This window comes from Ambystoma mexicanum, chromosome 12, assembly GCF_040938575.1.
Source record: "Ambystoma mexicanum isolate Mex_15411 chromosome 12, UKY_AmexF1_1, whole genome shotgun sequence".
Classification (NCBI taxonomy): Eukaryota; Metazoa; Chordata; class Amphibia; order Caudata; family Ambystomatidae; genus Ambystoma; species Ambystoma mexicanum.
Window position 1 is genome coordinate 591,768,588 of NC_090936.1, and position 288,358 is coordinate 592,056,945.

At 45.7% G+C, this 288,358-nt stretch overlaps 1 protein-coding gene across 1 annotated transcript; it reads left to right on the plus strand.

Moving 5' to 3' along the window:
• The first annotated feature begins 14,440 nt into the window (after positions 1 to 14,440).
• TBC1D10C (TBC1 domain family member 10C) lies at positions 14,441 to 225,696 on the plus strand. The gene is made up of 10 exons (XM_069628960.1): positions 14,441 to 14,565; positions 59,371 to 59,593; positions 120,886 to 120,985; positions 143,774 to 143,881; positions 166,414 to 166,520; positions 174,583 to 174,697; positions 175,665 to 175,730; positions 182,201 to 182,390; positions 197,224 to 197,378; positions 223,574 to 225,696. Exons 2-10 carry the CDS (start codon positions 59,382 to 59,384, stop codon positions 224,033 to 224,035), a joined length of 1,515 nt encoding a protein of 504 aa, XP_069485061.1. The 5' UTR covers positions 14,441 to 14,565; positions 59,371 to 59,381; the 3' UTR covers positions 224,036 to 225,696.
• Positions 225,697 to 288,358: the final 62,662 nt, after the last annotated feature.

The window sequence follows — 288,358 nt, forward strand, 5'->3', positions numbered from 1 at the left end:
TATACAGACAGTGTCATCTGCATATATTATAACAATTGCCATTGTCTACAACCCAATTTAGGGGGATTTTTCATAGCCTTATATAAATAAGAAGGCATATCAGCAATATACATCAGAAAAGGCATAGGAGCTAAAATGCAGCCTTGCTTGAGGCTGTTTTATGTTGGTATCATAGGTGTTGTATGACCCAATCCATTCAATTATAGCTGTGCCCAAATATCAGTGTGTAGTTGAAAAATCTCTGTATATAAAACACTTAGGTATGTTTCCGTGCTCAGCTGATGCAATTTATCAGTGTTAGGTTGCTGTCTGCTGTCCAAATGTCAAAGTGCACCCACTTCAACAACAGCTATCATTTCAACATGCAGATGCAATTTATCAATGTTAGATTGCCCTCTGCTGTCCAAATGCCAAAGTGCACAACAACAGCTACTGTTTCAACAAAGAGAATGACCATGGTTCTACATGGTCACCTTCACCTTCCACTTTCGCAAACATTCGGAAGTTATTTCTTTCCACCTCCACTTCTCTTCACATAGGGCACAACGGTTCCAGTGTAAATGAACAGTTAATTACTGGGTCAACGTTTCAGTCTCTAAAGAGCGAAACGCTGAGTTTAAGATTACAGCTCAACCTTTAGAATTCATTTTAAGAATGTAGTTTGGCATACCATCCACTCCCTGTGCTCTAGATTTGGACAGTGCCAAGAGTTTCTGTTCCAGGGAAGCAATTCCCAGTGATTGAATTTCTGAGGAAGATAGCAAACTCGTGTCCTCCCTGAAGGCACGTGCTTTCTTTTGAAAACAGGCTTACTCAGACTAAGGCAGCGCAGCCCAAGAGCAAAACAAAAGAGGTGTTGGCTGGAAGCTTTAGAATTAATCGTGACCTCTGGCATCACTCTGGACAACCCTCCAGACCATCGTTCTTCACCTGCCAAGTCATTACAGAAAGGGGAAAGACCATATGCAAATCAGGCTTGGTTCCACCCCAAAGGGACCAGCACCAGTAGAAAGAAAGGCCTGGGGAGAGCACCAACAGGTCACCAACTGGGCACTACTAGGACACTAGTAGAGCAACAGAAAGGTACCAGCAAAACACCAACAGGACCCCAGCCAAGCAGAGCAGCAGCAGAACAGATCACAAGCCAAGAGACAGCAGCTACTGAAACAACAGGAACCAAGAAAGACCCAGAGCACCTGCCTGCAATTATGCTGTGCTAAGCAGGTAAAACCCATGCCCCAACTGCTAGCTAATGAGGGACCCACCACTGCAGGCTAAAGCGCCAATCCCCTTGCGTGCAACGTCCCAATAATACCAAGCACCTAACAATGATAACAGCACCCAGACCTTGTCAGGTCGGACATATGCACCATTACATTCCATCCTTTCATTGAACATTTTGTCATATTTTATTTATTTTAACATTGCAACCAATGTAGAGAGCCCCTGACTGAGCACAATGCCGGCTGAATTGAGGAAGACAAGGCAAAGCCAGCCTTGCGGCTCTTCCCTGCTTCCTCATACTTACTTCAGAATCTTCTTAGCTCCAGCCACACCCTGTGAGACCCAAAGCCCTCATCCCCGTGACACCAGGTATTGTAGATCCGGAGCTGGCTGTGGGGGCGGGTGCTGCACTGCACTGTAAATACAGTGCCAGAGGCCGTAGACACCTGATGTCTCCCGGGACAGAAATTGCCTGCCCACACCAGAACCTATAGTGAGGCGCAGCCATGGCAGGTCCGCACCGTCATGCAGCGGTCATGCACCCAGGGCTCTGGCATCCAAAAGCATCCTAACGGGAGCTGCAGGTCCATCCTCTGCCACGTCACACCCCACACCAATGCCCAGGCGTGGAGCGACTTTCCATCCTGGGTTGCAGCAGGGACAAGACATCCCAGCAGGGACTGCCACACCAGGCGGCCGACAAACAGGACACCCTAAACTGGGTTCCAGGAAGCAGTCACCCCATTCCCATGCATCTATAGCCTAGCCAGGAGTGCACGGAGAAGAGCCAAATGAAGTGCCCCTCTAAGCTCAGCGGGGAGAGGGTAGGTGGAGCATCAGGTAGCTCAGCCACCCACACAGGCTCCAGTCAGGATAATTCAAACTTATACATTGTGGTGGCTGGGAGAGTTATGTTCTCAGTAGAGCAGTTATCTTCAAACCTTTTTGGCCTGGTCCCCCCTGAGCAAAATGTGGGCAGGCCGGGCCCTGCCAAAAATGCCAAATGGACAGTAAGTCCAAATGGCTATGAACTATCACACGCCGTCACCACACCCTAGTCACAGTATAGTCCCTGGACTTCCCCACCAGCTCCCATCACAGTCTCTGGGATCCCTCATCCCACTCCTAGCCCAGTCCATGGGCTCTCCCCACCCCAGCCCACCACAGACTCTGGTATCTCCCCACCCTGCTCTCACCCAAGTCCCTGGGCTCTCCCCACATTGCTCCCACCACTATCCTATGGTTCCCCCCATAATTAAATTATAATCATAATAATTCCTGCTCCCACCACAGTCTCTGGGCTCCCCACACACCACACCAGTGGTGGCTGGTGAAGTTCTTAAGTGGAGCATAAATATTTCCCCCAGATATGCCATAGCGACCGAGCGTTGTGAGGGAGCCCAAACCAATCAGGGCTTTTGGGGTTAGGGGAGGTGTTAAAATGTTTAATTTTAGAGCATACTTTAAAAAAGATTTGCGTAAAAAGCCAAACAGTTTGCAATTGATGCTGGGGGCCCCAGAGGGCAGGCATGGCATTTTTTACTGGACATCTATGATAGATGTCTGGTAAAAAGATGTCATCCCTGTCCCCTGGGCCCCACAGCGCCTAACACTCGCACACAATCAATGTGATCATGTAAGGCGATGTCCAGTATACAAATACCATCCCTTTCCCCTGGGCTCCACAGCACCTAAGAAGGAGAGCAGATTTTGGTAGTTGGGTAAGGGGATTGGGCAACAAGGGCATTTTTAAAATGCCTTTGCTGTACAACCCCCAACTCTACTCACCAAAATCAGCTCCACAGACCAACACTAACACAAACACACACACACACACACTTACACACACACTCACACAGCATTCACATAGCAAGCACTCTATCATTCACACGAGCACCCATCATCATACACTCACTCATAACACAAGCATACATGCACCCATGCACATATTTAAATAAAAAATAAATGAACATAAATGTTTCTTCTGACCCAGTGCTGATGTTCCCTCCCCAGCGCTTCAGCTCCGGTATCATGAACAGGAATCGGGAAGCAAGAACGTGGGTGTTGAAATGCCACGCTCCAGCCTGCTCTCTCTGTATGTGCGAGGAGGCGCAGGAGTTCCCCCTCTCACATGCAGACATGCTGTTCCCCAGCCAGCATTTCCAATGAGCTATGCAAGGCTGGCAAAGCAAAACGCCCCCAGCTTTGCAGGGATGTCATTTCACCAAAATGCTAGGGGTAGCGGAAGTGACATCACATGACCCTTGACCTCTGATGACATCACAGGAAATGATGTCATCTGACCCCACCCAAAGTGACATTATGGGAAGTGATGGAACACAACCTTTCACCCCTTGACAAAACAGGAAGTGGCATCACATAGCATTGTTTCTAAGTACACTACGAGAAATATGGTTGCAATATCACTTTAAAGTGATATACATTGCATACAAGAACGGATTGCCATATGTATTGTTAATATCAGTGCGTATATGCTCATATTACCAAATTACTGTGAATGCAAACAGATGTCCAAGTCCAAACGATAATGTTGTGTTATTATATAGCACTTACGCTTAACCGCTTCGTATATTTTATTTATTTATCTAATTGTTCATTTATAACGTGCTTAATACCAGCGTTGTGGTTTCTAAGCGTGGGATCGGGATTCAAACCTGTGTGGCAATGCGTTGTCTTGCTTCCAAGACAAACGTGTTGCCGCTGGGCTATCCTTCCTCACCCATATATAGAAGAAATATACATACAATATCGCTCAACCTGTGTTGGTACCTATTTATCAACCTTAGCAGGATGAAAGGTTGAGTTTACCTTGTCGGGGAGTCAAACCTGCAACCTTCAGATCACACCCACACACACACATTGCAGCAGTGAGTGCTCAACCAGAAAACCAGTCACTCCAGAAACAAAGAGCCACATGCTGCTGGCCACAGCCCAAGAGCCACAATTAAAAAAAAAATTAAAAGATTTTTATTTTTTATTTTTTTTAGGGGTAGCAAGGGAGACCACAGTGGCAGCCAGGAAGACTTTAGGGGTCACAATTGCAACCCCTGGCCAGGGACGTCATTTGGGGGTCGCCAGAGGTCGCAAGAGCGACTGCTGGCGATTGGCCAGCGACCCCTGTCAATCTCTTGGCTGTTGACCAATCAGAGGAGGAGGGGGCGTGGCCACAGCGTGCTCCGACGCTTGTGTTGCCAACTTGTCCTCCATTCTGCACGTGCGGAAGCGGAACGCATGCTTCGGACTGCTGCTGAGCTGCTCCTGTGCTCCAGACCAGTTTGTGTGTCCAGGGCAGCCTGGCATCCACGATCCACCACCGAGGCACCGACCGCACTGGAGAAAAAGGCCACTAGGCCAGGTCAGTGACTTCGAGGAGTACTCGAGGTGAGTGAGTGACCCGTGAGGCTCGAGCCGGCCTGTGACGAGTTGGACCGGGGGTCGCCGCGCGGCCGACGCGACGGCCGCACTGCGCAGCATCAAATTAATTTTACTAACGTTGTGTGCCGGCGGCCGCGGCGGCTTGCAATGTTGTTAAGCCTGCCACCGGCAGCCGGCACATAATTTAGTAAAACGAATTCGGTGAAAGCAAGCCGCCGCCGGCGCCGACGGCAGCACCATTCATTTTACTAACATTGCAATTTATGTGCGGCCGGCGGCTTGCAATGTTAAGCTGCTGCCGGCACATAAATTGCAATGTTAGTAAAATGAATTTGGTGCCGCCGTGCCGGCGGCGGGTTTGGAAAGCAAAGCAAGCCGCCGCCGACGGCAGCACCATTCATTTTACTAACTTTGTAATTTATGTGCCGGCGGCGGCTTGCAATGTTAAGCTGCCGCCGGCACATACAAATATCCTGCCTGCCTCTTCTTCCTTTTCCAGTGTGGGCCCTCATAGCTGGCTAGCCTGACCGGCATTCCCCCGGGGAATTGAGGGGTGTGAGGCTCACTGACTCGCTTCTAGCTGAGGGGGGAGGGGTCTCACTGACTCGGTGAGGGGTGTGAGGCTCACTGACTCGCCTCTAGGTGACAATGGGGGGTCGGGTTGAGAGGCTTGTGGCCTCTGGCTGGCCTTCTGAGCTCCCCATGTCCAGGCTTCTTGGGTTCGGGGCGTCGGGCTGCTCTTCTAGGGCAATGGCCTGGCTTCTGTGGGCTGGCTGTGCTTCTTGGTGCTGGCTTGGGTTATTCAGCTCTCTCCGCCTTGGAAAGCGCGGGCATCTAGCTTGCCCGCAAATGAAGTTACTGTCATTAATTTCAAAATTCCCATTATTCAAGTAAGAAGTAAGTCTTACATTGAAGTAAGTGTTCGGGCACTGTTAGCACTACCAATTGTTGCAATTATTGAACTGGAACATAATGGGACTCATTTGGTGCAACTATTATCTCACACTTTTGTTAAGCGGGGAAGCCGGGATTAACCCGTAGGCCTCATGGTTCGAAATTTGAAACCAAACACAGGTGCGAACGCCAAGCACAGCGGACGGCGTAGGTGGGTGCACCACTTCAGGGCAGCCTGGGGCTGCAGCAGCTTCTCCCCACATCATTTGAGCCCCAAGAAGCAAAGGCATAGGTTTCTGGAATAAGTGCGTCACAACTTCTGAGCAGCAGGTTATGTCTTTCTTGAGGTCAGCCGCGAATCTCTTCTACCCGGATTCATGAATGTTTGAGGACGGTGGCCTAGGCGGTTTGGAGGGTGGCACAAAGAATTTGCGAGTGTAACGTGGGTGAGAGGCTTTCAGAGGATAATAAGGCGAAACGCTCACCACCTCACCCCTATCTCATATAGTTGAACTGTCTCTTTTTGTCCATGTAACGACGGAGGAATTGAGTAAATGAAAGTCAAAAATGGCGGCCATGGAGAAACGCAATTTGTTTTTAAAAAAAAGCCCTGTTGATTTATATGCTGCAACAAGGGACAGATGACTTCGTTAATACAAGGCTGAAACTGGGGGGGTGTGGGGACAAAGTTGACTTTGCTCTATTTTTGTGGTCTATGTAATAACGGAGCAAACCAGTTACACTACATATTTTAAATTTGGACGGTGCGATTCCTCGATTTTGCACCTAGTGCAAACTTTTTCAAATGCAACCTTTGAAGTCCAATTTCACATCAGCTCCTCTACAAACCACTGGATAAGATACAGAGTGTGCTCGCCCCCTGTCTTCATCCTGTTGTGTTCACCCAAGCAAAGTCTGCGCGTGTACTGGGTGCGTAAAACTATCCTGTACTAACTACTCTGTGCTGCGTAGAGGAAACTAGAGAGCCCTGCTGGGAATTCCATTTCTGGGCCTTCCTACCTCATTGAGGGGGTCATGTCAGCACACATTGCTTTACATAGCTCTCTCCCTCAGAAACTCTTGTCCAGTCACATTCTCCCCAGGCATTGGGCTGAGCACCGTAGTAGAGTAGAGGATTCACACCACCCGCAGGTGCTCGCCATGCTGTGTTTTTAGTTCCCAACGGCAGCGTTGCCACTTGCAGGGTGCCAAAAACTCTGGCAGATGGAATGGATGGCACCGTTATGACAGGGCGAGAGCGTATCCCTTTTTGTCCCGCCTTAGGAGGCATGCAGCTGACTAATGCCCGCTCTGCCTGACGCAAAAAGTTCCCCTTTTCAATGACCTACTTCTGGGCGGCATGTGGCAGAAATCTGTACATTCACGGCATTGGTTAAAGTAAGAGCTCGACCTCACCGGAAAGCACCTCCAGACTGCCCCAACAGGTAGCAGATGATTTCTGTGTGTGTGTGTCCCTTTTATTGCCTAGGGGAGGGGTTTGGCTTCTGTGGAAAACTACCCACTGGTCTGTACTGCAGGGCAGCGAATAATACAGTGATTGTCACTGAATAATACACGTCCCGATATTTGCCTCTTTCCCCCTCTACTGTCTCCGTGGAATCACCACACTGCACCATTACAGCATCCATTTTGTCCCCGCTTCACCAGACAAATCTGGGACCGGACCTGTGTGTGTTGTCAGGATAGATAAAATGTGAACCCGGCTTTGTGGGACGAAGGGAGTGTTTTATAATCAACTATTTTATTACATTTTGTCTTTTATAGATCATGTGGGGGAGGGATTGAAGGCATTTTTACTTCCTGCTGTAAGATAAATAAGATATGTAATCGCCGGTTCCATGTGCCCCGACCCCAGCCAGCGTGTCCATGTTCCCCTCGTCACTGTGCCCCTTGCCCCTCGCCACTGTGTTCATGTTCCCTCCTGAGCCCAGTTTACATTAACAGCTTATGCAAATTAAACTGCTTAAATTAACCACAGGCAGATGAAATCCAAGTCATTTGTGGCCTGCAGCCTATACATTTTGCAATGCATTTAACTAGGATTTTACATTGTGACACAACATTATGTAAACTGCTCCTTGCCCGAGCCACACACTCAGCCTGGGCCTGCTGCGGCCTACAGAGCTAGTTCCTAGAGATCCTAGGGCAATGGCGCATAACATAACAACAGTCACAGAAGGTTAATGATGAATCGTTGCCGGGCCTGAAGTCAGTCTCTAGGTCTGTCATGTGCAAAGCCTCTGTGGTCCAGTTTGTCTTTGCATAATGCGTGCACCCCAGAACCCTAAAACTCTATTAAAAATTAATATGGTCTGGTGTTGCACAAATGAATCTTTCTGATATTTTGTTCTTATTTTCAGACCTGCATCTTCGTGTGGGAGTTCCTTCCTTTCTGTGTTCTCAACGCCAGCAAACAGTACCACCATTGAGCAGCTGACATCCAGCCTTATCTGTGACCGCTGTGAGAGGTAAATGAACGTGAAGCAACATATTGAAAATGTACAACATATGTTAATGATCTGATCTGTTAGTCCTTATCTATTTATGCATTGCAGCCTTGTCCTAGTTGTCCTAGTTGTTTCAACACTAAAGATGGCTGTTTCTCTTCCATTTAAACAGAGAATACCACAAAATTAACTTCAAACTGTATGACACTGAACGCATGCTTCACTTCAGTTTTTTTGGGACCCGCAGGTTTCCTTTTTTCTTAGGGGCAGAGTTTGAACAGGTTGCAACTGTTAATCTCTCAAATGTAAAGTATTACCCTGACAGATACATACTTGAAATTACTGCTTAGGTAGGTACTCAGTGCTCCAGATAAGATTTTGAAGTGGGACTATTGTATTCCCTATTTTGTAAACTTGGAAGTAAAATGATTTTTATGGAGTAAAAATGTAAATCTAGTTCCCCACGGCAGTATTTTGTAAGCAAGTAAAACTGCTTTAACTGAAAAACAGAAAGGTTTTTTCTAATTATTGTTGCACCTAGTTACTCATACACATTAAAAGATCATGTGCATGTCTACCGATCGAGCAGTAATAATAGTACTTTCTTCCTTTGGAACTACGTGTGCTACCTCTCCAAACATCCATGGAGCTGTGTGCGTGAAAGCAGGGGCTCAGGGTCCACAGTGTTTGTTTCCTATTTTTTGTTGGGAGTATTTGTAATCTGTTTTTCTTTTTGGGGAGTACTCGCTTATTTTCAGGGAGTACACTGATAAACTTGTAAGCCAAAGCAATACATTTCAGATTTGTCTCCTCTTTGGTATTCAGCGGAAGCGGTCCTCCAAAGAAGAGTGAAGCACAAAAGAAGTCGTGAGGACACTGAGGAATCCATCATTTGCTTGAATAATAGCTTCTTATTTAGCAGTACTAAAAGAACGAACATGTCTACACCTACAGGAAAACCCAAGGATCCAAAACAGAGGTCAATCGTTGATATGTTTTCTCCAAAAGCAAGAGGAGCTGGCCCTACTCCAGGCTCTGATTCAAGCAAGCGCAAGAGGTCTGATGATACCTCAAGTGGCAGTTCAAACACAGCTGCACATGTTGTCCAACCATCGGCCAGCACATCAACTCTTGCTGGCAGCAAAGCTGCTTCTTCAGATGAAGACAGTGCATCTACATGTGCTGACATTGGTTCACTATCTCCACATGCTGACTCTTTGTCTACAGCTCCACCTTCCTTGGCTGACATAGCATCTCCTTCATTTGTAGTGGTCACTGATGGCTCTTGTTCACGTGCAGACATTGCTGTGACGGTTTCACGTGATGCTGATGACCTAATCAACACTTCAACATTCCTGGATAGCGCAGAGTGCTCTTTCAACCCTGATGTTGAGGATTGTTCTTCCCGTATTGGCATGTTTGATGATCCTCCTACTGGTGCTTGCTCTCCCGACATTTCACTCCTCGGGGAGAGCACAAGCAGCTCTTGGTTGCAGAGCGATAACAGTATGCAGATGTGTCTAGCTGGGCAGGGCATTCCAAGAAGATCTCCAGCTCCCAATTTAGATGACAGTGTGGTGACTGATCTGTCCCCAAATCCATGCAGTGACCCTGTACAGCCAAAACTTCCTACATACCCTGTAACTGGTTCCCGTAAGTTTAACGGAGACTACAAAACATATCCTTGGGTGGAATATTCCGTTCTGAAAGATAAAGTATACTGCTTTGCATGCAGACATTTTGGTTCTAATTCTGGAGGAGGGGGGCGTGCACGTGGCAATGTTCCATTTGTTGATATTGGCTTCGCGAAATGGGACAAGACACGTCGTTCTTTAAAGATGCACTCAGATTCTGATAAGCATAAGTCTTCGGTTGTAGCTTGGGCAGACTTTAAGCGTGTACAACAGACTACAGGCCCTCACCACTCAATTGTTTCAATGCTAGAAAAGGTTGGGGACCAAGAGATTGAAGAGAATCGTCAACATGTGCTGCAGTTACTAAAGGTTGTATGTGTTTTGGGTCGTCAAGGACTTGCTTTCCGAGCCAGAGATGAATTTCAAGACTCCCACAATAAGGGAAACTTCATAGCAATATTGCATTTGCTGTCTGATAATAATGAACTTCTTAAAGTAAAAATGGCTAGACGATATGGGCACTACACATCTCCAGAGTATCAAAATGACATGATCTCAGTTGTGGCAAATCTTATACGTCAGAATATCGTTAGGAAAGTGACAAAGCACTTTGCAGTGTTGGTTGATGAAACCAAAGACATTTCGCATAAAGAACAGATGAGCTTTGTGAGCCGGTTTGTAGATCAAGATGGGAACATTCAGGAAAAAGCCATGGGATGTTACCACATGGAGAAGTTGGATGCCTCCAGTTTAGCTGCAGCCATTGACAAATCTGTACGCAATGCTGACCTTGACTGGAAGAACTGTGTGGCACAATGCTATGATGGGGCATCAGTTATGAGTGGCTGTTTCAATGGAGTGCAAGCGAAAATAAAAGAAATTGCTCCACAGGCAGTTTACATTCACTGTCATGCACATCGTCTAAACCTTGCGTTAGTGCAAACTATCACTAACATACAAACAGTGAAGGATTTTTTCTCAACTTTGCAGGCTGTGTATGTGTTCCTTTCACAAAGTTCTCCTCGGCACAAACTCTTTGTAAAAGCTCAAACAGAAAGCGGTCTGGAAGTACAAGAATTAGAAAGACTTTGTGGCACTAGATGGTTTTATTGGTACGCGTGTGTTAAAAAAATACAGGCTCGATTTGAAACCATTATAGTTGTTCTCAGTGTAATAGAATCATCGCAACAATGTGACAAGAAGGCTTGTTCAGATGCCAGAGGACCTCTCCGAAATATGCAGTGCTTTGAGTTTTTGCTAACTTTGTTAAGTATGGAAGCAATTCTGAAAAAGATTTGTGTGTTATCTGATGAACTTCAGAGAAAGCATCTTGATTTGCCAGATGCGAGTCACCTAATTCAAGTGACAAGAACTGCCCTCGTCAACCTTAGACAAGAATGCCATTGGGTGAAAATCGTCAATGACGCAATGGAATTGGCAGAAAAATGTGGTATTGAAACAGTTGAAGACCACGACCGCAGAGCTTTACCAGTAAGGCAGCACCAACTGAGCAGCAAACTCAAAGAATACCTTGTTGGTACTACTGTAGGGAAGAGGCCTGGACATTATGAGCACTCTGAGGATCGAATGCCACAGACTGAACGGGTAAAGCAAGAGGTGTTTTTCTGCACCTTGGATAGGTTTGTAAGAGAGTTGGATGCTCGTTTTATAGATAACATAGGGCTTATCAAGGCTGCCGGCATGTTCAATCCAAGGGCTAAAAATTTCTTGGAGGACTCATCTGCAGATCTTCTTGCTCGGCACTACCTAGGGCCCCAAGTAGATTATGCTGCATTGCATTCAGGCCATGACACTGCAAGGAGCTATTTATCTGGCAAGACTTTAGCAGGTATTCACTCTGTCAGGTACTATCTCAATGAATCTCCAAGAGGCTTTTCTGATGTCCTAAATCTGTTGGATCTGGTTCTTGCATTGCTGATTACAACTGCAACAAATGAGAGGTTCTTCTCCTGTTTGAAAAGAGTTAACAACTATTTGCGAAATAGATGTGGAGACAACAGACTTAGTGATTTGTTGGTAATGGCATGTGAACCTATGGAGGTTGACGAGGTAAATTTGAGAGATGCCATTGACCGATTTGCTGACATGCGACACAGGAGGTATCCTCTGAAAAGATGAACCATTATATTCTTTGACACTGTTAGATTATAGCTCAATTTTCCAGTTAGGTCTTTCTTTTCAAGTCACGCAGACCTAATCAGCACCAACACCATCTGCTACTCTCCTACATTACCAGCCTCTTCTCCTCATGAAGTCAGCCATGATACATCGCTCATGCACTACAACCAGTTTGTCTCATCTTCAAAACACTGCATGGTATGCTGTTGAGTTTAGTCAACATCCTATTTTTTACCAGTGAGCTAAGCAACAATGGACCATTACGTCAGAAACATCATGTGTGTCTTTAAAATGGCATCATCTGCCACACCGCCGGCATTCTACAGATTTTTAGTCTAAGCAACAGCAAGACATTCAATTAGCCTTTTCCTGTGAAGCCGGACAGGCACTACTAGTAGCACAGCCACAAGCATCTGTCAACCGCCAGTCTCTTAGAATCTGAGTAGCCTCCATCAGCATCTTCTTGACAGGTCAGCCAGAAGCTGCAGCACAGCTGGAGTCTTGTGTTATGAAAACATTTGCTATCCGATTCCCGCCTGGCTCTTCTTCATTTCCAGTCAAGGAAGCAATGATGAGCCATCTAAGCAGCAACTTCCATTAAGCCAGTCACCAGCTGCCCCACAGCTACAGTTCTGTCTTCACAATGCCAGCATTGTATCCTTGATTTGTAGTCAACCAAGCAATGATGAGACACACCCAGTCAGTGCCCTCTGTTAAAACCAGCCCGGCACCATCGGCATCACAGCCAGTATTCTGTGACCTCAAAACAGCACCTGCCATACTTGCAGCCTCTTCCCTGCCAAACACCTGCAGCTCCACTACCAGAGTTCTGTGACCTCAAAACAGCACCTGCCATACTTGCAGCCTCTTCCCTGCCAAACACCTGCAGCTCCACTACTGGAGTTCTGTCTTCTTGATCTGTTGCCATTGAACACTCACAGACCTCTCCTCTGGTTTCCAGTCACCTAAGCAACAACCTGCCTTCGAGTCAGAATCTTCACCTCACATGCCATTGAAACAGCAGCACCGGCACGTCTGTCAAGCCACTGTTCTGCTCAATCTGGTAAGAAACTACATTTTAAGTCTTATGATCAGAGTGAAGGAAGAGCAACTGTTGGGCATTATCCAAAAATCTATATAATAGTACTAATTGTTGGAATGTGTACCATTGTGGTGCGGGTTGTGGAAGACAATGAACATGTAGGAACAGAAACCTAGGCATATAAAGAGTGTTGGTGAGTGTGGGAGTAATGCAAAATGCAGCCAGGATTTTTTCCCCCATAAAATCTGGGCACTGGACTGATGAGGCTTTTGGTACTGAAGTTTGTATCACTCAGTAATGCACTGTATGCCTTGAACACATTTTGAACTAATATTTTGGCAGCCAAAATAACACAAGCAGAAGAGTCATTAAAAACTGAGGATGCCATACATGTTTTCTGCTGAAATATTCTCCAATCTCCCCTTTTATCCTGGCTTTCCCCTATCCCCGTGCCCGCCTATCCATCCCTGTCCCCCCAGAATGTGATTTCGCACTGTAGTCATGTTGAAATAACAGGGCAGATCCACATAAAGAGGGGATTGGGGTTCATACACTTCACGTGGCAACATGGACCTTGACACTGATACATATGATGATCCATTCTTGTATGAAATGTCACAATACACTGATATCGTAACCATTTTTTTCTTAATGCACTGAGCGATAATGCTTTATTAGGCCACTTCCTGTGATGTCATGGCGGGGGCGTGGTCTAATGACATCACTTCCTGTGGGGTGTGGTCAAATGACATCACTTCCTGTGGGGTGTGTGTGGTCAAATGACATCACTTCCTGTGATGTCACTATTGGGGGTGTGGCACTGTGATGTCACTTCCACTACCCCTGGCATTTTGGTGAAATGACGTCCCTGCCCCTGGCGACCCCTAAATGACGTCCCTGCAGATTTGCATGGCTCATTGAGCATGTGTGGCTGGGGAAATGAACTGTCCAAGGGAAACACAGCTCAGCCAGCCCAGGAGCGCTCCTACAGCTGGAAAAAGCAGTGTTTTACTGGGATGGCCCCTCCGCTCCTCCATAATGGTTGAGGGGGCCGCTCAGTCAACGACCCCTCATTATGGATAAGCCTCCCCTGCCCTGGGCTATCCCTGCCCTGCTCCTCCCTACTTTACTCCCTAGACAATCCCTGGCTCCCCCTAACTCACACCCTGCATATTCCCCCACCCTCTCCAAAAACAAACCCAGCGCTCCCCCACCCGCTCCAAAAACAATCCCAGAGCCCCCACTGATTCCACAAACCACCCCAGGCCCCCCTCCTTACCTCGTATAATCCCGGTCCTGTTTCGTTCCTGCGACTGAGTTCAAACACCCTGGAAAGGGATAGAGAGCGCGCTTTCAGGGTTTCGATTTCCTGGGGGACCAACTCCCACTGACCCTAAACCTGGCCCCGTCACAATGAGCATGTGTGGCGGGGCCATGTGCTAGGATGGGATATGCTCAAACGTGCATGTCCCATCCCACGACGGCTTTTTCTTTCCTCTCCTTTTAAATTTTAGGATGGCCTTTGTGTATTGCTCTCTCTGATAATACCCCATCCTCCCCTCTTCCCCCCACGTGGGTCACCTCAGCTCTCACATCTTGTTCTCGGAGAGGAGAGGAAGTGGCTGTGGTTTGAAGGCAGAGCACAAACGTTGTGAAGTTCACTCTTTTCTTCATACCTAGAGGCGGAAGAGGCTTGAAGGGAGAGGAGCCGCCCTGCGCCATGAAGGCGAGGGCCCCTGCAGTGAAGTGAGGAGGCCCTGATCGAGAGGTGAGAGTCAGGAGGGGAGATGGGAACATGTCAATGAAGGTGGGGGGAGAACGGACAAGTGGCTAGAGGGAACAAAGAGGAGAACGGGGAGGAAAGGTAATGAACAGGAGAGTGGATTTCAGTAATCAGAGACAGCGTTGACCACCTGAAAGGCCATATGTTTTGGTGACCTGCGTCGACCACAGGGTGTGACCTTTCTCTGCAAAGGGGCCGGCTCTTTGACAGCGTGTGACATTTTTCATTACATGTTTGAAAATGAAAGTTAAACAAGTACAAGTTCGACAATTAAGCGAGGAAAATAAAGTTTTGACTGTTACACCCACAACCCCCCAGTAAAATGGTAGAAACAAGTATATAGAGGCGGGCACGTTGCTTCATGGACAGTAGAAATGACGGTCGAGTGAAAAGGTTGCCGACAAAAAAGTTGTCATTATAAAATTCATGGTGAAAATACATCTGCAGTGAAACAGTCGCCAAGCAAAAAAGTAGTCAACAAAATGCAGCTGAAAAGTGGCCAAAAATGTAATGCGGCAAGGGTTTAGTGGGCTTGCGACTGCCTGGCTCTTGATTTGGATAGGGGTTTGGGTTAGAGTAACGATTTAGATTAAAATTCGGGTAAGGGTTAGGATAAGTGTAGTTGTGGGAGGGCCGGTGATAATGGGGTTTGGTTAGCTGTTAGGGGGGATCAAGTTTCATCGTCCGTGTTAGGGGTAATGGTAAGATTAGGGCTAAAAGGGTAATGGTTTTGAGTGAGTGTTAAAGAAAGAGACAGGCAGGTTGGGGAGGTCTGCTGATGTTAGCGTGGGATAGGGGCTAGGATAGAGTAAGCGTTAAGGATTGTGATACCTTGTCATTATAAAGCGCTTTTATCCAAAGCGTTTTACATGCACATTTTTATTTGGAATGATTATCACCCAATTGAAACTTGTACTCAATGGTATTGACCTTGGAAGGATGAAAGACTGAGTTGACCTTGCTGGTGTCCTATAGATTACACACAGATTGCAGCAGGGAGGGCTAAACCCACTGAGCTATTATACTGGCTAAGGGCAAGTGTTGGAGGGAAAGGCGCTGCCATTTCTGGTGAGCTGGAGATGGGGTTGGAGTTAAGTTCACTTTAATTTTATATTTTGTTGTTGTTTTGTATTGAGTGACATGCAAATAAAATGCTTTTGCGCGCTGAAAGGTTCAGGGTAAAATAAAAGTTGTAATTTGAGTTAGGGAAAGGTTTGGGAATGTAGCAGCTAGGGTGGTTGTGGAAATGTGATTAGGGGTTTGGGTCCTTGTTAGGGTTAGAGCCTTGTGCTTTTCTGTAATAAAAAATAGCCTTTTAGGTGACCTTATTACTGGCAACATTTTCACACTTTGCGTTGCTTGTAGTCAATGACTCCATTTTTTTAAAGGACTTTTGGTGGCTCATTTTTAACATGACTACATTTTCCTGAGGACATTTTCACCTAGAACCAAAATGAAGGTTCAGTGTGAGTGGTCAGAAGGCGGTTTTCCGTTGGGGTGTTCACCTGTTAAAATCCAACGAAAAAAGAAAGTGAGGGGGTGGAGAGCGTATACAAGAGAATAGGGGGGCAGGAGACAACGGTGACAAGTGGGCTGCAGAACGAAAAGCAACTTAAAGGAAGATTACTCAAGACGTTCTGGTAAAACATTAATTTACAGTGACACTTCCATCAATAGTAATGCACATTACAGGGTAAGCTGCCATTTTATAGTTTAGGATTCGAATATATGTTTAAACGTTGGCGGGTTCAACAACATTCAATGGCCTCACTAAAGAAATATTGACGAAGCGTCGGCTTATGCAGCGAGCCCTAATTTATCCCGAGCCCTGAGGGAGGATGAGCGGCCCAGAGGCAGCTGACAGAGGATGGGGTGAGGTGGGAGCTGACAACGCAGGACCGGAAGTACAGGGTAAAAACTTAGGGGCTTGCCTGTCACCTGCCTGCAGCCCATCACCGGTTCCTGACCCGCCTGTTTGTGCATGGGGACCACGTGCCGTGGATACCTGACAGAGCCTTGGGGTCAAGGTGTGCCGCCTGACCAGCCTGCAAACAGTACCACCACGTGCACGGGGGTCGACTTTTGACGTTCCCTGCGGGGGTCGATTTTATTTAATTTTGCACTTACTGAATTCTCACCAATAATGTGGTAAAAGAATTACGATTTGCGACAAAAGAGTTGTAAACACATTAAAGTAGTTAATCAAATCATGTTATTCGTTTTTAAGGTGTCTAAAGGAGCACGCGGGTGTACTGTTTTTGGAGCACAAGTGCTGCTGTCACAAAAGCGCAGAGACAGACCTGAATTATAACATAGACATACAGGACACACAGGTTCCCCTGAGATCTATATATATGTGTACCAGCCCCCCTGGAATGAACCTGTTTGGCTAGGAGAGGTCAATGTATTCACTTCAGCCGCACAACAGTAATGTTACAGGCTATGGAGGCTGGTGAATTTTTTTAATTGGAGAGGTGTATATATTTCCCATGAAAAAGTATGAGCGACCAAGCACAGCAAGGTGGCCCAACTAATCAAGAGAGGTTTGGTGGGGTTCTTCCACAGAGAAAGACATTAAAATGATGGGCTCAAATAGTCCATTTTATAGCACGCAAGTCGCCAACATTGCACAAGAGCATTTTCCAATTTTTTCATATTTGCCACCAATACATCCCAGTATAAAAATATTGTTTAATACTGGCTCCACCCATACATGTCCATGCTGGATGCACTAATAGATGCCAGTATCCCCTCATAAGAACATTCTGCTCTTAAATTTATCAGTAAAAAATGCCATGCCACGAAACGAAAACATGCCCAGACTGGCTGCAGCAATGCATGTCATTATGGTTAACTAAGAACACTTATCATGTTGACGTTACCTTAATGCCAGTAAAAAATGCTGCTGCATCAATATAGGCCGTCCCCCAATCAGGGACCTGCTCCCTCCGAGCACACATGCAAGCACACACATACATACAGCACATACTCACGTTCATTCCCATGCACACCAATACAGCATACACTCTCTCATTCACATGCACACCCAAAAAACATACTCTATTTTATGCACATGTGCACTTTCACAAACCTGCAAAGGCACACATGAACACATAAAGACATACATACTTATGGGCTTTTTTCTTACCTGCAGCCACAGTCTGGACTCCAGACACCTTAGCATCACACCACCTCTCACGATGGCACTCTGGCTCCCTTGCAGCACACAGATAGGAACCCTGAGGCAGTGAGAGCTTCCTGACTGCTGTACATACATGGTGGAACCAGAACACCACCATCTTGCGGGCCCATGCCCTCCAAATGTGCGGGGAGGTGCAGGAGCGCGCCCTCGCGCATGTGGCCCTGCAGTACACCAGCCAGGAACCCCACTGGGCCATGCAAGCCTGCGGAAGAAAAATGCCCTGACCTTTCATGTCCCATTGGGCATCCGCACCGGGGTATTGCATTGTCAAAGGGAAACCACGTTTCCACCAAGGAGCGCACTCTCAGCTTCCTGCTGCAGCTGAAGGAGCGTTTAGGGTGTTCAATGGACTGGCTTGGCCCTTTAATAATGGGTAATGGTTTGGAGCCCCATCACCCATTATGGACGAGCCCCCCCATCTACATGTCTACATGAAAAGTATCTGTTCAATATGAGAATTGCAAAATCCACCAAAGCTAATAATACAGGCAAGCCACTGCCAGCATTCCTCACCTGAACACTCTACTACATTAGCACTCTTGTTTATTAACGATTTGCAGAAAAATAGCTCTAAAGCCATTTTCTGTAAATCCCGGCAGTTTTAGCGCACAACATTTTGCATTCCTGTGCACATTATAAATGCCCACCCACAAGCCCCAGAATACAAAATCGGGGCCTAAAAGCCAGGAAGTTTGATAATTTCATGCCTGATATTGGACAACTTGAGATCTCCATAAACTGTCATATAGGTCTAACTGAGTTCAAGAAAAAAGTCCTTGCACGTCTTTAACAGGGCCTGTTTCTCTTCAGTGTGGAGCCTCTGCGGAATGTCTTGTCCATACCCTCAGGATCTCCATGAGTGAAAAGTCACATTCTTGCCCCTCCTGCTCAAGAACAACTCTCGGACTTCTGATATACAGTTTGTGTAACTTGGGGCACAACTCGGCCTGTCTAATCTCTAAATGTGTATGGTCTGTGTGATCTGGGGGGTCACACAAGCAACATACCTGTTCCATTGAACACCAGCCCTGGCATGTTGAGCAACAATAGCCTCTTGCACTCTGAGCCCCACTCAAAGCATGATGAACACTATAAGCTCCTGGTACAATGGCCACCTTCTTCAGGCAGGTTCATTAGCACCATGCACTGGCATATTTCATAGCAACCTGTAGGGAAAATCGATGGGACGGAATGCTATCTGCAAGGTGTAAAAGCCTTCTCTTTTTTTATTAATAAAATGATGCAAGTTATTCTGTTTCTGAAAGGGGGGATTGCTAATCAGACCCCCCTTTCATAATGCCCCAGGCCAAAAACATAGTACACTCAAGTACTTTTGCTGTGAGAGTCTCCTGACATCGCCAGCATCTGTCCTGCTGTGGAAGCAGGTCAGGTTCAAAGGTCACTTGCGCATTCCTGACAGCTGCTTGAACGCAAAGTACCAGCAGGCAGAAGTGGCCTTTTAATGATCTGAACCTCTGCTAAAAAAACATAACAAGTGTGTGTAACCTAGACAACTTGGTGGTATGTTAAACTGAAAATGTAAGCCTCACATGATTATTGTATGGTGTCTACTGGAGTCACACAATTATACAGCCACAACATTTGGATGTTATATTGCTGTCAGCTTTGTGAGCAGTGCTCCAATCGGGCCTGGGTGTGTCCACAACAACCATGTGGGAGCCTGCCCCTGATAGCTGCTCCTTCTATTCCTCTGAGGAAGGTGACACCTTCCTTCAGGGCAAAGGAACTCTTCCTGGGAGTCCCCCTGGGAAAGAATACTTCAAAGACAGCCATGACATAACAAAGCCACTCTCACACCAGGGTGATGCTCACAGGAGTTCTTTTGAAGTAGGCATACATGGCAAGAAGGGTGGATTTTGAGTAGCCATAGGAGAGGTTTAGCCAAAGAGAGGGGTTCCACAATTTTAGATTCTATTAGGGCTCCCAAAACTACATGCCTCCTCCAACTTCCTTCAGATAAAGCTCTCTGGGTATGATATCAGAAGGCAAAGGCTACTTGTTACCACAGCCATGATTGGACCCCAGATAACAGGCTTGCTTTAGTACAAACCTCTGTACCCATTTGCCTTTTTAAGGGAGAAGACTCTGCCATTAGCTGATTCATCTTTGGACTTCAAGACAAGAAGGATTCACTTGGAACTCTGTTCAGGGTAGAGTCTATTCCAAAGTCCTCTGCCATGGAGGTGATGAAAGAAGCTACAAAGGAAGAGGAAAACTCTTCTCCTGACCCATCTCAATATCACATTTGGGGTGACACTGCTGTGGATCAAGGCCTCTGTGTTGCCTGTGTACTGGAACCAGGATCCTGCTCACTAGAGGTGATGGATCTCTTGCAGGTGCTATACAATCTTTCTGGAGTAGAAGGGTGCCACAAATGACTCCCCTTGTTCCTGGAGACCCTGTATTGGATCTTCAGGTAACTCAGCTGAGAACCCCTGTTTCCCACCTAGAGACATTGTTGAGCCGGCTCAACCACTCTCAAATTACGTTGAGCCACTACAGGACCTGCGGTGCTGCTTTTGCCACTCTGTGGACTTCAAACTGCTTACCTGCTCTTAGAGCGGTCCAGGCGCCGACTTGACCTATTGTAGGGGACCTTCTCGATTCGACCACTGTCCCTACTCTGAAGAAGCAACAGACTTGAATGCTGATTCGACCTGCTAGAAGCCATCGAATTGCCATCCCAAACGATGACTCAGCCCAGCAAAAGAATCGCCTCACTGCTGACTCAAACGAAGACTTGATCCTCTGGAAGACATTGGGCCTCATTACGGGTCTGCCGGTAACCCTGCCAGTGCTACCAGCAGGTTGCCGCTGGACTCGTAATAATTTACCAGAGCCTGACTTCCCGGTGCTACCGGGCTATTAAAAGTCTGGCGGCCGGGAAGTCAGGCGCCGGTACATTTGTTAATCCCCATTCCCATAGTGTCATATGGGACTCTATGGGAGTGGGGACATGGGCGCACCGGCACCATTAACAAAGGTGCTGGTGCTCCCGTGACAAGTCTGCCTACCGTGGCCGCTGCACCCGGCAGGGTCAGACCTGACGGCACAGCGGCTCCGGCAGGCAGACTTGTAGTTTGCCGGTTTGGAAACAGGGGTGCCGGTGAGCTTACCGTCAGCCTTGTTACGGACAGGCAAACATGTAATAAGGCCCATTGACTCGACCCATCCTGCATTCCAACTTGATCCACCAGGAACCTGTGCTTTGGACATTCTTGACACTGACTCATCATTTGGACACCGGCTCGACTCCAGTAAAGCATCTATAGCCCGACTTCGACACTGTTGAGCCCCAAAGACAAGAAAACAAAGGTATTTGAAGAGGCCCTGTCCACCTGGTCTGCCTTAAAGAACAATAGTGACAATTAAGCTCCCTTTTGTTGACTTTGAAAGACATATTTTCAACATTGACATTGCTGTGGAAATCCTTTGCCTGAGCACCCCTGCCTACCACGCCAGAGTGCCATGTAATCACAAAGTCTGTATTCTCTGTATTTCCCTTAAAGATGGGGGTCTTCAGTGGTTTTACTACTTGTGTGCATTGTTACTGTTTATTAAAGTTTCTCTTTTTATAGAACCTTGGTTGGACATTCTTTTATATGGATTCCACTGGGCTGTTGTAGTTTGTGTTGCAGCTTTATCAGCTCCCACCGCTGCTGAAAAGTATAGCCTGCCCTCGGGACACATTACCAAAGGTGTCAAAGGAGGTGTACCTGTCGGCCCTTGCCTGTTTCAACTTTATGATTGGGATCACTGCTGGGATAGTAGTGATGTGGGACTGAGTAGACAGTTTTGTTCAACCATTACTTATACCTTTGCTCCTGTAGAGCAGCCATCATTTCATCAAACTGGACAGCTGCTCCTCCCACTGCGGGCAGCAGACCTTGGTGCACCGAGTCAGCCTGCCATATTTGAGCAGCACAAAGGCCACACTGAGTGCTCACGAGACATTCGAGGGCGGGCACTGGCATGTTACGCAGCCCTGGCTTATCTAAGCACACTATGAAGCAGAGGCGTTGCTAGGGGCGGCTGAGGGTGCTATAGCCCCTGGTCTTTTGGATGTATCACAAGATAGAAGCTCGTGAGCTACAACCAAAAGGCTAGCTAGCCCCAGTTCCCGTCAATCCCGACATTAGCCTAGCCCCGGATCTTTTCCAGACCTAGCACCACCCCTGCACTGAAGGCTGACACATTGAGCATACCTCCACATATTTGAGCATCACTCTGTTCTGTGTAAGAACACTTATATCAGCAGAGCCCAATCATGTGCATTTTGAACACTTGCATAACATGCAGTAAGTTTGAGGGTGTTGAATTTTTTGTCAGAGTACATTTGATCTGAGTTAACAGGCTCAGGGACACTGGATAGCCATTTTGTTTCTGGCAGGGTGTTCTTCAAAGTTGGTGTTATTTCTCCTGCCGGGTTCATTGTGGGCATTTTTGTGCTATTGTAAAATGTATCAGATAGGCACTATTTCTTTAGTAATACATTTTTCTCTTGTGCCCCAAGTGCACTTTTTCCATGCAGATCTGCTGCCGTCTAGGGCATACCCGCTCTGCATCTGTCCTCCAAACCCATACTCTGTGGAAACAGCACAACCTCCCTTAGCAGGGATGGTATCCAGTATGCCCAACAGGGCCCGATGTGACTCTGGCTCCACCTATCTCACACAAAGCAAGGAAACAGCCCCAGGCACACAGTTCAGCCCAACAAACTTGGAATGGACCATCCCGCAATGCTTCAGCTCACAGGGCAGTCGACCTGCAACATGGGTGAGCAAGCAGTCCCAACAACAAAAGAAGAGACAAGGGGGATTTTAACGACAAAAGGGTTTGACCCCAGAGAACTACTGTGGACACTCAATGACTACGTAAACCCTCTTGTCTCTCTGTTTTCTCCTCCTAGCGTGGACGCAACACAAACAGTTAATCAAACAAATAAAGAACTGTAAAACATTACTATATCCTCAATGCAATACATTAAATTTTATTGAACACAATATACACAATGGGATAAAAACACATAAAAATTCATCGCAAATATTCAAATCACAATTACAATATAAAATACAATACAAAATATCACAAACTACATTAAAACACATTTGTGCAAACAGAGCTAATACCTAAAGGTTGACTACAACCAATAAAGTTAAAAACTCATAAGCTGTGTTGGATAGCGGATAAAGTACAGTTATCAATGAACGTGTCTTTACTCTCTCATGTGTAGAGACAAGTGGGTGAATCCTTTTATGAAAAATTCTTTGTCAACTAAATATCCTATTACACACACTGTTGATCAATACAGTGTAACCTTAGCCCAACATGTTTCATTCTGCATTTAATTACACATACTCCACCAGAACTTCTTCAGGGGACCAACGACTACAGATTGTAATGCACACAATCTTGAGGTAGCAGAAGTCAACACCTTTAATACAGCATATACATCCAAATGCGAAATGATTTAACTTTGTTTTCATTCATCGGTAGGGTGTGGATGTCTACTGAATAGACTACAATCTTTTGTTCTTGACTCGTCAGCATCTACAACTGCAGGACTGTAGCCCTCAACGAATATGGGCGGGTCTTCTGTTACGTATTTGGAAATAATGTGAACCTTAAGTATTTCCCTCTGCCAAATTGAAACTGCGGGCAATCAGTCTCGCGTCGTAACTGGCTCACGTATTCGTCTCTGTCCGTCACGTTATGCGGCAACTATCACCTGACATCTGCTACCTGCACAGCTGTGTCCCAGTTCAACAGTACTGCCACCACACCAGCGGCACTCACAGCTACAAGATGGATGACGAGCAAGCAGCTCAAGGTCTCACACACGTCAAACCAGCATCCAGAGCTTAATTCCTCAAAAGACCACTACATTCCAGCTGCAACCCCAAAAAGACAGAGGCCTGAGGAGGGAAGAATAGCTAGAAGACTTCTCAGACTTTATCAAAGCCATAGGGGATGACAAGTCACTAGCTTTACTAGACATTTTCACCAATTTGGTGGGAAAAGAGGTCAAGACAATCGTCAAAACAATTCCTACACAGGAAACAACATCATACGACATGGCTGTTGCTGTCCTCAACAAGAAACCGATAGTTCAACCAAACCATGACTACAAAAGGTACTCCTTCAACCAGTGTCATTAACTACCCCATCAGACGTTGATGAATTTATTAGACTCCCCAAAAAATAACATACTGTCAATTGACACATTTTTCATCTAAGGACGTTTGTGGATAACCGAAGGATGCACATCATCAGCATTTTGCAAACACCTATTAAAGAAACCACTGCGTCTAGAAGAAACTATTGACCTAGTATGCATCCATGAAAGGGTGGATGTCCAAGCATCCGCTATCGAAGCACCCAGGAAAGGTGAAACAGTTGGAGCCGTACACATGGAACAGCCTCCAATACATCCTCAATCCAGTGCCGGACCACAACCATACCCACCAGTTACTCACAGGAATCAGGCACCAGGACTATGCTACAGGTGTGGACTCATATTCCCACACATAGGGCTGTGTCCAGCCATTGGGCAACATTGTTCCAATGGTGGGAGGGATAACCACTTCAGATCAGTGTGCAGAGAAGGTGTACCATTCCCACAAGGACAGCACAGGAGCCGCTCCACCAGTCCCACAAGGCCCATATCCACTTTCATCACTCCCACAAGGTCTGACACCACTGACATGGATGAACCAGCCCATACGGTTAGGAGCAGCTCCTCCTCCCCAACAACTGCAACAACTGCAATGTCCCACCCATGTTGGGTGATAAGGGCTCTAGAAGATGTCCACATCTGTGAAGACAATATCCAAGAAGCCCTGGATTAACCCAACTTTGTGGGGTACGTATTCCTCATAAGTGAAGAACTACAACATGACTCAGCGCCAAGAGTAATGTTGCAGTTAGGAGGCCGAAATCACTGATTTATTGTCAACATAGGAGCAACAGTCAATATTATGAATGAGAGTGACAATGCACCCATCTGAGAAGCATATCCTCTCACAAAGTCCATGGCAAGGATTTACCAGTGCGGTTCAAGCCACCCACTACCCTCCATGGGACAGTTCACATGCCAACTCCCCCACTAAGAAACAGTGATGACTGCAACAATACATGTTCTCAGGAGCCCACATGCTGGATGCTGTTTTTTTAACACAAAAAGGCTAGAGCCCTGGAACTCATCGACATACACTATGGCAGCTCCAAAATAGTACAGTGCCACCCGATGACTATGCGACAATACGCACCATAAGTGATGGCCCTAAATCGAAGCCTCAGTTGCATGCCATGTTTCCAAAACTATTCTGTGGGCCAAGAAAAATAAAAGACATGATGATCAAACTACACATCGACAACTCAATTAGACCAGTGCCGTAACACCCCAGGCGTGTAGGATTCCATCTTCAAAGGGAAGATTTGGGAGAATTTCATCTCCTTCTCCAAGATGACCTCATTGAAAGAGGGGAGGGCCCAACCCCATGGGTATCGGGGTATCACTATTAGTGCTAGTACCTAAGGAAATGGTGAATCTGCCTATGCATTGACATGTGGATTGCCATAGTGGCCATCCAACGGTAAAGACACCTGAGCCCACACATTGAGGACATGATTATCAGACTTAATAAGGCAGTAAGGTTCACAAAGCTTGATCTGAATCAAGGATACCATCAGCTGGGTCTCCAACCCTCCTCAAGATCCATCACCACATTATCCACCCATGACACTTGATTCCGATACAAGCGGCTCAACTTCGGAATTTCATCTGCTGTGGAAATCTTCCAAGAAACATTCAGACCCCTCCTCCTGCTGATCGCCTCCACATTTAACTACAGTGACGATATTCTCGTGTTCACCACATCTCAAAAGGAACATGACCAAACACTACTAGAAGTTTGCAAAACACTACAAGTGGCTGGCCTGACCTTGAATGAAATGAAGTGCAACATAAACAGGACACAACTTAAATTTAATGTACACATTTTCTCCAACCAAGGAATGGTTGCCAATCCTAAAAAGGTCCTCGCCATCATCTCACTGTCCGAGCAGACACAAGTGGCCGAAGATGGATCCTTTTAGGCATGGTGGGTTACTGTGCATTTTACCTACCAAACTTTGCTATCCTGACAGATCCGATCCATCAGCTACTTAGGAAAGAAATCACTTTCCAGTGAAATGAACAATGTCAAGAAGCATTTGAGTATATACAATCTGCTCTAGCAGCAGCGCACTGTTTGTCATATTTCCACCCAGCTTGGCATACAGAGATCACAGTGGATGGGTGACCTTAATGCGGCCGACAACATATCAAGACACCCAAGGCAAGTACGAACACAACCTGGAAAGTGAATCAGAAAACTACATGTGATATATTTCCGAGAATGCTCTTTACATATAACCTAATATGAAAACACTCACAGAAGAGTCAAAGGCAGACCCAGTGATCAGCCTAGCAACATACCTGACGAAAGGGAATAAATGGAAGAACTACAGGGATATACAACAACAATACAGACAGGCTGACATAAAGGATCTAGAAAAAATGGTAAAGATAAACACAGAACTAGCGGTTACAGAATGGGACATTCTACACAAAAGATGCATGTTAGTGATCCCAAAGGCACTGAGGAAAACTGTGGTAAGAATAGCACATGAAGGCCATAGAGGCATTGTGAACACTAAGAAGTTTTTCCGCATCCAGGTGTGGTTCCCGTGCATGGACGACATAGTGGACAATGTTATACACACTGCATAGCCTACCAATGCACCTCTGCAATTGAGGAAGGAGGTCATCTGCTGGTGGCTTTGGACAAATACTCACAATTCCCAAGAGTAAAGGCCACACAGCCAACAGCCGTCTCCCATGTCGCATGGATACAGTATGAAATATTTAGCGAATGGGCTATCCCAAATGTCATAAAAACAGAAAATGGACCACCATTCAATGTACACTATTTCACAAGATTTGCGGCCCACATGGGATTCAAACATCAGAAGATCACCCCACTGTCGTTGTAAGCAAACGTGATGGCAGAGAAATTCATGGCCTCCATCAAGAGGACATGACAAAGAACAATTATTAAGAACATGCCAATGCAGCAAGTGTGCCAAATGCTGCCACTATCGGAATACACTGCATGAGGTTACAAGAAAGATACCAATAGAGCTAATGGTTAAATATAAGCCGAGGACACGTTTTATGCAACTAGAGAGCTACATGAGCAACAATGATGAAGAGATACAGAAGAAAGACATGGAGAAGAAACGCCAGAAGAAAGAACAAACAGATGCAAAGAGGAATGCAGGGCAGAGAGCTAACTATCAGAGAAAAAATGATAGTACAGCAAAAACAACCATCAAGATATGCAATGGAACCGCTCATAAGAACCACCATGAAAGGACCCATGGTCACAGCGCAAGCTGAAGGAGGAGAAATCACCAGGAATGCAGGAAGATTAAACAGACCGGCCGAAGAAGACACTTACCTAGAAGAAAGAGGACCAGTCACGAGCCAGGACCAGGAGAGAACAAGCGAGGCAGGTGCAGAACGGGTGCGGAGGGCAGATCCAGATGAAATAGGAATCTCCCAAAGAGACGAGAGACCACTCAGAACGATCAAGAAACCATAGAGATGGTAGATGAAATATAAAGAAACAACAAGATAAGTGGAGCAAAGGTGTTGTTTAGTGGAAAGAAGGCAGTACGATTTTAAGGGGGACGGATGGGAAACTCCCGGACGAAAAAGGAGGAAGGGGAGGAGTAAAGGGAAGGCATAAAGGGTATGAAGACATAAAGAGAAGGTTGCTGTTCACTGCAGATCAGTGCATTCTTTGGGGATCCAACTCTAAGTCCAACCCCATAACATACACGGTTACAAGTAGCAAAATAACAGGCTGTAACTTCAGCAGCTTTCCAAGTACTGACCAGCAGGAGTCACCGAAAGAGCAGTACTTGTCTCTACCTTCATCAACAGTTGCGTATCTCCAGCAGTAATCCAAACACCGCTCATCAGGTCTCCCTTAGAGAAATAATGTGCCCATGGCTCTGCATGTGCTTTGGTATTCTAGCAGCATTTCTATATGTGGCCAGCAGGTGTTGCTGTAAGAGCGGTACTTGGTCCTTCCTCAAAATGGGATTCTGTAAAGGTGGAACAGACGGACGTAATTGGGGGGTCACCAGGGGTCGCAGCTGCAACCCCTAGTGACTCCTCTGTGACTCCTGATAATGCTTCTGCGACCTCTGCTGGAGGAGTGCAGAGGCAGGGCTTCTGCATACAAGCGCAGAAACCAGGAAGCGCTCTATGCTTCCTGATTTGTGTTCTTGTGCATGGGAGCTGAGACGACCTCAGAAGCAGCATCCGGACCAGCGCAGACTCAGAGGTAAGTGAAAGGAAAATGTAATTTTGTATGTCTATGTTGTATGTATCTTTGTATGTATGCATGTGTGAATGAGTATGTGCTGTGTAAATGTGGTTTGAATGCGTGAATGTGTGCTTGAATTAGCAAGTAAATGCTGTGGTTATGCTTTTTGAGATTAATACTGTTTGACTGCTGCATCAATGTGTGTTTGAATGAGTGAATGAACGTGGGTGAGCTTGTGTTGGGTTTGTGCCAGCCTGGTAGGCTGATGTGGGCAGGGTGAAAGGAGGGCTGGAGGAAGGGAAAGGAGGAGAGATTTTTGGCTGGCTATCTATGATACTGTATCATAGAGACCCAGGAAAAGTGTCATGCCACAGTACGGAATGGCTAGACTGATCGCATGAAAATGTATTTGAGCCAAGTAATAACACTTATCATGCTTGCTTTAAAAGCATGATAAAGCAAGCATGATGAGTGTTATTACGTGGCTAGACTCGTATTTTGATGCAACCCCTCAAGCCATTTCTTACTGGTGCCTGATGTTTTTTACTGGCCATCTATGATAGAGTATCATAGATGTGCAATAGAAAATGTCATGGCACAGTAAAAAATTACTAGACTTACTACATCAAAATGCCAGTGTAGGCACATAATGACACTAAGCATGCTTGCTTAAAAAGCATGATAAAGCAAGCATGAGTGTTATTACATGGCTACACTGGAATTTTGATGAAATCCGTCTAGCCATTTCTTTCTGGTGGAATGACATTTTTACTGGGCGTAGATGGACAGTTACAAATGTCATGTAAGAAATGGCTAGACTTACTACAGCAAAACGTCAGCTTAGACTCATAATAACACTTATCATGCTTGCTTTAAAAGCACGATAAAGCATGCATGATAAGTGTTACTGGTATTTTGATGCAATCTGTCTAGCCATTTCTTACTTTGGAATGACATTTTTTACTTGCCATCTATCATATATGATCAGTGATAAATGTCATGCCACAGTAAGAAATGGCTAGACTTAGTGCACCAAAATGCCAGTCTAGCCAGGTAATAACACTTATCATGCTTGTTTTAAAAAAGGGGCTAGACTGGTATTTTGATGCAATCAGTCCTCCCATTTCTTATTGTGGCATGACATTTTCTCCTGGGCATCTATGACAAAGCACACATGATAAGGATTATTATATGACTAGACTGGCATTTCGGTGCAGACTAGCTATACTATCTTACCAATGTCACAGCATTCTTTACTGATCTTCTATGATGAAGCAAACATGATAAGTGTTATTATGGGTCTGTACTGGCCTGCATTCTAGCAGCCAGTTAAAACATATTTTCTTATTGTAGCATGGCATTTTTAATGGCAAAACAGACAGGAATATGTTCTTATATGCAGGTGCTAGCAGTCTACACATGCTTTCTTATGGTATGATTACTGGCATTATGAGCAACATGAGTATGTTCTTATATGCAAACACTGTTATATATAGGTGCAGTCAGCATGGAAATGTATGGACACAGGAAGTGTGAAAACATTTTTTATACTGGCATATATTGTGGTGAAAGGCATCATAAAAATGCATTGGGGAAATGTTACTGTGCACTATTGGTGATTTGCATCAATTGGATTTTTTCATGTATTACCCTACAACACTGATTGGCAGCCGTTTGGCATCTTAAACAATGAATACACCATTTTAACCTATTATTAAAACATTTTCTTAAGGGGAAAGCCACCCCCCCCACTCCCTTATCATCCTTGGTTGGTTGATGCTCCCTCGCTACACTCGGTCGTTCTTGCAAATTTGTGGCAAATATTTACACCCCACCAATTAAAAATTCACCATCCACCACTGGCAGTGTGAAAACAAGCATGAAGTTGGTTCTTAGAACCCACTTTATTTTTGGAAATCACGCTGTGAAGTTTAGCTTTCTCTAATATGCCATGTTCGCAAAGGCAAGAAAGAAAAGTAGTAGTTGTCTGTATAAGCCAGACAGAGTGGATGCTCCAGATGAAGAGCTACTTACTTATAGTCAACTTGTTTGTTTTATTTTTCTGAGGCCTATCATTCTGTGTAAAAATACTCCATGTTTTAAAGTTACTGTGGCCTAGATTTTCCCGAATCCAAGTAAAATAGTATTATGTCCTATTTTTATGTATAGCACTTCATGTCTGACTCCTCTCACCTCCTGCTTTTAAGCGCTGTAAAAATAGGTGTTATTAGTACAAAATGTAATGGTACTTAGTGTATCAACCTGTGAAGGATAAAGGACTGATTCAGCCCAGCTGAAATATGAAAAACAGGCTGGCACTTGTCAGAGATGAGCTTTTAACTCGCTGAGCTATCCAATTGCGACACATAGTGCTGTGTAATCAGTTGTGCAGTTAAAAACATTTATCAGAATATCTACCCATCACCGTCTCCTGTCCCCTTCAGAACTTTTTAAATGAAAATATAGCACTACTATAATCAGGTTTACTAGTGTGCTATGACATCATTACAGTACTTAGAAGCAGTAGGAATATAAGTGTTATACTAACAAGACACGTAACCACCAGAGCTGCATTACCAAATTATGTGGTATTCACATTTAAGAAGACATAGCTGGTAAGATAGTTCAGCGGGTTAGTGCTCACTGCTGGTATTCATGCGTGTACTGTAGGTCACAAGTGTGAATCGTAGCAATGTGTACTCAACCGTATATGCCACTCACCATACCGTTCAGTTATGTATGGTCAACAGCATTTATGGTCAGCACCGTGTAAGAGTACAACCTTGTGGGTTGAGCCTATTGGTCCTCCTTATAATGAACCATGTACATATCGAAACATGTTGAGGTGTCATGGGTTCCCTTTCAGTTTGTTTGTTCTGAACGTTTGAATAACATTTTGATTAATCGATATTGCCTCTACAAACTGGACATTATTATGAAAGTCTTTCGGTGGTAAAAAGAAGAAATAAAGGATTATTTGTTACTTATTACAGTGTTTGGGGGTTTGTGTCATTTGGCTATTCCTCTGACTTTATCCCATACCAGGTACGGGGCATTAACGTACGTTGGGTGGCATTACTAGGCATTTGAGGATTCTCTTGCCATATGAAAGAAGCAACTGGATATGCAAAGCTGTAACTTGCATATTTTGACCATACCTAGGGTATAAGTCTATAACAGACATGAGATGGCTGTATCCTCAAAAGACATTAGCTACACTGTTTTATGGCAGCACCTGCGAATGTCGGGCTTTACTTGGCATATGATTACTAGACCTGACATGTGCAGCAATAATTGGCATACGTTGTCAGTAAATGATCATATGAGGCTATAGTGGCATATGCATGGCAGTGCTCCTGGCCTGTGTTGGTTCCACTTGGCCAACCTCTGTCATAACATGACCCCCTCAATGGCATGTCAAGGCAGCACCGTAGTGAAAATGTGCTTTGTATCTAAAATGTTTTATATCTGCTTTAGTGTCGGTTTGGTAGTTTATAAAATGTCATCTTTCATATGTTTTTACTCCCGTCAGTCACTTCAGGTGATGACATCAAGGTCAAATGTCATTTCATGGGATGTCACCGCTGGTCAAAGGTCATACGACATCACTCCCTGTGATGTCATAGGGTGTGTGATGTCACTTCTGCTACCCCAGGCATTTTGGTGAATTGACATCCCTGGTGGCATATGACTGTACCCCACCATCTGATTGTGTTAGTTTAGTAACAATCACAGCCCTAACCACAAGCTGTCATTGTAAGAGGGGTACTTGGTTCTTTAGTCCCTTGGGGTGTGCTACTTTAAAAGTACTCCCAGTGCATTAAGTGGGATAAGATATTCAGCCTGGTGGGGGGTCTCTAAAATGTCCCAAAACAATATTTTGGGGCATGGCTTAAGAGTGTGGCGTAGCCGAAGAACTGCAAGTACTGCAACTAAAGAACGTTTAAAAGATGCATGGCCTACTTTATGCAACTAAAGGAATGGCCTACCAGACAAGGTTGAGTTTTCACACCTGGCATGAAAGGGAGTAAAATCTACTTGAAAAGTTGTGTTAAGTGTAATTTGCAGTGAAAAGATGGACTAAAGTAAAAATATTCAAATTTAAAACTGAAATCCACCCCTCAGTTCTTTTGAAGGAAATTCATGGTTCTTATGCATGCCAAGACTTCTGTGTTACTGCTCACCCGGGTTAGCCTCCCCTTTTCATGATCTTTTACAAAGAATAATCTGTTTCGTTAGATCTCTGTTAGATCAGTTTGATCAACCATTTTTGACGTTAGATCTGCTATGGAACAGCAGTTATAAGCAATTCTTTATAGTGGAGAGGGCTAACCTGTAGCTAGCCCCCCTCAATCAGAAAATTGACCAAAATGTATGCCCTTGGTTAGATAGTTGTTAGATCGGGGAGAATCAACCATTTTCAACGTTAGATCTGCTATAGAACATGAGTTATGGCAATTATCTAGAGGGGGGATAACCCCCTAGTATCTAATCAACCACCCTCAATCAAAAATAGTACAAAACGTATACCATTTGTTAGATATTCGTAAGATCAACTTTTTAAAATGTTTGATCTGCCCCAGAACAGGATTTATAAGAAGTTATTTAATGAGGGGGCTGACCCATAGGCAGCCCCCTTCAATCAAAAAATTGACCAAAATGTATGTCAGTTGTTAGATATTCGTTATAGCTGGTATCATCAACCATTTTCAATGTTAGATCTGCTACAAAACAGGAATTATAAGCAATTATTTAGAAAGGGTGGGCTAACCCGTAGTAAGCTAGTCACCCCCTCTCAATGAAAAATATGGAATGCATTGCACTACCAAACGGCTGGCCTCCAGCAGAAAGCAGAAATCCAGATCACTGTCATTTCAAAAATGTAATTTCTAGTTGGTTCTATAAGGAAGCTCGATGCTTCTGGCCAGAACCCTCCGTCGCCCAGGGTATACAGAATACAAGACAGCTCAGTCACCCTCCTCTGGATTACTTTAGACAGGGTGTATGGGTCTTGTCTGTTCCCCACTTGGTTCTCACTGCCCCACCTGGGCTTTGTGGTGAAACCACTGTGCTGGTGGGCTTTGTGTTGAAACCACTGCATCCCCTCTAAGCCGGCCAAGGGTTGCACCCCATGCAATGTCCCATCAGAGCATGGCCTGCTGGAGGTGTCCTGGCACCTCACGGTGGGGTGTGGGGGAAACAAGCCTATGGTGCTTTTCTAAGAGGCCAACTTTGTTCCAGCCGGCAGGGTGCCTGACCGACAAAAGAACTTCAGACGACTTGCACATGGATGTCAGGCTGGCCTACCTGTGTGCCTCCCTGCACTCCATGGAACTGATTTGGCACACTTTGTTCATCTAGTGTTGGACTGCTTGGCTATCCTCAAATGTTGTTCCCATCAATGACCTTCCACCTGCCTTGGGACTGTGTCAATGGCATGCCCCCTCTGGGAGAGCCTCTCAATGCAGATAGCTCTACTCTGCAAGCACAATGACTGGCTGAGTAGCCTCCGGGAAACAAAAGTCTTTGGGTACCAACAGGGTAGTTTGGGTGCAAAGCTGAAACCAAAAGAAATAGACGAAAGGGCACCACCTGGAGTGGAGCCTACCGCTCAATTTGACAATACATGGGAAATCCCACCCAGCCCATAAAGAGGAAGGGTTGTCAGATTTATAGCTATTTCTTGATTGTGTAGGTGGTGGTGCATGTCTGTTCTAAGTTGGTGGAGCCATTTGGCTTGGTAATTCCGATAATGAACGAGACTCCTCCATAGTAATTACTTGCATGAACCCCAGTGGTTGGCGTTCAACTTCTTAGAGGGACAAGTGGTATTGAACAATAACACGTCTGTGATGCTGTCAGATGTCCAGAGCTGCATATGCACCACACTGAATGGATCAGCGCTTGTCTATCCTTTGCCGGCAGATGCGGGGAACCCGCTGAACCATGTTCATGAAATGGATTGGGGATTGAAATTATATCACATGCACTAGGAATTCCCAGTAAGTGCAGGTCATACGTTAGTGTTGATTAAGTCCATGCCCTTTGTACACACCACCCATCACTATATCTTATTGTATGTTTGAGTGAGGTCCCAGGATTGGTCCTGCTGGGGTTGGTGACGGCCCTGGTGGAGTGCTGAGAAGATGATCAAACTTGATTATCCAGAGGAAGCAAAAGTTACAACAATGTTTCTGTAGCTGAACCTGCGGAAGGATCATCAATGGTGGAGCAGCTGTTGCATCCCAGAGAGCCACACCCACAGCCCAGGGTGCCTCTCATGCCATGGTTGGCCAGTGGAGTGGTCTGCAGCTGGGGCATGTGGGGGACCAGGCGCCAGCAAGTGGGATGCCTTCCACCGGAGTGGTCCACGACCCAGCAGATGGACGGGGACATCTGGCAGGGTTGGGTTAACCTGCTGGCTGAACCCCAACCACGCACCAGCAAGGGTGCGCTGAGGTGGACCCCCCTCTCCGAGCTGGCACAGGAACTGCCATGCTGGCTGGGTGCACTCTGCTCTCTGACCTGCTGGTCTGATGGGCGGGTGTTGGTGAAGGCACCACAGTAAGAACTGAGTCCTGAGTAGGTGCATCAGGGAGCAAAGGGAGAGCTGGCTGTTCTCAAAGGATACCTCCCCAGGTGGATGGGGGCCTGCCACGCTGGCTTGGCTCAGAGCCATGGTGCAGCAGGCCTATTCCATGGGTGGGTGTTGAGTTTCTGGCTGCCCACAGCCCTGGGTGAGAAATGGCCATACTCGCTGGTGCAGCAGGAGACATGCCACTGTGACAGGGTACCTGAAGCTTGGCCCCATGCAGTTGGGCTGGGGATTGAAGACCCTAGTGATCCCACCCGACCCCCACCTTGCCTGGCTCTCGCCCTACTCTCCTTCTCCCCAAAAGGGGAGCAGGAGGACATGGCCATGAAAGGATGAGTGGTGGGCCAGCAGTGGAGCTGGCTGCCCCTGTCACCATGGGAAGCCCATGTTGCGCTGCTACAGAAGATGGTGGGTGGGCTTCCCGGGCTGAGCATCTGGAACCTGTTTCTTTGAAAACTGCAACGGTCTTGGCTGAGTCTCAAGTGGGGAAGCCAGATGGGGTCCCTGGCTCTCTCGCTCCGTGGGTGGATGGGACAGGCGGCGCTATCTCCCCCCAGCCTTCTTGCACATGCAGGTTTGGGCCGATGTCTGGACAAAAAGGTTGCCTGTGACTCCTGGTGGTGGATCACTCGGTTCGCATGTCGATGAAGAACGGAACTAGCTGCGAGCAATCAGTGTGAATTGCAGGACACACTGATCAACAATTCAAGCACACCTTGTGGCCCTGGATTCTTCCTGAGGCTCTACCTGTCTGAGGGTCGCTTGAATGCCAAAGTCCCAGGGACACTCCACGGGTGCTTGGCTGGGTTCCATGTAATAATGTCGCCACAAAAATCTCGCCATGCAAAAATATCACTGAAAAATGGCCGTTTTTTGTGGCAACATTATTGCATGGAACATGCGGGGGACACCCCCGCAACCCCCAATTTTTTTTTATTTATTTCTTTTTATTTTTTGCCCCTGTCCCCATATATATGGTCACCCATATAATATCGCCACAACCTTTTCCCGGCGATATTATTTACGGCGACCATATATATGGGGATAATATTACCTAATACCTGGGGCTGTTGCAGGGATCCTGTTCCATTCATCTCCCTAAGGCCAGACCAGATCAGCACCATTGCATGATCCTTAGACCCGGCGTGGAGGCTTGTTGCTGGAGCATCCTGGCCTCCCTGACCGCACCTTGTGGGGTTGGGTGGGCGAGGCGCCCATTGTGCCATGGTGGTGGTGGTGATGGCGGCGGCCTAAAGACCTGATGCACCATCCCCTACCCCGGGGCAGCTGGCCATGCCACGTGTTGTCATCTGTGGTGCCCCACATCTGCCTGCGTGGGTCAGCCCTGGAGTTCAGGCCTTGCTGCTGCATCCGATGGCCAACTCCTCCCAGGAATTCTTTGGTGCAGTTCGGAAACGTACACACATGGCTGTGCCAGAGGCTCGGGCTGGGGCAGACCCCTTCAAACAGCCCCGGCCCTGAAGCCGGCTGCCTGAGCTTTGGCCCCGACCATAACCTCAGATCAGACATAACGACCCACTGAATTGAAACATGGTACTAAGCGGAGTAAAAGAGACTAACCAGGATTCCCTCACAAATGGCAAGTGAAGAGGGAAGAACCCAGTGCAGAATCCACATCCGATCGGGTCATCTTGGAGTTTGGTTTCTTGGGAATGCAAGCCAAAGTGGGTGGTAAATTCCATGCAAGGCCAGATATGGACATGAGACCGATAGACAATAAGTACCATAAGGGGAAGTTGAAAAGAAACTGTCGAGAGGTAAATGGGTGGGGTTTGTGCAGTCCGCTCGGAGGATTCAATTTAACGGGCAGGTTGGTCTCCCAGAATGGCAAATCCCCTTGTGGGACTGCAACCCGGGCCCACACAACCCTTGCAGGTTGCGTTTCCTCCATGGTGGTGCACTGTGACAGGTTCTGGGTCAGCTGGGTCAGCTAGGAAGGCACCCAGGGGTTGGCTCTATGATCTGTTGGAGAGGGGCAGCAGTCTCTCCATCATCCGTGGGGATGAGGGAGATTTGACGGCTGCCATACCCTCCACCAACCATCCCGGACCTTCTTGGGGGGTCACTGGGTCAGTGATGGGGGATGGGGCCCCCTGATCCAAGTGTGACTGTCATCTGGGGTGGCCTGTCCTCAGTGTGCCACAACCATGTTGTGCTGCTGGGCAGGGAGGGCCATGAAGTGCGGTGATATCGGTTACCCACCTAACTCATCTACAAACACAGACCAAGGAGTCAAACAGAGGCCAGTATCAAACCCTTGGTGCAATGAAGGTGAGGGCTGGCGCACACTGGCTGAGGTGGGACTCCATTGTGGCGGGTGCACCACCGGCCCCCCTACCCCGCTCTGCCGGAAGTGGATCGTGAGCATGTGTGATAGGACCCGAAAGATGGTGAACAATGTCTGGGCAGGGCAAAGCTAGAGGAAACACTAGTGGAGGTTGGCAGTGTTCCTGACGTGCAAATCGGTCATCTGACCTGGATGTAGTGAAAAAGACTAATCCAACTATATCAAGAAAATTGTGAGATCACAAGGAACATAGGTATAATGCGCTGAACTGGCCCGATTAGTGATGATACGTTGAGCTGCTAGTTGTAAGATTCCCATGGAACAGTGCTCATGTGCCCCAAGTAAGGTGAGCAAGAACAAAGTTGGGGACATCTTGTGAGATGGGTGCGGCGTATCAGGTTTATGAGTAATCTTAGTTGAGAATGCTGTATCAGAGTAAATAAAGAGCACTCTTGCTCTGAGTTTTTATCATTGGGTCTTTATTGTTGCTCGAGGTGCTGACACGTGTTTTGACCCCACAAGCGTCTTAATCAAGGCAAGGTTCTGTTTCTTAGCGGCCTAATAGGTAAGGACTGGCACCTGTAAACGCTTCATATATGGTAAACTGAATAATTATCTGGGGTGGCATGTAGCCTCTGTGGTCTGCGTCTGCCGTATTCAGTGATTGATCATCACAGATAACTATTGCCTTGATAAAGGCCCTTGTGGGGTCGAAACACATGTCGGCATCTCGAGCAACAATAAAGACCCAATGATAAAAACTCAGAGCAAGAGTGATCTTTATTTACTGTGATACAGCATTCTCAACTATCTAAGATTACTCATACACCTGATACGCAGCGCCGATCTCACGAGATTCCCACAACTTTTTTCTTAATCCATATATAGAGCATCTAGTTACCTCTGAAGTTACCCTCAGGAGAGCTGGTGCTCGTAAACCTCACTTTCAACTGGTAAAGCAAATTATCAGAGGTCTTTGAGACAATAGTATCTCAACCTATTCTCTAACTTAAAAAGGGCAAGAAGCCTGGCTCACTGGTGTGGAGCCAGGCATCGAATACGAATACTAAGACTATACCGATTGCTCCACCGCTTCTTACTCGGAATAAGCGGAACATCACAGCCGATAAGCTTCTGCCTCTCCTACTTCCTACATTGAACTTGGCACCGGAATCCTTAGACCCTGCAGCACTAGTAGAGCTATATAACTCCTTTATTACACAAGCACTAGACATCATTGCTCCCCTAAAAATGTGAAAAGGCAAACCCAGAGCCCACCTTAACTCATGGTTCACCCCGCAGTTAAAAGCTCTTCGAGCAGGGAAAAGAAAATGAGAAGTCTTGTGGAAAAATATGCCCTCTAAAGAAAATAAACATAACCTGAATGAAATGTCTACCAAGTATAAAGCGGAAATATTACTAGCCAAACGTGAAACTTATAATGAAAGGATAAACAAAGCTAGCTCCAGCACTAAGGAACTTTTTGTGATCCTGAGGGAAAATGAATCACCCATTCCCACAGAGGACTCATGCATAAAGGATAAAGTATGGTGCACCAACATTCAAAATGCTTTATCCAACAAAATTGCCACCATCCAGAATAAAATTTAAGCCAAGAGACGTACCCTAACTAAACTAGACAATCATGACAACCCCCAGAAATACGTTCTCAAACCTGTAAAAGAATTCTAATTCTCTGAAGTCACTACCTTAGAGGTGGCAAAGATAATTGCCTCTCTTAAACCTTGGAGATGCCAGGGAGATACCTGCCCAGCACAAATTATCAAAGAGGCTGCCAGAGACATCGTGCCATTTATCACCAAATTAATAAACTCCTCATTCCGTGCCTCTAATGTCCCTAGTAATCTCAAGGATGCTTGGGTACTACCACTGCTAAAGAAATCTTCACTGGACCCAACCATCCCAACCAACTACAGGCCAATTACTACTGTCCCGTTTTTACTCAAACTAATAGATAAAGCTGCATAGCTCCAGATCCAGCGGTATCTAGAGTCCAATAACCTTCTAGGACTAAGACAATCGGGTTTCAAACCCCTCCATGGCACAGAAACTGCCTTGAGTGACTTGAAAATGCAAATAGACCAACTTAAAGACAACAGACAATGCGCCTTATTACTCCTTCTGGACCTATCGGCCGCGTTCGATCTGGTAGACCATAAAGTACTCTGCAAACACTTATCCACGGCAGCCAACTTCTCCCAAGAAGCCACTGACTGGATTCAATCATTTCTCAACAATAGGTCAATGAGAGTTTTCTCTCCCTCAGCTGCTGCTGACCCCTCGTGTGTCTCACCGACCATGCATAATATATTTACAAAGCCATTGTTCGACGATCTGGATCATCTGGGTGTCACCTACACTAATTATGCAGATGACACCCAGATACTTCTACCCCTTTCGGGTGACTATGACACAGATTTGGCGTTGGTCAATAAAATATACCTCATAATTCAGGCATGGATGGCAGACCACGGCCTATGCTTGAATGATGACAGGACTGAGATCTTGATCCTAGGAGCCTCTGCCAACCTCACCAAACTGGGAAGCCAATACACTTCATTTAACATCGACGGCATCGATATCAAAGTCGTTAAGGAGACTAAAACTTTAGTATTCTACCTGGACTCAAGCCTGAACTTGGGTAAACAAGTCAACGCCAGAGCCTCTGCTACGGCGTACGCGTGCAAGCTGATACGGGCGTGCAAACCATTCTTATCTACTAATAGCTGCATCACATTAGCGAGAGCCCCAATCTTGTCCAAACTTGATTATTGTAATGCCCTTTATGCAGGAGCCAACAAACAGATTCTGAACAAACTACACATTTTACAAAATAATGCTTTAAGAACAGCTTTAAGCATCCCAAAGAGAGTGTGAGAGAGAGCGGGAAAGAAAGTAGCAAAAAGAGAGCGCAAGATAAGTAAGAGAGAGATACATATCTTTTATGGATGTGTGGATCGGCCATATTGCACTTGGTCTTCTTCTGGTGGGGCTTCCACACCACCCCTCATTTTGACCCACCATCTCTCTCTTCCAGATGACAGCGAGGCAGAACAAAGTAAAAAGTTAGTGTTCTGGTGTGTGTGTGCGTGTGCGGAACAGAGAAATTGATTGATGACTTCTTCACTGATGATGAGCTCAATCATCTGCACTGGTCAGACTGCTCCTGCCCCAGGCCATCTTCTCCACTGCTGCCCTTTCAAGTTGCTCCCCTTTCCTCTGGGTCATGTTGCTGATGGTCCTATCATATTGCCTGGTGACCTGTTACTTTTCTGGGTGTTGCTTCCTACTGTGCTCTCAGCAAACAGCCATCAAACTTTGAAAGACCATCGTACCCAAACAAGAACACACAGAACCAGCATGATGTCACAAGGTCGCCAAAGAACGACTTTAGCGCTGTGTGCTCCTACGTGGATCCCAAACCACAGTAGAGAGAGAGACTCCAGGGACATGATAATCAGGTTTCACCAGAATGCTGGTCGTCATCACTCTAGGTAGTTGCAGGATGTTGGGTAAGGCACTTTGAGACTGCTGTTGTCAGTCGCTGCTGTGCCAGTGGCCATCTGGAACGCAGTGCTTGTGGCTTTATCTATGAATGTGGTTGCTGTTGCTGCTGGCACATATTTGGTGATGTGGTGGTGCTGAAAGTGGATGAATATGGTCGATGTAGGAACTGAACATGTCACAGTGAGCACTTCCTAGCTGCAATTATTATTATTATTATTATTATTATTATCATTATTATTATTATTATTATTATTATTGTTATTATTATTATTATTATTGTTATTATTATTATTATTACTAGGGTATTTATTGAACTTGGACCTGGCTTCGGGAAGCAACAGAGCGCTTTACAATCATAGGGGGAAGAACATAGTGAGGGAAGCAGAGAAAAAAGGAATGTGGATCTAACATGGGAGGGTGGGCAATTGGCAGCATGGGGGAAAGACAGTGGGGAGCAGATCGCAGAGTCTCAGGTAAGGTGGGGAGTGCAGGGTGTGTGCTCCTGGGTGTTAAGGAGGAGTCATTCCTTGAAGACAAAGGTCTTCAGCTCATTCCTAAACTGTAGAAGTGATGGGGCAAGACTGATGCTGAGGTTGAGGAGGTTCCAGAGTCTTGGCATGTAGACAGAGAAGGCCTGTATTTTGGTTCTTTTCTTCCTGCACTGTAGTAATTCTAGTCTGCACATTTCCCTACTTCTGGTGGATCACAGGCCTATGGAGAAGCTGAGTTTCTCAGAAAGGTAGCTTTGGGACTTCAGCATAACAGGCTTGTAGCTAATGCAACATGATTTGAAGATAATAGGGGCTTGCAGCGGGGGCCAGTGCAGTTCGATGAGGGTTGGGGTGATGTGGTTGAATTGGCCGAGTCCTTTAATGAGTCTTGCTGTTGCATGCAGGACACATTTCAGGGGTGCCAGGGTAGTCGCCAAAAGGCCTTCCAAAAGGGCATTGCCACCATCCAGGGGGGAGAGGACCAAGGCTTGGACCGTGGATCTGAATTTGTTTTCTAGGATGAAGGGCTAGATTTTCTGCAGGAAAGAAAGTTTGTACCAGGATGCGTGTGTCTTCCTTGCTATGTGCTGTTTGAACGTGAGGTGTCTGTCGATGTTGCAGGGGTCCGGCTGGTGTGTGATTCCCTCAAGGTTCATAACAGATAGCCAGGTGTGGATGTCAGGGTATTTGGTGTTGTTGGTCAGCAGTAGGAATTCAGTCTTGGAGGGGTTGAGCTTCAGGTAAGCATTGGACATCCAGGACTAGATCAGGATCAATGTGAGGCAGGCCTTGAGCCTGCAGAGGTAGTCAATGAAGGATATCTTGAGGTAGATCTACCTGTCATCTGCATACTGGTGAATGTGGATGTTATGTGGAGAGAGGAGGGTTCCGAGCAGTTCCACATAAAGATTGAAGATAACGGGGGACAGAATGGATCCAAGCGGGACGCCACAGGTGATGAGTAAAGAATCAATTTGTATGAACTGTTGGTGGTTCCAAAGGTAGGATTTGAACCAGCTGAGGACGATCTTGCTGATCCCCATGCAGTGATGTAGATTGTCAGTGAGTGTCTGGTGGTCTACTGTGTCAAACGCTGATGAGAGGTCAAGGAGAACTGGGAGTCAAGGATGGTGTAAGGAACACATGGTGGCAACAGTAAAGACAGACACAAGTGATCACAGTTCAAGGGTGTTTATTAAACTGTATAAGTAGGTTGAAAAACGCCTTATCTAAACCTAAATCTAAGATGGGTGCAAGCTATGACCATCAAGTAATACGGCAGTTCTAGCGGCATCTTGTCAAATAAAAGCCTATTGCCAATCCTTAAAACTAAATACAAAACAAGTGTGGGATAGGGTTCACAAGAAAGAAAGAAGTGTTCACAAATTATATGTCAGGATGTGATAGCCGGGGGTCTCCCTTCCTCACGTTTTGAGCACTGGACAAGGCGGGGCTCCTGAGCACAGCACATGCTCGAGCTTTCCCAGCATGAGTTCCCAGTTTCCCAGTTCTGCTCTCAGGTATCAGGACCTTCGGTGGTTAAGTCTCTTTTTTACAAAAAGTCTCTTGTCTCCGAGGACCTGATGTGTTCCAAAGTAACAAACAAAAAGTTCCTTTCTGTAGGTACGTTGGTTGATGTCTTTTCACCTCTGGATACCCCTCTTCCGGGCTCAGATCTACAAAAGTTCCTAGCGATATCAGGAACTTTGGTGATTATCTCTCTTGCTTCCGATGGCCTGATATGTTAAAATAAAATCTAACAAAAGTTCCTTTCTAATTGCAGTTTAGGATGATGATTCTTCACCCCTGGGTCCCCCACTTCCGGGCTCAGACGCCTCTGGAATATCAGCCTCCCTCCGTCGGGTTCACTATGGCTTGTGGTCACAATGTTACATCTGTTACATTCATGTGTCGTTGGGTGATGGTTTCTCACCCCAATATCTCCCTCTTTCGATGTTTGGCTTCACTCTGTCGGGTTCACTATAGCCTTTTCTTGTACAATCTTGCCTGTTGCAATCTGTCTTTTTAAACACTCCACTGTGGACATCCCTCTGTCGGGTTCACTCTTTGTTAACACAACGTTTGTTGGGGCATCATGCTTTGCCCCGTTCGGCAGGCATCCCTCCGTCGGGTTCACATTTGCCACCCCACAGTTTCTTCTACTTCGTTCTGCTTTCTCACTATGCAGGATATGCTTCCCTTAGTCTTCCAATGGTTGGCCTGTCAAAGACTTTCAGCTGTACAGGGGATTTTGCTAGACACCTGTATGACCACTTTGACCATTTCCTGCTGAAAAGGGGAATAAACCAGAGTCTCTCGAGTAAGCACCCACGTGATGCCGGAGTCCTCTGCAGCTGGTCGTCCCATAAAACATTAACAGTTCTTTGAACATTCCTTATTTTATCATTTGCCACTTTCGTTCAACACAGTTCAGTTTCTTATCTGTTTCTCCACTCGACTCACTGGCTGTGATGAACCGCTTGGCTTTTCTTGCTTCTGGAGTCAAGGACCGTACTAGGGTAGCAAGCATCCCTCACTGTCCTGCTTATCAGTGTAGGAGGGCTTTGTGTGCCATGGACATCTGCTGGAATGCACGCTGGCTATTGTTCGTGGTCTTAGGTTTCCTGCCACAAAGGCTTGGCAGGTCTGGGTCAGACAGGGCAATGCCGCTTCTCTCCTTGTCGCCCCTTTGATCCGCACCGCCTTTCTCCTCCTCTTGAACTGCCGTGCTTGGTTAGCTCTCTCGTCGTGCGGTCTGCCTTGCTCGTATTGTGCTCCCGTGCTCCACTTTTTATCCCTGTGGGGAAGGGAAAGGGCCGTCAGGTGTGTGTGTGATTCTGGTCAATTGCCTGACTTTGCCTCACCAGTGTGTTGGGACATGTCAGGTAAAAAACGGCTCTTGTGTTAGTCCGTTGTCTTTCGTAGTGTGCGAAAGTGTTCGTGTTAGAAAGGGGTGGGGGGTTAGAGTTTTTGAGTATCCTACGTGGTAGGATGGGGAGCAGGTTTTATAAGAAGGGTGGTACCGCGCCTCACCCGTCAGTGTCCCACTTCCCCTCCCTGAGGACCCCCACCCAGGTGATCCTCCCACACTCGTTCACCCCCAGAAACTGGATCTAATAGCGTGTCCTGGCAACCTGGATGACAGATACCCGGGGACTAGCAAGTAAGACACCTTCAGGTTTCTCACAATGGCCATCATCAAGGATTTTAAAGGTATCGTCGATCACCTTGATGGCAGCCATTTCTGTGCTGCATCTGGGTCTGAAGCCACATTGGTAGGACTGAAGGAGGCTATTGACTTCGATATGTTGGAGGAGTTGTGTGGCTACTGCTTTCTCAAGGACGTTACCTAGAAAAGGAAGATGGGTAATGGGGCGGTAGTTGCTGAGATCGACTGAGTCCAGTGTTGCTTTCTTAAGAAGAGTGAGGATTTGTCCTGTCTTGAGGGTTGAGGGGAAGGTGCCTTTAGTTAGGGAGCTGTTGATGATTGTCAGGTAAGGGAGCAGTTGCTTCAAATGGGTCTTGAGTAAGGAGGCAGGGAGGATGTCATCAGCATACAATGTGGCCTTGAGGGATTCTAAGGTGGCAGTGAGGTCTTCCACAGTTAGTGTCTTGAAAGTTGTTCAGGTAGTTGTGGTTTTGCGAGATGGGATGTCTGGTGTGCTGTCAGTTGTGGAATTGGTGTCTATGTGTTGGCGAATCATGTTGATCTTGTTGATGAAGAAAGAGCTAATGGCGGTGGAGTTTTAGTGGAGTGTGCTACGGATGGTTAAGGCAGAGGATTGATGCGGTGCTTGTTGGATTTGAAGAGGGCGCTGCTTTCATTGTTGGCCTTGGCTATGGTGTTTTGATAGTAGTTGGCCTTGTAAGTGTGGATCAGTCGCCTGCGTGTAGCAGAAAGTTCCTTGAGCAGGGCGAGGTCGGAAGCGCTCCAGGCTTTTCGCCAATTCCTTTCTTGTTTTCTGATGATTCATTTGTTGAGGTCGAGTTCTTGAGTGTACCAGGGTGCTGAATGCTTAGGCTTGAAGGTGCGCCATTTCACTGGGGCTTAGTGGTTGATGTTGTTTGTGAGGGTGGTATTGAGATCTTGGAGAAGAGAGTTGTAGGCCTGGTTCATCAGAGGTACATCAGCCCATGTCAGGTGGAGTTTGGTGAGGTCTTCCGCAAGAGCCTCCACTAGGAAGTTCTTGAAGGATCTGAAGGCTTGGTTGCTTGGTTTCCAATGGGTTTGCTTGAGAGGTGTGGTATGACTAATCACAAAGGGGATTGCCAGATGGTCCAACCAGTCGAGCGGAATAGGAGAGCTATCATGAAGGCTGGGCAGTTTGGTGATGATGAGGTTGAGGACATTACCTTTCCTGTGAGTTGGTTCTTTCATGTGCTGTATGAGATTCAATGTGTTGTGTAGACAGCATAGATCTTTCTTCATTAATTTGATTCCTGGGTTTCCAAGAATGTTGAAGTCGCTGAGGAAGATGCTGTCGGCATGTGTGAGAGACATAGGGTCTGATCACGAGATGATCACCGCTCAACTTTATTAGCGTTAGTGCCCACCCGTCCGGTGGTATTACCGCTGGATCACGGGTTGGGCGCTAAATATTAGTCTCCATTGGGCCCATTGGACCCAATGGGGAATTTTCGATTAAATTACCATGCAGTAATACTGCCGGAAGTAATTGCGTCAAAACTGGGAATTTGTCCTGCATGTTTACCCTCAGCTATGTGTTGGGCGTTAACATAACAGACTCGAGATTAAATGTGGCAGTAACGCCATTACCACCTCATTTAAGGGCTACTGCCCAACTCGTGATGAGGCCCATAGTGGTGACCAAGTCCGTGAAGCCTTCAATGAAGGAAGTGCTAGGCTTGGGAGGTTTGTAGATGAGATGGAAAATGACTGTGTCCGCTGGGGAGAACGGGAGGTGGCAGGATAGGGTTTCGAATGAGCCAATGGTGGCGATGTCCAGTTGAGTCAATGGCCATGATTCCTTGTGAATGATGGCGAGACCTCCGCCGATCTTGTTTCGTTGATCTTGTTGTAGAATGCTGCAGCCGTTGGGGGTGAGGAAATCTAGGATGTGGGTGGAGGTGGATGTCATCCAGGTCTCAGTAATGAAGATGGCATCCAAGTCATTTGTGGCGATGAGGTTGGCGATGTCAGCAGTATGGTTGATTGTGGAGAGAACATTGGCGAGCATCAATTTTTGTGTAAGGGTGGATGATGGAGTGGTGATGGGGTGCATGGGGACATGGGTGAAGTTGCTGTGATGCAGTGTCCATGATGTTGATGGTGAGCGGCGTGGTCGTCGATGAGTGGTAATGGTAGGAATGGGCATTTGGGAGAGAGTAATGAAACATATAGATTTTAAATACGGTACCAGCAAACTTAATCTAGGAAATTCAAGCATGAAGGTTAAAGGGCCTTCATGCAATTACTTGCCACCGGTAGTGGTGGTAACTGCTGGTCCGGTGGCAACAGCTGATCTGGTGGTCATGGTGGAGGACATATGTGTCAAGATGTTCTCATGCATGGCTCTCTCGGACTTCTTTTTTATTTTGTTTTATTGTTATACTGTTTTAAAAAACCTTCAACAAATACAATCACTTTTACTGTTAAAATACAAGTAACATTTCCATATTCATAACATTTCTAAGAAAAATACATTATTTCAATCATCATTATTAAGACAGTTAGAACAAAACCGAAACATGAGCAATTCATTCCAGTTGCAAAGATTTAAAAAAAACCTGCGAGTGCCATAACCATTGCTGTGGTGCGACCTGCTGAACAAAATTGCATGAAGGAGTCACATGATATCATGGCTATCATTGGTAAAAGTCGCCTACAATGTGCTTTTCGGAGTCTCCTAAATTTAGAATATGATGTTATTAAGTGTTCCAGAGATTCCACACAATTGCCGGATCCACAAAACCTGCATGAACTCTGGTCAACCGACATCATATTAAAATGGATCAATATCTCCTGGGTGAGTACTTGATTCTAACGGAACCTAATAAACAATCATCTCACTGATCTTTGAGGGCAGATGGCTAGATAAGGGGCAACAACTCAGACTAAGAGTCTGATCTCAAGTCTTTTAATGATCCATAAGAATAAAATAAATCAGTCATGCCAGCCCAGTCTTGCCTATATAGTCTTCTTTTAACCCTCAGTGGGTTGGCTATAAAGTCTTCCGGCAAAAGACCCAAGTCAACAAGTAATCGATTGCAAAAATCTGCGATTTCACATACAAAAACATCCTTTCTTCCAATTAGCACCATATTGAGTTGCGTATATAATGAAGGTGAGCTAGTTGGGCATAATAACTTGTAATAAAATAATAAGTGCTTCCGGAAAGCCCTAGTTTTAAGTAATAAAAGACCTAGTTCATTGCGCATAGCATGGAGAGGGGTACCAATGCGAAATTTGGAGCACACCCCTCCACAACCTACCCTCAATGATGGGAAGCAAGTCCAAGGCCAATAGAGGCAAAAGCTCAATACCATATAATATTTTTGGGATAATTTTACCTTCATAAAATTTCAGACAGGGAAGAATGGAATACTTGCCGTACCTGGAATCCACCCGTACCAATTGATTGCTTAGTGCCGATCCACTTGAAGACAGCCATTCTCTTTTTCTGTGTGTAAATCTCTTTATTACATTGTTGACATGAAGTAAACAAGAACAATATAAATCTGAACAAATAAGTACATAATATAGACAACAAAACATCAATATTTTTGCACAATTTTCTACAAATGGAACAATATGTGAAAAAAGAAAAGATAGAATCAGAAAAGGAATGAGATAAATTAGAAAAAAGGCAATTCTTCACATATACAAATAATTAAAAACATTCCATATGGCTGAGTATTTATCAGCTTTTTTAACCTTTGATAAGAGACTTTGGGACACATTCCAAGTGTGGCGGTCAGGAACAAGGGTGCTGGTAAGCTTACCAGCACCCTTGTTTCCGGACTGCCACACTACGAGTCTGCCTGCAGGGGCCATTTCGCCTGGCAGGGTCAGGCCTGCTGGGCGCAACGCTCACTGCAGGCAGACTTTTCACAGAAGCACCTGCACCATTAGCATCAGTGCTGGTGCTTCTGTCTCCCCACTTCCATGGAGCCATATGTCCTAAGTGGGTGTTTCTTGATTTTCCTTATTGTGCTAATGCTTCTTAGTTTTCCTTATTTGTACTTCTGTGATCAATCACCTTATAAATCTGTCTTGGAGGGGAATATATGACTGTCTTCTTCACAACACCCGATTAAGAAACACCCCCTTCTTTCGGAACTCTACAGAAACCTAAATAGGGGACTCTCTCCTGATGAACCATGGGAATACCTGTGGGGAACCACGTGTTGAGAGATGCACATTTAAGTTCTGACCAATGAAGAGAGATGTATATCTAAGTTTGGACCTATGAAGTTTTGTCTAACAAGGGTGTAACAAAGACTGTACAACAAAAATACCAAAGGAAAAATTGTAGGACAAAATAATACATTTCGGGTAATAAGAATTACCAATTATAAGATGAAACAATACAATATGGTATAAGAAAAGAACAGGTAAAACACAGAATAAACCAGAGCTGAATCAAATTTAAGCTAGTGTGTTAGTGATCATTTGAGGTTAACGAATAGTAACAGTTAGCACACTGTCTAAATGCACAACTCATAAACAAAAACATCTAAACCAATTGAACATGCATTAAATAATAAGGAGCAATGCTGCTGGACGAAAATGGCATAGAAATATTATTTTCTTTTTTTACTGGCATGCTGTTTATCCTGTTGGGCACTCCTACACCAAAATGTCACATGTTCCTCCTATATTTACAACAATGGAAGCTTAATTCTGCATTATTGAAATGTCTCAAATTACGAGGTGAGTGGAAATACATATGCTTTTCTGCCAAGCCCGTTCAGCGTAACAGGTTTTTAGTTATTTCCCCCTTTCTCTAATACATATAATTTAGGGCCCGGAGTCAACTAGTCAATTCTGCTCCACACTTGGGCATAAACCGCATAAAACAATTGCTTCACTGAATATTTTCACTTGGAGCGTCATGCAGGAGAAGAACACAACACATTATATCCAAAATAAAAAGGTAATAGTGCCTTTAGAACCTTGTAGAATTAAAACTAGTCACCTGCACACATAAGCAAGCAGAGGATAAATTGTAAATGCATGTCCGACATAATGGCTGAATAAAATCTACAGTTAAACCTTAACATGAAAATGGAGACTTAGCATACTTTCCTGCTAAAATAAAGATAGTCTATAATGCACATTAACATGAGAAGGCACATCACAAACCGAAACATTCCCGTTACAATATACCATTAAAGTCCCGTGAGCCTTCATCCCTCAGTGCTCGCAACGCGCAGCATCAGTACAGTATACATCACACTTAAAATGGAAACAAAGCAGGAAGCCGTTCGTGCTCTGTATTGCCAGTATCTCTAATCCAATATGCTTCACGTTTTGGTCGTCACGGAAAAGTCTTTGGCGAGGTAATGGCGGACAAGTTGCCAGCCGCAGAGAATACATCCAGGCATATTACGTTGAAACCAGGCATCAGAGGAAAGGACCCAGAGGTTTTTTACAAGAGAATGCCACACGTGCTGCAGAGTTTTAAATTCATTGGCCCTCATTACAACCCCAGCGCTAAACCATGGCGCTATTAGCACCATGGTTGGTGCCGGTGTTGTAACGAGTCCGCCATGGTGGAATGGGGAAATACCGCACCATTCCAAGGTTGGCGGGGCAGTATTTCCCCATTTCACCATGGCCCTTCCCCATTTCCATTTTTGCCCCATAGGGCTCAGTGGGACTGGGGAAGGCGCTAAGTACGGTACCGCAAATTGCGGTACCGTAATTAGCACCAAGGTCCCTTTGCGGCACCCTACTTTAATGGCTGGTACAACCAACCGTTAAGGTTGGGTCCCGCAAAGGGACCTCGTAATCAGGCGTTAAGGGTTTAACGGCGCCGACACCTTTTACGGCGCTGTTATACCCTTAACGCCAGGGTCGTAATGACCTCCATTGACGTTATTTAACAGCAACAAAAGATTAAATAATATGCATACTATTGGAAAAATATAGTCAAAACATGTAAATAAGCACACAACAAATAAAAATGAAACTCAGGCTATTAAAAAACCGTTGCGTTTTAACAACATTACTACAGCCATTCTGTTACGAGAGATTTATTATGTTTAGCAAAAATGGGAAATCACAAATATATAAAACACTGGGCCTCATTCCGAGTTTGGAGGTAACCATGCCGCTATTCGCGGCATGGCTTCCTCCAAACTCGTTCTGATTCCACCCTGGTGAATGGAGCAATTACCGGTCCATTCCAAGGTTGGCGGGACCGGTAATTCCCCATTCACCAGGGCCCTTCCCCATTCGCATTTGAGACCCGATAGGGCTCAATGGGAATGGGGAAGGCGCTAATAACGGTACCGTAAATTATGGTACCATTATTAGCTCTAAAGTCCCTTTGCGGGTCCCGTTCTTAACGCCTGCTAAGGAAGGACCCGCAAAGGGAACTCGTAGTAGGGCGGTAAGGGTTTAACGGCACCGGTCTCGTTACCGGTGACCGTTAACGCTTACTGCCCTACTTGTATTGAGACCCACTGTATTTTTTCCATGGGTGCTTGATCAATATTCCAAGTAAATGATTTAACAATTTGTTTGCTAGTGCATTGCATTTTTTTTTTAATTAATTTTTAGTTTATGGAGCTCGGCAAATCTGGAAAAAGCAGACAAAAGATGTTGTAAGCCGATCGGGGTTAAATCAAAAATGTAAAAGTCATCGACATATGCATGCCAGATTGGTTTTATTTGTTGAATCCTTAGGGTGGTGAGGGCTGCAGGATTTAGGTGCTCACCAATGTCATTCAATTAAAGATTAAATAGACAAGGCGCAAGTACGCAGCCCTGCCTAACCCCTTTAGAAGTAGGAATACAACGTGACAGTGAACCATTGTGGTCTAGTAAAACATGTATGTTTGAATTAGAATGAAGGCCAACGATGAGCCTTAAAAGGCCCTGCGGGATTCTTCATTTCTGTAACTTGGTTCACAAGAGACCTCGATCGACTGCATCAGAAGCAGCTGAGAAGTCAATTGTGATCATATAAACTGATTCATATTTAGGCTGCTGCACTTGACTAATAATAGCTTTTAATAAAAACCTATTCAATGTGGTGCCATGGTGTTTCCCGAAACCAGTCTGCCATTGGGGAATTCTATTAATTGACTTTTGTCAAGATTAAAGATGTTGAAGAAGCAAAGCAGCAAAGATCTTACTATCCCCGTCCATGATTGCTATTGGATGGAAATGTAATGGATCGACGTGTAGACCCCTTTTAAAGATTAGAAAAATGCATGCTTTAGACCAGGATTCAGGCAAAGTGCAGGTGGTGACAATGTTGTTAAAGAGAACATGCAATTTGGTTTATCAAGTGTCAGGATCTCCCTTGAATAGTACATTAGAGAGGTTATTAGGGCCAGAGGCCCGCAAGGGGCTCAGTTTATGTATACATTAAAAAATGTGATCCTTATCGATAACCATTGACCAATCACATAATGAACTTGTGGTCGGGGAGGCATATTTATGACTATTGCTGCCTGAGTACTGAATGCTTGACCAAATGAGTAACCCATTGAGTTGAAATGGAAGAGACTCTATGCTCGGGCTGAGAACAAGCAAGGTCATTCATCATGTACTAAAATGATCTCACATCCTTATTCCTCAACACCAATAGCATTTTCTCGGCATCACGCTGGCAACTTAATACACGGTTATTTTTAACCCAGTTTTTGTACGATTGTTTTACTTTTTTAACCTGCAAGAGCTTAGAATGTGGACCAAGAGACACATCTGATCTTAAAACATTAGGCTGAAGGCGCATAACCTTTTTCTGATTAGCCACATTTGGAACAAAGGCATGAAGGTGCTTCCTGGAAGGACCCACACTCCTACGAAACATACATAGACTACATGAAAGGAGGTCCTCCAGAAAGTCACCGTAGTTTTCCACTATAAATATGGAATACTGCCAATCCAATGAAGTGGCAATCAGCCAGGCTCAGGCAGTCTCATTTACCTTACATATAGAGATCCTATTCCAGTGTACTCAGTGGCCCGCTGAGTTCACTCTTGAGTTAATAGAAGTGGCCAGCGACTGCTCTCGCATCAACTGACTGAAGTGCAAAACCGTGGTATCTATGGTCACTGTAGACATTTGGGACAATCTCCCAGGTTTCACGTTTCCACCATCTTCCCAGGGCAGGTCTTCGTACGTGGTTCCAGCAGCATCTCTTGCGCTCTTTTAGGTCATTACTGTACTTGAAGCATTCCAATATCATACATCTGGAACAAGGGCTCCTGGGGCAACAACAGAAGTCATTCCACTGATTTCTATAGTGGCAGAGTTGGGCACATCACTCCGGTTGCAAGCACCTACAATTCTATACCATGCTTGTGCAAGGATAGATATATTACACCCACGTCACTAGAAAGATAATGGTAAGGTTAACCAATGTCTATGGCTTCTGTTTTGTCCTGTTCTGTTGCGGATCTAACATTGAACATGGTTGATCATACCGGATCTAATGACTATCTAATAAATTACATATGTATTTGTCCTATGTTTGATTCAGGGGTGAATAGCTTACTACAGGTTAGTCCCCTACTCTAAATAATTGCCTATAACTCCAGTTCTGTAGCGGATCTAACATGGAAAATGGTTGATCCTACTGGATCTAATGAATATCTGACAACTGACGTACACTTTGGTCCATTTTATGATTGAGGGGGGCTAGCTATCGGTTAGCCCCCCACTAAAGAATTGTTTATAACTCCTGTTCTGTAGCAGATCTAATGTCAAAAATAATTGATCAAACCAGATCTAACAGAGATCTAACGAAACAGATCATTTTCTGCCAAAGATCATGAAAAGTGGGGGATAACCTGGGTGAGATCAGTGTAACTAGCTGTACTTGTCATAGTATACATGACTTTGGTGGGAAGAAGGGAGGTTTTGGGGGGAGGGGCTTTATCTGTCCAGAGAGCCACTATGTGTTTTAAGAAACGTTTGTATTCTGGAATGGGAGATAAGGAGCCTCAATGACTTTTGAAATACAGGCCCTGAAAGGGGGAGCAGCGCTGCCAGAGAAAAAAACACAGTTCTCTTATGGGAGGTGGGGCGGGGAGCAGGGTGCTGGATCTTCTATATTTAAATGTAGAATGAGAGCAGGAGAGACATAATCAGTGATTACTTCCTCTATACATTGTTCCATGATAAGAATGTGACATTTGTTTTACTGAGCAAAGCACATTATCAAAATGTAGGAGAACTATACACATTATTTCCGGATGTTCCCTTTTGAAATAGCTCTATGAGCAATGGGAAGAGGACAGATAGCACCAGAGGTGTTTCCTGGGGGGGAGAGGGTTGAGGGGGCTATAGCCCCGGGTCTTTTGGGTGTAGCCACTGATAGAAGCTCAGGGGCTACAACCAAAAGGCCATAGCTAGCCCTGTGTCCCACCAGTCCCGACATTAGCTTAGCCCCTGATCTTTTCCAGACCTATCAACACCCCTGGATAGCACCAATGAGGGTTCTGGGCTGCTCTGCATAAAATCAAACACCATTTTGGTAACATAAGAGTGAACAAAGATCTTTAGATTTGACAGATATGTCTGTAATTAATGTGTTGCGTGCTTGGATCACAAATAATGTAATCCATACTGGGCTTGGTGCTCATTTCATTTTTCATAGCACTCCCCTTAGTATTAAAGAGTTTGTAATCATGAGTCCTATATGTTCTTTCGGACATCCTCCTAGCTTAGACGTAAATTGCTGCCACATCTGGCACTCCATTGGAGTCTGAGGCTGATAGTTTCTAGACGTGTACATTCTCAGTTCCCACCTACAGACATGCTTAGAAAATTATTGATATATCTGGAGGGTAATATTTTGCAGAAATCAAACTATGATATGATATGGCATTTAAAACGCGCTTGTACACAAGTGTTTATAGGCATGACAAGACAAGGATGGGGCAACAGAGGGAGGACAAAACAACGATCTTACTAGGCCTTGTGTCAGTCAGATCGTGCAAGTGCAGGGAAGTAAAAGGTGAGAAGTGCCGAGAGGGTGTGGGGGGATCAGGTAGAAGTGCATGTAAATCAAAATTGCATCCAGCAGTTGGCTCAGTGCAGGTAACTGCACTCATGGATCTTCCTAGATTCCCACCAAGATTCTCCAAGAATTCCTCTAAAGGAACAAATTAAGATCACCATTGTTCCTACTGAAAAATCAGGAAATGTGAAGTCATGTAGTGACGATGGAGATGATCATAAGAAGGAACAAGAGTGTTGGAATTGGCTAGCTGGATCTCTAAACCGCTGTTCAAAAAGCTAATGTCAAAATGACTTGCCAGAGGAAGCCCTAAAAATGAGCTTGTGGAACACACGTGGCTTTATACATCTTTACAATACATATCCAAAAGAACTTGAAAACTGGATTTAATTTGCCTACAAGAGACATGGTAGGCAACTTCACCTTGCGCATCTAATTACGAAGTTACTTTTAATCCAGCAATGAAACAATCCAAAGGTAGACCTAAGGCCGGTTTGCTAAAGTTAGTAGAAACAGGTAAAAACATCCATCTGATCTCTTCGACAAACACTTCACCTTATATATGTCTCCTTAGTAGAAATTAGAGATGCCCATGGACAAACGTTGAGTAGGCCTCACATAATCAACGTTTACTGGTAGCATAAAGCCATGGATGAATCAAAGTGATCATAATCTAGTCACAACAACGATGAAAATTCCTCACTGGGAGACAATAGATGCTTGGGAAACCCCAATAACTCTCATGCTGGGAAGGCACAGAATACGATTAGACGACAGAAAAATTAACAACATGACAAAACTCCCTGTAGCGGCAAGAAAATGTGCACTTATGGAGCGAGTTGATTATACGTCTTTTTTTGAACCAATACACTGAACATCAGAGTGAAAACAAAAATCCTGTATTTAAGCACCGGCATGAATATGATCATGAAATTGTATTAAAGAAACTTGGATTACGAAAAATGATAAGAACCATCAAGAAAACTGGAAAAATTGACTCCTGGACAGAAATCAAGAGATGCAAAGCGCGCTACACTGCTTGGCTGGCCTCACACAAACATAACATGTTGCAACAGGGCGCAGAGGCAATGCTTAGAATCATGACAAACAGAGATCTTAGTAGATTCTGGGCAGTGATAAATAACGTGGATGCCCCACAAAGAGCACTCCTTTCGAGCTTGGTAACTGAAAGCAAGTGGATCAAACATTAAACCAAACTATTCACGAAACATAATCAAATAATAAATGTGCAACCGGAAGATACGGAAGTGTGGGCCCTTGAAATCAATGAAGAGGACATTCTGTTAAACATCAAAAGGCTAAGTTCCTCTAGAGCCCCCGGTTTTGATGGTTTAACAAACATGCTACTTAAACAACATCCTGAAGCTTGGGTCGAGCTTTGTTACAATCTCTTCCTGAACATCCAAAATGAAAAGAGAGTCCCAAATTCTTCGAAGACGGCTGTGATAGTGCCAGTGTTTAAAAAAGGAGACAGATCAGCGCCAAAAATGTTTATACCTATAGCTCTGCTCGACCTAATCTTTGCTACACAGCTGCTAAAACAGTTGGGGAGTTGGATTAAAGAAGCTGGTGTATATGATATTCAGCAAACCAGCTTTGTTCAGGGAATAGGGTGCTCATTAAATCTATTGATGATCAACTTACTAAAGATGGAAGCCATAAGGAAGAAAATAAAAATAAATGTGGCATTTGTAGATTTGGCATATGCCTTTGATAGTGTGGATCGCCAATTACTTTGGAACAAGATGACGTCAAACCACTGCCCAAAGCCCCTGATGATGGCTATTCAAGAATTATATTCAGAAACGACCATCAAAGTTAGGTTGAACCAAGCTGGCTCACTCTCAGCACCATTAAAAACGGCAAGGGGGGTGAAGCAGAGATGTCCACTGGGCACTACCCTATTCAACCTGTTAATTGGCAATGTGGAATTCAACTTAAATGAAGCACAATCCTTTTCCCCAAAGATCAACGGAAATGAGCTAGGGCACATGGTATATGCCAACAACATTGTTCTACTAGATCTAACTCTAATTGGCCTACAAAGGAAACTGGCTGCCTTGAAATGCTATACCGACAGAAATAGCCTAGTGATCAATGCCAGTAAAACCGAGATCTTGGTACTCCAAAACCTTAGGGGTTCCAAAAAAAATGTCTCGGCCAAATTCACGTGGTCAATTGGAGGTGAACCAATATCATGTGTAAAGCAAGTACAATACCTGGGTGTAACAATAAATTCCAATCAAACGGATGACCCATGGTACAGAGAATAAAGAGGAAGTGCAGAATGCTGGCTGCCCAAGCGACTGTCATAAACCGGAAAAATGGAAAATGTAGCTTAAAGCCAGTTATGGAATTCTACAGAGCTAAAGCAATTCCGTCTTTGATTTTTGGAGCGGAAACAATTCTAGGTTGTGCATACAAAATCTGATCCTGGTGTGAAAATATCTTCTGGTCTAAAATCAAACCGATCAGGGTTAAATCAAAAATGTAAAAGTCATCGACATATGCATGCCAGATTGGTTTTATTTGTTGAGTACTCAGGGTGGCGAGGGCTGCACGATTTAGGTACTCGCCGATATCATTCAACTAAAGATTAAATAGACAAGGTGCAAGTACGCAGTCCTGCCTAACCCCTCTAGAAGTAGGAATACAACATGAAAGTGAACCATTGTGGTCTAACAAAACCTGTATGTATCTGACTTTTGTGTCAGTCAGATCGCGCAAGTGCAGGGAAGTAGAAGGTGAGAAGTGCTGAGAGAGGGTTCGAGGGGGTAGAAGTGCAGGTAAATCATAATTGCAGCCAGCAGTTGGCTCAGTGCAGGTACCTGCACTCATGGATCTTCCTAGATTCCCACAAGACTGCTTTATTTGGTAAAACATAACTAGATTTCTTCTTTTGTTGTTTAGAGATCTCATATATCACTTATCAAGTGCATATGGCTATTTTTTAGATGTCACACCACTTAAGAAATATAGAAAACATTTCATCTAAAAAACAAATATTCTGCTTCAGCATCTAAAACAGATTTGTTTTTAAAGATCACCTATAAGGTCAGCATCTGTTTCTTTTATTAGACTTATCTGAGTTTCATACAAGCCCATTACAGTGAACTATTTCATCACAGATCTAATTTGGAAGTTTAATGACTCTGAATGCAATAAACAAGTCTAATTCTATCTTTAGGGGATCTCTGACTATTGGAGTTCAATGTTATAATATGACAAACACCAACTGCATAGTTCCTTCCACAATGGCGATATTGGTATTAGACAATCATGTAAATTGGTCCATAGGAGCAAGAGGTCACCATGTGATTACTATATAGTGAGATTACTACACTTCAAGTTCTTGTACCCAAATAATGGGCTGAAATGAGTAGGTTGTCACCATGTATTAGCTGCATAGAGAGATTCCCACACGCCATGTTCATGTACCCTGAATGTGAATGACATATTTCTTTGTTATTTGAGACTTGGAACTCTGAGTGTAATGATTATAATTTCTGGTCAAACGTGTTAAAATTCACTCTTAATGTATTGAATTTTGAAAAATACATGAGTCCTATTAAGTTCATTTCTCTAAAGTTTTTTGTAGAATTTATTGAAAAAAATGTCTTGCCCCTGATGAAGAGTCACACTCGAAACACGTTGGGCCACTCGTACAATAAATACTTTGAATATGTGAAACATGGAATGGTCATCTGAATTATTAATGTTAAAATTCTTTCTTTGTTAAAGACATTTAAGAGTCTGAATTTGTATTTGAATTAATTACAGGATTGTTACCCTATTCTTAGGATAGCTCACTTGGGCATTGTATGTTTAAAAGAATTTAGCTGGTACTTTCAGACCATAGACAGTGTGCAGGGGACAGGAGTTTCCTATCAGGGGACTCTTTTTTTTGTTCGAACTCAAAAAGTGCAGCCAGCAGGTGGCTCATAAGTGCATAGAGAAGAGACTGTAGTCTTGGAGATACAGACCACAAGTGGTGGGGGAGTCAGGAGGCAGTACAAAGTGCAACTCGACAAGAAGAAGACTGGGGTCAAGTTCAAAGGGCAGCCAGGTGACCAGTACATGGAGCAGTTGGGACATCAGCAGGGGAGAAGAAGAGAGAAAGCAGAAGTGACGAGGAAGGTCTTGAGTTGCTTCCGGGAACCAGAGGTGGTTCTGCTCAAGTTTGCGAGAGGCAGGGAGGCTATTCCAGAGGGAGGCCCCAGCCGAAGATAAGAGATCTGCCCCAACTCTCTGCTTGGAAAAGCGACTGACTCTCAGAGAGTTGGAGGTAGATGAGCGGAGAGCTCGAGAAAGGAAATGTTTAGGAAGAGAGAGTTGGAAGTAGTGCATTCCCAGGCCCCAGAAAGCCCTATGGATGATGCAGAGGGTCTTAAACTTGATCCTTACCGCCACTGGGAGCCAATATAGAGATTTCAGATCTGGAGAGATACAATCTCTGGGCTTGAGGCCGAGGACAAGTCTCGCAATCTTGTTCTGGATAAGTTGTAGAGGTCAGACAGTAGAGGCAGGAATATTTAGAAAGAGGCTGCTGCAGTAGTCCAGCCTAGAGAGGACCAGAGCTCTGGAGACAGTGAGCTTCTGGGGAAAGTGAGGAAAGGAACAATACCTCTGAGGAGGAGCAGATGATAGTTTGACTTCTTAGAGATGTCAGAGATGTGAGGAGAGAAGGAGAGGGTGGAGTCGAGGTTTTCATTTTCTTGTCCAAGTATTACGAAACAAATATTTTCTGTCCAAATTCCAAAACTCTGGAACTGATGATGCAAATCGAAACATGGGGCAAGGCGACCTCTAATGCGAAAGTCCAGTATTGTCAGGTTTTCAATCAAATTTAGCACAGGGAAATCAGGTCAGATGCACCTGCAGAACCACTGTATAGATAGGGGGATAATGGGCCATGTTTGGACCTTACCAGACCTGAGCCCTGATTAGTTCTGGCCCACTTGACGCCCTGACTTCTCTCCTTTTTTATCATAAAGCTGTCCCCGCAAGAGCAGTTTTTGGTGCTTCCACTTCAGTCAGCCTACACAAGATCCACTTCTGACACTCCATTGTTGTTGTTTCAGGTAGGGCATTTATGCTGATCTCAGACCCCCTCACCATGGCTGCAATGGCGGATGCTGTGAGCCTGACCAGCACGGTGGATGGGATGTCAGACACCTTCGGCTCCTCCATGGACCTTCGGGACGACATCAGCTCTGTGGGCTCCGACTCTGAGTATGATGGTGCTGCTCCATACAGGCGGACGGACCGGTATGGTTTCATCGGTCGAGGAAACGCTGATGGCAGGTGAGCAATGCTCAGGACCACAATGCCTCTGTCCCAGAGACACCCCTTGATTTGTATTCAAGGCCATCACTGCAGAACATATGATATAAGATCAGGCCAACCCCAAGGGCACGTGTCAGGTTATTTTGGGAAAGTGCTGTGCTTGATGTGTAAATGTTTGGGGTATGGGGAGATCTGATTGTGTAAGTCAGGGAATGAAATTTAGTTTTCTTAGGGTAGAAATTCCTGCAGGAAAAGTCAATTATTTACCTACAGAAGTTCCACTAGGAAAATAACATCCTGCATTTTCTCGTATTTAGCCAACACAAGATTTGTACTTATAATGTAGAACAATCTCTTTCCTCAAAGAATGAAATTCGTTATTTTTAAGATATTCTAGTTTTTACATCACTAGGCTGTGATCACGTCCGCCCACAACATTTCTCCTTTATCATAAACATTAACAAAACGTGCAGTATCAGACAATAGCATATATCCTTTTTCTTTGTATTTGTTGATGCCTGACCTATCACCATGTGTTGTGTCACTCAGTTCCATTAACCATACACTTCAGAGTCCACCAGCTTCTTGGGTAGGTTCCTGGTCAATCTTTTGGGATATCTGGATAGACGTTCTGCCCTAGACGTCTCTTGACAGATCTCACTGCCCACTTCACTAGCCTGATTCAGCACCAGCATTTGCGGAGGACTTACCCATGCCTCTTTGCTGTGATTTGTTAGCAAAATATGCGTTGTGTGGGCATTCCCTCTGCAGGGGTGTTGCTAAGTCTGGAAAAGATCAAGGGCTACACTAATGTCGGGACTGTTAGGACTCGGGCTAGCTAGCCTTTTGGTTGTAGCCCCTGGCATTCTATCCGGGGTTACAACCAAAAGGCCCGTGGCTATAGCCCCCCCAGATGCCCTCCTAGCAACACCTCTCCCTCTCTGTTACTGTCTAGCACTAGATAAGAGTGCTGATCAGCCCCGATTCCTGCTTAAGAGTCCTCCTGGGAGATTCATAGAATGGCTGGCTGTCAATATGGATCCCACAATTCAGTGACCTGCCAAGCTGGGGTTAAAATGGGAGACCTTCTATTCTTGAACAGTTTGCTGTCCCCTGTGTTTAACCCGTTGGGCACCATGTACCTGATAATGTTTCCCTTTTTTTGCTTGCCTCTAATTTTCTCACACCCGCTTATTTTCTATGGTTGGCATTCTCCGGTCGGATGGGCCGGTGGCATTCCTTTGATGCGTCGCCCCATGAGGGGTGGTGCAATATTTTAGAAGAAAGTGATATGGGGCATGGTGCACGCAGGCGCCCTGTTCCTTTGCAATCCAGAAGACTTTATTCTGGTTACACATGAAATGGTAAGCATCCCCGTTGGCCCTAGGGCACAATGGGGTTATGAGTCGGTGACTAATGTCCAGAGATGGTAAATATTCTTTGCATTTTTTCCCTTGGAACGGGGGCCCATGTTCTGGTTTGATTCCTGCCGAGAGGTCAAGTGTCGCATTGATCCTCTAAAGGAATAATGTCCTTGACCGGCAGGGATATCATGAACACTGGTCAATAACCACCGGAACGGTAGGTCAGTTTTAAAAATTCCAACTTTTGTGCTCCGTTGGGCCCACATGCTTTCACTTCTATCTTGCGACTGTACAAGTGATGGTTGTGCTTTGGGGTCGACACTTGTCACCCAGTGGAGTAACTTTGCTGAAAATGTTGGGGGGGACATGACATCTGAAGAAAAGGTGCCCCAGCCAAGGGAGACAAAATGGTGTGCCATGAAAGTTGGGTGGGACAGACACCCCTGTCCCCCTCTAAAATTACGCCCATGTTGTCACCTTATGCACGTCTTTATGATGTCCTCAACTCGAGATTCTGGTTCGGGGGGCCACATTTTTTCTCGTAATCCTGACTTGGTCTTTGTGGTCCCCTGATGAACCTTGTGGGTCAGCTCTAGTACCCTAGAAACTAGGGATGAGGGAACAATGATGCACAATAGATCCATTAGTGATATGAAGAGTTCATGCCGAATGTTCCGTATGCTCTGTAGAATTGTTCTGGTGCTTGTTGTGCAGGCTCAAGCGCTCCCTTATGGAGCCAATACCCCCAAGACACCGACCTTCAGTATTACTGAGTGTGTGAGCTCCACAGCATGTGGAGGGACCCTCAGTGGAGTGTGATGCATCAGAGGAGTCACTGATGCCTGTGCAGAATGCACTCAGAGCTGAGCAGGGTGTTGGGAGAACGCGCAGGTGCCATCTAGTATCGGCAGATAGAGTGTGTGCCCCAATTAGAGGTACATGAGGTATGGAGAGGCAGATGAAACACCTGATGGCCCTCCCAACCCTGACCCCAGGAAAGGTAAAGAGCCCGTTCACATCTGACGGGAGACCATCTGGGATGATCCATGACTCAGGCCCAAATAACTAATACATTTTACTGGCCCAGAATACATGCAGATATTAAAAACCTTATTCAGGCTTGTGAAACCTGCCAGAAGACTAACACTCATATACCAGATCAATTGCCGTAAATCCATTAACAGTCATTGAAATTCCATTCTCAAGGATTGGTATGGACATTGTGGGATCCCTAGAGACTTGCACACTGAGAAATAAATACATTCTGGTAATTGTGGACAACATGATACCCAGAGGCCTTTTCCCTGAGAACACCACACAAAACATTTTGAAGCTTCTGCTCCCTTTCTTTACCCGAGTGGTGTTTCCATAGGAAATATTAACCGACCAGGGCTCTACTTTCATGAGCAAACGCATGGGGAAGTTAAACAACTGTTACATAACACCACACTACAAACATCAGTGTATCGTTCCCAGAAAGATTTAATAAAACCCTAAAGACCATACTACTGAAGTTGGTGGAACAGGATGGTAGAAACTGGGATCAAATAATTCCATCGGCCTTGTTTGCAGTTAGAAAGACCCCTCAGGCTTCTACAGGATTTTTACTGGGGCAGGTTACGTGTGTGTGAATCACAGCACTTAAACAGAAGACTGGTGTTCCTGCCAAGTTGGAGACAGCGCCGCACTCGGATGCCAGACGGGAGGATCACTATCACGTCCCGCTGGCCTTTGGACTTCTGATCTAATACTCCAGTCCATGGTCAGATTTCGACCATCAACATGTACCCGCTGTCTCCAAATTGGCAGGAACGCTGGTCTTCTGTTTAAGTGCTGCAATTCACAGGCACGTAACCTGCCCCAGTACCTACCGGCATTATAACCGTGCTCCCCATTACGATCACATAGGATTTTCCCTCACACCATCTTTTACGTCCCGATGAAGGCCGATCAAGTCACATCCACACAAGAACAGCTTTGAGGCCGAAACATATTTGTGTAGACCTTTCTCGGTGTCACACTGTTGTCACTTAGTAACAGTCCAATTAACTGGCTTGTACCTAATGTACCGCATTGCATTATCTTCCTCATGGCATCCCCCACAAAGCATCATAGAGATCGCTATTGCTGCTAAAATTGTTCAAAAAAAGAAGTCATTTTTGCACATGTATTTGTTTATTGTTTTATGTGCGTTATATATAATTTTATCGAATGTCCTATGCTTCTTTCACATGTATATGCAACATATGCTCTGATGCATTAGATTTCAATCTCATGTAGTAGTCATTTGCACTATTTGTTAGTTTTTTGACTGTCAGTAACAGTGTTTTTTGCTTTGTGTGGGTTCCTATGACCTTGCTCAATTGTACTATTTAAATGGTATTTTTTACTGGACATCAACTTGATACTTAGTAAAAAATTCTGTGGCACAACAGGAGCTGCCATCGACCCCCTAGCCCCTTCTGCTTCCACTCTCCGCAAATAGAGGCACACACACACGTCAGCAATCACACAGCATCATTCATTCTTCGTTCACTCTTGCATGATTCACTCACACATGCATTAATGTTCATACAGTATTCATTATTCATTCACTCAGTCTCTCACGTTCACAAAAACACTAAAGGATTCATACAACATTCATTCTTCATTCACTCTCATATTCACAAACACGCATCAACATTCATACAGCATTCATCATTCACTCTCCCATTCACCTGAGCTGCGTACCCATGCATCATTCATACGCTCACTCATTCACACATACACCCAAACAAAGTACAACTTCTCATTCACGCATCCACTTGCAAACACAAACACTTGCAAACATGCATACACAAATATATTTATTTTATTTGCTTACCTGTAGCCCATGCTTCCTGGCTCCTGCATGTGCGCGGTGGAGCTGGAGTGTCTCCATCTCACTGCCCCTCGGCCTTTGTATGTGTATGGAGGCACATAAGTGCCCCCTCGGACATTGAGGCCTGCAGTGCCCCAGCCTGCATCCCCAAACGGCCATGCCAGGTTGGGGAAGCAAAACGCCCCAGCCTTGCATGGCTCATTGGGAATGGGCACAGGGATACTACTGAACTGTCAAAGGGAAACATGTTTACCTTTAACAGTTTAAGCCAGCCCAAGAGTGCTCCCTCTGCTGCCGAAAGCAACAGAGGGAGTGCTCAGTGTTTATGCTGGACTGGCTTGGGATCCTCCATAATGGGCAAGGGTACTGGTGGGTCGGTGCCCCCTCGTCCATTATGGATGAGCCACAACTGGTGCCAAGACTTGATCCATTAGCTATTGAAACACAGCAGTGATTCCATGCAAGTTGCATTAAAACATGATACAAGCTTTGTGGTGTGAAATAGGTTGTTTTCTGTTCTTAGGTTGTATGTAATAAAACTTGCAAAAGCCCTTAGCCAGATGTAGCATGCAGATGACTTTAGATTGTCCTAATTGTTCAATTATCTTGTCCATTCGCTGCATGTGATGGTCGTTGAAATATGAGACGCTGTTAACTTTCTGGAAGTCTGTGCAAAAGCTTCGAGTGTGATCTGGCTCAGGCATTAGGACAAATGGAGATGCCTACTCATTATGCCGTTGATCATCTGTCTAAAACAAAATCAGCAAGCATTTAGGGTTTCCATTATACCCCTGCACCTTGGGGGGTATTACTGAAATAGCACACATTGTAACCCTACTTTAGGCCTTAGGACCTCAGGAACCATCATAGCTCTTCTTGCTGTTGCCCTTATCGTTGTGGATCCCAGCTGTCTTCCTGTGAGGTCTCATGGCACATGTTGGAAAGAGCAGGTTGTGCATGGACTCTTTCGCTCAATTCTTTTAACCAATTCATATGGTTGATCTGGCTGTCTCTTTGGCGGTCAGTTTAGCTAACTCTAAAATGTAGAACTTCCAACTCTTTAGTAATAGTACATTTTAGGAACAATTTATTCACACTGGTGGAAAGTAGTATTAGTACATATCACCTCATATTAAAGGCCGGAGACAAGTTGTTTTATCATACCATCTCCTTTGCTTGGCGTGGGTTTTTAGAAGATTCTCTTGTTCAATGGTTCACAACAGTCTCATTCGTTCTTGGATCTTCAGTTTTTGGATAAATGTCTCTTTTTCTTCCCAGCCTTCCTTGGGGATATCAAGGTCCTTGCATAGTTTTCTGTGATATACCAGTTCAAACTGGGTTAATCCTTAAGAGAGGGTCCCCGGAATGCCCCTATTGACCCCCATAATCATGATAGCCCAAAGAGTCAAAGATGCAAGGAGCCAGTCCCTCTTTGGACAGCCCCCAGGGGGGCCAGTGACAAAACATATGCAAACAGATATTCTCTCAGACAACCATTCAAACCCTATCCTGCTAAAGTCATCATGGATACAGGTGCCCCAGCACTGAACGTTGATCCAACTGCCCCGATGGACATGATTGACTAAATGACAAATATCCTGAGGTGCTGACATCATTAGAGACACCACCACATAGTAACATTAGCCATGAAGCACACTTGCATCCACACACAAAGTTACATGAACACACACGTGCATACACGGAGAAAATGCTTACACAGTTCTGCAGATAGAGGACAGATACATATACATACTGTCGAAAACTTTTATTATTTTCCTCATTAGCCGAATGCAAAAACGCAGACCGCAAAGCAAGGAAGAGATGCAGAGCAAGCTTGAAGCAGCTTATTGCAACTAACCATATGGAATCACAGGATCGTATAAGGAACCTGGAAGGACCAAAATACCACTAACCTATAAGAAGAATAGCACAGTATAGACATATAGCAATTATAGCATAATCATAGTTGAGTTACATGAAGCCACAGGCCTCAAAACGAAAAGCAATACAAAGCAAAATCGGGCTGTCTGAAGCACCAAGCATTGGCTCACAGCCAAGGTCAGAGGTGAGCAGCACATTCCTAAGCTCAGACACAAGGAGCCATCTGCAGAAAAACTGAATAAATCCTCACAAATTGCAGACCAGAGAGCTTGATATTGCGCTCCTCGACCATGTGGTTCGGCCGAACCAGACAATGGTCATTCACCCATGGTGGGAAGATGAGCAGTTCCCAGCGACACAGACATGAAGTGAAACATGGATTTTTTAACAACGTTGCAACCCTGAAGGCACTCTCAAAGGACATGTGGTAATACGAATGGCTACACTGGGACAACAGTCTTTCTCATCACCTTGAGAAGGTACACTGAGCGCAGAGAACAGAGCTGGGTCCCAGGCCTGGGAAGATCAGCTCCAGCCCATAAGGAAACACAAATACAGGGGTGGGTGGCAGAGGTCAAGGGCCAATGGAAATCGTGCAACAATGTAATAGATTGTTTTTGGGAAGGGTCAGACAAGCCACCTGACATGCAAGGGCCAATAGAATAACACCTATAGGTGCTGTGTATAGGCACTACCACCTCAACTATTCAATCATGTGTCCTCATAGGTTTTTGGGGAAGAGCCTCATATTGTGATGCAGTAACTGAACACAATTGCTCGGCACAAGCTCAGGAGCTGTGATTTCAGGAGATTCTCAATATCCTGTAATATCCATGTCTGTTTGTGTAATAAATTACAGTTCTAACTTGCCCTTGGTTAAGTCCTCCGTTTGTATGCTGGGGGAGGGTTTGTTGGGCTCTGGGTGCCTTGATCGGTGAGCTTGTAGTGTGAACCTCGGTCCTCTCTGGCATACCTATACAATCCTCTAGAGGTAGTGGCATTCTTTGAACGGCAAATAGAATCCATGGCAGCAGAGTGCCCCAATTATGATCATCCTTACTTATTCGTTTTCTCAATAAGCACTTATTGAATTAAGTTTGGTCAAATCTCTCGCCAAGCTATCTGGTTGAGGGTTGAATATGGAAGTGCAGAGAGTTTTGATTTTTAACAAGGTTTTAAACTCTTATGTGGTGTTTGCCATCAAGTTGCTTCCTTGTGCAGCCAGCAACCTACTTTGGTGAAGTATAGAAAAAACACCTTTACTTATGACTTGAGTGATGTTAGAATGGAATGGAGGGGAAATGGCCTGAGATATCTGGTAGCATAATCAAGGAAGACTAATATGTATCAGCTTTCGGATGATTCTGGCAGACCCACAATGTTTATAGAGATTTGCTTTGTATGGCGCATCGATGATAGGGAGTGGTTTGAGTAGTGTTCAGTGAATGTCCTCGGCATTGGGCAGGTTGTACAAAATCGCTTGATGGAAATGCATATCCCTATTTCGTAAAAGTTTCTTAAGACATGATTTAGGACCTTTGATAAATGCAGATGGACAGCCATCAAATGGGCATGTATCATGTCTATCACTGTTTTTTAAATAAATGTCTTAAGAACTAACAACTGGAATCGTGGTTATCATCTCCTTTTGAGTTCTTTTCTACTCGATATAGCAACATTTGTTTTCTTCAAAAGATGATAGTGTCCTCAGCAGTGGTTACTTGATCAAAGGCATCTTTAGACGAGGATCATTCCAATGGGGCTTGGCAAAGTCTGGTGACAGTAGGGGTTCTTTTACCTCTTCCTCTTGGGTCATGCATTTGCATTGTAAGGACCAGGATTTTCAAAGCGCAACTTCTGCTTCTGATATGGTGGAACAGAATCATCTTGGACCATGGTTGATATCATGCAGACTTATTTATACTTGTATTTTAGGAAAGAAGGTCTTTGACTTTGGACATGTCAATAACCTCACGGAACTCTGTATTTCTCCTTCGTACGATTGGAAAGAATAACACCAATGTTCCCCATATAATTTATATCTATGAATACAGCTCCCACGCCAGTGTAGTTTTCAAGAACCAAACCACACCTAGGACATATCCACCAATATCAGCCTTGTTGAAGTGCCAAAGATACATCTTTCTTTATGATCAGTCATTATAATAATTTTCTGTAATGATATACAGTGTTATACCAACAGTGCCCTCTATGACCAGTGGTTACTTTATCTGGAGTATGCCTCAAGCACCCACAAGCCGACCGATGGACTCATTGGTCATCAGATGGCCATCCCCAATGGCTACTTTAACCAGGGCAAGTTCTTTGGTGCTGCCCCATGCTCCCAAATGACCAGATGTCACTGGGCATGGACTGTGGGCATGCTCAGCTGACACTTTACTGGCCTTGCCCGGGAAACACTGAGCCACGTGATGCATCCAATGGGCATAGTTTGCAGCCATGCCGAGTAGCTAATTTGATCAGAAAAATGCCTTTGACCCTACCCTTGGAACCCCACAATCATCCAATGTGGCTATCGGCCTCTTAGGGTAGCCTCAGCCTCTGGATTCAGGGTAGGTGAAAAAACAGACTTCAGCCATCTTAGTGGTTTCTTCAGCCCTCTTTGGATGCAGGGAAGATGTCAACTCATTGACAGCTTTTTGTTTTACCGGAGTGAGCCCCAGCAGTCTCCAGAGGGCTTTCCTGCCTCTTCACAAACTCTTTTGTTCATCTGACTCAGTGGCCCTCTGCTGCTTCTCTCCAGCCTCTTAGGAACGTTTGGCGGCTGCAGCGTCCTCTTAAATTGATTCCCAACCTCGAACTGCTTTACTGACACTCAGCCTGGCTCTGTATAACCGAAGAATTCTGCTCCCCCTTTTTGTCATTTTCCTTTGTTAGGAGGTTCCTGGCCTATTTAATTTCATGGTTTCCATAGGCTACTGGGAGATTGTTTCACAGTAGAGATCCATCAGCATGCAGAATACAACAGGAAGCATGTGAGCAACATCGTTACTGACTTGCAATTCTCAAAATCTACCTTGGAAACACAACCCAATTGTCACAAAACTGTGGGACATATCCACCCACTCACCTTTGAAGAACTATTGTCCAATTAACTGTACTGGTTATCCTACCTTTGCACATTTTCTTTCCTCTAGCAGAGTAGGGTCTGGCACAGTAACCCATTCCACAGATAGGCGTAGGTGCTCTGAAACTACTATGGTGGTAATTTGGTGCAGTATAATAGCATTTAACATAACATCAACAAGGATATCAGCTTCGTTACTTTTAGTGCCTGGGTAAAATGTGGGCGGACGGTCAGTGTGTCTGAACAGTGAGGTCAACAGAACTAGGGACCCTTTTGCTCCAAATTGGTTCATAAAGAGAATGTTCAGTCTCTCCAAAGTTCCTGACTCCAAATAATCCAAACCAGAGGACGGGTGGTGCAAACTGAAGTGTCCAAAGTATCTCCAAAGGGAGAATGGATCCTAAGTATGAAAGCCTTGGAAGTGGCTTGTTAGGCCGATATGCCTTCTAGGCAAGATTTTTGCAGTGTTCCGCGTGACATTGGCCGCGGAAATCTTGCCTAGAAGGCTTATGGGCCTAACAAGCCGCATATAGTAGACTTTCTTGAGTTGGGATTGAATTGTGAAAAGAATACTGCAAGGAGGTTCTTTGAGAGCACAATTTAGGAACGAGTGAAGTTGTTCACATATTAAAATAGGGAGCGAGTGAGCCTTGGACCAGAAATCAGAGGATGGTGTGCTTTTTGATGACAAATAGATTTATGGAATAAGTGAATTGGGTCCCTGAAGATGGTCTGAAGACCGAAATGCATTGTTGGACAAACCACCAACTGCTTGTGTTTTTGAAAATAAAACAACTTCTTTTGAATTTTACAATTGATGTCAAGAGAAATTCATATAAGAAAAGACTATAAATTATCACTATGAACCTGTGTATGATATTTGTATAATTACAAGCAACGTAATGTGTTAAATTACACAGAGGGGTCCTTCCAACTGCCTAGGCTTTCGTACCCAGGATCCATTTTCCCACTAGTGTCCCATAACTCATAGTGCATGTGAGGTATGTTGGCTACATAACCACATACTTTAAATAAAATGTATTCAACAAATTCTTATCTTTAATCAACAAACGGTGCCCACTCACCCATTTTCTTACTTACAAAGTATCTCCAAAAACACAAAGGTTCCAAAGCAAAGTCTTTCCATTTCAAGCAGGGTTTTGTTGCCCTTTGCGCAACATTAATGTGAATGGGATCATCTCGGCCCTTGACATCTAATCAAGCCACAGGATTTTCCCAGCTGCGGCCCTCGCTATCCAGGGTTCAAGTCCTAAAAATGAAAGCGGGGGAACTCATCAACAAACGCAATGGGAGGTCAGGTCGCCAGAAATTGCCTTATCAAGGTGAAATATGCATATTTCATTAAATTGACTTTGCCTAACCACCCAAATTGAACAGGACGAATGGCATTTGCCTTTCATAAAACCAACACACACACAAAACTAAGAGAGGATATTTTCTTGTAATAGTGTTTTTGAAAACTTGAAAAGGTGTGCATGTTTTAAACTCCAAAAACCAATACAAATGTTTTCCCTGGGACTTGCAGTATCGAAATGGAATCTTTCACCTGTAGTTGTTTGTTATTTTCCATCAGGTTGTATAGTGCAGTGGTGAAGTGTCCGGCCTGCAAACCTGACGACTGCGGTTTGATCCCCAAGGTTGGCCCCCCAAGGTTGGCTTTAATTCATGAATTGAAAGAGGACATTCAATGTTTCTCATTTTAGCGACTGCGGTTTGATCCCCAAGGTTGGCTTTAATTCATGAATTGAAAGAGGACATTCAATGTTTCTCATTTTAGCTGGGGGGACTGAATAAAGTGGGTGTACTCAGTCCCACCACGTGTAACCTCGACTTGAGCCCTGCCTTGCTACCTAGGTGGCTGGTGTCACCTCCTCTCTCCTGTCTAGAATGATTTGGCTCTATCTCAATCTCTTCTTCCACCCCCTTCTACTCTTAATTGTCTTTCCTAGGCTGTCCTACATGTTCTCCAGCATAATGGTACCATCTTATTCCCCCACCTGCCTCTACCCCTCTTCCCTGGACGCATATGGGGTTCCTGGACCTCACTAACTTGGTGACTGGTCTCTCTCTCCTGCCCAGGAAGGTGTGGCTCTATCATACTCTCTTGTGCCTCAGTCTCTTACGCTCTCTTCTGGTGGTATCCCATCTATTCTTCCTGCCAACATCATTCTCTCTGCCAATGGCATTTCCCCTTGTTAGTACAATCTTCTTCTATGTCTCCTCCTCTCTCCTCTTTACCATAGTGCCCTCCACCTTTCCTCTGACTCCCCTTCTTCTCCTCAAAACAAAACTCCAGCTGAGTATCTCTCTCCTTCTTTCTCAAAAAGATATCTCTTCCTGTCATCTCCAAATCCATATCTCCCAAGTTCTTCAAGATGGTGTCTCCCTGTTTTCTTTCCCTACTAAGACCTAACAGTGAAATCTCTTCCTCCAGCAGTAACGCTCTCTTGACTCTCTGATATGCTATTTCACTCTTAACCAACCATTCCCTTCACCCTCCTGGCAATGTAATATTTCAAATTAGATAGTTTTCTTTCCCCACAAGAATCTCCACCTCCGCCAACTCAGAAAAATCATGCTGCTCACTACTAGAACCTCCTCATGCTTTTCTCACTTCACCACACACCAGAATCTTCTTACAAGTCTCCACCTTCAGCTTCTCCACAATCCAGGTCTTCATAAGCGGGGTCTCTCAAGGTCTGCTGCTCTTCTCTAGCCATCCCTACCAGGGTGTAACACTGACTGGCTGGGCTTGCTGGCTTTTAAAGCTTAGACTTCCTTCCGCTATGGTGGTGCCTAGAGACATGACATGGGGTGACCTGGACTGGGTTGCTCTCTGAATGGGCCAGGTGCTTGGGGTCATGTGGCTTGCACGTTTGCTGGACAGAGGTCATATCAAGGCCAGCTAGCATTTTGTTTTTTTCAACTGGCCCTGGACCTGTGGTGCCTCCCCTCTTTCCCATTGGAAACTCTGCCAGTGTGAATTGCTCTAAATAGTGTGTTTTTATTTCCCCGGAGTCTAATTCTGAAGTCGGGAATATTTTTAGTGAGGAGGAACTAATCATTAATACACAACCTTCATTGTAGAGAAATGGTAATGTTGTATTCCCTGTGACACTAGTAGGATCTGTGGAGTGTTGCTTGTCTGTTTGATACCACGTGTGGGGCTCGTGTGTACATTCCTTATCATTTGTCTCATTTTCCAAGTTGAACTTTGTATCCATGGTGTTTTTGCAGTACGCATTGGTCTGAATCTTTCATTATTCTGCTTCCCTCGGCAACTGTGTTGAAGTTTACAATGAATGTCTACGCCATCTTGGAATTGTGTTTCCTTCACAGATAAAGCTTTCCCTTCTATGCTGTGCATTTGGGTCTGGCTGGAGGGAGCTTCAGTCTCCCACCATGCTAATAAGGTTTCTTGGATGGTTTTTCCCTGGCCTTGTGGTTCTTGGGGACCTTCAAAGGGCCCATGACGAGCCTTGGAAATCATCCTGAGACTGTCCCTTGCCCAAGTACATGGGACTTCATCACATCTGGAAAGTAAGATGTGCATCAATAGGTGTCAACTTTGCCCTCCAATTAAAGTTAATCCAACCTTCAGATGATTGTGGTCATGTGTCGAAACCTCACAGCCATTATAACAGCTGCGGCATGAGGAACTGCTTTCAGGGGATCAGGATGGTTGTATAGGTCTGCATACATAGTATAACAGGAATCAATCCAATTGAGATAACACCATGGCTTGAACCACAACTCTATGTCACTGAAACAAGATGGCAGCCTCTCTCATTTAAAAACAAAATGTCATGAAGCCAAAACATTACAAGGTTGGTGGCAACGGTCAAACCGGTGTTATCTAGCAATGCCACCAGTCAATACCATCCACCTGATTACAGGTCTGATACATCCATAAGAAATTTGACAGTGCAGTGTTGGTATCCGGGGAGTATGACCAGAGGTAAATAACACCATATTACAAGTTTAAAACACCTAGAAGCCAGCCAGATGTCCTCAGAAAGTAATTCCAACAAAAAGGAGGGGGTAATGACAGGCATGGCATAGCACAAGTACAATTCTGGCTGCAGATGATCAGCAGAGCCTCCTGCAACATGTATTCCATATGAAACAAATTACATAGCCGCATAATACTTGTGGTGGGCCCACCCATTCTTCCCCAAATCAGACCTCACACGAAAAGCATCGCTCACAATGTATTGCATGCCAAATATCTGTCTGTTGGTTAAGTAGACACATCAGGGCATCGGGAGTAAACTTAAAAACCTAAGCAACATACAGCCTCAAGTGCAGCCCATCCCCTGCACATGAGAACAAAAGACCCAGATGATGATGAAGCAAACAACAGATCACCATGTGCAGATACATACAGCTGAACCACAATGTGGAGGAGCTCAAAATGCAGGTAACAGGAGATGAAGAGCAGTTACGACAGAATGAGAGGATGCGCGCCCCACCCAGAAGACCACCACGACTGGAATACTGGAATACCGGTTTACTTTCAAATACAAGTTACTCTCAACTCTATTTGTGAAACATTTCAGAAATGCTTTATTTGATACTGACCAAATACAGACATACATTTTACAAGGAGAACACATCCTTATAAAATCCCCATTATTAAATCAAGTTCAAAAACTCATCCATATCTATTTGGAATTATACACATTTATTTTTTAACCAAAAGAAAAGAAGATTGGTCCCAAACATATATCTCACCATTTGTATCTCATTCATGCTCTCATACATTACAATTGATTCTAACCAAATAATACAAGTTTACTTAAACAATTCAAACCACTTTCAAAACAGCTTATGCATGTTTCCAACATAGGAGAACATTGCTTCCTATATCAATTCTGTTATATAATCCAATATAGCCACTATTATATATCAAGAAACCTACGTGTGTCTACTTGTTTGTTGCACACATACCTTTAATTTGCAACAAGGCTTCTCCAGGATCAACTAATGTTTTTTTAAGCCAATGTAATGTGTGTATAAGCGATTAAGGGTTTGTTAATGGCTCTTTTCATAAATGTTCCTATCTTCAATTTAAACGTTTCATATCTTCAATCAAATGCTTCCTGGAGTCCTTTAAACATTAAAACATTTTCTTCTCTCCTCTTATTGTGAATAGGAAATACCCCGAAGTCAAGTTTCAATTAATTCCTCCATGTTCATTTTTTATTGGTCTCAGGAGGATAGCTCAGGGGCAACGCGCTCGTCTTGGAAGCAATACGACGCTTAGCAACACAGGTTAGATCCGGGCCCGCGCTTAAACCTCTGGGTATTAAGGGCATTATAAAATACCAATTATAATTATAACTTCTTTCTCATCATCTGTTAACAACCACCACCACCTCTTAAGCTCCTCCGTTGCCTGACCATGTAAGAAGGGTAGTCTGATGTCCTTGCTGGGTACAGCTCACATGTAATCACTGTATAGACTAGTAGATAAATACATGTCTTTTCTCCTTGTGAGCAGATATTTCCCATATCCCCCAGAGATGAATAATCACTGCTGCCATGGACAATAACCACAACCAGGGACCCCCTAGAGGCAAAAGGAACTTCAGCACAGTGAGGCGTACATTAGGGCACGCGGAACGGATCTATACGATTACTGAGGCCACCATCACTGAGACCCTGAAAATGTCGACTTTGTTTTGTATTTTGACCCTCTTTACACCACATATATATGCGATCCCCTGCAGCCCCCACTACTTGCATTATATACAATTACCCCCCCCCACATATATATGTGGTGTAAAGGGGGTCGAAATACAAAAATAAAGTCGACATTTTCCGAAGTCGCAGTGATGGGGGCGCAGTAATTGTGTAATTCCCCCACAAGGAGTCCTTGAAAGTATTCTTCTCGGGTCAACTAAACACATAGCTCATGGCATTCTGCCTAACTCAACCCCACATGTTGCACTTCCATGTAAATTCTAAACACAGGAATGAACAAAGAACATAAGGAAGGTGTGTAAAACCAACATATAACCGAATTTACAAACTGCCATCCTCAGTGGCCTTCCCTAGCACAACTCCCACTACCACACAGCCATATATTGTCCTGTTGTTCCCCACTGTGTAGCCCAATTCCTAACACTCCATCCCCTGCCCTATTAGCTCACCCTACCCCTCTCTAGCCCCCCACTAGCGCAACCCATCTCCTGCCCTATTGGCTCATTCTAACCCCTCCTCCCCCACTCCTCTGTCCCAGTTGCCACACATTCCATGCCATGTAGTTTTGGCACATCACATCCCCTCCATAGCTCAGCACCCACTATCACACTCCATTTCCTGCAGCATGGGCTCATCCTATGCCCCAAAGCACTTCATCCCAGCCATACTGGCTCATGGTGAAGCCCCTTCCACCCAGCCTCACTTACTATGTCCCCTCTTGCCCTGACCCTTGGGAGGTTATGGGGGACATCTGACAGCCCTAGACAACCTACATCGTGGCCCCAATTTGATATAAAGCACTGGGGTGGTGTTTGATGTTGGTGCTGGGGAATCTTCCAACGCCTGCATCTGGGCCAATGCCCACACTGTCTCCATCCCCAGGAGGATACCAGACAGCGTTGCAAAGACTTGGGCTATGGACTCTGTGACCTACTATGTTTGCTGGCCAATCACCATCCGGTGGGCCACTGCAGAATTGCAATCTCTGTTCAAGCCCCCTGGCTTGGGCCCTTTTGAAGGTGTGGTTTTCCATGAGTAGCAGGGGTGGCACCTGCAACAGCGGTGGCAGCTGCACAAGAGGTGGCAGGTGCAGCAGTGACTTAGCAGTATGGGCTGGACTGAGCCTTTTGGGGTGGGACCAAGCCTGATTTGCAGATAGTCTATCCCCTTGAGTAATGTCACAGCATTCTTATATCTCGTGCAGTATGCCTTCTCTCTATCGGTGCCTGCCCATTGTGAGTGATGCCATGTAGAATGTGACATGGCTGAGAGCATGAGTTTTCTTTGTTAGCGTGTTATGCTTGTCAATAAGACCCTACCCTGGTGTGCAGTGGACGTTCCAGTGGCTTATACCATTGAAATGACCTCAAATGCTCTTACTGGAATTTTGGACTACAAGCAGCTCACCTGCATCCACTCCTCAGGCTCCTGCCCGCCCTCACCCCTTCTCTTCTCACATTAGCTTCCACATAACAGGAAGGTTGAAAAATAATGATGTGGGGGCATTGCCCAGAACAATTGCCAGTAGTTAAGATTCATTCATAGCCAACAGCCATCACCCTTCAGTTGTGCATTTGTCACCCCTAATGGGAGTGGTTCACCCGGACATGGGTCTCGTGCCTTTTGTGACCAGAGAGTCAACCTACACTTCACTGATGATCCACAGTAATGAAGGAAAAAGGCCTGTGGTTGCTTGTGGTCTTGTGCAGTAGGGATGCAACCTAGCAGTTCGGGCTGAACGTCCTTTTTGGGTTGACACTGAGCCTGATTTACCTATTGTCTTTCCCCTTCTGTAATGCCATGGCACTGAAAGAAATGGTCTGAACAGTTGCCCATTGCAATTGCAAGTGGTTTAGAGTCATTCAGAACCTTCCAGCCATGAACCTAAGTTTTGCATTCGTCAAACCCCAGGTGTGACCGAACAGTTTGAGCTTGACTCCTCCTTTTTGGGTGGGGCCAAACATGATTTGCACATGGCCGTTCCCCTTTTGTAATGCCATGGCAGTCTGAAGAACGAGTGTCTGCAATGTTGCTCAGAGCAGTTGCCAGTGCTTAAGATTCATTTATAACCTTCCAGCCATCAACCTTTAGTTTTGATTGGTGTACATGACACCTGGTAGACACATTCAACTAACTGTCTTTGACAAGCTTTGCTTAATCTGAGCTCTTTCATCAATCTTTTCCTGAAGGACAAGGATGCAATACCAACTATAATGTGCAAGCGCATGGCCTCATCATTGTTCAATTTTTGTTGTAAAATTACAATATGTCACCAATTTCTGCAAACAAGTGTCAAATGTGTCCATCGGTTTTCCGGGAAGCTGACATGCAATATTGAATGTGTACCATTCATGAAAGATGTTCCACTGAGGGACACAAGATTCTCCTAGGCATTCTTTCAAACCTTTGTAAGTGTCTGTTTCGTTTTGTGGAAGAGTAGGCTTTAGGTCCTCTACTTTGTCTCCCACTTGATTCAATAAGTGACATTGGGCCTCATTACAGGTGTGGTTGTTCGGAAACAAGGATGCCGGTAAGCTTACCGGCACTATTTCCATACCGCCACACTACGAGTCTGCCTGCCGGAGCTGCTGCGCCCGGCAGGTCTTACCCTGCCAGGTGCAGCGACCCCGGCAGGCAGTTACCATGCAAATACTGGCACCATCAGCGACAAGACTTGTCATGTCCCGGTGGCACCGGGAACCAGGCGGCGGATACCATGTTATGGGGTCGGCGGCAACCCGCCTGTTGCACTGGCAGGTTACCGACAACCTCGCAATGAGAGCCATTGACATATTTATCATTGTAGTGCCCCCGTTGTGACAAATCCTTTGGTCCGTTTGGAACACAGTGCCTGTGACCTACACATGTCAGAAGGTAGGGGATATCGGAATTCAGAGACCACTCCACTTTGCTCCCATTGTCAGACATGATGGTTGCCCATCCGGTGTGTGTTGAAGGAAGGACTGGATAATCAAAGTAGTTATACATGCCACAGGCTTGTTCTTCATTCATTGATATTGAGAAAGGCACATAATGGCGGGTATGGATCAGGTGTTTATCAAAATTATTTCCATATAGTTGATACATTCATTATTGTAGGGATGAAAAGAACTAATGCCACCACCTCAACACTTGCGTGAATATGAGCACTCAAAGCAGAATAGACTAGTTGGGTGGTGTTTATTGTAAAGGTGTTATGGCTGAATATATTGAGGTACAAATGTCCAATGCACTCACATCAAGTTGGGTACCAGATTGATAGGAATCTGGCCTCCACACTCAACGGCAAGGGAAGTTCAGATAATAAAAACATGAGGGCATTAATTACTCTGACCCACTGTCTCAAAGAAACTGACAAGGCCTTTCTTCTGCACATGGCTGACATCCCAAGAATAACAAACAAACTGTTTGACTTTTGGAGCAAACCTATTCACATATATGGCAACTGTCATTTTAATACAAAAGCAGCACCAATGTTCCTCTTTCTCAGAGGAAGGGCACAAAGAAACACTGGCAATACAATCCATCAGGAACAGTGAAAATCTGGTAGCACTTTAGGTCTAAAGTCTGGGTCACAATGCAGCACCAAAAGCTCCAAACAAATAGTCCGAAAAGCGTTCTAATACATCAAGACACATGTCTTTCCTATAATCTTAGCTGTTGTCAATGTTTCAATAAAAGCAGCCCCATGGTCAAAAATGTCATACCAATTTTGTAAATAAGCTTGACTGTGTGCCTGCAGAACATATAGGAATAGAGGTGAATTCCAAGATGGAACCACCATTTGACAGTGGTCAGAAAAAAGGAAAAGCCTTGTGACGCCTATTACCCAATAAACGGCAAACTAAAATACTCACTTAAGGTTTTCAAAATGCCCTAACAGCTACCATTTGGTACCTAAATGGTGAAGCAGCAGGGCCTAGGACAAACCCATCCTGTAGGAGCTGAAGAATGGAAGGTATTCCATAAGGCACAGATCTGCAACCTTTGTCTCTACAGATGTTTTGGACTGCAGTTCCCACCATGCCCAACCCGCACAGCCAATAGCGAGAGTTCATGGGATTCATAGTCCAAACCATCTGGAGAGCTGCTGGTTGTGGACCCCTGCTAAGGGAGAACGTTTTTGTCACTATATCATGGTCCAGGGGAACACTAATGGCTAACATTGTTCTTTAAAGTGGATTGTCTCCTAGATTGCTGAACTGCTGAGGCAATCTCTCTAGACAGACACCATCGAGACCTCCACGTTCAACTTCCAGAATGATCAATTCCATTTGGATGTCTGATGGATCAACTGGAGAGCTTGAATTGGTGAAGCAGTTAACTGAAGCTTTGCCCAGTAACACAGTCCAGATTCCTTAAGGCCAAAATGGTACTGTAGAGGAGGACCCAAGTACGGCCTGTACTCCAACCGTCCATTTTGAAGTACCAGAAATGTTCACGGCGAAGTATGTGACATACGAGGAGCAAATAAATCAGCAGAGAGCCGCAGTGGGGCTCTGTCCAGTACGTATCAGAAGAACCGCACCCATTGAGGTACCGACACCTAAGAAAACCTGGACAGTAAAGTATCCATTGAGAAAACCATATCAACAAATGAAACGGAATGAAGATTGTCAGAGTACAGTCCTTGAAGAAGCCAAAAAGGTCTTAAAGGAAGACGAATGTTGATGTCACAAAAACCCGGAATGACTCACGTATAGAAGGTATGACGACCTGCGAATGACAAAAGGAGACGAAACGCCATGACATTGTGAACCTAAAGTGAAAGGACGATTTCAAATGTAAGAAGCTTATGCCATGAGCACGGCGAAGATATTCAGTTAGTTGGAACCGCAAGAAAGCTAAGAAAATAGTGTGGCTTACTATGCTTAGTAGTAAGATAGATTGCGGCAAGCGCCACCTATACATACCTACCTCAATAGAAGCATGTTATATAAGTATACTTCCACTATGCACAAGGGCAGAATCAACCAAAGGTTACTGGAGGTCGCATGAGGAGAGTTTCATAGTTAACAAATCAAGAATAAAAGACAGAAGCAAAACTCAGACAGAGACAAATCGTGCCAAAAGGCCAAGGTCGTATCAGCTAAAATAGGCCAGCAGTAGCTACAATTAATGAAGCAAGGAACAGAATATCCTGCTCAGAAAGGTCAAGATAAGAAGCAGAAGGCAGGTGGTGGACAAAACGAATATCAAATACACAAATTACTTGGAGAATGAGGCAATTATGTACGGTGTCTGAATCATGTGACCAGCCGAGCGAGAAGAAGGGGGACTTTCACACCTACGTATGGTGGTGTGCCATGCAAAGATATCAGAACTTTTCCAGACAGAGATGCAGTCTCAAGGCCAACCACAATGAAATAATTGACACATGACCACTGAAGTGATGATTGATTGTAGCAATAATTGGAGAAAGACTGGAGGAGCTGACGAGCACCCTGCACCTGGCCGACCATTCGGCATGCTACTAGGCAAAGTGGAAAGGTATGAGTGGGGTTGGTAGCAACCCAATCATAGTGGACCAAGTAATCTAGGGTCCTATATTTAGTAGAACCAATGGGGCGTTGCACTTTTAATGACGTCTACAGTAGCCATTTTTAAGGTAGGGTTTAGATTCCCCACCTGACAGTGTTTACCCAATCCCCTCACTCCGTTACCATATACAGATATAGTACCTATAATAAAGTTACCTTCCTAGAACCAATAGAATTGCATGCAACATTTTAAGCGTTACGCGTCATTGATGACAATTTTTTAGTATAATTGTTGTGTTTTTATGAAGTTCGTTGGAGTTGTGAAGCGAGAAGGAAGATCAAGCAACCGCTGATATTCATGAAACTCCCCGTTTTTTGTAATTGTCATTAAACGGACTCTCTTTGCCTGACCATTGAGTTGTCCTTATTGATTTGATGCTAGAGTACTAATCTGCATCCCCATCCATCTCACGGGTGCTGCTACTTCATCTTAAAGTACTATTGGGCAACCCCCAGCTTTATGGGCCGGTTGGGGTCCTAGTGCACACTACCACTAGAATCACTTCCAATCTCCCTTTCCTGATCGTGATTAGGACTTGGCAAATGGGTGAAAGGTAGGAAAATCCAGCCAGAAGAGTTTTCAGCCAGCACAGAGATAGGTCATTTAACCCCTAGGCTTTGTGAAAAACATATACTGACAGGAGTTTTCCAGAGAAGCAAACACCACCTAAGAATAAAATACAAATCATGTGATGTGCCCTTGAAAAATCTGCTGGCAGAATGAGAGATCCTGAGATGACAGGAATATTCCGCTCAGTTTGTCTGCCTGGATATTGTACACCATGGGGCATGAACCGCAGATAGAAACATCCGATGTTTTTCTGGCCAAAAGCCCATGTTCTATATTACCTCTGGCAATTGCTCTAACTTAGTGCTGTTCTATTTTTTTTTTAGCAAGGCCATGGCTGTTTTGGCAGTTTACATTTTTATGTTTTCCCTGAATGGAGAGTAGGAAACACTCTGCTAATTCCTTCTAATTCGATGACCATTCCTGCTTGTCCCTGAACAATCTGCCCCGCATATAGCTGACCCCCAATGTTCCTCCTCTGCCCATGCCATTGATATCCATCATGATAAGAAGGGTAGAGCGATTAACTCAAGAAAGAAATATGTGGCGATTGCCAGAATCCAGCCACCAATGAAGCTTTGGTTTGTCCAAGCCTGATCTTGGAGCCAGTTTGTAAAATTCCTAGGGTTAGGGGGACTGCAACTTGTGGAGATGAAATGTTGCCCTAATATACTGTAGATATTGAGATGGCACTAGACAGGACTTCTTCAACTTGATAAGAAAGCAGAGTTTTTGAATAATCATACCTACCCGCCAAGACTGGAGATGTGTAGTTGCCCATTGAGTTGCCTGCGTGAGACAATCGTCTAGGTACAGGAAAATGAAAATCCCTTCCTGATTTAGCTGGGTCACCAGCGGAGCCAGGAACTTTGTAAAAATGATGGTTGATGCCTTGAGTCCAAAGGGAAGGACAATGAATTGCAAAGCAGAGGAAATTATTTCAAGACTTCTGAATTGGAATATATGCTTAAGCGCCCATCAAGTCAACTTATTCCAGGAAATCTCCTCTTGAAGTACACAAGATAATCCTTTGCCACATCCCCATCTTGAAATGGAGTATTACAATTCTGCATCCTCTATTCAGTTCATGACTAAATTAAGCCCTCCTAAAACCTTTTAAAACTTCAGAGATGATTAAGTAATTTCCTTGGCCTTGTTTTGCCGAGGAAACCTAGGATGATGACCCTTGTGGTAAGTCAGAAGTAGGAGGCAGACCAATTTTTGTCATTTTACACTTCTTTATTTAAATAACAAGAAAACATGCCTCATCATGCCTAACCTGTTCCCTATCTAACCAAACTAACTAAGGTGCTTGTCGTCTTTAGTCAAGTCCAAATATAAATTGTCTGTCCTCCGTCCAACACTAAGCTATTCTGTCCCTACCACTATGCAAAAACAACAAAAATGCCAGGAGAATCACTCCCTTCTCCTAGAAAGGCTTCGTCAGCTTCTGAACAACACAAACCTAGGCGAATGACTCCCTTCTCCTAGATGTTCTTCCTTTGTTTTAATATGCAATCCTCTGATGTTATTGAGCATTATCTTTAAGTAAATGATGTAATTCCTGTGCAGGGTTTTTCCCAGTCTCTCCCCTGCTTGCTTTCACATTAGGCCTTTCCTCTTTAGCCTTGTGTATTCTAGGAATGCTGGGCATACATCTCTCCCCAGTGTCTCTGAAATTCCTTCTTTTCCTAGTTCCAACACTGGGAACATGAATTCCTCTTTTTATTCTCCTTCCTTTTAATGTTACTCTGTTTCTTCAACTCTTTGTGTATCAGATAATGAGTATCATATACCTCTTCTTCACAATCACTGTCTTTTGTTTGGCCTTTCTTATTCTCAAGCCACTCATTGGGATGAGTAGACTGAATCCCAGAGTATTTGTTACTCTTCTTAACTTCGTTCTGACTACTGGGATGAGTAGGCTGAGTAACAGAGTATCTGATACCCTTCTTAACTTCTTTCGGAATAGTGGGATGAGTAGGCTGAGTACCAGAGTATTTGTTACTCTTCTTCACTTCTTCCTGAACACTGGGACGAGTAGGCTGAGTCCCAGAGTATTAGTTACTCTTCTTGACTTTGTGCCGAGTACTGTGATAAGTATGATGCAGTACTACCGCTTCCTGTGATCCCTCCTGGGTCTCCCACCGTCCCTCTTACCTTGTTTCACAGGGGTTGGTTTTGCCTGGCCTGTTTACAGGTGCGTTACTTTGCACAATGTCCAGATGACTTGCTTCCTCATTCTGTAAGCATTCTGCTTCTTTCTGCGGTTTCCACAGTCTATGCACAGTTGTCAGACCCACTAGTCCACCCCTCCATGGTCACACCACCGCTCTTGCCTGCTTCTTCCTTCCTGGGGTTTCCTTTCTCTCTGCTTGTCAGCCTCAGTCTTCTTTGAGGTCTCTGGCCAGCAGCACCTTCTTCCTTCCTCCTGATGGAAGCCTGAGCAGCCTCGCAGGCCAGTCATGACTCGACTGCTTTGAAGCTCCCAGGCTTCTTTCTTGTCTGATGCTAAGAGGAGTCCTTCCACAGTTTTTATTACAGGTTGCTGGATCCTCCCCAGTGGAGAGTCGTAGTCCCCCCTCTCTGTCTGATGAATGTTCTGCATCACATGCAAACAGAGTGGCCACAACTTGAGACACTTTTGTACCATGCACACTGATACAGCTAGAAAACCAGCCAACCTTTCTGAGAAGGCAAATTCAACTTTTTAATCAAATATTCGAATCATAAAACATATCACAGATAAACTATATCCAAAATGTCACGTTTATATATACTCACTAAAATAATTTAACAAAACAGTTTTTTTTCACATTCCCCCCAATACTAGTGGAGAAAACAGGAAAATGTTCGGACAAACAAACGTATTATTAGCTCAACGTGTTTCGGGGCGTAGTCCCCCTTCTTCAGGAGCAGATAGCTGTAAAATGACAAATAAATAGACTCGATAAGACGTATTTCTCGTAGCTGTCTCTACATACACCATTTCTTAACTTGTGCCATGTAGCGTCCAAACCCGGTTTAGTAGGCTTTCAAAATATAAGTAGGCGATTCATGGTTAGCCAAGACCGTGAAACCCATGCAAAGCATGCTAGAAATTGGGGATACCAAGAGGGATTATATGGTCTAATTTACCAAGGTCAGCGTAGCGTTATTACCAACATTTCATACAGTGTGTGTAAGCAAGGCATGTGTTTGGTGTGCATTAAAGAACACCCAAACCCCTTTTCCGTGTTAAATCCCATACAGTTTCCTTCAGGAAGACATGTGTCTGGTGATCCCAAGATTGTTTTACGTTTTAAGCACCTGGGTCGGTGCCTTACCTCAAAAATGTGGTAATACTGTGAAAACTCCTACAGATAAACACATAAACACATACAATTTCTATATTAGCATCCACGTGATAATGTAAGATGCATTCAAGTCTTCGTAAAAGTCGGAACCATACCTGTTTGACACTGTACTTCAATACTTCAAAGGTTAAAGTGCAGAAACTTGTACTAATGCAGTAGGTCATCTGGTATTATATTCCTTTCTCACAAATGCGTCACAGCAACTGGGTACACTCTATAGGAGCCTGTCGGAAAAAGACGACATGGCTTAACCCTTGCGGTATGAAATAGCATACATTTTAACTCTTTTTAAGTCTGTCAAGGTGGGTATCATACTGCTGTACCGTATACCTCGGTATCGGTGCGTACCTCAAACAGAGATGTAATGGACCCAATAAATAAACCAGAAATCTGGGAGTCAATTAACTAAAAGAACATTTCAATGAATCAATGGAGACACTTATGCCTCATTGCGGCTTTGGCGGTAGCCATGCCGCTATTGGCGGCATGGCTGCCTCCAAAACTGGGTCCGGGTCCAGGTTCCCTGAATGGGGAATTACCGGGCCATTCTGAGTTTGGAGGGCCCGGTAATTCCTCCCTCAGGGAACCCGGGCCCGACTTTCCCCATTCCCATTTGAGCCCCCACAGGGCTCAATGGGAATGGGTGCAGGGAGCTAACAACGGGCCGAACACGACCGGCCGTTGTTAGCTCCCTGGACCCTCGCGGGACCCGGTAACGACGCCTGGTTTTACCTCGTAATCTTGCGTAATGGGTTTAATGGGAACGCCTCCATTAGCCCTTTAACCCATTCCGCAAAGGTTATGATGAGGCCCATAAACTTGATCTGACAACATTTTTAAAGTGATTACCTATCGGTTTGTACAAGTGTCTTTTCCTACAGATTAACAGGATTAAAATGTTCTTTTAGTTAATTGACTCCCAGATTTCTGGTTTATTTATTGGGTCCATTATATCTCTGTTTGAGGTACGCACCGATACCGAGGTATACGGTATAGCAGTATGATACCCGCCTTGAGAGACTTCTCTTCAGGGTTTAGGGCATATGAGGAATCATACTTTCTAAATGGAATTTAAATCCCACATGAATTTCTTTATATATATCCATTCATGGGGATTTCACACCTGTACATCTACTTGTTTTTCGAGATCGTGGCATGTAGAGAAAGATATATGCCACGTTTAGTATTTCAGAGATAGGCTTCTAATACTTATAATACGGTAAAGTAGCTTGTGATTCGAGTACGTAGACATGACGACGGCAGGCAGGTCAGAACATCTATATATGTTGCACAAGGGTACTTCCACGTGATCGGTCAGCTGATCACTGGAGTTTCGGGTACAGAAAGGTAGTCGCCAGAAGGGCGAGGCAGGTCGAAGGTCTTGTAATCGAGGTAATGACATGAGATTACTTAACTCTGTATACATGGAGTGAGAGCGGTTATCCCGTGAAATTGCAATGCAACTAACCGCACATTAACTGGTTTGCGGGCTTTGAAGATGCACTAGAAGAGTACCCGATGGCTGGTCCGCACCGGGACCCTCAGGTAGGGATACGTTATGTACACGACTTTGAGTTTAAATTTATGCTATTTCATACCGCAAGGGTTAAGCTATGTCGTTTTTTTTGGACAGGCTTCTATAGCATGTACCAAGTTGCCGTGAAGCATTTGTGGAAGTGAATATAATACCACATGACCTATTGCAATAGTTCAAGTTTCTGCACTTTAATCTTTGAAGTATTGAAGCTGTATCGGTGTGCAGGGGACAGGAGTGTCTCAAGTTGTAGACACTCTGTTTGCATGTATTGTTGTGGGACCCCGTGACAGGGTCCATCCTCCTCCCCTGCACCCTAAATCAATAGAATTCTAAGTTGATAATTGGTTACCTTTATCTACACACAGGTGTGCACCTATACTCCACTAGAATGTTCTGCATCCTCAGTTCACTCTTCTTCATCACAGTATTGGGAGTAATCATTATTATTCTTCCACCACTCCTATTCATCATAGTACTTGTGATCGGTTGTTTTTCAAGCGGAAACTTGAATTCTTCATGACAGTAGCACACAGTGGTCTGACTTGGTGATCTTGTCTTGATATTAGAGAAAGGGGCTTTAAGGAGTTCCTCTATTGAACGGTAGTCCCTGTCCCTCAGGCGGGAGCCTCTCCCTGTCAGGTCTCTCTTACCACCACCCCTACCGGGATTATTGCGTAGCAGTCTCACCTCCATAGCCTCACAAAGAAAGGCTCCCCTCTGAGGACAAGTGACCGAAGTGATCGAATCCTGTGAGTCATCACTCCCTCTCTACCATTTGCTTCCAACTACGAACAAGGTTGCTCTCCTTGATGGATCGTTAGGGCAGCAGGGGGTAAATAAGGTTATGGTGCTCATGAGAAGGGTGGAGAGCTCTATTCCATCCATTGGTCAGACGTAGATTGCTACCATACAACTGAAAAATATCTCAGTGGACCCATGACCAAACAATCACATCACCCTCTGGCATAGTCGGGTTTGTTGAGTCATTTACAGAAGTGGAAGTAGGACCTCAACTGTAGCCTCACATGGAGACTAAAATGAGGAAATCTTTTCACTGGACCTGACATTGCCCTTCACAATGGGATAATGTCCTTTTTGCAAATGACTGAAGGAAGACTTAACGGGCATACTAAAAGATGTATTCCTCTTCCGGAAGGCCCCATTCTATTTTTACTCCTTAAACACCTACGCAACCTTTCCTCCAGTTGGTTTACCAAATGTTTATTTAATACCTTGAAACAAGAACTTGAGAGCTGTGTCCTTCTCTATGGTCTCAGTATTCCAGTTCCTAGTGTGGATGTTCCACCTTGCTGAAACTGAGACGCCTATAGCCAGGTCAGAGAAGGGAACCCTATCAAAGATGAGGTTTGTCATTGGTTCCACCTATAACTAGGTATATTATACATGAAAGTATAACACTCGGCACCCTTGTCAATGGCCCCTTAGGGAGCCATAAATCCAATCTTCAGAAAAGTTAGGAGAATTCTGCCTTGGTTTGGAGCGCATTACGGTTTAACAAGAGTAGATTTTAAACAGGATGAGGAGTGTGAGGACTCCTGCAGAGTCATCACAAAATCCCAGCTAAAGTTCCTCCCATGTGGCCAGGGAAAGGCAGCTGCTATCTGATCCTAACCCCCGGGGTGGTACTAGGAGGGAGGATTACATCGGAGGAGATGGCTGTCAGGGAAAAGTGGTGAGTCTGTTAGGAGAGACGCTGTATTCGTCCTCTTCTGAGCATGAGATTTCCCTAATGCCTAAATATTTAATGGCATGTTGTCACCATAGGGCTCCCTCTCCCAGAATTACCCGAAGTGCCAAGTATGAGGACCCTTTTAACATGCATGAAAATGGTACACAAAGGGATCAGGAAGTTAATATTACCACTTCCAGTAGTTATGATTCTACTTTATGTTTAGATCTCAGATCCAAGGGAAAACCATCACCTCCTTTAAAACCCTCCCTTATGTGTAAACCCTATAAACCATCCAAACAGATTGGATTAATTGATATGATAGGTTATTTATAACGCGCTTAATATCCAGAGGTTTCTAAGCGTGGACCCGGGGATCGAACCTGTGTTGCTCTGTGTCGTCTTGCTTCCAAGGCGAGCACGTTTCCCCTGAGCTATCCTCCTGATACTTTCTGAGAGAATTATGAGAGAACAAACAAGAACATTATGGACTTTAAGTCCCATAACGCTCTTAGTACTGAGACAAGGAAGATGGACCCAGAGTTACTAAACTGTGGTGAGCGGTATAGTTGGTGTAATAACTAAAACCTGAACAGGACCTTTAAACATTTAAAGGCCTTTCATGTACAGGCGAAGAAGAAGCAGCAGGGTGAAGCAGAAGCTGGAGTTGCCACAGCGGGAAGCGGTATTGAAGCCAACCACCCCGTGAGAGAGAGAAGCTCTCTACACCCCGTGAACTACTCCAGTATTGGGTTTTCAGCAGAGAGTGCACAGAGCTCCATTGAAGGTCAGATGCAAAAGAGGTCCCAAAGAGCGAATCAGCAATACTGGCAAGTCAGAAGGAGATGTCAGGGCATAGCAGTGAGTTGGCTTGAAGCAGATGATCCCGGGGCACTCTGAAGGAGACCGCTAGGTAATAATGATTATTTTTAATACCAAACAATTTCATTAAGGCAATCTGGGCGCAACTCTCCTACTGAGGGATTTGGAATAGGGGAATATTGTAACCCACATTTCCAAAGCCAAAGAGAAGTGATAAAAAGGCAAACTGGGCGCAACTCTCCCACTAAGGTATTCCGAATAGGAGAATATTGTAACTTGTATTGCCAAAGTCAAAGAAAAGCGATAGTAAAGCAAATTGGACACAACTCTCCTAAGGAGCGATTTCCAATAAGGGGACATAGTAACCTGCTTTGCCAAGGCCAGATAAGGCTTAGAGTAATACCAAGGCAATTTGAATATAGAACGAGATATCCAGAGAAAGTGGTAGACCACATTGCTAGCAGCCAAAAGGTTGTGCAGATAGAAATCAAAGACAGCAGTAGCCAAGCCCTTCTTGTAAAAGGGATCGAGTGGGAGAAAGGTGTAACCTGCATTGCCAAAGGCAAACAGACCAACAAGAGAATCATTATCCTGTTATGAAATATCCTTGCGGAAGAAGATGTAAGCCAATTGTGTTAGAAGTCAAAAGACTAACCCGAGAAGCAGTTGTTGGTTCAAATCTCCCCACTGATAATTTGAGTATGGAGAGTTTGGAACAAGCCTTACCACAGAGTACAAGTTGCAGTCGTAGGAGTTTTATCTTGGCAGGCGAGTAAACCAGGAAGGAACAAATTGTAGTTAGTCCTGGAAGGCGAGTGTACCAGGAAGAAGAAGGTCATTTGAAGTACTGTGATTGTGGTAAAAGGTTGTGGTGGAAAAGAAGTGTCAAATCCACCCCCTTGTTTTGATGAACTGTTGCATAACCGAAAGTGTTTCTTTTGAATGAACCATTCGGACTAAAGTGTTTCTTTTGCATGAACCATCCTGACTAAAGTGTTACTTATAAAGAAAAAGTATGTTGTGCTAACAACTGATTGGTCTTCGGCGAAAAGAAAACTTTCATTTGATTTCTGAAATGATGTTTGAAGAAAAGAACTTTTTGGTTTGCCAAACACAATGTTGTGGAAACATTAACAATTGTTTTCAAGTGTAAAATTGTGTATCCTACATTGAGTGGAACTTTGCTATTGAGCAGAACTTTCTTGAAACTGAACTTTGTTCTAGAAAATCATGAATTGGTCCAGGGGAAGGGAATCTAACCCTGGTCACAAGGATTCCTGTTTATAGTTTATAGCTTTTGTGTTTGAATGTATATGCTCTTTTGTGTAGTTTAACACAGCTTTAAGAATGCCTGTATAATTGTGTTGTGTATATTTGTATGAGGGACAGATAATTTATGGACATTAGGTCATTTCTCTTTTGCTTTAGTTTGTTAGGTAGGAATATCTTTGTTACACTAGGCAATGATAGGCATTTGTCTCACCCCTTTTTATTTAATACAATGGCAACTTGTGTGAAAACTATACCTTTTTGTCCGTCTTGCATTTCTGACCCCTCACATGAGGTAGAGGATATTTGTATGGTATATTCCTTTTGTGCATTTCCTCTTCATTGTTAGTGGTCTCCTTGTCCTGCACTGGTCCACAAGGTACACCCGGAGGGAAAAGGTGATGCAATGTAAATCAATAAACACTACACACAACTAGCAAGCAAATCTCCTATAAGCTTTGAAAAGCATGACTATGAATGTTAAGTGCAAGCGCTGACAGTGCTGCGCTCTTTGCTTGTGCATGCTCTGTACCCAACACATTTTAGGGATGTGCAGGATGTGTTCCATGATATGTTGGCTCACTCCTATCATCCAACCTGACACTCCACACCCTGTGCCCAGTATATTCTGCAGCCACCGCTTTCAGCTTTCAAATGAGAGATTCTGACTGGGTCACCAATCTTACCGACTTCTGCCAGAATCATCATTCCATCTCAACCCATCTACGTCACTCAGACGAGCACCAGTTGAATGATTACATTAGCATTGCTTAACTACCACAATTTTTTCCTTGCCCAAGCGGGATAGAGTCTCTAAAGGACCATCAAAGACGGAAACCTGCCTGCTGGTTTTCCATCTCCACAACACCCGAGGTAGTCCAAGATGTCGAGTGCAATAAACTGGAGGAGAACTGGAAATTGTAGTGCGGCAACCTACTGCCTGGGCTTCCACTTCTTGGATGAAACAAGGTGGAGTTGGAAGGATGCGCAGCAGAGCAAATGTGTACGAAATAGTGGCACGCACACAAGCTGACTGATTAGACACAGAGGGCAGCGAGATTGGACATCTAGTTCAACTCTGCTCCACCAGGGCTTCACGCTCGTTCTTGTTATATTTTCTTGTTATATTTGATGCTCAGTTTGCTCTTCTTCATTGCTTCAATAAATCTACATTTTATGTTCAACTATTACCCAAAGAATGCAAGCCACTAACAGCCGTTTTCACCCCATTTGGAGTAAACAATGTGAAGCAGTCTCTTTCCTTTGCTGGAGTGTAGTGCATGGACACAGGGGCCAGTTGCCAGAGCCTACCGTGTGATGCTGAGCCTGGAGGACGTACATGGAGGAGTCCTGGAGGTACAAGTCACTGACCTCATTCATATAGATCCTCTGCCCTTTCTGGGGCAGTCCCAGTGTAGGGAGAAACAAAAGACATAGAAAAGCCTCCTTTGATTGTCCCCTTTGCAGGTGGCCTGGGAAAAGGAATTTTAGAAAGAGACTTCCTTCATGTGTCAGTAGCGATTCTGGCTCTTCTGCAGACATGCATAGTGAGCAGGAGCTCTCTCGGTGTGGAGGGAGGAATGTGAGGGTGGTCTACCTCACATGTACAGGCTATGTGATTGCCTTCCAAGATGGTGGCCAAATTTAAAATAGGCTTGGACCACGCCACTGTGTTCCGTGGTTGGACATTAGGATGCACTGTTGAACACAGTGCACCAAGACAACCACTCCAATTCTCTTGTGAGAATAATAATTGCACATACATGCTCCCACTGTGCTCAATGGAGGGGCTGGGTCATTATAAGAGGAGTGTGTGGCATCAGAGGTGGTCATTTCGCCCAACAAGGTAGGCAGGCGTCCTGACGGCGGTTGCCTTGTATGTGATGCAGATGATTGTGAAGAGAATCCTGGCAGGATAGATAACCACTATGGGTCACGCAAAATGGTGGGATTTGGTCTGTTTTCTTGGATCCTGTTATGAGGGTTGGTCTTAAAGCACCAACACCTTCTCTGTAGATAGAAAAATTGTAACCCCCAGTCCTGGGTGTCAACCAGACTGTGATCTGTGGGGGGAGCAAACGTGTAATACTGTGCAATAACAAGGATTGTTTGGAAGTGATGTGCGTTCCTATCTGTCATGGAATAGCTGGAGCCACATTGAAGTGTTTGATGTTCCTGTATACCACATAATAGTATGGATCGTGCAGAGGAGATAAGTGTTCTTGTCTGCCATTGTATAATGTAGACAGCTAATAAGGAGTAAGTGCTCCGGTCCCCTTTGGGACAAATGTCCCTGCTGAGCTATGTTATGTCATCATGTTTTATACTATACTATGCTGCCATTGGCATGGTCTCTTACTGCTCTGGCACATCTGGAAGAGATGTGGGATGGTTAAGGTAGTGGGGAGGGCATAAAAATGCAAAATAGCTTTGCTTTTTTTGCATTGATCCATGCAGTTCTGAAGTAAACGTGGCAACCTGCTCCATGTGGTTACTCTCAACTCTCGCTCTGCTGTCAAACACTCCCCTGACATCTGCCACCTCCATGAACTTTTGGACCTGGATGTTCTCGCTCTTACCAACATGGTTCAAGGCCAGCTCTGTCACACGTTTTGACACACTCCTCCCTGAGGGCTACACGACCCTCTTCGAGCTCAGGCCCAATAAGCCTGGAGGCGGAGTGGCCCTGATATTTCCTGAGTGGATCCCCGCTTCCATCATCCCCATTCAGAGCTACTCCTCCTTTGAATGCCTGGTTTTCAGGCTCTCTATCTCTCCTGGCCTCTCTCTGACCTTGGCCATCATCTACAGGCCACCTCGCCAGGTCACTCCCTTCCTCTCTGAATGGACTGATCTCTCCTCCTCTCTCCTATCTTCCTTCTCCCAGATTCTCCTTGGGGATCTCAACATCCACCTGGACTCCCCCGACTCCTCTGGGCTCTTTCGCAGCTTATGCAACTCTCTTTACCTTTCCATTCTACCATCTGGTCTGACACACTCTGCCGGCCACACCTTGGTTGCTCTCATCTCTTCAGGCATCCCCCTCACTAATCCTCTAACTACTCCTCTCTCCTGGACTGAGCACTTTCTTCTCTCTACTCACTTGAAACTTCCTGTCCCTTTTGCAAAGACCCTTCCAGCACTGCCACCTTCCTTCGCGGTCATCCGACCTAAGAAGCAAGTGTCAGCGGCCGCCTTTGCCTCCACCTTCTCCATTCCACCTACTCCTGTGGCTGACTTCCATCCTGACACAGCCCTTTCCAATCTTCACCTCTCCATCTCTAACACTCTGGATATCCTTGCCCCTGTTATGAGGATCCTCCTGAAGCCTGCCACAAAGTGCAACTCTTGGTACGACTCTGATTTGGCTGCTCTGAAATGCAAGTGGAGAGTATCTGAGCAGAAGTGAGGAGCTTCCGGTGCACCTTCTGACAAATTGTGCTGTTGCCTGCTCCAAAGGCAATATAGAATCTCCATTTTCCCTAAAAAGAGGAACCACCTTCAAGCCTGCATCTCTGTGGCCACTAACAACACAGCTGAACTTTTCAAAATGTACAAGGAGCTGGCCAATCCCACTGCTGTAACCTCTTCCTCTACACCCAGCCAGGCCCCCTGCATGGCTCTGGCTTCTCATTTCACCACTAAAACCCAGGACACCCTGTCCTCACTCTCCACCACTTCTCCTCTCTGCCCTCACCCACCCCTCAGGCCTGCCTTGGCTGCCCCCCGCTCTCCTTCTCTCCTGTAATACCTGAAGATGTTTCAGACAAGTCTGGTTGATGAAAGTGGCCAGGTGACCCCCTGCTCCTCCAGAACCCTCAGGAACAACATTGGTTCTCTCGCTCCAGCCTTGGCCGATTTCTGTAATCACTCCTTCGCCACTGGCACTTTCCCCTCTCTTCTCAAGCACTCCCTTGTCCACGCCCCTACTAAAAAAGGCTTCTGACAACCCCTCAATTCTGGCAAACTATTGCTCAAACTCTATCACTCCTTGCCTGGGCAGACTCCTGGAGAAGTTGGCTGTCCCCCAGCTAACCCTCCACACTGAATCTGTTGGTTGTCTCCATGACCATCAGTCTGGCTTCAAAGCAGCCACAGGCATGGAAACTGCACTCCTGAGCACCCGTGAAGATCTGCTCTCAAATCTCGACTCTAGCTCTCTCTCTGTCCACATTTTCCTTGACCTTTCCTCTGCTTTTGACACGGTCAACCACAAAATCCTGATTATTTGTCTCTGTGAGACCCTTGGCATCACAGATCAGGCTCTGGCTTGGCTGACCTCCTTCCTCCTGGACTGACTGTCCCAGGTGCAGCTTGGTTCCTATCTCTCCACCACCTCTCTCTCTACATGTGGTGTTCCCCAGGGCTCTATCCTCTCTCCCTGGCTCTTCAACGTCTATCTGGCCCCTCTGACCCTCCTAATCTTTACCTTCACCTCTAACTTTCATTGTTATGCGGATGACACACTGCTCTCTTTCAGGCTACCCTCGGCCTCCTCCTCGGTCATCCCTGACTGTCAATCTGCTATTCAGTCATGGTGTGCCTCTCTGGCAGTAAGACTGAGATCCTTCTCATTGGGACCCCATCTCCCACTTTCCCTCTCTCACTCTTGCCGCCCTCCTTGGTTCCTCTGCCCTCACCCTCTGGTGAGGCAAAAAACCTTGGAGTGATCTTCGACTCCACACTGTCCTTCTCTCCACACATCACACACCTTTCCAAGAACTGCCAGCTTCCTTCGCTCTCATCTGTCTGATGAAGCGGGTGTCAGCTGCTGCGTTTGCCTCTACCTTCATCCCCCCTCTTCCTCCCCTATTGACTCTCCTACTGACTCTGTCCTGGACAACCTCCATCTTGCTATCACTAACACTCTTGACATCCTTGTCCATGCCATGAGGATCTGTCTGAAACCCGCCTCTAAGTGTAACTGTTGATACGACTCCGAGCTAGGCGCTCTGAAATGCAAGTGCAGAGCTGCTGAACGGAAGTGGCAGACCTCGGGTTCATCCTCTGACAAACTGGCCTGTCGCCTGCTCCAAAGGCAATACCGTCTCTCTATCTGCTACAAGAAGCAGATCCACATCCATGCACACATCTCTGGCACCTCTAACATCTCAGCTGAACTCTTCAAAATCTGCAAGGAACTAGCCAATCCATCTGCAGTCTCTACCTCTCCTCTCCCTTCTCAGGCCCTCTGTTCTGCACTGGCCACCCTCTTCTCCTCTAAAACTCAGGACATCCTGTCCTCCTTCTCTTCCACTTCCCCCCACTTTCCCTGTCTTCCAGCCTCCCTTGGCCTCCCCTCTACACCCACCCACTCTCTCCTCCTCCTCTCCTATCACTATTGATGAGGTCTCTAGAGTAGTCCGCTCTATGAAGGTCTCATCCAAACAGGTATCTCCCTGTTCTTCCTGCACCATCAATGACAATATCTCCTCCCTTGCTCTGGCTCTTGTTGACTTTTGCAATCGCCCTATAGCCACTGGCTCTTTCCCTTCCTCCCTGAAGCACACCCTTGTGGGCCCCCTTCTCAAAAATCCCTCTGCCGACCCCTTGTATCAGGCTAACTACCGTCCTATCTCTATCACCCCCTTCCTTGGGAAACTTCTGGAGAAGTTGGTCTTCCCCCAACTAACAGAACACACTGAGCCCACTGGTTGCCTACATGGATATCAATCTTGATTCCATGCATCCAGAGGCACGTAAGATGCTCTCCTGAACACCCATGAAGAATTGCTCGCATCTCTTGATTCAAACTCCCCTGCTGTTCTCATGCTCCTTGACCTCTCTTCTGCCTTTGATACAGTCAACCGCTCAATCCTCATAAAGAGACTCAAAGATACCCTTTGTATCTCTGACCAGGCACTGGATTTGTTGACCTCCTTCCTCACTGACCGCCTCTCCCGGGTGGTCCTGGGCCCCTTCTCCTCTCACACCACTATCTCAATGTGTGGTGTTCCCCAGTGCTCTATACTCTCGCCTTGGCTCTTCAACATCTACATTGCCCTTCTTGCTCACCGGATCTCTGCTTTCTCTCATCACTTCCAGTGTTACGCTGATGCCACTCAACTCTTCTTCAAGCTCCCTTATCCCCTCCTCCTCTGCCTCCTTTTTCATCCCTGGCTGCCTGTCGGCTAGCCAGTCATGGTGCACCTCCAATGATCTTCGTCTTAATGCCAGTAAGATTGAGATTCGGAATGCCTGTTCCATGTTCCCTCCCCTCACTCTGGCCACCCTCTATGGGCTCTCCTCCTTCTCCCTCAACTGAAGTCAGAAACCTCAGGGTCATCTTTGACTTTTCTCTCTCTTTCACTCCTCACATCCTGGACTTTGCCAAGAAGGCCCGCTTGCAGCTTCACCTCCTGAGAGGCATTCTCCCTCTCCTCACCTTCCACCAGAAGCTCAATGTCTCAAGAGCTCTGGTCCTCTCAAGGCTGGACTACTGCAACAGTCTCTTTCTTAACCTGCCATTCTCTTCCCTCTGCCCTCTTCAGCTAATCCAGAATAGGGCTGAGAGACTTATCCTTGGCCTAAAGCCCAGGGACTGCATCTCTCCAGCCCTAAAATCTCTCCACTGGCTCCCGGTTGCTGCAAGGATCAAATGTAAGACCCTCTGCATCATCCACAAGGCTGTCTGGGGCCTGGGACCGTGCTTCCCTCTTCCCTGAGTTGTCACCGCCCTTGCACTTACCTGCTGTCTCTGCAACGGGTTCATGGCACTTTTCACCTCCTCTGGGGGGACCCCTGGCACTTACCCCCTTCCCTCTGCACTTGCACTTTCCAAATGTTGCAAGGCCTAGTAGGACCATTTTTGTTGCTGTTCTTTTTTATTACTATCTAATGCATTGATTGTTTGATCCCCTTGCTCCCTTCCCTTTTGCCCTGTGGCACCTTGATACACTGTTTTGATCTATAAACGTCTATTGAATGCCCAATAAATAACGAAGGTCCACTTCCAGCTGTACCTCCTCAAAGGAATTCTCCCTTTTCTCATCTTCTCACAGAAGCTCGCTGTCTCCAGAGCTCTGGTTCTCTCTAGGCTGGACTACTGCAACAGCCTCTTTGTCAATTTTCCTACCTCTACTCTTCGCCCTCTTCAACTCATCCATAATAGGACCGCGAGACTTATCCTTGGCCTCAAGCCCAGGGACTGCATCTCTCAGGCCCTGAAATCCCTCCACTGACTCCCGGTGGCTGAAAGGATCAAGTTTAAGACCCTCTGCATCATCTACAAGGCTTTTTGGGACAGTGGCCCTTACTACCTTACTACCTTCAACTCTCTCTTCCTACGTACCTCTCTCCTAGAGCCCTTCGCTCGTCTACTTCTAACTCTCTGCGGGTGAGTTGCTTCTCCAAGCAGAGATTGGGGGGTAGACCACTCTCCTCTGCAGGGGCCTCCCTATGGAATGGCCTGCCTGCCTCTCTCTGCCTTGAGCCGGACCTCCTTAAGTTCCGGAAACACCTCAAGACCTACGTTTCCTCCTCTTCTTTTTCTTTCCCTCTACCCTGCTAACCTTCCCTTGCTCCTGCTCTGACTGCTGACTGTCTGCATGGTTGTCCTCTGAGTCTTACAGGGCACCAGGCCTCCCCTGACCAGCCCCACTGCACTTGCTGCCTGGGCTTACTTGCATAACCTTGCACTTCTGGGCTGGGATTGGCACTTGATGTCCCAGCCTCCCAGCACTTAACTCAGGGCTCTGCTGCTCTGTGTGCACTTCTCCCTGCACCCTCTGCCCTGCACTTCTTGTTTGCGCACTTGCACAATCTCAATGACACAGGGCCTAGTAAGATTGTTGTCTTGTCCTCCCTCTGTTGCCCCTCTCTTGCCGTGTTGCAATCAATCAATCAATGGGTAGCTTTTCTGGCTGTTTTGTGTCAAGAACATTGAGGGATTCATACCCAGAGGGGAGCCTCTAGTGCCTGTTGTGCTTGGATGTATTTGGTGGGACTATGATCATTAAGTTGATTGGAGAGCTGTAGCACTCTGGTGTTTGATGTCTTTTGGGAGGGGCTTTCAATTGCTCTGTTTGGGTGACTTAGTTGGTATGCGTATTGTGTGTTTGATCGTAGAAGTTGAGATGGTTAAGTGAAAAGAATTCTTGAGCACACCACCCTCAGTCTACAAAAGTAATGTCTGTTGGGACGAGATGGCTTTACTGTATACAATATAACAACCAGAGCTTTGGTAAAGGGCCTGGGGGGTTCTTGTCACATGTTTGCTATGGAGTAGCAGCAGCGACTGTGGAGAAGGAATTTACATGTTCTTTTGCGTACCATGGAAAAGCAGGTTGAGCTGAACACTGTTTGTTCATGCATGCTAGCTCAGAACCCACAGCTCAGTGCCTACAGGGAAAGGGTGGGCATCTGTGTTAGATGTTTGCCGGCTTAGTACTCTGAGCTCAGCGTATGTAGGGAAAGGATGCATACCACTGTAATATGTGTGTAAATTAAGGACCCAGAGCTCAGTGTTTTGGTGCTTCTGTGAGACGTGTGCAGGCTCAGATCTCTGGGCCCAGTTTCGTCTCAGGTCCAGACACAGGTTGTGAAAGCGGTTGGTGACTGCAGAGTTCTTGTTCTGTGAGTTTTTGCAAAGTCGATTGACTTCCTGTTTTGGAAGGTGAAAAGGCTCACCACATCCTGACTATCGTCTCCATGGCAACCCTTGTTCCTTGCGTGCTAGTCTGCTAAAGCGGGCTTTGTGGCAGGTGTCTGTCTGAACCACCTCTTCCGAGCCGATAGTAATGGTCTTCTAGTCCTGCAAAGGGGATTTATTTATTTATTTATTTATTACATTTATATAGCGCACAGGCAGCCCAGGGGCATTGTGGTGCTGTTACTTGTAGGGGAATTTAGTTACAGGTACAGGTACAGGTTGTGCCATGGGTTACAGTAAGGCAAGATCCTGTGTTAAGCGATAAGGAGTATCATACACCATAATACATCATACACCATAGTACATCATACATGTTAGTCATGAAGGTTTAAACATGTGGGGTTGGTTAGGTGAACAAGGTAGTTTTCATGGCTTTGCGGAAGGCAATTAATGAGGGTTCAGCGTAGATGTAGATTTCATATTCTTCCACAAAGAACCAAAGGGTTAGGGAAGGACCAACACATTCTTCCTTGTTAAATACTGGTTATAACACTGGATCCTCTTACTCATACAACCAAATAGAACTGGTGCAAGAAAGGGACAAGGAGGATCTCCCAGGCCTCCCACAGGGTGACCACAGAAATCTAGTCTTCCTAGAACCTAAATATCAGGCAAAGTATGTCAAGATCTCTCCAGTCCAAAATCAGTCAAAATACTTGATACCCTTAATCATAGAACCAGGCGACTGGAGGGCAAGTACCATGAGGACCTCACCATCCCCAACAGTTAGAACGTTGTACTCAGAAGACTAGTGGGAAGGGAGCACGAAGGTATCCTAGTTCCTCCACTAGTAAGAACACAGAACCAATGGTTACTCGTAGAACCTCAAGACTGGTATCAGCAGTCTTGAGGTTCTTGTGGTAATCTACTACTCCCAAATTCTAAGACAAATTGATTCTGTTACCCATAAAGCCTCAAGCTCAAGAAAGGTTGCAAGGGACCATGAACACTTTGTATGCACAACTTGGGATATTCCCCCATTGCTAACAAGCTAGGTCCTTCCTTGATATTTCCGAAAAGGTTTGCACTACAGGCTTCTCATCGAAGCCTGAAGATTGTGCAAAGTTTTGGAAAATATTTTACCGCCCAGCCAGACTGGTTGAAGGCCAAGATATAACATGCATTTAGTCACTTAAAATGTTATAATTCGTGATTATGGCATGAATTCTACAGAGCCCTGTATAATTGAAACACATCCCACAAAGAAACTAAATGAACTCATGACCTGAGAAATAGCAGATCGTGTTCATAACTGGACGATGGCAAAGGCATGTCATAGTTTGTATCAAACTGCCTGCGCCCAGAGTCATATTTTCAATTTCCTCCTCAAGGTGACAAGAATTCAAATCTGGTGGAGAGCAATAGGATGTGTGTTCCAAGGGGAGACTGCACCACCTACAAAACAATCCTTTGAGAGTAGATTAATCTTGAAATCTGGGGATACAGTTTTAGTCACAGCTTCTAAAATCTCACAGAACCAGAGAAAAAGAGTTTAGTGATATGTTTGATCACGCTTATGTAGAATCTAATTCTGGTCTCAAACAGAAGCCAGGGTATCTGCACAAGAACATGTGTAGCAGTTCCAAATATTCTGGCTTTAGTGGCACGCCTGTCTGTAGCATGCAGACCAGGCTTCAGAGGAGCAAGGGTGGCCTGGGCTGAATGATAAAGGAACAAACGGCCCGCATTAAAGCTTGTAACGAATAGAGCTTCCAAAAAAAAGGACAACATCCCTGGGCAGGATTATACGATATTATAGATTAGTGTACTACAGATGAACACTTGCCGATTTCACCTAAGCCTTAATCTGTCAAATAAATCAAAGAACAAGAATGAACATGAAACACAAACATTGAAGAGAAGAAGGAAGTGGAGAAAATCCCACCCCGGCCGGAGAACTCATTGGATGAGTAAATCCCAGAGAGATAGGATTTTGGAGGGGCTTGGTTTTAGATGTATTTCGTTTCACACAATAGGCGTCCATCCATGACTCGATTGCCTGAAGGCCATCTTTGAGGAGATAGGTGTGATTTTGCAAAGACACATGCAGGCACACCTGGCTCTTATTGGATAGACTACTGTCCTGAGTTCAGTACTTAATATGTGTATAGAAAATATACTGGATTGGGTCATGCGTCGGAGTTAAGTGTATCCGAAAAGGACACCAGGATTCATTTTCAGAAGGGATCTTTCAGAGCGAAGCAGTAGCTCCAGCCTTGCTAGACAAGTTTAATGCCTTCTGTTTTCCGGTTCTGGGATGAGGGCTCCATACTTTAAGAATGTTGCGGCTAGACCAGGGCAATCAGCCTAAACAATTCTTTTTTTAAAAAGTGGATATTGGAGAATTACCTCCAAATGCTTAGTGCAATGGATTTCCCAAGGAATATTATTTTGGTGAAAATAAAAGTGAGGTTTGGACCCTTGGTAGAACAAATGCACAATAGGTTTCTTCTGGCCATCTTAGGTTTGGTCAGTGGAATCCCTGCTTCTGTCCTGAGAGTTGAGTGTGGTATGGTACCCATCTTAAGGGATCTATCCCAAAATAAGCAAGAACCATACCCAAACAGTAATGCACATGGCCAACAAATTAAATGGAACTCAATCTGGGGAAAGCTTACATGAGAATCCGAAATAATCAGGAAATATTGTATATTTATTGGGAGGAGGGAAGGGACATGTGATATGCAAAGACTGAGAAGATGTGGTAACTGAAGCATCCCTCGGTCAGTAAATACACATTACGGGTTTCTTGGACAAGCATGGGGACTTTTTTCTAACATATCCGGGACATGTTTTACTGATGTCAAGATATCATTAAATACCTTTCAACCCAGAAAAGAGTTGATGGTAGTGAATGTTCTCCCCTGTCCATGTGACCGTGGGGTACCCAGAAACCAACCACATTTTCTACTGTCTTGCCTTATCACCAGTAACTTTATGACCAAATGGTTGAGACCGATCCCGGCCAGGCGCATGAGAACGGAGAATAACGCCTTTAAAAGGCCACTGCAGCCGTAGGATCAGGAATCCTGCTTTATGGACATTGGGAGAAGAGAGCATGATGGCCACATTTGAGATCTCATTATTGGTTTGTCTGTAACATGAAAAGCAGGTGTGCGTGATTTTTACCACCTGCAATCCCAGTCTGCCTGATACTGGGCCTCATCACACGGATGGCGGTAAGGATTTACTGGTACCGGTAAAATACTGGTACCGGTAAATCCTTACTGCCTTACTACGAGGTCCCTTTGCGGGTTGGGGGATTTAATGCCTGCTTTTTGCAGGCGTTAAAAACCAACCCGCAAAGGGACCCAGGGAGCTAATTATGGCACCGCAATTTGCGGTACCGTAATTAGCGCCTTCCCCTTTCCCATTGAGCCCTATGGGGCAAAAATGGGAATGGGGAAGGGCAATGGTGGAAGGGGGAATTACCACCCCGCCAACCTTGGAATGGGGCGGTAATTCCCCTTTCCACCAAGGCGGTGCCGGTATTTTACCGGCATGAACCATGGCGCTAATAGCAATAACAATGTGTTTGTTGCTATGTAGACGTCTCTTTGTAACCTGAAGTTGACTGGATCAAAATGCAGTATGACAGCTCAGCTGGTTAATGTGCCTACTGCAGAGATATGTGTGTGAGCTGTAAGGCCACAGATTCCACCAATACAGCTATGGTCCTCATAATGGTAAAGACCAGAACTCCACCCAACTGTGCACCAGGGCCCCTCGCTGGATGTTCCTGTTGATCTGCCTGGAGAGCTCTCAGGCAAGGTATCGGAGTGAACCCATGGTGCCATGCCTGTTACCACTCCAAGCAAGGAATCCATAGGGATCAAAAAGCAGTTGCAAAAAAGCAGACACAATCCGCCAGAATCCTGCATCTCCATGGTCATCAGAATGCGAATCCCATGGCGAGAGACTGTGAGATTTCCTGCACGGAGCGGAAAACCCACCAGAGAAACTCATTGTCAGAGTTTCCTCTTGTAGTTCCAGTGCCTTGCAGTAAAATTAGTGGACCTCCTTGACCACTTAAATTACGCAGAGGGGATCTCTTAAAATTATTACACTTTTGCATGAGCTGGTGCCCTGTGTGTAATTTTCCTTTTTCGTATGACAGAGTGCAAAAGTGGAGTGCACAAAGGTTGCGTACACGCTTGAATGCGCCGTGCAAAATGAAAATGCTGGTAGGCAGCGTTTACAATTAGGCAATATGACCCGAGCGGCAGGGGCATTACCAACTCAGGTAATGCCCCGGGGCCCATAGTTATAGGCCTGAGTGGGCTTTAATGAGTTTGGATTTTTGAATTCGAATATTGTTAATGAAATGATGATGATATTGCAAACTCGGCGTAATCTGTGCTGCTGGAGCAGGGAGTGCTGATGCTAAGGGAGGGAATTCCATTGAGGAGAGGGCTTTGGAGGGGGCACACGCAGTTCCATTTTCACCACAGACATTCTTTGCTTCCGTTCTGCTCGGTGCCATCACGCACTTGGCAAATGAAGCCATGTATTGCTCCCAAGTCGGAATTACTCTCTCATTATACACAGAGCATGTTTGCTGTATCACACTGTTACACTTCCTGTCACCCAGCAACGTCGCTAGGAGGTCTGGGGGATGGGGTGCAGGGGCGGGGAGCTATATCCTTGGGTCTTTTGGTTGTAGCGCCGGATTGAAGCTCAATTTAGCTAGCCCCGAGTCCTGACAGTCGCGACATTGGCGTAGTCCCGTATCTTTTTTTTATTTTATTTTATTTTAGCATCAATTAGTTTTCAAGAAAACTTTAAATGCCTATGGTGTAATTAATATTAAAAAAAAAAACGAAGAACCAAACTGAAAGTTACACAACTATATAGGGAGGAAAATTTGAAAACAAGAAAGACTATGGGCCTCATTACGAGGTATGCCGGTAGCCATGCTGCTATTGGCGGCATGGCTGCCGGCAAAACCGCATCCGTGTCCGTGTCCTCGGAATGAGGACTTACCGGACCATTCCGAGTTCGGATGGCCCGGTAATTCCTCACTCGAGGACACGGACACGGTTCATCCCCATTCCCATTTCAGCCCCCATAGGGCTGAATGGGAGAGGGAGTAAACAACGGGCCATTACGAGATGGCCCGTTGTTTGCTCCCTCTTCCCCTCGCGGGACCCGCTATGCACGCCTGGGTTTCCCAGGCATGCTTAACGTGTCCCGCGAGGGGACCTCGTAATGTGGCGGAACGGGATGAACGGCGCCGCAGCCTTTTACGGCACCGTTTAACCCGTTCTGCCAGGGTCGTAATGAGGCCCTATATATCTAAATTTAGGAAAATGTCTCTCACAAAATTCAACAATGCCAAAGTCAAGGATACTTTTCCTCCCCATCTTAAAATGGACCACCTCTCGTGCGGAAGTTTGGACTCAAAGTTCTCAAAATGTTTTCCCAACCATTTTTCTCTGGAGGCCGAGAGTGGAGCACAACTCGTTACCAAATGCTGTAGAGTTTCTACCTCCAAGCCACAGCATCGACACATCGTTGTCCCATCTTCCCTTTTTTTGGACCTTCTCCCCAGCACCTCCCTTGTAGGCAATAGGTTCAAACGAAATCTCAAAAAGAGCTGCCTTTCTGAGTAGAACAGAAATTTGTCGAGAAAAGGGAGCACTGTGCCTCTGCTGTAGTATTCGTCACGTCCCAAGGTTATGGATGGGAATAAACTGAGCCTTTCCTGGGTGACGAGCCAGTCCCAATCCAACAGTTTGTTCTTTACCCTGGACGGATTTTCCAGTAGCTTGTCTACATTTTGGGCAATGACATCCAAGATGCCTTTACATGTGTTCTGCCATGTATTGAGAGCTGGTGTCTGGCTACCTAACAGTGCTTCTTTTATAGCCAAAAACCCACTTCTTTCCGGAGGAACCATGCATTTGCTGTAGAGGGTTAGTGATTTCCAAACCATAGCGATGTAGAGTGAAGTAAGCCCCAGTTCTTTCCTCACGCATTCTATTGGAAGAGATGAGGGTAATCTCAATACCCTTTTCCAAAACTGACTTTCAAGCACACGCCAGACCTCTGGTGCAAGAAAGAAGTTGGCCTCAGCAGCATAGGTCAGAACTGGAGAAACTTTAAGTTTGTAAAAGTCAATGAGGGGACGAAGTGAGAAGGAACAGTAGCGTGACTTGATTAGAAGCGCTTGTGATGCAAATTTTTTACTTTACTTCTTAACCTAAGAACACCCGGACCATCTTGGATACTGTCGTTTAGTGTAATGCCAAGGTAAACCATTGACAAAACCACTGGAACGACTTCCCCCGTTAGGTACCACCTGAAGGTCTTAGTGGAGTTCATTGTTCCTAACCCCATGATTTTCGATTTTTTTGGGTTGATTCTCAGTCCGTTTTGTAGTTTTTACCCCTGACCATACATTTTAGTGTGTTGATAATTAGTATGTTCAGGGATGTACCAATACCTTTGCGGAACCCCGACTGCCAGGGATCATATTTTCCCCAGACTGCCAGGGATCATATTTTCCCCACAACGTCCAATAGGGCGATCGGTCTATAGTTCCCAGGAACAGACCTATCACCCTTCTTGAAGATCGGTACGATTATAGACCTGGTCCAGGAGTCAGGGATCCTTTTGAGTCTCATTATGTTTTTAAACAGGATTTCCATGAATTCAGCCCATTTCTCCGGATCTCTCTTAAGGATGTCATTTGTAAGACCATCCGGCCCAGCAGCACGGGATGAGTTTGAGTTGTTGATAAGAGCCACAGTGTCTTGTTTGTCAAAACAGAGATCCCATGGTTCATCCGATGGTAAATATTTGTGGGGTCCTCTGGTGTTTACTGCAGAGTAGAGATTCTGGTAGTGCTCCTCCCAGGCCTTTGGTGGAATCGGTTGACAGTTTTTGAGTCGACAGGAGTACATATATCAGTGATTAGTTTCCAGATACCAGAGATGTTTTTACCGGTGACTAGATTTAACATCTTCTCGCTGTCTTTTTGCAGTATGAGGTATTTGTGTTGAGTGAGCCAATTTCTGTAGCTGTTCTTGGTTTCTTTGTACAGAACTAGGTCACCATGCGTGTTGGATTTTTTGAATTGCCTCCTGGCCCTCTGAACTGCCTTTTTTTTGGCTGTGATTTGATGGTCATAGGCGTGCCTATAGGTCGAGGGGCCACTCCTGTCCACAACCTTTTTGTGGAAGACCTTTAATACCTCAGTGTATTCAATGAGGTTAGCACTTTGGTCGTGCTCGACAGGTTTTAACCTCAGTAGGTTGTCCAGTATTGCACCCATATCTTTTTTCTGAATTCTAATTCGGTTTCCACCCGGAGTCAGATTGAGTTGATATTCCGGTAGGTGTTGGTCCGTTTGGGAATGGTCTATGTTCCATTCCTCAGTTACAAGTTCCAGGATGTTGTGATCGCTCAGGGCCGTTTGAATCACTCTCAGCGATTTTAATTTCCCCATCAGTGACTCGGTTACAAACATATAATCCAGTGTACTGCCTTGATTTGCCCGTTTCCAGGTAGTAGCGGCTGGTAGGTCACCCAACAGGCTTCCGTTAACCATTGAGATGTTTCTACTTGCTAGTTCTTTGTCACGGTCGACTACTCTTGACATGTTGTTTGTGGAGTGCAAAGACAGAAACTCGATTTTACTCCACTTTTTGTCGAAGCATTCCATATTGAAGTCACCACTGAGGAGGACCTCCAAGTTGGGACGCGAGATCCTAGCATCATCAATCGCTTTAAGCAGTACTTCCTTGAAGTTGTCCTCTTGCCTTTCAGTGGGTCTCCAATAGATGTTACATACGAGCAGGTTCCATTCCAGTGCGACAGACCCAACCTTGGTGTTTAATTGAACTGTAGTTAGTTGTATCCAAGGATTTTGATTTTTGGACAAGATCACCCCTAGGCCAGATGTACGTTTTATGCCCAGCAGGAGGCCCGAACTTAGTCTACCCTTAAGGCCCTTTATGGCCGGGTTTGGGAACATTTCGTATCCGTCCAAGGGGGGTAGGTCGCACAGCCACGTTTCTTGTAAGCAAACGCGATTGTATTTTGTTAGATCCCAAGCTTGCTTTCCTAGCAAGTGGAAGAACCCCTTTGTGTTCCAACTCATAATTGTTTTGCCTTTAGCCAAGGGGGTTCGTGGGGCACAAGAGGGATCCGGCTGGCATTATGATTTTGCTGCTAGGAACCCCGCCAACCACCTCCAATCGTCTGAGCTGCTTACAGAGTTCTCCTCCGGTGTGTTCGGGGAGCTGCATGTTGAGACTCCTCGGACATCGGCCTGTAAGACATTCCGGGCCCTTTTCACCGACTGCGGTAGACGACCCTGCTCAGCGACCGATTTGTACTTGTGAGATCCTCCTTCGACGGGGTCGCTGTCCTTGGTACCTTCAGAACGGGTACTCTTATCCTCCTCCAACTCCTAAATCAAGAACCCACAAAGATTGAGTTTAGGGCCAAGTTTGAGGAGTGCAGATCTTGTGTTCCATTTCCCCATGTGAAGGACCACACTGTCCTGACGCTGCTCGTTGTGGAATTTGATCAAATCGATGTCCTTTGATTTCAGATTATCAGGTGAATCAATTGAATGTACTAGTCTCATTATGTTGGTCCGGTTCATAGTGAGGTTGTCTTCGTAGCCAAGGGTTCTCTCCAAGAGGAGTCTAAAGGGGCCCTTGCCACCCTTGGCCTCCGATCCTTTGTCTACGTTATTGTTATTGTGCCCCGATCTTGAGCCCATGTCTGTGTTTTCTCCCCAAGACACTGTTCTTCGTGTGCCATGTACATGCTCGTTTTGGGGTTTATAGTTTGTTTCTTTTTGCGCGTTCTTCGTTTCCAGTGAGATCCTCTTGCTCTCAATGGTCTTGAGGGCCCTAGCTCCAGTAGTGTCCTTGGTTTCCCTCTCCTGCACTGGGGCGCGAGCCTGGTTGACCCTCGGAGTGTGGACACTGGATTTCCACATAAATTTCCTAGTTGAGTCGGCTCCCTGTACATTCAGTTTTATCGCCGGAAGGATGGAATGTACGGCTGGAAAATCTCCACCCTCTTCGGACCTTTTGTTGACCCCTTCCACCTTTTGGGCTGCGTCTTTAAGTTCTGATATTTCCATCGCATCCTCTTTCTCTGGACAACATTCAGATGCCGGAGAAGCTGAGCCCATTTCTTCAACCCAGGAGTCGTTCGAGTCTGAATAGACTGATAGATCCATGAGAGAGTTGTTTGCGCTATCATTCTGCCTCTCATTGTCTGAGAGATAATCAATCTCTTCTGTTGGAACCTTTGATGGTTTTGTGGAGGCCCCTGCGGGTTTCCTCTCACTTCTCTCGTAGATTAAAGGTTGGTCAGGTAAGACCAGATTTCTGGGTAGGGTTCGCCTAGTTGTGGCTTTGGTCCGAGCAGGTGCTTTTCGTGGAATGGAGGGCACTGAGCCTGTCTCTTTTGTCGGCACAGAGATCGGTTTTCCATAATTTCTGTCACCTTTTTTGTTAAGTTCTAGTTTTTCACTGGCCAACGAATGTACTCCTCTGTTTGGTTTTGTAAACAGATCATACAGTTTGACTTTGTCATTGGGTAGGGGCTGTCCGGGTAGTTCGATTGTTGCCGGAGGCAAGGGACCCACCACCCTGGGGGTAGTTGAACTTACATTTTTTTGGGTAGTGCCACCCATCGTCTGTGTAGTGGGTTCGGTGCCAGTGGATTTGTCCTGATGTTTTGGCAGGTTAAGAGCGTCCTCTGATTCCTTCCCAGATAATGATGTAGTCTGGTTTGAAATCTCAGCGGGACTCACCATACCCGCCTGAGCACCACCAACTCCTTCTGGAAGTAAACTCAGCCTCTCTGATCTCCTGGTTTCTCTGTCCTTAATTATTGGCTCAATGATACTCTTTAGGATTTCAGCAGTCTGGTCAGCACTTTTGTCCAGATTTGACTGGATCGCGGTAACAAATCCTTCTACGAAGATCATTTTAGAGTATAGCATGGCGATGGTAGTCGTGTGATCCCGTAGCTGCTCGTTTTGTGACTCTATTAGTTTCATATATGGAGCCATTACAAGCGCAAATGCTGTGATCATTTCAGTGTCTATCTTGGGATCGTTTTTGGCAGGTTCTTCCGCCTGAGTGGTAGCCAAGATAGTCAGGAGATATTCATCCGTCGGTGAGGGTTGTCTTCTGAATCGTTTACTAGGAAACGGTGCCTGCTGCGGAAGGACTCCTTTGTGAGGCCTCGAGGGGTAGCCTCTAGGTCGATTATTGTCTGGGTGTGTGGTGGCGACCCCATTTGAGGGCATGGAGGGCATGAAGTCCCCATTTGGGCCCTGAGCTAGGGACACGTGCCACCGATGATCCATGGGTCGTGGGGTAGACCGCCCCAAGATGCAGTCCGGATCATCGAACTGGTAAGTACTTTGTTTCGACTGTTGCTCCTTGTGGGTATCTAAAGTAGTTGGATCGGTTTGGAGTGAAATACCAAAGGGTTTCCAGCCTTGATTTGGCCTTTGATTATGGTACTGGAAGTTCTTTGTCCTATTATCGGATCCAAAGACAAAGGGATCGACGTCGTGGCAGTTGCTGGACTTTGTTGAAACATTAGAATTGTCGTTCGCCACAGTTTGCTCCTCTTCAGGTAGGGCGCTAGAGAGGCTCTGTAGGGGAGTTTTTTGAAGCACCTGGCCAGATACTTCAAGTAATGGCTGCTTTATCGTTATTTCCATGCCGGGACCCATAGTCTCGCCACCCACCACTCCGGAGGGAGATTTGGTGGATTCAGAGGGTGGCTTAAGTTCAAGGTGGTGAGTGTCCGCCCGTTTTACCAGGCTAGTCTCTTCTACCCCCGCCTCAGTTGTTTCAACTTCAGATTGTAGGATATTAACATGCAACGTAGTTGTACTGGTAATTGCCACTTCGGGATAAAGTTCACGGACAAACCTGTCCGTTTTTTCCTGTAAGACAGAACTATCTTCCATGTTAAGTGTTAAACGGTCCTTTGGCTGGTGATTGGGGGGTGGAGTGCCTAGAGGAGTATTTAGCTCCCCAACTAGATCTTTTTTAGCCAGAGTCCTGGTGGATAATGAACAGTCTGAAAAACCACCCCCAAGAGGTAACCCACCACAGAGTTAATAGATTTAGTAAAGACCGTAGACAGTGTGATTTGGTGGTGAGGTTTACCTTCCGGCTTTCGTGCCTCGATGCCGTAGATTGCCTGAGACTGCACTCTGCGTCGCTTCTCGAGGGGTGCCGGGTTTTGTGCAGTAGGGTCTTGATGGGGAAGCCGAGCGCCCGCTCAATGCTCAACGCTGACTCCCTTAAAGCCACAGCGTGCTTTTGCTGGTGTTTTCAAATTCCACATGACGCTGTACACTTTCGAAGCTCGGTCCCCAGGACAAGGTTCCAAGTTCAGTTCGAGGCTGTGCTCATGCCTGTTCGCCTTCAGCTTCCTGGTACGTCCTGTTCCTAATTCCACTGCACTGCACTGGACCCGGCTGCACTCAGATTGATTGTTGATCCTAGACCGGAGTACTGCACTATGACAGTCCTCAACTGTGCAGTTCCCGTCTCCTAAGTCACATTCAGGGAGGCGTTGAGTTAGACTTCAAAGTTTTTCCCGAAGTGTTATTCAAAACAATGTTTTAACACACAAGAACACTTATTGGGGTCCACCTTTTCAGTGTGGAGGCTGATCCTTATTTTGGTACCATTTAATGGGTGACCTCAGAGGATAGGTTTCACAGAAGATTCCTCATAATATATGGGGGCTCCTGTCCTTAGGCATGAGGTGCATGGGGCTGTTGCCCATTTCAGAGACAATTGTGTTGTTTCATAAGAACTTGGGGCCACATTTCAGTGAGGAACTATTTTTTCTTTTTATTCGACCTTCATAAGAAGTGTGTGGTCCCCGAATTATAAATCACTCGGTGAGTCTTCAAGAGTGAGGTTTTCGTAGAAATTTTTTTTTTTTTAAAAAGCAATGAACTTCGTCCATAGAGTAAAGTTATATGGTGTTGTTCACAGGGTATCCCGGGTTGGTTTTTGGGATATCCTTAGTTAAAAAATGGTCGACCGGTTTCGATGAATTTAATTGATCATCTTCTTCAGGACCTTGATTTTGGCTTGTCTCTATGAGATCAGGGGTATGGGAGGGGCATAGACACCATCATCCCTTTTACCTAAGAGAAATCAAACCAAAATGGGTTTTAGATCTTGGGGTCACAGTGATTGTTGAAGTTTTATTCTATAGTACTTTCTATTGATTTTATACAATTAAATTGATATGCTAAAATTTTGTCAGTCATTGGCTATTTGGGCTAAAGTTGACATAAAAGGCAGCTGGTGATTACCTTATATATATAGACGCTGACAGCCGGGTCTTTTTTGTATCATGCGTGTCTCCAGTCCTGCAAGACATTAACAAGGTGTATTTTAGAAGACAAAAAAGCCTGCATGAGACCTCGTAGTGCTGTATCATAAGCGAATCGTAATACGATTATAGGGATGCCTGGTACCGTCTGTTTTGGGTTTGACAGACGGAGCGCTGGTGTGCGCTCATATCTCTATGTTTGCTTCCATTCTTATGAAACAACACAATTGTCTCTGAAATGGGCAACAGCCCCATGCACCTCATGCCTAAGGACAGGAGCCCCCATATATTATGAGGAATCTTCTGTGAAACCTATCCTCTGAGGTCACCCATTAAATGGTACCAAAATAAGGATCAGCCTCCACGCAGTTCCCGTCTCCGCCAGCACGGCCAGCACAAACAGCGAAAAACAGCGTTAGCAGACCTCTGCCCTTTTCTCCACTTCGGGCTTCTCGGATCTTTTCCAGACCTAGCAACACCAGTGTCATCCTAGTTTGTTATCTATTTGCAGAGATTTCATATTGTGAGAGTACTTGCTTATACACAATGGGGGACAACAGATCCTATGCTATCGCAACTTCAAAACATCTTCTAGCAAACTATTCTCGTCTACTTGGAATGCAAATGTACCTGACTGGTGGCTGTGAGTATTCATGCCCCACTGGCTGCTACAGGACGTTGCTTGTGAAATTGCCTTTTGTGCGGGGAAGGAGACAGACCAGCAATAGCTAGCCGCAAGGCAGGCGGCGAAAGGGTTTGGGAGGAATAGGCAACCCTTTAACTTGTATTATAGAGTATGATGGTCTCCAGTATCTATAGAAAGGACAAAGCTTGCTCACGGAACATTGTTAGCAAGAACATGGTTTCAGATGTGTGAGCCATAAAATAAGGTCACCTCCACAGTAACAATACCACCTTAAAATTGGGATTCATGGAGCAGGAGCAGAAAGGAGCTTCTGGGTATCGAGGGGATTTTCTTCTGACCATGAGTTACTCGCATCCCTAAAAGCTATGAATCAAAGGGCCTAATTCACAGAAGCATTTTATAATGTCAAAACCCCATTGGAAAACGCTCTGTGAATAATGGCCAAAGTCTCATGAATGTGCTATTGTGTACATTCAACGTAAGAGGTTAAACATTTCCTCAGCCAAAAACAACTGAATGTGTGGAGCGATATATAACACAGGAGTGCCTGAAAAATGCTGGACCTTTCTTTCATTTCCATACTTTGGCACATACCAATACATGCATACAATACTCCCCCCCCACTTTTGGTTGCTATTTTGCTTTGGGCTCTACTCTATTTCTGACAATATCTGTTGGTTCCTCTCTGTCTCTTGCTCTGCTGCTACAATTCTTTCCCTTTCACTTACTCTGCCTTGGGCTAATCTCTCTCTCTCTCTCTCTCTCTCTCTCTCTCTCTCTCTCTCCCTATCTATCTCTCTTTGTATCTCCCTCTTTAACATTCTCCCTCTTTCCATCTCGCTCCCTCTCGCTTCCTCTTCTCTGTTTCTTTGTGATTAACTGCCATCTTGTAGGGGTGTATAAGCTAATTAAGAAAATTATGCAAATGAACAAATTGGTAAGTGAGAGGTCCCCAGATATACACCCATCACTCTGGCTGAGCCAGGCTCAGTCAGCCAATCACACAGAATGACATTCATGCAGGTAGACAGCCAATAAGGCTCACAGGCATTCAGGCCATTCACTCCACCCAGACACCCATAACAAAGAATGTGGATTGGGGTAAGCATCCAGCCTGTCAGCACACTACACTGTATTCACTTCAGTTTCAGTCACGGCTCCCTCATTCATTGTGTCACACACACAGAAATCCGACACCCACAACACAGAATGTGAGTTCACTTCAGACTCCATTCAACAGGTCCCACCCCTAGGGTGTACCCACAACACACAGCTCCTGGGAAGGCTCCAGTCAGTCTGACAGGAGGTAGCCCCAGAGCCAAATATGGTATTTCCACCCAACAGCCAGTCTGGAGGAATGAACAGAGTCAGGCCTTCCCAGGACTTTGGGAAACAAGGTAAAAGGCAATAGAAACCAAGAGGCCACAGGGGTCATCTTGCCTTCTATCAGGAATCCATTGCTTCCTGTGGCAGGGCCTGGGTGTCCCAACAATGGAGGACACTCAGAGCCACTGCCAAGTCAGCATATAGCTCTCACCAGTCTATACACTGCTCTGTGGGCAACACACAAGAGCCCAAAAACACACATAAGGGGAAGAAGGGTGTACCCCCACCCATGGGTGCCATAAGGGTATCAAATGGGTGTTGTTCACCAAAAGGAAACCATGAAGAGCTCCAGGCTGGACCTCAATTGCAGAAAACATAGAGAAAGCACACACAGAGAGGTGGTAGGACAAGGACAAGGAGGCATTGTCAAACCATAAGGCACTTCCTGCATCACAGACACCAAGGGAAGAACGGAATGGTTGGAGAGAGAAAAGCGAAGTGGGGTGGCTGCTGGGAAGGAGAAGAGAGGGAGAGAGAGAGATTGGAGAGAGAAGAGAAAGAAGACAGAATGGGCAGCTGGGGAGTGATGAGAGAGAGAGACTGGAGAGCGAGGAGAACAATTGCCGGTGGGGAGTTAATAGGAGAGGGGGGAGAAGGGGCTGCTAGAGAGGGTGAGGGCTGACAGAAGGGGGAAAGAAAGAACGAAAGAAAGTGACAGAGAGAAAAGAAAGGGAGAGAAAGAAAGAGAGAGAAAGTGAAAGAGAAGCAGAGAGAGAGAATGAAAAAGAAAGGGAGAGAGGGGAGGAGAGGAAAGAGAGAAAGAGAAATAGAGAGAGAGAAAGAGCCAGAAAAGAAAGGGAATGAGAGAAAAATAAAGAAGGAGAGAAGGAGGGGGAAAGGGGAGAAAAAGAGAGAGAGAGAGAGAGAGAGAGGAAGGGGGAAAGAGAGAAAGGAAGACAAAGAGAGAGAGATAGAGAGAGGAGCAGGGGTGAAAGATAGAAAGAGAAAGGGAGAGAGAGAGACAGAGGAAGAGGGAGAAAGAGAGAGAGAAAGAGAGTGAGCGAAAGAGAGAGAAATAAAGGGAAAGAGAGGGAGAAAGAGAGAGAGGAAGGGAGAAAAGAAAGAGAGTGAGAGAGAGAGAGACAGACAGACAGACAGAAAGAGAAAGAGAGAGAAAGAAGAGCAGGGGCAGAGACGGCTGGGACCGGCTGATCAGTGGAAAATTGTGCAGGTTGGGGGAGAAAGAGGAACAAGCGGAGGGAATGGGGGAGAGGCTGAAGGGCAGACAGGGAAAAGGGTACCTGCTAAAGGGCCTCTTCAGCTTCTCTGCCCCCACCCACGCATTCAGTACACCACTGCAGGCAACCCAGAAAGAACCCTTGCTCCGCTCACCACACGCTTATAAGGCTGTTGTCCCCCCCACACTGCTCCAGAGCTCACCCACACCCACCCCCATGATGAATACAACAGGTGGAACTGGATTCTGCGGGTCCCAGGGCTCAAGAAGGCTTGGTGACAGGAAGGGGGAGGGAAATGACAGGGAGTAGGACAAGTGGGCAAACACAGCCCACCCCTGCCCCCATGATGGATACAACAGGTGGAAGTGGTTTCTGGCTGTTCCCAGGGCTTAAGGAGGCTTGGTGACAGGAAGGAAGAGGTAAATCACAGGGTATGAGACAAGTGGGCAAACAAAGGCTGGGACAACAGATGCTGTTAAAGGGGAAGGAAGGAAGTTATGAAAGGGCCAGCCCCATGCTGCAGATTGCATTGGCTGTTAAAGCTGGCAGCTGATGCCTGGGCAAGGAACAGGTTTAGTTTTCAGTAGGGTTGGCCAGGCTAGGCAGGGAATGGAGTCCCTTTTTGTGGGCATGAGCATGGCTGAAGTCCACAGGCCCCACAATATTCAGTCACATACAGTTCAGTCATATACAGTGCAAGATGAGAAATACATTTGGGGAAATTAAAAGTCGTGCTACATTGGGAAAATGAGAAATACAGAAAGCGCACAGTAAACAAGTGACATATATGTGAAACACTAGCAAAGGCTGTCGGGGGTCCATATACAGAGATTGCCATTTCCACACATTATTAGCCCCACACTGGAAGGGATCCTTTTAGTTACTGTTAAAATCAACACTGTAATAAAGGTAAAAGGTAAAAGAAATACATTCTTTGTTGCTTGCCACTCACTGAGGTAAAACTGCAGCTCCAAAGAATGAAATACCACCTGGTAATAGCTAGTGCACTATTAGTGTTTCTGTGCCTAATGCATTTTGAAAACTATGGTTTAGGTTTCTGGGACTGAATTGTTGAACTAAAAAAAGGGAATCACCTGTAAAGGTTGGTTCAAACTTTCAATTGAGGTAATGTCATCACCTCTTCAGAGGTGAGAAGATGGACATGGTGGAAGATGAGGCAGGGAGGAAACTGCATTTCATCATGGAACATGGTTTTCTGACCAAACTATATTTTATGTTCCATCCCATCTTCAGCCAAGTATGTGGTGGGACAGGTTCTGGACTGGATCATCCACAGGGATACGTGGCAGATAGAGACTGTCATAGAGACAATCAGGTTTTTGCACAGCACCCCAGAGATAATGCTGGATGTCTGGTTAGGACTTGGAACTGATTGGCAGCTCTGGCCCCTGGAACCTCCCCATTTGCAAAGAGTCAGTAAAATAAAACCATGTGCGAGAGTAGTAGAAGGTGATAGGGAATGCTGGAAGGGTTTAGTTCATGGATTTACTTTGGATGGGACATAGGTACTAAGTGCCAATGACAGCTGCATCTGGGCAAGTGGTATACCTTCTTGGGACATTCACTTTAAACTGCAAACACTTACTAGATATCTACCTGACAGTCAAAGGGCAAACCTGAGCAAAGTTAGGGGTTTTGTGCAGAAACTGCCTCATTACACACTTGGCAGTATCCTCAGTCAGAAAACACGCAAAAAAACAACAATTGCTGTTCAAGTAACAGAAACACAGAGGCAGGACGTTTGCAACCAAAGCTCTAGAATTACAAAAATCGGAGCCGTATAACTGGCACAAAAAGCCTAATTTTCAGAAAGCTACTGAACTCTTGAAACTCGCCTCCACCTGAGAAATACAAGTTCTGGTCAGCAGAGGAAGAACGCGAGCTTGAGGTACCCACCTGACACCCACCCAGACTCTAACTGCCTGTATACAGAATTAAAATGTCTACTCCCTCTGCACCCTCAAACCCCTCTTTTCTTCAACCCTCTAGTGTGCAGGAATTCTTCCCTCATACCTCATCACTTGTGTCAGCCGAATCACAGAAGAGCACTGATGTTCCGCCTGGGGGCTCATATGTCATTGGACGATTTTCTCTTTATGGTCATGATCCCTCTCCCCACCAACCCATCATCCTCACACGACTCTGTGACTCTTCCGTCCTATATATTTTACTTTCTGTACATCTTATAATTTGTTTTTAATAGCACTTCTGCATTCTTTTGCCATTTTGATCACTGTAAATAACAGTTTTTTGGGTTCATTTAAGGATGTTTTAATATATTTATTGGACATTTGTAAGGTGCCTATACACAAGTATTTTCAGGCACCACAAGACAAAATGGGGGGGGGGGGCAGAAGAGAAACAACAACTATAAATGGTCCTACTAGGCCTTGTGACATTCGGATCATGCAAGTGCAGTGAGCAATAAGTGCAGGGGGGGGCAGGACAGGGTGGAAGGGCTGGTATGAGGGAAGGGGCAGGGGGAGGTGCAGGAAGGCTAGCGCCCCAGGGGCTGGGCAAGTGGGAGTCAAGGGGAGTCAAGGGCAAGGGTCAGCCAGTGAGAGGACGTGGGTGGACCAGATTCAGGCTAGTCGGGGAAGGGTGCCCGAGGGCAAGTGCTGGTAAAGGGGTGCTGGAGAAGATTGGGCAAGGAGGGCCTGGCCCTCTGAGACGCATAAGGGACCATGTGCTAGTCCCAGCGGTCCAAGGACATTAGCAGGGTAGGAGGAGTGAGAAGGAGGAGGAGAAAAGGAAAGTCTTGAGAAGTTTCCGGAACTTAAGGAGATCCATCTCAATTCTGAGAGGGGCAGGATGGCTGTTCCAGAGGGAGGCTCCTGCGGAAGAAAGGGATCCACCCCCACTCTCTGCTGGGAGAAACGCCTGATCTGGAGAGAGTTGGAGATAGAGGATCGAAGGGCCCTGGCAGGGACGTATTTAGGGCGAGAAAGGTGGATATAGTGGGGTCCCAGGTCCCAGAATGCATTGTGGAGGATGCAGAGGGTCTTGCATTTGATCCTTGCAGTCACCAGGATCCAGTGGAGAGAATCTAGGGCTGGAAGGATGTGGTCCATGGCCTTGACGCCAAAGAAAAGTCTCACAGCGCTATACTGGATTAATTGAAGAGGGTGAATGGAGGAAAGAGGCAGATTGAGGAAGCGGCTGTTGCAGTAGTCCAGCCTAGAGAGAACCAGGGTTCTGCAGACAATGAGCTTCTGTGGAAAGGTGAGGAATGGGAGAATGCCTCTTATTAGGTGGAGCTGAAAGTTGGATTTCTTGGCAAGGTCCATGATGTGAGGGGAGAAGGAGAGAGAGGAGTTGAAGATGACCCCACAGTTTTTGCCTCAGAAGAGGGTAAGGGGAGGGGCCCAAGAAGGGTGGCCAGAGAGTAGGAGGGAAGCAGGGAGCAGGCATCCCAATGAGAAGGATTTCAGTCTTACTGGCATTTAGGCAGAGATAATGAGCAGAACACCATGCCTGAATAGCAGTCAGGCAGTCAGGTATGAGAGAGGAAGAAGAGGAGGTCGAGGAGGGAAGCTTAAAGGAGAGTTGTCTGTCATCAGCATAACACTGGAAGTGAGGAGAGAAGGTGGAGATCAAGCAGGCCAGAGGGGCAAGGTAGGTATTGAAAAGCCACAGCGATAGGATAGAGCCCTAAGGGACGCCGCAGGTTGAGAGTGAGGTGGCGGAGACGAAAGGGCCCAGTTGCACTTGGGAAAGCCGGCTGGAAAGGAAGTCCAGTTCAGTGACTTGCACCCTGTATTACAAATACACTTCTGTTGCTCATGTTTGTCCTGAGTAAGGGACCATAGAGAATGTATTTGTTGTGAATTGTGATCCAAAGAATGTGTTTTGAATGAACGCTTTTTGTACCATGTCGTGTACGTTATATTTAAATTGTTCGAATGTCCTATAATTCTTCATGTATTAACGACATATGCTTCTTAAGTATTACATCTTGCAAAAAGTAGCAGTGATTGTCACCATTTGATTTTTGACAGTCAGGAGCTAGTGTATTATGGGTTCCATAACCTTGCTCAATTGGGTATAGGATAGAGACCATATGGGGAGTCCATAGGTCAGGAGAAGGGACAGTGAAGAGGATGTCAGTGATAGTCTGTCTGGAGGAAGCATTGAAGTAGGTATCGGCAATGGGGAGGCCTGGGCTGGAGGCCAGCAGTGTTTTCTTAAACCTTTTCCTTCTAGACTTAGAGAGAGGTAGGATAGGTATAGAGTAAGAGATAGAGTAAATAGGGGACTCATCGAGCACCATGAGTAAAGGGGAGGTGGGTGGGTCAGGAAGAGGTACTGCACTGTGCAGAGGAATTTACCATCCAATACAGGGGAGATGAAAGAGAAGTACAGTAAGTCAGGAGAAAGGGCTTAAATTACAGCAAGTAGTATCACAACAAGAATGAAAAATGGGCAAATCAGGTGAACGCCTAACTTATACCAATGTCACAAGAAATTACAAAATGCCCAAATTCGGGATTTTAAGAAATGCAGTTGAGGGGCAAGGTTGGAAATAGTCACAGGTATCAAAAAATGTCCAACCAATATGTAAAATGCAGCAATTATAGGTAATGCAAGAGAGAGTACAGCCGCTAGATTCGAATTTCCAACACATATGGAAAATTGAGCAATTTTAGGTAATGCAACAGAGAACACACTAGCTAGATTCGATTAATGCACATTTGGGAAAAAGGCAAGGTGTAGATTTACTGTGGTATATACAGAAATGGAGAAACAGATATACAAATAGTCAATAGGCAGCCTAGGAAGGGTGCGCAGTTTCATTAAAAAGCATCCCCAAAGTTCAGAGATAGCAGGACACCTTGGGACGGCATTCAAGGAGGTCAAAGGCTGAAATGGAGTCACGGTACAGGATCCCAGAGGAAGAGAATTGAGTGGGAAGAGAGACGGCGTTGCATGTGGGAGCGGCATACAAGTTCAGGGGAGTGTTTATGTGATGAAGGACACACAGCAAGAGGTAGAGTCAGAAGAACACCGGGATACACCACACAGCCAGAAGGAATGGAAGATCCCAGCCATGGAGGCCCAGGCGGGAACAGGGCGGCAATACGAAGTGGGTAAGACAACTAATGTAGTGTGTGCCAGCAGGGGGAAGAGGGATTGGAGACTGTGGGCCAGCGCTGCTGCAGAAAGCAAGGAACAGTGCAGGTAGACCATCCTGTACCTGGGGGTGAGCCTGTACAGCCCATCAGGATGTCTGCAGAGGGGGTGGCATTTACCGGGCTATCCAGCAGCCAGGTCACAATAGGATGGTCATCGACAAAGGCGAGGGTCTCGCTTCAGCTCCGGACAGGGCCAGACAGGGGTAGTCAAGACCCTTTTAGGTGGCTCTTTGAGGAGGCTGGCATTCGCCTGCCAACTCCCGGGTCCTCAGCCGAAATGAAGAAAGGATACAGTCACATAGGGCTATCTGGGAAGGAGGCCAAGAGCAATGCTGTAGTTGTACCACATTTCACAGGAGGTTACTTCACCTCCGCATCTCTGGTGTTGCAAGTTTATGGGTGACCTGAACACTTTTCACCCTAAGTTAGCTATCGGCTTAATGGGGTCCTGTATGCCATGACTGGATCTAGTCCACAGAATTATTCAAGGCAAGGAGTCAATGGTCTTGGCCAGCAGGTAAGCTAGTGAGGGGGTCCTTGGGTATGCAAAGCATAACCTTTATTTTTGTTCTTTAACCCGGAACTGTCAAAGCATAACCTTGAGTCATCTCTCCTCCCCTCTTTGATCTATCCATAACCCCACTGCCCTCATCTCAACAAAAAGCTCACTGGAGTTATCCTGCCCTTGCTATCTATGTATTGCTCTTCCTCACCACCTTGAACTTGTGATACTTCCACCTTCCATGTAGTCTCTTCCCCTGATGTTACATCTTCAGTGTCACTCTCGGGCTCTGATATTTGCACCTATTCTTGTCCCCTACAGTGGAACACCTCCTGCATGCTGTTTCCTGATATCTCCTCTTCCCACCCGGTGCACAATGTTATCCCCTCTTCCACCTGGACCTTTTCCTTTTTGATGTTACTACCTCAGTCCACCCATAACCCTTGCCACATCCTCCTGTCTCCTCAGCTTCTCAGCTATTACCACCTCCTTCTCCAATGTGTTCCCTTTTGCCACATCCATCCGACCACTCTTGCCTCTGAATGACACCACCTTCCCCTTCACCTTCTTAACTCCCACCACCTCCTTCTGTCCACTCTCACCTCCTAAACTTACCACCTCCTCCTTTTTAACTCCCACCATTTCCTTCTGGCAAATCCCACTCCCTGACATTACTGCCTCTTCCTTGACCTTTTTAACTCCAACCCCCTCCTTCTTAACTCTCACCATATACTTCTGACAATTCTCACTCCGTGATCGTACTGTCTCTTCCTTGATCCTCTTAACTCCCACCACCTATGTATGCCAACTCTCAATCCCTAATCTAACCCCTCCTCCTTGACCCTCTTAACTCTCACCACCACCTGATCTCCACTGCTGCCACCTAAGCAATTTCTTAAGCCCTCCCGCCCCTCCAGCCTCTCTTCCTTCCACCACTCTCCATCCTTCTCCAAACATGAGCTTCCTTATCCTGCAACCCACACTGTCAGACTGGACTGCCTGGCTTATATAGGGACATTTCCCGAACCCCTGGGTGCGCCTCTAGGGTAAGGTCTGCACCTGTGATTCTCAACTGTTGGCAAGGTTGGGATTGACTGGTGTTCGCAGCCTCACCTGATTCCAGGAGGAGCCAAGGAGGTCTGCCTGAACCTATATCAAACCTAGTGATGTTGGATTTCACATGTGTGTATGTGTGTGTGTGTATATGGAGGGGCTAGGAGAGCTTCCCGTGGAAGGAACATACCTTCTTGCCGCTGATGTTCCGGTAAGTACACTGGAGGGGTCTAACTATGTGACTGACCCTGTGTACATTTTCCCCAGAGTGTTCACCATTATTTGGAGAGTTTGCAGGTTGGAGGACTCTTTAGTCTTGCAGACCCTGACAGATCCTCAGGCCCTGCAGACAGCCCTGTAGTCCCAGAGAGGTTCCTGAACCTCCTGGAGTATGTGAAAAGTGGGCTTGTGGTTTCACAGTCCATGCTGGCCCTGCTAGTCACCGCCTCAGAGGTTTAAGAGCCTGGGAGAGGATCTTAGGGTCCTTGGCTGTGGAAGGGTGTGTGGTGGTTTTAGGATGACTGGATCCTCCCAAGTCAACCAGACCAAGGAGTAATAACACAGTAATCCTCCACATTCCATCCCAGGCCCATCAGCCACTGGCTTAGGGCACCACCATGTCCTGGAGTTCACACAAATGCTATCACTTCTAACCAAAGATGAATTGCCTCTTTTCTCTTTTCTCTTCCAAGCTCAGGACAGCTGTCTCTTGAGTTGCTCCGTCGACGAGAGATGAAGTGGCTTGATATGACCATGCACTGGGAGAAGACCATGTCTAGGAGATACAAGAAGGTGAGTGTGGGAGACTCCATGACTCTGCTTTCCCCCAGCATCTCCCCTGAATTGGGAGAAGATCATCCCAAGGAAATACAGGAAGGTGAGTATGGGAGACAATGTGTCTCTGCATTCCGCCACTCCCTCCCGTGCACTGGGTGAGAGCATGTCTAGGAGACACAAGAAGATGACTACGGGAGACTGTATCCCTGTCATCTTTCCACTCTCCTCTATAACCATGGGAATAGGGAAAAATGGGTTTGTCTGTCATTCCCCGACTTCTCCTTTTCAATGGGAGAAGACCATGAGCCCTCATTACAACACCGGCGCTAAAGCATGGCGCTATTAGCACCATGGTTGCTGCCGGTATTGTAACGAGTCCGCCATGGTGAAGTACCACCCCATTCCAAGGTTGGCGGGGCGGTACTTCCCCATTTCACCATGGCCCTTCCCCATTCCTATTTTTGCCCCATAGGGCATAATGGGAATGGGGAAGGCAGCAATTACGGTACCGCAATTAGCACCAAGGTCCCTTTGCGGGTCCATTCCTTAACGGCTGGTAAAACCAGCCGTTAAGGTGGGAACCCGCAAAGGGACCTCGTAATCAGGCGCTAAGGGATTACCGGTGCCGGTACCCTTACCGGTACCGGTAATCCCTTAGCGCCAGGGTTGTAATGAGGCCATGTCTAGAAGATGCAATAAGGAGAATTCAGAAGACTCTGCATCTCTGCCATATCCCACCTCTCCAAGGCAGTTGGGGAAGACCATGGGCCTCATTACGACCCTGGCGCTAAGGGGTTAACGGCGCCATAAAAGGCTGCGGCGCCGTTAACCCCTTAGCGCCTGATTACGAGGTCCCTTTGCGGCTCCCGACCTTAACGGCTGGTCTGGACCAGCCGTTAAAGTAGGGACCCGCAAAGGGACCTTGAAGGTATTTACGGGACCGCAATTTGCGGTACCGTAATTACCACCTTCCCCATTACCATTGAGCCCTATGGGGCAAAAATGGGAATGGAGAAGGGCCAATGGTGCATGGGGAATTACTGTATAGCCAACCTTGGAATGGGGTGGTAATTCCCCATTGCACCATGGCGGACTCGTTACAATACCGGCACCACCCATGGTGCTAATAGCGCCATGGTTTAGTGCCAGTATCGTAATGAGGGCCAGTGAGTATGGGATTGTGTATCTGGTTAACACTTTGGAAAATTTCTCCTCCAACTCCAACCCCCGTCAACACTACACCTCCCCCAGGCACTCGGAGAAGACTATTCTTCAAATGCAAGTGAAACTGTACACTTGACCAAACTTCCAGGCCCTCATTACGACCCTGGCGGGGAACCATGGTGCAATTTGCACCATGGTCCATGGCGCTAAGCTGCCAACTCCACCATGGTGGTTGGCAGACTTACCGCCCCATTCCGACCTTGGCGGGGCGGTAAGTCCCCAATCCCCATTTACCCTTCCCCATTCCCATTTTTGCCCCATAGGGTATAATGGGAGTGGGGAAGGCGTTAATTACGCCACCGTAAATTACGGTGGCGTAATTAACAACAAGTCCCGTAGCGCCATGGATTTTTCCGCCTGCAAAAAGCAGGCGTAAAAATCACCATGGCGCTACGGGAACTCGTAGTCAGGCGGAAAGGTACGCCATGCTTTACGCCGGCGTAAAGCCCTTTCCGCCAGGGTCGTAATGAGGGCCCCAGTCATTTATGGTGATTTCACAAAGTATGAAAGGGAAACAGTACAAGCAATATTTGACAATGAGTAGTGAAGTGTGAAGGCTGCAATCAAGGCACTCAACAAATAATTGTAATGTTATGGTTAGTAACAAAATGGGAAAACGCCGATTTAAACACCACATGATCCATGAGTAGAAGCTGCTTTAAGAAACAGGCTTCAATCAAATACGCCCGCCCCTAACTCAAACAGTTAACAAAAACAAACGTTTTGGGAGTTTGGCTCGTAGGTGGATTGTTATTGCATATAGTGTGCCCCAATAACTAACTCAAGTACGGAAGGGAGGGGAAGATGGCATTGGCGGATGGATATACAAGCACCAGTGTATCTATTTTGACAAGGGACCTACTGAAGAAATGGAGCGGAGACCCCCATTATCCAATGGTATGGAGAGTAAGTGGGTTATTCATAATACATTCTGAAGAACCCTTATGTTTTCACTATGCATTTACATTATGTCACAATGGCTCAAAGAATACTCCAACACCCAGAGTGACTTCATAGGGTCTTTATTTCAATTTTAGGCTGCTCTCTGTCTCTCTTTGTCTGTCTCTGTCCCCGCACTCCCTCTCTCTCTCCCTCTCTCTCTTTCTCTCTCCCCCTCCCTCCGCCCTAACTCAGGTGGCCCTATGCCCCAGGTTAGAATATACTGAATGTTTCTCCCTGCTATCTAGATTCTGTCTTATTCTGGAGGGGAAGCACCTAAAGGCCAGTGCCTTATCTATCCTCCCTCCAGGATTTCCTAACTGTTCCTACACTATCCGGTGGATAGTGATGTTAAAGGGGTAGGAATTTGTGCCGTTGAGACACTCTGCCCAATTTGTTCTGCTCCCTGTCTTGCCTGCATGATACTCTCCCTTCTGCTTTCTCTTCTGTTTGTGCACCACTCTCTGCTCCCAACTCCACCCACCTTTACGTCTCCTACTCCCTGAGGCTTCCTCCTCTGTTACTCCAGTGTCTCTAGGTCCTCCTCCGCCTCTGACCTCACCTGAACAACCCACACCTTCCTGCTGTCCTTTTTATGCCCCCTTCCTTCTACTATTGGGCCACTTGTCCTGGCCAATCTGGCTCTGTCTTCTTTACCGGGGAGGTGTTGCAAAGGGTACTGATGTTAAATAGTGGGCTAAGCTCTGTCCATTTTTCCCAGACAGATCCACCACATTCTGCCAATGACAGCCCGGTCTCCACAATATCCCAGTTCCTGCTCCAGACTCTGTGGATGGCTTTCCTCCATTTAAGTCCAGCCCCATTTGGGTTTTGAGTGCTTGGTCTTTGTCCCTGGTAGTCTCTGGGTTTGGGTGCACTCAGGCTGTAGAGTGCACTGGTGCTGGGGAGCCATGCGTACGCTCTGTGGCTCGCTCTGCTCCCTCCCTCTCAGGGGCTGCGTCGGGAAGTCTGCTGCTCCCGTGACGTCCATGTGGAGCGCTGTTGGGCTGTTTCTTTGCTGATTCTTCTTTCTTCATTAGTGGTTCATGCCGGGTCTGGAAAAGAGAGAAAAAGCCTTGCGCACATTCTGTTTTGGAGGCATGGGGTGATGCAATTCGGTACTGCATAGAAACAGACTGGCACGTTGGCTGGAATTGGAGCCCTCTCAGCTGTCACCGTCCACCCCTAGGGTAAGATTGGTTCTGGATGTCCATCTGGCCGGCCGCCCACTCCAGGCTGACATGGCCCCCCTCGCTCCCCTTTAGACAAGGCCAGGGTACTAGCCTTGTCACAGTTAGCAATAATACATTCCAACTTAACCTATATATTGGCGTATACTGATGAAAGCATCACATTTCCTTTGCTTACAGTCTATTCTTTATTCTTTTGGTACCAATCTTTTTTCTTTTCCTCTTTCTGTGTTAGGTCTTGGGTTTCAACGTGGCTGCTTGCCTGGCTATGGTGGTGGATTTTGAGTAGAGTAGCTACTATGATTTGTGAACCTTTGTTTTGAAGTAGCGTGTGGTGTTTGTTGGTGTATTGAATGACCAATGCAGTGTCTTCTCCGACTGCATCCTTCATCGGGGTTGCGAACTCCATGACAGCGAGTGCTCAGCTGCTTCACGCGCCAGAGTGACCAAGCACAGTCACTCCTGTTTTAGATTTGGAGTGGAGTACAGTGTGACAGGATGCCAACGTCTGCTCCGATCCTCCCCACTGGGCCACCTGGCCTTTTACACTTTGATCCCTAATGTTCTTTGCACCTAATAATTAAACAACGCTCAAACTCACCACTGCTTCAATTTTTCATGTCCGCGTACAACTCCACTGCAGTGGCCACAAGCAAATGGATCCAGCCCATCCTCCCACATCACCAAGTGGCAAAAGTACACGACACAAGAAAGTGAACTACATAGCGAGATGACATGTAGGGGGCCACACTACCGCCAACATTCTTGGCTAGCCCAGGTATGGCTCCCATTCCTGGAACCACGGCAGAGTATGCCCCAGTTAGGATGGGTGCAATGGTGCTGAATCTCTAAGGGCTGGATAGCAATTCTGCTGGACTCAAAGAGGTGCCTCTACCTAACTGTGATCAAATAGCATAGCATATGCATAGCAAATAGCATGGTCTATGCATAGCAAATAGCATAGCATATGCATAGCAAATAACATGGTCTATGAAGAAGCAGGGAGGGGGAGGAGGAGGAGCAAACACAATATGAAAGTCGTATTGCACTAGATAATGTGCTAATCGAGGGTCCAGGAACTACACACAATGGCAGACAAGCACACAGTGAACCTTCAGGACTTGGCTGTGGCAAAGATGAAACAGATACTGTCATCTGTGACAGGCTTGCTGTGCACAAAAAGGAAGCCGAATCCAAGACAAATTCACACAAGCTAGACACCTATCCTTAGAGGGCGCACTAAGCATTTGCTGTGCAAGTGAAGCCACATCTGCATAGAAGAAGGGATGGACGGCCAGACACCAGGCTGATCAAAGTGATGCAGCATACCAGAGAGCGGAGGCTGAAGACAGAAAGAAGAGAGGAATGATGAACGGGACAGAAGGACAAGGGGAGAGAAAGCCGGCCATTTTTCAGCGATATTTTTGCATGGCGAGATTTTTGTGGCGACATTATTACATGGAACCCACTTTGTTAGCCAACTCCACCTGCGTGATGATTACAATCGTCCAGCAAGAAACAGATAGTGTGGAAAAAGTGTCCAGGTAGGCCCCTTTACCAATGTTTGCCAGCAGAAGCAGCATTGCAGTGCGGCGGCACTGGGAGAGAATTGAGGCAGGAGTCCAGAAAGAAGAAGCCTAAACCACAGTGAGGGCAACTGCTGGTGGGATAACTCAAGAGTCAAAACTGCATTGCGTGCTAAGAGCCGACAGGAACCAGGCTCTGCTACTGGCAGACTCCTGCAAGGACCTCACTGTCATTCTGATGGAAATGTGCAAGAAATGTTGCGCTGGGACAACGATTGAGTTGAATCTTTTAACCGCAAGCCAGGAGTGTCAGGTGGTATCTGCTCTGATCTCATAAGAGAATACAGAAAGGGGGCCAGGAGGGGGCCTGCGGGTGGGGGGGGGGGCAGGGCAGCTTAGTGGAAACCTATTATGGGGGGAATGGTACTAAAAACATGTCCTGTACCACTTGCTGAATGAGCAGCTCAAGAGCCAGCTACTATGCAAACTGCCCAGACTTTAGGACCCTGCACCCAGTAAAAGGCTGCGGCGCCATTAAACACTTAGCGCCTTACTACGAGGTCCCTTTGCGGGACCCGACCTGAACGGCTGGTCTAGACCAGCCGTTAAAGAAGGGACCCGCAAAGGGACCTTGGTGCTAAGTACGGTACCGTACCTAGCGCCTTCCCCATTCCAATAGAGCCCTATGGGGCGAAAATGGGAATGGGGAAGGGCCATGGTTCAATGGGGAATTACTGCCCCGCCAACCTTGGAATGGGGTGGTAATTCCCCATTGAACCATGGCGGACCCGTTGCAACACCGGCACCAACCATGGTGCTAATAGCGCCATTTTTTAGTGCCGGTGTTGTAATGAGGGCCTATATGTGCAAACATATTCAATTATCATTTATTTTAAAAATTGTAATCACGATGTAAAATTCAAAACAGTGCTAATACCAGAGGTAAAACATAAACTCCATATCAGACACAAATCTAAACATGAATAGGTCACGTGTCATTGCTTTGAATCCTACTACAGACCTAGCATCACATCTAACACGACACACACCACGACATACTCAGTGTTGCCAACATGTGTCTTAACTAAACACCGTTTCTCCATGACTTCATCAGTGCATCATATAGTCTGCCAATGCACCAGGAATGTGGCAACCCTGTATAGGGGACATAAAAACAAACAACGTACTTCCTAAATGCTGCGACACCAGGTCTAGCGTGCATGTTGGTCAAACACTAACTATGACTGCTGGCAAGGTCTACGAGGCTACAGCCGTTGCACCAAAGAGTCCAAGAGACTTAGGGCCTCATTACACGGATGGCGGTAAGGGTTTACCAGTACCGGTATTTTACCGGTACCGGTAAAACCTTACCGCCTTACTACGAGGTCCCTTTGCGGGTTGGAGAATTTAACGCCTGCTTTTTGCAGGCGTTAAAAACCAACCCGCAAAGGGACCAGGGAGCTAATTACGATACCGCAATTTGCTGTGCCTTAATTAGCACCTTCCCCATTCCCATTATGCCCTATGGGGCAAAAATTGGAATGGGGAAGGGCAATGGGGGAAGGGGGAATTACCGCCCCACCAACCTTGGAATAGGGCGGTATTTCCCCTTTCCATCAAGGCGGTGCCGGTATTTTACCGGCATTGACCAAGGTGCTAAAAGCACCTTGGTCCACCGCCGTCCGTGTAATGAGGCCCTTAGTGCTTCTGGGAAAATGTACTTCACAAAACACAGCCCTGCTATTCTCGGATGACACAAAAAGAAGTCTATAAAGTTAGACACCTGCATCAGAGAACAAGTGATGGGCCGCCTGGAGATGGAAACACTCGAGGAGATTGTGGAACAACACAAAGAGGTGTTCTCCAAAGGAGTAGGACGAGTGAATAAGAAAGTTGTTCACAAAAGTCAACTTCTTAAAAGAGACTTATCTATCGCAAATAGGGTTAGACCTGTGCCTCCAACTGCCAGGCAATCCCTCAAAGACCAGAACCATGATCTGTGGACAGAAGGGACAACAGAACAAGTCGCAGCCACAAAATGGCTGAGCCACATGGTTCTTGTACAGAAAGACAGTTCCATCAAACCGTGCTTATGTGAAGGTCTCAGCAGAGAAATGATCATAGACAGCAATCCGCTGCCTACTATCTCAGAGCTGGTGCTCATGTTGAACATTGCCATTGCCATCACCAAGCTTGACAGGCACAATGCATAGCAGATGAAGCCATGTGAATAACCCAAAATGCACTTAGCTTTCATTGAGGCCTATGGCGCATTATAAGAAATAAAATAAATATATAAAATACTTCACACCGCCTGGAACAAAGCGGTACACCCTCATGCCGTTTGGTCTTTCCTCAGCAGCATCAGTGTCTCAGAAGACAGTGATATGATATATGATAGGTTATTTATAACGCACTTAATACCCAGAGGTTTCTAAGCACGGACCCGGGAGCGAACCTCTGGTGCTCCATGTGGTCTTGCTTCCAAGGCGAGCACGTTGCCCCTGAGCTATCCTCCCGAGGCAGCGGACATGTTCATATCAGAAATGCGTCCTACTTACAGGAAGATTTACAGTGAGGACGAGCACAGGCATTCAGGGGCTTTGAGGGCATAATGGCACAAGGTTCAAGGGGCTGGCGTACGCCTCAGAAATGATAAGTGCATAGTCATCTCGGACACTGTAGAATTCCTGCGCTGAGCCTTCTTTGTGGAAGGAATCTCGGCCAAACCAGACCTCCTCGGGCCAAACACTGATGCCACTGCACCAAAGAAGAGCACAGACCCTGAGTACTACAAAGAAGAGTACAGACCCTGAGTACTACAAAGAAGAGTACAGGCCCTGAGTACTACAAAGAAGAGTGCAGACTCTGAGTACTGCAAAGAAGAGCACAGACCCTGAGTACTGCAAAGAAGAGCACAGACCCTGAGTACTACAAAGAAGAGTGCAGACTCTGAGTACTGCAAAGAAGAGCACAGACCCTGAGTACTACAAAGAAGAGTACAGACCCTGAGTACTACAAAGAAGAGTACAGGCCCTGAGTACTAAAAAAGAGAGTACAGGCCCTGAGTACTGCAAAGAAGAGCACAGACCCTGAGTACTACAAAGAAGAGTACAGGCCCTGAGTACTACAAAGAAGAGTGCAGACTTTGAGTACTACAAAGAAGAGTGCAGACTTTGAGTACTACAAAGAAGAGTGCAGACTCTGAGTACTACAAAGAAGAGTGCAGACTCTGAGTACTACAAAGAAGAGCGCAGACTCTGAGTAGTGCAAAGAAGAGCACAGACCCTGAGTACTACAAAGAAGAGCGCAGACTCTGAGTAGTGCAAAGAAGAGCACAGACCCTGAGTACTACAAAGAAGAGCACAGGCCCTGAGTATTACAAAGGAGAGCGCAGACTCTGAGTACTGCAAAGAAGAGCACAGACCCTGAGTACTACAAAGAAGAGCACAGGCCCTGAGTACTACAAAGAAGAGCACAGGCCCTGAGTACTACAAAGAAGAGCACCGGCCCTGAGTACTACAAAGAAGAGCGCAGACTCTGAGTAGTGCAAAGAAGAGCACAGACCCTGAGTACTACAAAGAAGAGCACAGGCCCTGAGTACTACAAAGAAGAGCACAGGCCCTGAGTACTACAAAGAAGAGCACAGGCCCTGAGTACTACATAACGCTTGTTCTGAGCTTCTCTGATAAGCTTGAATTCTTACCTCTATTGTTAAACAAAGCAGCTGCGTTCAAGTGGGAGCGGCAACAGGAAGCAGCATTTGCAAACGTGAAATCTTACCTGGTGAACACATTGAATCTTGAGCCATTTGTTCTCAGGCTGAAGAAGTCCATCATGCTCAATGCCACTGAAAACATGGTGGCATTTGCACCCAACACCCTGACAGGCCTGGGAAGGAACCATTCGGTGATAGGAAGGAAGAGGCTGGGCTATGCATGGGCAGTCGCCGACTTCAGAACATAGGAGAGGGCCGCAAGTTCTGCTGCCTCACTCACCACAAACCCTTAGTGCAAATGCTCCTCCCAGGTGGTACTAAGTATCCCATCTACCCGCTCTATGACAGGAATTCCTGTTCACAGCTGAACATGTCCCTGCATAGAAAAGCAATCAAGGTCACTGCATTCATCACCTGCCCCCAAGGAACCTGCACACAGTGCATTCTTAAGAGGTGAATGTGCAGCTGGTGAAGAAACTGACAACCTCAGTGAGACCGAGTGGATGGATGTGGTGGCAATAGATGACGCAATCCGGAGATTTCCATTGACAATTGGCCAGTTCAAAGTTGCCTGCTACAAACTCAACAGCCATTGAGACACATTGCTTCTGACCTCTCTTTCAGAGAGCAGGTGGTATTTTGAGGCAATGGCGAAATCCCACCTTTCATAATGAGATCTGTTCATTGCAAAGGCATCTGGAGGGTATCCAGGTCCAATGCTCACTAGGTGCAGAGTGAGAGAGTCTCGGGTGGATGGCAATGTGGAAAGAGTGTTTGGTCATTGCAACGAGTGCCACACAAGAGCAACACGCGACTGAGCACCAAGCAGGTGCCCCCTCAGAATGTTGAAGATCCAGAGGCGCCCTGGGACTAGACTTCATTGCATCTTTGGATCAGATGGAGCCTAACAGCCAATATAGCACAGGTGAGGTGGATGGCCTCTCCAAATGGATTCCGCCAGACTTTGTTCGTGGCCTGAACAGTGATTGGTGTGCTGAGCGACTTCTTAACGAGAGAAGTATTTCCCAAAGAATTGGTAACCAACCACAGAGCACAATCAGTGTCCATTGAGATGGTGGTCTTGATATTGATATGATATGGCATTCATAACGCGCCTATACACAAGTGTTTCAAGGCGTGAAGAGGCAAGGGGGGGGACAGAGGGAAGACAGAGACAGCGATCTTACTAGGCCAGGTGACATTGAGATCGTGCAAGGGAAGGTTGAAGGGGAAAAGTGCGGGAGTTAGGGGGAGGGGGCAGTGCAGTACATGGGATCGACAGTAAACAATAAATAGAATAAATAAATGCAATAAGTAAAAGTGCAGCCAGCTGGTGGCAAGTGCAATGGTAAGTGCAGACATCAGGTGTCAAGTGCTTTTAGGGGGCTGTAGGCCTACAGAAAACAGTCCCCAAGTGCACCGGATGCCATAGAGGCAGTGCAGGTGTGCAACTGCCAAGGGAGGGGATCTGGGTCAGAGATCAGAGGGAATGCTATACACTGCAACTCCAGTAAGCTATTTATCACTACAAGCTATGTAACAAGTGGTAAGGGCAGTTAGATTTTTTAAAGGAAACCTCTATTTGGCAGCAGTGCCTCACATGTACTTTACATATCACAGCCCTTTTAAGTGCTGGTAGCTGACAGATTGACATGCAACACTGTCCCATTATTGGCATTGTTGCAATTGATGAGAGGACTAAAGGCCCACTCCACTTGATTCCCTGTTAGTTACTAGACATCAGAGAGGAGACAAGCATGTCAACATAGGACATAGGTCCTCATTCCCACCATGCCGGTATCCTGGCAGTAAACCCCCCAGGATGCCGGCAAAGGCTGTTACCGTTTCTGGCACTCTGTCCGGCGGCATTGCTGCTGGATTACGAGTGCCGGAGGGACGGAGTTAATCTTCACTCATGGATTTGCCATCATTACCGGCACCGGTAATGAGGTCTTTTTTTGCAGGTAGGGCACCTGCCTTACCTTCCAGCTAGAGGTAACCCAGGCACCCCCCCGGTAAACCCCTAGTTGGTTAGTCCGGTAAAGTGCCGGCATCCATGAATACCAGAATTTTTTACTGGACCGGCTGACTCGGATAGTGGCTCATAATCTGGTGTGCTAAGAAAAAGCAAACCAAGCCAAACAACTAGTATAACTAAAAGCAAGCAGTAAAAGGTCCTGGCATACATCCTGGTGAATGAGCCGGAGTAAGTTTGAGCCATAAGAACAAATTGTCCCTTTCCAAGTATAGCCGGCTAATGCAAGTGCTAAGAGTGGGAAGCAGCAGTGCCCTCACAGAGGACAGCAGGGGTTGGAAGCAGTGGTGTGTCCAGGGAGCGGCCTGGGGTGGCACGTGATACCCTGGAATCTGATTGGCCGCCTCATCATCCCAAACTGTGATCATTATGTGTGTGTGCGCTCGTACTTCACGCCACCCCTGCAAATCAGTGCCCAACTTGGGCCACTCCAGTCAAAAGAGTCTGGACAAGCCACTGTTTGGAAGATGAAAGGAGTAATCCTGTGCAGAAGAATAGCTAGAGAAAAGACTGGTCTAAGCCAATGAGTTGACATTGACTGTTCCCAGATTCATCCCGATGAGGCAGAAAGACCCAGCACAACTGGACACTGAACACATGACAAGTGCCAATTCCCTGAAGATGCAAGAGATATTAATCCAGCAGGTCCACTGCAGAGAGGCATCTCAGATCCTTGGCCTCCAGAGCCCCGAGGGAGGAACTCCCCTTGTGGCTAGTATGAGAAATGAGAGTAACCATGAGGTGCAGAAACACAGACCCTGATTCATGGAATTATTTGCATGTAAAACGGGGTTTTGCGGGCAGAATGGCATGCAAATCCCCGTTTTACATGCAAATAATTCCATGAATCATGCCTATAGCCCCGCTGTTTGGGGAGGGTGGACAGAGGTCTTCAATTAATTTTAGAACTCTAATTTAACATTTATTTAAATTTTCGGTATTTGCATAGAAATAGTATGTTTTATTTTTTAGGGCACAACGAACAGTTCCAATACATGTTAATCCTTACGTCTGACTTTATTATGAAGCTCTTGCAGCGGAGGGAAGTCCTTCCGGGTCATATGTACTTGTTTGAGTTGCCTTGCTTCCTGTGCAGAAATTGGGAACTTGCAGCTGCACTTGGCATATGATGCCAGCACCCACACAAGGCTGGTGACTGTACTAGGCATTACTTTTCATATTGTGGCAATCGAATCTGTAAGCTTTTCCAATGCTCATTTTGGAAGCAATCGTTGGCATATGTTGGGTGACCTCTAGGGTGAGATCAAGGGGGAAATAAAATCTGCACCCTTAATAATGCCCCCCTCCAGAGAGCAGCTGGAAGCATGATTTCCAATTATGCACAAGCCAAAAAGTATATATATTTTAACAAATCACACCATCTGCAATAATAATGTTAAGGGATATTTGTACCGCACACTATCACCACCGGAGTGGTCCCCTGGCCCTCCGACGACGGATCTGAAAAAGGAAAGGGGGTGGGGGTGAGTTAGTGGGACCGAACGTGAAAGGTGCAAGAGAGCAGTGATGTGCTGTTGGCAACTTCAGTTCGGTTAGCACCGTTTGCTGCGCTTAGGTGTGCTTTTCGGTCGGTAGCCGTCGTGTGCTGATGTGCGAAGCTATGTGTGATTTTTTTGTTGTTGTTGCAGTGTAGTGAAGATTGCGCGGTTTGCTGTGCTTTAGGGTCGTGGTTGTGTTTGGTTAGAGTTTGAGAGGTGTATGCAGCGGGATGAGATTGTTCGCGGGTTGATTATTGCCCTTGCTATCTAGATCTGATATGTGCTCATTTCCAAGTTCTTTCTAGATGTGGTGCGTGAATATCTCTGCATTTCTATCTAGGTCCGGCACTGGCTAACATTCACAATCCTGTCTATATGTGACGCAAGCCAATATTCACAATTATATCCAAATGTGACACTGGCCCTCATTCACAATCCTTTCTAGATTCGATGCAAGCTAGCATTCACAGTTCTATCTAAATGTGGCACTGGCAATGTTTACAATCCAGTCTAGATGCGGCAATGGCTAATGCTCACAATTCCATCCAAATGTGGCACTTGTTAACACTCACAGTCCTATCTGGAATCGATGCAAGGCAACATATACAATCCTGTCTAGATGCTATGGGAGCCAACAATCACAATTCTATCCAAACGCGGCAGTGGCCAACATTCACAATTCTGTCCAAATGTGGCAATGGTTAACATTCACAATCCTATATAGAGATGACACAAGCCAAACATGTACAATCCTCTCTGGATGTGACGCGATCTAATAATCACAATTCCATCCAAATGTGGCAATGGCTAACATTCATAGTCCTGCCTAGATGTGACATGGCTAATATTCACAATTCTATCTAATGTGGCACTTGCTAACATTCACAATCCTGTCTAGTTGTGACGCAGGCCAATATTCACAATTCTATCTAAATGTGGCAGTTGCTAACATTCACAATCCTGTCTAGATGTGACTCCGGCTAATTTTCACAGTTTAATCTAAATGTGGCACTTGCTAACATCCACAGTTCCATCTAGAAGCGACGCAAGCCAACATTTACAATCCTGTCTAGATGTCACACGGACAATATTCACAATTCTATCCAAATGTGGCAGTGGCCAACACTCACAATTCTATCCAAATGTGGCACCTGCCAACACTGACAATCCTGTCTAGACGCGATGCTGGCCAATATTCACAATTACATCTAAATGTGGCACTTGCTAACATTCACAATCCTGTGTAGATGTGACGCAGGCTAACATTCACAGTCCTATCTAAAAGCGACACATGCCAACATTTACAATCCTGTCTAGATGCGACGCAAGCTGATAATCACAATTCCATCCAAATGTGGCACTGGCCAACACCCACAATCCAGTCCAGATGTGACGCAGGCCAATATCCACAATTTTGTCCAAATGGGGCAATGGCCAACATTCACAATCCTATCTAGAGGCGAGGCAAGCCAACATTTACAATCCTGTCTGGATGTGATGCGAGCCAATAATCACAATTCTATCTGGATGTGGCAATGGCCAATATTTACAATTCTATCTAAATGTGGCACTGCTAACATTCACAATCCTGTCTAAATGTGACGCGACCTAATATACACAATTCTATCCAGTTGCTAAACTGGCCAGTACTAATATCCTGGTCTGCCATGGTCTGAGGGTAGGCTGAGTGTCAGGGCTTCCGGTGTAGAGTGATTGCTCTACTCCCCACCCAGGCCACACCAACCTTGATGGTTGCTGCCGGTTGATGGCTGGCTGCTGGCCTCCCCTGCTGACACCTGCAGAAACCGTTTGGAGCCTCCAATGTAGGAGCCGTCCCCTTTGCCTTGGGGCCCTTAGCCGCAGGGGCTGCTGGGCAGGGGGCTGCCCAGGTAGCGTTCAGGATAAGGAGAGGAGCACCAATCAGGTCCTGGGGAGGGCTAGGGAGGTGGGACTGGGGGTGGGGAAGCAGAAGAGGGTGCCGGGGATGCCGCGTGTGGTGCTGGGCAGGCAAGGAGCTTTTAGAGGCTAAGAGCAGCATAAAAAAAAAAAAACGCTTACCATTGGCCTGGTGGAAGAGTGATGCAGGAAGTGTTAGTGCCAAGGGTTAGGCTCTTACAATGCACACCGCAATTCAGCCAATCAGGGCCTGGTGGAGGGCAAGGGAGGCAGGACTGGGGGTGGAGAAGCAGAAGAGGGTGCCAGGGTTGCTGCGTGTTGCGCTGGGCAGGCAAGGAGCTTTTGGAGGCTTAGAGCAGCAAAAAAACAAGTCGCGTATTATTTAGTTACTAACTAAATAGAAAACACTATACAAAACCCACCCCTGTGGAAAGAACACAGAGTATGCAAAGATAGAAAGATGCAACACTCTGGGTAATAAAATAGAGGTGAAAGGCCCTTTAACAACCACAATATTAAAAAAAATGATATGCCTTTGATAAAAAAGGTGCATATGTGACATAAGCACCCTCTTGGGTCCCTAAAAAGACCAGGTGGAAGCTATGGTTCAATATTACCTTATGCAGATCTTTGGTGGTTCGATAGTGTTGAACTGCGCTGAGAGCTGTCCTGCGAGCAGGCCGAACTCAGCTCAGGGTATGGTGAATCGTTTTGGCCCAAGCAGCAAGCTGTCAAGTCGGTTTGAATGCGGTAGCTCAGGGCGGTTCGAGGGTGGTGTTCACTGATTCTGGTCAGAGTGCTCACCATAATCTGTACAGATTCCAGCCATTTTCAGATGTGTGGCATCTGCTGGGTGGGTCAGGGAAAGGTTCAGTCCTTATGCCTGGCCACCACTCTGTTGGTGATAGTGCGCGGTACACATGTCCTTTAACATAACATTCCCGTCTTCCAAGGAAGGGAGGCTGGTCTAAATTCAGGAGCCGTTCATCATGATGAGGTACTGTGCAGCAATGTGGCTCACAGATATAGAGGTCTTGTTCCAGCAGCAGGTCCCGCCTAATGTGCCCTGGGGATGGGTAGGAAACAGAGCTCACCTCTGCCTTGGACACTCAGTCTTCACCTTACTGGTGGCAGACCTCTGAAAGTCAACTCTCCCAACAGAGGTCCAATTAATTCTTTCTCAGGTGTTTGTTGAAAAGTGAATACAAGAGGGAGTGGTAGACCATTTCTTTTAAAGGCAAATGCCCACAGGTGATTGGACTAAAGTAAGCCAGCTTTAAGGGTTTCAATCCCTGTGCTTGACACACGTGGTCCTTGCCTTCTGACATCCCACCCGAAGTGCTTTGTGCTAATGGAAGTCGATTGGACAGGAAGGAAGGATTGGATGGAATGAAACAAGATGGTGGAATTTTCCTCCCACTGGATTGAGCTCCCTCTATCTACACTTACCAACCCCTTTCCCTTGTAAATAGCATCAAAGGCCCTCTTGGTATGCAACACCCTGGTGTGAGGGTAGTTCTTTTGGGATGGCGGTGCCCTGTGATTCCTGGTCCCAGTCCAGATACTGTTAGGAGGCTGGCCCACTGGAGAGCATGTAACAGTGGAGGAAGTCTGTGCACTGATGAAGACTCTGAAGCCAACTAATGATTGCCTATTTCCCCTGCCAGCGATAGCAGCCAAGTGTATGGCAGTGGAAATTGCGTCTTTTGTTACATTATCTATTAACAAATCATTGGATCAAGCATCAGTACCATCAATGCTCAAATACACTACACTAACACCTCTTCTGAAAAAATCGAATTTGGATCCTCTAGTCCTTGAAAACTACCGTCCCATTGCAGGTATCCCCTGGCCAGGGAAAATACTGGAAAAGGTGGTGACTTCCCAACTTTAGGCATTTGTTGAAGAGGAATCACCCCTTGATCCCCTGCAGTCAGGGTTCCGTCCTAAATTCAGTACGGAGACAGCATTGCTGTTAGTTTATGATGAGTTGCGGAGGGTAGCTGACCAGGGCAAGCTTTCACTTTTAGTGATGCTTGATCTGTCAGCTGCCTTCGACACGGTCAATCATGAGATCCTCCTGGAGCGACTGAGGACGATTCGAAAACTTTCAGAACAAGCCATCCAATGGTTCAGGTCTTTCTTGTAGGGACGTCAACAATGTGTTAAACTCGGTACCTTCACCTCGGCTCCTAGTAGTGTTGACTGTGGGGTCCCACAGGGCTCCTCACTGTTGCCTCTCTTGTTTAACCTATACCTTCGACTAGTCATGGAAATCTTGAGACGCCATGGAGTCAGTTTCCAGTCCTACACTGATGACACTCAGATTTTCATCACAATCGATAAGGTTAAAGAAACTATTATCAAAATTGGAGAATGCCTTCAGGAAATCAGTGAGTGGATGGCCTCTAATCAACTGCAACTGAATGCTTCCAAGACAGAATTCATTATGTTTGGTCCGGAACACCTCATGACCGCAATAAAAACTCAACCTCTCCCTAAGCTATTAGGAGTGGAACTTACATTCTCCACAAAGGTGAAAATCTCGGCTGTATTTGGCAAGACAATCTGGGTAGCGAAAGCCAGGTTGGAGCCAAAGTAAAAGCAATCTTTTATTCCCTGCGGCTCCTACGACAAACACTTCCCTACATTCCACAGGAAGACTATCCTCAAGTAGTGGGGGCACTTACGAATGCTCACCTGGACTACTGTAATAGTTAACTGGTGGGCATTCCGAAAAAACAGATTAACAGACTGCAAAGAGCGCAGAATGCTGCGGTCAGGCTGATCTATGGGCTCAAAAAAACAGCCCATGTCTAATTTTTCCGTCATCAACTCCATTGGCTATTTTTTTTTTATTATTATTACTTGTATTTTAATTGTATTTCAATTTTTACAAGATCTTTTCCTTCACTCTGTTTTGGGGTGCTTTCTAAGATCGTTATTTATTCTGTTTGTTCTTTATGATATTCTTTAGGGTACTGTTTCTTCTAGGTTAGGAGAAACTGTTTCCCCTTTTGATCTCAAGTGTCATTTTCTTCTAATTTCAAACTGTCCAGAAATTTTGCAGTCGCTATAGTCAGGGAAATTGAATCCCCGCTCATAAGCTTGTTCCACCAATCCTCTTCCCTTATGGTCTGGAGCTTTGATCCGTGTGGATGAAGATAGGTTTGTCTGGGGTTGCTCGTACCAGGACAGAGAAGGAGTAGATGTCTAAGAGTTTCGGTGTCCCCACTTGCACAGAAACGGCACTTGTTGGTCATTGATTGTTTCCTGGTGTAAAGGATCTCATTTGTCTTCAGGATGTTTAAGCGTGCTCTCAGAAAGATTGTACGCAGTCTTTTGTCTGGGAACTTTTTTAAGTAGTTTCTTACATCGTCCACCTTTTGTGTATTGGTTGTGTGATGGGCCGAAGTTGTATGTTCATCAGCTATTTCAAGTGTTTCGATCCAATCTTGTAACTTTAGGTTTTTCTTTATTTTTCCAGGAATGCGTTCGATTTCCCATTCAGAACAACCAATTTTTGCAGCTTGATCTAAAAGGTTTTTGTACCATGTTGTTAGCATTGGGTTTTGGCCGCTCTTCATTTCTTCAAAAATGATTCTCCATTGGCTATCAGTTGAAGACCGTATAAAATTTAAAATAGCCTGTCTGATCTTCAAATGTCTGAATAATATGGCACCAGACTATCTTAAGGAAATACTTAGATATTATCAACCATCAAGACCCCTTCGCTCAAGTGACCAAGCACTATTAATCATCCCCCCCATCTACATTTGTTTCTAGAGGGGACAGAAGATTCTCGGTGTATGGTCCCAGACTTTAGAACAGTCTACCCAGGGAAATACGGAATTCAGACACCCTGCTTAATTTCCGGAAAGGCCTTAAAGACCTTCCTGTTCAAATCGAATGTGCCCACTGGATAATAATTAGATCTTTTCTTGCTCTCAAATATACTTAAGAATATACTTTGTCCTAGCCTTCCTGAGTTATTAATACGATCTGCGCCATTATACGGTTAGATCCGTTTAGAGCACGTTACAAATCCCTCAAATCAAATCAAATCAAATCAAAGAGAGTTGTTACACTACATCACAATGGATCAATGAAATGGCAACCCCCAGGTCTACAGTCTTGCAAGGTGCAGCAGAAACTGCCTGGTGGGGGGATACACATAACTCTTCCACTGCTGAGCTTAGCTCAATGGGCTGACACATGCATAATATCAATTTGATGTGGCATGGATTATGAGAGATACTAGCAACCATACCTTAAATTTGGGAATGGCGTATATTTAAAGTTTACAACTGTCACCAGGATAGCAACTGTCATAGTTACATGGTTTTTGCAATTGTGTGCAAGCCATACATGTAGCCTCTGCATTGCTATGATCTGACTGAGTGGCAAACCAGAAGAAGGACTTCGGTTACGATGGGTCATGGTAGAGATTGGTGTATTTAAAATAAAAGCAAAATGCCAAACTGGTCCTATTGCTATGAGGGTTATTCCCTGCCTTCTAAAACAAAAACTAAAGGTGCTTGTCGTAGTCCAAAATAAAGAGTACAGAGTCCAAATTCCCACTCACTAACTGGCCCTACCACTTTAGAAAACCTAACAAAAAAGGAGGCTTGTACAGCAGCCTCGGAATGGGCTTCTGCCTGGCCCGGGTTCTTAGAAGACTTAGGGCCTCATTAGGAATTGGCTGGTGTAGTGTTAAAATGCCAGTAATTCCGTTTACTGGCATGTTACCACACTGGCCAACTCTGAGTTTGCCAGTAAGGGGCCTGATTTACCTCGCAGCCGGAGGAAAGTCGGGCCCGTTACCGGCAAATACTGCTGGTATTACCGGCACCCCGGCTCCAAATTGCTCTGCCCCTGCCAGATGTGTCTACAGAGGCTTGCTTCTGTGTATAGGGGATTCTCACCCCTCCATAGGAATCACACACAATGACTTCCTCTCCCAAGGTCCCTCCTAATTCACAGTTATTTGGTGTACGTACGTCATCACCGCCAAAAAAGGAGTGCCCCTCTTCCTTTACCAAGGCCTTCATATGATAGTCAACTTTACCTTAAGCCAACACAGTGGAAGGATGATTCCTGGTCTTTGTAGTTGAAATTTGAGAACAAACAGTTCTTTCAAGTCCCATGTAAACGGACACAGCAGTCCTTTCCGGGCGGTCCTCATTGTACTGGAGTCCTTGATCCCAAGAGGGGAGGAACTCCCAGTGAGGTCCCACTTGCTGAGACCGCTAAGGAGGGTCTTGCAGAGCAGGTTCACCTCCATAGCTTCACAGGGGGTGGCTCCCCTCTGGGGAGAAGGGATGAATTGTCCACATTCCTCACAGCTGTCACAGCAGCTGTCAAATGGGCATCTTTGACCCCTGAACCTGCAACGGTGCCAGTGGAGCGCAGGCTCTGCAGATCAGGATACTGATCCAACAGGGTACATGTGTTCTCTGTGCTTTTGGTATGGAGCTTATGAAAGGAAGATCTGAGTACCAGATTAACCTTTTTGAGATGGAATTACAAGAATCAGTTTATTAATTTAATAAAAACCACAAAAGTCAGGGCTCCTACACACTCGCCAGATGGCAATCCATCACACTAGGAGCATCTGGTTGTTTGTGTACATCAATCATTAATTGGTAAGTATCATATTAGGCAAGCTGCAATAATGCCCCAGGCAATAGGCAGAATTTGTATTTTGACCAAATAATTTCATGCCCAACCTGTAGATTTGATGCTTAAATTGTATCTAACTAAACTGAGAGCCATTGCAAAATATGGTGTGGCTGGTTGGGAATGAGAAAAGATCAGTCACTACCGTTAGTAGAGAATACGCTTTGTAAGCAACTGTTGGGTCGCTCAAATTCAGCTACATCGTACTCTGTACATACTGAGGTAGGTTGATCATATCTCGATTGTGACTTGAAAGTAGAGCCTACAAAATTGCTTTTACATGTTTACGGCAAGTCTTCTGCGATTGTATCAAGAACATTGTTAATGTAAATCATGGCCTCAGAAAGCTGGTATCTGATCCCATGGATCCAATGTACGAGGACATGTCTGAGGGATGTGAATTCATTAATCATAGTACACACTTACAGGATCAACATTGATAACAAACGAAACAACTTCTGAAATATTGAAAACTTTGAAAATGTTGTTTAGGCAAAATAGACACAATATGAAGATTGTGAAATCTAACAATGCCCCTATATCGAAATAAATATCATTTGCTGATTGTCTACAATAATTTGTTACCTGGTGACAAGGTTATAGTTCAAACATTTCGACATCAGAACGGTGTAAGGACTTTTCAGTTGATATACATTTTTCTTTAAAAATCCTGGAGCTGGCTTTCATTGTGATATTTTTCTATCCCAAAATATGACAAAAATAGGAAATCTACTTTACTTACAATCTGGAAAGCGAACAACATTAGTCAATGCTTTCTGGCGTTTTTGTATATGTTGTGCGCCGTGTCTGTGAAGGACACACGGGTATTGAACAACGTTTTGTCAAACGATTTATATTTAAGAAAGAGATCTTCGAAGCTGATCTAATGTTGGATTGATGTTGACCAAACATGAATTGATGCTCTGCATTTATGTCATTGATGTCTTGGATATGATCCCTGGTACCGTCTTTGTCTCCCAATGCCTTCCAATATAGTTTCTGGCCACGGTTATTTCTTCTCTATTCCAAGACATCTCACACAATATACTTGGGAGTAGCCAAGAAAACCTGGGCCGAAACCAAACAAACAGAAAATCCAAACTACAGCAATTGAGACAGACGGTGAACCGACACCACAACCTAACAGTGATCAGAGCCTCTGAAAAGCACAGTACTCGCCCCAACAGCAGACAAACAGACATCTAGACCCAGAGCTCAACATAGAAACATCAGGGAAACCACCATAGACTGTTGCTGAAATTGTGCTGGAAATGGGGAGGGGGTTTGAGGTTTTCTTTAAGCCTCTCACCTGGGTCCTGGGGAAAGACAGACACTGATTGATATGTCAGGTGAGCATTGTAGCCAATGGAGGAGGAACACCCATGACCACCAGCTCCACAAAATAAAAGGAGATAAAAGGAGAGGCTGGTGTGGGTTATTTGGGTGAGGTCATAGAAGGAAAGGAAGGTGGACCGAGAGAGACCAGGTGGCGGTCGGACAGATGAGCAGAGTGTTGGAGAGTTGGGGGCAGAGCTTAGTACATGTGATGACTTTATGAGAAAGAAGTACCAGTTGTGTGTAGGGAAGTGCAGTGTAGGAAAAGGGAGAAGGGTATACAGAAGGTGGAAGAGAGAAAGAATGCTGGTTAAAGTGTGGGACATAGGTGTAGGGGATTGAGGGCAATAGTCTGAAAGGGAGTGAGTTTTAGGATAGATTGAGACTTGTCGAGAGGGTTTCAGAGTAGGGTGTGAGAGGAAGGGTGTATGAGAGACGTGGGGAGTGTGTGGCAATCATGAGAGTGGGTGTAGTCGAAATGTGAGCAAGGCATCATATCCCTGAGCTTGAGGAAGTAAAGGGCTGTAGTGCAGAGAAACAGAGATTAGTATTAGTGTGTAGTGAGAGTGTAGCAGTAGTGAGGACAAGGGAGAGTAGTAGTGCAGAGAGTGTAGTAGTGCCAATGTAGGAGTAGTATGGTGAAGGAGGGATTAGTAGTGCAGAGGAGGGGATTAGTAGCAGGAGGAGGGAGCAGGAGGGAGTAGTATGATCGGAGAGAAGATACTGATATCAGGGGTTGGAGGGAGGTGGCAGAGAGAAAGACATCGGAGAGACGTAAGCGAGAGGCAGGAGGAGAGAAAGGTGGGTGGAGTTACATGGAGGAGTGTAGGGAGAGCAGGAGAGTAGGAAGGAGAAGAGTGGGGTCTAAGGTTAATGGCATACCCATACACCACTCTTTAGAACTAAGCACCGGTAGTGTAGGACTAGCTAGGAAATCTTTGAGGGAGATCAGACAGCCTGCTTTCAGGGAGGCATCTTTGGCCGAAGGCATCACTCAGACAGAAGAGGTTCCCATTTGGTAGTTCTAACCAGGGGTATGGACGTCTGGGTTAGGGAGGGAGGTCTCACGGAAGACGAGAGCCACAGAGGGGGGCAGCAATAGCACCAGTTCTAAAACTCGTTTTGCAGCCTGGTGCTCTCTATCAAACCATCTATGTCTTTTTCATGCTGAATAATGTACCCACTATGAAAAAGAACCTTTTCTGTGATCCTTAAGAAAACCATGAACATTCATAGCGACTTTTTAAGTTATTAAGGCCATCTTTGACATTATGCTTTTATGGATTGTGTATGACATTCCGAAATAAACCCTCTTGGATTGAATTGAGATTCATCCTGTCCCGTATCGTAATTATAAATAGCATGGACGAGAGTCCCTTACAAAAATCAAATCTCCATCAGACTGTCCAGGTACATTCTGTCTATGCCAAACTGTCCAATGTTAGGGAAACTTTTTTGTTTGCTTTTTTTGTGAAACTCGATGCAAGGCTTTATGCATGGCAAGTCATCTAGCACTCTGCTGGGAGGCTCCCAAGGCCATCAGTGCGTTTTCAAACGCTACAATAGTGTGGCTGCATACTGTGTCTGCCATGTGAGACACTCCAATGGATGATGTTTAATTCCTTCTACCATCTCATCCCTTTAATTCATAATTTCTTCCCCATTATGACAATGTTTCTGTCAAAACTAGATGGAGATTGAGGATTTCTCGCTTGAACTAACAACTTTGACCTATTTAAAGTGCCTTTTCCTCTCCATCTAGGTGAAGCTTTTATGCCGGAAAGGAATTCCATCCTCCCTGAGAGCTCGCTGTTGGCCGATGCTGTGTGGGGGCCAGGCACACATGGACAGACACCCCCAAATATATCAGGTAGGGTCCTTACGCCTTCTAAATTCATGTGGTCCCTGCTTTTCCCCCAGAAAAAGACTATACAGTCATATCGTATCTCCTTCTATAAATCAAATGTGGACATACAACAAGGATTTCCACTGGAACTACTCCCAAAAGGAATTTGTTTGATAATTATTTGGTTGTGCATCATTGTTACAGTTCCCTTAAAGCATTCCAGTACAACCCGTTAATTAACACAACAAAACATTTTCAATACCACCTAATTTACGATAATGAAGGAAAACATAAACCAGTGTAAGACAGTATACCAGGTTACCTGCCTCCTTTTCTTTCCTCCAGCAGACTAAGATTCAGGCACCCCCAAAGGGGAACAGAACACCCCTCCACAGACAAACCTAGGCACTAAAAAACTACCATGGTGGTGGTTTAGCACAGTATGAAACCGTATTAACATAAGATAAAATATCATACACAACACATAATGGCTAACACTACATATTATACATGATAATACATGATACATCGCTTTGTGTTATCGCGCCTAGAAACACTTGTGTACAGGTGCGTTATAAATGATTTATCATATCATATCATATCATGTAAGCGCATCATAAATGCCATTACACCAAAGTGCATAGAGAGTATCTTATACAAAACCTGGCACTTCATATAACACACCAACTGCAACATTATATATAAACTCTGGATCCCCTGAAGGCTGTAAGTGCTTTCGCTGAGTGCCTTCCATGTTGATCGTATGACTCCCATGCATATCATAAACAAATGGCCTGCCATTTGTACGAAAAGCTCTTAAACATTTCCCTGAAAATTGGCAGGAATAAGCATCTATTTCTCTGTTAACTTGATGCAGGGTTTTCCTCAACTTCAGGGAGTGGGAGGTTTCTACATGCATATGGTCATGCAGGTATCAGGCAATATTATCTCCACCAAAAATGTCGCCGTATATATGGTCGTCGGGAACGGCCATAGGCGATATTTTTAGTGGGGATTATATTTGGGGTTATTGGGAGCGTGGGTGTCCTCCGTTCCCTTTAAAATAATATGGGGGTTGTGGGGGTGTCCCCCGCAGGCTCCATGCCTTAATATCGCCGCAAAAATATGGCAATATTTTTGTATGGCGATATTTTTGCGGGGATATTAACACATGGAACCGTCATGCATCCCTACAGCGTAGTTTGTCCTTTGCACATTCCTAAATGTGCCTTACAAGCAAGATGCAACTCAAAATGAGTGACCCTCTTTTTGCCAAAAATAAGATACAGAGCCCCTCTTTTGACATACCATGTTTTCCCTGTCATCTTGTGGATTTGAACACCTCCATTACCCCCACGTCTCTCACCCTCTTCCCAGTCCTTTACTTATGGGGTGAAACCCGCCTTGTTTGACAGGAGTTTCCCTTTTGGCTTGCTCAAACAGAAAGAAACTCGAAGGTCTACCTTGGCTCCTGTGGAGAGAAGGCACCTCCCTTTCCTCTTCTTACCGGAAATAATAGGCTCTAGCCTACTGCTGCTCCTGTTAATTTCCTTTACTGTGTCGGGCCTGGGTTTCAGTGGCGTGTCCAGGGCGAGGCTGGGGTGGCACATGCTACCCTTGGAATCTGACTGGCCACCCCATTATCCTAAACTATGATCATTATGTGTGTGTGCGCTCGCACCTCACGCCACCCCTGCATAAGTCAGTGCCCCACTTGAGCCGCCACACTAAAAAGAGTCTGGACACGCCACTGCTGGGTCTGCGGTGTTTTGCTCCCTCCTTTCGTTCATTCTCCCTGCCACTCTTGGATGGTTAGTGGGGAGCTGAGTCAGGTTCCCCTGGATCCCTGGCAGCCTTGGGTCCCTGTTGAGGTAGTAATAGGGGCAGGTCTGTGCTGGGCTGGATTTGCATGCCCCAGTTTGGAAGTTCTTCAATGGAAGTGAAGGCAGATGGCTGGATTCTGCGTCAGGGATGTCACACAACACTTTACTTGAGGTTTAGAGGAGCATGCATGCATGAGGGCTCTTCTGACACACTTCCCAGGTAAGCATTTAGGTGCCCGGAAAGATCAGGCATGGTTGTATATTGGTGTTGCTCAGTACATCACAAGTAAACCTATTACATTTCACAGACGCAGGGAAGCATGCTACCAAGACAAAGCAATGCTGCAGAGGGAGGCGCGCCTTGTTGTCTTCCTCCTCTTCCTCTCAGTTGCCCTCATACCATAGGTCTAGAAGAAGCTGCTGCCCAAGATGCCTTTCTAAGGAGTCTGCAGTCTGAGTACAGTATCTCTTCCATTGTGAAAGAGACTATAAGTAAATGGGTGCCTGCACGCAACAAGGACACTTGAATTCATTAACGTACAGCACAGGATTTTGAGGTGGAGTCTCACCAGTAATAGCTGGATAAAGATGATCTGCCCAGTTTGTTTTTCCGCATCAAGATACATCTGGGCCTTTATTAACCCTGGGATTCCTGAGTGCCGTTCCGTGTCTCGCCTTTGGCAATACAGACATGTTGCCAAAGCTGGGTTGCTGATACAGCTGGATAATGAGGATGCAGTTACCAGGGACAAGAAGGAACCAGTCAGGGGTTCTTTCCCCAGAACCCTGCCCAGGTTATATCCCTTGATCTGGGCTTAAGAAGGTTTTTCTGACTCAATACAAATGAATTCCTTGGTCTATGGCTTTATGGGGAGGCCTTCCATCGTGGAAGAAGTGGGCCAATCAGGAACGTGGTGGATACAAAGGTAGACCACATGATCCAGAGATCCCTTGGAGGAATCATCTTTCTCTTAGAGCTGATGCCTACGTGGTGGTTGGTTCTTAGAGACACCCGTTTTTCAGGCTCTTTACCAAGTCATTGAGGAGGGTCCTGGTTGTACGTCTATCATGGAAGCCATGCAGACAGTGGCCGTGTTTCTTTCTGGTTTCGTGCTTGATGGGTTGAGAGCTTCAGCTCTGGCAGCGGGAGACACCATTTTTGATAGTAGACATCTTTATATTAAGGACTGGCACATTGATGCTGCAGGGAAGTCTGCAGCCCTTCATTTATTCTTTCTTGGTTATTCTTACTCATTGGAGAACTGTTGGAGAACAGGATTCTTCATATATTCGAAGTACAGAAGCACACTCAGTCTATCAGATTCATACCTAATTTACTTCATGTTTCAGTCAGGAGTAAGATCAAGTTTTGCCCTTTCTATCAGAAGACACAGGACAGGCCTTGGTGCAAGCCCAGAGGCGTTTCCGGCCCTTGCTAAAGCCCTTTCGCAAGCCAGTGGATCCCAATTGTAAGTCCTGGCTGTGTAAGGTTTGGCAAGAATAGGGCACTGGGAACTCGTCTTTTAGAATGTCTGGGAAAATCTCATACTCCTGGGACAGAAGAATCATCAAGGATGGACATCTTTGGGAGTTCTCCTCTCTTCCTACTCCTTGACCTCCTTTAGTGGCACCGTGAACGCCTGTCTGTTGAAGAGCAGGTTTTGCTGGAAAATATTTTATTTCTACTAGAGAAGCTTTTCTTCCCCCCTGTTCTGTTTTCTTGCAGGGGTCTGGGACATACTCATCAATTGGTCTGGTCCAAAAGGTATCAGTGGTTTGTCGATTGGGTCTAAACCTCAAAGCTCTGAATCACTTAATTCTCAAGAAAACCTCAGAATGGAAACATTGAAAATGATTACTCCCGTCATCTCCAGGGTAGACACACTAGCATCATTATGTATGTCAGATGTGAGCCTGCATCTCCCGATCGACCAAAGCATTCTTTCAGGTCTGCAGTGTGGAACATGCACTACCAGTACACAGTCTTGCATTTTTTATTTTGTTTTGAAGTCAGCTCCTAGAGTTGTGGAAAAAGTACTGGATCACCTAGTGGCTCATCTTGGCGACAAGAGACTATTGCTTTTTTTCCCATTGTTTCAGAGGTACAGATTCCTTATCAATTGGGAGAAGTCGCATCTGTCTCTGAGTCAGGACAAGACCTTCATAGGAAACCACTTCAGGGCAGACCATTGCCAGGTCTTTATTCTGGATGAAAGAGCTGCATTTCTCAGGTCAGTATTTAATGCTCTGTCATATCTACCGAGCTCCTTGGTGTGATCTTGGCTCAGAATTCAGGGCCTAATGGCAGTATCAGTCTTTGTTATCTCATGAGCAAGACTTCATCTGTGACTTCTATAAATTCCCCTTCCACGCTCTATAGCAGGTATTTATGGATCTAGGACCAGTGACTGAGGATCTGCCCCAATTGCTGCCTGTATCCTTTCAAGCTACACAGGGGATTCATTTTTTGCCCCTCCTCCAAGGGTTCTCACCACTGATGACAGTCCCTGCAATTTGGGGCAACCCTAGATTTGAAAGCGTCTCAGAGGGCATGGCCTGGGAAGGAGAGAACGCAGTCTTCCAACTGGAAGTTACTCATGGTGATACCTAAGGCATATCCTAAAGCAAGCATTTCTAGTCTGAACAGACAACCTGGAAGGCCTATCTTGGATCATCTATGAGAAAGGCTTGCATCCCAAATCCTGGCCTATTCATGTTTGGCATCTGGGGTGCTGGGCAAAGAGGTTTGCTCTCTCTATATTAGCACTGAATGCAAGGGTCTTACTGCCCGGACATTAAACGAGGGAAATAATAAATTGGAGCAAAACTCCCTTTTTAGCAAAAAATAATAAAATTATAATATTCACAAAATCTCAAATAGTGGCCGAAAACCCTGTAGGTGTCCTTCGGGAGAGGGCTAAAGGGTGGCAAAGAGGCACGGTTATGTATGGGGCCCTCACCGTTAGGGTAAGGAGAGGGATACAGAGGGGCAAATAAAAACAAGCCACGTTCATAAAAAAGACTCAGCAAAAGGGAGGGTTGCCATAGTCCCATAAAACTGAACCAGCAAAGCGGGGGTGTTTCTGCCCTCTAAGACTATTTCCCTGTTCCCAAAGTTTTTTCAGGAGTATTTGCCTGAGGTTTGTTTCTGAGGACAGTTTGGTACATGTCAAGTGAGAATGCTCTTCCAAAGCTCTCTGTCCCCAGGATCAGGACCCAGTGACTCAGAGCTTAGATGCCTCTCAGTCCCCAGGGCCAAGGTCCTGTTTAATGCTTTCCCTCTCTTTCTTTTGATTCTGAGGATTCTGAAAGAGGTCTGGGAGGAGAGCCACAGGCTGATTAACGGGATTCCCTTTATGTCCAGAAAGTGGTGCCTTCTGCTCCTCCAAAAGGTCTCAGTAGTCCCCCACCAAGATCTTTCCACTTCTGATTTTTTCAGACCCTCAATTGAGGGAGGATGGTGTCTTCTATCTCCATCCCTCGGTTAGCTGTTGGCAGTTAAGTGGGAGGGTTTGCAGCTCTCCAGCATCTGGGGCTCTCCCAAAGTGTTGCTATTTCCATTCAACTGTCTCACAGACCTTGTACTATGCCCGCTTATGCTAAACACTGGAAGGCTGTTGAGGAGTTTAACTTAAGTGTTCCTTTCCTATTTACAATTCCTCCGGGGTGGGTTTGATTTGAGGCTGGTGGTTGCCACCCTATGAATAAGTGGACAGTGATCAGGTCCTTTAGGGATTCTTGGGGTTTCTTGGTGGAGGACTCCTCCCCTGGTAGTGTTCCTATAATTAGTCTGCCCTTAGACCGCTGATCCTCTTCTGGTACCTTCCTCCAGTTTTGAACAGACTTCTTCATATCTCTTTTGAGCCTTTAGCTTTAACCGACATTACGTTTATTCATTTTAAGGCTTTGTTTATTTTGCAGTCATTTACTCAACCTGGAGAATGGGAGAGTTGAGAGCTTTTTAAGTGGGGATCATTTCTAGATAGTCAAGCCAGAAACCCTTAGTATTTACACTGCAGTGGATTTTCAGCCTAAAGTTTTCACTTCATTTCATAGGTCTGAGGAGATTAATAGTTCACCTCCTTCCTCGGCTCCTTCCTTGGATGAGGATGTATTTGCATCCTTCGTATGTCCATAAGACCCCCTTTTCTTCTTTAGACAGGGAATCTCCCTCATCATCTGTGACTGGTATGTTGCTGTCTGATTTATTTCCACACTAAGGACATGAGAGAGTGTTTAGTACCCTAACAAACTGTCACTGTGACAAAATGCAGAGAACATGCTGTCTTCTTTATTATGCTGTGCATATGTGATGAGGTTCCCATGTGAATGTAGAGATGGATGCAGACTTGCAGCGCACTAAGCAGGACTGTATAACGTTCTTCCAATTTCCATCCGCTTGTCGCCATTATTGTTTAATGTCTACTCTAGACCACTAGGTGATCTCTTGGATGGTCTGGGGGTACACATTTCAAACTATGCGGGTGACACAAAGATCCAGATCATCCTGGAGTTATTAAAGATCTGGCAAGAGTAAATTAGGTTTTTGGTGCCATTAAGATATGAATGGCTAAGAACTCACTCGCTCTAAATGATTAAAAAACAAGATCCCGATTCTCTGTACTGGTGACAAATTGAAACAATTGGATCCCCAATATAGTGCCTTCATGATTGAAGGCAATATGATCTTAGTCTCAGAATATGTAAAAACACTTGGGATTTGTTGATCCCCAACTAACCTTTAAGAAACAGGTCTCTTACCTAAGTTCCTTCTGTGCTTACATGACACATATGCTCTGGTAGATTCACCCCTATCTTTCTGAATTAAATAGAGCCTTGAGCGCAGGAGAAACGATAAACACAAAGTTAGACTACTGTAAAAGCCTGTTGGTCGAGAGCACTCAGACAAACATTAAAAGGCTCCAAGTTATTCAGAATGAGGTGGTCCGTGCTGTTTGTGGTATGGACCGAACGGCTCATATCTGTCAGGCCTGTCGAAAACTGCACTAGGGTTTGTGAGAAACCTGAAGTGTCTCTCCCGCTAGTCCCCGGGGATCTGTCCTCCAGGTGGCCAGGACATGGCCATCGCTTTTGTATCCAGTTCCTGGGGGTGGACCAGTGCGGGAGAATCACCTGGATGAGGGGTCTTCGGGGAGTGGAAGTGCGACCCTGGATGGCGAGACGTGGTATCCCCTTCCCTGTAATACCTTTTCCCCATAGGATACTTAGGAACTCGACCCCCTATACCCCCCCCAACACAAACACTTTTTCATGGGCAGATCACTGTGAAAGAAAACGGACTAACACCGGAGCCGTACACCTAACATGTCCCAATACAATGGTCAGGCCGGGTCAGGCAATTACTGATCATTGCACACACCTGACTTCCATCATACCTCCACACATGGATAAAAGGTGATGCACGAAATCACACTCTGAGCAAGGCAAAGCACATGAGAAGGCAGCAGTTCCAAGATGGTAGTTTAACAAAAGGAGAATGACGGCAAGACCGAAGAGGGTTGCAAAGAGGGAAGTGCCCTTGACCTTTTCCGAGAAAGACTATGACTTTCACGAGCCTTTGAGAATAAGAAACATAATCAAAGTTGAAGAAATGTGCATTGTGTGTCAGAGGTACCCGAGGATCTCCCGCAACGATAGCCAATGAGGGGAGGATTGAGGATTGTTTGCCACCGTGGTACTGTCCTTGGCTTCTCCAACAAAGCAGCACCAGTAAAGTCAGCACAGCCGGTGAGTTGGGGAGACTGATACCAGACTGGTTAAAGCCAAGGTTGCAAGCGGCAACATTGTATAGAGAAAACTAAAGAGAACAGTGTGTGAAGCATATAAGACAAGAGACGCGAATATAATTAAACAGCAGATGAGTGACTGAACCTTTGAAGCCAAGACAGATACCGTAAACAGAGCGGTCTGGCAGCATGGGGGTGCTCATTCGAAGGTCTCTGTTAGGTATCTGACTGAAAGGTTGAAACTGTAAAAAGGAATTGTGAAATCGAAGTGGTCCTGCAATGGGTCAAGCCAAATCCTGTGCAAATTCGAAAGTCTTAGATAGTTGATGCTAACTGAAATTGGTCTGAACCCGGCTGAGGGAGACTAATTGTATTAAGAAGGGGATGTGAGCCCAGCTCAGGGGGATCCGGGGTGAACCGTGATTCACCCGAGAAAGAATATACTATAAACATTGTGAAAGAGGATCTGAGCCCGTAGAGGGGGATCCAAAGTGACAATTGTTGTATGAAAGGGATCTGAGCCCGGCTGAGGGGTATCGGGGTGAATAGTGAATCACCTGAATTGAGTACTTGTAAGAGGAAAATGACTTATTGTTTGTTTTGTCATATCCGGCCCTCTGCATGAAGAGACTTTGATAGGCAAAGAGAATTGGGCACAGAAGGCCCAGATGCTAATGATTGAAATGTATCCTCATGCTGAAGAAGCCAGAGATTGTGCTACGCTCGAGTGAAACGCCTTGTCCCGTGCTGAAAACATGGGCAAGGGAGGCCAACGGCCTGAACATCCTAACGAATCATTTCTGTGAACACTTCTTGTTTTTTCATAAACCCCCACACAATTTGTATTTAGAGGTAAGGTGAGGTATGCCAGTCCACACGAGTTAAAATAAACAAGGATGTTTATTTATCTATTACAGCCGGCGCCCTGCATGCCGCTCACAGTCTTCTCTCTCTGTCTCAAGCCTCGTTCCGTTTCTCCTCCTTCGAACATAAACATTCCCTAGCCTAACCTCGCGGCATGCAGGGCGTCATCAAAGAATACAGGGAATACTACACCACCTCCCCCTTTCTAGAGAACAACACATTTTTAGGAATATGCTGTGACAATCCATAAACATTACACTTTAAATAGTGTGAATGAAACCTAAAAAACTTGGGAACCATTGTGGCTGTAGATGGTGGTAAAAACTACCACAACAACACCTATCCTTTCCCCCTTACATTATTTTATTTTATTTATTTTTTTTTTTTTTATGTAACCAAAAATGTGAAAGGAAACAAAGCAAAAAACAAAAAAAAACAAATGTTAACAATGTAGGTTAACCCAAATGCTATGTATAAAACAAAATTGGTAGTGTGCAATATAACTAATTATTTTCCCATGACATAATCTTTTGTCCAGAATGGCAATTTTCTATCTCTGTGGTTGTACATACTCCCACTAGCCACACATCCTTCTTGAATTCCATCCATGCTTCTATCATCATCAGTAGCAGTGCCATTACTTTCTTGGACAGATTCAAACTCTAAAGGAGTATCTTCTTGACCATTACCTCTCAATGTTTGACTATCCGCTCTGGCAACTTGATCCTCTCTTACATGTATGCGTCCCTCCCCAACTTGAGGTCTGACGTTAGTATCTGAATTCAAATTGTCTCTTATGTTATATTGAAAACCTATATCATTTCTCAACCAATTACTTCGATCCTGCCTGTGATTCTGCCTAGGATAAAATCTTCTATTATCCTTAAAATCCCAATTCCATTTGCTTACTCTATTCATATTCCATACTGACCCACCCATTACTCTTATGGCTTTGCCTAGGACTTGTAAAACTTTAACTGGTCTGCTGTATTTGGATTCACCCTTTCTAACAGCACGCCCTAGTTTTATCCTTACCATGTCTCCTGGTACAATTTCGACCTTGCATTTGTGACTCATATTCCAATTATTCTTGCTTTCTGAGTATTTACAATACTTTCCTTTATCTCTATGCTCTGATGTCCTTTTGTAATTCACCCACTCTGGAATAAGTAAGGTGTTGGGGGCTCTGCCTCTCATCAATTCAAACAGAGATACCCCTAGATCTCTTTTGACTGACATTCTTGTACTCCATAACCTATCTTTAAGTGCCTCTTCCACAGGCATGTTATTTCTCAATGCCAACTCTACCGTCTCTACAACCATTCTGTTACATCTCTCAACTAGACCATTTGTTTGGGGATGATACAAAGCAGAATATTTCCATAAAATCCCAGATGTGACGGCAAACTCTCTTATTTCTTTGCTTTTGAATTGAACACCATTATCACTGATAATGGATTTGGGAAAACCCTCTCTCCCGAAGATTTCACTAAGGAATTTAATAATTTCTCTTGAATCAATATTGTTGACAGCTTTCAATTCTACCCAACTTGAATAGTAATCAATCAATACAATTAAAAACCTTTTATCCCCAATTAGTCTCTGATATGGTCCGACAATATCAATTCCAAGTTTCATCCAGGGAGCTTCTCCTTTATCTATAACAAGCGGCTCTGACTTAAAACTTTTACAACTTTTATCGCTGTTTTGACAAGGCCAGCAGTTTCTAACAAATCTTTCAATCAAAATATCCATTCCTGGCCACCAATATACAGATCGCACATTGCATTTGGTACCAGTAATTCCCGGATGGCCTTGATGCACTTTTTCTATGAGCTCATTATATAATGCTTTGGGAGGTATCAGTTTATTCCCCCTCATCAAAAATCCTTCTTCTATGGACAATTCATCTTTCACTTCCCAAAACTTCATGCATTCTCCATCAATTGATCTCTTATCAGACCAACCTAACATTGTGAAATTTGCAATTCTATTTAGCGTCTCATCTTTAGATATCTCATCTAACCATTTTTCCTTCGAGGTTACTTCAAGAATGACTGCCACCATCTCCTCATTACTTTCAGATTCTACACTCACACTCTTTAATGGCAGCCGTGACAAGTAATCTGCAACAACATTCCTCTTACCTGGAACATACTTTGTCACAAAATGATAATCTTGTAATTTAATGCTTAATCTGGCTAACCTAGGTGATGCCCTACACATGCCTTTAACTGTCAAGACTTCTACAAGTGGTTTATGATCTGTTTGTATAACAAACTTGCAACCCCACAAATACTTTCTAAAATAGTTTACTGCCCATGAGCATGCCAAAAGTTCTTTTTCAATTACAGAATACCTGCTTTCTGTATCTGAGATTGCCCTGGAGGCGTAACATATTGTCTTTTCCTTACCACCTTCTTCAATCTGAGAAAGTACCGCTCCCAAACCATTTCCACTCGCATCCACTGTAACCTTGGTTGACCTCCCAAATACATAACCACCCAATTCCGTGGAGTCACATATTTCTCTCTTTATGCAATTCACTGCTTCATCACACTCGCCATTCCATTCAAATTTGGCATCTTTCTTTAACAATTTCCTTAAAGGTTCTGTTATGTTAGCAAACTTCTTGACAAATTTGTTATAGTATTCACACAGGCCCAAAAACGACCTAAGTTCATCCTTATTAGAGGGATTAGGCGATTCTCTGATTGCTTTCATTGCATCACTTTTAGGTTTGTATCCATTGCCATTTACCGTGTGTCCCAAATAATCAACTTCATTCATGCCAAATTTACATTTACTCTTTTCAATTTCCAAACCAACACTCTCCAACTTTAGTAAAACATCTTTCAATCTCATGTCATGTTCATCTCGACCTTTACCAAATACTATAATGTCATCTTGATACACAAAAATCCCCTTCAACCCTTTCAACACGTGTTCCATGACCCTCTGAAAAACTGCCGCAGCAGATGCCAGCCAAATGGCATGCGTTTGTACCTATATAGACCATGTGGAGTTATAAATGCAGTGATGTCTCTGCAGTCTTCCGTTAAAGCTATCTGATGATATGCACTGGATAAATCTAAAGTTGAAAATACATTTGCATCACCTATGCGATTCAGCATTTCTGATATGACTGGAAGTGGAAAGATGTCAACAATAATGTTTTTGTTAACATCTCTAAGATCTACGCAAATCCTGACTTTCCCACATTTTTTCATTACAACTACAATGGGGCTTGTCCACTCCGAGGATTCAATCTTTTCGATTACTCCTTCAGTCTCCAATTTAGTTAATTCTTGTTCCACTTTGTCTGCTATGGCGAAAGGTATAGGTCTTGACTTGACATGTCTGACAGGTATTGCTCCATCTTTCAATCGAATTCTGTGTGAAAACTCTTTCAACAGTCCTAATTTCCTGTTTCCTTTATCTTCTAGGGTTTTTGATTCTCCCTTCTGTTTATGACTGGAGTTTACTATCAAAACCTGTTCTGATTCACAAGGATCTAATCTGATTCGTAGACCAGCTTGATCTCTCCAACCAATGACGTTAACTCCTTTTTCTGCAACATATATCTTCACTTCCGCTCGTCTGTCCTTGAATTCTATGATGCTTGAAAACCAACCAATCATCTTAATTGTCGAGCCTTCAAATCCACCCGGGTTTTTAATATCAGGTTCAAATAATTTACTTTTTAGACCACATGCCAATAAGTTCTTCCATGTTTTCTTCGTTATGATCGTCCATGGTGAACAGCTGTCTACTTTTACTTTGAGTTTCCAGTTGTCAATTATTATGACACAACTTGGGCATTTGAAATCTCCCTCAGGTGGTTCACGAATGGCAAAAACCCTGTCTTCGTCCGAATCTTCCTCTTCCTCTTGTATGGCTGAGATTCTCTTTTTTCGTCTACACACGACAGCAAAATGTCCCTTGCCTCCACAATTGCCACATTTTTGTCCAATTGCAGGACAATGCTTGGCATAAGCAAAATGTCCTAATCTTCCACAGTTGAAGCATCTGTCACCTTCTGTAGATTGTGCTGGAGCTGATCTGTTTTCGGGTCTCACCCATCCTCTTCCTCTCATTGACTGTCCTCTATTATCAAATCCTCTTGGCCTATAGGTCTTGACCAGGTGATTTTCCGTACGTTCTTTTGTTCTTATTGCATTGACTATATTTTGATCTCCAGATTCCAATGAGAATTTATCATTCTGTAATTGCATGTTTACGACAGCTTCTTGTTTCATATTTACTATCTCTTTAGAGCACAAATGACTGTGTTCTATTCGCTTGGCAATGGCCATTGTTTCTGGCAGAGATGGGTTTCCTACCATCCAAAGTCTGTCTTGGAGCAAACTATCTTTGGCATGTATGATAATTTGATCTCGTATGAGTTCATCTAGTGTGATCCCAATGCCAAATCTGCATGTGCGTGATAGTACCCTTAGAGCTGATACGTAGTCTTCAATAGATTCATGTTCTTTTTGAGTTCTGGTATAGAAATTATACCTGTTTATGGCTACGTTGGTCTCAGGGGTATAATATTTGTCTAGTTGCCTTATGGCCTTTTCGTGTTCATCAATATCTCCAGCTTCATCCACTGGCAAATCCGGTAACTCCCTGTATTTTCTCTGTCCTTCTAGGCCCAAAGCATGAAGTAGTAGCGATTTCTTTTTATGAGCAGATAGGCCTTCTTGATCAATGGTCTGAACATAGTTTAGCCAAAACTCTTTCCATTCTAGCCAGTTTACAACAGGCTGTCCAGGTGTTGGAAGAAAACATGCCGGGGGTTGTATGCTAATTCCTTGCATGCTTCTTCTGTGTTATGTCAGTATGAGAGGAAACCAGAATACTATTTATCCTAATTTGCGTTTTATTCTGCTTCTTAAACTTCCTTTTTTTTTTTTAATCTCCAGGGATGAATTCCATGTACTGTGAAGAGGATGAGGGGTCTATTCTTTACTCCTCATCCTGCCTAAGGCCAAAGGGTGAGTCATGTGATCTCCGTGCAATCGGCGGTCCTTTACTCTGAAAGTGGAAGTGGTGTGGCCAATGGGAGCGTGTCTAACAAACTCGAGTTAGACAGACAAGAAAAAAAAAAAAATCATCACAGTGATGAAATGTCAGCACAAACCAACGTTTGATTGACGTCAGTTCGGAGCATCTGCTCTTCCTCCCTCTTTCTAATTGTGCAGCACAAGCCAGGCGCAGCATTGCACAGCGGCTCGGAGCTCCGCTCTGGATTAATCCTTCCTGGCTTCTGTGGGTTCTGGGACGCCGGCCATCCTCGTCGCCAAAATGAGGTATGCCAGTCCACACGAGTTAAAATAAACAAGGATGTTTATTTATCTATTACAGCCGGCGCCCTGCATGCCGCTCACAGTCTTCTCTCTCTGTCTCAAGCCTCGTTCCGTTTCTCCTCCTTCGAACATAAACATTCCCTAGCCTAACCTCGCGGCATGCAGGGCGTCATCAAAGAATACAGGGAATACTACATAAGGATTGGCAATCGTTTTTTTTTTTAGTATCGGCCCTTTTATTTTGACAAGACACCACTTGGACTGCGTTATTATTATTTGATGATCGTAGCTTGCTCCCATCTGTAGATTTAGGATTAGATAGGCATTTATCATACCTTTGTTGAAGTTCAATAAGCACCCTTGAACTGTGGTCACTTGTGTCTGTCTTACAAAAGATACCATGCCTTCCTTGCAGGATGCTTCCACATACCTTTATTCATGAATGAAGAAAGTGCCCTTTAGGCGCACGTTGCGTTCAAACAAGGATAACCTTCTTGCCCAACCACGTTTTTCATTGAAAAGGATCAAGCTTCAATTCATGGGCCTGTATAACATGGAACACGTTGCCGCGTTCATTCAACTCGTTCCATCAATTGCACAATTTAAAAAGAGCTTGAAAACATTCTTTTTTGACAAAGGAGCTAAGAACTTTGAGATGTAACGGATCCTTCCTTCCTCCCTGATTTTTGTTGTATGCGTCTGTGAGCACTCTGAGGCCTTTGGCATTTTGGCGCAATATAAACATTCAATAGAATAGAATAGGACTCCAGCCACGTGGTCTTGTGAAAGAGCATTTAGAAATTCCTCTTCAAAATCTGGCCTCCGCGAATCCACATTATTTTAGTCTGTTCGTAAAGGCAATCAAGTTTCCAATGTTGCGCGTCATACGAATGCATAATATGTTTCACTAAAACCAAAGGCAGAGAAGAAGTTGATGTGACTTCCATGAAACCACCAGTCATTTCCCATTCATGGCAAGCAACGAAATCAGCCAAGCAAAAACGAGTTTTGTTTATTAAGCATCGCAAGAGTGCCCTACAGAAAACCCCTGCAGCTCTGTTCCCCTGCAGTTTAGTTCAGCACTAAATGCATGTTTTTGTAATTGTGTCATAAAAGTGCCTCCATGGCGCTAAACCATGCTGCGAGGGAAGGGCTGTGTATGTAGTCCAAAAACGATATTGTAAGGCCCACACACTCCTATAGTTCTCTATAGACGCTGACGTACATCATTAAATATAATGTATCAATGATTTCAACTTGCAGGACTTTTGCAAATAGAAACTATTGTATGATGATTAAAATGCAATGATGTAAATGGCGGACAATGGTATTCCAGTGATAAAATCACTTGTTACATATACATCGTATTAGCACATGCAGCGGGTGGGCCTCTGCGCTTTCTTAAACAAGCCATGATTCTTATTTAAGACTTAGTTTGCATGGTCAGAGTTGGGGTCAGAATTGTGGCTAACATAGTGACTTTCATATTGAAAAACCAGGTAAAATTTGGGTTCAGTTCCTGCTTTCATTGAGTTCGACTATGCATGTTGAAAAATGTGAAATTCAAGATAAACACACAAATACGAACTTACTTTTGGTCGAAGAAGGCAGCTCCCCTAAATGTGAACTTTGAGAAATGCTAAATGCCCCATTCAGGGTAGCAGGAGGTTTGCTGGGTTCCTATTTCCCCCTGACACAACAGAAGATCCCTTATGCAGCCTCTTGCAAATTCAAGTAAAAGCTCTTTGGGGAAACAACCCCAATACATAAGGATTGAACTGAACCCCTCAGAGACTGCCTCTCACCTTTTCTGTAATCTTGTTTATGCACTCTGAGCTACATAAATCATACAACCATGATAACAACGCATTAATAATTAATATTACCAATACAATACCTTCATGATTAGTCTTTTATAATACCCTTTAATACCGGAGACCAGTCTCTAAGCATGCCTGCGTTGTTTTGCTTCCAAGACAAACACGTTGCCCCTGAGCTATCCTTCCAGCTATATTTTTAAAACGTCTAAAAACTATCCCGAACCTTCTTCAGCTTTTGATCCTCACACCAGTCACAAGCGTTGCTAAAAAATTGCAAAGTGGCATATACCTCTAACTGGATAGAACCGAAAAGCAAAGATTTCTGGGCCTGCGCCATTTCAAAACTCAAGAAAATGCTTTGAAACCTCAGTGAAACCTCAATGTAACCTCTGGGAGCTTGACACAAATCTGCTGCAGACAAAGCGACTGCTGTTATAAACTTGATGGTCGTGCAGAGTATAAATACCTCCGTCCCCAAGTACCACACAGACAACACCAGAAATACTGCCTGTGCGGTCTTTGAGGCCACAGGTGGTAGTCCGTCGAGCCGATTCGGGAACAGCCGGAAGAACCCCTTGAACGCTGTAAGGCAAAGGATTAGGCAGTTATGCACAAAACAGGCAGGATAACAGAAGAACACAGGCAACTCAGCTCTGCTTACCTATGTGTACAAAGGTGGCCCAGAGATGTGGGGAAGGACTGGACCCCGGGGCAGGAACTGGATAGGTAAACACCTAGCGTGGGGGCCAGAGGCCGGGTTATCAAACAGACAGACGTGATCCGTAGGGTATCCAGGGACGATGCCGTAGTAAGGTAAATAAGAGGACCAAAGTTAGAACAGTAGGATGAGGCAAAAACAGTCCGTGGAGCAAATCGTGGTTCGGCAACTGGAGAATCAAAGTTCGGTTAGTAGAAGGGTAAGGCGAAGCAATCCGTGTAACAAAACGTGGTCGAGAAAAAACAATCCGTAAGTCCAAACGTAGAATTCAGCGTCACGTGATCCAGGAGGGAAACAGCTGTGAAGCAACGCTCCTTGTTTCCGGAAGATATTTATACCTTGTCAGGGGTCACGTGATACGTGACACTGGAGCGTTGCTGTGCATAGGACAATCGCGTGATCCGTGACGCGCGGGTCTCCGTGGGCAACGCTTTGCGTTGTAGCGAGATGTCAACCTCCAGTTCAGCTGCCAAGAACGGGAGGGGCGATAAACGCTGGGTCTGCTTTGCTGCGATCCAACGGGATGGGCGAAAGGCACTGGGTTACGTGAGCCAAGGTGAGTATGTGGTGTAGTGGGAGAGACAGTGTTCGAGGGCGGAGAAAGAGCACCTGTACAAGCTGCACTCGGTGCGGGAGACGTAACAGAGTCCCCCCTCAAAGGCCCACGACCCTGTGGGCAGGCAGGGCAGTCCCTATGAAAACGGGCAACAAGAAGCGGGGCATGGACATCGTGGGAGGGAACCCAAGAGCGGTCCTCAGGACCGTAACCCACCCAGTCAACAAGATACTGCAGGCGACCCCTGTGAAAGCGGGAACCCAGGATAGCACTAACCTCGAAGACATCCGGAGAGGACACCGAGACAGGGGTCGGGGGAGCAGTGACCCGGGTAGGAGCAAGGCAAGGCTTGAGAAGGGAGGTATGGAATACCGGGTGAATCCGCCAAGTAAGGGGAACAGCAAGGTGGAAGGCCACGGGGTTCAAGACCTTAGTGATTTTGTAGGGACCCACGAAACGGGGCAACAGCTTGCGGCACCCAGGGATACGTAAGTGCCGGGTTGACAACCACACTTGGTCCCCCACGCGATAAGCAGGGGCCACTGACCGCCTCCGGTCAGCCTTTGACTTCATCAACGTTTGGGCCTCATGGAGGTGGACAAGGGTCCGAGAATGGACGTCCGCCAGGTCACAAACACAGGCGTTGGCAGCAGGGGTGGCAGAGGAGAAATCCGGGAGCGGGAAGGTGCGCGGATGTTGACCATACATGGAATAGAAAGGAGAGAAACCAGTAGCTGAGTGACGCGAGTTGTTATATGCAAATTCAGCGAGGTGGAGCAGATTGAACCAGGAGTCTTGGTATTGAAGGGTCAAGCACCGCAAGTATTGTTCCATGACTTGATTCACCCTCTCAGTCTGCCCATCGCTTTCTGGGTGATAGGCAGAGGAGAAACGAGCATCAATACCCAGGAGTCTGGTAAGGGCACGCCAGAAACAGGAAGTAAACTGCGACCCGCGATCCGATATGATGACCTGTGGGAGACCAAAGAGACAAAAGACCGTCCTGAAGATCAGGCGGGCTAACGTTGGGGCCGAGGGTATGCCGGTACAGGGAATGAAGCGTGCCATCTTAGTGTAGGAGTCCACGATAACCCAGATGGTATCATAGCCTTGTCTGCGTGGCAGATCCGTGACAAGATCCATGGAGATAGTGTGCCATGGTCGGGGGGGAATGGGCAGTGGATGGAGTAGGCCCAGGGGGCGTCCTCTACGTGACTTGCATTGGGCGCATATCGAACAGGTGTTCACGTAGTTCTCTATGTCCCTTCTCATGGATGGCCACCAGCACCACCGGTGTAGCAGATCCAGGGTGCGTTGCTGCCCTGGGTGACCGTTTATGGCAGCATCATGAGACCAGGCAAGCGCTTGGTTGCGCACATCGCATGTGGGAAGGAACAACTTGCCCTGAACAAACGGCAACCCCTCCCGTAGTACAATATCCCATTCCGTGAGTGCATGCGGGCGTCGGGAAACCCATTGTCTAATGGCGGTAAGCAATGGCTGGGATGGTGTACACAAACAAACAACATGACCCCTCCCCAACAAAGTGTCTGGAAACGAAGACAGAGGTTCCCCCCCAGGTGAACGAGACAGAGCATCTGCCTTACCATGAACAAGACCCGGCCTGTGCTTAACGACAAAATCAAAGGCAGCGAAGAACAGATGCCAACGCACTTGTCTGCTGTTTACGCATTTAAGAGAGGCCAAATCCTGTAGATTCTTGTGGTCCGTGTATACTACTGTCTGGTGTTTTGCTCCCATGAGGTGGTGTCGCCATGATTGGAGGGCGTCCTTGATGGCCAACAGCTCTTTCTCGGTCACTGTATAGTGTGACTCGGCTACAGTGAACTTCCGCGAGTGATAAGCCACCGGATGCAAACTACCCGTGGCTGGACATGGTTGTGACAGTATGGCACCCAGAGCGAACGAGGAAGCGTCAGCCTCTATTACAAACGGGAGGTCCGGGTCTGGGTGCTGCAGCACGGGGGCAGAAACAAACCTGGATTTAAGTGCTTCGAAAGCCTCCTGGTGTACAAAGGACAAGACGAAAGGGACAAGAGGACTGGTCAGCGCAGTCAGGGGGGATACAATGGAAGAAAACCCGGCAATGAAACGCCGGTAAAAATTAGCAAACCCTAGAAAAGACTGGAGTTGTTTGAGGTTGACAGGGACTGGCCATTCCGTGACAGCACAGACTTTTGACTCATTCATGGACAACCCTCCGGGAGTGATGTGAAAACCCAGGAATTCCACCTCTCTCGTATGAAACAAACATTTCTCGGGCTTGGCGAACAGGGCGTTCTTTTTGAGATGGGAGAGTACCTCTCTAACATGAGTAATATGTTCTTTCAAGGTGGACGAATAGATCAATATGTCGTCCAGATAAACCACCACGTACGTATCAAGGATGTCAGAGAATACGTCGTTAATGAAATGCTGGAACGTTGCAGGTGCGTTACAGAGCCCGAAAGGCATCACTGTGTATTCGAATAATCCCTGTCTAGAGCAAAAGGCCGTTTTCCATTCGTCTCCACGCCTCATGCGGATTAAGTTGTATGCCCCTCTCAGATCCAATTTGGTAAACAGGGACGCCTTTGTCAACCTGTCCAGTAGCGTGGAGATGAGCGGAATGGGATACCTGTTCTTTACGGTGATAGCATTTAACCGTCTATAGTCTACACACGGGCGCAGATCACCTTCCTTTTTTGGGACGAAAAAGATAGGACTGGCAGCTGGAGAACAGGAAGGACGAATATGACCCAAACGCAAGGCTTGCTGGATGTATTCTTTCAGAGCCCGTTCTTCAGACTGTGATAACGAGTAGATCCTGCCTCTTGGTATGGGAGCATCCGGGAGAAGGTCAATAGGACAGTCGTAGGGTCTGTGTGGAGGTAGACCTTCCGCTGTGTTTTTGTCAAAAACCATATGATAGTCATGGTAGTCCACGGGAATGCCTGCCATAACAGCCCCCACGGTGTGTGGTGACGTGGTGTCAGGGGCTATGTCCCTGATACTGGAGGAAGCCAGAGCACCGAGAATACTGGCGGGAGAGGAGAGTGATACTGGTTCTGTTAGACAAAAGTGCTGGCATTCTTCTGATTCGAACGTTACTTGTCCCGTTCCCCAATTAATCAAAGGGTTGTGGTGCCGTAACCAGGGGATACCCAAAATAACCCCGAACTGTGGCGTGGTTAATGAGGTCAAATGATAGGCTCTCCTTATGAGTGCTCTGTATCACCACCTCCAGAGGTGCAGTTTGATGTTTGATCGGACCAGAGGCTAAGGACGTGCCATCGACAGCTTGCACTGGTTCGGGTGTTCCTTTTTGATCAAAGGCAGATTGAGACGATGGGCTAATGTGATGTCTATAAAACAACCCGTGGCCCCGGAGTCGATCACGATCTGAACAGCATGGACGATCTCCTGGGTGGGTTTCAACAGGGCATTAACCACAACCGGTCTGATAGGACCGAAGGCGGGTTCAGTGGGGGTCGCGGATAGGCTCGCCGGCGCCCCCTGTATCATGGGCGAGCCTTCTGAAAACCCGACGCCTTGTTCTTTGGTCGTCGGGGGCACTCCCTTACGTAGTGTCCGTTTAGCCCGCAGTAAAAACAGGCGTTGTCGGTTCTCCGACGGTCCCGTTCAGACTGTGTTATCGGGCTTCGGATCCCGCCTATTTGCATGGGTTCGGAACTGGCAGGGGAAGGAACCGGGGTTGACTGGCTGGCAAACGTGGTTTATGCCTTCCGTTCGGACCTGCGGGCGTCCACCTGTAGTGCAAGGTCTACCAGATCCGAAAAAACAGAGGGAAGGGCAGGAACCACTGATAGGGCGTCCTTCAAGGTGTTGCATAAACCACGATAGAACACGATCGCCTTTTTTTCCTCTGGCCAGGAAGTTTCAGCGGCGAGCTGATTATAACGGGTGATATACTCAATAAGTGTTTGCTTTCCCTGTGAGAGGTCTAGTAGTTCCAGGTCCCTTGACTGGGCTTTGTAGCGGGTGTCAAACACTTTAGCCATTTTTGTTATGAGAAGCTCAAAGTCATACAAGGCAGGATGGTCATTTTCTAACAATGGGTTTGCCCAGGTAGCTGCTACACCAGAAAGATGAGACAAAAGAAATGCGGCCTTTGTGACAGAATCGGGGAAGGCTAGGGGTCTGCACAAGAAGTGTAGTTTGCATTGGTTTATGAAGGTGCGGTATTTCCGTGGGTCACCCTGATAGCGTTCTGGGGCGGCAAGAGGGAAAGAGGTTGGAAGCAAAACAGGAGTGGGTGCGGGGGCCGGGGCCGGGACAGACTGGACTGGAGGGGCAGGGTCCCCGAACTCGGTGTCTGCAGGTAGAGGATAACGTGCGCTTTGCAAGGCGTCTAGTCGATGGTGAATGGCTGTCGTAGCTGCCGCCATGTCGGTCCTAAGGGCCGCTACGGCCTGCATTAGAGCGGTCACTGGGTCCCCGGCAGAGGGATTCATACTCTGAACGGCCAAAGGCTTCACAGTCTGTTATAAACTTGATGGTCGTGCAGAGTATAAATACCTCCGTCCCCAAGTACCACACAGACAACACCAGAAATACTGCCTGTGCGGTCTTTGAGGCCACAGGTGGTAGTCCGTCGAGCCGATTCGGGAACAGCCGGAAGAACCCCTTGAACTCTGTAAGGCAAAGGATTAGGCAGTTATGCACAAAACAGGCAGGATAACAGAAGAACACAGGCAACTCAGCTCTGCTTACCTATGTGTACAAAGGTGGCCCAGAGATGTGGGGAAGGACTGGACCCCGGGGCAGGAACTGGATAGGTAAACACCTAGCATGGGGGCCAGAGGCCGGGTTATCAAACAGACAGACGTGATCCGTAGGGTATCCAGGGACGATGCCGTAGTCAGGTAAACAAGAGGACCAAAGTTAGAACAGTAGGATGAGGCAAAAACAGTCCGTGGAGCAAATCGTGGTTCGGCAACTGGAGAATCAAAGTTCGGTTAGTAGAAGGGTAAGGCGAAGCAATCCGTGTAACAAAACGTGGTCGAGAAAAAACAATCCGTAAATCCAAACGTAGAATTCAGCGTCACGTGATCCAGGAGGGAAACAGCTGTGAAGCAACGCTCCTTGTTTCCGGAAGATATTTATACCTTGTCAGGGGTCACGTGATACGTGACACTGGAGCGTTGCTGTGCATAGGACAATCGCGTGATCCGTGACGCGCGGGTCTCCGTGGGCAACGCTTTGCGTTGTAGCGAGATGTCAACCTCCAGTTCAGCTGCCAAGAACGGGAGGGGCGATAAACGCCGGGTCTGCTTTGCTGCGATCCAACAGGATGAGCGAAGGGCACTGGGTTACGTGAGCCAAGGTGAGTATGTGGTGTAGTGGGAGAGACAGTGTTCGAGGGCGGAGAAAGAGCACCTGTACAAGCTGCACTCGGTGCGGGAGACGTAACAACTGCCTAGAGTGTAGCATGTCAACACTTTATCCTTGGTAAGCAGGGCTGACCTCAAACACTTGCAAACCTAACTTTTTTGAGAATACAACCAAACTATGCCAAATGACAACCAGAACATTTGGAGAAGGCATATGGCATTTGGAAAGTCAATAGATCACACACAACTCCACTGGAGATGAACGTTCATCTTTGGAAGCAATGAGGGGAACCCCAGCCAAATGCAGTGTATCTTAGATTGACGTCCATCTACCTGTCTTGCTTTATCTCTTTTCAATGCAGGATCTTGACCGGGCGCCGGGGGAAAGGCAGTGGATTGAAACCATCGAGAAGGATATCCATCGGCAGTTCCCGTTCCATGAAATGTTCTTGTCACCAGAGGGCCACGGGTAAGGGCCGGGGGCACCGAGCTCAGATTGTGTGGTTTTTGCTATTTATGACAACATTTAAGCTTCTTGGTATGCTCTTTGCTGGTGTTTTCTTCTTTGGCTTTGTGTTTTTTGAGAGGGATCTTGGACACATTAAAAAGAAACGGCTTTTGGAGGGATTATTTGATTTCTGAGTGGTGAAAGCGTACATTCCAAACTTGATGTTCTGCGCCAGAGGTAGGCTAGGCTGCCTTATAACAAGCAGGGTCTCTGGATGTATGCGATTCTGCTGCATTATTGCCACATAACCATGGAGTTATAATATTGCAACATTATGGGGCTGATTCATGGAATTTGTGCGCCGAAAAACGGGGATTTGTGCGCCATTCTGCCCAAAAATCACTGTTTAACAAGTGGGAATTTACCAGCAGAATGGCGCACAAATCCCCGTTTTTCGGCGCACAAATTCCATGAATCAGCCCCATAATATATGTCCTCTTTTTTGTCCTCTTTTTGTTGACTTTCACACAAAATATAGATGCTAGCTCAAATGTATGCATAGTTGCAAACAACACGAATAGGAAATGCATGTGAGGTTTCTGAAACTGTTTGCCATCTTCACCCAGTGATTGCTGTTTATTGGCGTTACAGGGGTGAGCATCTCTGCCCGCTCACCCATGCCACAGATGTGCCAGGGTTTCTGCTTGACCTTCAAACAGCTCTGGTTAGCTACGGGTGCATGTGTATTTCATTTTCAGTAAAACATTCCCAGGAGCACCACCCACTGAAACACATGACTGAAGAAATATTCTTTATTCAGAAATGTACACAATCTCCATAAGAGAGTATACCGCAAAATAGACAAAGCATGTATCCATGTTTAAAACAGGTCGATCAATATGACAAACTAAAAAATATAAAAACATTAAAAAACGTTTGTCCATGTTAGACAAGTTACAACCTGGGATAAGATGCCAGTCAAACCATAAAGGCACGCATAATGTCTGCTCATTGATGGCAAAGATTTTTGTCTTGTAGTAAGAGCCTTAACTAAATAAAATGCACGTACAATAGTCAAAAGTGCACTTGTTGCGAATATGAGGTGACATATCCCAGCCAACAACTCCCAATACTTATATTTCGTAAGGAGAGGAGTAAATAAGTTACTCTAGGTGGACCATAAGGTGGCCCAAAAGTAAAAAATGTAAGATAGTGTCAGCGGAACAATTTTCATAGGAGAAACACATGTCCAAAATGTTACGATTTTCGCCATTTTGATGTATTGATTGCTTAAAGCAAAAGGTTCATCCGAAGGCCCACAATAAAGGGTCTTGTCTGTGCTGATCCTATCAAGTTCAGGTCGTCTTCCATTTTTTGAAGGTTGTTCAGTGGGGGTACAAATTGAATGACAGCTTGAATCTAACTCCTCTCTTGCTAAGCCATCACTGACACAGGTTACATTTTATATGGTCATTTTGGCTGACCCAGGAGGCTTACCCTAACTTAATTAACTCTTGTTTTAATAAAAGTAAGCCAAGGAGAACAATGAGAATTATCGCCATTCTTAAAATTGTCGATAATCTCCCAGTGAAAAGACAATGGTGAGTTTTTCAACATCCTTAATCAGAGTAGTAATGGGGTCTGTCATGGGTCAGATGAAGGATGCGGACACTTGGAGGACATTTCCCCCACATCTTTACTAAAGAATAAGAATAAGGCCTATCTTTCCCTATCGCTATTGGGTGTTCCCTACCTACTTTACTAAGGTTCTTTTCAGTCGTCTCTGAATGTCCAAAATAAATAGGTCCACTGTCCAAAATTAATCCCAACTGACCCTACCACTAGTTTAATCAACTAAGGGCAGGAAAATGACTCCCTTCTCCTGATGGTTGTGCTTCTGCACTTGTCTTCCCTTCTTTTATAATTCTTGTTAATATGCCATTTGTTTAAAATAGTCTCTCGTTATCCTCTGTATCACCTGCTGTAACTCCCTTATGGGACTAGTAGTATATCTCTTCTCTTTAGTATGGGTTTTCCTTGCCCTTGTCTGAATCATTTGCTCTGTTTGTAGAGAGTTGTGAATATTCTTGTCTAATGCTTTCTTCTCTGGGGCTTTGACCTTCCAAATAATTATAGTTCACCTTTTCCTGGTATGGCATTTCTAGTACAATGTTTATCCTAGGAACCTTTCTGGTCTTTAGTTCACAGGTATCTCTCTCCATTAGGTTCCTCTCTTTCTTTCTTGGATAATGGGTTATTCTCCGCTCTTCCCAAGGTAGTGATACTCTAATTCTATTTCTCTCACTCTTTGAGGTTTCTGTGTTTCTCTTTATCACATTCATACAGTTCATGTTCATCAACTTGGTTTTCACGCTTTTGTCTTTTCTCTCTTTTATGTTCCATTCTTTGTTTTGTGAATAATGGGTTATTTTACCCTCTTCTCAAGGTAGTGAAACCCCAATTCTATTGCTCTCACTATTGGGGTTTCTATGCTTCTCTTTGTCACGTTAAGACAGTTCAAGTTCATTAACTTGGTTTTCACACTTTTATCATTTGTACTGGGACAAGTTTCTCTGATTCTATAACAAGTCCCTTTTGGCTTCCCAGTAATCCCATTCTCTCTGTTATCTTCAGTACTGCAAGGGAACCTTTCATCTGCCCGTGGATACTGGGGATCTCTTCCTTACTTCCTTGTGCTTCTTGGTTCACTTTCCGCACCATCCATTTCTTGTGAGTTTCTTTTGTCTTCTCGATACCACTATGGGTAACCAATCCGTTTGTTGCTTCCTCCGTGAGGCGGTGTCGGGGTTGTTGAATGGGCAGTCTGTCCACCATGATTGCTTCGTGGTCTTCGTGCCACTCAGCTTTCTGCTACAGCCATCTCAGCTTCTGGCTTCTCATACACACTGGGATTCCAGCACTTAGTTATGCTCGCAGCGGTTCTAAACTTTCCAGATCTTGCGGTCTGATTCAGCTCTGCCATTGTATGCACAGGGGAACTCCCCTGTCGGCGTCTGCCTTTCTCTCTCTCTCTCTCTCTCTCTCTCTCTCTCTCTCTCATTCTCTCTCCTCTTCCTTTGTTGGGTCTTCCCTCTTCAACACACTCGTCTCATTTAATTGGTGATTTTGATTTAAATGGCCAAATTAGTTTTCTCTCTGGTAGCGGCATAAGTTCACTTTCTCTTCCTCCTAATCTTGGAACTTATAATTATTCTGCGTTTTAGATAGTCCCAAATATGCCATTGTGTGAAGGGCATAAGGGAGTTCCTCGCGGCAACAGGAGTCTGTGTCCCCAAAGCAGGAGTCTCTCCCGGTGAGGTCCCACTTGCCTCAACCCCTAGGGATTGTGTCGCAGAGCTGGCTCACCACCCTAGCCTCACAGGGGGTTCAATTTGTCACAGCTCACTTTAACTTCGTCTTCTAAAAAGTCCTTGCCCAGTTCTAAAATGAGGGGGTGTATCGGGGCAGCCCAAGGCAAAAATGAAATGTTTCTCATAAAGTAAATTTCCTTTTGTTTGAAGGAGAGAAGCCGAGTGAAAGCCCCAAAAACACCCCCAAATACTTTAAAGTGCACTGCAGTTTATTCCTGTTTACCTGGTCAAAAGCTGTACTTCGGTACATAAAACCAAAGTAAAGGACATTCCCTCTCACATTTACATAGTCAGTGATGATCAGTTCCCAACTTAAAATCTAGTTCTCACATGCCATGCTATGCCTGAAACTATATTGTGTTTCTGGTATGATATTGTTTTCGGAAACTCACTCGTCATCTCTGTTGTACATGATTTTCCTAAATAATCGCATCAACGTCTTACAAAAGAACTATTTGTGATTAACATTAGGTGCATTGGAGATTCACTTTTTTAAAGATTGGAATTAGTGTAGCCAATTTTGAATCCGAGGGAGTCTTTTCAGTTTCATCAATGGTTGTAAAGAGGGAATACATTACAGGGGCTCGAATGGGGATGCTGTGGCTTTAAATCTAATGCAAAGAAGGCCGGGGGCCAGGGGCTTTTCCAGCAGCAAAACCCAAAATGGCTTCTGTAATCTCTTCAACACTTGAGGTTATTTCATTCTAATCTCCTATTGTGACATAGAGCTTTTCTATATCACCACCAATGTAGTCAGGTTAGGTGGTATGCATAGATTTGTAATAACAGAGCCATGTAGATGGCGCAATGTTGCTAGTCATGCCTGTTTGAAGTTCTTTAGAATGTTGACCAATATAGGCTAACACCAGAAATTGAGCCCAGTCTTTTACCACAGCTGCCTGGAATATTACACTTGCTGTTTCATTTTAAATTGTCTTTATTTCTATGAGTGAACGCACATTTGGACTGGCTAGTGGTATTTCTGGGCTTTTACAGAATTGTTTTAAGCTTAGATATGAGGACTTGGTGAAGATTGTATTGAGCTAGTGGTTATGGAGCACCTGCTACACTCCATTGTTAGAAGTATGGACAGGAAGGTCTTTTTTTCTAACAAAGTTAATAAAAGTCACACATCTACGTTAGGGTAGACTTCATTAGGCTAAAAGGCCTTCCGTTTCTTTTATGGTGTGAGATAATATTTTAGCTTGCGTTTTCTCTTGCCGTACTGCTGAGCATCTACCACCTCTTCTTATGACTGAAATGCTAATAATTGCAGGAGCCGTATTGTCAGTTTCAAGGTGTTCCACTCTCATGACGTTTCCAGAACCCACGTAGTCATCATGATGTTAATCCACCATAGCTAGATTTCTACTGGGATAAATCCATAATCAAGCATACTGGGAGACCAAGAATCCTCAAAAGTTATTCTAGCAGGAGATTCAGAGACAGCACAGCCATAATTTATATTTTTTAAAAGGCTATAATTGCTTAAACATAGTAAAACCTTTTCCCCTATAATTTACAATCGAGAAACCTTAAAAACCTTGATTGTGGGATACTATAAATGCCACCCTCTCCACACTCCATGCTTACATAGTTTTGTGTCACAAATACTCATGTAGACTCGCCTTTATAAATGTCGAAACACGTGTCATCACTATGGGCACTTTGTGATGTTATTTGCAATTAAATATTGATATTTAAATTCATCTGGCGCAAGTCTCCATGAGTATTTGTGATACTTTCAGTTTGTTGTGCGGTTCTTTGGCTTTACGCTGCACCAATCTCGGAGACGTGATGGCAAAAGAAATACTCTTTTAATAGAAATCCACTATAAGCTTACAAAGGTGAAGCAGCAAGCAGATAAGGTGTCGCCACGCAGACCAGTCTTTACAAAAGCCACATTTGTGTTACATAGTTTTGGGTTTGGTCTTGTATAGGGCAAACACAGCTATGGTGCTATGGGGAGTTGTACAATGTTGGTTGAGTATTACAACAAAAGTGTAAACCCGGCCCCAGAGAGGACCAGTTCCGGCTAGGGCTCTAGAAGGTCCCGGGCTACAGAGGTGGTTTTGTCCTTTACGCGGGAGCTGAAAGGCCTAGGTGCCCCCTAGGTACTCCCTGAAGTACAGGGTCTGGAAGTCCTTCCTGAACTGCAAGAGTTTTAGAGCCATTCTTATTGCAACTGGGGTAACGTTAAAGTATTCTCACATAGGCATGTGCTGCCAAACATCAAATTACAATCAACCTGCGACTTATAACAATACAGTATTGCCATGGTAACTTCACATGATTAAGGATTGTCAATGTCTGACTTAGGCTATGGTTAGAAATTAAGCTGTGCCGGGATAAGGATTTATACAAGTCGCGTACATTTGGTAAAGAGATCATAGTCAGTATTTTCGCATGAAATTTGGCACTCAAAAGTTGCCATGTAATGAAGTGCAATTGTAATGTGATTGTTATGAAAATTCCTCTAAATTGGTTTTGCCCTGTGCCAACCCAAGGAAAAGGTATTTCCATTAAAATATCAGAGGCTTCCAAAAGGTGGATCTTGGCCATTGAGACAATTACATTATTATTATATTAAGGAATACACATTTTCCCTCTGCTTTCAGATAATAGAGGAACATGGCCAGAGTGATTACTGATTACTAAAGGGGTTGCTAGCAGTGCACAGCTAAATGTAATAATTGATGGCCCGTTGATTTCAAATTGAATAGTGATTAATCAATTCTACGAAATGACTAATGTTCAGTTCCTTGGATCATATTTTTGAGATTCTATGCAATATACCAATAGTTTAGAGGAATCTAGTTGCATAGCTGGGGCATCTGAGTTTGGAGCCCTCTCACAAGGTCTCGCAACACCAGGTTGGGCCATAGGTGTTAAATTCACAAAATGCAAATGTGGTTTTGGTGGTGAAAGGTGAGATAAAGAGTTGCCTGCCCTGGCTTGCAGAAGCATGCACCAATTCACAACGTTCAGTGTATCCGCTGGTAGAGAGTCTATACATGTGTGTTTGTAGTGATTGAGGAAATAAATATCATTTTACACTTCCGAGAGAACCTTTCTTTCTCATTTGAATACGTAAGTACTACCTTGTGCTGTAATTGCACGGCCCTCTCCTGCTTGTCGTCCTTTACATGACTTTGAGTGCCATCACTGCCCCTCAGCTCCATTGAAGTGTGCCACTAATACATACCTGGGTCAGTCTGGTTCCTGCTTCAAGTTCATTCTCACCTGGCCCAAGGTACATCATTTTAGTGATGCAGGTTCCTTCTCTGGCTCCAAGTCCCCGACTGACATCCCTGGGATCTCCAGCACTCCCCGGGTTCCACCTACACATCACATTCCACTTGGCCTTGCTACTCATGCACACAGCACACATACATACCTAGTCACAACACATCTCCTTCCTTGAAAATAAACAAACACAAGTCTGACCAATACTTCAAGCCTAAACATGCCAGGAAACAACACTAAAATAAACAGAATCTCCTTTTACCCTGGACTCCCACCCCAGGGACTCAGGACTGCCACTCCTAAGCACCACCTTGCTCAAAACGTGAGCAAAAGACCCTCTCTACTCAGGTACCCAACAGCGGAAACAAATAACTCCTTCTGCTAGCACTGCCACTCCGTAGCTGCAGGTCTGCCACACCCGAGGCTTCCTCGCTCCACAAGATGAGCATTCGCACTGGCCAAAACAGAATCCTAGGGCACCCCTCACAAAAACTAGAAAACAAAAACCTCAGACATCAAAGACCAATGTGTCAAGCCAACGTTCATCCCTTTTACGAAAAGAAAACACAAAAAAGAGCAGCAGAGGGTAATAGAAAAGAGACATACTACACAAAGAGTAGACAACATGCAACTACAAAAGGCGTAGCACGAAAAGCAGCGCACAAGTACAGTAGGTATGTACCCACATGCTTGTGAGTAAATTGTGAACGTCTAAGTAAAGAAACATTTGAATATAGACATTGTGACCCCAAGCATCCTGAGTCACTTGCTATCTCCATTGTCAACTCTAAAGCAGAATCTTGCATGTGTCAACTCTAAAATCTCACAACACAACTATGTTCTTGCAAATTTCACAAAACTCTAGTTGACATCACTGAACTTTTACAAAAAAACCTGGCTTGTACCTCGTGGTGTGCCACTAAAGGGCATCACCATAATGCTGCTAACATGTGTCTTCATGAGCATCAGGCATATCACACAGTACCACAGTCTACACACAATCTCTCAGTAACACTACCTCTATTGTGTTTCAAAATCCACATTACAAGTTCAACATTATATCTCCTATGGACATTCACCACAATGTGTGCCTCGTCACCACACTCCACGTATTGTGGACACTCTCACAATTTATGTCTCACATGTGATAATACGCAATAACACCTATTAGATTTGCTTTACCCTTGATTTAAAATCAAATGTGCCATGCCACAGTAAGAAAATATAGCTATACTGGCTGCACCAAAGTATGCAAGGCTAGCCATGTAACAACCCTTTTCATGTTTGTTTTGAAACGCTAATGGTGCTGAGTTAGGCATGCTCTTGCTCATAGACACAGTCCTGAGTATGGGGGCAGAAGGAGGCATAGTGTGTGGAGGTGGTCTGAACATGCACAAATCCGACGGTCTGTACTTAGGCAAGCACGAAAATGTGTCTACTCTAAACGTGACTCTATCTCTCTTCAGGCAGCAGGGTTTGCTTAGGGTGCTGAAGGCTTACACCGTGTACAGGCCGGAGGAGGGATACTGCCAAGCCCAGGGCCCGATTGCTGCCATGCTCCTCATGCAAATGCCCGTGGAGGTAATACTTCTTCTATGCTCTTTTTCTTCATCCGTCACATTCTTTTCCTTGACTTTGTTTTCTGCCTAATCTTTATTATTGGACTTCCCTTTCATTCTTACTTGTTCACTTTCTCTCATTATCGTTCCTGCCTTTCTCTTCTCTCCCTATTTCTTTATATTGATTTCTTATGTTCTCTCAGCGTTCTCCCTTTTATTTTGCCTGTTTCTATTTATTGTTTTCTTATTGAAATCGGTTTTCAAATTTTGGTCTCTCCTTTGTTTTTTAGTTATTTCATTTACTGTCATGTCTTTTATGCATTTTTCCATTTTTATTTTCTTCTTTACAGGTTTAGTTTTTATTTCTATTTCCCTTTTTCCTCCTTTTCACCATTTCTTTCTCTTTTTTATGTATTCTTTCATTGCAGGTTTCTTGTTTCATTTTCATTTCTATCTTTCGCTCTAAAATATTACTACACTGCTTTTTTTGCCTTTTTTCGTGCTTTTTAATAAATACTTGTTATTGAAAATCATTCAGAAAAACGTAATCAGAATTGATTTGTGTGCTAGTTCTTTTTTTCTTTGTTTCTTAGTTGTGAGTAAGGGAATGTTTTTCCTTTCCCTTTCTTTCATTCTTAAAAAAAAACATTCTGAAAGTATTGTCCTCTTTATATCATTCTCTATTTACTTTTTTTTCCTCAGGGATATTCTTAACATTTATTTTGTTTCTTGTCTTCTTTGTTTCCTAGAGGCAGACATATTTGCTTTCCTTTTCGTTTGTCATTTTTTCATAATATGTTGCTATCTTCTTTTCCCTGCTCCCTTAGTTTCTCTCCCATAACCTACTTCTTTCCTTGCATTCTTTCGTCTTTAGATTAGTGTGATGTGGTGAGTAAACACCTTCTGTGGACAGTCGTCAGTGGGGATTGAAAGGGTCAATCACAGTTTCACCTCCTTGAAAATGTAAAACCGTCTCTTCTTTTTCACAGCAAGCTTTCTGGTGCCTGGTGCAGATATGCGACAAGTACCTGCCTGGATACTATAGCCCAGAAATGGTGAGGACCACCTTTACAAGTTACCTGGCTACCTAGGACTAAACATGTAAAAATGTATCAACTCTGTACTGGGTTGATTAATGTATATACTATTATATAGCACGTCAATGTATTTCCCTTACAGCTTGAGCTAAAATCAGTCAGTGAGTAGGACGATGGCTAACACATTCTTTCAGCTGTGGCAGGGGACCTGACGGTGCCTGGCTGCCCGGAGGTTAGCCCCCCTACCCGTTGGTCAGCATCCTCGCTAGCCAATATCCCCCTCGCCCATGTGGCTCATGCCCCCCCACCTCCCACCATGCTGTCCAGTAAGGAAGAAAGAGGGTTGGTATGAGTGTAGCTACCCACCCACACCTTTAGACACTGGCCTGCTCCTAGGTAGCCCTGCCTGGGAGCCATCCTGGCTCCCTGGTCAAGTGGCAGTACCTGCACAATATCTACAGGGAATTGCTGTACTCACAAGAGGCCAGAATTGAGGTAAAAGATTGGTGTGACTACACTGACAGAGGTAGATCCCAATGCACCACCACCTGTAAAATATTAACAGGCTTTTGCCAGGCACTGCATGAAATTCCTTACAGACTCTTTGGCGCTAAAGCCTTCCTCCGTCACTGCACACGGGGTAACCCAGGACATCTATTTCCCAAGCCTGTCGCTGGAAAACATGACCTGTGCTCCTGATGGCTCTTGACCCCGGAGCCGCTTAGTCGTTCCTCTGAAAGGCCAAACTTGGAAATGAGCACTCCTGGTCCAGTAGGTGAGGCTAGCTTTTCCTAAAGCAAGTGGTCCATTCTCTTTAGAAGCTAAACATGGTGTTGGGTGGAGCTATTCATGCCCAAACTGGCTGTACTAAAATGCCAGTAGAGCTAGACAGTAACATTTATCATGCTTGCTTTACCAAAGATGTCCAATACAAAATGTCGTGCCACAGTAAGAATAATGCCACTGATCCTGCTTGCTTTATCAAAGATGCCCAATACAAAATGTCGTGGCTCGGTAAGAAATGGCTAAACTGGTAGCACAAAAAATACCAATCTTGATTCGTAATAACAGTTATCATGCTTGCTTTACCAAAGATGTCCAATACAAAATGTAATACCACAATAAGAAATGATTAGACTGGCTGCATTAGAATGCCAGTCTAGCCACATAATAACACTTATGCTTGTTTTACCAAAGATGCCTAGTACAAAATATCATGCCAGAGTAAGAATAACACCACTGAACCTGCTTGCTAAATCAAAGATGCCCAATACAAAATGTCATGCATCAGTAATAAATGGCTAGACTGGTAGCACAAAAAATGCCAGCCTTGCTTCATAATAACACTTATCATGCTTGCTTTACCAAAAATGTCAAATACAAAATGTCATACCACAATAAGAAATGACTAGACTGGCTGCATTGGAATGTCAGTCTAGCTACATAATAAAATTTATGCTTGTTTTACCAAAGATGCCAAATACAAAATGTCATGCCACAGTAAGAATAATACCACTGATCCTGCTTGCTTTATCAAAGATGCCCAATACAAAAAGGCATGCCTCAGTAAGAAATGGCTAGACTGGTTGCATACAAAATGCCCGTCTTGCTTCATAATAACACTTATTATGCTTGCTTTACCAAAGATGCCCAATACAAAATGCCATATCACATTAAGAAATGGTTAGACTGGCTGCATTAAAATGCAAGTCTAGCTACATAATAACCCTTATCATGCTTGCTTTATCAACCATGCACAGTAAAAAATGCCATGCCTGCTCCATGGTGTGCCAGCACCTTTCAGTCAGGAATATGATGAATGTGATTATGTCTAATTGCGAGGCGCTGTGGGGCACTGGGGTAAGGCTAGTTTTTGTACTCGCCATCTATCATAGATGCCCAGTAAAAAAATGAGTCACCTGTCCCCTAGATCCCGAGCTCCTCCCCATGCACACAATCAATGTGGTTATGTGTGTATGCCAGGCACTGGGGGACCAGGGGGCCGGTTTGGTATTTTTTTTCCAGTAAAAAAATGCCATGCCTGTTCCCTGGAGCTCACAGTGGCAAACACACACACACAATCAAAGTGATTAAATCAAAGTGATAATTTGTGTATGCAAAGCGCTGGGGGGCCAGGGAGGCAGCTATGGTATTTTGTACTAGCCATCCATCATAGATGTCCAGAAAAAATACCACCCTTGTCCCCTAGGCTCCACAGCAATTCAGACGGAGAGCTGATTTTGGCCGGTGGGGAGGGTGGTTGTACAACAAAGACACTTTTAAAATGACTTTGTTGTACAAATCTCGTACCCCGAATCGCCAAAATCATCTCGGACAAGCACAAACACTTTACACAGCATACAAACAGGAAGACCTTGCTGTCTCATTCACAGTCACGAGCACCCATCATGCATTCATAACACAAGCATCATACACGCATACACGCACATATTTAAATAATAAACATACAAACACACATATTTACACAACATACACACAGCAAGCACTCTGTTTCTTTCACACGCACATCCATCCTGCACTCACTCAAAACACAAGCATACACGCATCCATTCACACATTAAATAATAAACATACAAACACACACATTTACACAACATATACACACAAGATACACACAGCAAGCGCTCTTTTATTCACACGAACACCAATCAATCACTCACTTATAACACAAGCATGCACGCATCACGAACAACCCATCATTCATTCACTCAAAAGACAAGCATACATGCATTCATACACATACTCAAATCATAAATAAATAAGCATCCAAGCACACATTGCACCACACATACGCAGCAAATACTGTTTCATTCACACGAGCATCCATCATGCACTCACTCCTAACACAAGCATACACGCATCCATACACATATTTAAATAATACACATACAAACACACACCTTTACACAACATACACACAGCAACCATTCTCTGTTTCATTCACCGATCATACACTCACTAAAAACACAAGCATACACACATCCATACACATACTGAAATAATAAATAAATTAGCATCCAAACACACATTACACAACACATACGCAGCAAACATGGTTTCATTCACACAAGCATCCATCATGCACTCACTCATAACGCAAGCATACACGCGTCCATACACATACTTTACATTTAAAATAATTAACATAAACAAACGTACCGTCTGCTGTGGGTCAGAAGGTTCCAGTGCTCCAGCCCCCAGCAAACATGAACAGGAATCAGGAAACTTCCTGGTTCCTGCACATACGTGAAAGGGACCTGAGTGTGGGTCCAAAGAAGCCCCACTCCAGCCTGCTCTGTCTGTATGTGCGAGGAGGCGCGGCATGCCCTCTTGCACATAGAGATGCCCAGTTCTCCAGCCAGCATTTCCAATATGAAATGTGAGGCTGGGGAAGCAAACGCCCGCAGCCTTGCATGGCTCATTGAGCTTGCGCGGCTTGGGGAAATGTAACTGTGAAAAGGAAACAGTTTCCCTTTCACAGTTAAGAACACTCCTTCAGCTTAAAAAAACCCACAGAGGGAGTGCTCGTATTTTACTGGGCTGGCTCCTCCATAATGGGTCAGAGGGGGCCAAGACCTGGTGGGTCGACATCCCCTTGCCGGTTATGGACGAGCCACCCATGCAAAAAGACCTAACTAACCCTACCACTAGGAAAACTAACTTAGGTCAGGAGAATGACTCCCTTCTCCTTACTGTAATCCTAGTACCAGTCTGTAGGATTCTTCCTTAATATCTAATCTTCAAATAGTCTCTTGTGATTTCTTGAATCAGTCTCTGTAACTATTCAAATGGAGTATTGACTTTTCACTCCTTCTTTGTAATCCTTTCAGAGATCTTTTGTAAGATCTATAATATTGGTTGCTGGTTTTGGGAATTATTATCCATGCCAATTATTTTTTCCCTGATAGGCATTCACCCCTGGGCAATTATAGTCTGCTGTGTTCTGGTCTATTTGACTTTGTACATACTTTAATTAATTAGTTAATCTGAACTCTGGCTCACCAAATGTACTCTCTTTTGTATAATGTTCTTCCTGCACAGAATATTGAGCTTCTTTCCCCTTTTTCTTGGGTATTGCCATCCACTGTTCTTTTCTCTCAGTAGTTAGATTTTTAGCAATTCTTTCTCCTGGATCACAATGTTTTGAGTTAATCAATTTCAGGTTTAACTCAGCCTCCTGACTTCTACTGAGACACGTTTTGTGTACGTTATAGTGATTCTCTCTGGCCCGCCTATTATACCTGCTCTCCACGTTAACCTCAACTTGGAAGGAGAGCCTCTTGAGGACCCTGTTCCTCAGAGACCTTCTTTCTTGTCCCAAACCGCCATCGGTTGTCTTCCTCCTCGTGGTGTCTCAGTCTTTCGGTGCCTAACTGGACACCATACTGCTTTCTGCTTGCAGTGGTGTCAGCGATGATTTGTGGACCAGCTGTACACCATGGATCCCCCGTGGTCTCACCACAACCTTCCTCCGGAATTCTGCCATCGGCTTCCCCCTTTGGGGATTCACCATGGACGTGGCATTCCGTTCTTCACTTTCGTGTGACTTTCAAAGCCACAGGCTTCCTGGCTTCTGCTTTCTCTGCCTTCTCTCTCTTCAGATGTTACGCAGCTCAGGGCCTTCCTGTGTCTTTGCATGCGTTCTTCTGTCTCCTCAGGTGTTGCACAGCTTCGGGCCTTCCCCTGCCTGCATATGTGTTCCTCTCTCTCCTCAGGTGTTACACAGTTTAGGACCTTCTCGTGCCTGTGTATGCTTTCCTTTCTCTCCACGTTACTCATTGAGTACATGTAATGTACTCGTCCCAGTGGATTGGATATCTTGATTTAAAGAGACATCATGTTCCACCAGTAGTGCAAAGGCTGAAGCTGTCAGCATCAGGGCCTTGGCAATGACATGAAGCATCTTTAGCCTGAATTCCTCCCTCTGCTCAGAATAGAGAAAACACTGGGGAGTAGTATCTGCATGAAAGGAGGTGGCGATTCCTCAAACGCAGGTGCGGACTCCTGAGCTGGGGGTCTGTACCAGCAGATGAAAATGGGAGGTGTTTCTACGAAGAAGGCTTGAAGAACCAATTGCATCTCTTTCTTTTTTATCCTTCTTCATGGGTTCTTCAGCATGGGACTGTGATGTATCCTGGTCCTGGGGTGTAGAATGCTCCAATGTAGCCTAAGCTCTGGTAGGGGTCCTACCCACCTTGTGAAGTGTGGTGAACGTCTTCGCTACACGTTCCCTCGCAGCCTTTGGGTGCTTTGACTGGCAAGAGCCGAATTCATAGGTATCATGATCCAGTCGGAGACACCAAACGGAATGCTGGTGATGATCGAACTAACATTGCCTTTGCATAGTGTTTGCAGGGCCTAAAGGCCGAGCTATTAGGGGAGGCATGATGCAGCAAATAAATGTTCTGAAGCTTTCAGATAGCAGCAGCTGAGTGCACTGACAAAATGCACACAGGTCATAGGACACAGGCATCTCCATTTATGCCTGACATGACACAACACTGATAGCCATGGGCACCAATAACGGCAAGCCGAGCCAACACACAACTCAATGCACCCCTTGATGGCTGAAAACATTTCTAAATTCAACCTGACACCTGGGAGGATATTTCTTAGATGAGGACCTGTGTGAGGATGGAATCCATTAGAAGCAGACCCTCGGGTATGGCTTTCTCAGAAGGCAGTGCCGGGCATGGCATTTGGTGTCTAGCTGCTTCAGAGGTTTGCCGTCAAGCTTAGCCTTCCACACTGTCAGCACTGGAGCCATGGGCCTATGAAAGGTCTATGGCTCCAGCGCTGTCAATAAGAAATGTTCTCTCTGATGCAGCCTTGCGAGTGAGGAAGTGAAGCTGAGAAAGGATTGAAGGACACCAGGCTAGCTTATTCCTATTTTGGTTTGAGGGAGGGGGCAGGAAGCTACTTGATGGGGTGCTCAAGAGAGGGAGGTGGAGCAGGTGATAGGAGAACAAATATTATTCTTGCTTTTCAGGGAGTGTAGACATCAGGGAGGGATCTAAATGAGGTAAGTGAGATTGGGATGCAGTTACCTTTTCAGGATTTAAGTCGACAAAAGACACACGAGGTAGGTAAGTGAGGGTAACTGGTGGCTAGGTATTGGGGGGCATACACTAAATCAAGTTACAGGTGTATTTGAACAATACAGTTATATTCCATCTCGGGTGTCTAAGTAACTTAAGCTTTGCTCTTGTTGTCTCTCAGGTGTCACTCTGAACCCCTCCTTGTCTCTCAGAGGTCACTCTGAACCCCTCCTTGTCTCTCAGAGGTCACTCTGAACCCCTCCTTGTCTCTCAGGTGTCACTATGAACCCTTTGGTGGAACATATCCCCATTGTTCGCAGTTACCCATGTGCAATTCTATATGTTGAGTATGTGAAACTAGCAGGGGGCAGCATCTGTTGAGCAAGATCGCATCCTGAAACCTTTTCTCTCTGCTTGGTCGCTATGCAGGAGGCAGTGCTGCTGGATGGGGAAGTCTTCGTGGCACTGCTGAAGAAGGTCTGCCCAGTGGCCTACAAGCACCTGAAGAAGCACAGCATTGGCCCGCTGCTCTATGTCACCGAGTGGTTTCTCTGCCTCTTCACCCGCACCCTGCCCTTCCCGACAGTGCTACGCATCTGGGACGCCTTCCTGAGTGAAGGTACGTGATTCCTTCAGCACTAGAGAGGATGAATGGTGCCTCCTCCATGCGGCCCTTCACTGTCACCAGGGTGCCACAGGCCGGGATTGGCCTGATCTGCTCCAAATCAGAGGGAACACTTGCCACATAGGAGTCTACGTGTGTTTTGGGGCCGCAGGAACTTAACATACCAATGGTATTGCGCCAGCTCAAAACAACTGCAAAGTTTAATGTGTGTGTCTGCTCTGAGGAATGGAGCATGGCGGTACTAATTGGCTCTATTTCACATGAACCTTTCGCTGCACAACTGTGTGTGTCCTTACCTACCCTGAGTCTCTGTGACTGTGATTGTATTTTGATGACAGTCTTAATTTGCACTATAGTATTTCTTTAAGCTTTTGTCTTCCATGTGTAAACGGTATGCACACCTGCATTTCAACCCGCCGGGCTGTTCAACTCCAGGCTTCAAGGGCCGGAATCCTGATGGGTTTTCAGGATATCCCTCCTTATTATTCATGAGGAAAATGTGTATACATTTAGAATCATTGTATGCAAATCTATCTCATGAATATTAGTGAGGGGTATCCTGAAAACCTGGCATGGATCCGGCCCTCGAGGCCTGTAGTTGGACAGCCCTGAGAGACACATTACCCTCTATGCTGTCAAGAGCTGACGGCCATCTCAAACATAGACGTTCATGGAAAGATTATGAGCACGTAGGCCATGGTGGTTGATCCTTTGCCTAAAGTTGCAATTGTAACTTCACATGGATGACACAGGGGTAGTCTTGCATTCAAGAAAGCGGAAGAATATAGGGTTGGGGGTCCAGGGGTTTGTGATATCACATACGAGGCACAGGAGATTTCCAGCGATCTGGCTAGGCAAATACAATCCCAGGCCTTGCAATAGCCCCTGGAAGTTTGGGGCTCACAATGCCAACGTAACCTATCGCCAGAAGATTACCCCAGTACAGTTAACCTGGTGCCACGCCAACTGAAAGACGCGAATGAAAGTGTCGCCAAGATGCCATCTCTTATCTTTTACTTGGTGGCTGCATGAGGCAGCCAGGAAACGTCGCTCCAGGCACAATCAGACATCCCCGCTCACTTTCTTTACTGTATTATGTGACATCCTGCCTTTGCTGCTGCAAAGACACTTATTTGATGGTGTGTTGGAATATTGTTAGCAACTAGAATGTCTTTATCCTGTTTGCTTTATTCTCTTTAATTTGTTTGTAAAAGAAAAGTATTCTCTTATGCATAATGGTGCATATGCTTGTGTTGTACATTTTTTATACGGGCTCAATAGAATCAAAATATGTTTAACACAAATATATACTGTTCTAGGATATAATATTCATTTTGAAATGAAACTATTGTCTGTGTTCTGATTTGTACGAAGGACGGTTATTCTGAGCAGTGATAGACTCTTCTGGGTTTTGCTCTAAATATTTACTATCTCGGCTTTCCATGTCTGAGCTTGATGTTTCAGACCCCTAAAATAGTGACTTTTTTTAAAATAGGTTTTGTGATTTACTGCTACCCAGTAGGATTTACAGACTTCTTCTCAACATGCTAGTTCCTCACGACCAACCCTTATAAAATGCCCTTTTCAATCCCGGCTCTCTTTGCCCAGCAGCTTCTGCTCCCCCCTTTTCATCTGTCCGCAGGTTCTCTCCCCTGAGCAGCTCTGCGCCCTGTTTCACACTCTGTGCCCCTTCTATCCCTGTAGCAGCTCTGCCGCCATGTACTCGCGCTCTGTCTCTTCTCTCCACGGGGTAGTTGCAGCTGTTCCTGCTTGTTCCCTTTGTGTCATTCCACTCCCTTTTTCCTCCAGCCACACGCTCACCTGTCGCCAGTGAATTGAATAATAAAAGAAGTTTTAAAAGTACCCCAGATCCTCGGTCGCCCTCTTTTGACCTCACGCTCTCTTGCTCTTTCTATCTCCATCCAGTGCACCTACTCAATTCTTTCCAACACACCAGTGACAAGGTTTCCATGGCGCATCCACGACTGCATTGGAACCCCTACTCCGATCCCCCCAAAGCACCTCTTGCCCATGACAGCAAATACAAACCACTCTAGAGGAGACCGAAAGGGTATTTGCATGGTGTTATAGGAGAATTCAATGGGGCCATTTTACCAAATATCTATTTAACATGCAAACTGTACTTGCTGTGCTCCACGGCCTTTGATGCCTGCTTGACCAGAGCAATAGAGATGTCCACTTCATATTGATTTCATCTGCCCAAAGCCACACTCCGGTCCTCAAAGAACTGACTTGCTGTTGCCATCTACTGGGACATGCCCTCTTCTCTGGATGATTTAGTGCCCCATATACTAGAAAAGAAAGCAGTAGGCCCTTGGCACATCTTCCTGCGACCCCCTGGGGCACCACCCATACCATGAGCTTCAAACCACATTGAAGCACGTGATAGCTACCAATTCAAACCAGCATGATAGAGTGCATGGTTATAAATGCCTTGGGCACAGACGGCCAATGAATCTTGCATCAACTTTCAGAAGCCGCCAACAGCACAGGATCTGCAAAGATCAATGTATAAAAAAGTTCACATCACATTGAGAGCTACGCGCACGCATGTGTTTACTTAGTGATTTATTGTTTGTTTGTTCGGTGCTTATACAACAAGTAAAACACTGTTTCAAAGCGGCCACAGGGCGAGGGGAGTGAAATACATTACAAACACAACATTTTATAAGAGCAGTGGAGGGAAAAAGTGGGACTTGATCCTTTTTCTTCAGTCTAAGCTAGTGAACGATTAAAGAAATATCGAGGCTTAATACCACTTAATAGAAATACGCCAATCATGAGAACAATGGTACAAGTCCACTTTTATTTCTATGCCGAACAGCTGTCTGGTCTCTCAACACCTCGCAATGTGTGGTAGCGGACACTGTGAGATGAGAGAGTGCTGGACATCTGAAAAACATCAGTATTTATACATCAGTATTCATACATTTTCTCATAATCCTGGACACATCGTCCAGCCCCTCTTCGTGTTACACATTCACTAGGGTTCATAGCCAGTTCACATAACTAATACAGATTCAAACAACTATACATTGTTCAATGTTTTCCTCAAAACACTAGACATGTTTTTCTGTACATAAGACACAATGGTAACATTCTTCGCTTTACTCATTCGTTTTGGGCGGTAATGCTGGCGGTATTACCGCCGGCGGTATTAGCCCTACCACCGAACTCCCTGGCGCTAATAGCGCCGGATCACGAGTTCGGCGGTAAAGTAAATCCCCATTCCCCATTGAGCCCATTCGGGAATGCCCCATTCCCCATTGGGCTCAATGGGGAAACTTCGCGCTCTTACCGCCGGTGGGTTTCCCGCCGGCGGTAATAGCGCAAATTTTCGGCGGATTTGCTCCCAGCTCAGAGCTGGGGCGAAATCCGCCGAAGTCCTGATTTGGCGGACCCTTAAATCCGGCGGTAATAGCGCTACCGCCGGATTTAAGGGTTACCGCCAAAGTCGTGATGAGGCCCTTGGCCTAGTGTTTTTCCGAGATGGTGGCTCGCCGTTCCCTTCAGCCATACATCAACAGATCAGCCGCAAAGCAAGCTGCGTTGCAATCCTCACTCTGTTCTGTGTTTACTTTGGGTAAGACACTAGTTTTCCAACTTTCCTTCATGTACTTTGCCTTCCTGTCTTGGTGTTGTTTTTCCCCCTCTTTCCCCCCTATTTTCTTTACAAGCTTTCACTCCTCTGCTATTGTACCACCATACTTTCTTGCCACGCCTGAGGTGCTATTTCCTGTTCTCCGCTCCAGAGTGGTTCGCCTCACATCCTACTTGTTTTCCCTGTACCCGGGTGCTCATTTTGGACTTCGCTGTCATCATCCGGAATACCATCTTAATTGTAACATCTCTATTTGAACTGGATAGAGTTCTTTTTGTGCCGTTTGGCTTTTCCCTCACATATGGGGCTTTAGCCCCTCCTTTCACCACTATGCCTCCCAAAGCACTGTTTGGGAAGGAATTGTGGCGGCAGGTAGGGAGCATTCATATCTCCACGAAGATAAACTATGGGAGAACTCCAGAGGAAAGAAAAATGGACGCACAGAGAGACACGGACAACGGATCTTCAGGTAAGAGCCTTGAGAGCTTGCAACGCTCCCAAAACACTTTGGAAATGGAGCAGTGCCATGAACTCTTGAACGCTGTACAGGGGTTGTTGGCAGAAGTCCAGTCCCTGAAGGCAGAGAATGCCACCCTGAGACATACGGTGGCAACTAGAGACGTGTTCACCCCTGAGGGGTTTTTGCCTTCTGGGAAATTTGATTGAACACCAAACTGTCTCAAAAAGTTCCTAGACGCCTATACCATCCATTTTTCATTCAGAGAAAACACCTATGCAACCGATAAAGCCCGGATAAGCTTCATGGTTGCCAACCTGATGAGAAATGCCTTGTCCTGGGCAACCCCTTTAGTTATTGCAGCTAGTCTTTTGGTGGTCTCCTATGCAACATTTGTACAAGAACTAAAAGACATGTTCGAATGTCAGCAAGTAATTTATGCAGCATATGAATATCTCCTAGAACTTAAACAATCAAATATCGATGTTTTTGCATATGTCACTGGTTTAAGAAGCTCGCAGCAGAAGATGCCTGACCTGAAACGGCTCAATATACCATATTCAGAAGAGGATTAACCAGCCTCTCTCGCAGAGCTGATATCCTTGGTTCTGCAGATAGAATTCCGCCATAATGAGATATGAGAAGAGAAAAAGAAGACAAGAGGAGGTTCTTGGAAATTACGGCCAAACCTTTCTATCTCTCCTAAAGGAGCCTACTGTTTCTTAGGGACTTATGCAAATAGGATCTGCGCTAGGCCCCCTCACGTCTACAGAGCAGCAACAAAGACGTGATCAAGGGCACAGTTCGTATTGTGTAGCCAAAGGTAATCTCTTACGTGACTGTCCAGAGGTGCCCTCTAGAAGACAGGGAAACTTCAGACCGTGTCCTTAGAAGTGACAGGAGACCGGCGAATACTTGTTAGTCCCTATATCCATCTTGCTTCAACCAAAGATACCATGTATGAGCGTTTGATGGACTTGTGTGTTCAATTGCAATTCTCTATAGGCGTCCTTTGGAAGTTTTGGCTCTGATAGATTGTGAAGAAACCAGCCTCTTTATGGACATAGAAGGGGCCAAGCAACAAGAAATATTCTTACTTAAAAAATCTAACAACCAAATGGTAGAAGGAGTTGATGGCCAACCACTCTGTTCCAGACCTATAACTCGGAAGTCTATTCCTGTGCAGATGGATATCAACCAACATTCTGAAAGGGTTGAGTTTGATATAATCTGTGTAGCTCATTTCCCTCTCATTCTGGGGATACCATGGTTGCAAAGACACAACCTTGCCATAGATTGCACCAACAAGAAAGTTAGGTTCTCTTCCAGTTTTTGTAGAAAACAATGTTATGGTTCCACTCATGGAGGCCTTTCTAAAACTGCCTCTGTGTTGGGACCCATTCTTTTACAGCCAAGTATACATGTGGTCAATTTGATACCTCAAGAATGCCTGGAATTCGTAGATGTGTTTGAAGACCGGATTCCCCGCGAGTTACCACAGCATCGTCCAGAAGACTACTCGATAGACCTGTTGCCTAACTGTGTGGTACCATTCTGTCACATGTATCCCTTGTCCTTACATTAAAAAGGTGATTTGAGGAAACCCCTGAATAAAAACGTAGCCAATAGATTAATCAGAAATTCCAGGTCCTCTGCCGGAGTTTCCCTCTTTTTATCCCAAAAAAGATACTGCAGAACTTAGACCTTACATTGATTACAGGGGGCTCAATCAGGTAACTGAGAAGGACAGTTATCCAATGTCATCATTAATGACATCTTGGAAGCTGTACATGGTGCAGTAGTATTCACCAAGTTAGATCTACGAGGAGCGTACCACTTGCTGCAAATTAAGGAAAGAGATCAATGGACAGGGTCGGACTGGGACAAGAAATAGGCCAAAAAAAAAGTGGCCCACCCCTTGCCTTAAAAAAAGTGGCCCACCCCTCGCCTCACGACCCTTGACCTCTGATGACAGCACCAAAAGTGATGTCCTTTGACCCCACAGTGACATCCTGGGAAGCGATGAAACACAACCTTTCACCCCTTGACAAAACAGGAAGTGGCATCAAATAGCATTGTCCCTAAGTACACTAAATTACTGTGAATCCAAGCAGACGTCCAAGGCCGAATGATAATGTTATTGTATGGCACTTACGCTTAAGCTCTTTTTTTTTATAGAAGAAATATGCATACAATATCATCCAACCTGTGGTGGTACTCATTTATCGACCTAAGAAGGATGAAAGGCGCTTTGGAAAAAAGAAAAAAATAATTATATATTTTTTTCTGCCAAACCAGACCAGGCATGGCCATAAACCGGCCCCCACTCCCCAGGGACAATTTCGCCCCGGCCTCGGGCCAAAAGGCAGAGGGGCCAATCCGACCCTGCCAATGGAAGACCATGTTTAGGATTCCTTTTGGTCATTATAAATATCAGGTCATGCCTTTTGGCCTAGTGAATGCACTAGAAATCTTTTAGAGATGTATAGATCATGTGTTTGCCAATATACTATTCCATTATGTGATAGTATATCTGGATGACATCCTGGTATATTACCCTTCTGTGTCCAACCATCGAATAACACCTAACGGAGGTATTATCACAGCTTCAGCAGCATGATTTGTTTGCCAAACCGGAAAAAATATCTTTTGAGACCCTTTCTGTCTCCTACTTGGGCTTTATTCTATCTGCAGAAGGCATCACCATGGATCCCAAAAGGACTACAGCTATCTGGGAGTGGATTCCTCCATCCACGGGCAGGACATTTTTGGGGGTGGCTAGTTTCTACCGCCGCTTCAGTCCTAATTTTTCAGCTGTAATACTAACCATCACAAGACTCCTGAAAAAGGATGCCCCGTTTCTTTGGGGTACGGTAGTTGAAAGGGCCTTTCATACCCTTAAGGAAGCCTTCTGTACCACGCCTGTACTCATTCAGCCTAATCAAGGGAAACCTTTTTACATAGAGACAAGCGCTTCACAAGCATCAAACAAGAGGAACTGATGGAACAGAACGCCCTGGGGCATTCTACTCTTGTACTCCGACTACAAGTGAATTGCATTTCTCCGTCATAGAAAAGGAACTATTAGCCATTCGAGCAGCATGCAGGGAATGGTGACACCTTTTCCTAGGTGGCAAAAATGAGTTTGAAGTTTGCATGGACCATAGAGATCTACAAGTCCTACAACAGACGAATGCCGCAATAGCTGACAGGCACAATGGGTGTATTCATTTTCGCAGTAGAATTTCAGGATAACGCACATCCCAGGCAGTCAAAACATCATAGCTGATGCCTTATCCAGAGTGAATGGGTTTGACAATCATACAGCTCCTAATGAAGAAAGGATTCTTTGAAATAAGACTATCATTAACGCCCTAACCACTTTTTTACAACAGTTAAGGAAAGCAGGCATTTTAACTAATTTCCCTGACTCTTGCCCAGAACGTGACAATGTACAATGCAAGGATGGTCTATACTTCTATCGAAGTCGCTTGATTATACCTATGGAACCATTGCAAAGTAAGGCTCTTTCTTGGTGTCATGACAGTCTCACAGTCGGTCATAGGGGAGTAGCCTCTACTGCAGAATTGGTAACCCGTACCTTCTGGTGCTCACCATAAACAGAGACGTCCTAGATTTTCGTCTCAGACTGCTCCATCTGTGCCAGGAGCAAGTACTCATCTTCCAGACCGGTTGGCAAATTCGAAGAAGCACCCGTCCCCCCGGGGCCCTGGACACATTTATCTACTGATTTCGTGGTGGACTTACCACCATCTAGAGGTCATAAGGCAGTCATGGTTACTGTAGATTCTTTCAGTAAGATGGCTCACTTTACTGCCTTGCCTGGTATACCATTAGTGCTCGAGATAGCTAGGACATTTCTCAATTACATTTTCCAACTACATGGCCTCGCTAACATCATGACCACTGACCGAGGATCCCAATATACATCACGTTTTTGGGAGACACTCTGTAGACTGCTTGAATCGACAGGGCATTGTCATCCAGCCATCAGCCCTTTTTTCTGCCATTCAGGATTTCATCTGAGAACCTTAACCACCACAGTGTTTCCTGCGGTGAATATTCCCACTTTAGATGCCCATTTGAAGAGCATATCTGAAAACCTTAACATAGCCTATCAACACTTGTCTTTGTCCAAAGAAAGAAACAAGGAATATGCAGATCGACGGCAAAGCTGTAACCCTGAGTGTAAGGAAGGTGATAGGGTATGGTTCTCCACTGAATTCCTACCACGTTGGATCTGCCCTTCTAAACTATCACCTTGATGTGCGGGTCCTTTTGTTATTACGTCCAGCGTAAACCCAGTGGCATTCAGATTGTATCTCCCTACGACCTGGAGATGCACACATCCAGTTTTTCACTCATCCCTATTAAAGACCATTGTCCCAGATAGTTTTCACCAGGCCTGAGCTCTACTCCCCAGGAACAACCTCCTGCCTCTGAATCTGAAGAAAATGAGGCTTCGTATATATGCGACTCCAGATACTATCGTGGTTCTCTCCAGTTCATAGTACATTGGAAGGATTACTCTGCACAAGAAAGAACCTGGGAAGCAGTAACCCATTTGCATGCGCTGGTTCTGGTTCAACAGTTTCACCACAGACACCCCTGGAAGCAAGGACCCAACCACGAAGGAGGGGTCATACTGTCACAAAGGTTCGCTGGTCGATATGGCATAACTGGAAACATGGACAACAATTTTGCCATCACGTACAAGCTCTGTTCTGAAGCTTCGGTCTAGTGTTTTTCCAAGATGCTGGCTCGCTGTTCCTTTCAGCCATACATCAACGATCAACCACAAGTAAAGATGTGCTGCAACCCTCATTCAGCGCTCTGCTTACTTTGAGTCAGGCGCTAGTTTTCTGACTTTCCTTGTACTTTTCCTTCCTGTCTTGGCGTTGTTTTTCCCTAGCTTTTCCCCATATTTTCTTTACAAACTTGCACTCCTCTGCTATCGTACCACCATACCCTCTTTCCTCGCCTGAGGTGTTAGTTCCTGTTCTCCACTCCAGAGAGGTTCGCATCACATCTCCCTTGCTTTCCCTGTACCCGTGTGTTCGTTTTTTGGACTCCGCTGTCATCATCCGGAATGCCATCTTAATTGTAACATCTCGTTTTCAACTGGATAGAGGGTTTTTGGTGCTGTTCGGCTTTTCCCTTACATTTTGGGCTGTTGCCCCTCCTTTCGCCACTCTTCCTCCCCAGGGACTGTTTGGGAAGGAATTGTGGTGGCAGGTCGGGGTCGTCCCTATCTCTACTAAGATAAACTACGGGAGAAGTCCTTACGAAAGAAAAAAGGCAAAAAGGACACACAGAGAGACACAGACGACGGATCTTCAGGTGAGAGCCTTGAGACAGTGGTCCTAGCCAGCAGTGAGAGGTGAAAAGGGGTACCATGGTGCCCCAGAGCAGCTTTGATTCCCCTCCCCAAGCCTCTATGATCTGACCATTATCTCCCTAACCTCGTCTCTTTTCTTCACCCACCACCAGGACCTGTCAAGAGCCATCCTGTCCTTCCAGACCTTCCCCCTCTAGCTATCTATGTGCTGGTCTTCTTCTGTTTCTCCTTCACTCCCTATTTGTCTTCTCTTTCCTTCCATTTCTTGGGATTCTGTCTTCTTTGTAGTGCATCTTCCCCTTCCTGATGCTGCGCTCCTGATCTCCCTACCTCTTCTACCACCACCTTAGATACCACCTCAAATTCCTGGCACGCCTCCCACTTGGACCCCTGATTTACCTTGATGGTCCCCAGAACCAGATAGGGGATTTCGTCACCGTTCCAATAGATTCACAAGCTGTCAGTGATGGAGACACGCCACAGAGAGACAACCCTACTGGCTAGGCATGGACACGGAAGGTATTTAAAGATATCCATGAAGAACTATTGGAATCAAAACAGATGGCCATCCTCTGAGGTTCAAGAATAATACCAAATGTATGACAACACATTCTCAACTCCGCACATGAAAAACACCCAGGAATAGTGGCGACTAAGTAACAACACTTTGACACAATGCGATTCCTGTCACTGCGCGCTGTGGTCAAAGAGACAGTAGAAGCAAATCACATCTGTCAGTGCACCAGCAAACAAGGGGTCCTCCAAACATGGCAGACATGTCCGAGGTTGTCTGGCAAGATATGGTGGCAGACTTGTTTGGACCACTGAAATCGAGCAAGAACATGATAAAAGGGATGGATGAATACTCAAGATTTCCCACTGTAATGCATACACTATCAACAGTGGTTGGAGCTGCTGTACCACTATTAGATTTCCGGTTCTCATTGTGGGGAATTCCAGAGACCATGAAGATAACCCATGGCCCACCATTCGATGGAAATAACATTCAAAATGTTGCAAAGTACACGGGACTGACCCACAGTGCAATGGCACCTCTGTGGCTGCAGGTGAACAGAATGGCAGAGGGTTTTATGAGTAAGATCAAGACGATGGTGCAGAGCAGAGGCTCAGACAGGGTAGTGCCTGAGCGGGCATGGCCCAATCAAAATCTGTAAATGCCAACTCAGGAGCACTGTGTGGGCATTTACAGATATCAATGTTGCTGTGGTGGGCCCAACTACATTAGCTTCAGGCCCCACTTGTTAGAAAATGTTGGCTACGCCTCAGGTGCAGAGAAGGGAGTTCAGTGGAAAACCCTTAAATCAAGCCCACTGTGAAATGCCAAGAGGATGTGGAAATTCACCCCGCAGATCAGTGTCAAAGCTTGTGCTAGTATGGAAGGACCAGATGACCACAAAGGCCTGTACTACCACCGCCAAAAGATCATGAAACTAGGAAAGATGAACATCAAGAAGCTAAGACAAAATCTCGAAGTGCATTCAGATCAGAGGAGAAGGTGAAGCAGCACACCCTAAAGGAAGCAGCACACCCTAAAGGATGCAACACACCCTAAAGGAAGCAGCACACCCTAAAGGAAGCAACACACCCTAAAGGAAGCAACACACCCTAAAGGAAGCAACACACCCTAAAGGATGCAACACACCCTAAAGGAAGCAACACACCCTAAAGGAAGCAGCACACCCTAAAGGAAGCAACACAGCCTAAAGGAAGCAGCACACCCTAAAGGAAGCAACACACCCTAAAGGAAGCAGCACACCCTAAAGGAAGGTGATGAAGTACTGGTGATAAAGCATCGGACAAGGAAGTCTGACACCACATATGACCTAACCCTACTCACAGTCATCCATGTCAAAGGGGCAATCTTCACAGAGGGGACATCCCGATCGCACCATCACTCAAAATGTCTCATTCTTCAAAAAACACCAAGTGACTGTTGAAGAAAGCACGAAAGAAAGCAAAACATCGCATGAAGAGGTGAAATGTGTGAGCTCCACAAAAGGGGAAAGGTAAGAATTGTGAAGTTTAAGACCCATTGGGGGAAGATCTCCCCGATTTAATGAAGACATGTGAAAGCTTGTGGGCATCTTTGAAGTCTGGGAGACGTGTAGGACAGTGGCATGTGACCACTGTCACCCGGGGACCACTTCCTGTGGCCGAAGCAGGACAGGACGTGTTGTGGGGAGGGGACAACATTTTTGATCATTGGGCATGGGTGAAGAACGTGCAGAGATTAGCTCCACATAGGAAGGACCTGTAAACTAGGGATAGTAAAAAAAAATACATACCTTTCTGAAACGTCATCCTTGGTACCCCACCCAGTCCCACGAAGACGCGGCGCCAGGAAGGCTAAAGAGGACCAACCAAACAAGTGGCATTCTGGAATAAGGAAGAGAACCATACTAGGCACGAATGAAGGCCCAAACAGATTAGAAGAAGTAAGCGAAGAGCGCTTCTGTGAAACTGTTGCCAGCTTAAATAGCCTGTTCTGAACCTTGCACTTGATGTACCTGCTGGACAAGAAGTACAAAACAGAAAAATACTTCAATGCAAGTACACACCGAGTATATTTCGCTGTGGAAGTACCAAAATACACGTTTTAATACCAAATGTGAACAACATTGCTGAATTGATGCACAATAGAAACGGAACGGAACAGCTGGGAGGATACAAAGGATAGTGGCAGGACAATATAAATCATTGACAGACAAAAAAATGCATGCTGGTGATTGTAGTAAAGAGCCAATACCAAATCACTGAGAAATGTGCGTTGGGGTTGAAGTAAATAAGCAATGCCAGATCCATGAGAAACAACCCATTGCATGATGTAGGGAACGATAATTACTAAAGCATTGAGAAGTATAGCGAATTACAGGAGGCTGGGCTTTGTCGTGAAAGATGACTAGTTCACCTTTAATGTGTGTAAGTAATTGCATGCTGGATATTTTAGTGAAAGCAAACTGCAAACATACTCAAGTTCAGGGAAGAGCACGCTGGACGTTTTAGAGAAACCACCAAGCTAGACATTGCAGTGAAAGACAACAAGACAACTGCCAAAGTATTGAGAAAGATAGAGAATTGCATGCTGGTCATTGTAGTGTAAAATAGCTACCAAAGCATGCAGCTATATAGCATGTTTTGCACTTGTCACAAAGTGGGCACAGATTAATGAAAGAGTCAGGCCACAACATGCACATTTATCATAGTATTATTAGGGACCTGTTACAGTTAGGACATCTCAATAAAAAAAGCTGGTAAATAGCGTGAACTAAATTGGATGATTTCTCCTAGGATCAGAACTTTTACTGGGCTCACTTCCCAGGTGACATGACCAAACAAATGTCTCTCTAAGAATTGAACCCTCTGTCTCTTGCCAATACCTGGTGTCATAGTTCCTTCCCAGCCTCTGCTGAGAAATGGTCAATCAAAGTCTCGGGGTCGAATTATCCCCACTCTTCTTATTAGATCTTCCTGCTTTCTTGTACTTCATCTCTCCAAAGATGAAAGCAGCCTCCACTGTGGGTCATTGAGCATTTCGGTGCTCTTGTCTGACGCAGGGAGCTGGCACATGGAAATTGGCAGGGTGAGTGCCCAGTTTATAGTGAGAGTGAGGTAGGCTTAGCAACAGGAGAGAAGACATTCTGACTCTACTGTCACCTTCTGGGTTTATGGTCCAGACATCCAAACTATACTCTCCTCCCTGATGTCTCACCACTAGCTCATACCTAGGGAAGTATCTCCTATTCACTTTTTCCTCTCCTTGCTGGACCGGTGCTTCACCTGCACATTCTCGACACTCCACCATGTGGATGTTCCGCTACCCCTCCTTGGCTTATCCATAGGGATCACCTCCCTCAGGGTTCTCCAGCTACAGGCCTCGAGTGCTGGATCCATGCTGGGTTTTCAGTATACCCCTCCTTAAAATTGATGAGATAACTTTGCATACAATGACTCTAAATATATGCAAATGTTTTATCATGAATATTAATGAGGGATATCCTGAAAACCTGTCAGGATTCCGGCCCTTGAGGTCTGGAGTTGGACAACCCTACGTGGCTCTTTCAGCTATGATAAACCTTTGGGGGTCAGACACTCCCTCTCCAGCAACCTCTGACCTCTCTCTCTCTCTCCTTCTCTCTCTCTCTCTCTCTCTCTCTCTGCCTCTCTCTCTCTCTCTCTCTCTCTCTCTCTCACACACGCTCTCAGCTTCCTCTCTGATGTTCCTCCTCCCGCAATCGCCCTCTCTTCCTTTCTTCTGATTGATGTTCCTTCTCTCCTTCTTACACTCCATTCATACTCCTCTTTCTGGTGTTCTTTCTCGCCTCCTTAAACTCTTTTCACTCTCCTCTTTCCTCTGTCTAGTTATCCCTCTTGTCTGTTTTAAACACTTTTCACTTTCTCCTGCTGGCTGTTTTTCGAAGCCCGCCATTCTCTGGCATCGTGCTCCTTTCTCTCCAGCTCTCTTCCAACCACCCCCAAATGTACTCCTGCACTGTCTCCAAACACCTAAACAATAGCACTGTCCATCCCCTTATTATATGTAGACTTCAGCTGTAATTGGGGATTTGCTTCTGGAATTACTTTCTGAACTTATGAATGCGTTAGTTAATCTTTGAATTACAAATTACAAAGGTGGGGTTAATTGAATGGGGCCTGCAGCGCAATCTCAATGACCAGGGTATTAACAAGTTGGTCGGCCATCTTGGACTTTGGAATTGCTGGCATACTCACACGTCGCATCTCTCCCCAGTATTGCTGTGAGCAAAACGTCCTTTCCTTGTTTCTCAGATTGAAGTAAAGGGGTTTGTGGATGACCACAGGACGTTAAGATAGGATCCCTTAAAGGGATAGTGCTATGACGTAGCCCCAGGAGAGGAGACCCTGCTTACCAACCAGGGCGTGGTAGGGTTGGCCTGGTGATCCTTCTTACCGCACACCTCAGCCCAACATCATGTTGCAGGTGGTGGTGCCAGGCCCCTTGGGCACCCCAGGGACAGGCATGGGACTTTGTCACATGTTGTAGTGAAGGATATCTACTGAAACATTGACAACTCAGAGAATTGGATGTTGGACATTAGGGAACATTTGAAGTAATGATTTCAAGACAGCCAAATCGTGTTCTTGTCTTTTTTGATCGTTTCTAACAACTTGATATTCATAAAATGCCATAACATTGAATCATCATTGGCTGGTTCGTTATTGCAAAACTGTCACACTATCCCTGAGGCTGTTCTCCCCCTCCCCTTTTCTCCTGTCTGCCCATTCTATCTCTGCAGATGTTCCTTCTCTCCTTGTGTACCCCTGCCTGCCCCATTTCGCCCAAGATCACTTGGTTCTTTACCCATCCAGTTTTTTTTTTATTTCAATACAGGTGTGAAAGTTCTGTTCCGGGTTGGCCTGGTCCTGGTCCGTTTGGCACTGGGTTCCTCTGAGAAGCTGAAACAGTGCGGTGGGCTGGTGGAGACACTAGAGAAGATGCGCACTATCCCCCCACAGCTGCTACGGGAGGATGTCCTCATTCCAGAGGTGGGTACCTGCCCTCATGCCCCCTCTCGGGGCTACCAGGTGTCTTATTGGACTAAGTGCTTGCTGCACAGACTTGTATGCACTGAAACGTGGAACGACCTCCAGACAACCTACATCCTGCCCACATACAACAATGTGACAACCTAATGACCAACACTCACAACAGAATTGTAACCTGAGCTAATATTGCTCTGTCAAACATGTCCCACGCATGCCGCAAGGCGCATCTCACTTAGCTCACCTTCTACAGCACTCCCTTCTTTGAGCTCACCCAGGCTTAGCACGTTAAGCTGGAGTTATAGCTCCACTTCCTTCGGCTAGAGAGCATGTAGACTTTTTCTTACTTCTGCCAAATGAACATATGATGTTATGGTGTTCTCCCTGGACAGCCTCCTGCCTCTGCTGGCAGTGGATTGCGACCTTTGGTCATGAAGCCTCTTTCTTCCAAGTCCATTCCTGCCCTGTTCCCAAGATCTCATTTGGTAGCTCCTCTTTCTCAGATTGACTGCAACGGCTGACCTTTGCGACCCCCCCATGGCTTTTCTGGCTCTTCCTTCTGCTCCTTATAGAAGTAGGGTGGGTAGTCATTCCCCATATTTCCTCCTGTTGGGCCCCCACACTGACTGGCCTTCAGACTGATTTTGGTGCCAGTGGGCTAGTCTCTAAATGGCCAGGGGGGACAGATTTGCCTTAGATCAACAATAATTGGTTTCTCTTCTTCTGAGAACTTGTAATAGTCTTCCCTATCCTTGGAGGACTGCGCCTCGCCACTGTCTAAGGGTAGGTTTCTCCTTGTCCAGGTACTCCTTTTGTAGCTCTGGCCACTCCAGCAGCAGAAGCCCTTACACATTAACAATCAAAAAAAGGTTAGGAGTCGCATGATCTGAAATGGGTCTCAGAAGCCATAGAAGTTTTGTGGCCAGTACTTCCCACCAGTCGATTTGACCACTCTGGAACATTGTGCCCTGAATACAAGCAGGGGAATACCCATTGGATGTAGAACGTCTTGACTGCTAAAACTGACACTTTACATTGGCCTGCCAAAACATCCACATGTGGTCCAGAACACCACAGCCATATTGGAACCTAAACGAAGAGTTCATACTACCATCTCCCTAACCCATAACCGCCACACTTACTCTTTCTTAACAACTTGGTCAAGACCACCAGCAGACACGCAAACATGTTGCCGAAAATGTTCCTAAATACCGTGGGAGAAAAAATTACTCTGAATGATTCCTGGTCTCCTTCAACTGTAATCTGATTCCAGCTCCTTCAAATTCGGTGCAGCTTGGAAGAAGAGAGGTGCTTTGCAATCCGAAGGCCACGTCTATGGAAGTTGATCCCTTTGGCCATCCACACCAAATCTAAACACCTTGCCTACTGAAAACAATGAAACCTCCTCTTTTCTGAATCCCATCTTTTCCTCCTACTAGAAAGAGAATAGGGGGATTTGCTTCAGAGATCTGCTCCCAATCTTGCAGTCATTCAAAGATCTCTGTACTTCTGTGCCCATTGCTGTTGCTTCAATGTTTTAAAACTCCAAGGTAGCTTGCAGCTGTCGCTGTGTAAATTCCTGTGTCTGCCAAGCAGCCATGAGATGGAGACTTCCTGTAGAAACATTTAACTCACAGAGCAGGCCGGAGGCAACTGCAAAGCACTTCAATCTGAGTACCTGAATTTAGCAGAGTAAGTGAGCTGTGGCGAAGAACTCAAAGGAACCATGGCAACCATAACCAATAAGTCCTATGACGGCAGATTAAGACGCAATGGCCCCAAGTTATTGTAGAGGAAACTTAGTTTCCAGTACTGAAAAAAAAGAATAAATCAGGCAGAAATTAAGCAGATAGGGAAGAGTGGAGTCACAATGATGGCTTAGCCATTCTCTGGGATAAGTAGCCTTTGTCGCTCACTTGGGATTTTAGAAGAGTCAGCAAGTGACTACTCGGAGAAAGGAAGGAGGCTTGATGGCTTGCCTTTACTTGGATGTTTTTTATCTTCTGCATTTCGCCAAGGTTTCAGTGCTGCGGCTTCTATAAGTCGCAAAAATAATGCTTTCCCCTGCCCATGTTGTGGGTGAGTCTCCGATCGCGTGGCTGAGTCCACCCTTGAAGGGAAGCCAAGTTGCGGTACACTGGAATGTTGGGTGTGGAAGGGTTTGCACTAGTTATATCTGGAATGGAATGCAATGAGAGACTGTTGTGCATCCCCTCCTTGACCCTCTAAACAAGGGCCATCAACACCTCCTCAGGCTCTCCATTCCCAGAGTTGGCATCCTTACGTGCCCTCTTGCCATTTCCAGGCAATTGCAGCTAACACCGCTCCGCTCACCTCTGCGGCTTCTGCTTCTCAGAACTAGGGCAGAGAGATTCCTCCCTGAGGCAGTAACGCAGACATTGTTGGATCATGATACGACAGTTACCTCTGGTCTATCAGTGCTATCGCTTTGCCTTCTTCTTCTGTGATAAAGAGGGACTGGAGCTCCTGCACTTAGACATCCCAAATTATTAGTCAAACCCCTGTCCATGAACCACTACATCCCGCACTCCATTATAAGACTGAACAAGTGTTTTTTTTTCAGAAGCAATAACTCGTTCGGTGTTAACACAAATATCCTTATTCTCAGTCTAGGCAGCAGAAGGATCCCTCCAGTGTTTATTATCTTTTAAGACCACCTCACATAATTTACTCAAAAAATATATGATGTGTTCTTTAAAGTGAGAGATACCAATTTCCTGAGCTCCACTAGGAAAGAGTAACTTTGTTAGTTTCATCAATTTGCATAACACGTTCTTTATTACATGTGATTTTAGTAGACTTTTACTACTCGCAGGGCTAGCCTTGTCTACAGCATTTTCTTTCTTTTTCTTTAAGTCTTCTGTTTTTTTCAACTGTACTCCATAGGGACACTCAGATCTACCTTGGGCTGATGTGTGATCTCCATCCCTCTCCTACCTCACCACCCTGGCTCTACTTTTCTGTCTTTGGAACACCTTGACTCACACTGATTATCCCAGTCCAAACTAACAATAGCACCCATTACATTGGAGACACCAGACCACGACAAGTTTGTGAACTCCATTTTAAGCACATTGAATCTGAGCAGGTCTCTACTCTTAGACCTAATGCTGAGCTCTATTTAGATCTCCTACATCTGACACTGAGCGCTATTTAGAGCACTTATGATTATAAGCCAATCTCTATGCAGAAGAAGACTTACAAATGCAGGACAAGCTCTGTTTTTAAGACCTTTCAGTTTGAATCCTTCTTCACCCCTTACCTCCCTACTTCTATCGCAGTTGGGCTCTATCGGCAAAAAAGTTTGTTTCCTCACTGATCAATTGGATGGTCACATGCCCTCCATCTCGTGACCGTGGAAATTACCGAGACATGGATCATCCCTCACGATTCTGATACCCTTGCCTGCTTGCACACTGACTCCACCACCTTTGTGGGCTCCTCCTGTACATACAAAAGAGATGGTAGGCTTGGGCGAGAGATCAACACGCCTCATTCTTCGGCCCCTTCCACCTTCCGACTTCCCAACTGGTCCCTTTGAGTTCTGTAATGAATCTGGCGATGACGTCACTACTTTCCCATGGAAAATCTACCCTTGTGTGGTCAAGGGGGTGTGGTCACAGTCCAGAAGACACCCTGGGGGTTGCAATATGAGGGAGGATCACATGGGGAGGGAGTTCCCCTGTGGACCTGGAGACAATATTCCAGAGAGAACATGCTATCCCCTTAACACAGCCGAGGTTGACACCCAGGACCCAACTCCCCAATCCTTCATATCCTATTGTCGGTTCCATGTGATGTTAATGAAAAATGGTATAACAAAAACATTTTTACTGATACTTAAATGCCGGAAAATATAGAATTTTTATTTTATTTTATTTGGGGGTCTCCCCCAAGCCCCCCTTTTTGCAATGATTTTAGGCCCACCCCAATCTGCTCCCCACCCTTTTCAATCCCTTACCCCACGCCCCACACACACACATTTATATATATATATATATATATATATATATATATATATATATATATATATATATATATATATATATATATATATATATAATATAAATTGGTGATTTTCGGTATTACAGTTTCGTGAAAAATTTTATTTGTTATTTCTTTTTTTGTTACCATCACTGGATACCCCTATTGTCATGTTGAAAAAGTCCATACTTGCATGACAAATAGGAAAGTTCCTAAACACCCCCCTTTGACTCTCTCACCCATGGGTCCTCCTCTTCTGGGTGCAGACCCTTCTTGAATCTTAGCCCCCTTCCGCCGGGTTTACTATGGTTTTATTTTTACTTCATTCACAAATCTTAATGTCTTTTTAAACAGTTCCAGTGGACATCCCTTGGCCGGGTTCACCTTTGTCAACGCACTGTTTCTTGGGACTTTAGACTTTGCCCCTTTTCATCAGTATCACTCTTCCGGGTTCACTCTTTCCAACTTCACATTCACATTTTGTTTTCAATGTTTGCGGGATTCACTTACCTTGCTTTCTTACGAAGCGGGATTCACTTCCCTTAATTCCTCTACAGTTGTTAGCCCAATGGCTTTCGACTGTACAGGGATTTTGCTTGACCTCCTGTATGACCACTTTGATCTATCTTGGCTGCTTTCCTACGGCCTTCTGGTATCTGTAGTTTCACTCAGACGGTATCGTTCAGAGATTCTCTGAGCAGCACCCATGTGGTGCCGGTCCCCTTCTGCAGCTGGTCTCCCCTTTACAATTCTTAAAGTTCTTTGAACATTTCTCACTTTGCCACTTTGCGACTTTCATTCACCAAAGCCTAGTTCTTATCCGTCCCCCCTTCGATTCACTGGCTGTGATGAACCGTTTGGCTTTCCTCTTAACTGGAGTCAAGGCCGGTATCACAGAAGCAGGAGTCTCCCTCACTCCGGTTTATCAGCGCTGACACGTTCTGGGTACTGTTGACATCTGCTGCTGGACACTTGGGCTATTGTTCTCAGTGTTACGATTCCTTCTGCTGAGGTTTTGCAGGGTTTCGTCAAGAAGGGCAAGGTCGTTTCTCTCCTCGACAGCCTCTCAATTTTTGCAGCCTTTCTCCTCCTCTTCAACTGCCGGGTCTGGATAGCTGTTTCGTCATGGGTTCTGCCTTGCTTGTACTGTGCTCTCTTGCTCCACCTTTTATCCCTGTGGGGGAACGGAAAGGGCTGTCAGGTGTGTGTGATTCTGGTCAATTGCCTGTCTTTGCCTCATCCTTGTATTGGGACATGTCAGGGAAACAGCTGTGGTGTTATTCCGTTCTCTTGAGTGTTGTACGAAAGTGTTTGTGTCGGAAAAGGGGGGGGGGCAGTGTTTTTGAATGTCCTACGTGGTAGGATGGGGAAAAGGTGGTGAAAGAAGGGGGATACCATGACTCGCCCGTCGGTGTCCCACTCCCACTCCCCAAGGACTCCCCCCATCCAGTTGATCCTCCCTCATTGGTCCACCCCCAGGAACTGGATCCAAAAGCGATGGCTGTGTCCTGGCCACCTGGACGACAGATCCCCGGGGACTAGCTAGGGAGACACCTTCAGGTTTCTCACATATCCCGGGGAGTTTGGAAACACTAAGAGTGACATGACAAGCTCTTGGCCTTGTGAACATTTGTGCATCTGGTATCCAGGTGAAGGGAGGCAGTAGCCTGGTATTGACTGTGAGTTTTGAAACATTAAGAGTGACAAGACAACCTCTTGAGTTTGTGAACATTTGTTACTATGATAACCACAGAAAGGGAGACAGTACCTTGGTGCAGACTAGGGGCCCATTACACGGTAGGCGGTGAACCATGGTGCTATTAGCGCCATGGTTCATGCCGGTAAAATACCGGCACCGCCTTGGTGGAAAGGGGAATTACTGCCCCATTCCAAGGTTGGCGGGGTGGTAATTCCCCCTTTCACCATTGCCCTTCCCCATTCCCATTTTTGCCCCATAGGGCTCTATGGGAATGGGGAAGGCGCTAATTACGGTACCGCAAATTGCGGTACCGTAATTAGCTCCACTGGTCCCTTTGCGGGTTGGTTTTTAACGCCTGCAAAAAGTAGGCGTTAAATTCCTCAACCCGCAAAGGGACCTCGTAGTAAGGCGGTAAGGATTTACCGGTACCGGTAAAATACCGGTACCGGTAAACCCTTACCGCCTACAGTGTAATGAGGCCCTAGGAGTTGGAAAAACCAAGAGGAGAATTACCTCTGTTTTTTGTGAACATTGTGACAAAAGGGAGTAATCCTTTCTTCTGCTTATTGTTGAAGAACTTATTTGTTTTGAAATTGTGAATAGTCCTTTTCCCCTTTTTTGCTGCATCTGGAGCAGTGGAACGAACACTGTACACTACTCATAAGAAAGGATTCATTAATGTGTAGTTGCGAGTCCCAGTTTCCCCTTTGTATATTCATTTAAGTGTAAGGGCCGGAAACAGGCGTTTTGCACACAGGACGGTGGACTATTGTTTTGACAGACGTTCTAACAGTTTCCTTAGTTTTGTTTGAGGCAAGGAAACCCCTCTTCAATTTAGGGAAAGGTAGGATTTTCATTTTCTGTTTTATAAAAAGGCTATCAGCCATTAAAATGCCACCACTGTGTGCGAGTCCTGCTTCGGACTCCTTACAGTTCAATGAAATCCAACTACTCGCATCCTGCCCTCCCAAAATCCTCCTACTCCAGTATAGGCCATCTCTTTGACTCCATTCCCATCAAAGCTCCATTAGTGCTGCTGCTTAATTCCCCAAAATGGCCCCCAGCCATTAACTCGATCTTGACTCCCTTGTCTCTCACAACTACCTAACCTGACTTCACACACTACCCATTCACTCCTAAGGGCACTGTCTTGACCTTGCCTTGTGCTCCTCTTAATTTTCAACATTTAATCACACAATTGACCGCTCTACTTCTGACCACTCTTTCCTGCACTTCAGCATTACTGTTTCTCCCCTGCTCTCTTCCCCTCCTATTTCCTATGTCTCAGAATGTAAATGTTAACCTGACTCCTTCACTCCTCATTTAGCCGAAATCAGGTCCTCCCTCCTCCCACTCGCTCCTCCCAGTTCCCCTTAATTTAATAGGACTTTGCAGACTTTATCCTGGATCTCAACTCTTCACCTTACCTACAGGAATGGCTTTCCTTCCTTCATGACAACCCTTGACTCTGCCAAATCTTCTAACTTAACTAATTGTATTAATATCTCTCACTCTCCACCTCACAAATTACGAGGGCCTCTTCTCAAGGGACAGGGCATGCAGGCACCTACCACAGCTCCAAGCAATAGCGACCAACACAACCAATAGTCCATCAGCCACCCTTGCTGTATGAATAAACAAATACTCTAGTAACCTTCTAACACCTTCTAACACCCTCCCACCCTAGTTCTCCACAACTATGATATTGGAGAATATGAATCTTGATGTAGTGTGCACTTACAGCAAAATGTGTGGCCACAGTAAACACAACAGAGGATGTGTATGAAGCGAATGCTGTGTGGACAGATTGTATGAAATGAAAAGGTCAAGAGGGTGTCATCCAGCGGGAGATGTGAGGAACTCATGATGGAAACAATTAAGACAGACACAAGTGATCACAGTTTAAGGGTGTTTCTTGAACAATGAAGTGCTATATGCAGGTTGGAAAAACGCCTAACCTAAACCTAAATCTAAGATGGGAGCAAGTGTCAAACATCAAATGAAAAATAAGGCAGTCCTAGTGGTGTTGTGTAAAAAAAGGGCTTATACCAAGAAACCTATTGCCAAACCTCACAACTACTACAAAAAATGGGTGTGGGATAGTTCCAAGAAAATAAAGAAGTGTTCTCAAATAATATGTCAGGATGCGGTAGCCTGGAACTCCCTTCCCCACGTTTTGTACACTGGGTACGATGGGAGCCTGGAGCACAGCACATTCTCTGGCTTCTCCAGCACAAGAAGATAGTTCCAATGGCAGTTCACAGGACCGTCGATGGCCAAGTCTCATTTCCTTGAAAGTACCTTGCCTTCGAGGGCCTGACGTGATCAGCTGACAAAACACAAGTTCCTTTAACAAATGAAAGTTTCTTTCCCATGTTCGCTGGGTAATGGATTCACTCCTTAGGTGGTCCTCTTCTGGGCGCTGACCCTTCTCAATTCTAATCCATCATTCAGCTAGGGTGGTGGTTTCACCCCTGAGTCCCCCTCTTCTGGTTGTTGACCCTTCACGTATCGTACCCCTCAATTTATATGTCAGCTCTTTTATTACTTGAAGTTTGGATGATAGTTTCACCCCTGGATCTCCCTCTGTCAGGCTCGGATCCCTCTTCACTGGCGGTTCTCGGGTGATGGCTTCACCCCTGGATCTCTCTGTGCCAGACTCAGACCCCTCTTGACTGCTAGTACTTGGTTGATAGCTTCACCTCTGGATCTCCCTCTCCTGGGCTTGGACTCTTCTTCTCTGGCATCCCTCCTTCGGGTTCACTCTTGCCGTCTCTTAACTTTTACTTTCACTTTTCTCAATCTTGGGTTGACACCTTTTCACCCTTGGATACCCCTCTGCCGGGCTCTGACCCCTCTCGATTCTTAGCCTCCCTTCACCGGGATTACCATGACTCTCGATCAGGGTGATAGTAGCTCACCCCCGGATCCCCCTCTTCTGGACACAGACCCCTCTTACTTTCAATGGTCTCTTTTTACTCAGTTCAATGTTTGCAGGATTCACCTCCCTTTCTTTCACACTGCTTGTAGATCAAAGTCTTTCGATTGTACAGGGATTTTGCTTGACCCTCTGTGTGACCACTTTGACGTATTTTGCTGGCCCTCCTACGGCCTTACTGGTATCTGTAGTTTCTCTCATATGGGGCTTAACCAGAGTCTCTTGAGTTAGCACCCACATGGTGCTGATCCCTCTGTAGCTGTCTCCCCTTAACAGTTCATTACACAGTTCATTAACCTTGGTTTAAACTTGCCACTTTGCATTTCTCTCTCTCTCAACACAGCACGGTTTGTATCAATTCTCCCCTCTACTTACCGGCTGTGATGAACCGCTTGGCTTTTGGCTTTCCTGGAGTCAAGACCGGTACCACGGGCGCGGGAGCTTCCCTTGGTCATGCTCATTGGCATAAGCTTGCCCCATGTACCGTTGACATCTGCTGTAAAACACTAGTGCTATTGTTTGCGGTCTTAGGCTCTCTTCCACGAAGGTTCTGCGGCCCTGGAATTAAAAGGGCAAGGTCACTTCTCTACTCGCAACTCTCTCAATTCCAACTGCCTTCCTGCTTCTCTTGCCGTCGTGCTGTCTGCTGTGCTCCCGTTGCTCGTATTATGCTTTCCTGCTCCACCTTTTATCCCTGTGGAGAAAAGTAAGGGCCATCAGGTGTGTGTGATTTAAGTCAATTGTCTGACTTTGCCTGAACCTTGTATTGGGACATGTCAGGTACACAGTTTTATTACCAGTCCATTGTTTTCTACATTGAGGATATGTGTGGGTGTCGGAAATTGTAGTCTTTGTATTGGAAAGGGGAGGGTTTGGAATGTCAGAGTATCCTACGGGACAGGATAGGGAAGGTTTGTGAAATAAGCAGGAGGTTTTGTGAGAATTCGGAAAAGGATAATCAGAAAGATGGGATTGGTAGGGTTTGCGGGATAAACGGGAATAGCTGAGGTCGAGAACTTAACAAAAGGGGTTGTGCGAATCGTAGTGTTTTTTTCTGAGCCTTTTGGGGATGTGGGAATCAATAATCAGAGAGATGTGGAGAAGAACAGTTGGAATCATTCAAGTAGGAATTAGAAAAGCAAGGATTCTGGGATAGGTAGTTTCTGGGAGAAATGTAAATTGGGATCCTAGGGGATTGGTTATATACGGAGGTGTTGTTGGCTTTCAGAAGAGGAAGTGCATTGAATTGAAGGGAGGTCAATTTGGTGCAGCCTGTAAAGGCTTCATAGACCTCATCTCCCTCGTCCCTTACTCCTGTATAATATTGCATCTCACCTGGGGTATCCCCCCAAGTATGACCCTGGATTCCCCTACCCAGGTGATCCTCCCTCGCTCGTCCACCCCCAGGGTTGGGATCTGAGAGCGTCAGCCCTTCCATGGCCACCTGAATAAGGGATTCTCAAGGTCATATTGGGTGAATACCCTCAGGTTTCTCACATAGAGCATTCATTTAAAGCTGAACAAAAATATGTTTTTATCTGTTTATTGAATTAACAACAAAATGTGCAAATTGCAGAAGGAATGATTTCCAAAATAGTCATCATGCACGTTACAATGATACAGCAGTTATCAAGACAGTCGTATATGAAAAACATATTTCTAGCATTGTCTTTGTTCAATGGAAATACGTAACATAAAGAGGAGTATGCCAATTCGGGACAAAACAAACAAAACAAATTTGTCAGTAATATTTCATACCCGTGAAAATAGACCATGAAGGTTCCAGTAAATTAAGAATCTGCAACATCTGCATCGAACATGGAGGATCCGCATCATCACCAAGATGCGTATTATCACCTGAAAGCAAATAATGGGCATCATTCCGAGTCTGGCAGTCCGGTAAAAAAGTGACGGTATCCACGGATACTGGCAATTTACCAGACAGCCAGACTACTGGAGTGATGGTGGGGAATCTGGGTTACCTCCAGCTAATTGCTGGAGGTAATTCAGGCACCCTACCGGTATATAAATCCCTTGTTACCGCCACTGGCATTGCCCGTGGTGGTAATAATGGCAAATCCTCTCATGGAGTCCTAGTGGACTCCATGAATGGGGATTAACACTGCTCCGCCGGCGCCCGTAATCCGGCGGCAATGCCGCCAGACCCGGTGCCGGTAAAGGTAAGTACCAGATGCCGGTATCCTGGCGGCTCTAATGGCTAATGGCTCTAATGGCTAATGGCTCTAATGGCTAATGTCCAATGGCTTAGGCGTAGAGATCAACATGGAAGTAAGCCACATGCTCTCACCATTTTCACACATTCAGGGGCAAATACGTTATCAATGCCTTGTCAACACACCGCCTTGTCAACTAATACGAATAACAATCCTGCATGTCTCCTTGAGTGACCCAGAATTTCTCTAGTGAGTCCCAATAGTCTCAGTATAGGGGAAGGGGACATCCCCAAATCTTACAGGCAGCTTCAAACATCTCATTCCAGAAAGCAGCAGTAGCTGGTCACAGCCCAGCCAAATGAAGGAACCCAGCATGCTCTTATCGACAGCATCGTGAAATATGGGGTTGTCACTTATAGAGAGAGGTTGCCGTATAGGAAAGTAAGTAACGATGTGTAAAATGAATTAATTTAAAAAGAGAATTAAGAGAGAAATATTTGGTCTGAGAAAGCTTCTTGGCCCATTGCTCGTCTTCAGTGTGCACCTGAAGGCCCCTTCCCACCGGGCTTTGGAAGCCTCCAATGACTTTGTCTCTTCCTTAATAATTTAAGAATAAAGATAAGATACAGATTTACCTCCTCCTCTGCTTCGATCATACTATGCAACAGAGCAAAAACAGGTCCTTGCATTTTGAAGGAGGGGCACACACTTCTGAAAACATTGACATCCTGAAGTAAAGAAAAAACTCCAGAGTAGGCATTCCCCCCCAGGCCTTTAATGTTTCTAGGGATAGAAAATGACTAACAGAAATCAATCAACATATGGTCAGAGGTTAAGTCTCTCCATGGTCTTAATATAAAGTCCTTCAATAGTGATTTCCATCCCAGCCGCAGTCAGCAGCGGAACGAGATGAAAGGTGCTCTATTCTCATGTTGGCTGCAAATCTTCTCCAGACCTTACATCTGCTAGCAGTCACATACATCTCACCACTGTACCAAGGCATACAATGAACAAGCATAGATTTAAGCGAAGCAGGTGCAGCTGTCGATCTTTCAATGCTGAGCTGGCATGTGGGTTATTGGATTGGGAAGAAAATCAAATAAGAAAGTATTTGAATCTGTGCCACCAGATCAGATACATCCAAATCAGGGATCTCGGGCTTCCCCTGCTTCGTATAGACCTATATCACTTTTGGACTCTCTGTTTAAACTATTGGGTTGTGCATTCTGGCTCGATTGGAGGACTGGATTGTGAGTAGCAGAGTCCTTTCTCCAGCCCAGCTAGGATTTATGCCAGTGCTGGGCACAGCTGAGCAGGTACTTAACCTCTATTTGGTAATGGCACATTCACTTTACTTGAAGGAAGAGCTCATCTATTTGGCATTCATGGATTTGCGCACGGCATTTGACAAAGTCAACCGTGAAAAGCTGTGGGACATGCTCAGGTCCAAGAATTCACTGGGGGCCCTGGTCAACCTTTTGGCCAGATTGCATGGTACAACGCAAGCTTGTGTGAGGAGTGGTGCCAATGGGCATTGTATGGGTTCTTTTCCAGTTGAATTGGGGGTGCGCCAGGGATGTGTGTTGGCACCTCTCTATCCCATGCATTATGTGTATGTCTTTTCTAAGCGCCCTGATGCCGGCGGGCTACCGGTGCTATATAAGATAAAATACATACATACATACATACATACCTCTACTGTGACTCCGCCACATGAGCAGTATAGAACACTGCAGGCTGAGACATCGGCTCTTGGACCAAAGCTTTCAGCACAATCTCAGGCCGACCTGCCTCAGAGGCCACAAGACACACAGGAGCTGATGCAAGAGACACTTGACGCAACACTCCCCGTTCATTTTTCCTGACGAGCTACCACAGGCCATGACAAACCCCTCAATAAAGATAATCGTAACTGAGAGCTCTTTTAGGGCAGCGCGGCCCTCTTCGTAGTTCATATTGTGTGTTATCATGGCCTTATCTATTGCATTTAGTATCCTTGATAAAACAGGGAAAGAAAAAGCATCAATTATGTGATCACCCTGGTCATACTTTTGATTTAGAGCAGATGAGGACTAACCCTGCAAGTGTGCTGTATGTTTTTGAGGTGAACCAGAAGTGTGCCATGAAATAGGGATTCCCCCATGTCTAGAGGAAACGTACTCCTGAGCAGGCATCACACATTTCTCTGCCAAAAGATCCCCATTCAGAGAAGCAAAATTAAGAATTGAAGCTGACGTGAAGTTAAAATTAGACCTGTGCAGCTGTACCTCATCCACCGCACCACTTATGGAGTAGAGGGAATATATGAAGTATCTGCGCCTAAGGACAAGCAGATCCTTTTAGCCAACTCATATGAGACAACAGGTGCTAAAATTGAGACATCAGAAATAAGAGTATTGTCCACACAGTACACTGAATCTTCAGCAGCAGGATAAAAAGTGTAGACAAACTCCAAATAGGCATGTCCTGGAAAATCTTCACTAGAACACACAGCACACACTGCACACTGCGCGCCAGTGTGAGTTTTTAAGGACAGCCTCCAGCAGCAGGATAAAATTTCAGGACATCTTTTATAGCCACAGTATATCCAACCTATACAAAGCACATGTCATCAACATATTATAGTCAAAGATAATACACTAGCACTCTCTTGGAAGTACATGAGGGAATTGAATGACTATGAGTGCTAATTAGAGTAAAATGATGTTTATGGTTGCATTATCATAGATGACAAATGTTCAGCACCTGAGATTATTTTACTTGTTTCTCCTAGAGAGCTGTAAATACTGCACTCCCATAGGAGGTCTAAACAACGGATCTCTAATCCACTAGATAGGAGGTTTATAGGTTAGAAATTAGGTTAGATATCTAAAGCCACAAATTTAACTCAAACAGCCTTTTTTGTTTTAAATAGGGCGTACCTTAGATTTTCTCCCAACTTGATAAACGTGTGCTGGTCTTGCAAAGAATGTACTGCTGATTTCAAACACTGTATTTTTTATTGTAAATTTATATTCTCTTTTTAGGAGAGGATTTGGACATCACTTCAAAATATTTTCCATTTTACTACTCAACTCAATCTTGACAATCTAATTGTTGGATTGCATGGTTACTCTGATTTAACCAATATTCCCTCTCCCAGGTTATTCCACCTACTGGTCTACAATGGTTTCCATTTGATATCTTCTAATTGGAAATGTTTTGATCGCTTCTCATGTGCTACCTGATGGAATTATATATACTATATCCACATAATGGAAAAATGATGTGTCATCTCTCTAACTGATGTGCATCAATGTAATCAAAAGTGGAAACCATAGATCAAATACATTAATGGCTTCTCGGCTGACTCTTTTTTATTTGTTACTTCAATTTTAGTATCGTCTCCTCATGTGTCTTGTATTTTCTTGTCTGTTTATTCTTCTTTTGTGTACCTGTGACCCTTTTAAGTTTATATCTCATCTATTGCTCCAATTTATTCTGATGTTACAGCTTTTCAAATTCATTTATATTGACTTCATCCATTACATGTTGTCTTTCTTACACTTATTGAAACCTTGATTCACTACTTTGTTGCCTTCTAATTTCTAACTCAAATTACTTATTTATCTTGGATTATTTTACTGGCAATTCTTATAATTGTTAATTGCTGAATACTGTATTCTGTATTTGTTCATTATAAACACTTATTAAAAATGACTTAACAAACAAATAAAAAAAAAAAAATAATAAATTACCCTATCTCATTATGTTCACACTGATGTTTACAAACCATTGATATTTGCTAATCAACAAGTTAATTTTCATCGTTAACTTGTTTTGATATCCAGGGAGGTTGTAAGTGACTGCCTCTCCTTAATTGTATCTGCATTGTATAGAATGATTCGGTCCAGGCAAATGGTGCTCCCCACACAAAACATGGGGAACACCACACTGATAAACCCTTCAGTACACTGCAGCCAACAACGTAAAAAGTATAGATAATGTTTGATTCATCTGTAGGTTAATGGTGGAAGACACTTTTGGTCATGGAATATAGAGGGTGCTGGTATCCCAGTGAAAAGATACAAATTGCTGACACATTTCAAAACAATGAGGGTGGACTGTGCTTTTTTACAAGAGACGTATACAGCAGACTTTTACGTACAAAAGTCCCAGAGATGCAGGCTCTCGCAATGCTGCCCTGCTCCTTAAACATCATTGAAGTTTGGGGTAGCCATTCTTTCCACTCAATCTGTCGCTTTCGTTTTAGAAGGTGAATTAAAAGATGTTGGGGTGAAATTGTTGTGACTTGACTGTCGTGTAGTCAGGAGAGACCTCTGTCCACAAGTGCCGCACAGTGAGGAGCAAAAAGACTCCCAGTGCAACCCTTGAGGCCACAGGAGGGAGATCTTCTTCCTCCGGAACCGCAGACCCTCAGAAACCCCGGACCACTGCAAAGAAAGCACCGGTTAAGTTATGCGCCCAACAACAACCACTAGTCAATCCAACAACAAATCGGAACAGTCTTGCCCAGTGGAGCGGTGAGGTACTCCGGTATACCTATGGGGTTTTTCTGGGATTCTCCAGGACCCTCCCTATCAGGGAAGTATTGCCAGAAGGTCAAACGTACTTGAGATGGAACGGGCCCATCCGTTGTCAAAGTCCAGAACAAGGACAAGTGATCGTAGTGCCAGGGATAAAGAAGACAAAGTCCAAAAAGCAGTCCGTGGTTCGTGACCGGTAATTCCAAAAGACAAAGCCAAGGAGATCCAATAGCAATTCCGTGAAGCAGTCCAAGGTCGGTATCCGGGTATTCAAGAAATCAGGTACGTAGCGCCGAACAGTGTCCAAGGATTTAAACAGCTGTGAAGCGCCAGTTGCACCGACGCAGCCTTTTAAATACTGGTGCTTCGCTCCCCATCTGGACACGTGACCCGCAGCCTCCAGTCACGTGATCTGCTGCCGCACGCGTGCGTACCTTCCGGGTCATGTGACCAGCAGCCATGGCTTGGGAACGTGAAGCATTCCTGGAATGCGGAAGTGCGGCTGCACGAAGTCGATCCCTCAATTACCATGGGAGACGCCACTGAAGCGGGCGCCGCAGCGGGCGGGTTGCAAAACGCTGGGGACCATGTGGTGGCAACCTAAATGAGGAGGATACCGGTAAATCCCGGAGCTGAGCATGAGATCGGGAGGGGTTAGGCACCATAGAGGGGGGACTGGGAAACGTGTTGTGATCCCTACGAGTCGTGACAGAGCCCCCCTCCCAAAGGCCCACGACCCTGCGGGCAGGCAGGATTGTCCCGATGGAACCGGGCAACCAGACGGGGGGCGTGGACGTCCACGGCAGGAACCCAAGACCGCTCCTCAGGGCCATAGCCCAACCAGTCCACCAGATACTGAAGGGAACCCCTAAAGACCCGGGAACCCAGGACCGCAGAGACCTCATACACGTCAGGGGAAACCTCTCCCAAACTGGCCAGTTCCCCACACTCCTTGTCGGATAGCTCTCGAGCTGGTGCTGGCTGGTAGGATGGGCTGGTGGACATTTGGCGAAATCTGAATCACACCAAAAGTGATTTTATGTTTCATTTTAACCCCCCGCCCCCAGTGCATGTTTAAGACTTGACCTATGAGAAATGGTTACCCAACATATCTTGCTGTGAAATAGCCCCCAAAGTAATATCTGATCATTGCCCTTTCATTATGTGTGTCTGAGACCCAAAAGCAGTAAGACCAGCACCTAGATGGCGAATACATTAATCAATGCTACAATATCCAGAGATCTTACAAACTATACACGACTCCATTGCAGAGTTTTGGACTGTGAATGCAAGACCGTATAGTATAGGATGTTCTGAAGGCCTTCCTGAGAGGGATTTGCATCTCAACAAGGGCAGCGAAACCCAAGGGGCCATGCATTAGTGCAAACAAAAGGAGCGCAGAGAATGTGCTCCTTTCATTGCGCAACTTTCTGAAATACTCAGGCCACCTTATTCACAAAGGTGACCTGAGCATTTCAAGCGGGGCTGCACAGTGGCGCAAAGATACGCTGCCCAGCCCCCTTGCATACATTACGTTCAACAGCATGCTCCTGTCCTGCAGGCGCACCCCATAGGGATCTCCCACATCTGCACCGGCATGACAATCCATGCCAGAACAGATGCTGGAGCATTTGTATGGCGGAGAGCAAGGGAGCGGCGGAAACACAAGTTGCGTTCTGCCCCTCCTCTCCACCATACAAAAGATTGAATATGTGGCGTGGCATGATTGAAAGGAGTTAAAGTCTTACTCAAGGCTTTCACACCTTTCAATCACGTGGCGCCACTATAGAACATGAGCTCCTACCAGTTCTATTGGACACTAAAGCATTTCGGCTCTGCAGCTAGCTATGAAGTCAACTCATTTGAACATGCTGGGAGGACACTTTAAGAGATCAGATACGGAACACCCTCGGATAAAGCCAACGTGCTTATTATTGATCCCAGACAACAACACTTGGCAACCACATGGTCATAAGATTCACGCATTCACATATAACCTATAGACTTTATGGCATTGTGAGAGCTAGATTTGGAGAAACACAAAGGCTCCATCAAAATAGATCATAATCCCTATAAGCTACACAGATGGGGAGCAAAAGAAGCCTCAAAATGTTGGTGATGTGTTCAAAATTCAGGGTCAATGTGACATATGTTTGGCTATGTCTAAAAGTGAAATAATTATTGGAAAAAGTGGGTGTTCAGTTGCAATGAATAAGTCAATGGGCCTCATTATGAGTTGACAGTGTTCTGGTGGTAAATCCACCGGAATACAGCCCAAAGGAATTACCATTACCACCATTTGGTCCAGTGGATTTACCACCGGATTGCAAGTGCTGGTGGCGGTGTTAGTCCCCATTAATGTGGGGACTCCATTGGGGATTTAGGCAGAATTACCACCGGCGGAATTACTGCTGTGGTAATTCCATTGATTTTGCCGATTTTACGGCAGAAAGTAGGAGGATTTACCTCCAGCATGATGCTGGAAGTAAATCCCCCACTCCAGGAACGGGGAAAGTGGCGCCAATTCCGTTACTGACACATTTTTCCTGCACCGCCATATTCATAACAAACCCCATAATGTGCGCCTCCTGACTCACCAATGTGTGGCTTTAACGGCACTTTTATGGAAACAGAGCAATGCATACTTTGTCGATCTCAGAACGTTCGTGTAATTGTGAATACATGGAACACCGAACATGGTCCCTCCATTTGTAAATCTAGCGGTCAGCTAGCAAAAATAGCGACAGCTGAACGGCAAGGACTGCGTAAGAGATTACGACTGGGTAAAAGGGACCTAGTAATAAAAGTGTATGATAATATATTGTAAACTACAAACAGTGAGAGAGGAACTCTGCAATGGAATGAAATCTAGACTATACACTTTATACTATGTTGGGGGATGAGCACACTTAAATCATTACTCTTGGAGGTACTTGTAGATCTGCGCATTCTTAGAAGAGTGAGTCACTGTGGAATAATTAGAACTATAAAAAAATGGGGTTGGTTGAGATGTAAGGGCAGAATATCATGCAGCAGCTACATTAGGTACTAGCACCACAGCCATTTAGATACATATTTATATATACTGGATGTACTAGAAAGAAGGCGACTTTGCTACTTCATTTCTGCTTTGTGGACAAAGTGCTGCTGCCTGCGCGTCTGCAGCCCTGATCTCTGATCCTGCCTATTAACATTCAGTGGAGTCAGCGCTGATGGGGTAAGCCTGATGACTTTGCTGACAAAATGCAGGTTGTTGTGATTTTTTTAAAGAATTTCGTGTTTAAAATACATGAAAAGAAATCGCACCCTGAAGATCTCATCTGGCCAGCAATTTGTAATGATGCAAAACCCTTTTGCTGTAGGTTTTTCGTCCTCTCTTCTCAACTCTGTACTTTGCCCTATACTGCTTTGGCCCTCCAAGATGGCCGCACCATATTGCCCTGAGTGTGCTTGCCTGTTGTTATTGTTATTGTTATTTTGCATTTATATAGCGCCTTATATACCATTGGTATGGTCTGAAGGCGCTGGTAGGTTGAACGCCCTTGGGAACCGAAGTTCATATCAGTAGAGAGAGTAGAGAGAGTCAAAAGGTGCGTGTGAGCACCAGGTATGTGTACAGCTCGTGCAGTATCAGTGTAATAGCTGCTTTCTAGCGGTAGGTGTGGTGGTTGAGAGGTCAGGAGTATGTGTTCGTTCTGGCAGGATTAATCCAGATCGGATGTGGCTGCGTTAGGCCTGAGGAGAACGCCTTGCTGGGGGGTGTGTAGCCAGCAGTGATTATTTAGAATGATGTGGAGTGAGCAGCGAATGTTGATATGAGAACAGTTATACCGAATGGTGTCATAGTATCTCTGTGTTCTAGTTGAGTGGTGATGTAAGGAGAGAGTAAGCGTGTTAGTGAGATATGATGGGTTTCATGCACTTTCAGAGACTTCTAATTCACAGGGAGGCTATTGAGGACACTTCTAAAATCAACTTTTACGGAGAGGCTATTGGGCACATTTCTAAATTTGACTTTTCACAGAGAGGCTATTGAGCACAATTCTGAATGCAACATTTCACAGCTATTGGGTGCACTTCTGAATTCAACTTTCTGAATGGAACATTTCACAGCTATTAGGTGCACTTCTGAATTCAACTTTCTAAATGTACTTCTAAATTCAACTTTTCACAGAGAAGCTATTGGCTACACTTCTAAATGCAACTTTCTAAATGTACTTCTAAATTCTACTTTTCACAGAGAGGCTATTGGGTACACTTCTGAATTCCACTTTTCACAGAGAGGCTATTGGGCACACTTCTGAATTCAACTTTTCCCGGAGAGGCTATTGGGTACACTTCTATATTCTACATTCCACAGAGAGGCTATTGGGCACACTTCTAAATTCAACTTTTCACAGAGAGGCTATTGAGCACAATTCTAAATGCAACATTTCACAGCTATTGGGTGCACTTTTGAATTCAACTTTCTAAATGTACTTCTAAATTCTACTTTTCACAGAGAGGCTATTGGGCACACTTCTATATTCTACTTTTCACAGAGAGGCTATTGGGCACATTTCTAAATTCAACTTTCCATAGAGAAGTTATTGGGTACATTTCTAAATGCAACTTTCTAAATGTACTTCTAAATTCCACTTTTCACAGAGAGGCTATTGGGCACACTTCTGAATTCCACTTTTCACAGAGAGGCTATTGGGCACACTTCTATATTCTACTTTTCACAGAGAGGCTATTGGGCACACTTCTAAATTCAACTTTCCATAGAGAAGCTATTGGGTACACTTCTAAATGCAACTTTCTAAATGTACTTCTAAATTCAACTTTCACAGAGAGGCTATTGGGCACACTTTTAAAATCAACTTTTCCCGGAGAGGCTATTGGGCACACTTCTATATTCTACTTTCCACAGAGAGGCTATTGGGCACACTTGTGAATTCCACTTTTCACAGAGAGGCTATTGGGCACACTTCTGAATTCAACTTTTCCCGGAGAGGCTATTGGGTACACTTCTATATTCTACTTTCCACAGAGAGGCTATTGGGCACAATTCTAAATGCAACATTTCACAGCTATTGGGTGCACTTTTGAATTCAACTTTCTAAATGTACTTCTAAATTCTGCTTTTCACAGAGAGGCTATTGGGCACACTTCTATATTCTACTTTTCACAGAGAGGCTATTGGGCACATTTCTAAATTCAACTTTCCATAGAGAAGCTATTGGGTACATTTCTAAATGCAACTTTCTAAATGTACTTCTATATTCTACTTTTCACAGAGAGGCTATTGGGCACACTTCTAAATTCAACTTTTCCATAGAGAAATGTGTATTGTAACTAGACAGTCCAGCCTACATCCTGGGGGCACACAGGCCATGCAGAAGCCTGTGAAAGCGTGGCGCTTCACTGGAAAATGCATACCCAAATAAGGACCGACCTGGGGAGGGTGAAGGGGCAAGATGGCCATAGGACAAAGAACCTTGTGGCGTGGCATTTTGGAGCCAGGCCACCTAACGGTGCCAAACGCAGTAATCACGGTTTACCTGGCAAGAAAGAGTTCAAAAGATACGAAGCTATAAGCTACCACCAGCCCTGTCCAAGGCACATCAGCACTTCTAAAAAATCCTTCGAGAGCAACTAGGGCCTTTAGAAATGACAGAAAGACCCAAGTGCACTGTAAGGTACTTTGTGCACTTGCAACATGTTGCAGAAAAGTTGCAACATTGACAAGGACTAAGGGGAACAAAGTCTCCCAGTACTGACTGTCTTTAAGGGCATGCCAGTTTCCCCATAAAAAGTGAGCGAAAGCCCAGGAGTGCAGCAGAAGGCTGTGCTCCACTGGCAAGGTCAGACTATGGTGTTTCAACAAAGCGAAAAAGTTGGGGGTACACAACTGGAGCGAAAATTACGCATGAAATGGTAGTCTTTCCTAACACCGGGCCCGCACTATCTACAAAACTTCCTAAATAGTCTCCCTCTAGAGTCTTCTGCTACTCCTCCAACTCTCTGCGGGTGAGCCGATTTCACAAACTGATTTGGGGATAGATATTTATCCTCTGCAGGTGCCCCTCTCTGGAACAGCCTCCTTGCCTCTTCCCCCTCACCAGCATGTGCACTTGCCTCCAGGCATTACTGCACTTTCTGCTTATGCTCTATGAGTGAAGCAACCCCTCTGCACTTAACCCAGGGCCGTTGGAATGGATGCGTTTGTGCCCCCCTCCCCATTCCTCGCACCTCCGTCTGTATGCATGCATTACCTAAATGTACTAGGAATAGTACGTTTGTCGGTCTGTCCCCCCGCAACCTTTTTCTATCCCCCTCCCCCCCAGCTAGATCAAAACTAACACTTCATGCACTCACACTAGAAGAAATGCCGTCATTTGCCAATTGTTCCATTTAGATCATTCGGAAACTTCAAGGCCTAAGAAATTACTGTATTCTCTTGTTCCCTTCCCACCTTGAAGCACTCCAACTGTCTAAAGGGCTGTATAAATAAACAGTTACTGTTATCTGGCCACTCAGGTTATCGAAAAATCTTAGAACTGGTGAGAAGATTTGGGTGGGAAGGCATGCATGTAGATACCTTGAACGATGTTAAGACCTGAGAAGTTTGTGCAAGTGCCAAATTTGAGAATAGGACGCAAGCTGGGTTACTAGAAACGTTACCAGTCTCCCTGCCCCCCCTCGCCCATGGCATATGACTTCCTTGGGTTTGATTGTGGCTTATACGCCGGGTCAAGGATATACTATTTTGCTGATTGAGGACATCTTGACTAAGGCGAGACATTTCATTCCGAATAAAGGAACTGCTTCAGCAGTTTTGGCTCTGGCTTTTTTCAAAACAGTGCGGTTGCAGGGTCTACCAAACCAAGCGATTTCTGATAAGGGAGCTCAATTTGTAGTGCTTTTTGTTTGGCGTTGGGTATGAACCACCAGTAATCAACCATAAAGTAATGGCCAAACAGAGTTGGAGAAATATTTGCAATGCCATTTGTAGACGGGAGAAGTTGGGTATACCCGATTTGGTTAGCCGAGTTTAGCTATAACACCTCCAACGGTACGTCAGTCACCATTTTTTTTAACCAATCTTTGCACGAGATCCATAGGGAGGAGGTAGAGGTTCTGCATGTAGAGGATAGGCTTGAGTTGATGGGGCGCCATTTGCGCAAGGCAATTTAGCAAAGTATAAGCTTTGCTGACAGGAAGCTAAGGGAAGCTCCAGATTTTTCAGGAGGGAGCTTCTGTATGGTTCTCCACTAGGAACCTGGCTTTAAAGAGGGGAGGAGGGGGGGGGATAGTGTGAGGTTCATTGGTCCTTTAGTAGTAGAGGAAGTGAAGTCACCAGTGACTGTTAAACTAACAGTAACTCCAGAGGGGGTAGATGTCAGGGAGTCAGGGAAGGAGTAGGAGGTGCAAGGAAGTTGCAGGATCTGGTGGATTGGAAGGGTATGGACCAGAGGAAAGATCTTGGGAGGAGGATCAGGATGTTCATGCCCCCGGGTTGGCGAGGAGACGAAATGGATGTATCCATGTGAACTCACAGCAGGCATAGCTACGTACACTATGGTTGCGAGTTATGTATTCGTTATTACCCAGAGTAGCTTTGTAATTTTGAACCAGGTCCCTCTCATAGGTTAAAGAGGATGGCAGTAGCCTTAACTCTGCTTCCAATGTAAAAGTGCTATGGGACCTGCCATCCCAGGGGTCGGTATGGAAGGAAGGGGGGTAAGGAGGGTGGTGGGAGGGGGCGCAGGGGTAAGAGGGGCCGCGGCAAGGGCGTGTGTGCAGAGAATGAGAAGACTTAAATAACCAACAGAAAGAAGAGCTCAGTTAATAGGAGTGCTTGGCCATTACCTTTGATGGTGAGATTGAAGCAGCCGAGCCGGTCCCCAGACAGCGAATCAGCACCGCACTGCAAAACCACTGCGCTCGGCTGATACATCTCCATCACCTTCGTCATCACCGGTTTAAATATGGCCTTTGCCTGTGCCTACTTCCTCCCCCATTGGTTGCCTTGGTATTTTTAATCCAATTTCAGCAACCGGGACGTGGGAGCCGGCCCATTTCATTCAAGGGCCACATCGAATGCCCCTGTCTGCCCCCTGTCTGCTACCAGGCCGTGTCCATGGGATAGCTCTACCCCCTCGTTCTCATAGAGGCTGCTAACCCATGGTCAGTTCCCTCTTCTGATTCCTTCTCTCCTCTTCCCCTCCACTGTGACTCCCATAAAATTCTATGTAGCTGTCCCCCTTTGTTGTATGAATGTGCCTGCCTGAACTTCTTAATTAGCTGTCCCTTCTTGCTGGATGAATGTGCCTTCATGCCTGAAAATTGTATTTAGCTGTCCCGCTGTGTTGTATGAATGTGCCTTTATGCCTGAACATTGTAGTTAGCTGTCCCCCTTTGTTGTACGAATGTGCCTGCTGCCTGAACTTCGTATTTAGCTGTCCCCCCTGTGTTGTATGAATGTGCCTTCATGCCTTAAAATTGTATTTAGCTGTCCCCCTTTGCTGTATGAATGTGCCTTCATGCCTGAAAATCGTATTTAGCTGTCCCGCTGTGTTGTATGAATGTGCCTTTATGCCTGAACATTGTAGTTAGCTGTCCCCCTTTGTTGTGCGAATGTGCCTGCTGCCTGAACCTCGTATTTAGCTGCCCCCCCCTGTGTTGTATGAATGTGCCTTCATGCCTGAAAATTGTATTTAGTTGTCCCCCTTTGTTTTCTGAAGGTTCCTGCATGCCAGAACTTCATTATTAACTGTCCACTTGCTCAGCAGGTCTGGCATGCCATGCCTCACCCCCCCCCGTCCCGCTCCCTGGCCTCTCCCTCCTCCCGTTGCACTGCCTACCCTTTACCCTCCCTCTGTCTCTGTCCCTCCCGGCACCTTAGCTACACTGCCATCACTCTTACATTCCCCCTTCCACAACATTCCACAGTTACATTGCCTCCTCTGTTTCAACAAACCCGCCCTGTCCAAAGATTCAGTCTGATGGCCACTTTTTGGAGGTACCATCACTGCTATGTTGCTAATGCTTTGAATTTACTTTTTTGACCCATGCTGGTTCACCCTTCTTGAGTCTCGATGTTCTCATGCTAGACCTTTGAATCATTACATCATCATGGTGGCCTTGAATCATGTTGTGCCCTTCAATGACTTTGAATCATGGCATGCACATACTGGACTCTTGCATCATAATTTGTTCAGCATTCACTTTGTATCTTGGTGGTGCTCCTTCCATCTGTTTGTTTGCTCCCTAAGACTGAATGTCGCAGGCTTTGCATCTTTCTCCTTCCCACTGTTTCTCAGTCTTCTCTTCCTCTCCCTTGCTTGTACCCTTCTCTCCCCTCACCATACTCAATGCACTTGCACTATCAGAAATGTTGTCAGGCCTGGTATGATAGTCACAGTTTGCTTATGTTGGAAAGTACTACATAGCCCTGGTTTATGTTTGGTTCCCACACTGTATGTGTTATAGACTGTTTTGTTATTATTCATGATGTGTGCGATGTCTTCAATTATATTGCATGGATATAATAGCATGTATTCATTTAAAAAAAAAGAGAAATAACTACAGAAATGCTGCTATACTATGCTACAAAGAGCAGTGTAAGAGCTGTCAGGCACACACTTGTACACATGCTGACAGAAGCTTCACACTTAATAGTCCAGATGCAGCCACTTTCACCCCCCAAAATGTGTGGTGTGACTACATTGGGCCTCATTAGGACCCTGGCGGAAAGGGCTTTACGCCGGCGTAAAGCATGGCGTACCTTTCCGCCTGACTACGAGTTCCCGTAGCGCCATGGTGATTTTTACGCCTGCTTTTTGCAGGCGGAAAAATCCATGGCGCTACGGGACTTGTTGTTAATTACGCCACCGTAATTTACGGTGGCGTAATTAACGCCTTCCCCACTCCCATTATGCCCTATGGGGCAAGAATGGGAATGGGGAAGGGCAAAATGGGGATTGGGGACTTACCGCCCCGCCAAGGTCGGGATGGGGCGGTAAGTCCGCCAACCACCATGGCGGAATTGGCAGTTTAGCGCCATGGACCATGGTGCAAATTGCACCATGGTTCTCCGCCAAGGTCCTAATGAGGGCCATTGTGTCCATTGTGAATGCTCTGACACCCATTATTAACCAAGCACTTATAGAACAGTGTTCTTGATTCTCCTGCTTTAACTCAAACCATGTGGCCATCAATTTGTTCGGGAAATCCCTAGAAAATACCCAGCATAGCTCTTCCTCTCTGGTGCCATGATCCCAAAATGCACAAAGCTGGAGGCCACACAATTGCAGACTGCAAAGGGCCATTTGTTGTGATGGTAGGAATTGACAAAGACTATGGCCCTCATTATGAGACTGCCTTACCGTTACTGGTGTCTGATATCCCGGTGCTACTGGGAAATTACTGGCGCCTGTAGGACTCCATGGGATGGGGACCCCTGAATCACCTCTACCACTGTTAACGGTTCCGGTGATTCAATGAATTCACTGCCGGTAGGGGCCTGAACTACTGGCAGGTCAGGCCTGCCGGTAGTTTACTGCCCCTACTGGCAGACTCGGAGTAACCCGGCCAAAAAATAAATGCTGGAGCCAGTAGTAACCATTTTTTCCAGACCGTATTACTCCTAATGAGGCCCTATGCCTCCTCTTAGAACTTACACATACCTCGACTTCGGTCCCTGAGAGCGTGCCTACTACAAAGCGCTTTGAGGCCATACAGATGTGAAAAGGCGCTATATAATGACTACTACAATGCAATACAATATACACCTACCTTTCCTAGTTTTCTCTAAGTCTTTCCACACTTTTTTTTGCTTTCAGACTAATGGGTTCCTTTCTCTCCTTTAGGTTCACAATCTTGCTGTGTCTGATCGCGATATACAGAAGACCTGCCTTGCCCAGCTGTCAAAGATGAAAAAGTCCAATCCAGAGTTCAAATTCCACCCCGGCACCCGTCTCTATGGGGCCAAGGCAATTTTTGATGACCAGCAGCTCAGGGAGGCACAGCGGCTGGACATTGTGGTGCCCACGCCTCTTGGCCTGGCCATCCCTACCATCGTGGTGGAAGAAGTGACCTTGCGGAAGACTAAAGTAGAGCGCAAGAGTGAGAGGGAGGAGATGAAGGAACAAAAAAGGAGGGAAGCAGTGCATCAGCAGGAGGTGAAGAGACTCGAAGTAGAGGCACGGAAGTCCAGAAAGAAGCCTGCCACACGAGCGGAGACATTCCATGTCCAGTGCAAGTCACTGGCGCCAGAGTGCCAGGAACAGCAGCCGAGCAGCAGTCTAAAGAGGAACTCTGGTCCTTACTAACTTGTGTTATATTGAATAGACTGCCCATTTATGTAAATATTAGTGGAACAGTCCGTGTACACGTGCCAAAGTGCGCTAAGAAAGACATTTTCAGAGTGTTAATAAAGACATTGTGGAGGCGTAATATGCTGAAAATAATCGTATTTACAGAAAGCCCTCTGTATGGGGAAAAAAAGTAATTTATTTTGTTGGAGAAACAGGGCTTAATCAAATGAATTTCTGGTTATATTTTTTTTAAATGCATGTATATATTTTCTTAATGTATGCAACTTGAAGTATGCTTTTAAAGTTGGATACTGTCTCTGGCCTTTTCTGTAGCTATTTGTATGTTATCATTGTTGTAATACACATTTTGTTCGCCTGTAAAATGAACTTGAAGTCTTATTATTGAATGTGTAAGGCAACAGCTCCTTCTAGAAGTGATAAGAGGTGAAGCGGGCAGTCTCTACTGTGCAACTTGACATCTTACTGTTGTATGCGTAAGGCAACAGCTCCCTCTAACAGTGTTAACAGGCAAAGCGGGCACATGGCGGTTTCAGACATACATCTGGCCTTTTATAATATAATATGATTGTAGGTAAGACAGATCAACCAGATTAAAGCTTTATGGATTAGGAAATGTGTGTATATGGCAGATATGAAGCACTGTATAAGAGTTCATAGATATGTATGTGTTAATAGCTCTGTTTTGTTTGTTCATTTATTCTAGAAGGGGATGCTCTATAGAAGGTGACAGAAGCACCTAAGTTAGCGGCAGTTCTTGAAACGTTGTTGGGGGTGTCTGTTTCTCTCACTAGAAATGAAAGAAATGTCTGGGCCAGCCACCGGGTAGTAGGCCTGATGAGTCTTGGGTGTACCACACAAGGATAGAGTGTCCGTTTCAAAAGACAAGAATACATAAACAAAGTATTCCAGGATAAGGCTTGCAGAGGGGATTGGTGTCTGGTGGGAATCAAAGCTCACTTGTGCCGCAGCCAGTTTGCTGAGCCTGTGGCGTGAAGCAAATACAGGGCTTCATAAGAACAATGCAAAGCAAGGGGACATGCACAGGGGATCTGTACTTGGATTGTGAAAGGTAGATAAGATTTCATAAAAATGCCATGACCAGGTGCACTATTAGCCCAGGTGTAGGCAACTGCCACATTATTCTAGCATGCAGTACAGAGGGAAGATGACACCTGTGCTATGCCCCGGGGCCTTTGCTGGTGTAGGCCGAGATGTATTTATGGGAGGGCAAAAGGGTCACTTTCCCACGGCCCCCGCCTTGAAGGGGGGCCCCACAACGCCGCCTGAGCTAAATAAGTCAGTTCCGATTCTTCACCAAATTTAAATGCAAACGTCAGAATATTTTATGGCATGCGGCTGGGGCTCCAAACCTATTGCCTGTCTGTTGTTGACAAGTACATTCTGCTCTGATCAATTCATCATGTAATGCTTTGTATTGACTGTGGAATGCATAGATTGTGCATTCACTACTGCACAACTAGAGTAGCATTCAGACCTTTCCTTGGGAATTATATTGATCATGTGCAATAGTAAATTTGAAATGCATAGTGATACATCTGAGTGCAACAATGGTTCAGAAGATAGCTCAGTGTGTTAAGCACTTATTGCAAAGACCTGTGGTTATATGCAAGATTAAAATAACACATTCCACTGGCTATCTATAGTGTTGCTTCCTCTATAATAATAAAGGATATCGATATACTGCACACCACTGCCGCTCTCTAGTGGCAACACCACTTGAAAACCATGTCCCTCTTCTAATCTCAGTCCATCTGGATATGGACGCCTTCTTGGTAGCTTCTACTCTTCATCCACGATCTATGCTATGGCATGTGTAGCTTTCGCCTTGCTTCCAGTTGTTCTCCTGTATCTGTGCTTGAGCACTTTTGCATTTTGTGAGGCTGCTAATCTGAGTCCTCTGTCTATTCGGGGTTATGTGCACCTTTTTCACACGTTCTACGTCCCGCATTTATACTATGGGTGGTATACCTTCCTCGTGGCTACTGTTGATGAAAAATGTAATGTACCTATGCTAAAACACAAGTACCCTTGTCGTGGACTGCTGATATTGGCCTTGAAATGCTACTATCTTTCTGATTACAGACAGAATGAAGAGGGTAACAGGACTAAAAGGGAGTACACATGATTACTTTGAATACTGCAAGGCAGAATATCAGGTTTTGGGTTGTGATCACAACGAAGCGAGAGTGAACAGATTTACTGAAACCCTTAATTCTTTAGGTTCTGTGGAGGAGGACCCCAAAGGTGTCTGTGCCTGGGCCCCAAAAGTGCTTAAAATGGCCTCAGCTACTTCTTGATAAGCCTGTGCCTTCCCTACTTGGAGCACACATCTGCCGAAACCTCTGCTCTGAATGTCCAATTCTTCCTCTGTCCCCAGTGACCGCCCCATACCTTGCCTTAGCTGTTTCTCTTGGCAACCACAGTTTGTGCTATTTCTGCACATGTCTGTCCTCTGCCCCTTTCATCCGCAACAGACCCATGTGTTGCCTCTCTATCCTGTTCCCTCGTCAGCTGTGAGAACGTGTTCGTTCTCTGTCCAGGACCCACTTTGGGAGCCGCAAGGGGCATCCCCTCTAACCAGCTACACCATCTCCTCAAGACCCGACTGTCCCTTCTCTGCCCGTTTTTCTAATCGTTAGCAGTGTCAGGTGGTAGTCTGTGCCCATCTGAAGAACCCTAGCATATCCCGCTCTGTCCAGTTTTCTATTAATGAGCTCGACGTATACACTCTAATACGGTCTCTTGGTCTAAACTGTACAGAAACCCCTAGACTTGCGTGTAGTGGAAAAGGTCTCTTTAATGTGACAGGCTTCAGCTTACAACAAACGCTAACCTGACTCTTTGGCCGTACAGACTACTGACCATTAGCAATTAACCAAACAAATCATTAATTAAATAATGTCCTTGTTCCCTCCCCAAACTCCTGGCCTCCCAAATCCTCACACCCCTCCTCCCCACCTTTCTCCCCCATCTTCTCCTCGAGGCCATGCCGCTCCTTCTTCCTTACCTCTTCAGCCTTCTTGTACCCCCAGGCTAACCTGTCCATGCAAACAGCGCTAACCCACTCTTTTACCGAGCTAATAACCCTTTCTGCTTCCCCCAACCATCCTCCAGCAGACTCTGTGCGACTCTGTGGACTGGATATATGCTCCTCTCGACACCAATCTCCCCTTCGTACACTTGGCCGCACAGCCTGGCTGACCTGCCACATCAGCAACAACAATAACCATATAACACATCCCCTTTTTCCCCTACTGCCCAACCTGTTACAGCAAATGCCACCATCCCCCTGTAAATTACCACCCCTTTTTATCCCTAACCAACTGTAAATGGCCCCCCCAACCACACAATCCCCCCACTCCCCACTACCATAACTTGGGCAGGAGGGCTGGCAATACAACATCTCAGCCAACCGGTGCTTGTTCCCAAACCTTCCCTGCCCCCATATATACTCTAGGAGCCCTCTATCCCCAATGGCCCACTTGCTGCCGAGTGCAGTGCCCAAACCACTCCGGAGGGAAACGTGTCCGCATTCCCCATAGGGCCCTTGGGCTAAACTGCACAAACCCCCCAGACTCACGTGTAGTGGAAAAGGTTGCTTTAATGTGATAGGCCACAGCTTTTAGCAAACGCTAACCTGGCACTTTGGCCTTATAGACTACTGACCATTAACAATTAATCAAACAAATAATTAATTAAATAATTTCCTTGTTCCCTTCTCACATCCATACCCCCCATACCTCATGCCCGTCTTCCCCACCTTTTTCCGCCATCTTTTCCTTTAGGCCACGCTCCTCCTTCCATAACTCTTCACCCTTCTTGTACCCCCTGGGTTAGCCTGTCAGTGCAAACAGCGCTAAACCCCTTCTTTACTGTGCTAATAACTCTTTCTGCTTCCCCCAGCCATCTTCCAAAGGACCGTGCCCCCCACACCCAGAAAAACCCTCCCTGAGGTGTTCTTTCTGCCTCACTTCCCTGCATTTATTTGTACCTCTAAGCCTTCACCAACTCCTCCACCTCCATCCTCAAATCCAGCAGGTAGTACTCACTACCCATCCTAGACAGGTGCACCCCATCCTCCCAAAATACATGAAAAAACCTCATACTTAATGTCCTGGTGTGCAAGCGGCCACACCCCACAGGACTCGCAACATTTCCCAATCTCCTTGTTAATCTTTTTCCTTGTGCGCTCCACAGCACCTTCCTTATAAGCCTCTCTCCAGACCCTCCTCTGCATCAATTCTGTCCAATACATTGTACCACAGGCCATATCTCCTTCAACCAACTCAAATCCCTCTTCACCTTCTTTATCAAAGCCACCCCTGGCTCTCTGACCAAGTCATTCTCTCCCACGTGTATAAACAGTGCCGCTGGCACCTCATGCTGTTCCCTCAGCCCAGCCAACATGGGCAACCACTGATCCCACCTTAGACCCCAGACCCCAGACAATCTCAACAATACATCCACATAGCTGTACCTCAGCTGGGTACCGAACACCCTCTTTGCTGCCTGCCTCCCCGCACATTTCACTAGGTAGTGGCCACAGATCCAGATCTGGAGAACCTCTCTGCTCCCTCTGGCTGCATCTGTGAAAAGAGGAGAACAGGAGATCCCAGTGCTGAAAACCCCACATCCCCTAACTCCCCCCTAACCACTACCCCCCAAGATCGCTGACATATTTTGATGACTTTGCCACTCAAATCTCTTAATTCCTCACTCAGTCTATCCCAATTTCTTCTCCTCAGAAGCTGCACCTATCCTGAAAAAGTGAGTCCCAAATGCCCCAGCCTGCTCCCCTGATGCCATCAATCCCCTCCTCATCACCCCAGGACCTGCCCCGCTGTTATCCCCTCCACGCTCCCATGTACGAAAACCAACCTAGCACTTCCTGCGCATCTTCTTTGCCATGTCAAACCCGCCCTGACCGGCCACAGCTCCCGCCACTCTTCGTCCAAATGAACCCATAGACCTTTTCCCTTCTGATCCGTTTTTGATTTCTTGATCCTGATATCTAAAGAGTCCTCCATCAGTAACACATCCTCCCACTTAAAAGCACCGCCCCCCCCATACCAGCTCCAATACGCCCAACAAAACAACCAAGTGAAGCATGCCATAAACATGTCCCTCTCCTGCTGGGATCAACATATCCCACCCATTGTTTGACACAACCGCCCCAATAATTCTGCTGTTACCAACCTTCCAGCATACTACTCGCAATCTCGCCCCCACTGGGCTGGAAACCCCAAAACCACTTACCATGGAAGGCAATTGTTGCCAGCTTCCCTGCTATCGTCGCCTTAGACCACACCTTATCCATGAAATCTGGTAAGAAATTCACCACATCCTCCCTCTTTCTCTTCTCTGCATCACCTCTGCCTCTCCAACTCTGCGCTCCCCCTTTCCGGAAATCTAACCAAGCTCTCCTGTACGCCACCCTGGAACTTGCAGCCAGGGAACCCTCCAATAACTTTTGCGCTCTCACTCTCTTAGCTGCCATAGCTCCTCTGGGATGTGTTGTCCTTCCAGCCCTGCTTCTGGTGCCAGCCCTTGGAATCTCTCCCTCTAATATTCCATCTCAGGCACTGCAGCACAAACTCCCTCAAAAGCCTGGACACCCTGTGATCCTTGGCAGACTGTCTGTTCACCACGTTGGCCACTGCTGTGTTATCCACATTAAAGTTCACCATCTTGTTCTCCAGCTCCTTGCCCCACAATGCCAATATCACGACCAACGGAAAGAACTCCAAAAACACAATGATCCACCCTCCCTTTCTCCAATGCAGTGGCCATCACTCGGCACACCATCTCCCCGTCCACTACACCCCAAAACGTCCTGCTCTCAATGCATCAAAGAATATGTGTACCTCCCACGAGACTGTGTCCCCCAGCAGCCACATGGACACTCATTTAAACTCATTGCAACCAACCCTGCAGTCCTCCCTGAGGGCGCCTGACACCCTTATTCTGAGGTGCGGTTTACTTCACTCCCACCATGGACCACGCCATGTTGCTTCAAAATGTACGCACAGGGCCACTACTCTGCATGCAAAATTCAAATGCACCAACAATTTCTACATGTCTGAATGTGCCCATCTTGTGTGCCTCTTCCACTTTCTCCAACAGCTGAGCCAACTTGCTCACCTTATCCTCCGGCCACCGTGATGTCATTGCCAATGAGTCCAATGCTGTCCTCAGAAAAGTCAGGACCAATGCCGCCTCTTTTGTTTTGTCCTCTGCCAAAGGAACAACAGCTCTTCCATCACCCCCTGAAATACTCCCAGCATCTTCTGACACTCTTCCTCTCTTCCTGTCGACTGATAAATAAAAAAACATCCAGGTAGTGCGACACTCCCCCAGAACCTGTTCTGCAAGTAAAAAACCACTGAAGGAAAGAGCTGAACTGCTTAAACAGAGCACATGACACTGCACACCCCATGGGCAATGCCTTATCCACATAAAACTGATCCTCGAACTTCATCCCTAACTACCAAAAATCCTCCGGATGCACCGGCAGCACCCGCAAAGCTGACTTGATTTCGCACTTGGCCATAAACACTCCCTTTCTAGTTTCCCTTACCAGCTCCACCGCCTGATCCACACTAGCGTAAGATTCCCCACAGTCCTCCCCAGCATTTAAATCATTCACTGATATACCCTCTGGACACAACAAATGGCGGATCAGCCTAAACTCCTCCTTCACCTTCATAGGCACAACACCAACAGGGACACCACCCAATCCCCGGGCAACTCCACAAATGCTCCTACCACCCTCCCCTCATCAACTTCCTTTGCCAGCTTCTTTTTTACAATGGCAAACCTCTTGTTTTCTGACTTCAAGTTCTCTGCCCCCCTCCTCACCCTAGGCCCTTGATATCCCAACCTGAAACACTCCTGAGACTCTTCCTCCAAACATCTTTGCTGCTGCCCTATCCGGGTAGAATCTCAGTCATGCCTCAAACATTTCCAACTTAACTGGAGTATAGGCCTTTCCCCACAACCCCTCTCCCTGCACCCATACCCCTAGCCGTGTCTCCCGCTGCAAAACAGTGACAGGGTGCTGTCCCACACACCTGCTGCACTCGTGCTTAAATTTACACACCGCCCTGAAGCACATTTGCTTTTTAATTGAACAACATTATGTGGATGGCTGCCCTCCACCCGCTTCCCTGACTCCATCCAAGGTGGGGCAACCATGAAAGGGCCGGTAAGGCATGGGCAAACTGCTTGCTCAATGCAAAGGGGGCGCTGGCCGCATCTGAGCTATTCACTGTAACCACTGTAACCACAATCTATGTGGATCTCACCCCAAACCGCCGCATGATCTTCTCCCAACCTCTCCCTAAACTCTTCATCATACCTTAACCACATGAAACCACTGAAGCTCACAAACGCCTTCTTAATAACGTCTATATATCTGAACAATGCCACACTCCTCTCCAGGTATTTCTCACAATACACGCTGGGATAAATCAAAAAGGGCGACGTCCAATTGTCAATCCTTACTGGGAACTTGGGCCTCGCTGCCAGGTCCTTCTCCTCCTCCTTTGAGCCTTCCTTCGCCCTCACTTCCCAATGCAACAACCTAAAGACGTCCACAAATTCCCCTGCCCAAATGTTCTCTTTGGTGGCTGCCATCAAATGCGCCCCTAGCGGCTTTGTGATACCCATGTGTGGTAACATTTTCAGCTTTCCTTCTCCCTTACCGCCCCCTGCACTGCTTGCTCCGTCCACCACCTGGACCTCCTTGTCTGGCATCTTGTCCTTTTGCACCTCTGTCATGCTCATACTCCTCACCTCTGCTCTCACCAATACCCTGCTAGCTCCCCCGCCCTCATCCTTCCCCAAAGTCTGCTTCTCATCCTCTCTCCTTTACGACCCCCCACGTTGCCCCCAATATGACCAATGCAGCAAACCATCCCCTGCTTTGCTCACCTCTTAGTTGTGTGTCCACTCCATCCACTCACACAATCTTAACCACACCACTTTCATTCCCTCCTCTTTTCCTGACCAGGACTTCTGCTGCAGTGGCAAAAAACATTGGCAGATCTACTCTGCCTGAGCACGCTTAGGCCAGGTAGGTCCTCCTTGTGCGGGCAAGGGGCTCCACCCCTATACTTCTCTGTTGTCTTTTTTGGGCAGCTGCCGACCCCTTCCTGTGCCACTCTTTTTGGCAGAGGCATACTGTCCCCTGCCCTTCCCCCTGTTGTGTTAGGAGCCGTCCAGCACTCTCTACGCTGCTCAATCCAGTTCACCTGAGGACCTATCCGGGTCCCTCCCACACTTTCACCAACCACCGGGGAGGGTGTCCTCCCCCTTCACCCTTCCGCAGGAACTTTCCCCTCTTTGCCACCGCCTGCTCTGCCCCTCTTCCCTATCTCGGTCCTCCTCCCCCCTCCAAACCTCTTCCGCATACCCCCATACTTATCCAAAGATGCTCTGTGTTGCGGTCAACCCTCCCTTATCGACCCTTCCCCCCAGAAACCTTGAGCACTGCCTCCTCCAACTGTGTTTTGTTAGCTCTACTGATCAAACTCAGTGCATCCTGCAGAGCCTGCACATCCACTCTACCTCTCGCCATTGTGCACCTCACGCAACTTAAGCTGGCCTTACATGCCGTGCGACACTGGGACCTGACCCACTGGAATCCAACTGTGGCCCCCTTCTCCTTCTCCTTCCTTCTCACAGCCTATGTAAAGAATTTGAATCTGGACCTCTTTTGTATTTATTTTATTTATTTATTTCCTCCTTCCCTTGCCTGCTCTCACGGGGCCCAGAGTGTTCCCGAAGTACCCCACCAGCCCCCGCACATCAAGCCTGGCACCCTCCCCTGCACCAGGAGAAGGCTCACCTCCCTCCTGCTAATGGCAGGAAAACACAGCTGTGTGCCACTCCAGCCCACTTGTCTGAGGCTACAACACGCTGCCATGTGGCGCAGTTGCAGACTACTAACACGTCCCCCTGGATCCGCGGCTCAACCCCGCCTCCTGCTGGCCTCCCAGCCACACCGCACCCTCTTGGGCGGGAGACCTATCACCCTCGGTCCACTTTCAATCAGCAACAATGGACCCCTGGAGACTAGCTGGGTAAGGCCCACTCCCTATTCTCCTCCTCCTTTCATGCGGCGTGATCCTCGCCGACCCACCCAAGTCGGCCCAGCGGCTTGCTCGCTGCCTCAGAAAATACCAGCCCGACCCAATCACCCGACACCGTCCGGCAAGTGCCCACCAGCCCAGGCCCCACACCACAACTGCCAGGACAGAGAAGCTCAGGAGTATTTCGACCAACACGACACCTCACCCAACTGTTGCTTGAGCCCGAACCAATCCCTGCCCCATATATTCTCCAGGGGCCCTCTCTCTCCAACTACCTGCTCGCTGCCCAAGTGCAGTACCCAACCACCCCAGGGGGAAATGCATCTGCGCGCGCCCCGGGTCCCTCCTTATCGACCTTTCCAGGTGCTGTCCTCTATGCCCAGCTCACTCCTCAGAGACACTAGTGCACCCCTCTTTGGCTAGACAAGAGTTCAACATGCACGCTCAGGGTCTTCACTGCCCAATTCCCCCCTCAAGAGCTGAAGAACACCCCTCTCTGTCGGTATCTTTATCAGCTGCCCCAACTAGTGTTTCTCTACCTAGACGCCTCCTCTGCCAATACTGTACACTCACTGCACATTTGCCCTCATTGGCAGTCCTAAGGATCTCCTCTTCCCTCAGTTGCCTCTTCCACAGTCCCAGTTATTTCCCCTTCCTGCCAGTTCCTTCCTCTGGAAGCTGGCTCCTCCCCTCACAGCCCAGCTCCATTCTCAGAACCCCCCAAAGTTTTCCCTCTTTACCCAGGTAATCAGCTGCCTCACGTGGCACCATATCTACGCAGCTGCCTTTTTAGCAGTCCTAGTTTGCCTTCTCTCCGTCCAATATACTCTTCAGCAATCATGTACTACACTCATTAGCCCCGGTTTCCTCTTCACTGTCCACATATCTTGACCAGACATCAGCCACTGACTAAACCCGGACACCGTTCATTTTGCGACAATCCCCCGGGTATTGCACTCTAGAGACAGCCTTCCAATGTGTGTCAGCAGAGACACACGTACCAAGGAAATATTTAACATTGCAGATTTCTCTTTACCTTACTGTGTAAGTAGAGGCCTTTGAGGGTCTTGTTGCCCGAGAAGAGAGGAGAGTGGAGACGGGTAGAAAGAGGAGTTACTCGCTGCGATTCAAATGAATTGGCAATTAGCCTTTTATAAAAAGGAGTGACAGTTGGATGATCAATCCTGCAGCTACTAAAGGCTGCCCAGACCTACTTGGCATAGACGGGCATGGCCAGACCTGCTGTTCTGTTTTGTCCACAGCCCAGCTGTGTTAAGAGCTGTTCCTGCTAGCTAACTCGGGGGCATTTTTTATTCACAAAAAACGTGTTTGACTTTTTGGGTGAAACTGAAGAGGTCATGCATATTCTGCATTAAAACAGGCTGCATGATTGTGTTGGAAATTGCTAGAAGCATGTGACTTGCAGGCTCTTTTGGTGCGTCACTATGGGCCTCATTATATGTTTGCTGGTATGCTGTCGGTAAATCCGGAGGGATACCACCAAATGGTAATACTGTTATCGGCAAGATAACAAGTGCCGGTAAGGGTGGGTATTCCCCATGCCATGAGTCCCACAGGACTCCATGGGGGAATTGCTGATATTACCGGCATTTTCTGGTGGTCAGGTGCCTGAATTACCGGCAGATCTGAGCTGCAGGTAAATCCGGCCACCCCACCACCAAACTTGTAGTTTGCCGGTGTGTGGTTAGGTGCAAACATTAAGCCCTATGTCTTAAAAGTAGTACAACTCATTGGCCAGGATCTCAAGTTATCCCGGGCCAGGTGTGAAATAATCAGCCAAAGTTGTAGCAGAGAAGATCTATTCAGGGCTGCCTTCACTGGGTTGATTGTAATGTAGAGGCATCACGGCCCACCCACAATTGGAGACCCTTCCCTGATTGTCTCATGAGTTAGAACTTTTTGGAGATACCTTGGGGTTTAGTCAGCACCAACCTTACTCAAGCGAACACTCAAGTGTGACAATATGACTATGTATATTATACATGTGTTTCAAGCCAATGGCTCTTCATCAGGGCTATCGAACATCACACAGGGCTATCGAAAATCATGAGGTACCTCAGGCCAGTGGTGTTGCATTTATTAGGTCAGTTTGTAACCTTCTTAATTCACCGGCCACACATTGGTCCGAGCAATGCCAAGATGGGAGACCATTTACCATTACTTTAGTAAGGGGACTCATACAGAACCCATGGCTTTGAGGTAAAACAGAGAAGACGCTAGACACTGAATTATGAAGGTTAGAAACTGACCCGATAAATGCAACTGAACTGGACAGAGGTACACAATGGAATTCATATCATAAGATTACACAGGAATATGAGCACATAAAAAGTTGTTAATATGTTTTACAAACTCTTTGATGCTCAATAGCCCTGATGAAGAGCAATTGTCTTGAAACACATGTCAGCATTGTACGAAAGAACTTTGTATGCAAATAAACATAGCAATATCATCACACTTGAGTTCTCATGTAAGGTTGGCCCTAATTGAGTACCCAAGTACATACAACAAAATCAACCAATGTTGACATTTAGGCTCAAATCATATTGCATGCTGGTACTTGTAGGGCCGTTTTTATAAACTGTACAGGACTGCAAAATTACATGTGCAAACAATGCCAGGACGGGCATGTTTTGAGAGCTCTGTTTCTGCATAATTTCATGAAACAAGTGTGTAAATGAAGTCGATTGATGAAATAAAGTGGGCAGCTGTTTGCCCATATAGGATTTACGTGATGCAAACCTAGATCCCAAGCAACAGAGCAGGGCTATGTTAAGACTTATTTTAATAGCAAAGAGTCACCAGTGTAGAGATCTGACATTGCCGAGGCTTGTCTGGGAACTGGCCTATTGCACCCCACCACAGTTATTTATTTTTATTTATTTTTATTTTGGATTTATAGGGTGCACTACAGCCCACAGTCATCGAGGCGCTATGAGGGATGTAAGAAGGCTTGATTCAGGGTTACAAGAATGTGTAAATCTGGACCTTAGTCTGCACATGGATGGAAAAGGGCATCAGAAGAGAGGAACAGTGAAGTGGGAGCAGAGTGAAAGAAAGTTGAAAGATGTGTAGGTGTAAGAGAGGGTTTAGAAGGTATAGATGGAGTATCATCAACAGAGATACACTAGCCAGGCACCCAATCAGAAGCCCACAAGCATACACACCCTTCAGCACTAAAACACATGTGCACAACACAGCTAAGCAGTGTACCGTTGCCTAGCAACACGTACACACCCTTTCATTACTAAAATCCATCACGTAGCCTACGTCCAATAGTACGCATGTGCAGTACACGGACAGAGGCTTCCAGTGACTACAGCTCTCTCGCGGAGTACAGCAGCGAGAAGAGGTAAGCAAATACAATAACGAAGCGACTGTTAAAGTATCTCGATAGATTATGAGCGGTTTCTATTAGCATGAGTAAATATCTCACGCCACGGTTTTTTGTATGAACACGAGTAAATGTCTCACGCCATGTTTTTCGCATTTTGTTGGGCGCCGTACACGGAGTTATGCTGGGTCTATTACTCACATAGACCTAGGCAGCAATCGGCTGCAAAAGCGCACAGGTTTTTCCCGGCACGTTTGAAAGTAATTGATATCAGCCTTTAGTATATAGGCTGACTTGTGACATTTACAAAATAACATGATGTGTTGCAGATCGACTAAGATGACAGCAACCTGAGTTATAGAACAGCTCCCCACCCTCGGCAGACAAGGCACGCCAGGACCCGAAAAAGCAGTCACAGACCCGTAACACAAAAGTACTTAAAACAGGTATGTTTGACAACACACACATCAGAAAAAGATTCTTCACTTTTATGTAGATACACCTAATTTTTAACTTTGTTTGACCCAAAGAGTCATGTGTTCAACCAAGATAAAGTGTGGGTGAGCCAGTCACCACTCAATGCCCCCTCCTGCATACCAGTCCTGAGGAAAGCTTATGAACATTACAACTACATCAACATAACCATTATGTTCAATGCTGGAAACACATGTGTCGACTTGATAGGTGTATCACTATACGAACTGCACTCTAAGTCACTCAGTACTAACCCTCACACTGTCTGTTGCTATACTGCAGTGACATTATAAGATTGTATAATATAATGCAACAACATGGGCACTAAACCTACTGGTTGTTTAGCTCGATAAGATATACAAAATATGTAAATAACCCCTAACAAGGGTGTTTTTAAGGCAAAACATCTTTTCTTCCTTGTTTTGGAAAATAAAGTAAACGTTTTTTTACCATAAAAAAGTGGTGATCTACTGAATGAAAATACAGATTAATCCTTTCAAAATCTGTTAGATGTGTTGTGTAATACACCTGTAAGTCTTTAGAGGGAGAGGTAGCCTGCGTCCCCCCAATCCTTTGTCCGACATGTGCAAACAATGCCATGACGGGCATGTTTTGAGAGCTCTGTTTCCGCATAATTTCATGAAACAAGAGTGTAAATGAAGTCGTTTGGTGAAATAAAGTGGGCAGCTGTTTGCCCATATAGGATTTACGTGATGCAATCCTAGATTCCAAGCAACAGAGCAGGGTTATGTTAAGACTTTTTTTAATGGCACAGAGTCACCAGTGTAGAGATCTGCCATTGCCAAGGCTTGTCTGGGAACTGGCCTATTGCACCCCACCACAGTTATTTATTTATTTTTTATTTATTTTGGATTTATAGAGTGCACTACAGCCCACAGGCATCGATGTGCTATGAGGGGATGTTAGAAGGCTTGATTCAGGGTTACAAGAATGCGTAAATCTAGACCTTAGTCTGCACATGGATGGAAAAGGGCATCAGAGGAGAGGGACAGTGAAGTGGGAGCAGAGTGAAGGAAAGTTGAAAGCTGTGTAGGTGTAAGAGAGGGGTAAGAGGGTATAGATGGAGTTTGTGGTAGTTTCCATGTCTGTAGGATCAATGGAGAACAATCACAGCACATCGCTGATCGGGAAAAGCGCTTACGCGCATTGTTCCTGAGAATGAGTGTATAACCTATGGCGTCAGTTTCTAGTTCTGTAATGAGTCAGTAAGTGGATACATGATGTGCAGGAGCTGTGCTCCAGCCCCAGTAGGTCCAGTCTGCCATTTCCCAGCCAGCTGTCAGGAGTGACGGAGCCTAGAGTGCACTGTGTGCAGAGTGAATGAGGTGGACACACGAGAAGAAGAGGAATAGAGAATGTGCCTCAGAGTGCCAGACAACAACCTCAGGTACTCCACAAAAATCACTCACTAGCTTAGAAATACGTGCAGATCCAAAGGCAACACAACAGCTTGTTCCTATGCCACATTCAATTGGATATGCTACAGTGCCAGTAAGGACCATCCAGTGATTAACTACAAAACTGTTTATTTGTTTCATTTGTTCATGATTAGTTAATAAAGAGGACAAAACATTACATAAAAATATCAACTGTGACCACCACCATATATTAGTTCATATAGTTTAGAATATCATTAGTCAGAAAAGCATATTCTCTCAATCAAACTCATACAATCAGTCTATGAGACAACATCACTTGCATGCGAGAATCCACAATGCCAAGGGTAGGCCATCCACGGCCAACCATCAACTGGAAGCCAACACAAGAAGATCTAATACTAGTTTCCGGCCAGAATGACGCAGCTTCAGGCTATGCACGTTCTGAGCACTCACAAGGCTTAGTCGGTTCGTCTTCCCCTCCCCATTGTCACTTCTTATATCTCTGTATTTCATTATTTAACATTGTGTAATCCCATTGTCTTTCCTCCCCTGTCCCCTTCCTGTTGCCTCGTTGGCGCTTTGAAACAGTATTTGCTTCCTGTATACGCGCCTAACAAGTGAACCATAAATAAATAAATAAGTGTAACCGACGTTCTTGGCACTTTTCTAGGACAGATTGATTCATTGCTGGCAACGGATTGCAGGGACCTATAACCATTTGTGCACTTCGCTTGTTGTTACTGTTCACCTGGAATATATTGTGTTTGTGTTGCCTCTGCGCTGTTTTCATGCATATAAGCCATCATGACAAAATGAATAGATAAACATGTTTGCAATTCATCCCTGAATGGTTCTTACTGACACTGCATCGAATCCAATTGAGTGCGGCGTGGGAGAATTCTGCTGTGCGGCCGTCAGAGTGCCAGAGCCGAATGCGTGTGCTGGGCTGCGGGGTGGGTTGGACATAATGGTGACATTTGCTCTGGAATAAAAGTGCTCACAGAACCTCACTGTTACACGAAACTCTGAACTGGTGCGCAGTTGAGCCCGATCAGACGAAACGTGTATTGTGGCTGAAATAATCCACAAAAGTGGGGATGAAGAAAGAGGGGGCATTCCGGGCAGAGCCAGAGGAGGGAAGGCCAATTAATAGGGCGCAGCCCATGGTGAAAGGCTCAATATATGTAGGCCTTTGGAGAACTTTCTGGAACCCGGATGGCATGTGTTAACATTTTGGTGGGTTTCTTTCTGCCATCCATCAATACAATAGGAACCATTTAGCCGGGTAATAGAAACATCTGTTCTTCACAATGCAATGAAGACACGCTATAACATATTGCCTGGCAGTGGAGGGTGTGTGCAAAAGCAAGCACTCCAATGGAATAGACAGCTGTCACTTAGTCTGTGGAATCCCATGGCTCCAGTGTATAAGGTCCAGAGCCCTGCTAAACCGCTGCCATCACCCAACCTTCCATCCCCGAGTGGATAAGGGCTTAACCACACCCCCTGCAAGACATGGAAGACACAGCAAGTCTAGCAGAGTTTAGGGGGTGGGGAGGCAGCAGGGCGCCGGAGCCTCCACGTGGGAACATTGTGCGCAGATGCTGGTTCACTAACATATTTTGAGAGTCAACGTTAATTTGAACTCCAAAAAAGGCATTTTGTGTATAGGCAAATTGTGAATGATTCACAAAAGGCATCTGAAACCAAATGTGTGTGCAAATACTGGCCCTGCATGTGTGCAGAGTACACCGTGCTTGCGCAATCTCCTTACACACAATGGGCCTCATTACGACCCTTGCGGAAATGGAAAAATGATGGCGGAAATGCAATACCGCCATCGAACACCGCTCGTTGCGATCATGACCCGTCACCGTAAAGTACGATGCCATTAGCGACACCGCAGTGAACGGCAACGCTAACTGCACCAAGTACGCGCACGCGCGCCTTGCAAAACCGGAATCACCGCCATGGCGCAACGGTACGCGAATTCTGACCCTAGCGGACATGTACTGAACGCCATCAAGCACGTCGTAAAGTACCATTCCGCCATGGCGAGAAATACGGCAACGCGAACCAACCGTAAATGGCCCACTGAGTGCCTGCACTCCACTCCCTGGCCTCATTGCACAACTCCTGGCAGGCGCAATGTACTCACACTATGCAACCAGTGAAATCCACAATTCACCCATGCATGCCAACGTAGAAAAGCATGCAGGGGCTCAAAGCGCCCCGTGAGTGGGCATCCATGTACGGCATGTCACCATAGCCGTACTGACGCAGCACAGGCATGTGAAGGTACAATACATCAAAATGAAAATCAAGAACACATGACACAAAACAACAGTAGTCCCCCATCGCTTGCCACCAGCGCAAGGCAACATCCAAAACAGCATCCTGAGGGGGATTGCACCAGCCCTGTACTCATGCCAGTAAACAAACCAACCATCAGCAGAAGCATGTACCACACAAGTCGGCAGAGTGACTGAGCAGCCAGGCTCATCCCAAGAGGGGCCGATGGGAGCTGCAGGGCACAGATGGCATCAATACAGAAGCTATTCCAATGGACATGACCCCAGTCCCCCTCCAACAAACGCACGCAAACACAGTCACCTGTGACCAGCCACATTCTGAACAACCCATCATTCCACCAATCGACCTGGCTGACAGGCACCAGTCGGCCAAAAGCCAATCCCCCGCCCCTGAACAGCACATCATGTAAACAGTCACAATGGCAGCCCCTATCCGTGACCATACTGTGCTACGTAGGCAAACGCGGCCAGTACTGTACCACACAACTCAACTCAGAAGGCGGAACACAATGCAGATCATCACGCAATACATACCGCCACAAAGCGAAAATCGCCACATCACCTGCAAAGAACAACGCAACACGACAAATATCGGAATACAATTTAAATGCACATCCAAATGACAAAGGCCCCACAGCAATTTGCAAAATACCACCAAAACAACCATCATCACCGAGGGCTGCATCTGCAATAATTGACCGGCTTCCACTTGTGTGACGCCCTGTACCATCATGGCACACAGGGCCTACATCAACGTTCCAAAAGGCAACATGGAAGCGGCAAGAACCGCAGGTCCGTCCCATGAGGCAGGCACTAGTCGAGCTGAAAGGCCGAAATGTTGCACCTAGCCACCAGTACAGCGTAAGGGCATGTGGCCCATTGGCGATCGTCCCATAAGATCGAAATGGTGCTCCACTGATTCACCCGAAGCTGCAGGAGTCGAGAGTAAAAACCATCTGGAGGAGTGGCGTAGAGATGGCATCTGCAATAGGGCAGGAGATACCTGTCACCCAAAAGAAACACAAATTAACCGATTGCATTACGGGACTCATGATGCATTACAATCTTCATTCAACACACCAAATCCACACCCATATGCATGCTAGCCCACTCCAAAGGAATATACACACCCCTAAATCAGTATCGAATCATAACGAAACCAATCGAGCTAAATACACCATTGTCAACGTCGGTTACTGTGCATGCGTCCGTCAAGATAGAACCCATGACATGGGATTAGTAACGTGCCTAGACACAAGTGTATGAAGGCGCGTCGAGACAGGGAGGATCCGACAAGGGCAGATAGACGTATGTCCCACTATGGCAGCCTTGCATCACATAACGCAGGGGAAGGGGAGTGAAGCAAAAAACCCATGTACATGGCAGACCCTAAACGGAATCATCAGTCCATGCATCCACACATCATTCCCTCATCCCGCAATGAAAACGCATGAATATTCACTCACATAATATGTGAAACTTCCATCGCGTCTGTGCGTAATGCAGTCCGCAAAAACCACTGTGCCCCTGGCCGGATCTGTAGTGTTGTGAAGCAAGATGGATTTGGGAACGTCCTGCCTTATCGTCCACTACGCTGTTGCGCATCCCATTCAATTCATATCATTCATTGCCTGCTCGTTATGGGCCATGTCCCAAGGACATTCTACAATAGAACGTTACATTTCCAGCCAGACCTGTGGGCGTATCCTCGCCGCTACTTCAAAACCCAAAATGCTGGCCTTCGAATTCCTCACTTGCAACATTACGTCGAAAAGGCTTCTGTGAACGCTTGCATTCACAATTACATCAATGTAGTGCGGCTGTGTGTCATGATGCTAACTGGCTGCAATCACAAATGGCACGCCACGCCCGTCGGTGAAGTACGTTACTGTGCTGCATGAGGGTCGGCCATCGATCGAGCCCTACATACCACTGACTCTTCACAGGTATGTAAGCGGCTGCAATCATAGCATGTGTAACAATGGGAGCATAGCATGAAAATCAGTCAAAGTACATCACACTGCCATCGGGATTTGATACATGATTCAAATCCCAAGATGCCATGCGGCCAAATGCAGCCTTACGTGCGGGACGTGCTCGGCCAGAAGGGATAGCATCTGCCACAGAATCATTCAATCAGCACAGGTGGAGGCCATACAGGCCGACAGCACATATATTGCAGACCCAAACCCCTCCCACAACCACTCCCACTCCAAAATGCTACCGGCAGGACTAGCGATGTTGGGCCTGGGGTACCAGATAGCACTGCAAGTGCTACAACTACAAGAAGACGACGAACAACAACAGGTACAACAACCGGGCGCACAGGGGAGACGGAGGAGAAGGAGGAGGAGGAGGGCAAGGCAGGGTCAGCAAGGCCCACAAGCACTGCCACTACCACCACGCAGGCGGCCCGCAATCCCACGCCTCCGAGCCGATCCGTTCAACCTCACTGCTGAGCAGATCCACACCCTCTACCGTTTGGACCGGGACACCATAATCGCCATTGTGGACATGACACATGCTGACCTCGTGAGCATGATAGATAGCCCAACCGCCATCCCACCCCTACTGAAGGTGGTGTCTGCACTCCACTTCCTGGCCACAGGCACCTACCAGCACACAGTGGGACAGTTGCATGGCATTTCACAGCCACTGTTCTCACGGACACTCTTCCAAGTGCACGATGCCCTCCTGAAGCACGCCGACGACCACATCACACTACCACGCACGTACCAGGAGATTACCAACGCTAAAGTGGGATTCCATGCACTTGGCGGCATCCCGGGTTGCATTGGTGCCATCGACTGCACCCATGTTGAATTGGTTGTCCCACATGCCATGGAGGTCCAGTACCGCAACCGGAAACAATTTCATTCAATCAATGTGCAAATGGTGTGTGACTCCAACAAGATATTTACGCATTGTTGTGCCAGATTTCCAGGATCTACCCATGATTCTATGGTCCTGAGGAACACAAGAATACCACGCTACATGGAGCGACACGCAGGGCACAGATCCTGGCTACTCGGTGAGTCTCATTCCATGCATGACATCGTGGCCCATTTGATGCGTCAATGACCTTGCAGGGGGGGGGGGGCTACTTAGCACTATCATTCCACTGACACCCTTTATTCGTCTCATACAGGTGATGCCGGGTATCCACTGAAGAGATGGCTCCTTACACCAATCCGGAACCCACAGAACGAGCATGAGGAGGACTACAACCATGCCCACTCACGTACCCGTGTGGTCATTGAACAGGCATTCGGCCTACTGAAGGCTCGTTTCCGCAGCCTCAGCAGGTCTGGCGGGGCACTCATGTACAGCCATGAGAAGGTTTCTAAGATGGTCATGGCATGTGTCATGCTGCACAACATGTGCATACGTAGGAATGTGCCCATGCCCCCTGACGCTGTACTGCATGCACCTGAAGATGATGATGATGATGAGGGTGGGGATGTGGAGGCACCTCAAGGAGTCCATGAGGCACAGGATGTACGTGCAATCCGACAGAGCATCATAGATGCATGCTTCTAGCAACCACGCATGGTGCCTATTACACGGAAAGGGGACCTGTGGCACTGTGTGTGTGTAGTACAGGCACATTGTGGACTGTACGCCTATGAAGGCCTCGTACGCAAATATCAATGTCCACACATGTCATTGGATGATAATGAGGTGCTGTATTGTTAATGTGATTTGATTTATACACCCTATGGACCCGCCACCCAGTGAAGCCCAACACACCCCCTCCACCCTACTACCTCCCCCCCCAACACCAGTGTCCAAATATGCATGCTGTCCGTGGGTAGACGCTATTGCAAGCCCCCTCTACGGGTATCAGGGGCACCCCTGCCCGTGGAGCGCAGGTTCCTGCCAGATCTGCGTTGGGGGCTGCCCTGGACGGAACTTGCCACGGATGATGTCTCTGCCTGCTCGCGTCCATGCATGTCTCTGAGGGTTTGTGAGAGCTCCGAGAGCACACGGCGCACAGCAGCAAGTTCAGCACAAACGTCTTTGGACGTCGCATGCAGTTCCCCCCTCAGGCTCTCGGTGCTTTTCTCCATTTGTGCTCTCAGGCTCTCGGTGCTTCTCTCCATTTCTCCCCTGAGGCTCTCACTACTTTTCTCTATTTGTGCCCTGAGTGTCTCGGTGGATGTTTCCATGGCTGCCCTGGAACCCCCGCATTCATTTGCATGGTCCTTGAGTAGCGTGGACGCTTCCTGCTGTTGCTCGATCAGCAGGTCGAGGGACTGTTGCCTCTGCTGGGCCATGGACATTTGCGGTGGTGTGACAGGGGGGCTGCTCAACACATGTTGCCTTGGCACAGGACTTGTGGGGGTTGGCCAGTCGTCGTCTTCAGGGTGCCCCTGCGTGGTTTCGTCATGGTGTAGGGGATGGATCATGCAGGGGGATTGGGAAAGGTCATGGATGGTACCTACGTCGCCAGCACTGTTTTCCGTGTCGGAGCATGCTGGCATGACAGCTGTGTCACCTATGGTGCTGCTACCACCAGAGGCAGTGCCATCAGATACGTTCTTTGGGGGGACCTGTGGTGCTGGGGTTGTGGACTTGCTGGCTGCTGGGGTGCCTGTTGCAGTCCCCTCCAGTGTGCTGCCACTTGATTCCTGCTGCTGCCGTGTCTTGATCCTTGCACCTGAGGTGGAGGCTCTTGGGACGTTGGTCCTGGCCCTCTTTGCAGGCGTGCTGGTAGGGGTGTCCTGCAGCTCGTCGTTGGTATCGGACCCTGTGGTGGAGTAAAGAGGGGCGAGCGTTAGTTATGGGTCTGTCGGATTTGGAATGGCAACGTATCAAATGCATTGGGGTGGTACATGAGGCTGATTTGGGACTGGGCCTTGGAGGTGGTCTCATTTTCGTGTGGATTGAGGATGCATTCATTTGGCTGCCTGCAGTTAGGGGGTGCATGCTGCACATGTAGGGGTTGTTTATGGCTTCTTGATTGATTTGTTTGTTCATTCTGACTTTTAGAGGGCGCTGTCAGGGCAAAGTATGTATTGCACTATGGGGTCACATGGTACTGCACATGTTCGTGGTTTGTGGATTTCGCATTGTTTCTCTTGGCCAACCTACCTGATTCTCCGGATGTCGGCACTCCTTTCTCCATCCCTCCGACTCCCTCTATGCTCTCCATTCCTATGGTGGAGGCGCAGATTTCCTCCCAGGGGGTCAACTTGATGGGCGACTCTGAACCCCCCCGGTAGCTGTGGCGATGTTCCTGTTCGCAGAAAGTATGCTGCGTACGCGGATCCGCAGGTCGTCCCACCGCTTGCGACATTGCTGTGGCGTGCGGGGTGTTGTCCCCACCGCACTTACGCGCTGTGCCACCAGGGCCCATATGGCCTTCTTGTTGGCAAGGGCCGTCCTGGTCATTTGACTGGAGAAGACGACGGCAGAATTTTCCTGGAGGGTCTCGGTGAGCACGGTCAGTTCCTCTCGGGAGAAGTGTACCTGCCGCTTGCGGTCACACGCTTTCTTGGCTACCTTTCCCATATTTATTTTTTTAACTGGGGTTGCTAACGGGTTGGGATGTGTGTCAGGGTCGGATTTTTTATGGTTGTGTTGGGATTCGGATTTTATAGTTGTGCGGCGTGCTGTTTCCCGTTCCGGCCACATGCTTTTACTTCCGTTTCCGTATATTTACGGTGGCCGTAATTTGCGGTGCACGCTCGTTACGGTGACCGCTCATTACGGTGACCGCTAAGATGGGTGGCGGTATTGCACCTGGTGCAGCGTACGGCGGCGGTAAGGGCCGTTTTGGGGTCATTTCCGCCATCGCAGCCTTTCGGATTCCGCCATGGCGTAATGCTCGTGCCCGATGGGTCGTGATTGGCCGCACTTTGCTCCTTCGTGCAATGGCGGAAACGCTATTTACGCTGTTGCGGTCCGGTCAGTCACTTTCCGCCAGGGTCGTAATGAGGCCCAATGTAAAAATGGTCGGGCGGAAAAGGTACGGCCTTTCCATGATGCCCAATAGCTATGTGCAAAATAGGAGGTGCCTGAGGCGTGCGAATGAACAGACAATGGAGTAAGGGACACATGTAATGGGTCCTATATAGCATGGCCATTCACAAACAAGGAGCATATCACCTCGCCCTTTTCCTCTAGGTTGCAATGTCCTCCTCTTTCAACCTGAGCTAAATATTATTTGGAAATGGGTTCTAACTTTGTGATTATTTCTACTATTTGAACGATAGTTCCTGAAAATGTAAAATTACTAGGGCACTGCCAGCATTGGTGCTTGGCACATATTATAGTTGGAAGGGAAAGATGTACAACCCTGGCGTTAAGGGGTTAACGGCGCCGTAAAAGGCTGCAGCGCCGTTAAACCCTTAACGCAAGATTCACACTTTAACGCCTGCTTTTTCCAGGCGTTAAAGTCCAACCCGCTAAGGGACCTTGGTGCTAATTACGGCACCGTAATTTACGGTGCCGTAATTAGCGCCTTCCCCATTCCCATTGAGCCCTATGGGCCAAAAATGGGAATGGGGAAGGGGCCATGGTGAATGGGGATTTACCGCCCGCCAACCTTGGAATGGGGTGGTAAATCCGCCATCCACCATGGCGGAATCCGGCATGGACCATGGTGCTAATAGCACCGTGGTCCAACGCCAGGGTTGTAATGAGGCCCGTAGAGTCTTGTGACTGTCCTCTTGAAACCACAAGCTTCAAACTCTTTGGTCTTATTTCCAATATGTGTGTTATATTTCCCTGATGAAGCCGTATGGCCCAGAAAACGCTGGAAAGGCTAATAATGCCGACAGAAACACCAAGGGAAGCTCCCAAGGTATTGGTTGCACTCCTGGAGAGCAACATCTACAATCTAAACTCTTTTATGTTGATTCACATATAAATTCAGGGTAGAAACAAATCTTCACTCCTTTATCATAAAAGATAGCTTTATTGATGTCTTCATGTCGCTTCTTTAGTGACAAACGAGGCTTGCAGTACTTGGCCATTGCAGTTTTGGATGGAAGTCCATCTTCAGGGCATCAAACTCATGGTAAACACTATGCCAAATGGTTCTACTCAGTGGTAGAATCTGGGCGTAATGTTAGTGTTTCCCTCTATACTGTTGATACGCACACAGAAACACTACCACAAACCCAACAACACACCTATCCATTCATACTTCCACAGATGCCGATGGCGTTCACAGCGGCAAACTGTGATAAATTGGGCACCCCCCAGCTGCTTGGTCCATCCGAGCCTCTTTCCCACTGCTCAGGCTCTCAATCTAGAGTGACCACAACTGGTGAGACCAGCCAATCGTGTTGGACCTAGGAAAAATTGAATATGAACTCCATCCGAGTTTAAGGTATCTATGTATACCTTGCAACACATCTGCGGACACAGGCTGCAGGCACAGCCACCCATCCATGCACTATAAAATGCAGCTATGGCTATGCAATACCAGTCTAGCAGCTCGCATAGCCATCCACACTGAAACCCATGACGTACCTCAACACCTCTGCCATTAGTAAACAGTAACAACCTATGAACATTTTTGGTCTAGCTGTGTACACATCAAGTCTCTGACACTAGCACTCCATCCTAAGCCACCAACAGCACCCAGCCAGGCACTTGACCTCTGGGCTGCTTACTGGAGCCTAGCCTGCCAACATAGGTCCTAACCAGGCAAAAATAAACACAAGCATCTTAAAAAATTAACTCTGAAAATATCCCACATAGGGACTTCGGTTCCAACCACAAAGCGGATTGAGGCCATACAAATGGGGAAAGGACACCATATAAATGATGAATACAATACAATAAAATGTACTTGCATGCGATCAAAGCTAATAATGTCATAATTTTTGGTATTCACTTCTAATTAAAAGAAAGAAGCAACTCGTCAACAAAGACACCCCCAAGACTTCAAATAACCCCTCTCCCACTAGAATACAGCCTGTGCTCCAAGGCTGACTGTCCTCTAGAAGTTTCTCCTACAGTGCTTAAGAGCGACATGTCTATAAATCCATTTAATTACCAGCTGAATCTGTCATCTTGCTAATGCATCTCATCACTATCTTCAGCCAATTTCTCTCCCATACATGCCAGACACAGCCTTCTGAAATGCTGTGTTTAGTTTCAGCACTAAGTGGCTCCTCGTCAGTCAATGCGGGTCCAAGTAGTAGCACCTTCGTGTGCTGGCACCGGCCGCAAATGTACTCTATCACATAGACAGTCCTTTAAAGCCCATAGGCGTCCAGCACCCATTGTTCTCTATAACAGTGATGGCTATATGGTTGAGTGCCAACCTGGTGCACCCATGATAAACTGTTGACCTTGGTTCGAAACTGGTGTGCCCCTCATCAACTGGGCAACCACCTAATCAATAGAGTGGCCAATTAATCAACTGGTTCCAAGATTCCATAACTCTCCACCATTGTTATCTTGATGTATGTATTGTTTTGATGCATCCCCTGCTATCTTGTGAATCTTTTTTACATGCAGTATTCTCATTTTCTTTGAGTGTGAGACACCAGTAAATGTTTAGTATTTTGTGTTCCTTATTTTTGTATTTCTCCACTTCTGTTTGTATAGTACATATTGCTGTTAGCGTGTATATTGCCCTCATGACATATTCTCTCATATGTGTATTTATCATTTTAACATTAGAAGACAGCGTGCCGCAGAATGCCTAGGGCATATTGGTAGACACTACACACAACATACACCTCCCATACTGTAGACAGTAACATTATTCACTTTTTGATGAACCTCCCACGCTTTCAGATGATTGTTCAATAGTGCTGTTTGTCTGAGACTGCCTTCTTCTGCCCCACCCATTGACACCTGAGTGCTGCGGTGTTGGCCTATAAAGTGTACCTGGTGCAGCAGCGTAATAATAGTGTCTGTGGAATGTGTGACATAGACAGTCCTTTCAAGCACATAGGTATTGAGGGGTTAATCCCTGCCTGTGATAATGCTAGTTTATTTATTGTTTTGATCCATCTCCTGCCTGTTATTGGAAGTGCTTTTATATACTCTATTTGTAGTGTATTGGGAATACACATGTTTACTATTCCTTGTTTGTATAAGCTACAGACTCTCAGTTAACCTTTTTTTTGCTTTTACCAGTAGAGAGCAACATGTCCTGGGATACATGGGCCCATATTGTTAAGTACTACACGCAACATATACACATCCTGAGCCTGTGTTAGGATGCGCACACAGTGTCCCAGCCAGGCAAAAAGGTTTAGGCTGAGAAAAGTGCCAGAGTGTGAGCAGATTGAGTTTGCGCGGCAGAAGCCTCAAGTATCACTTGTAGTTCATTTTGACACCTAATATATACATCTCATAGCAAAACAGAATGAGCAACCCATCTATTAATGTTGCAGTTGCAGAGGTTATAGATAGAGCAGTGTGTTATAGGTCCTGTGTTTAGAAATATTACACAAGGTTATGTTTTGAGTGAGGTGCGAGAAGGGAGCTGAAATAGGTGGTGAGAGAAGATGGAGTCAGAAAGGGATTGTGATAAAATCAAGACCAGCCAGCCGACATGGAAGTGTGCTGCCATATTGGATTTCAAGGCCTGTAGAGGTGATGCCAGTAAATTTAGGTGAAACAAAAGACGTGAGGGCTGGAAGGTCGGGAATTAATCCTAACGTCTGCTATTGCTCCGAGCAACCCCCCAGACCATCGTTCTTCAGCCTGCCAAGCCAACACAGACGGGGAAAGACCATATGCAAATCAGGGTTGGTCCCACCCCAAAAGGGGCAGTCCAGCCTGAACTGCTAGGTCACATACCTTCTGCACGAGACCACACGCATCTCCATGTTTCGGCCTCATAGGGCTGCACACCCTTTTGCAATGGTGCAGACGGCTAAAACATTGTGGTGTGGAAGGTTGCCCAGAGCAGTGTCAGTGGTTCAGATTAATTCAAAACCTTCCATTCATCACTTCTTTGGTTGTAGTTTGTCTCCCTATGTGACAGAGAGTATGCCCAGATGTAGGTCCCTTTTTCGCTGCGCCATAGGGAACCAAGCTGCACCTCACTGAGGAGGCCCAACGAGGCCGAAACAGGTATGGGGTTGCTTGTGTTTCTGTGGCCTACCAGTTCGGGCAGGGCTGCTCCCATTGGTGGCAGTACCTGACTGATTTGCATATGGCTGGACCCATTTTGCAATGGTGCAAACAGGCTAAAAGGTGGTGGTGTGGAAGGTTGCCCAGAGCAGTGCCAGTGGTTAAGATTAATTCAAAACCTTCCACCCATCACGGTTTTGGTTTTAGCCAGTAAATTTAGTACAAGGATTGGGGGTGCAGCTTGTGTGTGCCGCGGCATATGCTATAATGAGAAGGACCAATGTCTTATCAAAACCGAGTTGGTCTTGCCAATCCAACTTTGATTGTGCCTGGGTCAGAGAGATGCACATCACGTGACGGTTAAAATGTATTAGTGTATCAATATACCTGTTAACCAATCATGTACTCAAATTTAATAGTGACGGTGTAGTGGGCCACGTGCATAGGGGAATGGGCATAGATAAGGTGTATCCAATCGGTCCAGGGACTATAGGGTGGTATTAGCATGTCAGATAGGTGGTAGCCAGTGAGGGTGGTGGGATGACGTTGTAACCTGATAATGTGTGGTTTTACATATATAACCTGTAACTTCTTGGGGTGTGACGTGTTCTGTGTTGGTTCAGTTTTATGGGACCATCAGAGAACTTTGCATTTATTAAACCTTGTTTCCCTTGCAAAGCAGTGCAGTGGTTGTTTGGCCATTTTGGATAATTTTTATCATATAGGTTTTGGTTCACATCTCTCTACATAATTCCGGACCCCAACATGATCCCAGACTATCCGTGAGGTCGGGGGTGTCCCAGCTGCCCATCCTGGGTAGCGGAACTCATCTGCAGTGACCAGTTTCCCGTGCACAACTTGAAGAGGTTTGCAGGTGCTGTATTGCCAGAAGACCTGCCTGCTCCATGTAATCCTATGAATTCAAAAAGAAATAGTTTCTTTTTGCAGTCACCCTGCCTTCATAAAGGCATTATTTCCATTATGATTCGGTCCCTTAAAGGAAAGTATTTCTTAATGAAGGTAGTTTAGTTTAGTTTAGTTTATTATTTATAGTGCGCACCAGACCCTGGGGCATCAGGGCACAAAAGACAGGACTATGTTCAACTTAGTTACAGGTACATGGTATATAAGGAATGTACAGAGACAGCAGAAATGTTACAATAGACAGGTATATACAAGGCAGCATCAAAGGTCGAGTAACATAATTACAGGGTGCATGTGTACAGGATAGTCATAGGATTACAATATACAGTTATATACAGTGTGACTTAACAGGTCGAGTGGCACCAAGATCATTACATTACAAAAAACAAGTTCAAGTATCATAGTAATGGGGTGCGCACAGTACTTCAAGCACATAATAATCGAGTTCCGGGAGCTGAGGGTAGGCGTCAAGAGAGGTGCGTCAAGAGAGAGGTGCAGGTCAAGGTAGTTAGATATCTTTTACTCTTAGCCACTTGGTCAAGTTCTGTCTGAATTTAGAGAAGGGCTGAGGTTCTCTAGTGCCAGGGGGTAGGGAGTTCCACAGCTGCGCAGCCTTGACTGGGAAGCTGTGTCCTCCTATAGTGGAGAGTTTGAATCGCAGAACTTGGAGGCAGTTCATGTTGGCTGTTCTTGTTGGTCTGGACGAGGTTCTTTTACATAACCTGTCCGTGAGGTAGGGCGGTGCTTTATTGTTGAGACACTTGTGAGTAAGGGAGGCGATCTTAAGTTGAATTTTATCAAAAGTGGATAGCCATTTGTGTTCTCTTCTGACAGAAGATATATGCTCATTTCTGTTGATCTTAAGAGCTGTTCTCAAGGCATTGTTCTGGAGGAGCTGAATTTTATGGATGGTATGTTTGTTCGCTCCAATGTAGAGTCCATTACAGTAATCCAATTTGGAAAGTATAAGGGCCCTGGCAAGCGTAATGCAGCTGGTAGAGTGGCTTCAAACAGAATCCATTCCTTTTTGAAGTTATAGGGCTTCACATTTACCCCATGATATGGAAGCCTCCAGCTCCTCTGGCATAACATGCGTGCCTGCTGCAGGGAGCTGGAGGCCTTGTTCCCTGCACCAACGAATTCAAAAGGTCAGAAAATGTATTTTGTTTTAATGTGTGTGTGTGCGTACATGTACGTGTGTGTGAATATGCATGTAATGTTATGTATGTGAATGAATGAGTGCATAATGTATGGGTGGCTGCCTGGGTGTACGCGTGTGAGTGTATGATGTAAATGTATGGGTGGCTGGGTGTGTGTGTGTGTGAGTGTATGGTGAATGGTGTGTGGATGTGTGTGTGCTTGAGTTTAATGCCTAGATTACTTATTGGTAAACATCATTACTCCTAGCCCTATGCTTCCTTGTCCCAGTACTTGTGTATTAGACATACACAAGTACTGGAATGAAGTAGAGGTATGTGGAGGTAATGCTGGACCTAGTTACCTGTAATCTTCATTATTCCTAGCCCTACTGCAGCTCATCCCAGTACTTGTGTATGAAGCACAGTGCAGGGACCAGGCACCTCTTGCTTCGGATTCCTGTTCATGCTATGCGGGAGGTGGAGCACTGGGAGGACATTTCAGGACTGGGCTAGAAGGTATGTTTATGTTAATTTATTTATTGTTTAAATATGTGTATGGATGGATCTATGCTTGTGTTATGAGTGAGTGTATGATAATAGGTGCTCGTGTGAATGAGCGAGTGCATGCTGTGTGAATGTGTTTGGGCATTTGTGCTGGTCTGTGGAGCTGATTTTGGCTTTGTTGCACAATCCATCTCCCCACTGGCCAAAATCAGCTCTCCTTCTGAGGCACAGTGGGGCCCAGGGGCCAGGAATGGTATTTCTTTTACTGGACATCTATCATAGATGTCTAGTAAGTAAAATACCATGCTTGCACCCTGGAACCACAGTGGCTCGCATACACATATAATCACATTGATTGTGCGCATGTGTTAGGTGCTTTTGGGCCCAGGGGACAGGGAAGGTATTTTTTACTGGACATGTATGATAGATATCTAATAAAAAATACCATGCTTGCCCCCTCGGCTCCCCAGTGCCTCGTATACACATATAATCTCATTGATTGTGTGTATGTGTGACGAGCTGTGGAGCCTCGGGGGCAGGCATGGAATTTTGCACTGGGCATCTTTGATAAAGCAAGTATGATAAGTGTTATTATGTGGCTGGACTGGCATTTTGGTGCAGCCAGTCTAGCCATTTCTTACTGTGGCATGACATTTTGTATTGGGCAGCTTTGATAAAGCAAGCATGATAATTGGTATTGCGTGGCTGGACTGGCATTTTTATGCAGCTAGTCTAGCCATTTCTTTCTCTGCATCATATTTTGTATTGGCATCGTCAATAAAGCAAGCATGATAAGTGTTATATAGCTAGACTGGCTTTTTTTTAATGTAGTCAGTCTAGCCATTTCCTATTGTGGTATGACATTTTATACTGGGCATCTTTGATAAAGCAATCATGATGTGCTCTTGTCTAGCTAGACTGGCATTTTGGTGCATTCAGTTTGGATATATGTTCACACTGTGGCATGAATTTTGGTAAAGCCTATGTTGTGGGGCTACTGGTATATATTGGCAGAACCAGCATGAACATATTGTTTTATAGTAGCATTACTGGCATAATGCGCAAAGAAAACATGAGTATGTTCTTATATGGGAATACTGGCATATATTGCAGCAGCCAGTATGGATATGTATGGGCACAGTCAGCGTGAAAATATTTTCATACTTACACATATTGTGGACAAAGGCATCATGAAAATATGTTGGAGAAATGCTCCTTTGCACTTTGGTGACTTGCATCTAGTGGATTATTTTCATGAGTTACCCTACAAAACCAATTCCAAGGTGTTTGCCTTTTTGCCCAATTTTTCCAAAATGTGTCCTGTAAAATGCACAATTTTAACCCATTTTTTTAATGAGTGGGGGACAACTCCCCCTGCCCCCGCACCCCACTTAATTGGTTAGGGGTTTCTCACTACGCTCGGTCACTAAGACATATTTGGGGGAAACATTTACACCCCTTCAAGTAAAACATTTACCAGCCACCAAAGCCGTTCCTTACTGTGGCGTTGCATAGTTTTCTAGGCATATGTGATACAATGACCATGATAATTGTTATTGCTTCGATTGGCATTTTGGTGCAACCAGTCTATGTATGTCTTAATGTGGCATGGCATGTTGAACTATAATATGTTTATTACGTGTCTAGAATGGCCTACATTGTGCAGCCAGTTGGACATGGTTTAATTGTGGCATGGCATGTTTAATAGGGGGCCTGGCTCCTGGCACTAGGTCTGGTTACCTGATTGTCGGGTTCGGGGTTATTTACTCAGGATTTTGTTTTTACAGCTTAGGGTTGAGGGGTTAAATATATTACACCTAGGTTGAATCAGTTCATGAGTTCTCAGAGTATGGAGTGAAGAAGGTGGTGGGCTCTAAGAAATTGGCGGGTGTATTTTCCAATTAGACCTTTTAGACAGGGTGGCTTTAGGCCTGCCTGGACTTCTTCTAGCACAGGTTGCATGGACCCGGAGCTGACAAGAGCATTTCAGTGGATGACAGGGTGTTGCCCACATACTTTTTTTGGCCGGATATTTTGGCCTTTGTTCGTGCCACTACGGTAATGCATTCTGGGACCTCTTGCAGTGCTTATTTCTCTTCATAAAGTTTGTTCCTCCCAACTTGCAACTTTTCATTGTCCACAAGAGCTAAGGCACCAGAGACGCAGTGAAGGAGAGGTGGGGAAGAACATGTGCGATATTCTAATTGTATCCATCTTGATGTTGTCTCCCATTCCTTTTATCTGTGTTGCATTGTGTTGCACTGCTGCCAGTCTGTGCTCTCTTTTGGGAGTCTGTGAGGACCCCCACAAGTGATGCCCGTAAGCCCCCAGCACCCACAGACTGACACGAACACGTCTGCACTGCTTGGGCTTCCCGATCGCACTTTCGCGGCCGGCAACGCCCCCTTTATTTATAATGTATGCACGGGCATGCAACGTCAAGCCGCCGCGTGCGCGTCCCTTAAGGGGACAGCACCACACTCCTCCTTTTCCATGAGGACAAACAACAGTGCTTCACTAGTTTATAGCAATAACAACACAATACCACAACATTACCATAAAATCCCCACAAACCCCTTTATTCACAACCACCAGCCGGGAACGCCCCCTTTATTCATAATGCACGCGGTGGCGTGCAACGTCACGCCGCTGCCTGCGCGTCCCTTACGGGGACAGCACCACACTCTCATTGTTTGTGTACACTAGTCAAGCCAGTTCCAATTTTCTTAGATGCCTGTGGAATCTTTTTTTTGAGTTGCACTTCAATATCGTTGCCTTGACGTTCTGGGTGGATAATGGTGCAATGTAGCTTGCTTAAAGCTGGTGGCTGCCTTGCTGCCTCTTGTGTACAATTCCATTGACTTTGCCTGGGCCTCAGCCCCTGCATAACCCAGAGACCAACTTCACCCCATTAGTTCCCTTTCGTTCCTTTCAATTGCCATCCGATTCTAAGAGTTGTGCTTCTCTGTGGCGGGAACTAACACACACATGACATATCCAGGTATTTTTAAACATAATCGATTGATTTTCAATGGATTTGCCTTATGTTTCATCTGCTTTCAGCCGGCTGCGGCGAGGGTTTGTGGGGGGGTGGGCAGTATCCTCTTCTCCAAAGTGATAATGTGCACTTTCTTCAGGATAGCTTACTTCTGGCCTGCCTCATTTACCTTCACAACTATGGCCTTCTGTTCAGTTGCTAGCAGGTGAGGTGTGAGCACCTTATCATCTCTTTTAAATGTATCTTAAACGGGTACCTTTGGTCTCATTGCTTAGTTCGAATTGATCAAGGACTACAAGCTCCAGAATGCACTAGTAATCACAAAGACCTAGTGCTGATCATTTGGGACTATGTTCACTTAGAGTTCCTAGCAATTGCTAAGGGGTGCGCGTGTGTGTGTGTGTTTTTTTTTTTTTTACTTTAAAGCTTGGTCAAATAGCAATTATGTTAGGGAACATTTTCTGCACCTGGTCAGTGCAGCCTCTCCTGCGTAAGAATAGAACGGCTGCTCCCAGCATCTTTTGAACATGGAATGTACCAGGAACTCTGAAGTCAGAGCATATCTAAGTGTGGAGCTGCTGCACCCTCTGCTGGACAAATTAGAGAAGACCTGGAACGGCCTGGTTTCCCGCCAGTGACTGCTTGGGAATGGCGGGCTACCGAAAAGTGCAGCGAGGTAATAAATAAGCCGGCGTGTTGGCTTCAGTAACATAAGGAGACATTTTGCTAGAGTGGAGATTCAGTTAATGTCTCTATATTTAGACATTTAGCTACTAAAGGATTCCCAAGTCTACACAACATCCTGCCCAGAACAAGCTTAGGGCCAGAGGCATAGCCAGGATTGTCTAGCAAATGCGGCCTGATGCTAATGTAGTTGGGCCCACTGCACTGACAAAAATATTTGTAAATACACACACAGTGCTGCTGAGTGGGCATTTACAGATTTTGGGTGGGCCTTGCCCCTCAGGCCCTACCCTTCCTACGCCTCTGCTTAGGGCATTTGCAAGTGCCTAGGTGGTACACTGCTTGTTATTGAAAAAGTTGTAGCTACTATATACATGCCAACATTTGGTGACCAAAAATCTGTAGGAATCTTAAGATTTCAACAATAGTAATTAGCATAATGATGACATCACAGGAAAAGATGTCACATCAACTTAGTCCAATGACATGACAGGACAACATCACAGTAAATTATGTCAGGAGAACTTTGACCTTATGAGATCACAGGACATTAGTTCACATGGCATATGGCCTTGAAGAGATCGCTGTAAAGGACTGCCTGTCCTCTGACCCATCATGAGAAAGAAATTTACCACAAGTGACCTGCGAGCATGTGACCTGCTTCTTCCTCATTAACACATATTTTCCTCTTCAAACATACAATGAGATGATAGCGTTTCTGTATACCCCAAGGGAAGAACTGGCCATGACTTCCGCAAATGCAGCTTGTGAGGCGAGTGCTGCAAATCACCCATTTAAAGCCCCAGAACGAAATACAGAGAAAAATATAGGGGTGTTGGGAATGAACATTTAGTTCTGTGCCCTTGTTCTGCCTGTCAAAAACCTGAAAATCTCCTAGCAAGGTAAAGGAGGTGGTAATCCATCCATTAGCTCATGCGCAAGTGGCATCTGAGGAGTTGGTACGCAGCTGTTCCCTAAAACATCTGAAACATAAATGCAGCTGTGAAATAAAGACCTCAGAAGGGTTTGTGCTGCTTTACCCCCAACCATCTGAAGAGGGAATGCAGCTGTGCCATAAAATATCAGAAGGTTGTGTGCACCTGCATCCTAACACATCCGAAGAGCAGCAAGTGCAGCAGTGCCTTTAACCGTGTACATAGCTGGTGCAGAGTAGTGTTCCCTTACGTCACCACTGTAACAAGAGCAGTGGTGCCATAGAGCATTTTGCTTACCGAGCACACTGAAACCAGGAATGGTCTGCACACAGCCAGCAATGGAAACACAGTGAGGCCCCAAAACTTTACATGCAGGAGCAGCAGTCACCCAAACCTTCCATAGAGCAAGTGCAGTGTCCCCTTACGAACTACTGCGGTAACAGCAAACGGTGGGCGGATTAAGTGCCTTGCTGCCCACCCCCAAATGAGGAAATGACAGGGACTCGGATATGAGTTGGCTGTGGCGTTAAAAGCAGCATTCTTTGTACAGTTTGAGGCTGGTGCACTTCCTCAGGGATTAGGAATAATTGGGTAAATGGTGCCCGGTATTACAAAGCTATTCACGCAGAATTGCTTTTTCATTGCATAGGAACCATGCAAAAGCATCATGACAACTGGCACAGGCACACTTAATGATCAAAACCAAGGTTGCACACGACTTTGAGGAGAAACTCTGTCTTGTCATCAAGCATATTGTGAAACATATGAGCGCCGACCCAACTGTTTTGTAGTGTTTACAACGACAACGGAAACGGTCCCCATGAGAATGAACATATCCCAATAAAGTGCCTCCCTTTTCCTGGCCCCTTGCTAAAGATCTGCGCATGACATGCACAAAAATAGCTTCAGCGATGGCATTCACAGTGCTTAGGGATGACTTCAGGGAGCTGTACATTTTGCACACCAAAGTAAGTTTATTCTGTGTGTTTGCAAATGTGTATGTTTATGTTACAAAATTATCCCACACGGCCACACTACCTTTAAAACAGCTGGTGATATTCTTCACAATCCGGCGATTATACCATTTACTTTGCTGTTTTAGGTTTAGTTGTATTATACTCCACAGCACTGTGTTCAGCAGGCCGTTGCTGACTCAGTAATCACAAAATCACATGCTGAGCTATGCATGTCTGCAAGGAGCAAGACCAATGGGGTCAGGAGGGGGCCGCTGCAGGGCCTGGAGACATTGGCTTGGTGGTGGGCACAGCATTTGTCGGAGTGTTATGTATGGCACAGAGCTGCTTGTGTCTGGCATAGAAATGGCTAGTGAGTTTAGTCAGAGAGCTTGGACTGTGGGTGGGGAGTTCATGAAGAAAGCAAGCAGCCTAAAAATGCTTCTAGGACTTTTCAGGTAAGAGACTTTGCAGTGCTGTAACAAAAAGAATGGAGCTTTGGTTAAATAACATGGGTATTCCTTTCAGCTGAGCTCCCTCAATGCGCGCACTGACTGTTATTAGTCCGGATTGCAAGATTTAAATCTGGGAACTGAAATGTGCACGTCATTTTCTTTAGGCATGTAAAAAAAGAGGGGTGAGGCGCGCACTCCAATTCCTGGCCAATATACTACCTGAAAAAGGAAAACGAATAAATGGGTTAAATCCCAAAGTGTCCAATTCACTGGGTTAGATCCCAATTGTTGCAAAAATATTCACAGCGTTAGATCCCAATTGTTGCAAAAATATTCACAGGGTTAGATTATGCTGCATTCCCTTATGCTGCATTGGTACTGCTGTTCTCCTCCTCCAAATATTTACAGGGTTGGATCCCTTATGCTGCATTTGTACTGCTGTCCTCCTCCTCCTAGCGCCAGGGCCGGCCTTACACCAAATTGCACCCCAGGCGGGAAGCATCATTGGCACCCCCCCTAATCCAAGCAGCTGAGGTATATCCGTAACAGGTATACACTTGTTGGGGTAGCATAGCAGGCAGAGATCAGAGTTCTATTAGTGGAATTTTCCACTGAAAGTAGCAAACTCGTGGTGTATTACTCATAACAAGAAGATACATACATTGGTCAAATAATCGTTACAAACAGATGGGGTTATCATTAAGGTTCTTCTGGAGGTGTCTACGTCTTGAATTTAGTAAGACCTAGAGGACAGTTTAAGGAGAGCTCTAGTTATGTCTAGAGAATGTTTGTTATTTAGCTCAGGTGACAAGCCTAGTTTGTACTCAATTATACTTAAACTTCTGCAGCAACCCTTATCAAGATGTTGTTAGTATTGAGTAATAATATGGCAAGAAGCTGCCAAGTTTGTGGTCCATAGCTCCATACTTATAGGGGGGAAACTCACTTTCTGAATGCTGCCTGCTACTAACACTAAGGGCCTAATTCACAGAATAGTTTTATAATGGCAAAACACCACTGGAAAATGCTTTGTAAATCAGGGCCTAAGAGTTACTGTTCAGGCATGTCAATAAAATGCAGCAAAGTAATTCTGAGGAAGAAGAGGTTAAACACTTTAACTGAATGTTTGCTCTGGCAAATGGGTGGCATCACCTATTTCATTCCCTGATGGAAGTTTTAGCTGGCAGGTTGTACATTGAAGTCACCTTGAACCAATTTCCCCTCCCAAGCGAGCACAAAATAAATATTTTATATTTGTGAATGATCACTGTCCATTATGGTCAGAGAAATTAGATTGGCTCAAAGCGGCACATACAGTATTCTATTTTGCATTTTGTTTTTATTTGTGAAGGAGCATAGTGCTTAGAAGCAATGAACGCAGTGTCACCTGGTGGACGAAACAGTCCCATTGCTGGGTTCTTAGCAATATTGGAGAATAGCCATTATGAATGATGCATGAACCAGGTGGTTGAGGGGGCTAGAGGGAACATTTAAAGGTGGCAGCACAGGAACAGATAGGATGCATATCTACAATATGTAGCTGATCACTTCTATTCCAGTTCTCTCTGGTCTCCTCATTCCTTTCCCACTGCTGGCGACCGGAGGGTCCTCTTCGAAGGTATGGGGGTGGTAGAAAATGTGCTCACTCTGAGTGCCCCAATATTGGTCTACTGTGCCACTATCATCATCAAAAGGGCACCCAAGTACTCTATAGAAAAAGACACAAATTTCCCTGAAAAGGGTTAAGCTGTACAAATTGCCCCTGAATGGTTGAAATGATTATATCTGGGTGAATCCAAAGAAACCCCAAATTTAGTTGCAATATATAAGAAACTCTGATGTGCCAGCGCTTCTGCAGTAGTCTCTCTGTGCCACGGTGGGGATTGAGCCATTAAATACATGTTTCAGTGCTCAGCGTTGGATGTCCTTGTTCTATGCCCATTTTATTGACTTCAAAAAATTGCCGGGGTTTTCAGTTCATAAAATCTGGTGACGGTATGCACCTGGCATCTGCTGCCTTTCATTTTGCCGCTGTAGGTGGGGTGCTCATAGGGATCAGTTCCGAGCGAGAAAAGGTTACATCGAAGATTATGGCTCGTGTGTCAAAAAAGGGGGCTGTATGGAATATGGGCTGGCAGTCCCTGTGTTCCCCTTTTAATTAATAGCCTATCTTGTCAAGGCTTCTATTGGGCTTCGGGCTGTGGGGAATGCTATGGGTTTTTTCTGCAGACTGACACGTGAGTGATACTGACACGTGAGTGATGTGACAGACTGCACTCCAGTTCCTCCGGCCATTCATAGGTACTGGACTTCCAGGAATTTCCCCGGGTAGACAGTTTTGGACTAAAGCAATTTCCTGGGCGGTTCTGGACTTCCAGGAACTCGCCTATCTTCTGTGCAGAACAGTCCACTCCTGGCGATGCTGAAGTGGTCGGACAAAACACACATTCTGAGTTTGAATGCAGATGAGTGCCATCAGCTGTGCCTGCTATACCTGCTTCACTATCCATACCCTTACTAGAGAGGAGGACCTATATTGTTTCCAGCTTTTCACTCATTATTTCTTTGCAAGGTGGTAGGGCCACAGAGCATTCTGCTATTGTTGCACCGAGTGATGGGTCCTGCGAGGCAGTGATCCATGAATGGGGTAAGGGGGACAGCCAGGGGCTCAAACCTCAGGGAAGGGTTTTATGGCACTCCCAGGCATTTGTCTGCAGCTCTCAAACCGGAGGACCATATGGGGGCTATAAAGGGTCTTCTAAAGCATTCACACCTCTGGGCATGCCTGGGCCTGGGGCATGCCTTTCTGGAAGGAGGGGGCAGTTTTCCTGTGCCATCTGCAGCCAGCGGTCCTGCCAGGGTCTCTGGCTGCAGCCTTCAAGGCTATACCTGCATGCCACTTCACGTGTGGCACACAACCTTTCCTCATCAAGGTAAGTTAGCATGTTATCCAATGCACGGCCACGGGACCTCTTTCACTTTACGTTTTATGGGTTACCATTGTCATGTTCTCTTTACTGTCCCAATGTGTAATTTGCACACTGTAGCATGCGTAAATGTTGTGCAAGAACGCCATATAAATAGGACAAACAAAAAGCATAAAATCTTTCAAAATACCAGTATTTTATCGTTAGAGTGAAGGGGCACAGGTTTTATAAATACAAACATGTTAAACGACCACAATATATAGTGCTTTTTGTTGTTTCTAAGTGGTGGCAGTTTTAACATTTAGTGAACAAAGACAGGGTGATGTTCTTTCTGCCCAGGGAGGGTTACACAGTTTGGCCAACTGAGGATGCTGGGATTGAAACGGCAGATTCCACAGCCAAATGTTTTCCCAAATGGCCACCTTGGTGTAACATAGGTCCCTGTAGTGCAGTGTGCCCCCACCCCACCCACTTACTCTTTAGCATCTCACACCATCAAACTGACTTTCTGTAACTGGGCTGCCGGAATCCAGAGGCTATTATCTACAAATTGCAGGTCTCCATCATTTTGTGAACATACAGGCAGCCTTGTACTGGCCACGACGAGGGCATGGGTTTTATTGGCTGCCGCTGAGTACAAGGTAGAAGAAACGGTGTCATCCCAGATACTCTGTCGCTCAGCGAGGAAACCACACCGTATGGGACTCTCATTACTACAGTAGAATATATCCCTGAAGTAGCGTTACCACAGGCACCAAACACGTGTTAACATTTTTTATAAAAAACAAAACTTTGCTCTCAGAATACATATTTGAATGGGACAATAATTATCACAACGCTGGAACTGATTGGTTTAAAAAACAAATACTCCTAAATGAACACTAAGAATGATATTTTGATGAGTTTCAAACTGGCAAGGGTTATGTAACGAGAATGCTGGTCGCAATAATGGTCTTACAGTTTTTACTTACCAATGGTTAACACCGTTAGGCCAACCTTGGCAGTGGCTGCCAGCACAAGGGTGGCTTCTGGGCTCGGGCTCCTCCTGGCAGGGCACCTGCCTACGACCTGGCTGGGCTGGGATTCCGATTCCTCTGGCAATTTCCACGCGCCAACTGACACAGGGTCACAGCAGGGCAGGCTGCCCAATCAATCAACCCCGTCTGTCAGTGCAGCCTGGGGCCTAGCTGGCGCCACCCGAGGAAATGAAAGAATGAAAGCAACACATGTTGCTATTAGTGCAAGCAATACATTATAAAAATCAACGTGCTGCTGTGCTTGGCTTTGTAGGATCACCGCGAGCAAGATATGGAATGCAGAGTCATTCTGCTTGCATGCGCTCTGTCAGACTGGCTCTGTGTCCCGGGTCTGATTTGCGCAGTGTAAATTAATAAAAACGTTGTACACAAGTGAAAATCAATTTATTTTTTCACTACATTTTTTTATGAGATACTACTGGACGGACTCTGGTGCGGCGCCCCTAGAGGCTGACACGTCAGGCAGCTGCCTGCACTGCCTGACGCAAAGACCGGCCCTGCCTAGCGCGTACATGTCCCAACACTCTTCTGGAAGGATGTGTTGCCTTTCACTTCAGGTGAGTCCAATTAAATTGCTAATGCAGTCTCTAAGAATTATGGGAGTTGTAGTGAAATAATTTGTCCCCAGTGTACCAGATGCGGGAGGGAGAACCACCTCGAAGGGGTGTCTACGGATGGAGGATTCTTCCTGCCAATCGGCACACCACCCTTGCAAAGAAGAATGACAAGTGCGATGGACGAAATGCACCTGTGGGAACCAGGAAAGCAAGCAGAGCCACCGCATGGGTGCTCAAGAATGGACAAACGACCACATGGAGAACGAAGGGCAAACACTTGGGAATGGAACTAGAAGAGCCCAAACAGTCAGAGGAAAAGGCGCCTAAGCCGGGGGACTGATCACAAGAAAGGGAAGCTCAATGTTAGGTGGAGCGGAGATATTGTGATCAGAAATGATCAGGGACTACCTTAAACACAGGACGACCCGGGGCGACCTTAAGAGCAAGGAGGAAGTAGACATCACGGGGATCGAGAAGGAAGAGGAGAGGCTACTAGAGCCAGGGGGATAAGAAATGTAGAGGGTAATAAAGGAAAGTCATACATATCCTTGGCTCTGCGTTTCTGTTATAGGTGTAGCTGGGAGGGAAAAGAGAAACGAAGGAGACGGGGCCTCCAGACCCTCAGATAGGCCACAGCCGGTGCTTTGGGAGCTTCTATTATTTTGTGGACAGGGGTGGGAGCTGGCATTTCTGCTGTGGTGGGGTGTCAGGCGGGGACCCCTCCAATATCTTGCTCTACTTGGAGGGGTGTTCTGAGAGCGAAGGGGTGATACTGTGGGAGGAATATTGTGCTGGGCACAGCACAGAGTTGCAGACATGATTGCCACCCGCTCAGATTCCACTCACCAGCTCAGCTTCTACTGACAAGCAGGGGTTAGCTTGCTCTCTTAGCTCCAGTGCACCCTGCATGCTAAGGAACTTGTGTTGGGTGACTCGTTTGTGTTTACTGTGTATCTGTTGGTAGACTTTGCAACATTCCTTCCTCTGATAGTGAGAAGGGCACTACAGCCCATACAGCGTCTCATATAGGGTGAAAAGGGCACCTTATCGGAGGGTGGGACGGGCACCATATCCCTTACCAGTAGGAATGGCACAATCGCTTAGGAAGCGGGGAGGGTACTATACCCCTCATAGTGAACTGGGCACTATAGCTTGGATCAGGAAGAGGTGAGGCCGGCACTGTCCTTCTGGTGTGGATTACAAAGAGCGAGCTGGTCATTATATCCCTGGAAAATTGACCCGTGGCAAGGAAGTTGCGGGGCACTATGCTGTATAATGTGGCTGTGACCTGATACAAGAAGCGTCATGGCGCTATACCAATGGGAGTCAGTTTTGAGGCAGGAAGCAATTCAATGCTATATCTCGTGAAGACTGTGCTGTGTTTAGGGAGCCTGGGAAAGACCACTATCTCGTAGATAGGAAGAAAACAGACACTTTATTATTTAACCCATCCTTAGTCCAGTACCATGGAAGGATTCCTTGTCATTACGAGTTGGGCGGTATTCCGGTGGTAAATCTGCCAGAATACTGCCCCACGGAATTAACGTTACTGCCACTTGGCCCGGCTGATTTACCTTTGGATTACAAGTGGTGGTTGCAGTGTTAGTCCCCATTAATTTGGAGTCCAAAGGAATCAATGGAGGATTTCGGCAGAATTACCCCAGCAGTAATTCCACCGGCAGTCATTCTGCTGATTTTGCTGATTTTTGGGAGGAAAATTATGCACTCTATGGCCAAAATCATAATATGGCAGTGTAGGAACAGTGGTGGTAATTGCGTTACCACCACTTATTTCCTGCACCGCGTTGCAAGCTCTACATCTTTGCAATGCTTAGTGGTTTTGCAAACCTTAAGGAGGCCAGCATTCCTATTAGATTAGGAGGCCTAACACTTCCTGACAGTATATGTTTAGAGTGCTATGAGAGAAGAATATGTGTTTGTGTTTTATATAAAGGCCTAGTACTCACAGGCATTTATTTAGTTTTATTTTTATTTATTGAAAATGGATAAGGCGCCCTATACAGCAAAAACAAATTCAAGGAACCACAAGACGAAAAGGGGAGAGAGCAGGGGAAATAAAAACAATAACGGGCCTACTAGGCCTTGTGACCTTCGAATCGTGCAAGTGTAGCAGCAAGAAGTGCAGGGGGAGAGAGGGTGGTGGATGGGGGAGGAAAGAAGGGGGAAAGGGCCCAAGGGCAGGCAACTGCTGGGTGAAGCTCGGGGGTAGGGGGGAGTGCCAGGGCATGCCGGGGTGGACCACAGTCTAAGTGCGAGGACATGGGGTGGACCAGACACAGTTCCCACCAGGCTAGTCAGGGCCAGGATAGGCAGTGCTGATTAAGAGTGTGCTGGTATAGACTGGTAAGGGAGGGCCCTGTTTTCAGTGTGGCTCATAGGTGAGAACACCACCAGTTGCAGCGGCAGGTGGGGGTGTTAGCAAGGGAGGGGGAGATGGGAGGAGGTAGAGAAGAGCAGTGCCTTGAGAAGCTTCCGAAACATAAGGAGGTGCGGCTCAAGTCTCAGAGGGGCAGGGCAGCCATTCTAGAGGGAGGCACCTGCCGATGAGAGAGATCTACCCACCAGTCTGTGCTCGGAAAAAAAACATCTGGTCTGCAGAGAGTTGTAGCTAGAGGTCTGAAGGGCTCTAGCAGAGAGGTATTTAAGGAGAGAGAGCGACACTATTTGGTCCCCAGTTGCCCCAATCCCACCCCCTGACACCTACACCATACCATCCTTAAAATACTGGACCAACATTTTAAAAACAAACATGCAACATTATAACCACCACTGAAGGTATCATGGCCGTAAAGTTTTAAGCCAATTTTTGGCAACATGGACACTTTGTTCAGTGTTTAATCCACACCAATGGGACCATTGGATACAATATAAAGCATTAAACACCCAGCAACAAGAGGTTTCAGCAAGTGGAAATACTAAAACATTGTACAAATACAATTATGTATGATCTAGAATAATGGAATAGAGGATGTTGCGGCGTAATGCTGAATTGTTTTGTTGATACAACTACGTATAACTAAGTATATTCAATTTGCAATGAAATAAGAGGCAGTACGGCAGAAAGACGAAATGCACGAGCCCATTGGCCAATTACAAAACCCAACCATAAGACTTGTGCTTAGGGATCCAGTGTGCACCACTCTCCAAATGGCCATTAAGAGAAATTGAATAAGTGAATTAACACTTCAACATGGACTAATTGAACTTAGCCACCTCCCACTATCATGGACCAATTCGAAAGAACGTTATGGTCCAACAGCATGGATGATGTCATCATGCAACGGCGGATGACGTTGACACACTGGCGGCCATCATAAACTCACTTTCAGGATGGTGGTGTTTGAGCTACTTGTGGAACGTTGCCATCCTGAGAGAAACAACCGTACTGAGGATTCCCTCCAGGACAATAAGGTAAGAAATACAAGAAACAATGATAATTTAAATGAAGGAAGACCATACTTATCTGTAAAGGTTTAACATTTTTTTATTAATTTTAGCTAGATTGATATCATTAAAAGAGACTTAGGGCCTCATTACGACCCTGGTGGCCACGGTATGAATGGTGCCGGTAAGGTACCGGCACCGTTCCTACCGGGCCGCCACAATACGAGTTTGCTCACAGGTGGCGGTATGCACGTCTGGTCTGGCCAGACGTGCATACCGGCACCTGCGAGCAGACCAGGAGGCTATTAATGGACCTGCCATTAACGGGTCCGTTGTTAGCATACTCCTCATTCCCATTGAGCCCTATGTGGGCTCAAATGGGAATGGGGATGTACCGGGTCCCGAAAATGGGAATTACTGGGCCCGCAAAAGTCGGAATGGCCCGGTAATTCCCCTTTTTTCAGGACCCGGACACGAGTTTGGAGGTAGCCATGCTGGTAATGACGGCATGGCAATCTCCAAACTCGTAATGAGGCCCATAGTCCTCAAAACAGTTAGACACCTGTAAAGGCGTTCAGAGCGCTTTAAGATGAGGAATTAGACACTGCTTGTAACACAGCATCATTAAAACTCGGGATGCTGGATAAATGAAGCCTTGGGCCTAAACCAAATGTTCTTTTTTAACTTTTTCACAGACCTTCAACCTAAAGAGTTAAGAGATACCTATATCAAGATACCAATCACTTATACCTATAGACACTAAAGGACAACTAGAATCTGTAACGAAAAACTGTGAATGAATGGAACCACCCAGTGTAATATTTCCCAAAATCTCGGAAGAGGATGTACTAATTAAGTTGAACATAAGAGGTAAGAACCATTCTTGAAAAATATATAAAATTACAAACTAATGACCTGACCCCAAGAGACAGCACCTCGCCATAGACTAACACTTCTTTGTCTACTTTCCCTCCCCTTCCACCACAGAGCCACTAAGCCTGTTTATTTAACAACATATTGTAACAAATGGGTTGTAACTGTTATATGTGAAATACTGCATGCTCGTCAAGTATGAGAGAATGTATCTGTGTATGTAAACAATGCATGTCAGACATACATGTGAAGAAACATTGAATTCTACGCAAAGCATACCACTTGTTTGTTTGTTTGTTTTATTTATTTGTATAGCGCTCCGGACCCGTGGGTAGAAGGGCGCTTAAGAATATGGTTACAGGCATGAGATATACAATTACATGGTACAACAATTTATATAAATGCGTGCTATTCTTTGTTCAGTAACCAGCTGATAACATGTTTCCTAAAGATCGGAAAGGATTCAATAGTTTTGATGTCAAGTGGTAGTGTGTTCCAGAGTTGGGCGGCAAGCACTGTGAAGCTGGCGCCTCATGCTCTTTTTAGGGAAAATCTAGGCACTACCAGGCATAGGGAGTTGGATGATCTGGTGGTTCTTGTGTAAGACTTTGGGCCTCATTACACGGAAGGCGGTGAGCCATGGCGCTATTAGCGCCATGGCTCATGCCGGTAAAATACCGGCACCGCCTTGGCGGAAAGGGGATTTACCGCCCCATTCCAAGGTTGGTGGGGCGGTAAATCCCCCTTCCGCCATTGCCCTTCCCCATTCCCATTTCTGCCCCATAGGGCTCTATGGGAATGGGGAAGGCGCTAATTACGGCACCGCAATTTTGCGGTGCCGTAATTAGCTCCGAGGTCCCTAAGCGGGTTGGTTTTTAACACCTGCAAAAAGCAGGCGTTAAAACACCAACCCGCTAAGGGACCTCGTAGTAAGGCGGTAATGGTTAACGGCCACCGTTAACGGTGGCCGTTAACCATTACCGCCTTCCGTGTAATGAGGCCCTATGTGTAGGAATGTGCTTGAATGCCAGCAGTCTCTTTATTCATGTGAAGGAGTGTATTCAGATGATGACACACACTGTACTTTGTATATATAATTAACTATACCTGTGCCTTGAGAAAGCCCGGAGAAGGGCGAAACTATTGCATATGCCTCCAAACGGAGTCGGTTGGCACATCTTTCTATTATATCACAACAGAACTTGATAAAAGTAATGAGTACATTACTTATCAAAATTTCTTTCTTTGAACTAATAGTTTGATTAAGATTGGGCGCAAGCAACCTAAAGAAACCACCCTGTTATTACATTTTTACTGACTGGCCAGTGAATACCAGTCTTCGATAGGTGTTGCTGCCAAATCGCAAAAACTAAAATAATCTTCTACAGAAGCAATTTATAAATTAGAAGAAAGAGAGACATATCCAGCCCTCTTTCTATATTTAATAGGCACTGGACTATATTCACTAACCTTGTATCGAGTCTAATTTGAACAACTTGGTTGACCAGGAACTCTTTGGGCCCAGCCATTTTGATTTGGGGGTTTTCTCAGCAGCCTGAATAGGGCTTCGGGGCATGTCAAACATCAGCAGCCTGCAAGGGTCATGTCTACTACCTTAGCCGATGCTCAAAATGCATGCTTGGAAAACATTTTTGGGGACGCTTCTTGGGATTCAACCTTTTCCCCCACTATAGATTGTTGGTGGATGGTCCATGCGATTTGCCCTCTGGCACTTTGGTTTTGAGTTTGGTGATGAATGAATGATTGGTGGGCTGGTTTATGTTTGCAGCATACTTCCCAAGTGTTTGTGTGTGCTTTTGTTGCTGGTTTCTTGCAGCATGGGCATGCTATTTCGATAGATCATCATGAAGGTATGGGGTGGGATGAGGAAGTAGAGAGGGTCTAGGCCTAGATTACCTATTCTTAATCTTCATCCCTCTGTTTCCTTCTTCCTAGTTATAGTACTTAAACCCCTCCCTTCCCCCAGAGGTTGCCCTCTTGGCTTTGAGTCTGTGAAACTATGGTAATTCATCATCATTAAAATAAGTTTATTCAGATAAAAATCCATTTAACATTAAACAATATATAATAAAAACATTAAAACATTTTGATAAACCAGATACGACAGGCATTCATACAATACATTGCTAGTGCAATGGGGCACAGTGAGTTATACAGCATCAAGAAGTATTCCTGTTCACAAGCTCAGGTCAGTTGGGACAGTATTCTCCAGGCTTTTATTTCTGCCCTCCTTAGATATGTTAGAAACGTCCAAGCAACAAATAATGACTGCGCCTATAATAAGAAAGTTAATGCTCGTGGACAATAAGTACATTTCTCTCGCTTCAATATCGGGATGATTGCCTGCCTTCTTAGTTCCCCGTATTATGGACAAAACAGAACAAAGTGCATGAGACTTTCGGCTTTTAGGTTACAACCAGGACATATGGGTTCCTGGGCCCCGAGCCACCCACACAATTTTGCTGTATTTCCTCTGAGCATCAATAGGTCAAACCTGGCTCTGGTCGCTATCCAGCAATCTATTGGATTGTTGCTGTGGGTCAAATAGGGTTGCACAGAGTCTACTTTCAAATAAAAGGGGGGTCCTGGGAGACTCTCTGCCAGACATGAGTCCTGGTTACAAGAGCCTTACCCAGAGTCTTTAGCTCACTATCTTTCCCAGAGGAGAAATATCCCAAACATATCAGTCTTTGTCCTGCCCAGGGGCAGTCCAGCACCGAAATGGTAGGCAATTCTCCTCTGAACAAGAGTACCAACAGCAACCCCAGACACGTGTTTCGGTCTGGTTGAACCTCATCAGTAGGGTGTAGCTGTGCCTCTCTAAGAATAGTGAGCAAGGGGTCCATGTCTGGATTCCCCTAGTAACTTAGGGTGAGACCCAAAGTTACTTAAAATATGCAAATAAAAGGGGGGTCCTGGGAAACTCTCTGCCAGATGTTAGTCCTGGTTACAAGAGCCTTACCCAGAGTCTTTAGCTCACTATCTTTCACAGAGGAGAAATATCCCAAACATATCAGTCTTTGTCCTGCCCAAGGGCAGTCCAGCACGTAAATGGTAGGCAATTCTCCTCTGAACAAGAGTACCAACAGGAAACACAGACACGTGTTTCGGTGTGGTGGAACCTCATCAGTAGGGTGTAGCTGTGCCTCTCTAAGAATAGTGAGCAAGGGGTCCACGTCTGGATTCCCCTAGTAACTTAGGGTGAGACCCAAAGTTACTTAAAATATGCAAATAAAAGGGGGGTCCTGGGAGACTCTCTGCCAGACGTTAGTCCTGGTTACAAGAGCCTTACCCAGAGTCTTTAGCTCACTATCTTTCACAGAGGAGAAAGACTCTGGGTAAAACTCTTGTAACCAGGACTCATGTCTGGCAGAGAGTCTCCCAGGACCCCCCTTGCTATTTGCAGAGTCTACTTTCGACACTATTGCATGGTTCCTGTTTGATGTCAAAAAGAGCCCCACAGATTCACGTCCCTCCTTGATTAAGGAAACAAAATGTATTTTATGGGCATTCATCTCCCCCTTACTCATCAAAGTTTTCTGTAGAAACACACTTGTAACATTTAACTTAACCGTGCAAATAGAAATACCCATGAGCCAGGGGGATCTTTCTCCAGGCTTCACTACCCCTTAATGCTCTGGGATTTGACTAATTTTTGGGTCAGTGTAGAAAAGGTGCCTGCGACCATTTATCAGTCACATAATGACAGCATGCACCGGGAAAGTCGGGGCGCTGAGCCCTTCCAGTTCTCTGAGAACCTGATTCCCAGGTAATCAAACTCTTTCAACCTTGATATTATGGAGCCCTTGCTATATATCTTTGGTATTTCTAGTTTCTTTCTCTGGCCTTCAGCTTACACCATGATGGCGGACTTCAATGTGTTGATTTTCAGATCTAAACCTACAAAGTCTGTATACACATTAATCAATTTCTGCAGGGCGTTTGGTGTCTGGGTGAGGATCACTGTGTCATCAGCATAGGCTAATAGAGGGAAGGGTTTATTGCCGACACATGGGTAGTTTGGTCCTGAGGCAACCAGTGCCCTATAGAGATCTTTTATTTATAGGTGAACAGGACCAGTGCCAGGACGCAGCCCTGGCACACTCCTGTCTTAACGTCAAAGAAACCAGTGCACTGTCCCTGCTCCCCATATCGAACACACGCCTTTGTGTCTTGATGTAACAGCTGCAAAACTCCCAGCAATCCACCTGGACATCCCATGGACCCAAGCACCTGCCAAAGCTTGTCTCTATTGACATTGTCAAAGGCAGTGCTTAGGTCCTTGAACGCCAGGTAAATTGGTTCACCCTTCAGGGACACTGATTGTGCCCCTACTAAGTACATACTCAGGGCCTGATCACAGGTTCCCACACCCGGTCTGAAGCCATATTGGACATCCAAGAGCACCATACTGATTGAGATCCACTCTTGAATATGCCCCAGAAGCGAAATAGGCCTATAGGCCTCTGGCCTTTTGCGGTCACCCTTTTTAAAAATGGGGCAAATAATGGTGTTTGCAAGACTGTGGAAGTCCCCTAGCTGAAGAAATGTGTTAAGAAAGTTGGTCAACAGGGGTGCCCACAGGTCCATCTCCTATTTGCAAAGGTCTGCAGGAACCGCATCTGGTCCCGGTGCACAACTGCGTGCTTGTGAATCAATCGCTGCTTCAACCTCTTTCAAGGTGAAGTTTGCCAGCCTGCCATCCTCCCCCGGAGTCATCTTTCCCACATTGCCCTCATACGGTAAAGTGAAGTGGTCCACCCATGTCTGAGCCCCCACATGAGTTTACTCATATTTTGCCTGCAACTGTGAGGGGGGCCTCTTGAGACAAACTCCCAGAATCTTTTTGAGTCATTTGTAGAGACAACTGTGAGTAGGTCTTCCCATGCTTGGTGTTCCAAGGATTCTTTCCTGGTGTTGATAACCTCTTTGTATACCCCCCTCGTCCTGATGACCTCACATCTACAGTTAGCTGGTTCCCTTAGCACCCTGAGGAGGTTCCTCTTTGCTATTTTACATTCTTCACACACAGGTCTGAACATACAGGGGCAAATGTCGTTCTCTGGGTGCATTCCCATTGGAGGATCATCCTTAACGAGAAGTGGTCACTGCACAGTTCCTGTATCACACCGTGCTCCATTATCAGGTGCCAGAGCTGAACGTGCATTAAAAAGTAGTCAATTGTAGAGGACCCTTGAGTATTTCTAAATGTCATTGCCCCTGGTACATCGGGTGCAACTCGTCCATTCAGGGACCACAGCCCCCATTCCAGCAACCACAGCCCCACTTGTGCACCCGTAGGACATGTGCTGGGGTCCACCAACCTGGGTTGTGCAATTCCAAAGGCCCTGACCTCCAGGGTGTCATGCTTATCCCCAGGGATTCCTTCTGCCAGTTTAATATTAAAATCTCCCCCCATTACCAATGCAGTTTTGGGATCTAGTATCTCCAGTATCTTTCCTTCCACTAAGTCCTTCAACTTCCCTAGCCTGTTCTTTTCAGATCTGTGGGGGCTATTATAAAAATTCACGATCAGCAACCGGTCACCACTAGTGCCCTGAGTAGGAGTCATTATAATGTTCTGTATATAGTTAGTAAGGGTATCTTTTACCTGGATGTCATACTTCATGAATGTCTTAAATAAAACGGTTAGTCCTCCATAGCAACACCCTCTTTTGTTCTGTCTTGTGGGGACTGAGAAGAACACAAACCCATCCATCAACAGCTCCTCGATGGCCCACGTTTCCTATAGAAGAATAATGTCCTGTTGTTTCAAATACGCCAGTGTCTCAGAATCCCTGAGTCTGGCACTGGCACCTGCTATTTCCAACTAAGAATAGCAACTATGTGTGCTACCAGGGGGTGACCTGCTGTAGTTGAGTGTTGTGTAACCCTGTGTGCGAAGCCCTTTCCAGTTGACTGGGGACCTCTGGGGCATGGGTTGCCAGTCAATCTATTTCCTCAATAGAGGAGAGAGCGTCAAACCGGTTGGAGGTTATAACCACTCGCCTCCCCGATTCTTGTGTCAGTCCCTTAGCGTTGTCCTTCTACTTGATTCTAGCGTTATCCCACCCCTTGTCACTTTCCCTGTTACCATTAGGGTCTGTGCTCTCTCATCATTGTCTTGTCAAAGTGCCCTGGTGTGACCACCTCCCTGGTGGAAGGGGGAAAAAAAGGCAAGTGGAACAAAATGGCTCTCAAGTTCACAGTTGTCCCTCCGATTATAACTTTTCACGAGTGCGTTCACAAAGTATGTTTGGATTTCTGGGGTAGACAGTGTGACTATCACACAGTCCCCTGAAGCTGATTTACGTGTCTGAAACACCCACAAGACTCTTCTGGCCATTACAACGGTGGGTTAAAGCTGGGTTAATTTTGGGACCTGCCAAATGAGTATTGACCCAGTGGCCAGCCTTGTTAATTAGTGATGTGGGTGTTTCTATCGTTTTGCCCACAAGAGGGGGGATTTTGATAATCACCCCCACCAAAGGGGCTGCAGCCGAGGAAGGTCAATGACTGTCCGATTCCCCTCCCTGGGCATGGCTCCCGTTGTTTTGGGTGTCACATTTGTGAGGGGGGTTTTCTTGCCTCCTGCAGGTACAAGGATCCACGTTGATGCAAGAGTTTATAGTTGATTTGGCTAATTGTGCCCCCACCCCCTGCACCACAGGCAGTCCATTCCCGCTACAGTGCCTTGTGTGTCATCTATATTTATAGTGCGACTTGAACCAGGGGCAGCTTGCTTTAGCTCTTGTTTTAAATCGAATAAGTCCTTTTTGATCCCCCTTAATAATGTCATCAAGAATAACAAACGGCTGGAAAACGCTTTTTTCATGGATTGTATTCCATCTATGAGCGGGCTCAGTTTCCTGTCTAGTACTGCCTCCATTACCTTGAGGTCACTGGATCCCAAACAGGAACTACCGTCCTCAAGAATGTTAGGGGACTCCATGTTGTCAGCTCCCACCTCCATGTCTTCCAGCTCCTGCTGAACCACAGGTGATGTTGTGGGAACACACGAGGATGTTGCGAGCGACCTCATGCTTGTGCCTGCTGACCTATCTTTAGGTGTCAATTCCTGGTACTCAGGCGAAATAATGAAGATTACCAGTTAGTTAGAAAAGGCATTTAAAGCACTGAGGAGGTAGGACTCTCAAGCCTCTATCACCAAATTTCCAAGCGTGGGCACCGTCATTTCATTTTACGCCACTCATTGCCTGAATATGGTTATGGAGAATCTGGGGATATGTCGGTAAATAATATGGATGAGGCATTTTGTATAGCACACACAGTGAACTGAATCACTTGTGTACAGGCGCGTTATAAATGCCATAGCATATCATAACTGAATCACTTGTGTACAGGCGCGTTATAAATGCCATAGCATATCATAACTGAATCACTTGTGTACAGGCGCGTTATAAATGCCATAGCATACCATCACTGAATCACTTGCAGGCTCTCTGCATTTAGGCAGATATTCACACTTTGGTTGGTAGGCGTTTATGGGACATGAGCCCACCTCACCCGGTCTGCAACTCAGCCTTTTGACCACTTCTCGTCCAAACACTGGTTGTCATAAAGAGAATATTTTGTGTATAGCCATATTTCAAGAGTAACATTAGAAAATGTGTTTATTAAAGATGGCTTGCAAAGTACACAACCAACGTGATAAACCAACCAGACAAAGTACGAGAAATCTTTATGAAAGCTTTGCAGAAAATGGGAAATAATTATTTCCAAACAAGGCAAGAGCACAAAAGAGATTGAGTGTCTAAATAAAAGTTCTTAAAACATCATATGTTCATATAGTTTGAAGCATTTGCATCCATATGTTCTCCATCGTAGAATCTAAAATGCCTAGAAGGCAACACTCTATATCATATACTCAGTGCTTCCGTTGAATTAAGGGACAGAATCCTTTAATGAGACTAGAGGCAAAAAAGTGCATTCTCGAAACAATGAGTCACAGAGGACTCACTGGTCCACACAAACTGGCTTTAGGTTGTAAGCTTTCAAGGTGACAAATCCGTAACCTAGGTTAACAAATAAGACTGTTCACCTGCTGTTATAAGCAACTATAGCACAACAAAAGAACAGCAGAACACAAGCCGGTGCAGGATCAATTAATTTCCAATGACTATGCTCCCCTCTCTAAGATGTAATGTAATGTAAAGTGGTCTCACATAGCATCCTTCTGCCTATAATGTTGACCTTGCTGCTATTGGCTCTGTAAGAAATGAGGGTGGGTAGTTTTAGTGGGATAGTGGAAAGGCAGATGCAGAAACATTTAGTGTGGATGGATGCAGGTCGGAAGTCCCTGTTACCTATGTGTCGATATGAAAATCTCAATGTTGTTTGTGGTTGGTACTGACTGGGCAGGTTAGCCATTTCTATTTTTTGTTGTATTTTTATTTATTTGTAAAGCGCTTATGCCTAATCGCTGAACAAAAGCAAAAACTGTACAAAAATAGTTGTAAATGCAGATCAAGAAAATAATCTTATGGAATTACGAGGGCAAAGACAGGAGAAAAGATGAAAGTTGAGAGCGGAAGACAGGTAAAGGAGAAGAACAAATCGGAAGAGGATGGGAGTTCCAATACTTTGGGACAAGAAGAGCGAAGGATCAAAACCTGGAGGAGGAATAAGGTGGCTTATATGACAAGACAAAATAAAGACTGAGAACAGAGAGAACAGGGGGGGTGAATAGAAGGAAATAAGAAAGGGCAGATAAGGCGGTGCAAGACCATAGAGAGATTTGAATACAATGCATGCAAAATTAAAGAGGATACGTGATTCAAAAGACAATCAAGATAGTGAGAGAAGAGCCAAGGAAATGGAAGAAAGTGCAGGAAAAGAAAGCAAAATCCAAATTGAGAGATGGTAGACAGATCGAAATAGGGTGAGCTGGTAGGTAGGGAGACCAAACAGAAGGGAAGAACGGTAGAAAAGACAAGAGAAAATGAAAGCAAAGTTAAGGATTTTAAAAGCAGAGAAAGATAATAAAGGGTGGATCTTAAAGCGATGGAACCGACAACTACGGGCAGTAGAGTTAATGCGGCGGGTAAAGGAGACAGAGGAATCAAAGGCTATGCCAAGATTACGAGCAACTTTAGAAAAAGGCAATAGAGCAGGAGGACAAGAGAGAGCAGAGACAGGTGAAGAAAGAGTGGAAGATGCTGGGAGGAAAAGAACCTCCATCTTGGCGGGATTCAGATAAAGAAAGCGAGAATTCATCCATTGTTGAATTTTTGTCAGAGATGCAGAAAGAATAGTATGAAGAGTGTCAGAAAAATTTGAAAAGTAGAGGAAGAGCTGTGTATCATCAATACAGAAATGAAAAGAAAAGACAACTTAGAAGATATCAGAAAGAGAAGACGGTACAGAGAGAAAAGGAACAGGGCCAAGGACAGAAGTTTGGGGAAACCCAAATAAATGAAATGTGGAAAGAGAATATGTACCAAACCAAGAAATAGAAAAGGTGCAATTCGATAGGAAGAAAACCACTGATTGACCAAGCCAGAGAATCCAAGAAAAGAAAGAAGAGTAGTGTGATTGACAGTGTCGAACGCCGCAGAAAGATTAAGAAGAATAAGGATAGAGGACTTGTAAAAGTGTTTGGCAGTGAAGAGCGAATTAGTGACGTGAATTAAAGCAGTTTCAGTAGAGTGCATAGGATAAAAGCCTGATTGGTGAAGTGGAAGAAGAGAGTGAGAGACTTGTGAGGGAACAGCACGCTCAAGTAGCTTAGAAAGATAGGGAAGAAGACAAAACAGATGATAGTTAGAAGAGCAAGGTGAATACAGAGAAGGCTTTTTCAAGATGGGGAGCATTACGGCGCGCTTAAAGACAGCAGGGAAAGTAGATGCAAAGGAAGAGTTGATGACAAAAGAAAGAAAGGGAAGACTAACACTTCTTTGTCTACTTTCCCTCCCCTTCCACCACAGAGCCACTAAGCCTGTTTATTTAACAACATATTGTAACAAATGGGTTGTAACTGTTATATGTGAAATACTGCATGCTCGTCAAGTATGAGAGAATGTATCTGTGTATGTAAACAATGCATGTCAGACATACATGTGAAGAAACATTGAATTCTACGCAAAGCATACCACTTGTTTGTTTGTTTGTTTTATTTATTTGTATAGCGCTCCGGACCCGTGGGTAGAAGGGCGCTTAAGAATATGGTTACAGGCATGAGATATACAATTACATGGTACAACAATTTATATAAATGCGTGCTATTCTTTGTTCAGTAACCAGCTGATAACATGTTTCCTAAAGATCGGAAAGGATTCAATAGTTTTGATGTCAAGTGGTAGTGTGTTCCAGAGTTGGGCGGCAAGCACTGTGAAGCTGGCGCCTCATGCTCTTTTTAGGGAAAATCTAGGCACTACCAGGCATAGGGAGTTGGATGATCTGGTGGTTCTTGTGTAAGACTTTGGGCCTCATTACACGGAAGGCGGTGAGCCATGGCGCTATTAGCGCCATGGCTCATGCCGGTAAAATACCGGCACCGCCTTGGCGGAAAGGGGATTTACCGCCCCATTCCAAGGTTGGTGGGGCGGTAAATCCCCCTTCCGCCATTGCCCTTCCCCATTCCCATTTCTGCCCCATAGGGCTCTATGGGAATGGGGAAGGCGCTAATTACGGCACCGCAATTTTGCGGTGCCGTAATTAGCTCCGAGGTCCCTAAGCGGGTTGGTTTTTAACACCTGCAAAAAGCAGGCGTTAAAACACCAACCCGCTAAGGGACCTCGTAGTAAGGCGGTAATGGTTAACGGCCACCGTTAACGGTGGCCGTTAACCATTACCGCCTTCCGTGTAATGAGGCCCTATGTGTAGGAATGTGCTTGAATGCCAGCAGTCTCTTTATTCATGTGAAGGAGTGTATTCAGATGATGACACACACTGTACTTTGTATATATAATTAACTATACCTGTGCCTTGAGAAAGCCCGGAGAAGGGCGAAACTATTGCATATGCCTCCAAACGGAGTCGGTTGGCACATCTTTCTATTATATCACAACAGAACTTGATAAAAGTAATGAGTACATTACTTATCAAAATGTCTTTCTTTGAACTAATAGTTTGATTAAGATTGGGCGCAAGCAACCTAAAGAAACCACCCTGTTATTACATTTTTACTGACTGGCCAGTGAATACCAGTCTTCGATAGGTGTTGCTGCCAAATCGCAAAAACTAAAATAATCTTCTACAGAAGCAATTTATAAATTAGAAGAAAGAGAGACATATCCAGCCCTCTTTCTATATTTAATAGGCACTGGACTATATTCACTAACCTTGTATCGAGTCTAATTTGAACAACTTGGTTGACCAGGAACTCTTTGGGCCCAGCCATTTTGATTTGGGGGTTTTCTCAGCAGCCTGAATAGGGCTTCGGGGCATGTCAAACATCAGCAGCCTGCAAGGGTCATGTCTACTACCTTAGCCGATGCTCAAAATGCATGCTTGGAAAACATTTTTGGGGACGCTTCTTGGGATTCAACCTTTTCCCCCACTATAGATTGTTGGTGGATGGTCCATGCGATTTGCCCTCTGGCACTTTGGTTTTGAGTTTGGTGATGAATGAATGATTGGTGGGCTGGTTTATGTTTGCAGCATACTTCCCAAGTGTTTGTGTGTGCTTTTGTTGCTGGTTTCTTGCAGCATGGGCATGCTATTTCGATAGATCATCATGAAGGTATGGGGTGGGATGAGGAAGTAGAGAGGGTCTAGGCCTAGATTACCTATTCTTAATCTTCATCCCTCTGTTTCCTTCTTCCTAGTTATAGTACTTAAACCCCTCCCTTCCCCCAGAGGTTGCCCTCTTGGCTTTGAGTCTGTGAAACTATGGTAATTCATCATCATTAAAATAAGTTTATTCAGATAAAAATCCATTTAACATTAAACAATATATAATAAAAACATTAAAACATTTTGATAAACCAGATACGACAGGCATTCATACAATACATTGCTAGTGCAATGGGGCACAGTGAGTTATACAGCATCAAGAAGTATTCCTGTTCACAAGCTCAGGTCAGTTGGGACAGTATTCTCCAGGCTTTTATTTCTGCCCTCCTTAGATATGTTAGAAACGTCCAAGCAACAAATAATGACTGCGCCTATAATAAGAAAGTTAATGCTCGTGGACAATAAGTACATTTCTCTCGCTTCAATATCGGGATGATTGCCTGCCTTCTTAGTTCCCCGTAATATGGACAAAACAGAACAAAGTGCATGAGACTTTCGGCTTTTAGGTTACAACCAGGACATATGGGTTCCTGGGCCCCGAGCCACCCACACAATTTTGCTGTATTTCCTCTGAGCATCAATAGGTCAAACCTGGCTCTGGTCGCTATCCAGCAATCTATTGGATTGTTGCTGTGGGTCAAATAGGGTTGCACAGAGTCTACTTTCAAATAAAAGGGGGGTCCTGGGAGACTCTCTGCCAGACATGAGTCCTGGTTACAAGAGCCTTACCCAGAGTCTTTAGCTCACTATCTTTCCCAGAGGAGAAATATCCCAAACATATCAGTCTTTGTCCTGCCCAGGGGCAGTCCAGCACCGAAATGGTAGGCAATTCTCCTCTGAACAAGAGTACCAACAGCAACCCCAGACACGTGTTTCGGTCTGGTTGAACCTCATCAGTAGGGTGTAGCTGTGCCTCTCTAAGAATAGTGAGCAAGGGGTCCATGTCTGGATTCCCCTAGTAACTTAGGGTGAGACCCAAAGTTACTTAAAATATGCAAATAAAAGGGGGGTCCTGGGAAACTCTCTGCCAGATGTTAGTCCTGGTTACAAGAGCCTTACCCAGAGTCTTTAGCTCACTATCTTTCACAGAGGAGAAATATCCCAAACATATCAGTCTTTGTCCTGCCCAAGGGCAGTCCAGCACGTAAATGGTAGGCAATTCTCCTCTGAACAAGAGTACCAACAGGAAACACAGACACGTGTTTCGGTGTGGTGGAACCTCATCAGTAGGGTGTAGCTGTGCCTCTCTAAGAATAGTGAGCAAGGGGTCCACGTCTGGATTCCCCTAGTAACTTAGGGTGAGACCCAAAGTTACTTAAAATATGCAAATAAAAGGGGGGTCCTGGGAGACTCTCTGCCAGACGTTAGTCCTGGTTACAAGAGCCTTACCCAGAGTCTTTAGCTCACTATCTTTCACAGAGGAGAAAGACTCTGGGTAAAACTCTTGTAACCAGGACTCATGTCTGGCAGAGAGTCTCCCAGGACCCCCCTTGCTATTTGCAGAGTCTACTTTCGACACTATTGCATGGTTCCTGTTTGATGTCAAAAAGAGCCCCACAGATTCACGTCCCTCCTTGATTAAGGAAACAAAATGTATTTTATGGGCATTCATCTCCCCCTTACTCATCAAAGTTTTCTGTAGAAACACACTTGTAACATTTAACTTAACCGTGCAAATAGAAATACCCATGAGCCAGGGGGATCTTTCTCCAGGCTTCACTACCCCTTAATGCTCTGGGATTTGACTAATTTTTGGGTCAGTGTAGAAAAGGTGCCTGCGACCATTTATCAGTCACATAATGACAGCATGCACCGGGAAAGTCGGGGCGCTGAGCCCTTCCAGTTCTCTGAGAACCTGATTCCCAGGTAATCAAACTCTTTCAACCTTGATATTATGGAGCCCTTGCTATATATCTTTGGTATTTCTAGTTTCTTTCTCTGGCCTTCAGCTTACACCATGATGGCGGACTTCAATGTGTTGATTTTCAGATCTAAACCTACAAAGTCTGTATACACATTAATCAATTTCTGCAGGGCGTTTGGTGTCTGGGTGAGGATCACTGTGTCATCAGCATAGGCTAATAGAGGGAAGGGTTTATTGCCGACACATGGGTAGTTTGGTCCTGAGGCAACCAGTGCCCTATAGAGATCTTTTATTTATAGGTGAACAGGACCAGTGCCAGGACGCAGCCCTGGCACACTCCTGTCTTAACGTCAAAGAAACCAGTGCACTGTCCCTGCTCCCCATATCGAACACACGCCTTTGTGTCTTGATGTAACAGCTGCAAAACTCCCAGCAATCCACCTGGACATCCCATGGACCCAAGCACCTGCCAAAGCTTGTCTCTATTGACATTGTCAAAGGCAGTGCTTAGGTCCTTGAACGCCAGGTAAATTGGTTCACCCTTCAGGGACACTGATTGTGCCCCTACTAAGTACATACTCAGGGCCTGATCACAGGTTCCCACACCCGGTCTGAAGCCATATTGGACATCCAAGAGCACCATACTGATTGAGATCCACTCTTGAATATGCCCCAGAAGCGAAATAGGCCTATAGGCCTCTGGCCTTTTGCGGTCACCCTTTTTAAAAATGGGGCAAATAATGGTGTTTGCAAGACTGTGGAAGTCCCCTAGCTGAAGAAATGTGTTAAGAAAGTTGGTCAACAGGGGTGCCCACAGGTCCATCTCCTATTTGCAAAGGTCTGCAGGAACCGCATCTGGTCCCGGTGCACAACTGCGTGCTTGTGAATCAATCGCTGCTTCAACCTCTTTCAAGGTGAAGTTTGCCAGCCTGCCATCCTCCCCCGGAGTCATCTTTCCCACATTGCCCTCATACGGTAAAGTGAAGTGGTCCACCCATGTCTGAGCCCCCACATGAGTTTACTCATATTTTGCCTGCAACTGTGAGGGGGGCCTCTTGAGACAAACTCCCAGAATCTTTTTGAGTCATTTGTAGAGACAACTGTGAGTAGGTCTTCCCATGCTTGGTGTTCCAAGGATTCTTTCCTGGTGTTGATAACCTCTTTGTATACCCCCCTCGTCCTGATGACCTCACATCTACAGTTAGCTGGTTCCCTTAGCACCCTGAGGAGGTTCCTCTTTGCTATTTTACATTCTTCACACACAGGTCTGAACATACAGGGGCAAATGTCGTTCTCTGGGTGCATTCCCATTGGAGGATCATCCTTAACGAGAAGTGGTCACTGCACAGTTCCTGTATCACACCGTGCTCCATTATCAGGTGCCAGAGCTGAACGTGCATTAAAAAGTAGTCAATTGTAGAGGACCCTTGAGTATTTCTAAATGTCATTGCCCCTGGTACATCGGGTGCAACTCGTCCATTCAGGGACCACAGCCCCCATTCCAGCAACCACAGCCCCACTTGTGCACCCGTAGGACATGTGCTGGGGTCCACCAACCTGGGTTGTGCAATTCCAAAGGCCCTGACCTCCAGGGTGTCATGCTTATCCCCAGGGATTCCTTCTGCCAGTTTAATATTAAAATCTCCCCCCATTACCAATGCAGTTTTGGGATCTAGTATCTCCAGTATCTTTCCTTCCACTAAGTCCTTCAACTTCCCTAGCCTGTTCTTTTCAGATCTGTGGGGGCTATTATAAAAATTCACGATCAGCAACCGGTCACCACTAGTGCCCTGAGTAGGAGTCATTATAATGTTCTGTATATAGTTAGTAAGGGTATCTTTTACCTGGATGTCATACTTCATGAATGTCTTAAATAAAACGGTTAGTCCTCCATAGCAACACCCTCTTTTGTTCTGTCTTGTGGGGACTGAGAAGAACACAAACCCATCCATCAACAGCTCCTCGATGGCCCACGTTTCCTATAGAAGAATAATGTCCTGTTGTTTCAAATACGCCAGTGTCTCAGAATCCCTGAGTCTGGCACTGGCACCTGCTATTTCCAACTAAGAATAGCAACTATGTGTGCTACCAGGGGGTGACCTGCTGTAGTTGAGTGTTGTGTAACCCTGTGTGCGAAGCCCTTTCCAGTTGACTGGGGACCTCTGGGGCATGGGTTGCCAGTCAATCTATTTCCTCAATAGAGGAGAGAGCGTCAAACCGGTTGGAGGTTATAACCACTCGCCTCCCCGATTCTTGTGTCAGTCCCTTAGCGTTGTCCTTCTACTTGATTCTAGCGTTATCCCACCCCTTGTCACTTTCCCTGTTACCATTAGGGTCTGTGCTCTCTCATCATTGTCTTGTCAAAGTGCCCTGGTGTGACCACCTCCCTGGTGGAAGGGGGAAAAAAAGGCAAGTGGAACAAAATGGCTCTCAAGTTCACAGTTGTCCCTCCGATTATAACTTTTCACGAGTGCGTTCACAAAGTATGTTTGGATTTCTGGGGTAGACAGTGTGACTATCACACAGTCCCCTGAAGCTGATTTACGTGTCTGAAACACCCACAAGACTCTTCTGGCCATTACAACGGTGGGTTAAAGCTGGGTTAATTTTGGGACCTGCCAAATGAGTATTGACCCAGTGGCCAGCCTTGTTAATTAGTGATGTGGGTGTTTCTATCGTTTTGCCCACAAGAGGGGGGATTTTGATAATCACCCCCACCAAAGGGGCTGCAGCCGAGGAAGGTCAATGACTGTCCGATTCCCCTCCCTGGGCATGGCTCCCGTTGTTTTGGGTGTCACATTTGTGAGGGGGGTTTTCTTGCCTCCTGCAGGTACAAGGATCCACGTTGATGCAAGAGTTTATAGTTGATTTGGCTAATTGTGCCCCCACCCCCTGCACCACAGGCAGTCCATTCCCGCTACAGTGCCTTGTGTGTCATCTATATTTATAGTGCGACTTGAACCAGGGGCAGCTTGCTTTAGCTCTTGTTTTAAATCGAATAAGTCCTTTTTGATCCCCCTTAATAATGTCATCAAGAATAACAAACGGCTGGAAAACGCTTTTTTCATGGATTGTATTCCATCTATGAGCGGGCTCAGTTTCCTGTCTAGTACTGCCTCCATTACCTTGAGGTCACTGGATCCCAAACAGGAACTACCGTCCTCAAGAATGTTAGGGGACTCCATGTTGTCAGCTCCCACCTCCATGTCTTCCAGCTCCTGCTGAACCACAGGTGATGTTGTGGGAACACACGAGGATGTTGCGAGCGACCTCATGCTTGTGCCTGCTGACCTATCTTTAGGTGTCAATTCCTGGTACTCAGGCGAAATAATGAAGATTACCAGTTAGTTAGAAAAGGCATTTAAAGCACTGAGGAGGTAGGACTCTCAAGCCTCTATCACCAAATTTCCAAGCGTGGGCACCGTCATTTCATTTTACGCCACTCATTGCCTGAATATGGTTATGGAGAATCTGGGGATATGTCGGTAAATAATATGGATGAGGCATTTTGTATAGCACACACAGTGAACTGAATCACTTGTGTACAGGCGCGTTATAAATGCCATAGCATATCATAACTGAATCACTTGTGTACAGGCGCGTTATAAATGCCATAGCATATCATAACTGAATCACTTGTGTACAGGCGCGTTATAAATGCCATAGCATACCATCACTGAATCACTTGCAGGCTCTCTGCATTTAGGCAGATATTCACACTTTGGTTGGTAGGCGTTTATGGGACATGAGCCCACCTCACCCGGTCTGCAACTCAGCCTTTTGACCACTTCTCGTCCAAACACTGGTTGTCATAAAGAGAATATTTTGTGTATAGCCATATTTCAAGAGTAACATTAGAAAATGTGTTTATTAAAGATGGCTTGCAAAGTACACAACCAACGTGATAAACCAACCAGACAAAGTACGAGAAATCTTTATGAAAGCTTTGCAGAAAATGGGAAATAATTATTTCCAAACAAGGCAAGAGCACAAAAGAGATTGAGTGTCTAAATAAAAGTTCTTAAAACATCATATGTTCATATAGTTTGAAGCATTTGCATCCATATGTTCTCCATCGTAGAATCTAAAATGCCTAGAAGGCAACACTCTATATCATATACTCAGTGCTTCCGTTGAATTAAGGGACAGAATCCTTTAATGAGACTAGAGGCAAAAAAGTGCATTCTCGAAACAATGAGTCACAGAGGACTCACTGGTCCACACAAACTGGCTTTAGGTTGTAAGCTTTCAAGGTGACAAATCCGTAACCTAGGTTAACAAATAAGACTGTTCACCTGCTGTTATAAGCAACTATAGCACAACAAAAGAACAGCAGAACACAAGCCGGTGCAGGATCAATTAATTTCCAATGACTATGCTCCCCTCTCTAAGATGTAATGTAATGTAAAGTGGTCTCACATAGCATCCTTCTGCCTATAATGTTGACCTTGCTGCTATTGGCTCTGTAAGAAATGAGGGTGGGTAGTTTTAGTGGGATAGTGGAAAGGCAGATGCAGAAACATTTAGTGTGGATGGATGCAGGTCGGAAGTCCCTGTTACCTATGTGTCGATATGAAAATCTCGATGTTGTTTGTGGTTGGTACTGACTGGGCAGGTTAGCCATTTCTATTTTTTGTTGTATTTTTATTTATTTGTAAAGCGCTTATGCCTAATCGCTGAACAAAAGCAAAAACTGTACAAAAATAGTTGTAAATGCAGATCAAGAAAATAATCTTATGGAATTACGAGGGCAAAGACAGGAGAAAAGATGAAAGTTGAGAGCGGAAGACAGGTAAAGGAGAAGAACAAATCGGAAGAGGATGGGAGTTCCAATACTTTGGGACAAGAAGAGCGAAGGATCAAAACCTGGAGGAGGAATAAGGTGGCTTATATGACAAGACAAAATAAAGACTGAGAACAGAGAGAACAGGGGGGGTGAATAGAAGGAAATAAGAAAGGGCAGATAAGGCGGTGCAAGACCATAGAGAGATTTGAATACAATGCATGCAAAATTAAAGAGGATACGTGATTCAAAAGACAATCAAGATAGTGAGAGAAGAGCCAAGGAAATGGAAGAAAGTGCAGGAAAAGAAAGCAAAATCCAAATTGAGAGATGGTAGACAGATCGAAGTAGGGTGAGCTGGTAGGTAGGGAGACCAAACAGAAGGGAAGAACGGTAGAAAAGACAAGAGAAAATGAAAGCAAAGTTAAGGATTTTAAAAGCAGAGAAAGATAATAAAGGGTGGATCTTAAAGCGATGGAACCGACAACTACGGGCAGTAGAGTTAATGCGGCGGGTAAAGGAGACAGAGGAATCAAAGGCTATGCCAAGATTACGAGCAACTTTAGAAAAAGGCAATAGAGCAGGAGGACAAGAGAGAGCAGAGACAGGTGAAGAAAGAGTGGAAGATGCTGGGAGGAAAAGAACCTCCATCTTGGCGGGATTCAGATAAAGAAAGCGAGAATTCATCCATTGTTGAATTTTTGTCAGAGATGCAGAAAGAATAGTATGAAGAGTGTCAGAAAAATTTGAAAAGTAGAGGAAGAGCTGTGTATCATCAATACAGAAATGAAAAGAAAAGACAACTTAGAAGATATCAGAAAGAGAAGACGGTACAGAGAGAAAAGGAACAGGGCCAAGGACAGAAGTTTGGGGAAACCCAAATAAATGAAATGTGGAAAGAGAATATGTACCAAACCAAGAAATAGAAAAGGTGCAATTCGATAGGAAGAAAACCACTGATTGACCAAGCCAGAGAATCCAAGAAAAGAAAGAAGAGTAGTGTGATTGACAGTGTCGAACGCCGCAGAAAGATTAAGAAGAATAAGGATAGAGGACTTGTAAAAGTGTTTGGCAGTGAAGAGCGAATTAGTGACGTGAATTAAAGCAGTTTCAGTAGAGTGCATAGGATAAAAGCCTGATTGGTGAAGTGGAAGAAGAGAGTGAGAGACTTGTGAGGGAACAGCACGCTCAAGTAGCTTAGAAAGATAGGGAAGAAGACAAAACAGATGATAGTTAGAAGAGCAAGGTGAATACAGAGAAGGCTTTTTCAAGATGGGGAGCATTACGGCGCGCTTAAAGACAGCAGGGAAAGTAGATGCAAAGGAAGAGTTGATGACAAAAGAAAGAAAGGGAAGGATAGCAGGAAAGACTTTGAGAAAAAGAAGCGAGAACTGTGGGCCAGACGGGGAAGGAGTAGGGTGGGGCTGGAAAGAATTGTAGCTGTCTTAGAATCAGAGATGGCAGTAAAAGAGGACAAAGCGGGATGAAGAACAGTGAACGAGATAGGAGAAGAAAAGATGCCAGAGGAAGGTAAAGAAACTCATAGTTGTGAGATCATAGAAAAGAAAAAGTAAAAATAATCAAATCCAGAGAGAGAAGAAAGAGAAGCAGGATCAAGAGAAGGAGGAGAAAGCAAATGATCCACCAATTTGAAAAGATGACGATGCTTAGGGTAGAATTGAAGAATAAGATCAGAGCCAGTTCATACCATAAGTGAAGCAAGGCAAGTGAAGAGTGATCAGAGAGGGAGTAAGATCTCCTCCAGTACCGTCCCGCCAGCCTGAGAGAGACACCCAA

Coding starts and splice junctions, on each gene's coding strand:
- TBC1D10C (XM_069628960.1), top strand. CDS start 59,382: ATGCTGATCTCAGACCCCCTCACCATGGCTGCAATGGCGGATGCTGTG. Junction 166,521..174,582: donor TTGTCACCAGAGGGCCACGG/GTAAGGGCCGGG, acceptor ATCTCTCTTCAG/GCAGCAGGGTTTGCTTAGGG. Junction 197,379..223,573: donor AGGATGTCCTCATTCCAGAG/GTGGGTACCTGC, acceptor TCTCTCCTTTAG/GTTCACAATCTTGCTGTGTC.